Below are 288,358 nucleotides of genomic sequence, written 5' to 3'. Positions count from 1 at the left end.
ATACCCAAAATGTTTCACCCAAGTTAAACAATATAAAGGCAATGCTACCAAATACTAATTGAGGGTATGTAAAGTTCTGACCTACTGGGAATGTGAAATAAATAAAAGCTGAAATAAATCATTCTCTCTAATATTATTAAATATATATATTAAATATTAAAGTGGTGATCCTAACTGACCCATCAATTTTTACTAGGATAAAAAATATTTGTTTAAGGTGTATGTAAACTTCTGACTTCAACTGTACAGTGTGTGCATATGTAGTAAGTTATGGAGGTAAGGCAATAAATAGGCCATAGTGCAAAATAATTACAATTTAGTATTAACACTGGAATGATAGATGTGCAGAAGATGATGTGCAAATAGAGATACTGGGGTGCAAATGAGCAAAATAAAGAACAATATGGGGATGAGGTAGTTGGGTGGGCTAATTACAGTGATCGGTAAGCTGCTCTGACAACTGATGCTTAAAGTTAGTGAGGGAGATAAAAGTCTCCAGCTTCAGAGATTTTTGCAGTTCGTTCCAGTCATTGGCAGCAGAGAACTGGAAGGAATGGCGGCCAAAGGAGGTGTTGGCTTTGGGGATGTCCAGTGAGATATACCTGCTGGAGCGCATACTACGGGTGGGTTTTGCTATGGTGAACAATGAGCTAAGATAAGGCGGGGATTTGCCTAGCAGTGATTTATAGATGACCTGGAGCCAGTGGGTTTGGTGACGAATATGTAGTGAGGGCCAGCCAACGAGAGCGTACAGGTCACAATGGTGGGTAATATATGGGGCTTTGGTGACAAAACGGATGACACTGTGATAGACTACATCCAATTTGCTGAGTAGAGTGTTGGAGGCTATTTTGTAAATGACATCGCCGAAGTCAAGGATCGGTAGGATAGTCAGTTTTACGAGGGCATGTTTGGCAGCATGAGTGAAGGAGGCTTTGTTGAGAAATAGGAAGCCGATTCTAGATTTAACTTTGGATTGGAGATGCTTAATGTGAGTCTGGAAGGAGAGTTTACGGTCTACCCAGACACCTAGGTATTTGTAGTTGTCCACATATTCTAAGTCAGACCCGCCGAGAGTAGGGATTCTAGTCGGGCGGGCAGGTGCAAGCAGCGTTCGATTGAAGAGCATGCATTTAGTTTTTCTAGCGTTTAAGAGCAGTTGGAGGCTACGGAAGGAGTGCTGTATGGCATTGAAGCTCGTTTGGAGGTTTGTTAACAGAGTGTCCAATGAAGGGCCAGATGTATACAAAATGGTGTCGTCTGCGTAGAGGTGGATCTGAGAGTCACCAGCAGCAAGAGCGACATCATTGATATACACAGAGAATAGAGTCGGCCCGAGAATTGAACCCTGTAGCACCCCCATAGAGACTGCCAGAGGTCCAGACAAGAGGCCCTCCGATTTGACACATTGAACTTTATCTGAGAAGTAGTTGGTGAACCAGGTGAGGCAGTCATTTGAGAAACCAAGGCTATTTAGTCTGCCAATAAGAATGTGGTGATTGACGGAGTCGAATGCCTTGGCCAGGTCGATGAAGACGGCTGCACAGTACTGTCTTTTATCGATCGCGGTTATAATATTGTTTAGGACCTTGAGCGAGGCTGAGGTGCATCCATGACCAGCTCAGAAACCAGATTGCATAGCGGAGAAGGTACGGTGGGATTAAAAAATGGTCGGTGATCTATTTGTTAACTTGGCTTTCAAATACTTTCAAAAGGCAGGGCAGGATGGATATAGGTCTGTAACAGTTTGGATCTAGAGTGTCACCCCCTTTGAAGAGGGGGATGACCGTGGCAGCTTTCCAATCTCTGGGGATCTCAGACGTTACGAAAGAGAGGTTGAACAGGCTGGTAATAGGGGTTGCGACAATTTCAGCTGCTAATTTTAGAAAGAAAGGGTCCAGATTGTCTAGCCCAGCTGATTTATAGGGGTCCAGATTTTGCAGCTCTTTCAGAACATCAGCAATTTGAATTTGGGTGAAGGAGAAGCGGGGGGGCATGGGCAAGTTGCAGCGGAGGGTGCAGAGCTGGTGGCCGGGGTAGGGGTAGCCAGGTGGAAAGCATGGCCAGCCATAGCAAAATGCTTGTTGAATTTTTTTATTATCGTAGTGACAGTGTTTCCTAGCCTCATTGCAGTGGGCAGCTGGGAGGAGGTGCTCTTATTCTCCATGGACTTTACAGTGTCCCAAAACGTTTTGGAGTTAGTGTTACAGGATGCACATTTCTGTTTGAAAAAGCTAGCCTTCGCTTTCCTAACTGATTGTGTATATTGGTACCTTACTTCCCTGAAAAGTTGCATATCGCGGGGGCTGTTCGATGCTAATGCAGTACGCCACAGGATGTTTTTGTGCTGGTCAAGGGCAGTCAAATCTGGGGTGAACTAGGGGCTATATCTGTTCTTAGTTCTGAATTTTTTGAATGGGGCATGCTTATTTAAGATGGAGAGGAAAGCACTTTTAAAGAACAACCAGGCATCCTCTACTGACGGAATGACGTCAATGTCCATCCAGGATACCCGGGCCAGGTCAATTAGAAAAGCCTGCTCGCTGAAGTGTTTTAGGGAGCGTTTGACAGTGATGAGGGGTGGTCGTTTGACCGCGGACCCATTACGGACGCAGGCAATGAGGCAGTGATCGCTGAGACCCTGGTTGAAGACAGCAGAGGTGTACTTAGAGGGTAAATTAGTCAGGATGATATCTATGAGGGTGCCCATGTTTACAGATTTAGGATTGTACCTGGTAGGTTCGTTGATCATTTGTGTGAGATTGAGGGCATATAGTTTAGAATGTAGGACGGCCGGGGTGTTAAGCATATCCCAGTTTAGGTCACCAAGCAATACGAACTCTGAGGATAGATGGGTGGCAATCAGTTCACCTATAGTGTCCAGGGCACACCTGGGGGCTGAGGGGGGTCTGTAGCAAGCGGCAACAGTGAGAGACTTATTTCTGGAAAGGTGGATTTTTAGAAGTAGAAGCTCAAACTGTTTGGGCACAGACCTGGATAGTATGATAGAGCTCTGCAGGCTATCTCTACAGTAGATTGCAACCCCACCCCCTTTGGCAGTTCTATCTAGATGGAAAATGTTGTAGCTGGGAATGGACATTTCTGAATCTTTGGTGGCCTTCCTAAGCCAGGATTCAGACACTGCTAGAACATCAGGGTTGGCGGAGTGTGCTAACGCAGTGAATAACTCAAACTTAGGAAGGAGGCTTCTGATGTTAACTTGAAAGAAACCAAGGCTTTTGCGGTTACAGAAGTCAACAAATGATAGCGCCTGGGGAGTAGGAGTGATACTGAGGGCTACAGGGCCTGGGTTAACCTCTACGTCACCAGTGGAACAGAGGAGGAATAGAATAAGGATACGGCTAAAGGCTTTAAGAACTGGTCTTCTAGTGCGTTGGGTACAGAGAATAAAAGGGGCAGATTTCCGGGCGTTGTAGAATAGAGTATGGGCATTATGTACAGACAAGGATATGGAAGGATATGAGTACAGTGGAGGTAAACCTAAGCTTTGGGTAACGATGAAAGAGATAGCATCACTGGAGGCACCGATTGAGCCGGTCTCCGCGTGTGTGACAAAGGAGCTATCTGAGGCAGGTTGAGCGGGACTGGGGGCTCTACAGTGAAAACGTACAGTAAGAACTAACCGAAACAGCAGTAGGCAAGGCATATTGACATGGGAGAGAGGCATAAAGCAATCACAGGTGTTATTCGAGAGAGCTAAGACAATAACTGGTAATGGCAACGAAAGTTTGAGCTGAGGCTAAACAGATAAACAGGATGGGGTACCGTATAAAGGAACAGTCCAGTAGGCATCAGCTGTGTAGCTGAGTGATCATAAGGTCCAGTGAACAGCAATAGGTGAGTCCGGGAGCAGTTCAGTGGCTGCTACAGCACAGGCGAGCAGGAGGCACGGCTGTTGATTGTGTGTGCTTGCGGGCCGGGGATAGCAGATGGATCTTCGTGGTCGTCGCAAGGGGAAGCCTGTTGAAACCACATCAGATGATTACGTCGGCAGACCAGTCCTGATGGATCGGCGGGGCTCCGTGTCAACACTAGGAGGTCCCATCCGGTTGACAGAGAGGTAGATAGCCGGGAGATGGGCCTGGCTCGAGGCTAGCTCAAGGCTAACTGGGGCTTGCTTCTGGACAGCGGTGATTAGCCAACAACAACAACAGCCATTCGGTTGCAGTTAGCTAGTTGCGATGATCCAGTGTTAAGGTCCAGTGATTCAGTGATCCCGGCAGAAAATCCGATATGCTATGGCTCGATAGCGCGATGTGCAGACTGGCCGATAATTGTCCAGGCAAGAGCTGGCTGGTAGGTAGTGCAGGCCACGGACAATGGTGAAGACCGCTAACGGTGGCTAATAGCAAGTAGCTAGTTAGCTGGCTAGCTGGCTAGTTTCAAACGGATTTCTAGATAAGAAGGTATAAAGAAATAATAGAATCTGTTCCACATTGGGTGAGGCGGGTTGCAGGAAAGTATATTTAGTTAAAGGATGGAAAGTGAGATTGAGAAATATATACGAAAATGGCAAAAACAAACAAAAGAACAGGCTATTTACATGAGGACACTACAGAAAACACGACCGCACTGCTACGCCATCTTGGATTATGTGTGATGTCTGTGTGTGTGGTAATGTGTAAGGTTAAGAGGAGGATCCTCCTCTCCATGCTATTGTTCACTCCACACTCCCCACTTGCCTGGCTGATTAAGTCAGTATTTCCCTTCTTTCTGTGCTTTACGGTTAACTACAACAACCTTTCTCTTTCCAGTCAACGTCCTAAAGGACCCCAATTTATATTACACCTCTGCTTATTAGCCATCAATGACCTTTGTGCTTATTCTCCCATTACATGTCTGACATCCAGTCTGAATGTGTTGTTATTACCTGGTGCTGTTTGTTGTTATGTTAAGGTATTGTTGACAGGCTGTTGTGTTTACACAGGCAGCCCCACATAGCCCACAGGCTCAGCCTCACCCATGTCCACCCTGCCGAGAGAGACTGAACTGTCTGCCACGGCATCCGTCAGCCGTGTGCTGAAGGGTTGAGCCACTACAACGCAATTACACATTAATTTCACCCAGCCCAGGCCAGGCAAGGCAGTCTCCCCTCCCCCTCCATCCATCCCTTCCTTCCTTCCTTCCTTCCTTCCTTCCTTCCTTCCTTCTCTGGCTCAGTCTGTCTTCCTCCACTGCACACAAAAATCCTCTCCATATTCTCTCCCTCTCTTTCTGCCCGTTCATGCCATTCCATCTCTCCTTGATCTGGCTCAAATTCCCCCCTTTTCCCCTCTGCTCCCTCCTCTCTCATTTTCCCTCTGTCTTCTTACCCTCTCCCCCGTCAGCTGTAGGTTCAGAGAAATGCAGAACAAAGGCCAAAAGAGGACAGGTAGTGCATGCAGAGAGGAATAGAGGGGATATCATAGGAGAGGGGGAGCAATGAAAAGAAAGGAATCTGAATTAACATGAACTGCGAGGGGATGAGAGGAGAGACTGGAAGAACGAGGAAAGAGGGAGGAAGGGGGTTGGTTATATATTGCTGAGCTAGCTGGGGACCCCTGAATGAGGAATGGAGGGTGAAGTAGAGACTGGCTCTAATGTTATATTGATCTGGCACAGCCTGAGGGCACATAACTCTTACTGTGTGACTGGGACGAGAGAGAGAGAGACTCCAAATGTCTGATCGTGGTTAGATTAAATTTACCAAGATTAAACAAAATGGTACATTGTTTCATTCTGTGTAAGATAGATAGAGGAAATATGAAGATAATATAGAAAAACCTTTTATCTGTTCATACCCTGTCAAACATTAAATCACCCATTGGGTTGTTAACAGCCTACTGTTTGACTGAGAGCTGAATTACACTGGCGTTCTGTTATCACGCTGTGAAGAACTCCAGCAGCTCCTATGTTACACTAGCAATCTGTACTAATATTATAGATCCTCAGTTTGACAGTGAGAGGGTCACAAGATCCATTTGTAGTCTAAACAAGTGCTCCTCAGTCTTCACCCCTATCATGGGTTTGGCTCAAGCTGATAGTAGAGCTTTTAAAATACCAGTGAATTATTACCTGAGGTGTGTGTCTATTGAAAATGACACAATATAGGTGTGTGTGTGTGTGTGTGTGTGTGCACATGTGTGCACACGTGCATGTGTTTGGTATATGTTGCAGTGAATTGAAATGAGTTCAGAGTCCAGGTATCTGTTCAGTATCAGTAATATCAGATCAACTCCCTGCAAGAGCTTGAGATCAGGAGCCACTGGGGAGCACATTATGGTGAGATCACTGAGGAGGGAGGGAGGGATTAATGGTGTCGAGGTGTGTGTACGTGTGTGTGTGTGTGTGTGTGTGTGTGTGTGTGTGTGTGTGTGTGTGTGTGTGTGTGTGTGTGTATGGATGGACGGACGCGTGTGTGTGTGTGTGTGCGTGTGTGTGCGTGCGTGTTTGTGTGTGTGTGAGAGAGAGTGAGATTCAATGTATTCACCAGCAGAGGTGTTGCCATCAGAGTATTGATTCTGCAACACTTTGCTGAAATACAAATGAAACAAACAGATTGGAAAAATACATAAACCTAAACAGGCAATATAGAGAGAGACTCATTAACAGAAAATGTCTAGGGAGTTCCTGGAGTATAAGGCCTGTTCAGGTACAGGATTTCAATATTCCCCCATGGATACATAATGAGGTATTCATTTAAATAGAGGTGTCCTGTGTTTCTGTTGTCAAATGAAGTGGATGTGCCCCCTCCTATGTAATGGCTGTATTTAATTTCATGTAATGATCCCCTCCTATCCTCCCATTGTGTCCAGGCTTCCAGAGCCGGTGTATATACCATGTGGCTGTCTATTGGTCTGGACACTGTGGACAGGGGTCATAGTGGAGGATTAATCCAAGCATAGGAGTTAAAGAAGGTAGGTAGCCTAGTGGTTACAGCGTCACTACTTAAAATCCCAGAGCCAACAAGGTGAATAATCTGTCAATGTGCCCTTGAGCTCCAGGGTCGCTGTTGGGAATGGCTGACCCTGGCTGTGACCCCAACCTCAGGGCGAGTTGGGATATGACAAAAAAAAGTAACTATTTCACACATGCGTATAATATACACATACGCTTGTATATGTGTGAGACAGGACAAATATAAGCACCCACCAAATTATTATTATAAAACTCATCATGTTGTGGTCCCTCTCTTAGCACTTGAATTAATTAGTCAATCCGCTCTAAGCCTTCATGCTCCTGCCTGCTACTAGTAATCTCTATCCCCACTGGAGGGACAACTCTAAAGCTGCCACCCCCTGACTTTCCACTTTCCTCTCTCCTTCTCTTTGTTTCTCATGCAGTTTTTGCCCTCCACATTCTCTCACCCCGCTACTTCAATCTCTCCCAGCTCCCGTTTACCCACCTCTCTTCCCCTCTCGCATTGTATCTCTCTCCACCCTCTCAATTTCCCTCATGTCTTCTCCCACCTCTTCTTCCTCTCTTTCCTTTCCACTCTCGTTCACCCTCAGATGCCACCAGCAGTGTTCGCAGCAGGGTTCTAATTTAAGGAAATGTAGTACAGCGGCATGTCGGATATTAATAATATAAAAACTCTGAAGACCATCTCTCTCTCCCCTCTCTCTCTCTCTCTCTCTCTCTCTCTCTCTCTCTCTCTCTCTCTCTCTCTCTCTCTCTCTCTCTCTCTCTCTCTCTCTCTCTCTCTCAGAATCTTGATAAAATCATAAAAGGTCCTTCCATCCCTCATCACTCATTTCCCCTGTCTCCCCCTCCCCTCCTCTCCCCTCCTCCCCCCTCCTCCCTCCTATCCTGTAAACATGTTACATCAAAATATTAAAATGAGATGGGAATAGGGTAGAGTCGTGATGAATGAGGAATGGAGAATAGTGATGGGTAGGCAGTAGGGAATATACTATTTTGGCTATTAAGTGGTGCAAAAGCAATTGCATGACCCAAACAAATAATCCAATTTCTCTCTGTCTAAAGCCACTCTACTGTGCTTTCTCTCTCACACACAATCTCTACAATATGGTATCATCTGTCCTCTTTACTCCTCTCATCTCTCCCTCTATAACCCCTATGTTACTCTGAAAGAAGATCTCTGTCTCTCTCTGGAGAGGAATCAGGGGAGTAACTGTTCTTAGACCTCTCCTAGGCCCTCTTAGAAATTAATGACATCGTAAAAACTGTAACCATTGAACTGAATCCGATTGAATTACTTAGCATCATACCCAGCCATCACCATGTCTTGAGACATGTCTTGAGACGTCTTAAGACATATAAATGAAGACATCTTGAGACGTGTAGAGACCTTTCTTAAGATTTCTTAGATAATGTAGACGTCTTTAAGTCAGTCTATAGACATGTCTTGGAAATACCAATGTCTTGAGACATCTGTCTCGCAACATTTTATAATTTATTGTTGTTTTCATGTTTTATTACACTCACTCTAGAACTCTCATGCACATTCATATTACAAATTGTAGATGCATACCAAATCCAAGTAATCAAGATTTATTAACCAAAATAACAATTTCAGATGCAATAAAATAACTTTTGGTAAAGGTGGTATTGAGCTCCAAACAATGCCTATCTTCAAGTCTTTACAGCCAGATAGTAATCTCTTGTTTGGGGATCTCAGATCTCAGAGCGGCTCTTCCTTAATCTGCAGGAAAATAAAATGTAATTAGGTATTATATCATAAATACAGCAACAGCAATAACAATACCACCTCTACCATGCTATTTTTTTGTACCGCACCCCTTTCCTGCAGTCAAATGACCTAGTGGCCTCATGGGTGGAATGTTATAAAAAAAATTTTTTTATTTCATAATTAATAAATATGATTTCAACAAAACAAACACAGAAAATCTGGTGTTTCTATGTCAAACAGTTTTGTTGTATTTCAGTCTTCTGTGATGTACAGTACCAGTCAAAAGTTTAGACACACATACTCATTCAAGGGTTTTCTTTACTTTTACTATTTTCTACATTGTAGAATAATAGCGAAGACATCAAAACTATGAAATAACACATATGGAATCATGTAGCAACCAAAAAAGTGTTAAACAAATAAAAATATATTTGTATTTGAGATTCTTCAAATAGCCACCCTTTGCCTTGATGACAGCTTTGCACACTTGGCATTCTCTCAACCAGCTTCACCTGGAATGCTTTTCCAACAGTCTTGAAGGAGTTCCCACATATGCTGAGCACTTGTTGGCTGCTTTTCCTTCACTCTGCCGTCTGACTCATCCCAAACCATCTCAATTATTATTTGAGCTGTTCTTGCCATAATATGGAATTGGTCTTTTACCAAATAGGGCTATCTTCTGTATACCACCCCTACCTTGTCACAACACAACTGATTGGTTCAAACGCATTAAGAAGGAATGAAATTCCACAAATGAACTTTTAAGAAGGCACACCTGTTAATTGAAATGCATTCCAGGTGACTACCTCATGAAGCTGGTTGAGAGAATGCCAAGAGTGTGCAAAGCTGTCATGAAGGTTGGCTATTCGAAGAATCTCAAATATAAAATATATTTTGATTTGTTAAACACTTTTTTGGTTACTACATCATTCCATATGTGTTATTTCATAGTTTTGATTTCATAGTTTTGATGAGTAGGTGTGTCCAGACTTTTGACTGGTAGTGTATATATATATAAAGTGTAATATTGGGATGCAAACTACATTTACTTATACATTTCAACTATATATCTGACATAGTACAGGTGTCTTATTTTTTGTAAACCCATAACCATGTGTGTGAGATGTATACCTTTGTTTCAAAGTAGGGATGAACATTTCAGTCAATTTTGCTGCCGACTATTTGACCCTCACTAACCAGTCAACAAACGGTTAAATTTTTTCCAAACAGTAAAATTATGTGACCAACAGAAATACTATCAGAGATCTGTATATAATGATGATATGCTTATGTTTCTGCCCTAACAATGGGAGTCGTCCCAAGTCGGGAAGGCAGGCGACAAGCTGAGGCCCAAAATAAGCCCATAGAAACACATTGGACTTATTTTGGACAGACTTTGGCGAGGGTGAAACCTCTCGCTTTGCAAATTCCTCTCTGATACTATGCATGCATACAAGGAGCGGACAGTTTTTATTAAGAGCTTAATGGAAAGATGCAACAACAGCAAGCCTATCGTCTTACAGTCAAAAGGCTATAGCCTATTATTGAACATGCAACTCCTATAATGAAGCAGCTAATAAAAAGTCATTTTCAAACATTTGCCTAAATAAAATTTGCGGAAAACACATTTCAAATCAAATAAAAATCAAACCACATTTATTTACAAAGCCCTTTTTATATAAGCAGATGTCACAAAGTGCTTAAGTGCATTCGGAAAGTATTCAGACCCATTCCCTTTTTGCACATTTTGTTATGTTACAGCCTTATTCGAAAATTTATTTAAACAAATATTAATTATCATCAATCTACACACACTAACCCATAATGACAAAGAGAAACAGGTTTTTAGAAATGTAGCAAATGTATTACAAATAAAACAACAGAAATACCTTATTTACATAAGTATTCAGACCCTTTGCTATGAGACTCGAAATTAAGCTCAGGTGCATCCTGTTTCCATTGATCCTCCTTGAGATGTTTCTACAACTTCATTGGAGTCCACCAGTGGTAAATTCAATTGATTGGACATGATTTGGAAAGGCACACACCTGTCTATATAAGGTCCCACAGTTGACACTGCATGTCAGATCAAAAAACAAGCCATGAGGTCGAAGGAATTGTCCATTGAGCTCTGAGACATGATTGTGTCAAGGCACAGATCTGGGGAAGGGTACCAAAAAATTTCTGCAGCATTGATGGTTCCCAAGAACACAGTGGCCTCCATCATTCTTAAATGGAAGAAGTTTGGAACCACCAAAACTCTTCCTAGAGTTGGCCGCCCGGCCAAACTGAGCAATCGGGGGAGAAGGGGCTTGGTCAGGGAGGTGACAAAGTGCCCGATGGTCACACTGACAGAGCTCCAGAGTTCCTCTGTGGAGATGGGAGAACCTTCCAGAAGGACAACCATCTCTGCAGCACTCCACCAATCAGGCCTTTATGGTAGAGTGGCCAGATGGAAGCCACTCCTCAGTAAAAGTCACATGACAGCCTGCTTGGAGTTTGCCAAAACTCACATGTGCCGAATACAACAGGTGTAGACCTTAACGTGAAATGCTTACTTACAAGCCCTTAACCAACAATGCAGTTTTAAGAAAATAGAGTTAAGAAAATATTTACTAAATAAACTAAAGTAAAAAAATTAAAAATAAAAAAGTAACACAATAAAATAACAATAATGAGGCTATATACAGGGGGTACCGGTACAGAGTCAATGTGCGGGGGTACAGGTTAGTCGAAGTAATTTGTACATGTAGGTAGGGTTAAGGTGACTATGCATAGATAATAAACAGCGAGTAGCAGCAGTGTAAAAACAAAATGGGTAGGGGGGGGGTCAATAGAAATAGTCTGGGTGGCCATTTGATTAATTGTTCAGCAGTCTTATGGCTTGGGAGTAGAAGCTGTTAAGGAACCTTTTGGACCTAGATTTGGCCCTCCGGTACCACTTGCCGTGCGGTAGCAGAGAGAACAGTCTATGACTTGGGTGACTGGAGTCTTTGACAATTTTTTGGCCCTTCCTCTGACACTGCCTAGTATATAGGTCCTGGATGGCAGGAAGCTTGGCCCCAGTGATGTACTGGGCCGTACGCATTACCCGCTGTAGCGCCTTACGGTCGGATGCCGAGCAGTTGCCATACCAGGCGGTGATGCAACCGGTCAGGATGCTCTCTATGGTGCAGCTGTAGAACATTTTGAGGATCTGGGGACCCATGCCAAATCTTTTCAGTCTCCTGAGGGGGAAAAGGCGCTGTCGTGCCCTCTTCACGACTTTCTTGGTGTGTTTGGACCATGATAGTTTGTTGGTGATGTGGACACCAAGGAACTTGAAACTCTCTACCCGCTCCACTACAGCCCTGTCAATGTGAATGGGGGCATGTTCGGCCCTCCTTTTCCTGTAGTCCACGATCATCTCCTTTGTCTTGCTCACGTTGAGGGAGAGGTTGTTGTCCTGGTACCACACTTCCAGGTCTCTGACCTCCTCCCTATAGGCTGTCTCGTCGTTGTCGGTGATCAGGCCCACCACTGTTGTGTCGTCAGCGAACTTAATGATGGTGTTGGAGTCGTGCTTGGTCACGCAGTCGTGGGTGAACAGGGAGTACAGGAGGGGACTATGCATGCACCCCTGATGGGCCCCAGTGTTGAGGATCAGCTGATGTGTTGTTGCCTACCCTTACCAACTGGGGGCGGCTCGTCAGGAAGTCCAGGATCCAGTTGCAGAGGGAGATGTTTAGTCCCAGGGTCCTTAGCTTAGTGATGAGCTTTGTGGGCACTATGGTGTTGAACGCTGAGCTGTAGTCAAAGAACAGCATTCTCACATAGGTGTTCCTTTTGTCCAGGTGGGAAAGGGCAGTGTGGAGTACGATTGAGATTGCGTCATCTGTGGATCTGTTGGGGCGGTATATCCTTTGCGTCAGACTCATTAAAGAAAATGATTCGTCCAGTTCGAGGTGAGTAATCGCTGTTCTAATCTCCAGAAGCTCTTTTCGGTCGTAAGAGACAGTAGCATCAACATTATGTACAAAATAAGTTACAAACAATGCAAAGAAACACACAAAATAGCACAATTGCTTAGGAGCCCGTAAAACGGCAGCCATTCCCTCCGGCGCCATTGTTGGCACCTAAAGGACTCTAAAGGACTCTCTAAATGAGCCTCAGACCATGAGAAACAAGATTTTCTGGTCTGATGAAACCAAGATTGAACTCTTTGGCTGGAATATCCAAGATGGCGTAGCAGTGCGGTCGTGTTTTCTGTAGTGTCCTCGTGTAAATAGCCAGTTTTTTTAGTTTTTTGTCTATTTTGTATATATTTCTCAATTTTACTTTTTTACTTTTCATTCTTTAACTAAATACACTTTCCTCCAACCCGCCTCACCCAACGTGGAAAGGATTCTATTATTTCTTTATAACTTTTATCAAGAACCTTAAGCTGAAACTAGTCTAGCTGCAACCGAATGGCTGTGGTAGCCAGCTAGCTAGCTACTTGCTATTAGCCACCGTTAGCGGTCTAAACCATTGTCCGTGGCCTGCACTACCCACCAGCCAGCTCTAGCTCTAGCCTGGCCAATTTGTCGGCCAGTCTGCACAGCGTGCTATTGACCCAGAGCATATCGGATTTTCTGGACCCTAACGCCGGATCATCGCAACTAGCTAGCTGCAACCGAATGGCTGTTGTCGTTGGCTAATTACCATTGCCCCTTCGCAAGCACCAGTTAGCCTTGAGCTAGCCTCGAGCCAGGCCCATCTCCCGGCTATCTACCGCTCTGTCAACCGGACGGGACCTCCTACTGTTGACACGGAGCCCCGCCGATCCAACATGACTGGTCTGCCGACGAAATCGTCTGATGTGGTTTCAACAGGCTTCCCGTTACGACGTCGACCACGAAGATCCATCTGCTAGCCCCGGCCCGCTAGCACACGCAAGCCGTGCCTCTTGCTCGCCAGTGCTGTAGCAGCCCCCAAACTACCTCCGAACTCTCCTATTGCTGTTCACTGGACCTTATGATAACTCAGCTATACAGCTGATGCCTGCTGGACTGTTCCTTTATACGGTACCGCATCCTGTTTATGTTTAGCCTCAGCCCAAACTTTGTCGCCATTACCAGCTGTTGTCTTAGCTCTCTCGAATAACACCTGTGATTACTTGATGCCTCTCTCCCATGTCAATATGCCTTGCTTATTGCTGTTTCGGTTATTTCTTATTGTACTATTTCACTGTAGAGCCCCCAGTCCAGCTCAACCTGCCTTAGATAGCTCCTTTGTCCCACCCCCCATACAAACGGAGACCGAAGTGATGCTATCTCTTTCAACGTTACCCAACGCTTAGGTTTACCTCCACTGTACTCATATCCTTCCATATCCTTGTCTGTACATAATGCCCTGAATCTATTCTATAACGCCCGGAAATCTGCCCCTTTTATTCTCTGTATCCAACGCACTAGAAGACCAGTTCTTAAAGCCTTTAGCCGTATCCTTATTCTACTCCTCCTCTGTTGCTCTGGTGATGTAGAGGTTAACCCAGGCCCTGTAGCCGCCAGTATCACTCCTACTCCCCAGGCGTTATCATTTGTTGACTTCTGTAACCGTAAAAGCCTTGGTTTCTTGTACGTTAACATCAGAAGCCTCCCCCCTAAGTGTGAGTTATTCACTGTGTTAGCACACTACGCCAACCCTGATGTTCTAGCAGTGTCTGAATCCTGGCTTAGGAAGGCCACCAAAAATTCAGAAATGTCCATCCCCAACTACAACATTTTCCGTCTAGATAGAACTGCCAAAGGGGGTGGGGTTGCAATCTACTGTAGAGATAGCCTGCAGAGCTCTATCATACTATCCAGGTCTGTGCCCAAACAGTTTGAGCTTCTACTTCTAAAAATCCACCTTTCCAGAAATAAGTCTCTCACTGTTGCCGCTTGCTACAGCCCCCCCTCAGCCCCGAGCTGTGCCCTGGACACCATATGTGAACTGATTACCCCCCATCTATCCTCAGAGTTCGTACTGCTTGGTGACCTAAACTGGGATATGCTTAACACCCCGGCCAACCTACAATCTAAACTAGATGCCCTCAATCTCACACAAATGATCAACGAACCTACCAGGTACAATCCTAAATCTGTAAACATGGGCACCCTCATAGATATCATCCTGACAAATTGACCCACTAAATACACCTCCGCTGTCTTCAACCAGGATCTCAGCGATCACTGCCTTATTGCCTGCGTCCATAATGGGTCCTTGGTCAAACGACCACCCCTCATCACTGTCAAATGCTCCCTAAAACACTTTAGCGAGCAGGCCTTTCTAATTGACCTGGCCTGGGTATCCTGGATGGATATTGACCTCATTCCGTCAGTAGAGGATGCCTGGTTGTTCTTTAAAAGTGCTTTCCTCTCAATCTTAAATAAGCAAAAATTCAGAACTAAGAACAGATATAGCCCCTGGTTCTCGTCAGACTTGACTGCCCTTGACCAGCACAAAAACATCCTGTGGCGTACTGCATTAGCATCGAACAGCCCCCGCGATATGCAACTTTTCAGGGAAGTCAGGAACCAATATACACAATCAGTTAGGAAAGCGAAGGCTAGCTTTTTCAAACAGAAATATGCATCCTGTAGCACTAACTCCAAAACGTTTTGGGACACTGTAAAGTCCATGGAGAATAAGAGCACCTCCTCCCAACTGCCCACTGCACTGAGGATAGGAAACACTGTCACCACCGATAAATCTATAATAATCGAGAATTTCAACAAGCATTTTGCCACGGCTGGCCATGCTTTCCACCTGGCTACCACTACCCCGGCCACCAGCTCTGCACCCTCTGCTGCAACTTGTCCATGCCCCCCCTGCTTCTCCTTCACACAAATTCAGACAGTTGATGTTCTGAAAGAGCTGAAAAATCTGGACCCCTACAAATCAGCTGGGCTAGACAATCTGGACCCTTTCTTTCTAAAATTAGCCGCCTAAATTGTCGCAACCCCTATTACTAGCCTGTTCAACCTCTCTTTCGTAACGTCTGAGATCCCCAGAGGTTGGAAAGCTGCCACGGGCATCCCCCTCTTCAAAGGGGGTGACACTCTAGATCCAAACTGTTACAAACCTATATCCATCCTGCCCTGCCTTTCGAAAGTATTTGAAAGCCAAGTTAACAAACAGATCACCGACCATTTCGAATCCCACCGTACCTTCTCCACTATGCAATCCGGTTTCCGAGCTGGTCATGGGTGCACCTCAACCACGCTCAAGGTCCTAAACGATATTATAACCGCGGTCGATAAAAGACAGTACTGCGCAGCCGTCTTCATCGACCTGGCCAAGGCTTTCGACTCTGTCAACCACCGCATTCTTATTGGCAGACTAAATAGCCTTGGTTTCTTAAATGACTGCCTCGCCTGGTTCACCAACTACTTCTCAGACAGAGTTCAATGTGTCAAATCGGAGGGCCTGTTGTCTGGACATCTGGCAGTCTCTATGGGGGTGCCACAGGGTTCAATTCTCGGGCCGACTCTATTCTCTTTGTATATCAATGATGTCGCTCTTGCTGCTGGTGACGCTCGGATCCACCTCTATGCGGACGACACCATTTTGTATACATCTGGCCCTTCATTGGACACTGTGTTAACAAACCTCCAAATGAGCTTCAACGCCATACAACACTCCTTCCGTAGCCTCCAACTGCTCTTAAACACTAGTAAAACTAAATGCATGCTCTTCAACCGAACGCTGCTTGCACCCGCCCACCCGACTAGAATCACTACTCTCGGCGGGTCTGACCTAGAGTATGTGGACAACTACAAATACCTAGGTGTCTGGTTAGACTGTAAACTCTCCTTCCAGACTCACATTAAGCATCTCCAATCAAAAGTTAGATCTAGAATCGGCTTCCTATTTCTCAACAAAGCCTCCTTCACTCATGCTGCCAAACATGCCCTCGTAAAACTGACTATCCTACCGATCCTTGACTTCGGCGATGTCATTTACAAAATAGCCTCCAACACTCTACTTAGAAAATTGGATGTAGTCTATCACAGTGCCATCTGTTTTGTCACCAAAGCCCCATATACTACTCACCATTGTGACCTGTACGCTCTTGTTGGCTGGCCCTCACTACATATTCGTCACCAAACCCATCTATAAATCACTGCTAGGCAAATCCCCGCCTTTTCTTAGCTCACTGGTCACCATAGCAACATCTACCCGTAGTCTGCGCTCCAGCATGTATATCTCACTGGTCATCCCTAAAGCCAACACCTCCTTTGGCCGCCATTCCTTCCAGTTCTCTGCTGCCAATGACTGGAACGAACTGTAAAAATCTCTGAAGCTGGAGACTCTTATCTCCCTCACTAACTTTAAGCATCAGTTGTCAGAGCAGCTTACTGATCACTGCACCTGTACACAGCCATTATGAAATTAGCCCACCCAACTACCTCATCACCATATTGTTATTTATTTTGCTAATCTGCACCCCAGTATCTCTATTTGCACATCCTCTTTTGCATATCTATCATTCCAGTGTTAATACGAAATTGTAACTCTTTTGCACTATGGCCTATTTATTGCCTTACCTCCATAATTTACTACATTCGCACACACTGTATATATATATATATTTTTTTAAATTGACTTTATGTTTTGTTTACCCCATATGTAACTCTGTGTTGTTGTTTTTATCGCACTGCTTTGCTTTATCTTGGCCAGGTCGCAGTTGTAAATAAGAACTTGTTCTCAACTGGTTTACCTGGTTAAATAAAGGTTAAATAAATAAATAAATAAAATCACGTCTGGAGGAAACCTGGCGCCATACCAACGGTGAAGCAACATTTAATCCATTTTAGAGTAAGGCTGAAATGTAACAAAATGTGGAAAAAGTCAAGGGGTCTGAATACTTCAGAATGCACTGTATACAGAAACCCAGCCTAAAACCCCAAACAGCAAGCAATGCAGATGTAGAAGTTCCGTGGCTTGGAAAAACTCCCTAGTTCTAAACTGCGCACCTAATACGAGCAGTTCCATATGTCACAGAGATGAACATCTCCAATAGAAACTTAGAAAGAGGGGGAATCTAATAGCAACTACTATGATCGGTTGCTAATATGACTATGATTGCGCCTTTGGCTTCTGGACAACGAAAGAAAGTTGATATAAAAACCAATAGAACAGGAGAGAAATGCTGGTTAATGGCATGAGGAAGTCTTTATAAATGAATCGTCTCCACGTTTCCATGGAAGGATTTTCGCAAGGCTACTTTGAAGCAAGGTAAGACATGTCTCAGTATTTGAAGTAAAATAAAAAGTTCAGGTTTCAAACAATTATACTGCCCCAAGCTCACATAGCAAAGTGGTGGGTGACACACTGATAGTCAACCGTAGGCAGGCTATAGCATCCGAATGGCAAATGGGAGGTACTCTTTTCGCGTTGAGATTGAGAAATAAAAATAGCTCCTTTTTAATCGTGGCCACAAGTTTTTAACACGCGATTGCATTTAGAAATTGTATTTGTTGCGCAATGACTGGGCTAACAAAAGCAGGTTTCACTCCAGTAGCCTACAGGCTGACAGGTGGTAGGCTATTCCGCTCCTCAAACAAGACTGTATGCTGTGCGCGTGTGATAAATAAAATGCAAAACGACTAACGAAAGTAGACACATGCCAATTTAATTCCACAAAATTATGCAAATTACCTATAGACCGATAAGCATGACCGGTCAAATATATTTTCGGCGGCTAACCGATTAAAGTTAACCGTTAACATCCCTATTTCAAAGTAGATTTGTTTAAGAACAAAAGTATCTCAAGATGGCTCAGGACAAAGGTGATGGCTGAGAACAAAGGTGATGGCTGGGCATGATTTATGCACTGCTCTTATACTGAAACGTTTTTGAAAATGTGTACCTTACCTGACATGAATATACACTATATATACAAAAGTATGTGGACACCCCTTCAAATTAGTGGATTCAGCTATTTCAGCCACACCCATTGCTGACAGGTGTATAAAATCGAGCACACAGCCATGCAATCTTCATAGACAAACATTGGCAGTAGAATGGCCTTACTGAAGAGCTCAGTGACATTCAACGTGGCACCGTCATAGGATGCCACCTTTCCAACAAGTCAGTTCGTCAAATTTCTGCACTGCTAGAGCTGCCCCGGTCAACTGTAAGTGCTGTTAATGTGAAGTGGAAAAGTCTAGGAGCAACAATGGCTCAGCCGCGAAGTCTTAGGCCACACAAGCTCACAGAACGGGACCGGCAAGAGCTGAAGCGTGTAGCGAGTAAAAATCGTCTGTCCTCGGTTGCAACACTCACTACGAGTGTTCCAAACTGCCTCTGGAAGCAAGGTCAGCACAATAACTGTTTGTTGGGAGCTTCATGAAATGGGTTTCCATGGCCGAGCAGCCGCACACAAGCCTAAGATCACCATGCACAATGCCAAGCGTCGGCTGGAGTGGTGTAAAGCTTGCCTCTGGACTCTGGAGCAGTGGAAACGCGTTCTCTAGAGTGATGAATCACGCTTCACCATCTGGCAGTCCAACGGATGAATCTGGGTTTGGCAGATGCCAGGAGAACGCTACCTGCCCCAATGCATAGTGCCAACTGTAAAGTTTGGTGGAAGAGGAATAATGGTCTGGGGCTGTTTTTCATCGTTCGGGCTAGGCCCCTTAGTTCCATTGAAGGGAAATCTTACTTTTGGTCATGTAGTGTAACACGTTGTCCTCCTTTTCACCTCTTCCCATATTTACTGACTGACTGGGGCTTTGGCCTAATCTTTCTTTAATGATGAATCAATAATAGATCCTGATTTTTCTAGCCAATTAATTACTGTGAATCCTCCCATCTTCTGAGCAAAGCTTCCTCTATTCAAGGTGGACTAAACCCACCCACTCTGGGCCCCCATCTAACAGGTCATGATTAGCCTAACAGTTAAAGAGAGAAGATGAGGCCAAAGCCCCAGTCAGTCAGTAAATATGGGATGAGGGGAAAAAGAGGTCAACGTGTTATATTCATGCCAGGCAAGGGACACATTTTCCAAAAAGTTTCAGTATGAGAGCAGTGCAAAAAATATTACGATCATTCAATCGGTTTGTTACAGTTTTTACAATGTCATTAATTTCTAAGAGGGCCTAGGAGAGGTCTAAGAACAGTTACTTCCCTGATTCCTCAACAGAGAGAGAGATAGTGATCTTCTTTCAGTCATACTGTGGTTATAGAGGGAGAGATGAGAGGGGGGAAGAGGACAGATTATACCTTATTGTAGAGCTACTAGCGCTGACTTTACTGAAAATGTACATGCTACGATTGTGATGTGTTGTTGTCTCACCTAGCTATCTTAAAATTAATGCCATAATGTAAGTGTCTGCTAAATGAGTAAAATGTAGGTAGCTTTCCTCTCCGTTGTACTTCATCATTCCTCATGAGTCACTCACTTTTCATTCATCTCTCTCTCTCTCTCTCTCTCTCTCTCTCTCTCTCTCTCTCTCTCTCTCTCTCTCTCTCTCTCTCTCTCTCTCTCTCTCTCTCTCTCTCTCTCTCTCTCTCTCTCTCTATCTATCTATCTATCTATCTATCTATCTATCTCTCTCTCTCTCTGCCATGCTGTTTCTGTCCCTGGCTGTCACAGAGCTCTCTGCCCCTCATCTCCTTCTTTCCTCTGTGAAATCTCTCTCTCTTTGTGCGACTCCCTCATAATGGAACTAAGTCAGCTTCAGGGGAACAGAAGCTCCGACACCCCTTGCTACTCTTACGCCCCTCAACCAGGCCCTATGACTGGGTCTCAGATGACAGGTCACTTCACACACACACACACACACACACACACACACTAATTGCGCATAGAGACAATCACATCCTTAGAGACCTAATAACATCTGACCTCTACTTAAAATGTATCTTTTTGTATTCCCTTGAGTCCCTATAATCAGTTTTTATTATTACACACACACACACACACACACACACACACACACACACACACACACACACACACACACACACACACACACACACACACACACACACACACACACACCTCATGGTTCCCAGTAAAGTGTATTATTTACTGGCAGCCCTTCCCTCCAAGCAGTAAATAAGTAATGAGAACATTGTTAAAATTCTGCTGGTATTCCATCGCGCTCTACCTCCCAACCCTCTCTTTCGCTCCTCTTACAAATGCAAAAGGAAGCTTTACTAGAAAGGTAGAAATCTCTCCTTATCATATTCCTCTCTCCTCCCATACTACATCCCTCCAGTCATGCTCCTCAGAGCTTTTATCCCTCACCTACACAACAACACAGAAACTCTCTCTGTTTGAATCTCTGTCAAATACTGTTCTCTCTCAGCTTTTCATTTACCACTCATGCATACATAATGATTTCAATTAGTATTTTCCAAGACAAGTGCTTATGAGTCCTTGCTTCCTCCAATAATGCATTACAGTAATGTGCATGAGAACAATTCTCATTCTGGTTTTCAGTCAGTACACACCTCATATTGTCAGTGTAAATTTGAAAAGCTATTTGCATTTCCCAATATTAGCATGCGTTATATCTTACCTATTCAACATTGAGACTTTTGGTCTATATGTACACACTACATTTGGTCTGTATATGAAGAGTTTAATTGCAAAACACTATAAATCATTTTTCAGAAATGTTGGTAACTAACTAACTTGATGGTTTCATTTTGAGAGACAAATAATCATGTTTTGTTGCAATACGCTATATATTCTCCTCACTCACAGAGAAAAAGTAGCACTGCTAGATTTTACACAGTCAAATGTGACAAATAAGTACATTTGTAATAAAGAACTGTACCAATGATACATTTGTGACATCAATAAAACAAACAAATGAAACTGAATCAATACAGTAATATGACATTTGTATGTAAAATATTTACATTTTACATTTGCCATTTAGCAGATGATCTTATCCAGAGCAACTTACAGTTAGTGCATTCATCTTAAGATAGCTAGGCGAGATAACCACATGTCACAGTCAAACATATACAGCATAAGAACATTCAATTCCAGCTAAAAGATGGACATATAGTGTGTTGCAACAAAACCCATTTTAATACAAATCTGAAAACACATTTCTGATGAATAAACACAGATGTGAAAAATTGGTGGATATGGCATTTTGGAACCAAACTCTTTAATATGTACACCCGTACTGCAAATACATAAATGGTTCCATTGTAGTTGGTTCCATTACAGTGCATATTTTCAGAGTGTATGGCACAATACACAGCAATGTCAATACACCACAGTGGAATAACACTCCACTAGAGACCTATAGAATGCAGATAGACACAGACGGGACTGGTAAAGTGCCCCCATATGGAACAAAACATACTGGTTGACAGAATGCTGACAGACATACAGAACACAGAGGTAATGTTGACAAAATGTGGACGAGGAAACTACACCAATAGAGTGTAGACATACAGACGGAACAGAAATACAGTGTGACCATCGCCAGAGCAGAAGAACAAGAACTGAACTTGTGAATACATACAGTCAGAATAGAGTCAGAGATTTACCACAGACAGAGGTCAAAGCTGCACAACAGATGAGGCCCCCTTTTCTACATCTGCCCCTTGGATAGATGAAGAGGTGAAGGAGGTGGAGGGATGGATGGTGAAATGACATTTAGGCTAGACGAGGGACCATCAAAGTCCAAGGATGCACTATGCTAAAATAGATGCCCTCTGATTTGTTTCTGTCTTGCAGAATAGGCAGTTGATATTTTAGCCAATTTTGACCTTTTCTGTTGAGATAGAGATCTTCAGCAGCCTAACATTTTGGAAAGGGTGAAGCATAAGGATAACCGAGTCTGAGATCTGAGTGTAAGTGTGTGTGCGCATGAGTGGGTTTGTGTGTATGTGTGCGTGTGTGTGCGCGTGCGTGGGTGGGTGTTGAGTAAAATGTAGGGAGCTGAACTGAAGCGTCTGTAAGCCTGTTGGGTCAGTCAGACAGCGTGAAATCCTGTTTCAAACTGGCTCAGACAGACAGAGAGGGCCTATAGCTCCATGTACCAAACACATAGCCAGTCAATGGGTGTATTTACTGTAGATGTGTAGTCTGTATGGGACAATGCTTTTTGGCAGCCTTGCTGTGTTATGGACAAATCTGTGCTTTGATGCATTTTTATAAGAGTAAGAGTACTGAAGTGTGTGCCTGCGTGTGTGTGTGTGACCGTGTGTTTGTAGGCTGTCATTCTCATTTTAATACGTGTTATTTCTTACAATGTACAGTTTGTTGCGATTCACTGCTTTAATCCTCTCTGTCCCCTGGTTAGTCTCATAGCTCTGCTTGGCTCTAAAGTAATTGGCATTGTGACTGTTGCAAATGTGCCAACAGAGCTGTTTTTAAGATTGAAATTAGACAATGAACAGCACTAAAATGTAGCTTGATATTCAGAGAGGGAGAGAGGGTGAAGGGAGGTCAAGGAAGATATACTAATTGAGGGAATACACAAGTATTGTGCAAACCAAACAGGTGCATATCTATATCTGTTGGCAGCATTTTAACCTTTGTGTTATCAACATGATTGCATTTGCAGTTTGTATTGTTAGCATTTTGAAAGCTATACTGCCAAAAGCCCTCTCTCCACCTCCACCCACTCTCTCTCCCACACAGTCATTTACATCACATTCCTAGGCTGTGTTCCATATTTAAATTCATCCCATCACACACCTGTTATCCAATTGCTCTGTCTTCCTCTCTTTTCTGTGTGTCAGGGCATCAACTCATTTAAATTCACAGGTGGTCAGAGGCTTTTTTAATGTAATTTATGCTTGTCTAGTACAGTTTATATCCCATATAATTATTGGTACCTTATCATATACGCAATTGGTACTTGTAATCCTCCCAAGGACCGAAGGAAATGGAAGATACATACAGTATGTCACATATATATGAATATTGACAAATGTGTATTGATAGTGCACCTTGATTGTGCATTATTTCATGTAGATTTTAGTAGCTCTCTCTCTCTCCTTCTGCCCTGTTATATGCTACCTGCATAGTGCAAACAGATCATCAGGCTGTCTGGAACATGCCCTGTGTTTCCCACAGAGAGAGACATAGAAAGAGGAAGAGAGCAAGAGAGAGAGCATGAGGGGGAGGAGGGGTAGAAAATAAGGTGTGGGCAAAATATGGGGGACTAGGGGAGGGGGCCAGAGAGAGAGAGAGAGAGAGAGAGAGAAGGAGGGAGGGAGAACAGTGTTGCATCCAGTAGAATCTTATTCAGCAGTAGCAGCAGCAGCAGGCATGCTTGATGGTGCGGCAGAACCGCCTTTGTGTTCTCCGCTGCAGTGGGGGAGCGCATTTATCGTTGCGCCTGAGGGGAGAAGCCAAGACTATCCTCCAATCAGCCGTCAGTGATTTCTATAATCTTCTAGAGTCTGCTTATGGTGATTTATGTCGAACCTGAGAGAGGCACTTCACACTCTGACTCTACACACCACCTGGATGGAATCCTCTCAACGCTTTTATTCCTAATTGTGGGTTTTTAAAAGAAAGACCAACAGACAAAAGGTGGATTACTACAGAGCTGCTGTCTCACATTCTTGAATGTATGCTCTTTCCTCCCTGCAGTACAAGATGGATGAACTTTCTTTTTCTGGGGCTCTAGTTTGAGCTTTGTTTTGGTCTGTGAGGACACAGAGGGACAGAAGTGCTCTCAAGCTTGATTATTGCAGTAATCTGGAAGAGGGAATACTCTCATATCATTCCTCATCATTACAATTTGCATGTCCTCTCTTTCTTTCCTCCGTGAGTCTGTTGCATCCTGTATGAGTCCATACCTGTTGACTCAGATCATTCACATGGCAGGCTCTGGGTTTCAAACGAGAGGTTTTACAGTACTAGCCAGGTAAGATTAGAATTCACATACATCCTCATGCGATGATAGGCTTTATGTGGAGCTGGAGATGGAGAGAGCGTAGGAACCGTTGGGACATTTGACACGCCTGTTTGGCTTTCAGCACCTGCTGTGACTGTCTGACACAGTTCTACAGCTAGATTGGCTAATGGCAGCTCTCTAGTGCTTACTGCCTAACCTAGCAGACTGGGAGGGGTTTTTCAAGTGTGTGTGCATGTCTCTGTGTGTGTGTGTGTGTGGCCTTTTATATTGGAGTTGGTTATATATTGTGTGTATGTTCCAGTGTTAAGGATTACACTGAGTGTCTGTAGCGATTACAGGTGCAGTCAGGGAGGCTTTGAGGAAGGATTACAGAAGCTAACACCTTGTTGCTGCCAGGAGGGTGGCTGGACAGAGGTTTACATTTCAAAGCGTACAACGTTGAGTGGTGTGCAGACTGCAGGGTCTCCTGGAGGAAGTACTGATAAGACTTAAAGGTTTAACCCAGGTGATGAGACAGACAGAGAGAGGGGAGAGGACGGGAGAGATACACGCTCATGGAGAAATGGTTACAAGGTTACAGTATAATGTAATACCTTTCTACTTGAGCATGCATTATCTTAGAGATTGAGAGAGAAAGGCAGACAGAGGGTAATTAAAGAATGAGTGCAGGATTTAAGTCAATATACTGATTTAGCCCACTTAAACAGTGGAAGCACGGGTTGAATGAGAGATACAAATGAGAGGAGAAGAGACAAAGTGAAAGACTATCAATTAACACATTTCAATGAGGAAAATAAAGATCCTTAACCTCAATCTTTCAAATAAAAAGCACGTTATTTTACACGGCTTATCATTGGTGGTCTTGATGGCAACTAGTCCTGATTCTCCCAATAGTCCTGCAAACACAACATGCAATTGAATCCCTTAGTGCATTTGATATTGATTTTAAAACATGACTGAGTAGGAGGGTTCCTGGTCTCTGCCTAACAGGTCTATAATTGAATTATAATCTTCCATTCAGTGACACCCTGGAGCAATAGCCTCCAGTGTTCCAGTGGGTTGGAAACACTTTGGTTTAGTTAATAAATGAACCATAATGTCAAAAGAGCTGGCTGGAAACCTGACAAAACACCTAGCTGAACTAACCAGTCTGTCTCACACACCCTTCAGCAGACAACAGTAATCTGTTTTCCTCAAACACTCCACATTTAAATGACATACATTTTGTTTGTAGACGTGTTCACTGAAACAGCTTCATCCTGAAAGTGGTCTTTAGCGGTTGTTATTCTGACAGATACAGACCATCAGGCAGAGAGGTGTAGTTGGGACAACAGCGACTTCCTGGTGCGTTGTTGCCTCACTGTGATGCGTGTGCAGGTGTCTGTGTTATTGCGTTTCGTGTACCCAATACACACTGCTTATCTTAGCTCGACAACCAGGGTTTGAGTTTCAAGCAGTAGGCTAGATGGTTCTGTGGGAAGATTCTCTCTCTCTCCTCTTCATCAGTTTCAATGGGGGTAAACCAGGAAATGTCAATGACCATAAGCACCAATGAAAAGGTCCTGAGGAGTCCATTTATCCTGAAGAGGTGAAAGTACCAGAGCAAAAGAGGAGCGAAACCTGGGAAAAGACTCAAGCAATCCTTCTAAACCTGGAAAGCGAAAAAGGTGTGAAACTCGAGGAGGAGTGTTAGGGAAAAAGAGGGTGAGAAGTTATTTGATATCGGTGCCGTTTGCATCTGAAACTTTGAAAGTGTTTCTTGGATAGAGTGCTTGGACCAGGGGAAAAACGTGGGTGAGTTTACTTCGAGTTCCATTGGGAAAAACTCAGCTAGTTCAGAGAGACAGCTCACATAGCGAGACTGTTCCACAGAAATTAGAAGTGGTTATTAGGTTATTGAATCATTATTATATAGTTATGATAGACTGTCTTAGATACATTACAACAAAATAACAGAGATCATCTGTCAGTCTTTCTTTCCAACCCATCCTCAGCTCCCTTGTCACCTTAGTCATCCCTTACTCCCCTTTCTACTCCCAGTCCAAAGAGCACGATGGAGTCACGCAAAACCTAACCTGAACTAACCACTCCAAGCATATGAAGACAAACAAAGATTTTTGTACTCTGTGATGGGGACAGAAACAGATGGGAAGACATACAAAACCCTTTTCTAAATGTATGGATCACTACAGGATGGTAAAACTTGAAATCTGACTAAAAAGAGGAGAGGAACAGGACACAGGGATAGGGACACAGACTGTTTTTGGGGACAGAGAACCTCTGGGATCCATAATCCACAGTGCCCTGACATAAGAGGGGTTGACACTAAGACCCTGTTGGTCGGTGGGGAGCTCTCTCTGATTGCCACACCCAGAGGGAAAGAGGGGTGTTTTTAGGTACTGATCTCCTGGACTGGTTTGGCCCCACCCGGCCTGAGTCCAGGTCACCATGGGGTGCAACATGTGTGTGGTTCAGAAGCCTGAGGAACAGTACAGGGTCATGTTCCAGGTGAGTGATTCTCTCTCTCTCTTTGTCTCTCTCTTTCTCTTGTTCTCTTGTTGTTTCTCTTGTTCTCTTGTTACTTTCTCTCGCCCTCTCTCTCTCTCTCGCCATCTCTCATTCTCGCCATCTCTCTCTCACCTAGCTTACTGTAGTACCAACTCTATTAACACTCCTCTCTCGCTATCTTGATACTGACACAGCCTCTTCATATTGACACCTCTCTGGTACAGTTGCTGTCTGCCTACAGTCTGGTTACAGTTTGTGTTATCAGTCAAAATGTTCTGGGAGCACCACCTGTAGAGACAGAGACAGGCTGACGTCCTATAGGTCTAATGTCAGTCATCCATCACAACCAACTGACAGATTATTTGCACAGCCGATGTCTTTAACATCCCATCCACATGAACAAGCAGTGCAAGCTTTTACAGAGGGGCTCACAGTAAAATGATCATGAACAATGTAATTACAACAGCCATAATGATGACAGATTTTTGGAGGAACAAAACATAATGAGAAAATAACAACATTATCACTCTACAGAATATGATTATTATTGTGACAAAACTCATAAGGCAGGCATATTCATTCTTATGTTATTTGCCAAGGATTCATGATTCATTAAACACAGGCATTTACATTATTAAATATGATAGATAAGTAATATATTTGTAGTTGTACTTGTGCAACCACAACCATTCTCTCTCAGTTGCAGCAATAATGCAAGTTTAATAATCATAACTATATTCATACTCTGTTATAATTATTGTAATTATTATGAAAAGCCCTATAGAGCACAATTACATCTGAGAGGAAGACAATGAGGGGCCAGATTTTCACTGGGATGCTGTAGGGAATACTGTAAGATGCTTTGGTTTTAGCTCAGTGCCAAAATAGTTATTGTCAAGGGGTTGCGCCGAAGGGTTGCCACGGTTACAGCCTCAGCAATAGCAGCATTTAGCAACTGAGAGACGGTATATGTGTAAGCACATCTAGGTGTGCAAGTCTTGTGTAGGTTTTGCCAACCTGGCCTCTTGGGAATTCCAATTTGTAGGATTTGGGATGTAAATTGGTATCCCTCGATTTAGTATGATATGTTACGTTACGTTACAAATGGAATAGCGGTTGTACAATATCATACGAATTGGAGGATGTAAAGTTTCATACATCTTGGAGGATGTATAGTATTATACGTATTGCTCTGAGACCATGCTGCTTGTAGCGTCATAACGACAAAAGCTAGGAGAATTGACATTGCAGGTTAGAACTAACGACAAAGGTTACAAGGGTTATGGGAAGGCTTAGCTAAAATGCTAGCTGTCACCGACTCGAACACGCAACCTTTGGTTGCTAGACTGTCGCGGTATACCCCACCCATCCTCCCCAACCAACCTCCCTACTTTCGTTGTTGTGTTAGGTAACCAGACTATTATTCCATTTTAACTTAACATAATATATCATATTAAATGGAGGTACAGAAATGTACGTTCCAAAGCCTACGTCTGTTTAACCCCGGTAGGTCTAAGCCCTTCGATCGCAATATCTACTAAGCTAACATATTGGATTGTTTTAAGATGGTAATAAAATGTATAGTTTAGCCATTTGATTTGGAATTTTAGGACCCCTGTAGGTATAACATTTTTAATAAAAAATGAATTTGGCCTTTACTGCTATTGCCCATAGAAACGCATTGATTAACACATTTGTACATGGCAAAACAGACAGTCAAAAAATGTATCATAAGGAATAAGGTTTTGAATTGTCTGTCCTATATCTGAGAGATATAAGAAACTCAGGATTGTATTTAGTTTGGTCACTTTATTCATGGCACCCCTATGCTCGTTGTGTTATTTTTACAGCCCAGTACTGGGTTATCATCAGAAGACTCCAATGAAGCTTTTTTATTGCTCAAACGGTTCGGTCTGGACAGTCGGTTTTGTGAGAAACCTTTTCGAAGTCCGCAACAGAGAGTTCAGACGACTGCCGTAAAGTTTGTGGAATCAACAACGGGGATGTCGTAGAGAAAAACAAACGACACTGTTGTGTCAAAGACAGTAGAGTATGAAGATGGGCACAAACTGCTTTTCCAATAGAAATCCCAGATCCCACTTGCAGGCGATGTCATGGTGATGTTGGCTAGATTCAAAACAACTGGGAACTGGGAACTCGGAAATCTCAGACTTCTGACTTCAGTGTTTTCAAGACAATTGAGTCAGGACATGTAAGTCTGTGCCAGTCGTCAGAACTGCATCTGGTGCCCGAGGCAAAGCCAAAGCAGCGAACAATGGGATGACATGGCACTGCCAGTGGTAGTCGCCTTCAGACGACAGGAGTAATTGATTTGAGCGCTTCACAGAGCTGGGATGAATAGGTAGGTTTGTGTGACTTTGCTGATCCCTCGTGTGTGTGTATGTGTGTGTGTGTTCGTACAGTACGTCCGCGTGTGTGTATGTGTAGTCTGGAGCATGTAAGGGAGACTGGCGGTAAATTCAGTGACCCCATTACAGAGGTCAGCCATGATGACAGAGACCACATGCAGAGTCAGTATTTTGATGAAGTGGAAGATTATATCACTTCACTGATCAAGCATTCACACAATTGTGTAATAAGCTGTGCATAAAGGTATGCCCAAGGAAGCGAGCTCAAGTAACACAAAATGTGCTCAGCTTTTACAGACAACAAAATCCACAGACTGGCAGACTGAGTCCCCTGTGTGAGATCCAGACAGGGAGTGGTGGGGACTAAAACAGTGGTGGTTTATCACTGATTCCTCTGCCTGAGCAGAAGAGAGCTGTTCTCTGTCCCATCTGGGTGATGTAGCAAGGAGCATGTCTGTTTGCTCTGTGGTCCGATCAGTCTGTACACTCTTAGAAAAAAGCTGTCCCCATAGCCCTTTTTGGTTCCAGGTAGAACTCATTTGGTTTCCATGTAGAACCCTACCTGGAACCAAAAGGGTTCTACCTGGAACCAAACAGGGTTATCCTATGGGGACAGCCGAAGAACCCTTTTAGGTTCTAGATAGCACCTTTTTTTCTAAGCGTGTACCCAATGCTTACAAAGACCACAGAGGCTGAAGATAGACAGAGGAGACACAGAACTGAGACACCGACACCACTTCTATTGGCAGATATAAAGGGTGATCGGTGTTCCCAACCTGGGAAGGCCAGATGGCAAAGGGAGTGTCAAGAGGAGCAGACAGGCATGTAAATAGACCGTCAGCATTCCAAACAGGATACACTGACGGTTTGATAACAGAAGATGAAGCTCTGCAGTTTCAAAGGCACACCAGGAGTAACATTCAGGCATAATATATGCTTTCCATCCAAAGGCACTTTGTATTTCCATTTAATTAAAAGTATTGAATTAAAATAACTCTAGGCAATATTGTAAATACAGACTTTATAACAGGACAAAGGGTTGATTGGTTTCAAACATTACATTTTTCCACATTTCCCTGCTTTCTAAGACACTGCATGTTTGAGGTTTTGGTGCTTTGTTCTGGGCTGTTCACAAACATGCGTAACTACACATTCAAATTTAGACTCAGTTCAATGAGTAATTCCCTGCTCTTCATATAAAGCAAACATAACGTTCAACTGAAAGGCTAGTTCTGTCTGTCTGAATACATGCTTCTCTTACCGGAGGAACGTATTAATGTGCTGCTGGCGGGTGCACATGTCTTGTGAATGGTACACACCCATATTTTCGATTCTGCCTCCTGTCACTCCCCAGGTGAAAGTGGTAAAGGTCACCTCATTTATCAGTGTCTACAGCCTACATGAGTCTATGTATTTACAATAAGCATTAGTTGAGTTTATGGGTAATGCATAGCAAACTTACCAGAACATTCATGTATCTACACCACACAGTGAGCACAGTATCCATTTTGTGCTGCACCACCCACCCCTCTTCAGTCTCCCCCTCCGTCTCCTCCGGTCTCTCTCTCCCGCTCTGTAGAATGGGTCTCTCCCTCTCTGCAGAATGGGCTTCAATGCGAGGCCGTTGCCACGGCAACTGAAGTCATTAAACAAGCCTAATGTGCTTTTTCACACTGAAAAGTTCTGACATACACATTGTGCACATACACACTGTGCAAACACATGGCTACTCATAGATAGTCTACTGACATATTTATAGAGTACACACACGTACGTACACAGACGACATGCACGCACATACATAAACACACACTCACTCATATCAACGCACATAAAGAACACCAATTGTATTATATTGACATATCCCAACGATGAGTGCCGTGATATGACAACCTGACAATGAGATTGACTTTGCACTCTGACATACTGTTTCTGTATCTAAGCCAATATCTGTCTCTCTCATTGTCTCCATCTCCTGTCTTAGATTGAATCTTATCTGTCCCTCTTCCCCTCTTCCTCTCAGCATCTGTGTATTGATTGACTTCTTCTCTGGCTACAAATATCCAAACGGCTCCCCACGGTCACACCCACTGAGATTCCACTTCCACCTTCTGTCTCCTTCTGTCTTCCATCACTCTCTCGCTCTGAAAAACTAAGCGAAAAGACAGTCATATTCAGAGGGAATTCTCCTCATGCATACAGAACCTCTTTTATAGCTATGATTCTCCCATAGACAAAGATAAACCTGAGCAAACTGATTACTTTTTTTCAGTGAGGGTTCAGGGTCTATGGGCCTTCCATAGAGAATGATCTATAAACGGAAATATCTGTTGACTAACTAATTGGCTTGGGACTCACCTCAAAGCAGACCTTTTATTATTCAACTCATCTGCCTCTTTATCATGGTGCCTGTATCTTTCCCCTTGGGAACACCTCTCTCTGGTAAAGCTTATTTGTATGATTAAGTGTGTGTGTGTGTGTGTGTGTGTGTGTTTGTGTGTGTGTGTGTGTGTGTGTGTGTGTGTGTGTGTGTGTGGAGAGGGGGTTTATGGGTTGTATGTTTGGTCATGTCAGGATGAGAGAGAGAGAGAGAGAGAGAGAGAGTGGGGTGAGGAAGAGGGAGGAGGAAATACATTACAGCTTTCTTCGACAATAACAAATACGTACAGCTCCTAAATAAGCTTAAAGAAACCAAAAAGGGTTCTCCTATGGGGACAGCCAAATACCTCTTTTGGTATTGATAGCTCTGTTGATAATGGTGTTTCTGAGAATCAATCTATTAACCCAAAATACGCTTATTAGATTCCCAATTTCCCTGAATGTTTGAGCAGCTAATATTTGTCTATGTCTGAGCTCAACCACTGCCCACTGGCCTGTATAAATGTCCCTCTGTGATATCAAACAGCTGGGGTTAGAACCAGAGGGCACTGAGCATGTCTCCAGATATAATTGATTTTGTGAAGAGGGGACTTCTACACCCTTCAAAGCATGGGAGATGAGAAAAATCTATTACCCAACAAGTATAATTCAATATGTGAAGGGCAGCAGGGCACGGTCAGCATGCCGCCATTACAAAAAAGGAGGGAAACCATTTGGAGTTTTTGTCATTCATTTTTATGCAAATTGTTTTAGTGATAAGCGAAATTATTCACAGGGAAGAATACGCGTCAGTATAGAGTTTATGAGTCGATACATTTGACAAATCCTGCTTCACTGCTCATATGTTTAGGTGGGTGTAGAGTACACCACCCATTCCCAGCATGTCCCTCTCCCAGAGTCTGGTGTACTGTAGATATTCAATCAATCTGCAGCTAAAAGGTTGGAGATAAAATCTCATTAAGCCTCAACCACTAACACATCTCCCTGGGGGTTCCTCTGTGTGTTTCCACTATTTACTTTACCAACAAGCATGGAGCTATGAGACATTCAAACCCAAAATGACTCAAATTTAATTATTAACTTGCAATCTATGATTCCTCGAAAGCTCTTTCCCTCTTTCTTTGTCCTTGTATTTCACTCCTCCTTCCTCACCACCCTTCATCATTTTACCTCCCCTTCCCCCTGTGCTGCTCTCCATCAGCGTCTCTCCCTTGCTTTTTCACTCATTCCTTTGAACCCCCTGCTTCTCTTTCATCTCCCTCTCTCTTTCACCCCCACCACTCGTTACACAGCTTCTCCCAACCACCCCCCTACTGTGCTAATCCGAATATTGTAGGGAATAACTGGAATATTTAACGGCACGGAACTCAGTCTCAATTCACGCCTGTTATTTAATATAACTTTAGTGAAGGAATGAGCAATACACACCCTGCTCTCTCTCATCGGCAATTCGACTTGACTGTCATTGGATAATATGGGACACTGCAAAGGTCAGAGGTTATAGGTCATGAAATCAGCTGACATAATGGACCACTGGATGTATAATTCATTGCACAACATGTCAAGATGAATTATCCTTCCAATCTAAGTTCTCAGACTGTCAGTTATGGCCAAAGGGCTATTCTTCTATATACCCTATCCCTCATTGGTCCTGGTGATGGTGTTACAGGAGAAAAACAATTCACTGTCTGAAATGCTCCATCTCACCTGGTTCCTATAATGTGTAGACAAACAAAGATAATAGGAACCATACAGAGATAGAGAAGAAGAGAGAGTAAAAAAACACAAGAAAAATGCTTGATTCAGTTGCATGACAAGCTTTTGTAGGGGACAATTTCATTAGACTTGAATGAAAACTACAGTTACGCTTCACACTGTTAACTCTATTTGGCATGGCGTAAGATGCCATTAAAAAATGAGGTTTCTTATTTGTCTTCAAGTGAAAGAACTCATTAAGAGGGTGAGAGAGACAGAGATTTATGGAGGGCCATTAGTATGGGAAGGACAAACAGGCAAGGGAAGGAAATGGCACAGACATAGGAGCATGTTTTGTATCCTCTAGCGAGGGGCTGGAGAAAGAACAGTGCTGAGGCAGCATGAGGAGAGGGAGAGAGAGAGAGTAAATGTAGGCAAGGCAAAGAGCGACAGAAGGGAGAGTGGAAGAGGGAGACACAATGGGAGGGGAGTAGGGTTTGGAAAGAGGTGTGAGCAAAGAAATCTTGTAGAGTGAGAGAGGAGGTACAGAAAGGTATGGAGAGCCAGAACCAAATGGAAAATAATAGAAAGCCAATGTGGCAAGAACGTTTTTGTGGTTGACTGCACAGGGGAACATCGATTTGAATTGCAATTATTTGAAGGGGACAGGAAAAGAGAGGGGAACGATGGAGGCATGGAAGCAGGGTATAAAGATTTGGAAATCCCCAGACAGCCAAGGTCGGTGTGTGACCATGAGTGCACTAACACAATGTCTGTATGCCTGGGTGTCTGTCTTGTCACTCAGAGCACCTCAATACTGTCTACAGGTCTCCATTAAAACATATGGAGGCACACTTGTGACACACACACACGCGCACACTCGCCCAGCTGTGTGCAGTATGCTCATGACTTCAACCAGCAGATTCTATACACGCCAAAAAGCACATTACCATTTGGTCAAAGAGGGGCATATATGGTGATTTGATGTTTCACCTCTTAACATACTTAATATTGGGGGGTCTTGCATCAGTTGACCAGTATCACTGCTTCCCTTATGGAGACAGTTCAGTCGCCCCCAAAGCAACATCCCTGCTATTTCAATCAGATTCCTCCAGCAGATCTGTATCAACTGGCAGGGGGCAAACATCATAGATGTGGAGAGAGAGAGAGAGAGAGAGAGAGAGAGAGAGAGAGAGAGAGAGAGAGAGAGAGAGAGAGAGAGAGAGAGAGAGAGAGAGAGAGAGAGAGAGAGAGAGAGAGAGAGAGAGAGAGAGAGAGAGAGAGAGAGAGAGAGAGAGAGAGAGAGAGAGAGAGAGAGAGAGAGAGAGAGAGAGAGAGAGAGAGAGAGAGAGAGAGAGAGAGAGAGAGACAGAGAGATACAGAGAGAGAGAGGGGGCACTATGAAACTGGCTTCACAGACATGTAGATACAGGAAACTAGAGAGGGTTTATCTATTAGGCTGGGTTGGCACACGTTGATTTACACAGAGATGTATTCTATGTGAGTTGTGTCCTGATCTTGTCCACATTCTGATTGTGCCCACATTTCCAGACAGGTGTAGACGATTAAAAGACACATTGTGGTCTGATTGAGATCAGATCTTCCTGACCACCTTCGGAGGTAGTGAGGCACATGTTAGCAAGTGTAGAGGGATCTGGACAGTGAAACCATTTACATCATCATTATCCCACCTTCTAAAATCATGGACAGGTGCCATCATTGAATTATGACATCGAAATGTGTATTAAAATAAGGAAATAAATATTATGTTGAAAGAATAGCTGTCAAATAATTTGCTTACAGGAAGGGAACAGGAAATCTGGTCACAATGCGGACACAGTGGACGGATATGAGACACATTTTAATACCATGTGTAGACATAGTTCTGAAAATGTGGACACAATCAGAATGTGGACAAGATCAGGACAAAGCATGCATGTTAGCGCCAGGCATAAACGAGGCTAAAGAGAGGATCATGTACAGCATGGTTAGACACATGCAGAGGGATTTAGGACTAATACAGAGACTAGCCTACCAACAGGCAACAATTCTCTCAACCAGTAATAACCCATTTCCTTACAACAAAATAGCACTTTCACCTTTTCCTCAGAACCTACCCTATTAACGTAAATATTCTCTTCTCTAATGATTCCATTGCTCTCCCTCTATCTCTCCACAGAAGGGTCAAATAAGTAACATGCTGTGTCCTTTTGATGGAGAAGGTCGATTTAAGGTCTCAGTATAAAGTCTTTATTCTCCCCCTCTGTGTGATATCAAAACCTTTTTAGTTGAGAGAAATGTACCACGTACTGTGATGTGCCTTTGTAACCCTACATGTGATGTGCCTTTGTAACCCTACATGTGATGTGCCTTTGTAACCCTACATGTGATGTGGGTATTATTAACACTCTCTAAACCTACACATTTCTCTATGTGTTGAGGTGTACTGTGTTATTCTCTGTTATCTTCATTGGCTATCTGTTGGCTGACTAACCCTAGCTCTGTGTTTTAGGCCTGTCTGTATGTGTTGCGTTCATGTATTCTCCTCCTCAGTCTAACACACAGTGAACTAACCTGGTCTGTCTGTATGTCTAGTGAGAGCTCCGCTAATGTGGCTCAAAGTCTGCTATCTATAGTCCTTTTTGGTGCACATGTTTTGTAATCACACACTGTCTCCAATCTCTACCACCCACTCATTGCCCTTACTCTCTCTATAAATTGCTTATTTTCCTTCGTGTTGGTCTATCTCTCCACATCTCCCTCTGTATGTGCCATGTCTTTGTACTCCTTTGTGTTTAATCATTCTTCACCACACTCTTAGAAAAAATGGTTATTTGGTTGTCCCCATAGGAGAACCCTTTTTGGTTTCAGGTAGAACCCTTTTTGGTTCCAGGTATATCTCTTTTGGGTTCCATCTAAAACCCTCTTTGTAAAGGGTTTTACATGGAACCCAAAACGGTTCTTCAAAGGGTTCTCCTATGGGGACATCCGAAGAACCGTTTTGGGTTCTAGATAGCACCTTTTTTTCTGAGTGCACTCCCCTACTCTTTCTTTCTTCTCCTTTTCCACTACATTCTCCTATCTAACCTCTGATCTCGCTCCTCCTCTAGGTGAATGGTAAGGAGCTGTCCTGTCTCTCAGGGGACCCCACCCTGGATGTGCGAGACCCCCTGCTGTCTCACGTGTTGAAGAGGGGGGCCCGGCGACGGGCGGGACTGGCAGGGCGACTAGCGGGGCTAGACGGGACAGTAGCAGTTACAGGGGGGCTGACTGACTGTGTGGACAGTGGCACTCAGACTGACATCAGCTTCCAACACATGTTGACTCTGGGAAGGACCGCCCACCACCCAGGTGGAGCCCCGCCCCCTCACCCGCCCCCCTCCCCTCCGCTGCCACCCATCCTGGAACCCTACCTGCTCAACGAGCTGTGAGTGGAGTGTGTGTGTGAGAGCGAGAGAGAGAATTCAATTTATTTTTCAATTTTCTTAAGATGTTTGAAAGCTCTGCAGTTTGTAGCCCTGCTTAAATGTTGATACACTGACATATTCTCTATGTTTTCTTCTCAGCCTTTTAGAGCCTGAATATTATGAACCCAATGACTACTTTGACATCACTCAGCATGAGGTGGATCTCAGGCAGGATGAGTTGGAGTACGAGGTGAGGCTACATTTTCCTTTCAAATCAAATTGCCTACCGTGTAATTCAACAACAATCCCATTCTTCATGCCCTCTCCATCTCCATTACCAGTGTTCAGGTGTTTACCTTGTCATTCATAATGTATTTTTCTCTGCCACGCATTTCAATAGGAGGTAGAGCTGTATAAGTCTCGTCAGCAGGACAAGCTAGGGTTAACGGTGTGCTACCGGACAGACGATGAGGAGGACCTGGGGATCTATGTGGGCGAGGTGAGGAGGATGGGAGTGAGGATGAGGGTTATCCTTGCTCGACTATTTGCCAGCTAACCTAATCCTCTCTCTCTCATTTACATTTTTACATTTTAGTCAGTTAGCAGACGCTCTTATCCAGAGCGACTTACAGTTAGTGAGTGCATACATTTTTCATACTTCTCTCCAGGTCAACCCCAATAGTATAGCTGCTATGGATGGCCGCATCCGAGAGGGGGATAGAATCTTACAGGTAGGATTGTCGAGAGAACATTTCATATAACGTTCTATTATAACTTATGGCAGAAAGCAGGGTCAGGCAAGTACATTTCTGATGTGAATTTGTCTCAGATAAACGGGGTGGACATCCAGAACAGAGAAGAGGCGGTGGCCATTCTGACCCAGGAGGACAGCACCAACATCTCCCTGCTCCTGGCCCGGCCCGAAATAGAGGTGAGAGACCCTCTGGTATACTATCTGATATACAGTGGGGGAAAAAAGTATTTAGTCAGCCACCAATTGTGCAAGTTCTCCCACTTAAAAAGATGAGAGAGGCCTATAATTTTCATCATAGGTACACGTCAACTATGACAGACAAATTGAGAAAAAAGAAAATCCAGAAAATCACATTGTAGGATTTGTTATGAATTTATTTGCAAATGATGGTGGAAAATAAGTATTTGGTCACCTACAAACAAGCAAGATTTCTGGCTCTCACAGACCTGTAACTTCTTCTTTAAGAGGCTCCTCTGTCCTCCACTCGTTACCTGTATTAATGGCACCTGTTTGAACTTGTTATCAGTATAAAAGACACCTGTCCACAACCTCAAACAGTCACACTCCAAACTCCACTATGGCCAAGACCAAAGAGCTGTCAAAGGACACCAGAAACAAAATTGTAGACCTGCACCAGGCTGGGAAGACTGAATCTGCAATAGGTAAGCAGCTTGGTTTGAAGAAATCAACTGTGGGAGCAATTATTAGGAAATGGAAGACATACAAGACCACTGATAATCTCCCTCGATCTGGGGTTCCACAAAAGATCTCACCCCGTGGGGTCAAAATGATCACAAGAACGGTGAGCAAAAATCCCAGAACCACGCGGGGGGACCTAGTGAATGACCTGCAGAGAGCTGGGACCAAAGTAACAAAGCCTACCATCAGTAACACACTACGCCGCCAGGGACTCAAATCCTGCAGTGCCAGACGTGTCCCCCTGCTTAAGCCAGTACATGTCCAGGCCCGTCTGAAGTTTGCTAGAGTGCATTTGGATGATCCAGAAGAGGATTGGTAGAATGTCATATGGTCATAGTCTCCCGAGTGGCGCAGTGGTCTAAGGCACTGCATCACAGTGCTAACTGTGCCACTAGAGATCCTGGTTCGAATCCAGGCTCTGTCGTAGCCGGCCGCGACTGGGAGACCCATGGGGCGGCGCACAATTGGCCCAGCGTCGTCCAGGGTAGGGGAGGGAATGGCCGGCAGGGGATGTAGCTCAGTTGGTAGAGCATGGCGTTTGCAACGCCAGGGTTGTGGGTTCGTTTCCCACGGGGGACCAGTATGAAAAAAAAAATGAAAAAAAATTTAAAAAAAGAATGTATGCACTCACTAACTGTAAGTCGCTCTGGATAAGAGCGTCTGCTAAATGACTAAAATGTAAATGTCAGATGAAACCAAAATATAACTTTTTGGTAAAAACTCAACTCGTCGTGTTTGGAGGACAAAGAATGCTGAGTTGCATCCAAAGAACACCATACCTACTGTGAAGCATGGGGGTGGAAACATCATGCTTTGGGGCTGTTTTTCTGCAAAGGGACCAGGACGACTGATCCGTGTAAAGGAAAGAATGAATGGGGCCATGTATCGTGAGATTTTGAGTGAAAACTTCCTTCCATCAGCAAGGGCATTGAAGATGAAACGTGGCTGGGTCTACACTAGAGGTACACCATTTGTTTAAAATAAATAAGACTGGAGCTATGAATCTCCCCCTACCCTGTTTACCCATGTAAGGAGACAGGAAAGGTGAGAGGAGTAAAGAGGGAGACAGATGAGAGGACAGATAGGGAGAAATGGAGCTGGGCGGGAGCGATAGCTAGCGAGGAGAAGGAGAGGGAGAGCCTGGTTGTTTTCAGTACATGCCAATGTGGCATTGCTTTGTTTCCCTCAAGGTCACAGCTCAACAGACATGAGGACACAGTCCCAGGACATCCCATAATATATATACACACCCACCTCCAGATGGGATGGCATAGTATACCATTTTTATACTGAGAGTGATGAATTAGGCATAGACACACACCCATACAAAAACAAATGATTGTGCTCTGAGACACTCTAAGAGTGTTGCAATCAGAATGCAGTCCACATTCAGCCCAGAATGAGCTAGAGGGCAGATTTAAGAGAGGGCCATTAAATGTAATGTAGCCTGCTACCCAGACAAAGTCACCACTGCAAGTACCCTCACCTTCCCTTTATTCATCTGGCACCCTCGAATCTGCAGAAAGAAGTGAGATGCAGGGTTGACCAAATCTGCAGCTAGAATAACAATAAATAAGATGAACAACTTCATAGTTAAGAACGCCATAACAATATGGAAGAAAATGAAATGTATTCAACAAGAACCAATATCACTCCCTGAAAACACAACCCCATGGAACAATCTTTGGATAGCTTTTCAGAATTCACAGATAAATTGTTCCACATGGAAAACTAAAGGCATAGAAACCGTAAATGACTTGGTAATAGGAAATAAATGCATTTCCATTAAATAATTAAAAAGCAATTTTGGACTGACAAATTTAGATATTTTCAAATACATGCAATTGAAATATTTCATATCAAATATTTTGGATGTCAGAGCAATCTTGAGGGAACCCTATTTGAGTCAGAAAATGATATTCATATGATAGGCAAGACATACAAAACCTTGCAGAGAGCCTATCCACCCGACAATCTCTTAGAAAACAATATAAACTACTGGAACCAAGAATTAAAAATAACTGATATTGACACAAGATGGAGGGAATGTTGGAACATATTATAACTAACGAAATTACAGTTAATGAAAATGTACGCTTAATCCAGTATAAACTAATGTGTAAAATGCATTACACAAGAGACAAAATTCACAAATTCTACAGCACAATGGCAGTCATGTCTTAAGTGTAAAATAACAATGACTCAATAATCCATGCCTTCTGGGAATGTTATAAAGTCCATGAGTTGTGGGTGGAGTTGGAAAGTTGGCTGTCAGAAGTATTACAATGTAAATGTACTTTTACTCTGTCTGTCTGCATATTTCAAGACATGGCATATGAGGGTTCAGTGAGATACCCGATGGGTTGGAAGATACTTTTCTAGTAAATCATCTTGAAAAACGTATACTTAAAAAATGGAAATCAACCAATCCTCCATCGTTAACACAACGGAAAGGCCAAATTAGTTATCTAAAATGTTGAAACTGTGTGGGAGATGGAGAAACAAAATAGTGCAGTTTGAGGCCATGTGGCAGGGAGTGATGCGGGCGCTGGAGATGGGGGTGTGAGCAGGTGGGTCTGGGCAGGGGTGATGTTGGTGTGCGTCTGTATGTTGTCGATGGTATGTGTATGTTTAGTATTTTTTTTTTTTTTTAAGGATCATAAATAAAATCGTACAAAAAATTAAACTATAATAAGATTCATTGATAAAGTATAGTCTCACATTGAAAACACAGAGGGAAGAGAGGAGAAGAGATGGGGATCATCCAAGGAAAGTATATATGTGCAGATATTAAGGGTTTATTCAACGGTCTGGAAAGAGCAAGAGAGAGCGAGAGAAAATGAAATAAAGGGGTTGTTAGAATAATAATAAGATGAGGATAATCAATGTTTCCATGTCTCAGCCTGAATCTAGTTAAACAATTCAAGTTTAAACCAAATCAATTAACCCTTTAAAGCCCAATGTTACATATATGTAACATTGCCTTTAAACACATGGTAAAGTGTCTGTGCACGATCAATACATAAAAGGAAATTAATATCTTGAAGAGATCGCAATAAACACTTTTGGCACAATCTGGTGGATGATCTTTGTAATGACACTATGACCATTGGCAAAACAAATAAAAAATGTCCAAAGATGCCTGAGTAAATGTTTTGGCAAAGGATAGTCACTTGAAAGTTTGTTACATATATGTAACATAGGGCATTAAGTGATACAAACCACACATTTGCATAGATTTTATGCATACCAACAGTTTTTATATTTATTTTCCAGAAATACGTTATTTGGGGTCTCCTTTCACTTCTGATTTTTTTATGCAAGGAAAACTGGGTCCGGGTTTCTAAGGGTTAAATGTGATCATCTCCACTCTGAGGGGTGAATTGTTTACTGAATTAAAGCAGCGTATTTACATACACATTTGATCAATAACTCAGGGGGATAAAGGGAGTAAATTAAAACAAGGGATTTGGTAGTAAAAACACACTGCGGTGGTGGTGTGTGTGTGTGCGCGCATGTAAGTGCACGTGTGTGCATGCATGCATGCATATAGTTAGGTGGGTGGGTGTGCATGCATGTGCATACATTTACCTTTGGGCCCAATTTTCCTTCTATTCATCCAGACAGCTCAGTGGAAAATACCCCTCAGTAAAAATGCCTTTAAAATGGTAATGAAATCACACATTACTTTGACTCCTACCGCCATCTAGTGACTGAGATAAACACTAACAGACATACCTCTAACACGTTGTAAGGAGGTTCCCAAGAGTACAAGACATTGAACCTGTTTAATCTGATATATCATTTCAAATCTTTCTTTTCCTTTCTCCTTTGACCTTTTCCCGCCTCAATAACACCAACTCAACAACGAAACCATGACGGCAATCAAACAACAAAACAAACACAATCCGTGAAACACATTCTCCAACTTAGAATGACAACCAGCTCGACCCAGATGAACTGGACCTGGAGGTTTTGGATAACGCCGTCCATCTGCCCAGCCCCCATCAGCTGAGGAACAGGGCCTCCGTGCTGGGTGAAGGGCCAGGGGTCGTGGGTGGTGGTGTGGTGGTTGGCCACGGGCGGGGTCACCGTGACTCTCCAAACCTGCTCCACACGTTGCTGAGTAACAGTCAGGAGCTGGACAGCGGGGTAGGCCGTACAGACGAGAGTACCCGCAATGAGGAGTCCTCAGAACACGACCTACTAGGAGACGACCAGACCAGCGCTCCCACCACCAACGCCACCAACACCCCCGGCAGCATGCGCAGGTTCCTCTCTGTCCGGGGGGACAGGGACACTCCACCCCTTCTACATGGCCATTCCACAGAGTTCCACTTCAGCACTGACTCTTTACTGGGTCTGGACTGTCTGGGTGGGGGAGGAGGAGGTGACCTGGCAGGAGAGGGGGTCTACGCAGCTGACCCAGTGATGATGATGATGCCGGGCCTGACAGAAGAAGAGTGTGAGAGGTACAGGGAGCTCCTGGAGATCAAGTGTTACTATGAGAAGAACGGCAATGCTCTTCTGCTGCTGGGGGAGCATGGGGGCGATGGGGGGGTTCCTCTGGATGTGAACAGGAACGAAAGCCTGATGCAGCATGAGATGGCCCTCCTGGAAGAGGAGTTACGCCACCTGGAGTTCAAGTGTCGTAACATCCTGAGGGCCCAGAAGATGCAGCAGCTCCGGGAGCGCTGTCTGAAGGCATGGCCCCTGGAGGAGGAAAGTGGGGCTGGAGGTGGGGCCGGGGCTGGGCGGGTGGCTCCTTTGGTCAGCGAGGAGTCCTGTCACCATGAACTGTCAGACATTAATGAGCTGCCTGAGAGGGAGCGCTCAGACAAGGACAGCACCAGCGCCTACAACACAGGAGGGGAGAGCTGCAGGAGCACCCCTCTGGTCAGCGAACAGTATCCTTCCCCCTCTGCACAGGGCCACAGCAGCTTGGAGGGGGGAGACTCTGCCTCTTTGCAGTCTCGGACCCCCAGCTGGCACAGGGAGAGGGTAGGCAGGAGTGAGAGGGGGCAGGCTAACCTGAACCAACCCTACTCCCCTAACTCACACAGGAGGGGAGCGGAAGCCAAGACCTCCAGCCCGAGAGGGACCAAGTTCAGATCCCTATCCCGCGACGGGGGGGCAAGGAGGGTGTCAGACGGAGGGGTGAGGTGCCCCAAAACCAATGGGACAGTGGAGGGGAGGGAAGGACGTAGCGCTGAGAACAGCCCTTATCTTTCCCGCCGCCACTCTGGCTCCAGAATCCCCCAGCGCTACCAGAGCTGCATGCAGCTGAGGTCCCCCTCCACATCTGAGGGCCTGGAGAGACCCAGGGATGGCAGCGAGAGTCCCATGAGCCTGGGGAGCACATGCAAGGACATCCCCCAGGGCCCTGTATCCATGCCCTCCTTACCCATCTCCCCTCCCCTCCCTCTGCCGGCCTCGCCACGTATGGAGTGGAAGGTCAAAGTACGCAGCGACGGCTCCCGCTATGTTGCCAAGCGGCCTGTTAGGGACCGCCTCCTGAAGGCCCGGGCCATTAAGATCCGGGAGGAGCGCAGTGGCATGACCACGGACGACGATGCCGTCAGCGAGATGAAGATGGGCCGCTATTGGTCCAAGGAGGAAAGGAAGCAGCAGCTTCTGAGGGCCAGGGAACAGCGCAGACGCAGGGAGTTTATGATGCAGAGCAGGCTGGACTGCCTGAGGGAGAGGGATAGGGAGTCGAGTGGCGGTGGACAACAGGGGGCTCCGCACGGACAGGAGCCTACTACCATCCTGGAGCTGAGCCACAGGAGGAGCCAGAAGAAACGGAGCCGTAGGATCCTGGACAACTGGATCACCATCCAGGAACTACTAGCCCACGGAACCAGGTCACCTGACGGCAAGAAGGTCTACAATCCTCTGCTGTCAGTCACCACTGTCTAATGGAGAGGGTGGAAGACAAAGAAAGAGGTAGAAAAGAGAGGAGAGTGACAAACAAAGTGAGGTAGAGAGGAAGTGTAGGAGTGATTTAAATAAATGGTGCAGAGGAAGTGGGTTGCAGAGGAGGGTTGCTTTGGAGAGGGAAAGAAACCAACTATCGACTGTGATCTGTCACTGCAAATTGGAGAAATTGGGTAATAAGAGACTGTACCGCCTTCTCCTTAGTCACCAACACCTGTGAGGAAGGAAAAGAGAGGGAAAGAAGGGAGAGAATGGTACAGTGTAGAAGATAAATTACCGGTAACCCATATTGCAAGCTGTAATTTCTGCCTGAGAGAAAAGGATAAACGTAAGCAGGGAGGCAAGACAACAGAAGTGAAAAGAAAGCGCTGGTAAAATAAACCAACCTGTAGCTATTGACCAGTGTTTCTTTGGTATACCATTCTTATAAGGACAGTGCCTGAAATGCCAACTAACAAGCTTGTGTATGGCATTTACATAGATTATACAAAGCACATTGGCCAACAAGAACACCGTAAAGGACAAAATAGAGCCTGCCCTGACTAACGAATGAAACGTCTACATTGTGGTAAGATCTGATAAGCACATGTTTTAATATGAATAAATTGAGAAGCACAGTGAGAGGAAAAAGGCACACCAAATCCCACAGCACAGGAAACATGACAACTATATATCTGGTGGTTGAGAGTTGAGGAAATCTTCTTGAACGTATCTTCTGATGGCTGGTACGATCGTATTCCACGATGGAGTTACTTATACAGTATGACAGCACAATCTGAGGAGTTGAAAGTGGTTCTTTGACATTTGTTCACTTGCATGTTGACTATAAATAAATAAGGAACATATACTTCAAAAACGTGACAAAATGTCAGTGTGAAATTGTGGATGTGACATGTCCTTAATTTGTTCAATTCTTAGACTAGAAAACAATGTGGCTCTGTTTGTTCAGTATACTGTGATGTCTGGTCCATAAACGTTTTACAATAAAAGCTTTTCTATATAAATTGTTAATCAAAATAGTTGAAGTGATTTTGTGCTTTGAATTGTTTGCTTCTTTTCTGTCATACTCCTCCATGCTCAAAACTGTCCCAAGGGAGTTGCTGAAGCTCAGGAACACCACAACTGCACCTGTGGTTTAGGTTCACAACACGCGGGGTGTACTGATCGATTCAGCACCACAAAAATGGCACTACTCTGTCAAATCATGACGGAAAGAAGGACAGGAGTCTAAAGATTCCTAAAACAATTCTAAACTTTTATTTTCTAACAAGAGTGAAAAGAAACAAAAAGGCAACATTGAAATTAAGTTTATACACAAACGCACGACAACTGCGTCTGCAATATCAATACCAATAATAATAATAATAATTATTATTATTTTAACCAAGAGGAGACAAAGTAAATTTTGATAAAGTGAGTTAAAGTGAAGTGTTACTTCAGTTTGGAAGGGAGAGATAGATAGAGAGGGCGAGAGATAGGGAGAGATAGAAGAAATATGAGGAGACTGAAAAACAGGACAGAATAAAAGGATAAATCTGAGGGGATCATAGGATCAAAATGAATGAAAGAGTAGTTTGAGAAAGAGAAAGTAAAAGAAGTAGTGAGAGAATGAAAGAGGTACAGATACCTATTTTGGGAAAGTAGCACCAAAAAACATTCCCAAAATATCCAAATGAGTTTTATTCAAAATGCAAAATCCCCTCTGACAACCCAGCCTCAACAAATAAGATCAAATACAAAAAAATACAAGTTACCACGGTGACCATCGCCACCTATGATCTGCTGTGATTCACAACTTTCCACTGTACTGAACTTCAGCTGTAAGTAAGCTTCATGTCCAAAACCCCCAGAAAAATAAATCAATATCATTCATTTCTACTTCAGTAAGTGGGTGTGTGGGTCAACTTAACCGGACCCCCCTGTCCATCTGTGAGGCTTGTTCCAAACTAGCATTTAATACAGCTGAAAAAACATAGCATACCGACTGACTGACAGACTGACCTGGATCCCTAATTAAGACCAAGAGACTCTCCTTTGACGAAGCCAGCTCACACACTCCGAACACGTTCACTGGGAGGATGGAGGGAGGTAGATAGAGAGAAAGACAGACAGAGAGGGGGTGTAAAGTACAGAGCAGAAGAGAAAGATCGAAATAGAGTGGGAGGGCTGGAGAATTAGACAGAGGAGTGTAGAATCTAGATGTAGGAGCTCAGAAAGAGAGAGATAATCACTGTGTTAGTGTTTGAGAAGACAGGGGATAGACGGGGGAGCTGTATCCAGGGGGATTGACGGGGGAGCTGTATCCAGGGGGATAGACGGGGGAGCTGTATCCAGGGGGATAGACGGGGGAGCTGTATCCAGGGGGATAGACGGGGAGCTGTATCCAGGGGGTAGACGGGGAGCTGTATCCAGGGGGATAGACAGGGAGCTGTATCCAGGGGGATAGACAGGGGAGCTGTATCCAGGGGGGATAGACGGGGGAGCTGTATCCAGGGGGATTGACGGGGGAGCTGTATCCAGGGGGATAGACGGGGAGCTGTATCCAGGGGGATTGACGGGGGAGCTGTATCCAGGGGGATAGACGGGGGAGCTGTATCCAGGGGGATAGACGGGGGAGCTGTATCCAGGGGGGTAGACGGGGGAGCTGTATCCAGGGGGATAGACAGGGGAGCTGTATCCAGGGGGATAGACAGGGGAGCTGTATCCAGGGGGATAGACAGGGGAGCTGTATACAGTGGATAGACAGGGGAGCTGTATACAGGGGGATGGCCTGCATCTTTCCTTCCACAGTTTGACGCTGTCTTCCAGCCCAGAATGATCTGTCCATTCTATTTATCTCCAAACGTTTGACCATTCCTTTCTCCAGTGTTGCATCCATAACCATCTCACAAGATCTGAGTGAGGGGGAGAGAGACAGAGAGAGGGAGACAAAGACAGTTGGAGAGCGAGAGAGAAGCATGAGTTTAACTAGTTCAACTTCTTTCAAACAAGTCATGTAACTAATTATCTCTTGAACAAAAGTTTTAAAGAAATACACAAGTAGGAACTAAAAATAGAATATAAACCAAAGAGCAAAACAAAAGCGAGGGTGTCTGAGGGTTACCTCAGGGTGCGTCTGGATGGGTATGTGGGAGGGAGTGTGGTTGAGGGGCCGGTTCTTCTTGGACTCTGAAGTGTCCTGGGACCGGGGTACTCCCTCCGCCTCTGTGTCGACCCTCTGGCTCTTCCTCTTCCTCTTGGAGTCTTTGGCCCGCCCCCCACGGCCCGCTCCCTTCTGCTCCTGGAGCTCAATCTGAAGAGAGGGGGGGTCAGGACAAAAACATTATATATTGGACATGTAAAAGGACAACAACACCATAGGAGTTATTACAACATACACAGCTAAAGGTAAAGGTTTCCTGGTCACTCACCAGTATGAGTGTTCGGAGTGTGTGTCTCTGTGGCTCTGAAGCAGCCTGGAGGACCCTGTGGATGGTGCTGGTCTGGTCCAGAGACACCTCCAGCAGGTCTCCCTCCAGCTGTAACTCCTCTAGCTGGGTCCTGGTGGCCGGAGACAGCTCTATCACTGGGCCTTTTAGTGACGGGACCAGCGGCAGCAGAGAGCCCACACCTGGGTGGAGGTGCAGAGGGGTACAGTCAGACACAGGGAAAAAGTCTACTGGGTTACATCAACATCATGGACTGGAGTTGTTACAATATTGGCTACTAACCTGTTACATTGTGGTGAGACATTACTTTCTTGCTTACGCCGTTTTCACATCCAGCCTGCCTGCCGCCGTTCATCTCTTTCTTCAGGGTTTTCTTGGGAGAGTTCTCCTCTGTGAGGTCTATCACTCCCTCTGAATCTGACAGCACTATCACCGACTCAGAGTTCCCTTTCTTCCCATCCTCTTCCTCCTGCTCCTCCTCCTCTCCCTCCCTGTGAGGCTGGCTCTGTTTGAGCTCCTGCAGCCTCTCTAGTGCCCCCTTTATCTCTGGGGTGTCCAGTGCCTCCTTGGCGCGCCCCTGCCAGGTGATGGCCCTCTCTGTGAGACACTGCAGGGCCTCTCCCTCTGGCAGACGGACGGGGAGCCTCTGGAGCGCCACCAGCAAGGCCAGGATGGTCTCCAGACGCGGGCGCCGCGAGCGCTGGCACCGCGGGCACAGGAAAGCGTGAGTCCCAGTCCCACCAGCAGAGGGGGTTGGTAGGGGGCGCTGAGGAGGGGAGCAGGAGGGAGGGGAACGGGACACACCCACCGTGGAACCAGTCTTTACACAGGTGGCAACGCAGCAGAGGGGGGCGAGGCGCCCGGCCACACACACACACTGACTGAGGAGGAGAGGCACCGCCTGTCATCGTGTGGTTACTGTCCCCGTTCTCAGAGTGGAGGGGTGTGCCTAGCTCCATGAGGTCCTCCCCCCACCTCCCACCTCCGTTCTCCTTGTCCTCCTGCTCTGTCTTTACCTCTTTCTCTGCTGTCTTCTCCACACCTGGTTTAGACAGGTTGACCTTCTGGAGCCTCAGCAGAGCCTCTTTCTCCTGGTGCTCTCCCTCTTTAAACGCCGTCACCTAGAGGGGGACAGACGGATTATGCACTGCACTTTTTATGGTCTCTGCATGTTATTTGTATGTGACTGAAGCATCACTGTAGCCCTAATAGAAACTGCCTTAAGGGGACAAATCAAGTTGTTTGGATTTGGATATGAGATTCTGACACTGGTAGGTAACACTAACACACTGAACAGACTAGAACCTGACAGCCATACTGTCTGGCTAGGGCAGACCCCATGCAGACTCACAATGGCTCCAGGGTCTCTCAGGTCCTGCGCAGAGAGGCCCAGAGTGTTTGTATCGGTGTCATCTAAACAATCTGTCTCCTCTCCCCTCTCTTTGCGCATCTCCACACATGGACACAACACCTGCAGCAAGACAAAGTTGTGATGCTGATGGCGTTAGTAAGAGCCACACGTTCACACACACACAAACTACATTACTGGCTAACACACTCACATATAAAGACATCTTAGGGCTGACAATGTTAACATACACCCAAGACTTAGTTCAACAAAGTCTGTAGATAGATATTGAGACTATGTCCCAAGGCTTCCCTCCCTATCCATTAAGCGTAATTGATATGTGCAGCAAATCCTTTTTAATCAGTGCGGGGCAAAACAACTGTAAATAAAGAACTAAAAAGGCCCACACACTCTCCACCCCTGGCCTCTCTGACCTGTAGCAGGCTGTGCTGGCTGCTCTTCTTCAGGAAGGTCTTGGAGGCCTTGTCTCTCCAGGAGTGGGCGCTGGCTACCTGCAGCTCCAGCTGCCTCAGCTCCTCCATCCTGACTGGCAGGTCTCTACCTATCGCCACCAGGCCCTCCAGGTCATCCAGACATGGGTAGTGCTCCCCATTCTATAGTACACACAGAGGAAGAGAAGGGGATGTTAACAGAGGACAAGCCAGGGTTACGTTTAGCAGGGCACAACATTGTGGAACATTGTCATAGACATGTATATTGTAGAACAAGCATTCTTCTCTGACAGAATAAGGAATTAACGTCCGCTCAGCTGTGTCCACGCACTTCCTATTTGCAACATTGCACAACGTTTGCCAATTAAACGTGACCCAGGTTATGATAGACAGTAAGAGTTGGTGCTACTTGCCTGGATCTCCTCCAGGTCAGTGACCCAGGCCCTGGCCCGGCTCAGACAGCCTTGGAGAGACAGGATGTTGGGCAGCTTGACTGGGATGAGCTGGGCCTCGTTCACTATGGCCTCCAGGGTGGACAGAGGGTGCTTCTGCCTACAATCACACCGGGAGAGAGAGAGGACATTAGGAAGAGCAAAACAACCTGAGAAAAGTGAGTCGAGGCTAAAAGAAAAAGAGAGAAAGAGAGATGAATGAGTGGGTGAGACAGTGAGAAGAGAAAGAGTGACGGTGAAAGAGAGAATGAAAGCGTGAGTCAGTATGAGGTGTCCCTCACCGTTGCTCCAAACAGATCTGGGCCTTCTCCTCCCAGCGTTCTGCTATCGTCAGCAACTCCTGCAGCTCTGCCATGGCCGTTTCCACAGAGACGCTCTGGGGCACGATGCAGCCCGCCTCCATCAGGTTCCTGAGGACCACCAGGGTCACCTCACTCCCCTCGGGCCCCAGGGTCCGCCGCACCTCGCCCAGCCAGCGGCCCTGCTCCTGCATCCCCTTGAGGAGCTCACACTCTGGGTGCATCAACAAGTAGGCCAGCCCCCTGCTCCAACAGGGCCTGGAGCTGCTCTGGGGGAGGGGAGTCTCGCCGCCAGTCCCTGTCGCTCACTAGAGCCTGGGCCTGAGTCTGGAACGCCTCTATCGTACGCAGGACCGCCTGAGAGAGGGGGAATTAAAAAGGAATGAGAGGAAGTAGGGAAGGAAGAGAGGGCCGGACAATGTAGCTGGTGGATCCTGACCTGTACGTCCTCCAGCTGGCTTATCACACAGGGCAGGTTCTCCATCTTCTCCACTAGAGCCTTGAGTTCAGCCAGGGTCATCCTCCTGCAACACATACACAGCAATGTTTGTTATCGTGTATGTGTCACTGTGGAGCTAAATGCATTGGGTATGGCAGTGTGTGTTACCTGGTCTGTGTCTTGTTGAGGAGCTCAGTGCTGGTCTGCTGACAGTGCTGCGTGTCAGTGATGACAGTGTTGAGTCTCTGGAGCAGCTCGTTGTCAGGAAACTTCTTCTCTGCTGCCTCTGCCTTCAGCACCTCCAGATCCGTGATGCCTGGAGAACCATGAACTCAATGTCAATATGCATTTTTTATTCACTCTTAAGACATTTCTTTGGGGACATTATTCAGCTACAGAAGAGTATTGAGTGTTATTCTTGTCAAGTTTATGGTTTGGGTCTAAGGGTGTGTAGTTCTTACCTATCTTGTTGCCCTCTTCCTGCTCCAGAGCCTCTTTCACTCTGTTGGCCCAGGAATCAAACGACTCGGCTCGCACTTTGAGCCGGTGTAACATGGCCAGCAGCTCATCCAGAGTGTACCTGTACCTGCAGGGAGAAGAAAACGGAGGAGGAGACAGGTGTAAGGCGCTAGTGGTAAATAAAGGATACATAGAGCGAGAGAGAGTGAGCGAGCGAGACAGACAGACAGACAGTCCGTAGTACCTGAGGTAGAGTTTGTCTGTTGGGCAGTTACAGAGGTCCTGAGTGTGGTAGAGACAGACGAGGCGTTCAGGGCAGTTTGAACAGGCCAGGGCCGACAGGAAGCAGGTGGTCTTGCAATTATCACACTGCCTCTCATCATCAGGTAGCAGCTCAAACGCCTCCCTCTCAGCCTCTGTGATGCCCTGAGAGAACACACACAGGGCTTAAGGAAACCACAACACACAGCCGAGCAACACTGCTTTACATACAGTCAGTATTACACAACAAACACCACCAACATTTCTTACAAACTCACATAAACCAAATAGTCAATATAACGCAAGAAGCCACAACAATCAATCAAATTGCTCACACAAACCACAAAGTAATTTCACTGACTGCTCAAGTCAGTGACCAAACCACAGCCAGTCCTATAGGAAACCCAGACCAAGCATCTATTCCCGTCTCTCACACTCGCTCAACTTCTAGTGTATTAGCCTCACCCTCTCCAGCAGGCTCTTGCGTAGCTCCCTCTCCTCCTGGACGATGCTGAACATCTCTCGGTGTGTGGCGGCGGCCAGGTTGAGGTCCAGCTTCTCTGGGCATGCGGCCATCTTACAGGTCAGCTCTTCGTGGGAGAACACACAGTACCGCCGCAGACGACGGTAGTGCTCGATACAGGAGCGCCCTGCGGGGAGCTGACGGGGTGAAAACAACGTATGAAACTCCCATTGGGGTATAGACATAGTTGGGAAGATCAGAGTCGGTTTAATTCTCAGGACACGGATGATAGCCTTACCCAGTCTGCAGTGCAAAAGTTGACAGCTTCAGCAAAGTTGTATCCCTGATTGAAGCCGCTGTGGTAAGCTCTGGGGAAAGTGATGACAAACTCGCCAGCACACTGGTTGGTGCGCACAACCTGTCAATCAAATGCAACAAGGGAAGGGGGTCATCAGTGTGGTAATTGTTTACAAACATTTCTCGCAGTTATTTGTCATAATCTCAACTCCATAATATGATGAGGTGTAGTATGGATATAAGAGAGGTTATGGTGCTTGCGCATCGCTCCACGTCCTTTCCAACCGCTCCGCTAAAAACGCTCCTCACTCAAACTAAAAAAAAACTGCAGCTCCAAATTAGCTCCATTCATTAAAATCACAATTTAACCAACACCCATCTATTTTTGTCCCTACCTGGACCTACCATTTGGTTTTGAAACCAAACCATATGATTTGAATGAAAAGTATTTTAATAAACAACATGAAAAGGTGACTGTAAGAAGCACTCATGTCGTATTAAATAGCATATAAACACTCTAAATAGGTCAGGAGCCAGACAGGGAGCCTAATTATTTCCTTAGAATTAATTACAAATTACAGCGCCTTTGAATTCATTTTTAGAAACATGAGTTTGGCCAGTCTGTGGCTTCAAGCTCATGCGATGGTGCCTGGAGAGCCGGCTAGCAGCAGAGAATACCCTCTTAGCGCTTGAGGCCACTGGGGATGCTAAACACCCTTCGGGCCACTCTTGCCAGGCTGGGTGTCGTTTTTCTTTCTTTCTCTCTGTATGTAGGCCTAAAGGATTTTAAGTAACATAACCCTATCAAAACAGAAAGCTCCTTGAAAGAGGTAATATGCCAGGCCTACTGGGCCAAAATCAATGATGGCCTATTGTATAGATAACAGAACGAAACTTTTAAGAGATCAGATTTGTTGTTTATAAATACTTTTCTACAATGACACACTTAGCTAGCTACCCACCTCATGCATTTCTGTTAGCATGTGCACGTACCAAGTACACCATCATGCTTTCGGGATACGTGTCTTTTCAGATTCCACAATGATTCTTTAGTTGTGGACACTACATCACCACACTCTCTCTCTCTTGCACTTGGTCCTCTTCATCTTTGTAAGTCACCTTGATTTTGCACCTGTGTGTTTTATCAGTTTCTTTATGACAATATTTAGCGAACTCCATGAGAGTAGCTAAATCAAGGGGCTATAGCAGCACACAAGTAGACTACAAATGCATGCTGGGACGGCATGCCCTGAGCTGGTGAAGTGAGCGCTACTGGAGCTAAACTGGAGCGGGTGAGAAGGCCGACGCTCCAACCTTTGGGAAACTCGCTCCGCTCCAGTCAAATTGGGCACGCTCCACTCCTCGCTCAACTCCACTCACATACTCTGGTGTGTGTGTATGTCTGTACATAATGTACACGTGTGTGTGTGTGTGTGTGTGACGTACCGGGACCCCGTGGGCCATGAGGATGTTGGGGTTCATAATAGTGACCAGCTGGTGGAGGAGGTCAGGCTGGAACTCAAACAGCTCTGGGGTCAGCTTCTTCATTACCTCCTCTAACTGCTCTGCTGCTACAGAGGGAACCCCGTACCACGTCTTAGGCTCACCCCTGGAGGAGGAGGGGTCAGAGGTGGGAGAGGGGGACAGAGGGAGGAGGGAGAGGGAGAGGTAAAGGGAACAGCGAGAGGGGGGAGAGGGGAACAGAGGGAGAGAGGGGAACAGAAAGAGAGGGGGGAGATGAGAACAGCGTTTCTCTCACTAACCACATCTATCAGTCAGTACATCTATAATCCTGTATAAAGCTATTGGCCATAAAAGGACAATCTCAACCATCTACAGATGAACTACCTATTAATACCCCATGTCTACTGTAGGGGTTGTAACGTTTTGTGTACTGTAAAGTTAGTGTCCTATTTACCAGTGCAGGTAGTTGATGGAGTAGCTCCAGTGGTCTTCGATGTGCCAGCAGAAAGCTGAGAAGACCATGCCCACGTAGAGCCAGGGCACCTTCATGCCAGAGATGTCTGCGTTGATGTGGCACAGCAGGGACTGTTCCAGCACTGGCATCACGTTCAGGTTCCAGCCGCTGCGGGCATAGTCCTGCAGACACAGAAGAGGACAGCAAGACGGTCAGGATAAACTGAGCAGGTTTAGCTTTTGGAGGAAATGTATATTGTTTTATATATGTTGTATAAGTATCATATTAATGGCATATCAATGAGAGCAGAATAGACAAGCACTGTATATTTAAAGAACGATATATAAAGGACAAGACAACAGGAGTGAGAGAGAGATATGAAAAGGTTGATAGTTACCGCTTCCTCTTGTGTGAGGTTCTTCGTGCCGTTGTTCATGGGGAACCCACTACCAAAATCTTTAGAGTGGATGTCTGCTCCATACTCCACTGTCACGTCTTCCTCTATACTACTGACCAACCGCCAGAACTCTCTCTCCACCAGCTCTGTAGGAACCATCTACACACACACGGACATTAGTAACACACCAACAATATAATGTATCAATATAATCAACTAGCATTTCTTCATTAGTAAGGATTAGTTTATCTCCACATCAGAGCAAAGTGTTCATTTATAGGTTGTACAGGTGCACTTACATGGACAGGCATGTTGAAGTAGTCTGCTTTGAAGGTGTCGGCCATCTCTCCAAAACTCTGCAGGGTGTACTCTCTAGTAGCCTGCTCAAAACCAAAGGCCTCCGCTGGCCTCTTACACTCCTGAGGGAAAGGGAAGAAAAGGAGAGGCAGACATGAGGCCATCGAAGAAATGGAATGGATGGAGCCAAATCTAATAATTACCATACATACAGACGACTATAATGCAAAGTTTACATCCAGTGTTTTTCTTGACAGGTTTACATGTCAATAGCCTGTGTTCGATAGACATAGTTATAATTCTCCTGACCAGGCCTCCAGCCCGGGTTCCATCCATCACACACTTTTCCCCTACAAGCTACATCTTCCAGAAAACTGCTTCAATGACTCCACAGACTCCTCAGGTTAAAATATGCACAGAGGCTCCAGATGAATTAGACGGTGGATGGCTGCACCCACATAGCAGGATGTTTGTTTGACGCAACAGGATGTTGTGGGTCTCAATAGCTAGTTTTGCATCCAATTGGTGACAGTTTAATGTGAATATTTTAAAAAGTGCATAAAGAAAATATGCTCATTTCCCACTAGTGGTGTTTCCACCAAACAGACTTGTTGCGGATAAAAATCAGTGCATAGTGCACACAAAATTTACTTTTTCGCTTAAGTTTTCAAGTACCGAATACAAATCTAACATTCAATGTGTTTCCATCGCATTTTGAACTCTACCGACAGTTTTGTCACAAAAACTATTGTGTTAAATAGCAAACGTGCCTACTCTGGTCTTGGCACATGTAATCTACCTAACAGCTGGCAGATACTGTGTGGGTAGGCTGTGTGGGTAGGCTGGTCTACATGATGAGATTATTATGGATAAGAGCGAAGAATATTTGTATTTGTCAAACAGCAGTCAAGCATCGATCATCATGTCACCAGAATAAGACCCTCCATATTTATTGGAAAGGAGCATCAAGCTCATCACCGTGCACTTTCACCACCCTGTGAAGTTCATAACTTATTTCATTTGTAGCTTAATAAACTGCATGGTTTCCCAAGTCATAGTGGGAGGACCACACACCATATCATCTCGTGACTCCAAGTGTACTTCGATATGATGGTTATTATATCAATATTTGCGCATAAAAAGGTGTTTCCACCGCCATTTCTCGCATACCGGTAATTACCTTTACAGACACAAAAAGATCCCACCATGTGGAATGAACAAATTATCTGTCGGCATTTATGAAATTGTTCCCGAAACGTCCTGTTTCCATCACAGCTGTCGTGATCATTTCTTTTTAGACGGTTTATGACTCTCTCTCACCTCGGCCACACATTTGGGGCAGCGCCAGTTGCCCTTGGGGGCCTCAGTGAGAGGAGGCAGCAGACAGAAGGTGTGGTAGTTGTCGTCACAACCGTCACACAGCAGGAGCTTCTCATCCTCGTCACCACGGCCACACATCCGACACACAAACGAATCCACCTTCGCAGAACAGATAAGTGAAACAGAATTAAAGTTCTGCATTTAAATTGCCACACTCAAATATGTTGGAAAGGAGCTGACTAACGAAATAGTACATGTAAATTGTTTACCCATTAAATTACTGACAGCATAGATGGTGATCAACTAGCTTAATTTATTTTCCCATTTAAATTGCCACCTTATGATTCGAATATCTATTCCATCTGATTTTGGATCAGACATAACATACAGGGCTGGATTCCCAGACAGAGAATCTTCAGTGATCATGCTTCTTAGTCCAGGATAAGCCTTAATCTGTGCCTGTGTAACTGGCCCATAAGCATGAATGGAGGCTAAGGCCCTTACAAACGGAGGGTTGCCGAGGTTACGTCTCAGCCGCATGGTCATCTTGGTGCAGGGCCCGTCACCCTTTTCACCATTGTCTTGGTCCCCGTTGTCATGAGCTTCTCCACCTTCCTCATTTTTCTCTTCCTCTTTCTTCATCTCACTCTTTATCGTAGCATCAGAGGGAGGAGGAGCCGTGGTGGTTGTGCTGCCATCTCCTCCTTTCTCTTTGACCTCCCCTGGCTGCTCCTTGACCTGGACAGCAGCTGCAGCCCGGACAGTCACAGTCTGAGGCAGCTCTTCTGGAAGGAGGGAAATTGGAGAAGTGGTCAAGATCAGCTGTAACCCAGCATTCAACACACACTGAAATTGCACCGCATTCTATAGAATACTACTTTTTGACCAGATCCCACATTTCAAACACAACCAGGTAGGGGGGTGAGTGATTGTGGCAGAGTTGTGTTACCTTTCTTGGGAATGCTCTTATTCCTGGGCACCAGTCCTAGCCCCATCATCTTAGGCCCCGCACCGTAAATCTGCAGTTTCTTCAGCTCTGGGTTCTTCTCTATGTCCTCCTCCGTGGGATCAGGCTAGGGGACAGATGTCAAAAAGTCAGTATGGAGATGTGGTGGGAGCAACACCAATATACTTTCAGGTATACTGAGAGGGAATGGAGAAGCAGAAGGGTCAGGAGATAGTGTGAGGATGAGGGAGAATAGTATGACTAGAGGAGAGGATCGGCTAGGAGAGTAGAACCTCTCCATACAGTACATCTGTGACTATTGACAGTTACTAAACAAAGGTAACGACCCACCACCGTGTTATAAGAAAAAGCATCCAAACACACGTCTAGACACACGTACCAACAAAGGAAAATAATTTGGGGAACCTACATACAAGTCTCAACTCAGCTGAACTGAAATTAGTGATTCATAAAATAACAAATTCACTCAAGTCGAGGTTGTGAGGTGTCATCTGTCTCAGATCCTAAATCTGTAAAATGGTGTTCCTAACTTCTGAAGGGGCAATGCTTGAGAGCATAAATGTACAAAGCTGCGTTTACATTTTCCAAATATTTTACTTTCTCAAAAGGCCAAGTGGAGTGTCTAACAGGGTTCTTGCCAAACACAACATACTGGTGTTCAGACCGATGCACTCTAACAGAACACATGCAGTCACACAACCGACTGGTATTCAACAGACCGATGCACTCTAACAGAACACATGCAGTCACACAACCGACTGGTATTCAACAGACCGATGCACTCTAACAGAACGCATGCAGTCACACAACCGACTGGTGTTCAACAGACCGATGCACTCTAACAGAACACATGCAGTCACACAACCGACTGGTATTCAACAGACCGATGCACTCTAACAGAACGCATGCAGTCACACAACCGACTGGTATTCAACAGACCGATGCACTCTAACAGAACACATGCAGTCACACAACCGACTGGTATTCAACAGACCGATGCACTCTAACAGAACACATGCAGTCACACAACCGACTGGTATTCAACTGACCGATGCACTCTAACAGAACACATGCAGTCACACAACCGACTGGTGTTCAACTGACCGATGCACTCTAACAGAACACATGCAGTCACATAATAGCGCTGCAGAAGTGAGGGAATGGAAGCGTTAAGCAAGGACACACAGAGACTGACTAGCAGTAAATAGAGAGGGGGAGAGAGAGGGAGATTCACACTGATTTCATAAACAAGTACAGGCGAGACAGGTAATTGCTGATGCATTTACATAAGTTGTTGCCAGGGACAAACAGTGAGTGGGTGGGTGAGTGAGTGGAATAAGGGCTAAAGACAGCTAAAGCTTGATGCTAGGCTGTTGAATGGTGATGTTTGTTAAGAGTTATAAAAGGATGGCAAGGGCCCTGCCGCAAATAAAGAAGGCGAGAGAGAGAGAGAGCGAGGCGTTTGTTCCTAGAGAAATCGAGCCAGATAGAGACGGGCGAGGGTAGAGCCGGGAGAGAGCGAGCACTCGCATTGTGCACAAAAGAGACAGGCAGTACCGATGTAGAGATGTGTTGAGAGCCAGTGGAGAGAGGGTGGGGGGCAGAATCCTCTGGACCCTGCATAGGGAGACAACAGCAACAAAGAACTGAGACAGGAGGAGGAAGAAAAAGAGTGGCTGAGGAGAAAAAACTGCCATTGGAAGAGTGGAGAAAATGTGTATGGAGAGATGGAAATCTGGTGTGATGAAATATAATTACTTGTGTGTGATTGTAATAGGTGTGGGTAGACAATGTGTTTGCCAAATATAGCTGTGCTTGAACTGATCACATCGCAAGCACTTTTTGATCTGTTTAGAACTGAGCCCTCAGAGAACGCATAGCCAAGGTCAGGACTCTCCAACCCTGTTCCCGGAGAGCTCCCGTCCTGAAGGTTCACGCCAACCCTAATCTAGTACACCTGACTCTAATAATTAGCTGGTTGATAAGCTGAACCAGGTTAGTTACAACTGGGGTTAGAGCGAAAATCTACAGGAGGGTAGCTCTCTAGGAACAAGGTTGGAGTCCCCTGGCCTAGGTCATATAAAAACACACAAGGATGCATACTTGGGTTTAAAACAAAACCATATCATCAGATTCTTATGGAGGACTATGATCAATCTGATGACATCTCAGTGTAAAGTTTAAAGGGATAGTGCAAGATTTTAAGCCCTTTCTCTACTTACCCAGAGTCAGATTAACTCATGGATACCATTTGTATGGCTGTGTCCAGTGCTACCTGTCAGCTGTCAACCTTTGTCCTATCATGATTATGTACCCATAAAACATTGTTATATTGGCCAACCCAATTATTCATATTTATTTTAAATAAAACATTTTAAAAAACCTGGCTAAAATGACCGTGTGAAATCAAATGCTACAACTACACAAATCATGATAAGATTTGGATAAGAGCGTCTGCTAAATGACTAAAATGTCAAATGTAATGATGTAAGATAATGTTGTTGAAAGCCTGGGCTGAGGCTAAATGCAGGCAAATATGTTCTAATATTCATTTCTGGTGGAGGAGTCTCCAAATGATGGAGTCTGATCAGGACCAGGCTGTCTTATTGAGTTAGGGTAGCCTATACAAGCCAGGGCAATAGTTGCTTTATTTCCCTCATAAAATAATAGGAAATAAATAATATTGTTTGTTCTCGCTCTCATAAAGCTGATTGAGAATAGCCTAGGCTTAGGCTATCGACTTTCATTCTTGTTATTTTTTAAAGCGGCAACTTTAGGACAATACCTTCTTCGGTTGGAATATTTGGAAAATAAGCTACTGTTCATTACTAACTTGTCTTGAAGCTGTTATGATAGCTCTCTCACACACACAAAACGACCTCAAACTTCCTTCATACTGGACGCAGAGACACAAAAATGGTATCCATGAGTTCATCTAACTCTTGGTAAGTAGATGGCCAAAATCTCACACTATCCCTTTAAGCATTTCTTGCCATTGTTCAAATAAAATCTGGAGTAAGACCTATTGAGAAGCAAATCAAAGATCTCACCACACCACCACTTTAAAAAGCAAAATGGTACAAAACAAAATGTATTCCATGGGTGAAAGACATGGTTACCCTACAGGTAACTACAATGGGTGAGCAATGTTCAATGGCAGGGGTGACAAAATGAACAATTGGTAAGAAAGAAAGAAAGAAAGAAAGAAAGAAAGAAAGAAAGAAAGAAAGAAAGAAAGAAAGAAAGAAAGAAAGAAAGAAAGAAAGAAAGAAAGAAAGAAAGAAAGAAAGAAAGAAAGAAAGAAAGAAAGAAAGAAAGAAAGAAAGAAAGAAAGAAAGAAAGAAAGAAAGAAAGAAAGAAAGAAAGAAAGAAAGAAAGAAAGAAAGAAAGAAAGAAAGAAAGAAAGAAAGAAAGAAAGAAAGAAAGAAAGAAAGAAAGAAAGAAAGAAAGAAAGAAAGAAAGAAAGAAAGAAAGAAAGAAAGAAAGAAAGAAAGAAAGAAAGAAAGAAAGAAAGAAAGAAAGAAAGAAAGAAAGAAAGAAAGAAAGAAAGAAAGAAAGAAAGAAAGAAAGAAAGAAAGAAAGAAAGAAAGAAAGAAAGAAAGAAAGAAAGAAAGAAAGAAAGAAAGAAAGAAAGAAAGAAAGAAAGAAAGAAAGAAAGAAAGAAAGAAAGAAAGAAAGAAAGAAAGAAAGAAAGAAAGAAAGAAAGAAAGAAAGAAAGAAAGAAAGAAAGAAAGAAAGAAAGAAAGAAAGAAAGAAAGAAAGAAAGAAAGAAAGAAAGAAAGAAAGAAAGAAAGAAAGAAAGAAAGAAAGAAAGAAAGAAAGAAAGAAAGAAAGAAAGAAAGAAAGAAAGAAAGAAAGAAAGAAAGAAAGAAAGAAAGAAAGAAAGAAAGAAAGAAAGAAAGAAAGAAAGAAAGAAAGAAAGAAAGAAAGAAAGAAAGAAAGAAAGAAAGAAAGAAAGAAAGAGGGGGATATAGTTTAAGATATAGCGTATAACGGGAGCTAGTGTAACATGGGGCAAAAGGCAGTAGCAGCAGCATAGTGGTACACAGAGCATGCTGGATGTGTTCTGAGTGCATCATCAGCTCTTCATCTAGAAGACCATCTAGATTGTTTTTTCCCAATTTGGATTGAAAGAGCTGGAACTCAGATTAAATTCATTTGGATTAATGACTCATTTGGTGTAATTTAAATCAGATTAAGTTATGAATACATCGATATGAATGAAAAGTAATTCCGTTTTTCATTGCCAAAAGAAGAGATGCATATTATTACATGATTGTATGGGCGTATGTCAACTTTATCTTCTTGCCTAACCCAATGCATCACTGATAGAAGATAAAACTATGTAGACTATCAGTGGGAAAAATCTACGAGTAAGATGTGTTAACGGCAGGTGTTACCCCTAACTGAGATCTGTGATAACCAGTGTAGAGCACTAGTTTCACTACAAATTCTCAGAAGACAGTACATCACCATCCAATGAATAGATTTGGACCCCTTTCCTGAATGAGACTGGTTAAATATGGCTATTTATAGATGATGGTTGTGGAGGGTGAATGCTTACATCCTTGGAACGATCAACATGATCATGGCAATGAGTAAAAATAACCAACTTCTATTAAGATCTGTGAACTATACACAGATTGATACTGTTAAGAGGGAAATTATGTACATCGGTCATTGGAGCTTGTGTGCGGTCACTCACGTCTGGCTGGAGACGATTGGCTCGGCGTCCGTAGCTGCTTGTCTTGGATGGCTGGACAGACTGGCGTAGGGGGATGGAATGGGGCTTGTATTCTCTATGCACCTCCTCTCCATCATATAGCTTTGGCTTAGTCTGCTACACACAGAAATCCTGGGGTTAAACCCTCTTCTACATTCATGACTATGGATGGACACCATTTATAAACAGTGCAACTGGCTAAACAAATAATGAATGTAAGTCAATCCATGTCAAATTCTGTGTGATACATAATAGTTGATAGATCGCTTGTGTAAGCACAAAAGAACAGGAGCAAAGTGGGTGAGTGTAGCATTACCGGCAGGCTGGCCCCAGCTTGGAACACCTCAAAGGGGTAGACAATCCTCTCGTAGTGTGAGCGCAGGAGGGAGCCAATGTTCTTGCCTGGAGGGTAGCCAAGCTTCTGGGCCACGCGAGCCCAGCGCCTCTCCTTACTGACTATATCAAACCCTCCCTCATCTATCACAACCTACAACACAAAATAATACAAGTGCACAGTCAGCTCAGTTTTACTGGCTAAAGTACTGTTGGATAGTGTTAGCAATGGTAAGATCTATCACCATTTTTCAAAGAGTCTCTCAACATGTCTTATTTTTGAGTTATACAGAAATAAGACATGCAAAAGGGGGTTTATTGAGAAATGAAAAACATGGGTCAGTCAGCTCTGGCACCTTGGACAGGCTGAAGAGGTCCAGGATGCGCCTCTCGATGTTTGGGATCTTGAGGGAGGATCCCTGGATCTCCCAGAACTTGGCGATCCGGTCCAAGTAGTTCAGCTTGACTCGTGTCTCCGCCTGAGGAGAGGGGGGTTAGGAGTGAATATGATTAGAATGAAAACTAAAATATAATCTTTGAGTCAACCAAAACACGTGACTTCTAAAACAGTTATTCAATATCAAGACTCAACCCATAGAAATAGAATGAATAGAACGGGCTTGGAAGCTCTAACACTGGCAATTTCACTGGTAAACTCATGGGTACATGAGCAATGGCTGCCTGATGCTGGATTGCCATGGTAACGTAGAATATTTATTCAAATCCTGCTAACGGATGTAGCTCATGCAATGGGATGTATTTTGTGTAATGTCAGTTGAGTTGACTCAAATCATAGCACAAACTGAAGGGTACATTTCCTGCTTTTACTTCCTGGCATGGGTACATTCAAAATGGCTGCCAGTCCACCCATTATGCCATCATTGACTTGAATGGGGATGGCCGTTCTATTCAGTCCATTTCTGTGACTCAACCATACAATGATACAATATAGGAGGGAGAGAGATGAACCTCCAGCTCATTGAGTCTTTGTATACGGGGTGTGAAGTGGAAGCTATCCACCTCCACAGCAAAGGGTGGCTGCCAGTCCTGTGGGCAGAGGAAAGCTTTGATCAATGTCTATGTTTGATGTAAACACTTGTCATCCTGTCATCACTCAATCCTGTACTCAGCTTGTAAGAAAGAGAAAGAGGACATCTACTTGTGTGTGCTAAGGTCAGAGGAAAACAACCGTATTCAACTCCACACAGGTTTCATGGGGTTAAATGATAGATGCTTGTCATCAGTAAACACTTACAGCAGGAGGACGAATCTTGCAGATTCCAGACTTCTCTGCAATTGGACGGATCTTGGCAATGTAGCCCAGGGGATCCTGAAACTCCTCCCATGATGGCTCGAACACTGGGCACTCCGGAGGAGGCACAAAGTCTTCCCCCTCCATCGCCCTGGCAACAGGTAAGGTCAACAATCTGCATGTCAAGTCACCACACAGTGAAGGTACTTACTTAGCTAAGTAGATTGGCAGTCAAAATAAATGTCACTATGAGAAGTCTGGGCACAATGTAAGATTACCTGCTAATCATTTCTATGAATGATACAGGCCCTATATATATACACGCTACCCATTGATTCTTGAAGAATACATTTATGCATGTCTTATAAGGTTGGAACATTAGTCTTTTTAAAATTATTTTAAAATGTAACCTTTATTTAACTAGGCAAGTCAGTTAAGAACAAATTCTTATTTACAATGACGGCCTACCCGGCCAAAACCGGACGATGCTGGGCCAATTGTGCGCTGCCCTATGGGACTCCCAATCACAGCCGGATTGTGATACAGCCTGGAATCGAATCAGGGTCTGTAGTGACGCCTCTAGCACTGAGATGCAGTGCCTTAGACCGCTGCGCCACTCGGGAGTCTTTCCCTATCATAACCCCAAATCTAAGATTGTATTAATCCATTGTTTATGTAGTTATGAGTATTGTTAAACAACGCATCCTACATAAACACATCTATTATAAAAATTATATATTTCAAATGCATTTCTTGAAAATGTCCACTTCCAGTTCAAAGTTAGGCTAAGGGGAAAATAATCACAAGGTATTCTTCCTTATGGGATTACCAGTTCTTCAAAAATTCATAGGTACAGTACCATACATTGAATTGGATACATTAACAATGCTTTAGAGTATGTTTTTCAGATCAAACAAAGGGCCCCTAGGGACACAACCTACAATTTTGAATGGCAATTGTTTCACGAACGTTACATGATTCTTCTACTTTTGAATAATGTTCTTGAATTGAAACCTGTCCTAATATTTGGTATAAGTCATTGGAACATCATATAATCTTAAATCAAGTAAAACACCAAAATCCCAAACCTGTTAACCCAATATGGGGGAGGCGTTCTTTGTAACTGTTCTCCCCTCCCCCTACCTTACAGACACAGCAAATAATGCACTTACTACATGGTGCCATTCTTGTCTCATGAGGTCAAATTGGTGTTTGGTCATCAACAGAAAAGAATACACTGCCTAACTAACAAATTATGTTGATACTTGGTGATATAAAAAGTTAGTCATACTGTCTGGGATATGATTTGTTTCCTACAATTTCACAAGACCTGAGGTCTGCCATCTGAAGGCCTCCTAAATATATTTTCAATAGAAAATAATGATGAAGACATTTGAGGAAGCTTGCTACTCAAATGCTGGACATATTCTCAAAATATAACTAAAGCCCCTAATCGCAACATACAAACGTCACAGGATTTAAAGGCCTGATTGCATCCATCCACGTTCCTATTAGCAAGACCAAATATGGGGTTCCAAGTTAGTCAACAAATGAATATGGCCATTGTCAAACATCACAAAATATGGGTAATTTGGCAAATCGCTAACTACATACCGGGAGGTCCTTGATGACTGACAAGTTAAGAAAATCCCAAGCAGTTTGGTTTACTTTAAGTTTCACTGTAGTTAGTTAGTTCGTTGCTAACTAGGATGTATCTAACTAGCATCTTAGCGAACTTCCCTGATAAGAAATATGGCTAGCTAGAGTATAGCTAACGTGACGTTATTAGACTTACATCATGTTAGATAGCTGGTACTTGGACAGCAACTCTTCCTGACACGTTCAACGTGATCAAAAAGGAAATTATGGACTCAGATGTCACCAATAATATGATGGGCCGTTTAGGTGTCTTGAAAGCTCACAGGGTCTATTGTTCAGCACTGGGTCACGATTGGGGAGGCTGAAGCTAACGTTACGGCCTCCACTTTTCAGCCCATCCCAGGCAGCACCTCCGGTCTCGGGTGGCACTGCGAATTGGCGTGGAAGTTTCACTGGAAATATTGGTTCCTTCTCTGTTTCGTACCTGTCCCAAGACAGATATTAATTGTTTGATTTTTAATCAAAATACTCAGGACAATCATGTAGACAATTATTTATCCTGAGACTACCCTCCTCCCTCTGTTGACAGTGTTGTTGTTTTGCTCAGCTGGCTAACGTTAGCTAGCTAGCTGTCGCTGGTTCGCTAGCTAGCTACTGTAGCTAGTAATGTTACGAGCTAACGTTATTAGCTAGCAAGCAAGGTCCAGTTAGCTCACGTAAAGTTGGCCGTTTTCAGCGTCGCTTCCCCTATAGACCCACTTCTGTTTTATTATAAGAGTAGAGATGATCCAATTTGAAGACTCGTTTGCTTGTAAACGAGTATCTCTGTGAGAATTACGTCCCCATCAAATCAATTTGTGACCAATTTCGCTATCCCCCGTTCATCCTGTCTGGGTTTAAACGCCATCTTAGTTTCATCATTGCCTAAGCGCAACCTCAAGTCTTTCAACCACTAGTACTACGACAGCTGAGTTATTTGAGTGGAAGAGAGGGCAGGAATTAGTCCCTCCACGTTCGCTCGATTTAGAGAAAGTAGTTCGAGACACATTTTCTCTTATCGTCACCTATTTCACGAATTATGATACCCATTCACGGAATTATTTACTAATATACACTTCGCTAAATAAAATGAGTATATCGTTTAAAACGTGTACCATTATTTAAAAAATGCAGATGTGGAGGATGGTAGAAGTGCATGCATGGACGGAGTAATACCTACTGGCATAGTATTAGTCACGTACACAGTTTACAGCATGTATAAAAGGATCACTGACGTCATGATTCAACCTTGTTTTTTTTCAGAGTTCCCAGTTGTCTTGAAATCACCGTGAATCCAAATAATGACAGACTTAAATGACAAAGTTTCATGACAATGCAAATAGTCTGGGTAGTCATTTGATTAGCTGTTCAGGAGTCTTATGGCTTGGGGGTAGAAACTGTTAAGAAGCCTTTTGGACCTCCGGTACCGCTTGCCGTGCAGTAGCAGAATGAACAGTCTATGACTAGGGTGGCTGGAGTCTTTGACAATTTTTAGGGCCTTCCTCTGACACCGCCTGGTATAGAGGTCCTGGATGGCAGGAAGCTTGGCCCCAGTGATGTACTGGGCCTTACGCACTACCCTCTTTAGCACCTTGAGGCCGAGCAGTTGCCGTACCAGGTAATGATGCAACCAGTCAGGATGCTCTCGATGGTGCACCTGTATAACTTTTTGAGGATCTGAGGACCCATGCCAAATCTTTTCAGTCTCCTGAGGGGGAATAGGCTTAGTCGTGCCCTCTTCACGACTGTCTTGGTGTGTTTGACCATGATAGTTTGTTGGTGATGTGGACACCAAGGAACTTGAAGCTCTCAACCTGCTCCACTACAGCCCCATCGATGGGAATGGGGGCGTGCTCGGTCCTCTTTTTCCTGTAGTCCACAATCATCTCCTTTGTCTTGATCACGTTGAGGGAGAGGTTGTTATCCTGGCACCACACAGCCAGGTCTCTGACCTCCTCCCTATAGGCTGTCTCATTGTTGTCGGTGATCAGGCCTACCACTGTTGTGTCGTCGGCAAACTTAATGATGGTGTTGGAGTCGTGCCTGGCCATGCAGGGAGTACAGGAGGGGACTGCGCACGCACCCCTGAGGGGTTCCCGTGTTGAGGATCAGCGTGGCAGATGTGTTGTTACCTACCCTTACCACCTGGGGGCGGCCCGTCAGGAAGTCCAGGATCCAGTTGCAGAGGGAGGTGTTTAGTCCCAGGGTCCTTAGCTTAGTGATGAGCTTTGAGGGCACTATGGTGTTGAAGGTTGAGCTGTAGTCAATGAATAGCATTCTCACGTAGGTGTTCCTTTTGTCCAGGTGGGAAAGGGCAGCGTGGAGTGCAATAGAGATTGCATCATCTGTGGATCTGTTGGGGCGGTATGCAAATTGGAGTGGGTCTAGGGTTTCTGGGATAATGGTGTTGATGTGAGCCATGACCAGCCTTTCAAAGCACTTCATGGCTACAGATGTGAGTGCTATGGGTCGGTAGTCATTTAGGCAGTTTACCTTAGTGTTCTTTGGCACAGGGAATATGGTGGTCTGCTTGAAACATGTTGGTATTACTGACTCAGTCAGGGACAGGTTGAAAATGTCAGTGAAGACACTTGCCAGTTGGTCAGTGCATGTACGTACGGTCACTGTGGGGACGACGTCATCAATGCACTTATTGATGAAGCCAGTGACTGATGTGGTGTACTCCTCAATGCCATCGGACGAATCCCGGAACATATTCCAGTCTGTGCTAGCAAAACAGACCTGTAGCTTAGCATCTGCATCATCTGACCACTTCTTTATTGACCGAGTCACTGGTGCTTCCTGCTTTAGTTTTTGCTCGTACGCAGGAATCAGGAGGATAGAGTTATGGTCAGATTTGCCAAATGGAGGGCGAGGGAGAGCTTTGTATGCATCTATGTGTGTGGAGTAAAGGTGGTCTAGAGTGTTTTTTCCTCTGGTTGCGCATTTAACATGCTGGTAAAAATTAGGTGAAACGGATTTAAGTTTCCCTGCAGTAAAGTCCCCGGCCACTCTGGATGAGCGTTTTCCTGTTTGCTTATGGCCTTATACAGCTCATTGAGTGCGGCCTTTGTGCCAGCATCGGTTTGTGGTGGTAGACAGACAGCTACGAAAAATATAGATGAAAACTCTCTTGGTAAATCATGTGGTCTACAGCTTATCATGATATACTCTACCTTAGGCGAGCAAAACCTCGAGACTTCCTTAATATTAGATTACGTGCACCAGCTGTTGTTTACAAATATACACAGACCGCCACCCCTTGTCTTACCGGAGGTGTCACGATCGTTATAAGAAGCGGCGGACCAAGGCGCAGTGTGATAGGCGTACATACTTTATTTAGTACACTCACGAACAAAAACAACAAACGATACGTGAAGTCCTAGGTTAAATAACAAAACCATACGGAACAAGATCCCACAAACACAAATGCCCAAACGGCTGCCTAAGTATGGTACCCAATCAGAGACAACAAGCAACAGCTGATTCTCGTTGCCTCTGATTGAGAACCACCCCGGCCAACATAGAAACACAATGAACTAGATCCTGAACATAGAAACACAAAACATAGACTCTACACACCCTGGCTCAACATAACAGAGTCCCCAGAGCCAGGGCGTGACAGGAGGCAGCTGTTCTATCTTCCCGATGCAGCGTATATCCCGCCAGCTGTATGTTATCCATGTCGTCGTTCAGCCACGACTCTGTGAAACATAAGATATTACAGTTTTTTATGTCCCGTTGGTAGGATATCCGTGATCATAGTTAGTCTATTTTGTTATCCAATGATTGTACGTTGGCTAATAGGACTGATGGTAGAGGCAGATTACCCACTCGCTGTCGGATCCTTACAAGGCACCCCAACCTATGTCCCCGATACAGTATGTCCGTCTCTTTCTCATGCGAATGACAGGGATTTGGGCCTTGTCGGGTGTCTGAAGAAAATCCTTCGCGTCCGACTCGTTAAAGAAAAAATCTTCGTCCAGTACGAAGTGAGTAATCGCTTCCTGATATCCAGAAGCTCTTTTCGGTCATAAGAGATGGTGGCAGAAACAATATGTACAAAATAAGTTACAAATAGCGCGAAAAAACACACACAATAGCACATTTGGTTAGGAGCCCGTAAAACGGCAGCCATCTCCTCCAGCGACATTCTTACATGCGGGCCGGTGTTTCTTCCGACACATCGACAAAAAAAGATTATTATTTTTTAAAGTAAATGAGGCTGAATGAACTGTTTCGCTGCCAGACAAGGCTCCGCTGATAGCCAGGTGTAGCGGTCGTAAGGATTCACTCCATGGTGCTGAAAAGAAAGCTCTGCTGTTGGGACAGCTTTATGTAGGCCCTAACCGTTTGTGGGCACCGTTTTTCACCGTTATAGTGCAATTAATGTATTGTTTAGTGTTGGGCAGTGGCTTTGTTGGCATGCATAAAACATTTTTTTTGAGTTTGCCCCACCAAGATTTACATTCTAAAATCGCCACTGACCATTTTACATTTCAACTTTAATGGGCCTTATGTAGGGTAGGGAAGTCACAAGGATCCCAGATAGCAGGACCGGTATAAAAAGTGCAGTGAAACGTTTATTGCAAGCACCCTCAAAAGTGCAGTACAAAATCAACATCAAATTGATGGTAATTTTCCATGGAGAAAAATTGTGTGACTTGCTATAGCTATTTAAAATAATTTGTGTGGTAGTTGAAGAAGTTTCAAATATTTTAAAGATGTGTTCCAGAGGTTTTGTATACTTTTTATCCAGTAGTTCTGAAAGTAGAACTCACGAGCCAAAACGGGTCACCACAATTGTGTACAACGTCATACATTTTGTATGAGACGTTACCTCCTGCAATTCATCTTTTTTTTTTTGCAATTCGTATGATATGTTATGAATTCCAATTTGTACCATATGTTACGAATTTGTTAATGAGTGACGGTTTTATAAATGGTTGATAGTAGCCTTCAGTGGAAGACTAGGTAGTAGTAGTAGGCTTATACAGTTGAATTTAACAAGTGAACAGTTTATCTTTTACATTGAAGTAGGCCTTAGTAAGCTACTGTAGCCTGCCTTTTAGACAATGTTTCAGAATTCGCAGCCTGTCCATCATATTTAGGTTGGAGAAAAAGTCAATGCAAAACATTGTTGAATTCAAACGTTCTGCGGACAGGTCCACAACCATTTGCATCTTTTTCTCTTTCAGAAACTTACTGTCCTTTTCCAGATAGAGCATAACTTACTGATAAAGATTAAAACATCCTGCCAACACAGTAACTAGACTGGTAGTATATGTAAAATATTTGACAGTATGGGTAAGCCACAGTATTGCTGTGCGATAGGAGCTTGACATCATTGCCTATTTAATCTCAGAGCCAAGGCAGGACATAGAAGCCCAATAATCTATTGATAAACTAACAATTCGCCTTTTGCATGCCTGGCCTAATTCCAATAGTTCCAAATTATACTGCAAAAAAGGGCGTTATTTTCATCATAAAAGGTGAATGGAGGGAGTTTTCCAGGCGGAGTAGCCTAAGTAGCCCCAGAACTACTAGTAGCAGTACATTACAGTAGTAATAGTTCATGTTTAACCTCTTAAGGATCAGACCCTTTTTTTCCAATTTTCGCCTAAAATGACATACCCAAATCTAACTGCCTGTAGCTCAGGACCTGAAGCAAGGAAATGCATATTCTTGATACCATTTGGAAGGAAACACTTTGAAGTTTGTGGAAATGTGAAATTAAAGTAGGGGAAGATAACACATTATATCTGGTAAAAGATAATACAAACAAAAAAGCATGCGTTATCTATTATTATAATTGTTTCATCATCTTTGAAATGCAAGAGAAAGGCCACAATATAATATTGCAGTTTAGTCACAATGTAGATCTTGTCCACTAGATGGCAGCAGTGTGTGTGGAAAGTTTCAGATTGATCCAATGAATTGGTCAATTGATACATTTTCAAGTAAATAACTATAGAGAACATACAAATATGATATGGTAATACAAAATGTAAGTTTACACACTCCCAGGAATGGCATACATGATGGATCATTAGCTTACACACTAACTTTCACACATCTATATATATATATTTTCTGTTGTATTTTTTGACCAGTTCCTACATTGGAATATAACAATGGATTTTATCAAACAAAACTATGCTACATTTTATCTCTGGGACGCTTAGGATGACAAATCAGAGCAAGATTACTGAATGTAAGTACATTATTTACCTTCAGAGGTGAATGTATCAAACCAGTTGCCGTGATACGTTTTGTTGTTGTTGTGCACTCTCCTCAATCAATAGCATGGTATTTTTTCACTGTAATAGCTACTGTAAATAGGACAGTGCAGTTAGATTAACAAGAATTTAAGCTTTCTGCCCATATAATAATAATGAGTCAACCAACAGACGGCAATGACTGTTTTCTAATAATATGTCTTGAGCTTGGTCTTGACTAAATTAATTAATTAATTAAGTAAATAGTTTCATTAAATGTATGGTTCTTTCAGCCGTCTAACCATCTGGTTTGTTGATTTAAAAAGTACAAATATCACCCACCCCCAATATGCTAACCTCCCATGTTATTGTAATGGTGAGAGGTTAGCATGTCTTGGGGGTATGATATTTGTACATCTGTAACTTTTTCACTCATCATTATTTTTTTTATTTTTTTATAATATGTTTATTATTTTCCAATAAAAATAAAGTAAAAGAGACAGCAATACAAACAATGACATTCATTGTACTGTTGGATGGGATGGCCAGTTTAGAGGACAAAACAAAAGTTAACTCACACATACACAAAATAAAACAAAATCATATTAGGTGGTACGTGTATAAGAAGACAGCATATAGTCATTACAAGCAGTGTAGTTCAGCCAAAAATAAATATTGAGTGGAGTACAGCACAGAGTAGCAGCAGATCGTCAGCCCAGTTATGAAGCGGGACTAGACCATTTATCCAGTATCGGCTGCCATATTTTGTAAAACAATGGACTTCTATTGGAGGTGTTGTATCGAATCTTTTCCATATGGATTACATTCCCTAAATCCCGTAACCACATTTCAAAGGTAGGTACAGTCTCCAATTTCCAAAATTGCAATATGAGCCTTTTGGCTAATAGAGTACAAAGAGAGACAGCTTTCCCCTCCTGGTTATTCCCTTTCACGACATGCCCTAATCCATTACAGTTCCAGCTGACTATCTTTATTCCACCTGGTCTACTCTGTGCTCGGTCACTATGTGGCATTTCTTATTTTAAAGCAAATTGCTGCTGTCATACAAAACCCAGAAGAAAAACGTCCCCGCCGTGCGAAGCTTGTCATGCCACCTGTACTAATAAACGTGAACATAAAACACAGACCCCAACCCCCTCCCGTCCCTTTACTGAGTGACTTCCCCAAACGAAGCACTCCTTGGCTAACACACAAACGTTAGGGTGTCTAGACATAAAGCTTGAACTAACTCGTCGTCTATAGATGCTCCGCATATAAACTAATATTAAATAACACTTAACTTAACTCTCATGTTAGGGGGTGAGTGGCGCTAAAACATGACATGCCAAACAATGCTATATTAGCCACAACATCTCACCTATCCTATAAGTCCCAATTTCTGATCTTCTGATCGAAAAGACATAGGCCGGAAATTCAATTCACACACATTCCTGGCCTGTATTTGGCCATTTAGCCTGCTGGCACAGCCGTTCTGTATCCTCAGCCGGGGAGCTTGCTTGTCAAGAACAGATCTGCCTCTTTTGCGTTGTCAAACGTACGTGTTGATCCCTCGACTGTCACCTTAAACCGGGCTGGGAAGAGGAATCCATATCGGATGTTGGCCGCCCTGCATTTGTTGCGTACCTCATCATACTCTTTCCGTTGGTTCCTCACCTCCAAGGTAAGATCTGGGTAGAAAGACACCCTGGCTCCGTTGTAGTTAAGGGGGAACTTTTGACTAGCCAGCTTGAGGATGAGATCCCTGGTGTGGGGATAGTGCAGCCTTACAATGAATGGCCTTGGTGGCCCGCCCTTGGCCGGCTTCGTTGCCTGTGCTCTGTGTGCGCGGTCGATCAGGATGGCCGTTTTGAAGTGTTCACTCCCCAGCAATGCCGGTATCAGCTCCGAGACAAATTCAGTGGGTTTCCCTTTCTCCGTGTCCTCCTGGATCCCACATATTCGGATGTTCTGGCGTCTTGAATGCGACTCGAGCATTTCCATTCGGGCCTTCAGGGTTTTGTTGTCATTTTTGAACGTTGCGCACTGTTTCTCTATGTCCTGTAGCCTGGCCTCGTGATCGATTGTCGTCTGCTCAACCTCGTGCACCCTTCCCTTAGTTGCCTTCACAGTTTCGGCCAAAGTCCCAATACTCTTTGAGATATCAGCCAACCTTGTGTCCACCTTCTTGCTTAGTGCGTTTATGGCAGCCAGTATGTCACTTTGAGTAGGATCTGTGGGGAACTCTTGGAAGCTAGCCTCTTCAGCTAGCTCCTCGTGGGTCGGCGACGTTGAAATTGGTTCGTTGTCTATCTCATTCCAATTATCTTGTTTAGCGCCCCCTTTTTTGTTGCCTTTTCCCTTTGTCATATTTGTTTGAAGTTATAGGTTGTGAGAGGTTAAGATAAATATTAATTTGTTTCAAAATTGAGCGGAGCTCTAGCAATGCACGTCTACTCCATAGCACGCCCTCTAGCACCCCCCCACTCATCATTATTGACGATACATTCAGGATTACCCGTAATCATGGTAGCATCTACATTAATGTAAAAGTATTTAGAAACATATTCAATTCTTATTTACAATAAAAGGGATTCCAAAATGACAAAATACATTATTTACCATTCATTTCTATTGGCCACAAAATAATCTGAAACACAACCAAAACAAAGAGCAAATGCATCCAACACATTTGTCAAGTTACAAGCTTGATGTAGTCACTGCGTGCTATGAATATGGGACCAAATACTTACGTTTTTACTAATTTAATTCAATACTTTTGGTCCCCCAAAATGGGGGGACTATGTACAAAAAGTGCTGTGATTTCTAAATGGTTCAGCCGATATGGATGAAAATACCCTGACTGTAGTACTCGCGTTGCTAAAACACTCGACCACTGCTACTCCAACTTCCCGGATGCCTACAAGGCCCACCCCTGCCCTCCCTTCGGCAAATCTGATCACGACTCCATTTTGCTCCTCCCTTCCTATAGGCTTCCAGTTGAAGCTCGCATCTACTACAAAACCATGGTGCTTGCCTACGGAGCAGTGAGGGGAACGGCACCTCCTTACCTTCAGGCTCTGATCAGACCCTACACCCAAACGAGGGCACTACGTTCATCCACCTCTGGCCTGCTAGCCCCCCTACCTCTATGGAAGCACAGTTCCCGCTCAGCCCAGTCAAAGCTATTCGCTGCTCTGGCACCCCAATGGTGGAACAAGCTCCCCCACGACACCAGGACAGCGGAATCACTGACCACCTTCCGGAGACACTTGAAACCCTACCTCTTTAAGGAATACCTGGAATAGTATAACAGTAATCCTTCTACACCCCCCTCCCCCAGTGGTGGTTGTCCCACTGGCTATCCTAAGTTGAATACACCAATTTGTAAGTCGCTCTGGATAAGAGCATCTGCTAAATGACTTAAATGTAAATGTGAAATATAAGACATGTCTATATCCTGGAAAGTTTGCTGTTACTTACAACAGTCATGCTAATCACATTAGCGCACATTAGCTCAACCGTCCCGTATACGGGACACCAATCCCGTAGAGGTTAAGATAGGTAGGCCATGGCCGAGTTAGCTATAGTAAGTTGGGTCTCTATCGTAGTTTGATTAGTGAGTGTGGGGGTTGTTATAGTGGGTTCGTTTTATGGGTTGGGGTGAAATGTGCTCCCCCAGTGATATAATTTGATTGGTAGAAGATATTTCTGTTCATATTTCAGATTTAAAAAGCAGAGAAGTAGACCAAGATTTCATACGTTCTTAGTTTGTATGTAAGTTGTTGGGAAAGTGGACAGAATTGTATTAGTTTGTAAAAGTTGAGAGAAAGTAATTGATGCAGTTACCAAAACAGCTGTATCGTTGGATTGGTAGAAGATGTTTACATTCTGAATTCAGATTTAAATAGCAGAGAAGTAGACCCAGATTTCACACGTTCTGTGTTTTTATATGCGGTACCAGTCAAAAGTTTGGACATGCCTACTCACTCAAGGGTTTTTCTTTATTTTTACTATTTTATACATTGTAGAATAATAGTGAAGACATCAAAACTATGAAATAACACATATGGAATCATGTAGTAACCCAAAAATCATGTAGTAACCAAAAAAAAAGTGTTAAACAAAAACTTTCAAAGTTCTTGACATTTTCCGGATTGACTGACCTTCACGTCTTAACGTAATGATGGACTGTCGTTTCTCTTTGCTTATTTGAGCTGTTCTTGCCATAATATGGACTTGGTCTTTTACCAAATAGGGCTATCTTCTGTATACCACCCCTACCTTGTCACAACACAACTGATTGGCTCAAACGCATTAAGAAGGAAATCAATTCCACAAATGAACTTTTAACAAGTTAATTGAAATGCATTCCAGGTGACTACCTCATGAAGCTGGTTGAGAGAATGCCAAGAGTGTACAAAGCTGTCATCAAGGCAAAGGGTGGCTACTTTGAAGAATCTCAAATATAAAATATATTTTGATTTGTTTAACACTTTTTTGGTTACTGCATGATTCCATATGTGTTATTTCATAGTTTAGATGTCTTCACTATTATTCTAAAATGTAGAAAATAGTGGAATTGCCCTTACTCATTGGCTCATGATTAGAATGTACTTCCTAGTGGTGGAGAGTCGACTCAGAAATAATCTATTCCTTGACCACCGAGAGTCGGCGTCGACTATTATTGTAACTGTCATGACTTCCTCCGAAGCTGCCACCTCTCCTTGTTCGGGCAGGGTTCGGCGTTCGTCGTCACCGGCCTTCTAGCCACTGCCGCTCCGCAACTCATCATTCCATTTGTTTTGTCTTGTTTATTACACACACCTGGTTCATATCCCCTCATCAGTACCTGTATAAGTGTTCCCTCTGCCCCCTTGTATTTGTGTGTGATTGTTTATTGTGGAGGATGTTGAAGCTCGGTGGAGCTCCGTGTATTTTGTATCGCTGGGATATTTCCCTGTGTGCCTTGTATTTTCCAGTGCACTGGAGTGTTTTGATGCATTTCTGCATACTCTGTAATTGCGGAATAAAGCCTGTTATTCTGTGATTTAACAGTAACAGAAATTGAAACTAAAATAAAAAGTAACATTGGAAAAACAATTGAGTAAATTCAGTTAATTCAAAAGTGGGAAGTTAGCTTAATGAAAGTAGTTGGTGCGGTACCTAAAACAGCTGTACCTCTTGATTGGTAGAAGATAATTCTGTTCTGATTTCAGGTTTGAATAGTAGGAAATAGACCAAGATGTCATACCCTCTACATTTTGGTCTAAAGTGCTGGGAAAGTGTGACACATTTCAGTTGTTTGTAAAAGCTGACAGAAAATGTAGTTGATGCAGTTAATAAAACAGCTGTATCGTTTGATTGGTTGAAGATAATTATGTTCCGATTTCAGATTTGAATAACAGAGAAGTAGACCGAGATGTCATACCTTCTAAGTGTTTGTCTAAGTTGTTTGGAAAGTGGTCAAAGTAGCTGTTTTGTGTCAAAAGTTATATTGTTTACACTGTTGAATATTGTGAATGTTGGAAGTCACGGGAGTTTTTAACAATGGGAGCTTTAGAATGTTGAATAAATCCCATTAAAGTGGATGAGTTTTTTTTAGAAGGACAAAAAGTTTAATAGTTTACAAAGTATCAATGATTTCAAAAAGTTGTATAATAGCACACTTTTCCAGAATGGTCTGCACGTTTTAAAGTTTGAATGTAGTTTCTAGCTTAAACGGTGTAAGAGGAGTAGCGTTCCAAAGAAAAAGTCAGAAATAATAATAATCTAATAATATGCCATTTAGCAGACGCTTTTATCCAAAGCGACTTAGTCATGCGTTTTTTTTTTTTTTGTGTATGGGTGGTCCCAGGGATCGAACCCACTACCTTGGCGTTACAAGCGCCGTGCTCTACCAGCTGAGCTACAGTTGTACATTATTTAAAGTAGGTATTTTGCTTTCGCAAGTCCCATTAATAATAATCAAAAGTCAAATCAAGAATAACAAGTAGTAATAATATTGTATGCATAGCAATTAAACCGGTACTCTTGTTATTAAAAGTCTGTTGTCAGTGGTGATGATCATGATGATCTATTACTTTTTGATGTCTGAGCGGATTTCTTTCAAATCAGTGGTGATATGCTGGGAATTGTTTGCCTGAGAAAATTCAGTAGGCTATAAATGAAGGAAATAAAGGAAATGAAGGAAAATTGTTGTTGTCCATCACATTTGCAGACATTTATTCTGTCAAGAAGACATCAATAAAAGACAGAAGATTGTTTCACTGCAAGGACACTTTTTAATATATCAGAAGCAATAAATATTCACATCTCAATTCTCTATTCTTCCAGTTTATACTTATTACATACACAAATAAAAATTTTAAGATCATACTTTCTGTATGTTTAAAATAATATCAATTAGTTCTCTGACATACAAACACTTAATTACTGCAATTTATTCTCTCACCTTCAGTCTAAAATAAAAATAATTCAATATTCAAACCAAAGTCCCCTGCTCGTCTTTCTCTCTCACACACACACGCATGCACGCTCACACGCACCCACAAACACACATGCACGCTCACACGCACCCACAAACACACCCACAAACACACATGCACGCACGCACACACACCTCAGTATAATATGTACATTCCGATTTATACAGTACAATCCATTCAATATGTGCAGATATATTCATGCAAGAGGGGTCACAAAGGGACAATACAGAGGGAATTATGCAGGGAAACGCCAACACAAAGCTTCAACATCAACCACCCCTAAAACCTTTTATTTTCCCCTGACTACCCATATTCTTGTTCTGGCTTTTAACGTTAATCTGTCTCTTTCAACATTTCTTTGTCCTCAAGTTTTGTCTAGCATGTCTAACTACAATTCACCATCCTAAAATTAAATGATTCCCTTTATCCTGAAACACTAGTACCTAGTTCAATCTACCATTGTTCAAACACAGTGCAATAGAAGGACAGAGAGAGGAAGTTAGAAAGGGGGTCAACAGAGATGAGAGAGGAGAAGATTCACAAACCTGTTTGATATATTGACAAGCCCATTCAGTAAGGGTGCTGGGGTGTAGGCTATTAAGGTGGTGATGATTTCTCTGAGGATGGGTAAGGGGGTATGGGAGGAGGGTGTTTAAAATAATGCAATTTCTGACTTTAAGACACCACGTGTGCAAAACCACAAAACTATATTACAAAGCGTGCTTGTTCAAAGACATAGACCGTCCAAACACACGCCATGTGAGAAACTCTCTCAACAAGACCAGATGCTTGTGAGTGAGTCCCATGATAACAGGGAGGATAACATGGAGGACATAAACGAGGATCATTGTCCATGAGCAGGTAAAAGGTCAAAGCCCTTAAGGGGATCTTTCAAAGGGGTCTGAGGTGGGAAAGCATATTAATTCATATGCATTTTGACTCCGATGAACCCATTTTCTGACATTGTGCAAGTACTAGTTCACACAATCACCAGTCTCCTAAAAAAAAATAATAATAATAATTTAGGGAGATATAGGGTACACAACTCTATAAGAACAAAAATAGTCCTAAATATGAACTCATATTTTTAACATTCAATAATAATAACTGATAATAGAAGTTATCAATGGCAACCATTATAGAGAACAAAAATAAATCCCACTTTATAACACCCTCATTACATACAAGTATGAGGGAATTAATATGTGTTTGTATCCTCTGTATAATAATTTTTATCAATCAAACATCTGTAATTTATAATTAATCACTGGATCAAAACAGTTATGTTATTAGACAATATTCATCATACTCAGCAATTATATATGTAACATTTATACAACAGCAAAAAAGCTTAAAAACATTCAAAAATATTATTGGTAGCATCATTATTCCACACACCCACACATGTAAGTCCTATGAAACCAGCTGACTTCTCTTTACATGTTAAATACCATAGAGCCTAAGACTGCCATTGAACCGTGAGTCATAAAAGTTGAAGACAAAGCAAATGTCTCTGAGGTCTACTTTAAAAAAGGATACCTTTCAGTGATGAAGACCTGCTATGGAAATTGACAAAGCTATTATGAAGCTGAATAAATTATTGCAACTATCTTCAATGGCTGTTTACAATGCACAACCCTGCTGGAATGTATTTAGTGGTGAAGTCTTTTTTATATCCAGGTGGGTGGAGATGGTCTTTCTGTTGGTCAGCATTGTCCCCAAATATTGCGTGTTTTCATCTGCAGATGTGCCCCATTGATAACATTGCACGATTACATGTTGGTACTTATGTTTAAAACAGTCTCAAGCTCATGTCTTGGCACAGTACAGTTTCCAATAATACTTCTGACAGTGAAACACTGGGTTACAGGCCCTCTACTGTACATTTACTACTAGCATCGGTTCTATGGCTATAAAAATTGTTGATTGTGTGTGTGTGTTTAATGCTTTTCCTGCCTGCTGCCAACTTTAACATCATTGCTCCTACCTGTGACTCTCCCTTATGAGTTTGTGTGCTGAGAGCTGATAGAATACACCTGAGAAACTGCATAGGAACCACCTATAGTCTCTCTACAACTGTTGTATATGTAATAAGCATGATTGTCTAGCCTTTGCCTATACTATATAAAAACATATTTGTGTGCTTACATTTATGTGGGTGTTGCTTTATGTGTGTTGATTCTGCCTGTGTGTGCTTGTGTGTCCTGTATGTGTGAAGGTATATGCATGTAATTCAGCTCCAACTCGCTTTCCTTTGCTCTCTCTGTCTACATGTGTGGGAAGCGAAGGTGAAAGTAGCAGAGTCGAAATAAGTTGCGTTTCTTCTTGTCACTGGCGCTGTTGTTACTGCTGCTGCTGTCCTGCTCACCTCTACCAGCCCTGGCTCTATCCCTGGCCCTAGCCCCGCCCCCTTCCTCCATCCTGCCCTCTGACCTCTGCCCTCTGTGGCCCCACGTTCTGCTGCTCACACCACCGTGCTGATCCGGTTGATAGGTTTGGATTTGGAGCTGCCCCCTGTGCCAGTCGCCCCAGCCCCCGTCACTTGGGGCCCCTGCTGAGGCTGCCCGGGGTGCTGGAGGGGGTGAGGGCAGAGAGGCATAAGGGGGATAAGGGGGGTAGAAGGGGGGGGTAAAGGGGAGTGGGGGGGGGGGGGGGATAGAAGAGAGAGGAGGGTACTGGGGCTGATACTGGGCGGCGGACGCAGCGTGATGGGTGTTGACGGAGGCGGACGGCTGCTGATGCTGATGTTGGTGGGGTAGCGTGCCAAAGATGAAGCGAGACTGATGTGGGTGGGGGGCGGGGTGCGGCGTAGCACTGAGCGGGTGCCCTGGGTGGGTGTGGGAGTGTGCGTGGGGGTGCGGGTGGGAGTGAGACAAAGTCAGAGGAGGTTTGCCTGGCATGGCGCCCGCCCTGATAGAGTGTGTGGGCGGCGTGTGGTACAGGGTGAACTGGGGGTTCTGGGAATGTTGGGAGTGAGGAGAAAGGGGGGGAGGACAGCCCACCGCCATGTTGCCGTAGCGACCCTGCATGCCATGCTGGGAAAGCTGGGAGAGATGGGCCAGCTGCTGGAGCTGGGCGTGAGGGGGGCCAATAGGAGGGCGACAGGGGAACGGCCCTCTCTGAAGAATATGAGGGGGCACGCCCCCGCCTGGCAAGGGAGGAGGGCCAGCTTGGACGTGGTAGCGATGGTGATGGTAGTAGGGGGGAGGGGGCTGCACGGCGGCCGTGTGGCAGTACTGCGCATGCAGGGCCTGGATCTTGGAAGGGCCCCCCTCCGACTGGCACAGAGATGAAGGGGAGTGAGGAGGGGGCCCTCCCGTAGTGGGTGGGGGGACAGGGGCGGGGTAGGGTGGCCCCGGTGGTATAAGGGGACTTGGCGGTTTGGCACGTTTGCTGCCGAATAGAGAGCCTAGGAAGGAGCCCGTATTGCCCCCCCCAGGGCCGCTCCCCACCCCCGCTCTCTCTACACTGCTGGGAATCCCCCCAACTCCCGTCCCAGCAGCGGTGTGTTGTTGCCCCGGCCCACCCCCCACCCCCGTTCCGGGGCTCAGGATGGGGCGATGCGGCCGGTAGTCTTCTGTAGGGTAGCAGCCTGGGACCACGCCCGGAACCGGGTAACGCTGGTGTGGCCGGGGGCTGCTAATGATGGAACCCTGAGGAAGACAAAGAGGAAGAGGAAGGAGAGTTGAGGAGGAGTTCTGGAAAGGAAGTAATTCATGCATGACATCCTATCATTAATCCTTGGACAAATCACTGGAACACTGCAATGAGTGTGTCAGTTTACAAACACCACAACACCTGCAAACCAACAACAAACCAATGAAAAAACAACTTTTGAATATGCAAGAATGGAGAAGAACAAGAGTTGAGAACAAGATCATGCACAGGGTGTTGTGAGAGCACAGAGGCATGCAAAGCTCATTCCACAACACGCGCATGCATGTCAGTCACACACAACAGTCGCACACGACAGTCACCCACGTCAGTCACACAAGTCAAACACACAAACACACAGAGCATGCTGAGTAAGGGGTCAGGGGTCAGGGTCAAGGACGAGGACGAGGGGAAAGACTACACGTTTATGGCTCAATTAAAGGGATATACTGGGATGGCTATGTTTGAGGTATACGTATTAAAGGGGCAGGTACACCATTCAGTTTGTCCATTCAGACTTACTTCCATGGTACTGTCGAGGGAGCCAACACTGTTACTGCGACCACGTTTCCCTGCACCCAGCCAGGAAGAGGCAGGTTATGAAAGAGAGGAAATACAGTAACAGAATGTTGCTGAGTGAGCTTGCAGAGAGGTGAGAGATATGGCTTGCAGAAGCTAGTGTTCTTTCATGTGCCAGAGATAATAGAACAAGATGAGACCAGAAGAAGCAAAGGAAGAATCTCAAGCAGTCCCATGGGCAGGGTACACTCTACTCTCAGTGTCTAGACATTAGTGTCTGAAGAATTTCTGTGAATCCTTATAAAGAACACAGTCAATCAGTAAAAAGAGCAATAAGCATATCTCTATTAATCGGCAGGATTAGAGTATTTGATTAGCATAATACACAATTTCCAAGAGGAAGTGGTTTGTATGTACTGTATATATATGTGTGTGTGTGTGTGTGTGTGTGTGTGTGTGTGAGTGTGTGTGAGTGTGTGTGTGCATGTTTTACCTCCATCTGATAGGTCTCGGAGAGATGAGCTGAGCGCGGAGCGTTTGAGTCCCTCTCCTGCAGAGTAGTTGTCATCTAGACTGGGCCTTCCCAGGGTGCCGTTCGCCACCTCACCCTTCACACCCACTCCACCTCCGACCAAGCCGGTTAGCAGGCCAGTCCGCATCACGCCTTTCTGCTTCTCCAACTCAGCTACGGAGAGAAGGAGAGATCGAGAGAAAGACAGAGAGAAGAAGATTGACAATAGAAATAGTTAATATCAATATTCCCACATCCCTGTCTTTCTTCCTGTTTTTCACTTACAGGTGGACAGGGTAAGATACAGGAAAGCAATAGCCACTCTGTTACACCATGGAGCCACCCACCAATACACCCACACACAGCCGTAATCCCCATAGTGACCAACAGGGGGAGGTGTACTCACACTCCACTCTGTACTTCTCCATCTCCTGCACCTCAGCGATACTCTCTCTAAGGTCACTGACAAAGCGGGTGCGGTCCTGCTGACTGGGTGCCATGAACACGATAAGGACCTTCCTCTCTCCACCCAACACTGCCGAGGTCAGACGAATACCGTGGGGGTAGTCTGGGTGACAGAGAGGGACAGAGGAAGAAAGGAATATAAAAACATAACATTTATCATATGGCTGTTAACTTTATGATCTATGTTGACAGACATAGACACATAGAGACACACACATAGTGTTGAATATGAGGAAGAGGCAGAGGAGGAAACAGGCTCTCACAGGAGTTCTGGAACATGTGGACTTGCATCTCCACCAGAGGGAAGGACTGTCTGAAACTGTACGTCACAGAAGTCTTCTTCTTCTGGAAAATCTTAGTCACCTGAGAATGCACATGGAGAATATGTGGTTGTAAAGGTAGGGGAAAATAGGAAAATATATATATATTTCTACATTGTTTAGGATAGCCTGATGGTCTCCAACTCTCCATATGCATTAGTAGGAGACTCTCATAGGAGTTCCCATTGTTATGAGGATGTGTTAGGAAGCCTTACCACCAGCAGGTCGTTGAACAGGAAGACCTCCCGTTGGTGAACTCCTGTTCTCTGAGGTCGGTTGGGGTCAGGCACCTCATAGAGCTGACAGCAGCATACCAGCCTACGGTGTGGCAGAGACATCACCTACACAAAACACAAATAAAAAAATAGTTTAGTATTACATCTCCCTAAGACTGAGCAGAAACACAAAGAACAAACTAGTATTATAGCTTGTCAATGCAGTAACACATAGCAACAACATATAGTACTACAGATGTTCACAGGCTAAACAGGTACATGACACGGGGCTACAGTTACATTTCAAGCCCAGACAACTCACAGGCTTTTTGCCTACTATGACTCTCTCCACTGCCTGCACTTGGGACACGTGGTCATCGTTGGTCCTTAGCTCCCACTTCTGGATCCGCTGGTAGATCCCAACCAACAGGTCCCTGGGAATGTCTTGGCCATTGTCCACTCCTGGGAGACACACAGGGAAAGAGAGATTCTGTTATGTGTTAAATTAGCCTACATCAGTCTATTTCCTGGTGTATTTAAATATTCTGCTCATTTGATTGAAAGAACTATTTGATTGAAAGACTCAAGCCTTGCATTATGAGTGTCTGGGATGTAGCAGGCTCACTTTTAACTTCAAAGGGCATGCCCCTGAACTCATACAACCCAAAAGGATGAGACAAGCGCAGTGGCAATAGTCAACACTGATCACAGTACACTGCTATGTTATAGAATGGGGGCCAGCCTGAGAATCTTATTTCTCCCATGAGGACCCTAAGTTCAATGTTACGGGAGTATTTTTTGTGCACATGTGTATGGATCTGTTTGTTCCAACGGCACCTCTGAGGTTCTTGATGAAGTCCTCTATCTTCATCTTCCTCTCCGCCTTGACGTTGGGGCTGTACATATCCGTGTTGAGGAGGATGATGGCGAAAGCCAGGATGAAAATGGTGTCTGGGTTCTGGAACTGGCGGATCAGCGTCGGGTTACACACACAGTACCGCTGACTGGGGGAGAAAGGAGAATATGTTTAAAGTACTTTAAAGAGAGAGTAGGTTCAAAATCAAATCAAAATCAAATTTATTGGTCACATACAGTACACATGGTTAGCAGATGTTATTGCGAGTGTAGCGAAATGCTAGTAGAGTAGATTTCAGAGGGATTTCCAAAAACAACACATTCTCACTCTACATTCAATCTATTTCCACAGCCACTGAGTCTAACAGAATAGACATATGAGTTTGGCAAAGCGAGACTATTGAACACATACAGTATACACACACCTGAAAGCCTCTATGAGCCTCTCTACTTTCTGGGCTTCTCCTTGAACTCTAATCTGAGCCTGGAACTTCCTCAGAGCATCGTCCAGGTCCATCCCTGAGAAGTCCATCTCGTCCACCACACAGCTACAACACACACAGGAGACACAGTCATTACTGTAACAGTAGCCTCTCCAATTACTTTTAGTAATCCTCTGTTTACTGTATATTCCCATTCGGAATCCTCCCCCTCTCCCCATCTCCCTCCCTCATTCCCTTACTCCAGTACGTCCTTGTTGAACTGTTTCTGCCGGTTGCCGAGGAATTCTCCGATCATCTGTCTGCTCAGGCCCTTCCTCTCCAGGATGAAGCGAGCAATCCCGACCGGAGTGTCGGACACAAAGCCTCTCTCGATCAGGTACTGGATCCCTTTTTCTGGCTTCCTGAGAATCACAGAGACCAATCAGACAATGAAAAATTACAAGAGAACAACTCCCACTTCCTTCCCGGTGACACTATATCCTGACTTACTACTTTTCCTATTTTGAAGGTTTTACATTCAATGATTGTGATATGTGGTTGATTGTGTTATGTGGAGTGTTTTACGTAGTTTAAATGTAAAATATAAATGGATTGCAAAAGTTTTACTTGTTGAATAGGTTGAGTCCGATGCGGTACTGGCGTCTTTGCACCACGTCGTTGTTGAATGGCGGTGAGTCCCAGCTGTGTCTACTCTCTCTCTGGTAGGTCTGCTTGCCCAGAGGGGGTAGGGGCTCCCTCAGGCTGTCCTGAGACGAGGAGCCAGAGCTGCAGTTGACTGTTTCGTTGGAGTTGGTGGTGGAGTTGAGAGAGTCGTTGTCCCCGTCAGACAGACAGGGCTGCTCTAGGCCACCAGGAGGCAGCGCAGCAGAGGAGGAGGAGGACAGGGGGGTGGTGGGGGGCTGTTGGGGGGAGGAGGAGGACGAGGGGGTGTCTGGGTACTGGTGGTGGTGATGGTGGTGTGCCACGTGGTGGGGGATTTGAGTGGGCAGGGGGGGGCCCCGGCCGGGGGCGCGGGTCTGGCCCTGCGCTGCGGCTGTGGAGACAGGGCAGGGAGTGTTAGGTGAGTGTTTGAGTGTTCCCTGAGGAGAGCCTGCTCCTCCCGCTGGCTCCTGCTCATAGATCTGTCTGCTGAGGGAGCCACGCTCCGAGCGGTCGCTCATGTCCACAGAGCTGTCGCTGGGGGGCTCGATGGTGAGCAGGGGCAGGTGGGCGCCCCTCAGACGATAGTCTCGACACTCAGTGCAGGGAGTGCTGCGACGGCTATTACTACTACCCCCTCCCTCAGTGTCCCTGCTGTCCTCACGGCCCCCCACGCCTCCCCCAGGGCCCCAGTACTCGGTGTCTGTGCTGCTGGGGGCCCGGTCCAGGGAGAGGGGTGAGGAGGGCATGCAGTCGTCCATGTATAGAGTGACATCGCTGTAGGAGGTGGCTGTGCTGTCTCCATGCATGCTGAGGCCCCCTCCCCCTCCTCTGGCTCTCTCACACAGGCCTCTCTGAGAGGAGGGGTTACTGCTGCTGCTCCACACACACTCCCCAAAGTCCTCCCTGCTGCCCTCCTGGGAGTCATCCCGCCCGCCACGGCAGGTCAGGGCAGTGTCCATGGAGTCAGCCAGGGACTTCACCTGAATGGCACATGGAGGGAGAGGATAGAAAAGCTTGGTACAGTAAGGGACAGATATTCAACCTGCAGTATGACAAAACAAAGACTCAAACAGGAATAGAATCTCTAACTGAGAATTAATTTAACTAGTCACTTGATTCAACATATCACTGCTGTAGTGAATGCACCAGATGTCTGACCAACCTGTTTGGTGAAGGAGTCCTCCAGGTGTGTGTAGTCTCCTGTCCTTTCTGTGTCAGGTGAATGAGGAGGGCCGATGCCCACGCTGTGTGTGAAGTTCGTCTGTGTTCCGGCCCCCTGCTGCTGCGGCTGGCGGTCGTCAAACGAGTACTGCAGCCGCATGTTGGACAGGATGATGCGTCGCGTCATGCGGCTCTCGGACGCCGAACTGCGGAGGCGCTCAAAGTTCTTGTTCATGCGGTACTGGCGGAAGGCTGTCTGGATGGTCCGGGCTGCTCTGCGGCTCACGAAGGAGCCACCATACTTCCTCTCCAACATCTCCACCTGGCAGAGGAGACAGGACAGGGGACAGAAGAGTTATAGACAGGGCTACCACAACACTCACTGCCAGTAAAGTAATGCATGTTATCACGTTGTTGTCTCTCTCTCTCTCTCTCTCAACACAACACAAACAAACTAGAGTTCAAACCATACTGTACAGACACATTCTGTATACACACCAGCTCTGCACCCTCCGCTGCAACTTGCCCATGCCTGCCCCCCGCTTCTCCTTCACACAAATTCAGACAGCTGATGTTCTGAAAGAGCTGAAAAATCTGGACCCCTACAAATCAGCTGGGCTAGACAATCTGGACCCTTTCTTTCTAACATTAGCAGCCGAAATTGTCGCAACCCCTATTACTAGCCTGTTCAACCTCTCTTTCGTAACGTCTGAGATCCCCAGAGATTGGAAAGCTGCCGCGGTCATCCCCCTCTTCAAAGGGGGTGACACTCTAGATCCAAACTGTTACAGACCTATATCCATCCTGCCCTGCCTTTCGAAAGTATTTGAAAGCCAAGTTAACAAACAGATCACCGACCATTTCGAATCCCACCATACCTTCTCCGCTATGCAATCCGGTTTCCGAGCTGGTCATGGGTGCACCTCAGCCACGCTCAAGGTCCTAAACGATATTATAACCGGGATCGATAAAAGACAGTGCTGCGCAGCCGTCTTCATCGACCTGGCCAAGGCTTTCGACTCTGTCAACCACTGCATTCTTATTGGCAGACTAAATAGCCTTGCTTTCTCAAATGACTGCCTCGCCTGGTTCACCAACTACTTCTCAGATAAAGTTCAATGTGTCAAATCGGAGGGCCTGTTGTCTGGACCTCTGGCAGTCTCTATGGGGGTGCCACAGGGTTCAATTCTCGGGCCGACTCTATTCTCTGTGTATATCAATGATGTCGCTCCACCTCTATACGGACGACACCATTTTGTATACATCTGGCCCTTCATTTGACACTGTTAACAAACCTCCAAATGAGCTTCAACGCCACACAACGCTCCTTCCGTAGCCTCCAACTGCTCTTAAACACTAGTAAAACTAAATGCATGCTCTTCAACCGAACGCTGCTTGCACCCGCCCACCCGACTAGAATCACTACTCTCGGCGGGTCTGACCTAGAGTATGTGGACAACTACAAATACCGAGGTGTCTGGTGAGACTGTAAACTCTCCTTCCAGACTCACATTAAGCATCTCCAATCAAAAGTTAGATCTAGAATCTGCTTCCTATTTCGCAACAAAGCCTCCTTCACTCATGCTGCCAAACACGCCCTCGTAAAACTGACTATCCTACCGATCCTTGACTTCGGCGATGTCATTTACAAAATAGCCTCCAACACTCTACTCAGAAAATTGGATGTAGTCTATCACAGTGCCATCCGTTTTGTCACCAAAGCCCCATATACTACTCACCATTGTGACCTGTACGCTTTTGTTGGCTGGCCCTCACTACATATTTGTCGCCAAACCCACTGGTTTAAATCACTGCTAGGCAAATCCCCGCCTTATTTTAGCTCACTGGTCACCATAGCAACACCCACCCGTAGTCTGCGCTCCAGCAGGTATATCTCACTGGTCATCCCCAAAGCCAACACCTCCTTTGGCCGCCATTCCTTTGGCCGCCATTCCAGTTCTCTGTTGCCAATGACTGGAACGAACTGCAAAAATCTCTGAAGCTGGAGACTCTTATCTCCCTCACTAACTTTAAGCATCCGTTGTCAGATGTTAAATAAAGGTGAACAAAATAAAACACCCCCACACCCCAGGGTACCTTCTTGTCCTGTAGGTCTGTGGAGAGCTCATAGCTGTCAGAGAGACTGGCCTTGCACCTCTTGTTCTCCTCTTCCTCCTGCTTGCGGAGGGCCAGGCTGGCAGGCTGATTGCGTGTTCGCAGTGCCCAGGCAAGGCTAGCCGAGCTGGGAGGGGCCACACACGGAGGCCCCCGAGGGCCTGGAGGACCAGGACCACGGCTGCTGTCACTGTAGCGCTCTGTGCCACGCAGGTACGCTGTGGTCTGGCTGTAGGGGCCGTCTGAGTGGGCCCTGGGAGGCGCCGCACACTGGGTCTCTGTTTCCACACTGTCGGGAGAGAAGGATGAATGAGAGGGGAAAGGGCTTGATGAAAAGGGGACATACTTAACCTTAGTCATCTCCAGCCCCAAACGATCTCCAGCTCCAAACACAGATGTATTGTCACTAATAGATAAGTCACTTACATGTAGACATTAGACCGGCGTAGCAGGAAACTTCTCCTGCTGGATCTCATGATGGAAGAGGACCAGACTTACACAAACACATTCACACTGGCACTTCGTACTTAGCTTCTCACCACAACAAATATAATAATTGATTTTTTTCATATGTGCAGCAACCCTTTCAGTCACACCAATGGTAATAGAACAACGTGATCGGAGCAACAGGCTGGATCAGAATTTCCCATTCCTCCAAAATAATGTTCCTTCCACTGGAGCTGACAGAATCGTGTGTTGTTTCCTGCCTTGTGAACCGAAGTTCTGCAGGTGACGGGGTCTCTGCCCTCTCGCTCCCTCTCTGACCCTTCTCTCTCTTTCTGTACCCTCTCTATCCCTCTTTGTTTGTCCAGGCCGGAAAACTCCCTGTGCAGTTAATGTACTACTGAGTTTAGTACCCTTGTTCAGACTTCTCTCTCTCTCTCTCTCTCTCTGTCTCACATTCTCTCTCTGTCATACAGTAAAATAACAGTCTTTTTCATATTAGGGCATTCATTAGCCATAAACATGTTCCACTACCAGTGCCACATACCACTCATTCCACACCTGTCTGGAAAGATCATGTGTTTACAATAACAGCCAATCGCATGCACGCACAGGACTGCACTTTTGAGAAATAGATTATGAAACAAACACATACACATTAACGCTAACTTTGTCCACTAGGCCTGTACAGTACTACAACACACACTTGTCTGACCTATGTAGCCTACATAATGAACTACTGCATAAGATCAACAGAGCTGGGTAACTCCACACAGACATGTAGAGACAGCCTAAGCAGGCAGCTTCCTATCCAGCCCAACAGTCCCCTCAGGCCCTGATCTTCCAGGTAATCCAACAGCTACTCCACTGTCCTGCTCTCTATCCCATGTAGCAACAGTCACACAGAGAGCCAGTCAGCCAGTCCGTCAGTGAATAACCACCTCACCACAGTCACAAGTCACATGCCCCTGCCTTGACTTCCTCCCTTCCCTTGCCACACCCCCTCTGTCCAGGCTCTGCCCTCTGGTTCTTTCTCACTTCCTGAAGAAAACGTAATGACAGAGCAGAGGCCCAAGGAAACTGAAACTGGGGCAGCATGCACATTTATGTGACTATATTCAGACTATGAAGCAGGCAAATGTCTTTGTAAAATGCCTAAGTGTTTACAACATGTTCTGTAGGAATAGGGTACAACAATTTGTAAAGTTATGTTCTTTCTCTCTCTTTTTGGTCCTCCCTTTTTCCTGTTTCTCTCCTTCTCTTCCGCTGAGAAGAAGTGGTTTCCTGTGGTTGGTGTGGAGCTGACAGAAAATATATGACGGGGAGGAAGGAACACTGGAGGACTATAGAAACAGAACAGGCAAACAACACCAATGATCCTAGACACATTAGTTAAGGTTGAGAATACTATGTTATTTGTGTAATAGAGTGTTGATGTTACAACCATTAATCATCATGTACACACACGTCATAGTGGTTTTCAACAGCATTTCCTGTACCGAGAAATGCACTGTTTTCTCTGGTAAAGAAGGTGAAACAAGGCCACAGTACTGTGAAAGGCTGAACAAAGGAAACCATAGCATGTTATGTAATAACAACAGTAATCACAATGACTGGAGCCAGCTGTACAGCGACACAACTCTGACCACTACTGGAAAGTTCACCTGACTGCAGATCAGTTCAGATAAAGACTTCAGTTGGAATATGGATTTTGTTCATTGAGAAATGTTAGTGGCCAATACATCTGTTTTATTTGTATCAGTGGAGGCTGCTGAGGGGAGGACGGCTCATAATAATGTCTGGAATGGAGTAGATGGAATGGCATCAAACACGTATTTGATACCATTCCACTAAATCCGCTCCAGCCATTACCACGAGCCCCTCCTTCCCAATTAAGGTGCCATGAACCTTCTGTGATTTGTACTATACTTCATGTTGCATATGGCCAAGCAATATAAAGATAACTTTCTCCTACTCTATTTATGTTTAATCAGACTTCTCAAAAAATATCCTCTTGATAAGCTCTGTAGATCTCTAGCTTCAGTGAAAACCAGTCAATATTTCCACTCTTTTTAGTCACATTTAATCATATTTTTGGTCATATCATATATAATATATATATATTTTAAAATCATATATAATATATTTTTTTGGGTCATATCATATATAATATCATATTTTTGGTCATATCATATATAATATCATATTTTTGGTCATATCATATATAATATCATATTTTCTTGACGTATCATCATCTCTTACTCCATTTCTTTCTCTGCCCCCGCAGCCTCACAAATGGAGAAACTGAGAAGGAAGAGGAGGTTGCTAAGTGACGGTTGCTGTGAGACCTATGTGGGCGGAGAGGCAGTTGAGGAATGAGGAGCATTGTTGCCATGACGATGGATTGACTATTAACACCGTTTAGGTCGGTGTAGATGCATTGTGGGCCGTGAGTGATGGACAGTCATCATGAGCATAATGCTACAAGTGTGTGTTACAGCGAATCTACTCAGTGTGTATACACACAGCACATAAATATATAGCACTGAGCAGGCTACTGTATTTAGTCACACAACTGCAAACAGATACTAAACTCACACACCCAGTCTATACTGCATGTCTGTCTTCCATTTGACGTATAAATAGTATACGACTTACCACAGAGCACCATCAAAGTGCTCCTTTTATGGAGTGGAAAACATGGACAGTTTGGACACAGAAGTTGGTGACATAGCCACACAGTTAAACACCAAAAGATAGGGACACCACGCTGGCTGCCACATCACACAGGAGGACTCAGATAGCCTTTTTATGTCTGGCTCCTAGCCATATCCAAACCGAGGTCGCATCATATCACACATGAAAACACAATATACTTAACTAGGAACATCCTTGCTCTCATTTAACTCCTCTCCTCCCAAAGGCCTTCTCTGCTCTCCTCATCTCAATTTGATACCCCTGCTGTTGCCACCCCTCCTATGAGTGTTAGAGTGTTAGGACGGCAGGTAGCCTTGCGGTTAGAGCGTTGGGCCAATAACTGAAAGGTCGCTGATTCGAAAACCTGAGCCGACAAGGTGAAAAATCTGTTGATGTGCCCTTGACCAAGGCACATCACCAACCCTAATTTGCTCCAGGGGTGCCGTACTACTATGGCTGACCCTGTAAAACAACACATTTCACTGCACCTATCCGGTGTATGTGACAATAAAACATATCTATTTTTTGTGAAAGGCCCCAAATATGCTCCCCCTTCCATTGCGCCAACAACTTGGTGCTGTAATATTTTGACTCTTTAGACTGAATTAAACATATGAATGTTTTGCCTGTGTTTGTGACTGTGTTCATGTGTTTACATAATACACTTAGACGACGTTGATATATGAGTAAAACGTTTGTTGTATAAATCATGAGGGTGGCCATATCACAGATGACATCAGAGCCTCATGTTTTATGGATGAGCCTCCTGTAGTCCTGTCACAGTGCTGCTACTGACTGAGGCCCTCTGTGGTGCTACAGGTACACTCAGAAGGCCCCAACATAACTCTCTTCACCTCGGATGAAATTCGGATTAGAAACCGATGGGGAACCTTTGAGCGGAAAAGAAACATGACACTGTGGGAACTTCTGACAATATGTGATGAGAAGCAGAGAGGAGAGAAGTGAGTGGGGAAGAGATGTATTGTGTCACCTCCTCGCTAGCTGCCCTCTGCTTCCTGTTCCTCCTGTTCCTCCTTATTCATTATTGATGGACTGCCTGTCAGCATGTGTTAAAGAGGCAGGGCAGCAGCATGTCTCCATTGGTCCACAACAGGTCAGAGTGGCTGGGACTTTAAAACCACATGTGCTCCCTGCCATTGATGAGAAGTCATGATACTCTATTGATCTGCACTGTGACTGACCACAGACTTACTTTAATAGCGTCCTCTCACACACTTCTCCTTGTCCTGTCCTCTTGATCTCCTCTGTCTCTCTGTCCTTCACCCCTCACTTATCCCTCACCTCTCTGTACTTACTCTCTCTTGTTCTGTCTCCACAATAGAGCTTACAGACAGACACCGGGGGTGAGAGTAACCCAATTTTTATGCTTAGTGATTGACTAATCCAATCCTTTTCAAGACATTTACATTTACATTTTTGTCATTTAGCAGACGCTCTTATCCAGAGCGACTTACAGTTAGTGAGTGCATATATTATTTCATTTTTCATACTGGCCCCCCGTGGGAATCGAACCCACAACCCTGGCGATGCAAACGCCATGCTCTACCAACTGAGCTACATCCCTGCCGGCCATTCCCTCCCCTACCCTGGACGACGCTGGGCCAATTGTGCGCCGCCCCATGGGTCTCCCGGTCGCGGCCGGCTACGACAGAGCCTGGATTCGAACCAGGATCTCTAGTGGCACAGCTAGCTCTGCGATGCAGTGCCTTAGACCACTGCGCTACCCATCAAAGGGAAAAAACACTGACCATCCATCCAGAGAGAACAACAACAGACTTTAGTTCATCTAAGCTTTGAACCCTCACTGCTATTTGACGACGTTACATCTTCAAACCGCTCTAGTCTTGTAACAATGGAGATTGAGATAATGGCTCTCACATCATGTGTGAAACAGGAAAAACACATTTACCCACGAGTTGAAGAACTTCCATTGTAGAACTCAGATGAAGTGAATACTGTGAAAGAACAATCTTAATCATTCATCTGTCAGATCCAAGCATTCTTCCGCCTCCTACACTCCATCCACTGATTTCACTTCTCCATCTGACTGACTCTCTTATTATCTCCAACATAAACGTTGTTTTTACTCTCTCTCTCCTCACAGACATTACACACATACTGACACTGTACTTACTATATACGCACACTACTGTAACGTTCACTGAGTGAGTGAGTGAGTGTGTTTGTGATGGCGACAGGGAGCGACAGACTCTGACATAACCCATCTGCTCTGTTCTCTTTTAATTTAATGACATACACTCTGTCACAGGTAACACCCATTCATTATCACACTCACACGACTTCTCATGAATTTCACTCAATCTACTTCCACCCTCGGTTCTAGTAGACATGGCATGTCTGCTTTTGATACTGAATGTAACCTTTCACTGTCACAAACATGAACTTACTGTAATGAACTGTAATGAACACTACCAAAAACCCTGATGTATCCTCACTAGACACTTTCAACACCATTGTCTACTATAAACTGCACATACACATCGATAGTATCTATATAAGCTGTTTAAATATAAATAAATACATAAAGCTGAATTCAACAGCCTTCGTAACACTCGTGTCTGCTGCACAGTAGGTCCACCATACTGAGACACTGACTCAGTCAGTTCTATAATAAGCACAAACAGTGCATACACACGTATTACATACATTCCAACTGACAATTACTCAAGACTTACCACTAGTTACAGCATGTCATCTCTGTTGCTCTGTACAGAAAGTTTGGGAGTGAATTCAAGAGTCCTTACCGTGCTCCTACGGTTAAAGAGAGGTCCCACACAGACTGGTGGAGCGTGATAACAAACACACCCTAACAAACACACACTTCACGAACACACACACACACACACACACACATTCTCTCGCTCACCCTGCAGAGCTGCAAGGTTACATTCTTCACAGTCTTTTGCCACCTCTGAACTTACTCACCCCGCCTAAACTCTCTCAACCTCCCTCCTCCTGCACCTTGCTATCTCACTTTACCCAGTTGACTGACAGGCAGGCACACTCTATTACATAGTGACAAATAGAACAAACACACACACCAGTCACAACAGAAAAGCTGAGAGAGGAAATGGACAGAGGAGGTAGAAAGAGGGGGTGGTAATGTACTTCTCATTCAAATAACAACAAGGGGATGGAGTCAGGTCTATATCCAGCTCTATATATCTCCATAGCTGGTGTATTATGATGTCATCCCGCATTTCTGCTATACTGTGTAGTTTACCTTGATGAGTGTGTGTGTGTTAATGTGTACTGTACACTCTTAGGAAAAAGGGTTCCAAAGGGGTTATTTGGCTGTTCCCTTAGGATAACCCTTTCTGGGTTAAGGTAAAACCCTTTTTGGTTCCAGGTAGAACCATTTTGGGTTCCATGTAGAACCCTCTGTAGAAAGGGTTCTACATGCAACCCAAAACAGTTCTAATTGGAACCAAAAGGGTTCTACCTGGAACCAACAAGGGTTCTTTAAAAGGTTATCCTATGTGGACAGCTGAAGAACCCTTTTAGGTTCTAGATAGCACCTGTTTTTTCTAAGAGTGTATGATTAGAGTAAAGAAAACACACATAGATCATAAATACACACAGATATAATTTTCTATTGGCCACCAACATTTATTGAAGATGCCTGTGCCCACAGTTACCAGTAAATTACTGTATGTATCTCAGAGACAAAATTGAGAAGTAGGACTACTCTACCATTGAGATTATAATAACTATGCCCCCTGCTGTCCAGAGGTCTATGGTACATCAGGAAAAAAATATATTCTTCTCTGCACCAAACATGATATGTTTATTTCAGATATGGAGCAATATCATCTAACATTTCTAAACAAACACAAACAAATACCAGGACATGAGATTGAAATAGCTTTTTTTCTTAGATTTCATTGAGTTATGATAAGCCTAGCTTCTCCCAGACTTGGGTGGCAGTGTAGTAGCTACTGAACACAAAGAAAGACTACTTAAAACAGAGGTGACAGGTGTGACAGACGAGCAGAGAAAAGCTAATAATGTTAGACAGTAAGACAGAGATGATAGATATACAAAGTGAGGATATCATCAAGGTTCATGAGTCTACTGTGGAGTCATAATATCTGGTAAATCACTATCACTAACTATCATAATACTAGAATTTGCATGCAACTCTGAAAATGATCAGATTAAATCCAGTCAGATGAGGCTCCCTCCAGAGTCATTCATATGTTAATCTGTATTGAGGAGGCTTCCAGTTTTTTCTGAGAAAATAACAAGAGTCCCCCAGAGGGTCTGACTCAGGTGGATTGGGTGAGCTGTCCAGTTTGGCGCAAAGAGACCCATCAGTTGTCCAGACTGATGCCAAGAGACCAATCAAAGCGCAGGGTTACAGAGAGGAGGGGCTACTGCACCCTGAGGAGGGACAACAGAACTGATGGGAGGGCACATCCTCGCACTCCTCGCTGAGGAACCAACGGGAATGGGTAAAGAGACAGACAGAGAGGAAGAGAGACAGGTTGATAGACAAACAGATAGGAAGGGAAGGAGACAGACAGACAGACAGACAGACAGACAGACAGACAGACAGACAGACAGACAGACAGACAGACAGACAGACAGACAGACAGACAGACAGACAGACAAGTAGGTAGGGAGACAAGTAGGTAGGGAGACAGACAGACAGACAAGTAGGTAGGGAGACAAGTAGGTAGGGAGACAAGTAGGTAGGGAGACAGGCAGACAGACAGACAGAAAGACAGACATACAGGGAGACAGACAGGGAGACAGGGAAGTAGGCAGGAGACAGGCACAGAGGCAGACAGACAGACAGATACACAGAAAAACACAGAAAAACAGCAAGAAAAAGAGAAAAGGCATGAGACATAAATACGTGAGAAAAAAGCTGATCAAAGCAGACAGTAGTGGAATGATACTGAGAGAAGAGAGGAGCAGGATGCTGTCTTAAATGTTCCTGTGATATCCTGTGTAAAAAAAAAAATCCTGTGTCTATGAGTCAGCTGAAGCCAGAGGCCAAGATCATCATAGTGAAGCTAAGGATTGTTGGATAACATTTAAAATATTTAATAGACATACTAGGCAAATGAGCCACCCTAACATGTTACTATGACTACATTATCAATTGTGTTTCTTAGCTATCAGCTGCTGTATTCTAGGCCATACTTCCATAGTACTGTGTCCAGGCAACAATGCAAACTAGCACTCACTGACTGCACACTAGGCCTGTATATCCTCTCCCACTAGATGGCAGTCCTGGAGCATGATGCACTGAAGCTGACGTCTGCTCCAGTACATCACAGGGTCATGTTGAGAGAGAGAGAGAGAGAGAGAGAGAGAGAGAGAGAGAGAGAGAGAGAGAGAGAGAGAGAGAGAGAGAGAGAGAGAGAGAGAGAGAGAGAGAGAGAGAGAGAGAGAGAGAGAGAGAGAGAGAGAGAGAGAGAGAGAGACAGAGACAGATAGAGAGAGACAGATAGATAGAGAGAGAGAGACAGAGAGAGAGAGAGAGAGAGAGAGAGAGAGAGAGAGAGAGAGAGAGAGAGAGAGAGATAGGTGAAGATTCAGTGGGTTTAGTGGTGACTCAGACTGCTCTTTCTCTTCTCTAAGTGAGGGCATCTCTCTCTCTCTCTCTCTCTCTCTCTCTCTCTCTCTCTCTCTCTCTCTCTCTCCACACACACTTTCACTCTCTTTGTAAAAAGGCCCTTTTAAGTGAGTTCTCTGTCTCTCTGTGTTAAGCTGTTAAAGCAGCAATCAGCAGTAGAAACAATAACAAAGCGCCCTCCCCACTCCTGGTTCCGTAAAAAGCTGAGGGATGGGGCTGGAGAAATGTAACTCTCAAATTCATAGACAGAGCTATGGACTGACCATCCATGATATCAAAATTATAGTTTTAACCATGTTTTGAGGCTATATAGTGTTTGTTTACATTTACTTTTGTTTACAAATATTGGAGTAAAATAAGCTTATATTATTGGTTCTGTTGGGGTCCGACAGTGAACTAAGCTCATGAGGCATTAAGTTATATTCTTCAAGAATCAATGGGTACATATCATACATTTCTAAGTCCAAAAATGGATGTAGCAAATGCTGAATGCCCCTTTAAAGACGGCCCTCCCCTCTCAGACACAGCGGTTAAGATGGCGGCAACAACAGTGAGGACTCTCTGATAGGAAGAAAGATGAGGAGGCAGCATGGCAGTATGGCCCAGGCTAGGGTCAGGGGTGAACTGGTGACACATTCCCACAGGTGTATGGGAGACCAGGTGATGAAAGGCAAAGCAGGTGGTGAGTGAAAGATGGTGAAACAAGGTTGAGGTGACATAGCAATGGAGGGTTCTTGCACAGGTCAGGGGCTGGGTAAAGGGTAAGGGTCTTAGGGTGTTATGGTAACCAGGGGGTTAACCAGGGGAGTGAAGGGGTTTTGTAGGAAGGGGAAAGGGAGGGCAAGCTTTGAAGTTAGGGTTGGTGACCAGGGCAGGGGAGGGGTAGACTGAAGATATGTTTATGGTTCTAAGGGTCTTGCATGAGGTAAGGATTGTTGTGCGGTATTGAAGGGTTGTTGGGGTTCTTTTGAAGGCCCTTAGGTGGCCCTTACCTTGCCTGCTGCGAGTGTTTGGCAGACGAGGGGCAGCAGTACTGATGGAGCCTGAAGAAGCTGTTAACAGTCAGACTGGTGGGGAGGAGGGTGGCATAGGGGCTGGCTGCAGTAGGGGTTGTGGGAGCAGAGATTGGATAACTTGAGTAAGATGGTGACTGCCTGACACTTAAGAAAGACAGAGATGCACAGAGAGAGAGGAAAAGAGAAGGAGACAGAGAGATGGAGCAAAAATGAAGAAAGAGAGAGAAAATTGAATTGAAGCAAGACACAAGAACATTGTCATTGAGTGAAGCAGCAATGGTAGTAAACAGTAGAAAGACATATACAGTGAGGGAAAAAAGTATTTGATCCTCTGCTGATTTTGTACGTTTGCCCACTGACAAAGACATGAACAGTCTATAATTTTAATGGTAGGTTTATTTGAACAGTGAGAGACAGAATAACAACAAAAACATCCAGAAAAACACATGTCAAAAATGTTATAAATTGATTTGCATTTTAATGAGGGAAACAAGTATTTGACCCCTCTGCAAAACATGACTTAATACTTGGTGGCAAAACCCTTGTTGGCAATCACAGAGGTCAGACGTTTCTTGTAGTTGGCCACCAGGTTTGCACACATCACAGGAGGGATTTTGTCCCACTCCTCTTTGCAGATCTTCTCCAAGTCATTAAGGTTCGAGGCTGACGTTTGGCAACTCAAACCTTCAGCTCCCTCCACAGATTTTCTATGGGATTAAGGTCTGGAGACTGGCTAGGCCACTCCAGGACCTTAATGTGCTTCTTCTTGAGCCACTCCTTTGTTGCCTTGGCCGTGTGTTTTGGGTCATTGTCATGCTGGAATACCCATCCACGACCCATTTTCAATGCACTGGCTGAGGGAAGGAGGTTCTCACCCAAGATTTGACAGTACATGGCCCCGTCCATCATCCCTTTGATGCGGTGAAGTTGTCCTGTCCCCTTAGCAGAAAAACACCCCCAAAGCGTAATGTTTCCACCTCCATGTTTGACGGTGGGGATGGTGTTCTTGGGGTCATAGGCAGCATTCCTCCTCCTCCAAACACAGCGAGTTGAGTTGATGCCAAAGAGCTCGATTTTGGTCTCATCTGACCACAACACTTTCACCCAGTTGTCCTCTGAATCATTCAGATGTTTGGCAAACTTCAGACGGGCCTGTATATGTGCTTTCTTGAGCAGGTGGACCTTGCGGGCGCTGCAGGATTTCAGTCCTTCACGGCGTAGTGTGTTACCAATTGTTTTCTTGGTGACTATGGTCCCAGCTGCCTTGAGATCATTGACGAGATCCTCCTGTGTAGTTCTGGGCTGATTCCTCACTGTTCTCATGATCATTGCAACTCCACAAGGTGAGATCTTGCATGGAGCCCCAGGCCGAGGGAGATTGACAGTTATTTTGTGTTTCTTCCATTTGCGAATAATCGCACCAACTGTTGTCACCTTCTCACCAAGCTGCTTGGCGATGGTCTTGTAGCCCATTCCAGCCTTGTGTAGGTCTACAATCTTGTCCCTGACATCCTTGGAGAGCTCTTTGGTCTTGGCCATGGTGGAGAGTTTGGAATCTGATTGATTGATTGCTTCTGTGGACAGGTGCCTGGGAGCCTGAAATCTTTCTGATTGAGAGGGGGTCAAATACTTATTTCCCTCATTAAAATGCAAATCAATTTATAACATTTCTGACATGCGTTTTTCTGGATTTTTTGTTGTTATTCTGCCTCTCACTGTTTAAATAAACCTACCATTAAAATTATAGACTGATCATTTCTTTGTCAGTGGGCAAATGTACAAAATCTGCAGGGGATCAAATACTTTTTTCCCTCACTGTAAGAGAGATTAAAAGAAACAGATGTATCGTGAATTGCAATGTACATGACTGTCCTACTGAAGTGACTAACAACCGCGGGAGTGAGGGACAACAAAGGTGCAGAGCTGCTGCAAACAATGGCATTCCTCAGTCAGCCAGTCAGCGAACCACCCTGACCTCTCATCATCATCATCTATTGACTGTCTGGAAAAAAGTCAGGGGTGGCATCCAACTCCACAAAAGAAGACCCTGGACAGAGGACATGAGTTAGAGAAGAGAAATACAGGCATGTACAGTAAATAGGCCTGATAATAGACAGACAGGGTGTGTGTGAGAGAGAGAGGAGACGGAGAGAGAGAGAGAGGGTTGATGGATGGAGAGAAAAGGAGAGAGAGATAGAAAGAATGAAGGATATATCAATAGAGAGAGAGTGAGAGAGAAAAAGAAAAAGAAAAAGAAAGAGAGAGAGAGAGAGAGGGAGGATTATATTCGAAAACTCCAACACTCTAACGGTATTATATAACCAAACACTGCACGGTACCACACTGTACCGCTCTTCTGCAGTCTTCTATAAAAAAATTGTAATACAGTAAAAGTGCACATAAAATCCTTAAGCTTTTTGAAGTCAGTATAGAATCTAAATTCTCCTCTACCAAAAAATCTGTGTAATTCCATCTGCAGAATCTAAATGCCTGAACGAAGAGGATAGAGGAGAGAGATGACAGAGATGAGAGAGAGCAGAGAGAGGAAAGCTCTTGGTTGAGTTAGATTAGCAGGTTAATAGCAGGCCTCTCACTCAGACACACAGTGACTGTCCCGGTCATTTATAATTGGGGCCCCGCTGTGTGTGGTGGAGAGGCCAGGGAGAGAGACCACACTCACTGAATGCTCAGGGAGAGGAAGCTTCTGCTGCCCAAACACTTCAGCAGGTCACCTGGAGTAAACCTGACCAGGAAAATAGTTTTAAAGTGGTCCCTCATACAGAAGTATCTAAATGGGTAAGAGGGAGTGGAGTTTGAATTATTTGGGGGAAAGAAATTGCATTTAACTATGAAATTGTGGATAACTACGAGGTATTTATGGAAGAGAGTTAGCCAAGCGACTAGAGACACGTTGTAGGTCTGAGAGAGTTCAGGTAACAGTAAGCTGGAAGAGTGACAAGAAGGTTGCGCTCTATTTGAACTATGTTATGCATACTCAAATATTGATACGTTTTATTTTCATGACTTGAATTTCAATTCAGCTGACTTCAACTGGAATTGACCAAAACTTTGGGTGTGACAGGGTCCCAAAGAAATCAGTGTATCAGCATAAGCAGTTACAGATAGATAGTGGCTTAGAGAGAGAATGAAAGAGGTTAAAAATGACTAACGATTATAATTATGCAGACATTGCAGAGGCAGCGCTGGTTTGTGTAGTGTGGATGATAAGAGTTCCAATTAAAGCAGAAGAACCTGTCAGCAGTGGCTTTGATAATGCTGAATGTGGTAGCTGAGATCAGAGCACATCCCTATTTATACTGATTAAATAGAGGTAACAGTACTTACAGTTATTTCTGTACTGATGAAAAAGCTTTCCGCCTAAATATTAAGGCATTTCATTCAAATGTTATAGGATTCATGCAGAGCAGAACACTAGGGAGAGGATTCAGCCCAAATCTGAGTGTGAACACTTTTTTACTCTGTCATGACATATTAGTCCCGCTGCACCAAATATTCTACCATTATAAAGTATAATTCTAGAATAGTCCTGATTATTCAGCTTGGGGTCTAACTCTAAGGGAAGAAGTGAAATCTCTGTGCGGATGTTGTTATGCAAGAGCTATCTAGCTAGCAGCATCATTCTAACTAACATGAACAGTAACATGAACAATAACATGAACAATAACATGAACAGTAACATGAACAGTAAATGACAGGCTCATCTGGGCTCTGACTTCTGCACAATGAACACAGCTATTATGTTTAAGTCTTCTGACAATGCACACCTCTATCGGCCCACTCAGCCCTTCCCCCCCACACACACTAACCACACACATACTGCTGGTTTATGATTTCTGGAAGATTTATTTTCTTTCTCCCAGAGCATTTCTTCTCCCCGGGAAAGGAGAGCGAGTGGCTCGCTCCACACAGCTGCAGGCCCCAGTGAAACAGTTACAGGGGCAGGCAGGCAGACACTTTCATTACAGGAATCATGAGGATAATGAGGACTGCACCGATGCAACCAGTACATTGTATGTATGTTATAATGTTACATGCACTCACGCACACACACATATGTGCGCACACTCACACACACATGTACCTACAGTAGAATCATTTTGATGGAGGGAGGGCAGAGAGAGTGAAGAAAGGCAAAGATAGCAGCCAGACCCAAGAGCCAGGATAAAGTGACTGAGGGGGCAGTTGAAATCGGCGAGGGTGCACCATTTATTTTGGGTTCTTGCATTGGAATTATCCTGAACAAAAATATAAATGCAACAAGTATTGGTCCCATGTTTCAGAGCTGAAATAAAAGATCCCAGAAATGTTCCATATGCACAAAAAGCTTATTTGTCTCAAATGTTGTGCACAAATGTACTTACATCCTTGTTAGTGAGCATTTCTCCTTTGCCAAGATAATCCATCCACCTGACAGGTGTGGCATATCAAGAAGCTGATTAAACAGCATGATCATTACACAGGTGCACCTTGTGGTGGGGACAATAAACGGCAACCCTAAAATGTGCAGTTTAGACACACAACACAGTGCCACAGATGTCTCAAGTTTTGAGGGAGCGTGCAATTGGCATGCTGACTGCAGGAATGTCCACCAGAGCTGTTGCCAGATAATTTAATGTTAATTTCTCTACCATAAGCCGCCTCCAACATCGTTTTAGAGAATTTGGCAGTACGTCCAACCGGCCTCACAACCGCAGACCACGTGTATGGCGCTGTGTGGGCGAGCGGTTGTCTGATGTCAACGTTGTGAACAGAGTGCCCCATGGTGGAAGTGGGGTTATGGTATGGGCAGGCATAAGCCATGGGCAATGAACACAATTGCATTTTATCGATGGTAATTTGAATGCACAGAGATACTGTGACGAGATCCTGAGGCCCATTTTCGTGCCATTCATCCGCCGCCATCACCCCATGATAATGCATGGCCCCATGTCGCAAGGATCTGTACACAATTCCTGGAAGCTGAAAATGTCCCAGTTCTTCCATGGCCTGCATACTCACCGAGCATGTTTGTGATGCTCTGGATCGACGTGTACGACAGCGTGTTCCAGTTCCCACCAATATCCAGCAACTTCGCACTGCCATTGAAGAGGAGTGGGACAACATTCCACAGGCCACAGTAAACAGTCTGATCAACTCTATGCTAAGGAGATGTGTCGAACTGCATGAGGCAAATGGTGGTCACACCAGATACTGACTGGTTTTCTGATTCACACCCTTATCTTTTTATTTCTAAGGTATCTGTAGCCAACAGCATATCTGTATTCCCAGTCATGTGAAATCCATAGATTAGGGCCGAATGAATTTATTTCAATTGCTGATTTCCTATATGAACTGTAACTCAGTAAAATCTTTTAAATTGTTGCATGTTGCATTTATATTTTTGTTCAGTATATATTGAATTCTGCTTATATCACGCTATCCCACAATAAACATACAGTTCAAATGTCGAGACTCCAAGATCATTGAGTGCTTTTGAAGTGACGGGAAGGCTACAGATTTCGCGCCAATCTCCGCTGCACTGTATCAGCACAATAGACAGCGCCCTACACACTAAAGCAAGGCCGTTTTGGTAATGAATATAGGCTACAAGATAGATAGGGTAATTCACCTATTACAAACAGCCTATGTGAATGCAGCCGTACACACAGCTGTCTTACCAAAATAATGGAAACTAAATGCTGAAAGTAGTAGCCTAGTTATTCATGCAGAATACCGACACAACTGTGAATGAATGAATGCGAACAGAACAAAACAGCAGTACCAAGTGGTAGGCCCAGTAAACAAAATATCGGATCGATAAAAGCATGACACAATCCATATTTAGGCTGGTTACATTAACAGTAAACAAACGCAGTAAACTAAAGGTGAATGGAAATCCAAATAAAAACATAGCCTACAGCCTACTACAGTGAGATGCAGCCATGCACAGCTGTCTTGACAAATGAATGTTACTGTTAAAACATGGCTCCAGAATATTTTTGTATAGAGATGAATATGCCTGTATCTTTATGTGGTCTAATATCATAGGCTAATTTATTTAGGGCTAATTCACCACTTGAGTAATTGGAAACTCAAAACACATTAACTATATCACTAACTTAAAGATAATACCCACTCATAGTAGCCATGTATTAATCGAACAGTACATTTAATGTCCAAAAAAACATTGCAGTTGTAGCCTACTGTCCAATAAGGCCTATGCACTCGCAATGGCCAATGCACATTTCGCACGGTGCATATCTCTAAGCCAAATCAAATATCTTTGTAAAATAGTTGCCATTGAGCTCATAATTGAGAGTTGAGAAATAAAAAGTATACCTACAGAAAGCTGAGAACATCCTCTCTTCATCTGTAACAACAGGATAGCTTTGTTTTCCCAGCAATTAGATTTTATGTTATACAATCAGACTCCCGGAAAAAAAGAGTGGCTCGCTCCACACAGCTGCAGGCCCCATTAAAACAGTTACAGGGGCAGGCAGACAGACACTTTCATTACAGGAATCATGAGGATAATGAGGACTGCACCGATGCAACCAGTATTTTTTTTTACTCCCACAACCAGGTGTCAAAGGGTCGCAAAATGCAACTAAATTATTGCAGTTGGAGCCCTGCCTTGTAGGCTTTTCACTATAGGCATACTCTCTAACTTTCGTTTGACTTCAGTGAAAAAGGCCTCCATCTTCGCAATCAACGGTAGCCTAGACCAAGGCTCCCCTCTCGCTTTCTCTCTCTCCTCAGCAGCAGGGCATCCCTGAACAATTTGACAGGCTATATTTTTATTTATTGGCTTTTCATTTATTTTATTGGCCAAAAGCCGGCAATTACCGGCTAACGGAAACCCTGCGCCTCGGTGGCTTTCCATAGGCCCCCTACACACACCATGGTGCGCTCTGTCCATTGTGCTTACAGATTTTGCGACAACCTGTCACTCAATCATTTGAACTTTTTTCTATAGGGACATAAAACTAAAACTGAGGGGGCACAAATTTCAACTGAGGGAGCCGAGTACGATAGCAGCACTCAGGGAGTGAATAAGGAGAGTGACACTAACCATCCAACCTTTTTATGCAAGTAAAGTAGTACATGTCGGGTAAAAAATGTCATGACAGTGCTGATGGAAACAGCTAATTTGTCGGTTAACTTTCCAAATTTTGACAAAACAAAATACACTAGACAAAGTGGGATATTTTTGTGTCTGTAAAATTAATTATGCGAGAAATGGCGGTGGAAACACTTTTATGTGCAAATATTGATATATACAAAATAACCACACGATGACATGTTGTGTGATCCTTCCACTACGACTCAGGAAAGCATGCAGTGTATTAGGCTACAGATGAAATAAGTTATGATGAACTTCATAGGGTGGTGAAAGTGCAAGGTGATGAGATTGATGCTCCTTTCCAATAAATAGCGAGGGTCTTATTCTGGTGACATGATGATCGATGCTTGGCTGCCATTTGACAAATACAAATGATCTAGTTATTTTGTCCATAGTAATCTCATCATGTAGGCTATACCAGCACTGTATCTGCGAGCTGTTGGCTAGAAGGAAACACATCTCTGGTGGGAAAATGCTTTTTGATTTTTTTATATTTGTATGAAAATCTGTTGCCAATTGGAAGGAAACTTAGCTACTGAGGTGATGATTATTTACGGAAGCAGGGATGGAGGATGGAGAGAGAAAGTGAAGAGTGGGAGGAGAGAGAGAAGTACAGGAGAGGCACAGAGGTTGCATACGGAGGAGGCCAAGGGGTGAAAATATTCAAGTGAAGAGGAGCGGAGGAGAGGAGAGGTAAAAGTGGAAGAGGGAACGGAAATAAGGTGTGTGGAGGGGTGTTCACAGTACAAATAAAGGACTTCCTCCAACACACAGCAGGGTAAATAGCGTGTCAGGACATGTCAGTGTGTAGGTGAGTCTATCTATCTATAAAGGAAGAGGAAGAGACACTCATAACAACATACAGTATAAATGTATTCAGTTTATCCATGACATACAGTGCATTCGGAAAGTATTCAGACCCCTTGAATTTTTCCACATATTGTTACGTTACAGCCTTATTTTAAAATGGATTAAAATCCTCTCATCAATCTACACACAATACCCCATAATGACAAAACAAAAACAGGTTTTTAGACATTTTTGGCAAATGTATAAAAATAAATAAATGAAATATCACATTAACATAATTATTCAGCCCCTTTACTCAGTACATTGTTGAAGCACCTTTGGCAGCGATTACAGCCTCGAGTCTTCTTGGGTATGACGCTACAAGCCTGGCACACCTGTATTTGGGGAGTTTCTCCCACTCTTCTCTGCAGATCCTCTCAAGCTCTGGCAGGTTGGATGGGGAGCGTCGCTGCACAGCTATTTTTAGGTCTCTCCAGAGATGTTCGATCGGGTTCAAGTCCGGGCTCTGGCTGGGCCACTCAAGGACATTCAGAGACTTGTCCCGAAGCCACTCCTGCATTGTCATGGCTGTGTGCTTAGGGTCGTTGTCCTGTTGGAAGGTGAACCTTCGCCCCAGTCTGAGGTCCTGAGCGCTCTGCAGCAGGTTTTCATCAAGGATCTCTCTGTCCTTTGCTCCGTTCATCTTTCCCTCGATCCTGACTAGTCTCCCAGTCCCTGCTGCTGAAAAACATCCCCACAGCATAATGCTGCCACCACCATGCTTCACAGTAGGGATGGTGCCAGGTTTCCTCCAGACGTGACGCTTGGCATTCAGGCCAAAGACTTCAATCTTGGTTTCATCAGACCAGAGAATCTTGTTTCTCATGGCCTGAGAGTCCTTTAGGTGCCTTTTGGCAAACTCCAAGTGGGCTGTCATGTGCCTTTTACTGAGGAGTGGCTTCCGTCAGGCCACTCTACCATAAAGGCCCACATAGTGGAACTCTGGAGCTCTGTCAGAGTGACCATCTCCCCCGATTGCTCAGTTTGGCCGGGCGGCCAGCTCTAGGAAGAGTTTTGGTGGTTCCAAACTTCTTCCATTTAAGAATGATGGAGGCCACTATGTTCTTGGGGACCTTCAATGCTGCAGAAATTTTTTGATACCCTTCCCTAGATCTGTGCCCCGACACAATTCCTTCGACCTCATGGCTTGTTTTGCTCTGACATGCACTGTCAACCATGGGACCTTACATAGACAGGTGTGTGCCTTTTCAAATCATGTCCAATCAATAGAATTTACAGGTGGACTCCAATCAAGTTGTAGAAACATCTCAAGGATGATCAATGGAAACAGGATGCACCTGAGCTCAATTTCGAGTCTCATAGCAAAGGGTCTGAATACTTATGTAAATAAGGTATTTATTTCTCATTATCGGGTATTGTGTGTAGATTGATGAGGATTTTTTTTTATATAATCAATTTTAGAATAAGGCTGTAACGTAACAAAATGTGGAAAAAGGGAAGGGGTCTGAATACTTTCCGAATGCACTGTACAGTCATCTCTGCCATTGGGTCAGTATCTTTACCTGTTTCACATCGTATATCTTGAACATTTCAACTCTGATACACATTACAGTTCATGGCCAGTAAGGAATCACATTCACTAGCCTGAGCAAGTAACCAGGCCCACATCTACTTTACCCAACAAAAGCACAAGCCTCTTGAAAAACCTTTTATTTCAACATTTACATTTTTCTATTCACTATCTACAGATGGGAGTGTGTGTGTGTGTGGGAGCCTACTGCGTCATACCCCCCCGTCTACAGACGAGAGTGTGTGTGGGTGGGTGGGTGGGGGGGGCCCCCCCTTCTTCTCCGAGTCTCCCGCTGCTTGGCAACAGCGCGGACTGCCTGTGTGGGCGTTTGGTGCTGAGTGCCAGGCGATAGCAACGCTCACTCATTTGCCGGAGAAGAAGAGGGGTTACAATGACCTCCATCTATGTAGCAGCAGCACCTGCTATCTATTGGAGCTCTCTAGCAGAGTAAACAATACCACTGTGTGTACCCTAAGATGAGGGTTTTAATACTATGCTGGGTGGGTGGGTTTACCCATCAGATGTGTTTTCTGGTGGTTGTATGGAGAGAAAAAATTAGGTTTCATTAAGAGGAGAAGAGGTGGGATGCCAGTGACAGATTTACTCAAGAGACTGACATTATGTTTGGCTGTCACAGGATCAATTAGTCAGTGTGAAAACTATAATGATCCCTTATATCATTTGACCAAAGAAACAGTGGCCCAACTTTACCAATTGAGGGGACCTCTCTCTCTCTCTCTCTCTCTCTCTCTTTCTCTCTCTCTTTTCTCTCCATACTATCGCCTGTCTTTCACTCCTCTCTTGGTCTCACTCCTACCCTCTCTTCGCTTCTCTCCCTCTCTCTATTCTCTCTCTCGCCCACAGAGTTCTTTACAGAGGAGCTCACAGCGTTCCCACGGTAACCAGTCTTCTGCTCCACAGCGCTCTGTGCACATGTGTGTTTCACCGCGTCCAGTCGTCAAACTACCACTTATCTACATCTGAATACCAAAAACACTGAATCAAGTAATAGTTCAGCAATCCACAACGGCCAGTGGCCAAAGGACAGCTGATTAAGCAAGGACCAAGACATGTCAACTACAGCCAACTGGCTCAGTCCAATCACAGCCATAGATAGATATACTGTATGAACAGATCAGTATAGTAATAATGCAGATATAAGGTCCTCAGTCAGTCAATGCTAAACCTTCCTACAGCACTCAGAATAACATTTCCAAATGAGAATTCCTATAGTTTCTCTACTGTACTGTACCATGCCCCTAAATGTTAACCCCTACATTTCGGATGCAAGGAATGCCCTCCATATAATCAAATCAAATCAAATCAAATTTGATTGGCCACATGCGCCGAATACAACAGGTGCAGACATTACAGTGAAATGCTTACTTACAGCCCTTAACCAACAGTGCATTTATTTTTAATAAAAAAGTAAAACAAAACAACAACAAAAAAGTGTTGAGAAAAAAAGAGCAGAAGTAAAATAAAATAACAGTAGGGAGGCTATATATACAGGGGGGTACCGGTGCAGAGTCAATGTGCGGGGGCACAGGCTAGTTGAGGTAGTTGAAGTAATATGTACATGTGGGTAGAGTTAAAGTGACTATGCATAAAAAATTAACAGAGTAGCAGCAGCGTAAAAAGATGGGGTGGGGGGGCAGTGCAAATAGTCCGGGTAGCCATGATTAGCTGTTCATGAGTCTTATGGCTTGGGGGTAGAAGCTGTTGAGAAGTCTTTTGGACCTAGACTTGGCACTCCGGTACCGCTTGCCGTGTGGTAGCAGAGAGAACAGTCTATGACTAGGATGGCTGGAGTCTTTTTTTTGAGTCAATTTTGAGGGCCTTCCTCTGACACCGCCTGGTATAGAGGTCCTGGATGGCAGGAAGCTTGGCCCCAATGATGTACTGGGCCGTACGCACTACCCTCTGTAGTGCCTTGCGGTCGGAGGCCAAGCAGTTGCCATACCAGGCGGTGATGCAACCAGTCAGGATGCTCTCGATGGTGCAGCTGTATAATTTTTTGAGGATCTGAGGACCCATGCCAAATCTTTTCCGTCTCCTGAGGGGGAATAGGCTTTGTTGTGCCCTCTTCACGACTGTCTTGGTGTGTTTGGACCATGATAGTTCGTTGGTGATGTGGACACCAAGGAACTTGAAGCTCTCAACCTGTTCCACTACAGCCCCGTCGATGAGAATGGGGGCGTGCTCAGTCCTCTTTTTTTTCCTGTAGTCCACAATCATCTCCTTTGTCTTGGTCATGTTGAGGGACACGGCCAGGTCTCTGACCTCCTCCCTATAGGCTGTCTCATCGTTGTCGGTGATCAGGCCTACCACTGTTGTGTCGTCGGCAAACTTAATGATGGTGTTGGAGTCGTGTCTGGCCATGAAGTCATGGGTGAACAGGGAGTACAGGAGGGGACTGAGCACGCACCCCTGAGGGGCCCCCGTGTTGAGGATCAGTGTGGCAGATGTGTTGTTACCTACCCTTACCACCTGGGGGCAGCCTGTCAGGAAGTCCAGGATCCAGTTGCAGAGAGAGGTGTTTAGTCCCAGGATCCCTAGCTTAGTGATGAGCTTTGAGGGCACTATGGTGTTGAATGCTGAGCTGTAGTCAATGAATAGCATTCTCACGTAGGTGTTCCTCTTGTCCAGGTGGGAAAGGGCAGTGTGGAGTTGAGGCGGTATGCAAATTGGGGTGGGTCTAGGGTTTCTGGGATAATGGTGTTGATGTGAGCCATAACCAGCTTTTCAAAGCACTTCATGGCTACAGACGTCAGTGCTACGGGTCGGTAGTCATTTAGGCAGGTTATCTTAGTGTCCTTGGGCACGGGGACTATGGTGGTCTGCTTGAAACATGTTGGTATTACAGACTCAGTCAGGGACATGTTGAAAATGTCAGTGAAGACACTTGCCAGTTGGTCAGCACATGCGCGGAGTACACGTCCTGGTAATCCATCTGGCCCTGCGGCCTTGTGAATGTTGACCTGCTTAAAAGTCTTACTCACATCGGCTACGGAGAGTGTGTTCACATAGTAATCCGGAACAGCTGGTGCTCTCATGCATGCTTCAGTGTTGCTTGTCTTGAAGCGAGCATAGAAGTGGTTTAGCTCGTCTGAAAGTCTTGTGTCACTGGGCAGCTCGCGGCTGTGCTTCCCTTTGTAGTCTGTAATAGTTTTCAAGCCCTGCCACATCCGACGAGCGTCAGAGCCGGTGTAGTACGATTAAATCTTAGTCCTGTATTGACTCTTTGCCTGTTTGATGGTTCGTCAGAGGGCACAGCGGGATTTCTTATAAGCGTCCGGGTTAGAGTCCCGCTCCTTGAAAGTGGCAGCTCTACCCTTTAGCTCAGTGCGGATGTTTCCTGTAATCCATGGCTTCTGGTTGCCCAGATGTAGTTATTGGAGGAGATTGTGTAGAGGGCTGCTCTGTGTGTGTGTGTGTGTGTGTGTGTGTATGTGTGTGGTGTATGTATTTTGAATTTTCCTCTTTACAGTTGACCCACTACTGGAGCTTAAATGATAAAGCAGTCTACTGTGCAACACTGAAAACAAACTCCTAGCTTACACTGAAATAAAATAGAAGCTAAACTGAATCCACATTCTAGGGGTCAAGAGGGTGTCTTTTATAATAGTTAACCTACTCATGTGTCATAAGTCATCATTTTTAATTTCCTGCCTCTGTGCTGATTACCACATCTCTAAATGACTATGTCACCACTCCGAACTGTTATTCTGTACACAACCACTAATTTACAGGAGCAAATGACTAATCGTGATCGTTCTAGCTCCAAGCTGCTGTGACATTAGCGGAGGAGGTGGGGGTGTTTAGACCCAGCGTCAACCCACCCACCCCTGTGTGAATATGGGGGGTGAGGGGGTCTGGGAGAGGCAGGGTAGAGGATGGAAGCACAACATCGTAACTGCCTTAGGGAACGCTTTACAGTTTCCACAGCAACCATGTTTTCCACAACATTTTATAAACCTAAGACAAGGACAGTGTACTCCAACTTTAACATAAATCAATATCAATATCCAACAATCTGTCTTCACACTTCACAAGGTCACATTAAGGTTTGTGAAGCATTGCAGCACAACTTTATGTCCAAGCCTACTAGAGCTACAACAGAATAACAAACAGAGTGGACCGACAAAACCACTAAATGTTTCTATAGAATTTAATATAAAGAAACAACCTAAAGAAACACACTGTCTGTCTCTTTCCAGGGAGTAGAGGTGTGTAGGGTTGAGACTCTGGCTTCGGTTGCTGTGCAGTGACATGAAATTCCTGAGAGTTCCACTGAGTGGTGAATACAGTATGAGCATGTGCAGAGAGACCCAAGGTCATTGGTCGGGCCACTCAGGAGACAGGGACTGGGGCTCAGGTCCAATTGGACACGGTCATCATGGCCATGACACTACCTGACCTCATGAACACTGACACATCACAGGAGACTACACTCCCATGGTAGAGGAATAGGCTACAGTCTCAGAATACAGTCCCCTCCATGTGGATAAATGCACAATATGATATATTGCTTTCATCATCACAATTCTTAGATAGAATATGCCTTTTCTCTCCAAAAAATATAAAAGGAAAGTGTTTTTGTGACTGTATGGTAAAATGTACAGTAGATTACGCTACCAGTAAAAGCTTCCATGTAGGGGATGTAGTGAGAGGAGCTTCACTACTTGTTGAAGAAGATGCTGTTGCCTTCAGTGCATCTTTACTAGAGAGGGTCCAGAGAGATCTTATTATCTTATACAGCATGCTGCTCTTTATTGGTACTGGTCAAGCAGGTTGAGCTAAATCATATTCACAGATCTGCCTGAGGCAGATGTCTCTGTATAAGAGTCCCTACTTGAAGACACAAATGTCCGAATGCACTGCAACAGTGGGAATGGAGAACAGCATGTGCATGTACTTCAATGTTATAGAGGCTTGAGTGGCTTCTGTCAGATAATCAAATGAATTATGTAATCATTGACGATTATCATCAACATCTATCATTCCTTCAGTCAAAAAAGGAGAAAGGGTAAACCAGATGGTGATGGAGGAGAAAAGAGGGAGTGAGTGATGGGAGGGAGGGAGGGTGAGAGGCTTCAAAAGTAATTTCTGCAGCTCCTCTGAGTCATATCTGCAGCAGAGGGAAACAGAAACAGTGATGGGGAGAGAGAGAGAGAGAGAGAGAGAGAGAGAGAGAGAGAGAGAGAGAGAGAGAGAGAGAGAGAGAGAGAGAGAGAGAGAGAGAGAGAGAGAGAGAGAGAGAGAGAGAGAGAGAGAGAGAGAGTGAGAGAGAGTGAGAGTGAGAGTGAGAGTGAGAGTGAGAGTGAGAGAGAGAGTGAGAGAGAGAGAGAGAGATAGAGAGAGAGTGAGAGTGAGAGAGAGAGGGGGGGGGGAAGTGGAGAGAAAGAGAAAGAGAGAGTGAGTGTGTGAGAGATTCAACAGAATTAGCTTCCTCTGCAACAAAAGCCCATACCATCCCCTGCATTTCAAAACAGAATTAATGTCAGCCTACAAAGCAGAGGAAATATCCACATGTAGTACCCTGAAGAGAGGCAGAGAGGGGAGGGGAGAGAGGAAGAGAGGGAGGGAGGGAGAGAGAGAGAGACCTGGGCCCTAACAGTAAATCTCAGTAAGACAAAAATAATGGTGTTCCAAAAAAGGGCCAGTTGCCAGGACCACAAATACAAATTCCATCTAGACACCATTGCCCTAGAGCACACAAAAAACTATACACACCTCGGCCTAAACATCAGCGCCACAGGTAACTTCCACAAAGCTGTGAACGATCTGAGAGACAAGGCAAGAAGGGCCTTCTATGCCATCAAAAGGAACATAAAATTCGACATACCAATTAGGATCTGGCTAAAAATACTTGAATCAGTTATAGAACCCATTGCCCTTTATGGTTGTGAGGTCTGGGGTCCGCTCACCAACCAAGAATTCACAAAATGGGACAAACACCAAGTTGAGACTCTGAATGCAGAATTCTGCAAAAATATCCTCTGTGTACAACGAAAAAACACAAAATAATGCATGCAGAGCAGAATGGGTCTGCATGCAATGGGTACTCCCGAGTGGCGCAGTGGTCTAAGGCGCTGCATCGCAGTGCTAGCTGTGCCACTAGAGATCCTGGTTCGAATCCAGGCTCTGTTGTAGCCGGCCGTGACCGGGAGTCCCATGGGGTGGCGCAAAATTGGCCCGGCGTCGTCCAGGGTAGGGGAGGGAATGGCCGGCAGGGATGTAGCTCAGTTGGTAGAGCATGGCGTTTGCAACGCCAGGGTTGTGGGTTTGATTCCCAGTATGAAAAATTTAAAAATAATGTATGCACTCACTAACTGTAAGTCGCTCTGGATAAGAGCATCTGCTAAATGACTAAAATGTAAATGTAATTAAGCCGATACCCGCTAATTATCAAAATCCAGAAAAGAGCCGTTAAATTATATAACCACTTAAAAGGAAGCGATTCCCAAACCTTCCATAACAAAGCCATCACCTACAGAGAGATGAACTTGGAGATGAGTCCCCTAAGCAAGCTGGTCCTGGGGCTCTGTTCACAAACACAAACAGACCCCACAGAGCCCCAGGACAACAACACAATTAGACCCAACCAAATCATGAGAAAACAAAAAGAGAATTACTTTACACATTGGAAAGAATTAACAAAAAAACAGAGCAAACTAGAATGCTATTTGGCCTTAAACAGAGAGTACACAGTGGCAGAATACCTGACCACTGTGACTGACCCCAACTTAAGGAAAGCTTTGACTATGTACAGACTCAGTGAGCATAGCCTTGCTATTGAGAAAGGCCGCCGTAGGCAGACCTGGCTCTCAAGAGAATACAGGCTATGTGCACACTGCCCACAAAATGAGGTGGAAACTGAGCTGCACTTCCTAATCTCCTGCCAAATGTATGACCATATTAGAGACACATATTTCCCTCAGATTACACAGATCCACAAAGAATTCGAAAACAAACCCAATTTTGATAAACTCCCTTATCGACTGGGTGAAATACCACAGTGTGCCACCACAGCAGCAATATTTGTGACCTGTTGCCACAAGAAAAGGGCAACCAGTGAAGATCAAACACCATTGTAAATACAACCCATATTTATGTTTATTTATTTTCCCATTTGTACTTTAACTATTTGCACATTGTTACAACACTGTATATATACATAATATGACATTTGAAATGTCTTTATTCTTTTGGAACTTCTGAGTGTAATGTTTACTGTTAATTTTGATTGTTTATTGCTTTGGCAATGTCCCATGCCAATAAAGCCCTTAAATTGAATTGAACTGAACTGAACTGAATTGAATTGAATTGAAAGAGAGAGAGAGAGAGAGAGAGAGAGAGAGAGAGAGAGAGAGAGAGAGAGAGAGAGAGAGAGAGAGAGAGAGAGAGAGAGAGAGAGAGAGAGAAAGCGCTGCAAGGAGAGTAAAAAACAGCCACCACCTGCACAATGCTGATTTGGGGTTCTAAACCTTCCCATCATGAGAAAATGAGGAGGAGGGGAAGCTCCAATTATTTATTTTCTTCTGTATTATATAACACAGAAGCAATACTCAGCAACTCAAGTTTCCTATGTTTCTCCTCTATAGGGAAATGTTATGAGCAAGCAATTTTGACCTAGATCCAAGTCACTGTAGTTACGTGCTACAGGGTGGAGGGGTGCGGTCTTTCACCATGGGGAGAACTGTCATATCCTCCCATTAAAAGATGCCATGATGCCCATAAGATGCCAGGGGTGTTTACTGTCTAATAATGGACATCCCAGGAGATCATGCACACAGACAGACACACACACATACACACACACACACACAAACACACACACACACACACACACACAGCAATAAACATCACCCCTGGGCCAGGAGTAATTATACTAAGGTCACACTAATTAATCTTTCACACTCCCTCTGTGTGCGTCTCCCTCTCTATTTCACACATAGTCAGACACTCCCAAACATTTGCACAAGCATGCAGAAATGCACACACACTTACATAACAGAATACAACCAAACTCTCTTACATCCCAAATTATACTCTATTCCCTCGTGCACTAATTTAGACCACAGACCATAGGACTCTAGTCGAATTCAAATTCAAATTTTATTTGTCACATACACTTGTTTAGCAGATGTTATAGCGGGTGTAGCGAAATGCTTGTGCTTCTAGATCCGACAGTGCAGTAATATCTAACAAGTAATATCTAACAATTTCACAACATATACCCAATACACACAAATCAAAGTAAGGATTGGGATTTAAGAATATATACATATATGGACAAGCAATGACAGAGCGGCATGGACTAAGATACAGAAGAATATTATAGAATAGAATGCAGTATATACATATGAGATGAGTAGTGCAAGATATGTAAACATTATTAAAGTGACTAGTGTTCCATTTATTAAAGTGGCCAGTGATTTCAATAGGCAGCAGCAGCCTCTAATGTGCTAGTGATGGCTATTTAACAGTCTGATGGCCTTGAGATATAGGCTGTTTTTCATTCTCTCGGTCCCAGCTTTGATGCACCTGTACTGACCTCGCCTTCTGGATGATAGCGGGGTGAACAGGCAGTGGCTCGGGTGGTTGATGTCCTTGATGATCTTTTTGGCCTTCCTGTGACATCGGGTGCTGTATGTGTCTTGGAGGGCGGGTAGTTTGCCCCCGGTAATGCGTTCGGCAGACCGCACAACCCTCTGGAGAGCCCTGCGGGTGTGGGCGGTGCAGTTGCCGTACTAGGCGGTGATACAGCCTGACAGGATGCTCTCAATTGTGCATCTGTAAAAGTTTGTGAGGGTTTTAGGTGATAAGCCAAATTTCTTCAGCCTCATGAGGTTGAAGAGGCTCTGTTGCGCCTTCTTCACCACACTGTCTGCGTGGGTGGACCATTTCAGTTTGTCGGTGATGTGTACGCCAAGGAATTTGAAGCTTTCCACCTTCTCCACTGCGGTCCCGTCAATGTGTATAGGGGGATGCACCCTCTGCTGTTTCCTGAAGTCCACGATCATCTCCTTTGTTTTGTTGATGTTGAGTGAGTGGTTATTTTCCTGGCACCACACTCCCAGAGCCCTCACCTCCTCCCTGTAGGCGGTCTCGTCATTGTTGGTAATCAAGCCTACTACTGTTGTGTCGTCTGCAAACTTGATGATTGAGTTGGAGGCGTGCTTGGCCACGCAGTCATGGGTGAACAGGGAGTACAGGAGGGGGCTGAGCACGCACCCTTGTGGGGCCCCAGTGTTGAGGATCAGCGAAGTGGAGATGTTGTTTCCTACCTTCACCACCTGGGGGCGACCCGTCAGGAAGTCCAGGACCCAGTTGCACAGGGCGGGGTTCAGACCCAGGGCCTCAAGCTTAATGATGAGCTTGGAGGGTACTATGGTGTTGAATGCTGAGCTATAGTCAATGAACAGCATTCTTACATAGGTATTCCTCTTGTCCAGATGGGATAGGGCAGTGTGCAGTGTGATGGCAATTGCATCGTCTGTAGATCTATTGGGGCGGTAAGCAAATTGAAGTGGGTCTAGGGTGACAGGTAAGGTAGAGGTGATATGATCCTTGACTAGTCTTTCAAAGCACTTCATGATGACAGAGGTGAGTGCTACAGGGCGATAGTCATTTAGTTCAGTTACCTTTGCTTTCTAGGGTACAGGAACAACGGTGGCCCTCTTGAAGCATGTGGGAACAGCAGACTGGGAAAGGGAGAGATTGAATATGTCCATGAACACACCAGCCAGCTGGTCTGCGCATGCTCTGAGGACGCGGCTAGGGATGCCGTCTGGGCCGGCAGCCTTGCGGGGGTTAACATGCTTATATGTCTTAATCACGTCGGCCACGAAGAAGGAGAGGCCACAGTCCTTGGTAGTGGGCCTCGTCAGTGGCACTGTGTTATCCTCAAAGCGGGCGAAGAAGGTGTTTAGCTTGTCTGGAAGCGAGACGTCAGTGTCGGTGACGTGGCTGGTTTTCTTTTTGTAGTCTGTGATTGTCTGTATTCCCTGCCACATACAGTGCTATGAAAAAGTATTTGCCCCCTTTCTAATTTTCTCTACTTTTGCATATTTGTGATACTGTGTCAGAGGCTGATGTGGATGCGGTGTTGGAGTCAGTCGCAGGACACAGAAGCTTAGTCGATCCGACTTTAATAGTCACAGAGGCAAAGTACAAAAAACAACGGGCCTCAACACACAGGAGGCGAGCGATTACGCAAACAGTGCGTAAAGTGCGTAAAGCACGAACAACAAGGAAACAATAAACCTACACCAACGGACAGGCGTACAACAACACACAACTACAAACAAAACCAAAGGAAACTTATAGGTGACATAATCAATACATGATATGAAACAGGTGCACCAACCAGACAAAACCAAACAAACATAGAGAACATCAAACGGTAGCAGCTAGTACTCCGGGGACGACGAACGCCGAAGCCTGCCCGAACAAGGAGGAGGAGCAGTCTCGGCGGAATTCGTGACAGTACCCCCCCCCCCCTTGACGCGCGGCTCCAGCCGTGCACCGACCCCGGCCTCGGTCACGGCCAGGAGGACGTGGAGCAGGGCGCATAGGATGACTACGGTGGAACTTAGTCAGGAGGGATGGATCTAAAATGTCCCTCCTAGGCACCCAGCACCGTTCCTCTGGACCGTACCCCTCCCACTCCACGAGATATTGTAGACCCCCCATCCGACGTCTCGAATCCACAATGGACCGGACTGAGTACGCCGGAGCCCCCTCTATGTCCAGTGGGGGCGGTGGGGTCTCTCTTATCTCACTCTCCTGGAGTGGACCAGCTACCACCGGCCTGAGGAGAGACACATGGAATGAGGGGTTAATGTGATAGTCATTAGGCAGTTGCAACTTGTAACACACCTCATTCAATCTCCTCAGGACCTTAAATGGCCCCACAAACCGCCGGCAAAGCTTCCGGCAGGGCAGGCGAAGGGGCAGGTTTCGAGTCGAGAGCCAGACTCGATCTCCAGGGGCGTAGACTGGACCCTCACTGCGGTGGAGATCGGTGCTCGCCTTCTGCCTGCGGATGGCCCGCTGCAGATGTACGTGTGCAGCGTTCCACGTCTCCTCCGAGCGCCGAAACCACTCATCCACCGCAGTAGCCTCGATCTGGCTCTGATGCCATGGTGCCAGAACCGGCTGATAACCTAACACGCACTGAAAAGGGGTCAGGTTAGTAGAGGAGTGGCAGAGAGAGTTCTGAGCCATCTCTGCCCAGGGGATATACCCCGATCACTCCTCCGGCCGGCCCTGGCAATAGGATCTTAGAAACCTACCCACATCCTGGTTCACTCTCTCCACCTGCCCATTACTCTCAGAGTGGTAACCCGAGGTAAGGCTAACCGAGACCACCAAGCGTTCCATGAACGCCCTCCAGACTCTAGAGGTGAATTGGGGACCCCGATCAGACACTATATCCTCGGGAACCCCGTAGTGCCGGAAGACGTGGGTGAACAAAGCCTCAACGGTCTGTAGGGCAGTAGGGAGACCCGGCATTGGAATGAGACGACAGGCCTTAGAGAACCGATCCACAACGACCAGAATAATGGTATTCCCCTGAGAGGGGGGAAGGTCCGTGACAAAGTCCACCGAGAGGTGAGACCACGGCCGTTGTGGAACGGGCAGGGGTTGTAACTTCCCCCTGGGCAGGTGTATAGGCGCCTTACACTGAGCGCACACCGAGCAGGAGGAGACATAAACCCTCATGTCCCTAGCCAATGTTGGCCACCAGTACTTAACACTAAGGCAGTGCACTGTCCGGCCAATACCTGGATGTCCAGAGGAGGGTGACGTATGAGCCCAATAAATGAGACGATCACGGACCTCGAGCGGCACGTACGTCCGACCCACTGGACACTCTGGGGGAGTAGGGTCGGTGCGTAACGCCCGCGTAATTTCCGCATCGACCTCCCATACCACCGGTGCCACCAGACAAGACTCCGGCAGTATGGGAGTGGGCTCAATGGACCTCTCCTCTGTGTCATACCGCCGGGACAGGGCGTCTGCCTTACCGTTCTGGGACCCGGGGATGTAAGTGATCTTAAAAACGAACCGGGTCAGGAACATGTTCCACCTAGCCTGACGAGGGTTCAATCTCCTAGCTGCCCGAATGTACTCCAGGTTACGATGGTCAGTCAGAATGAGAAAAGGGTGTTGAGCCCCCTCAAGCCAATGCCTCCACACCTTTAGGGCTTGAACCACGGCTAACAGCTCCCTGTCCCCTACGTCATAATTACGCTCCGCCGGGCTGAGCTTTTTAGAATAAAAAGCGCAGGGACGGAGCTTAGGAGGCGTGCCGGAGTGTTGCGACAGTACTGCCCCAATACCGGCCTCTGACGCGTCCACCTCTACCTGGAACGCTAAAGCGGGGTCCGGGTGCGCCAGCACCGGAACCGAAGTGAACAGGTCCTTCAGTTTACAAAACGCCCTGTCCGCTTCAGCCTACCACTGCAAACGCTCCGGGCCCCCCTTCAGCAGGGAAGTAATGGGAGCTGCTACCTGTCCAAAACCCCGGATAAACCTCCGGTAGTAATTGGCAAACCCCAAAAACTGCTGCACCTCTTTAACAGTGGTTGGGGTTTGCCAGTTACGCACGGCTGACACCCGGTCAATCTCCATCTTCACCCCTGACGCGGACAACCGATGACCCAAGAAGGAGATGCACTCCTGGAAAAACAGACATTTCTCTGCCTTGACATACAAGTCATGCTCCAACAGCCTACCCAACACTCGGCGCACCAGGGCTACATGCTCGGCTCGTGTAGCAGAGTACACTAGGATGTCGTCTATGTACACTACCACTCCCTGCCCATGCAGGTCCCGGAAGATCTCGTCCACAAATGATTGGAGGACTGAAGGAGCATTCATTAACCCATATGGCATGACAAGATACTCATAATGACCTGAGGTGGTACTAAATGCCGTCTTCCATTCATCTCCCTCCCTAATGCGCACCAAGTTATAAGCGCTCCTGAGATCCAGTTTTGTGAAGAACCGCGCTCCGCGTAATGATTCAGTCATACTCGCAATCAGAGGAAGAGGGTAACTGTATTTCACAGTGATCTGATTGAGACTACGATAATCAATACACGGGCGCAAACCTCCATCCTTCTTCTTCACAAAAAAGAAACTCGAGGACGCAGGGGAAGTGGAGGACCGTATGTATCCCTGTCTCAGGGACTCAGCTATGTATGTCTCCATAGCCGCCGTCTCCTCGAGACAGAGGATACACATGGCTCCGCGGAAGTGCCGCACCTGTCTGGAGGTTTATCGCACAATCTCCCTGCCTATGAGGTGGCAATCGCGTCGCCCTCGTCTTGCTGAACACGAGTGCCAAATCCTCATACTCAGGGGGAATGTGCATTGCGGGCACTTGGTTCGGACTCTCCACTGTGGTCGCCCCAACGGAAACACCTAAACATCGCCCAACACACTGGCCAGACCATTCCTTGAGAGCCCTCTGTTGCCACGAAATGGTGGGGTCATGGGTGATTAACCAAGGAAGCCCCAGCACCACGGGATACGCAGGAGAGTCAGTTAGGTATAACTGAATAATCTCCTCATGACCCCCCTGCGTCTTCATCTTTAGTGGCGCTGTGACCTCCCTAATCAACCCAGATCCCAACGGGCGGCTATCTAGGGCATGGACAAGAAAGGGTGCATCAATGGGCAGGAGGGGAATCCCTAACTTAGAACAAAACTTCCGATCAATAAAATTCCCAGCTGCGCCTGAATCGACTAGCGCCTTATGCTGGGAATGAGATGCAACCTGAGGAAATACCACAGGTATACACAAGTGAACAACAGAGAGCTCTGGGTGAGTGGGGCGCCTACTCACCTGAAATTACTCCCCAGTGCGCGACCTGTTGCCCCGATTCCCTGGAGACCCTCCCCAGCACCTAGCCGCAGTGTGTCCTCCACGGCCACAGCTGGTGCAGGGACGGCCCCCCCTCGGGTTCTCTCTCCCTTCTCTCTCTAGCGCCAGCACCCCGAGCTCCATTGGGCTCGGCTCGGAGGTGCTGGGGGATGGAATGGACGGCCCCATCTCGGGACGTCCGCGGGTGGCCAGCAGGGTATCCAGACGGATGGACATGTCCACTAGCTGGTCGAAGGACAGATTGGTGTCCCTGCAGGCCAGCTCTCGACGAACGTCCTCACGCAGGCTACACCGATAGTGGTCGATGAGGGCCCTCTCATTCCACCCCGCATCCGCCGCTAGAGTCCGGAAATCCAGAGCGAACTCCTGTGCGCTCCTCTTCCCCTGCCGGAGGTGGAACAGACGCTCCCCCGCCGCTTTACCCTCAGGAGGGTGATCGAAAACAGCCCTGAAGCGGCGGGAGAACTCCGTGTAGCTGATGGTGGCGGCGTCTATTCCCCTCCATTCGGCGTTGGCCCACTCCAATGCCTTGCCGGAGAGACAGGAGATGAGGGCGGAAACGCTCTCGTATCCCGAGGGCGCCGGGTGTATGGTGGCCAGGTAGAGTTCCACCTGAAGGAGGAACCCCTGACACCCGGCTGCTGTGCCATCATACGCCCTCGGGAGCGAGAGCCGAATATCACTGGATTCCGGAGCTGGTCTGGGTGGACTGGCCGATGGTGGTGGTAATGTAGGAGGAGGTGTGGGCACGCCTCCCCTTTCCCATCGGCGCAGGGTGTTCATCACCTCCTGCATGGCGGAGCCGAGTTGCTGGATCCTGGCGTCCTGGCAGCTGACCCGATCCTCCAGCGACTCGGTCGCCGCTGCTGCTCCTGCTGACTCCATTGAGTGCTGTTTTGTTCTGTCAGAGGCTGATGTGGATGCGGTGTTGGACACAGAAGCTTAGTCGATCCGACTTTAATAGTCACAGAGGCAAAGTACAAAAAACAACGGGCCTCAACACACAGGAGGCGAGCGATTACGCAAACAGTGCGTAAAGTGTGTAAAGCACGAACAACAAGGAAACAATAAACCTACACCAACGGACAGGCGTACAACAACACACAACTACAAACAAAACCAAAGGAAACTTATAGGTGACATAATCAATACATGATATGAAACAGGTGCACCAACCAGACAAAACCAAACAAACATAGAGAACATCAAACGGAAGCAGCTAGTACTCCGGGGACGACGAACGCCGAAGCCTGCCCGAACAAGGAGGAGGAGCAGTCTCGGCGGAATTCGTGACATACTGAATGTTATCAGATCTTCAACCAAAACCTAATATTAGATACAGGGAACATAAGTGAACAAATAACGCAACAATTACATATTTATTTCATAAACAAAGTTATGCAACACCTAATTCCCCTGTGTGAAAAAGTAATTGCCCCCTTACACTCAATAACTGGTTGTGCCACCTTTAGCTGCAATGACTCCAACCAAATGCTTCCTGTAGTTGTTGATCAGTCTCTCACGTCGCTGTGGAGGAATTTTGGCCCACTCTTCCATGCAGAACTGCTTTAACTCAGTGACGTGTGGGTTTTCAAGCATGAACTGCTCGTTTCAAGTCCTGCCACAACATCTCAATTGGGATTAGGTCTGGACTTTGATTAGGCCATTCCAAAACTTCCAATTTGTTGCTTTTTTAGCAATTTTCATGTAGACTTGATTGTGTGTTTTGGATCATTGTCTTGCTGCATGACCCAGCTGTGCTTCAGCTTCAGCTCACAGACAGATGGTCTGACATTCTCCTGTAGAATTCTCTGATACAGAGCAGAATTCATGTTACCTTCTATTAAGGCAACTCATCCAGGTCCTGAGGCAGCAAAGCATCCCCAAACCATCACACCACCACCACCATGCTTGACCTTTGGTATGATGTTCTTACTGTGGAATGCAGAGTTTGGTTTTCGCCAGGCATTACTGGAACCATGTTGTCCAAAAAGTTATACTTTTGAATCATCTGTCCATAGAACGTTCTTCCAAGAGTCTTGATAATCATCCAGGTGCTTTTTGACAAACTTGAGTCAACTTTTTGGACAGATGGTTCCCATTATGCCTGGCGAAAGCCAAACACTGCATTCCACAGTAAGAACATCATACCAAAGGTCAAGCATGGTGGTGGTGGTGTGATGGTTTGGGGATGCTTTGCTGCCTCAGGACCTGGACGGCTTGCCTTAATAGAAGGAACCGTGGCAGCCTAGTGGTTAGAGTGTAGGAACAGTTATTGAAAGGTCGCTGGTTCGATGACCAAGGCACTTAACCCCAATTTGCTCCAGGGGTGCCCTGTAAAACAACACATTTCACTGCACCTATCCGGTGTATGTGACAATAAAACATTATTTTATTTTATTGGGGGGGGTACTGTAGGCACTAGCCTTTCTTGGTAATTGCTATTATATAGCCTGTTAAAAACTTTTGTGAAGGTTTAAACCAGTTCGCAAGTGTTTTGTTTCATTCTGTTGAGCCATTTTCTATGGCCAAATTAAGTTCCAACTATAATGTTATGTTTGCCGCAATATAATATCCTGCTCGTATTTTCCCTATAAACAATGTCTTGACTTACTTTTGGTATTCCCTTAATAAAGTTTAAAACCCTTGGTGAAGGTTTGGTATGGTGTGGCTATTGGGCTATTATACTGTAGGCCTATGATATGAAGGCAGTGCGCACCGGCGCTCCACCTGACTCCAGACAGTTGAACTTGAGGTGAGGAAGAATGTTTTAGGCCTACCAGAGTTACTCCTATAATCTAACAATATAATGCTTATCTTTATAAAACATATTCTGATCAAAAAATTACAAATTAGTCTTCTTCTGTACGCCTATATCCGTATAGCAGACGCAGTAGCCTATCTGACAAGGATAAAGAAAGCCACAGGCATTTCTCTGTCTCGCTCTCTGGGGCTAGGCATAAGCTTCTCTTCCTTTATATTTATTTTGTAAATATTAATATCATACAGTGGACACCTAAGCCTATAGGCCTATGCATGCAATACCCTGATGCATTTAGTGCTCAAATCTCTGACAGCTGAACCGTGAGGTGGCCAATTATTGTTTTAGGAAAGTAAAAACCAATTACAAAATAGGCTATAAAGTTTTGCATATGCTACACATCGAAACACAACGAATAGTGTTTTTGTAATTTGTTATAGTCTGTTTTTAAGGACATGTAAATGTGGCTCATTTAGCTAATATCCCTTGTTTATTGATGACACTGGCTGCATGGGTGGAAGCTCTAATGGGTTATGCACCCAATGCATATGGATGGACAGTAGATTTCTCAAATGTCCGATAAACTAAAATCTTCCCAGTCACTTGTCAGGCGCCAAATTTTCAGTCAAAGTTTAACAATCAAAGTGCCAGGGTTAGAGGTTCAAAATCCTTGTATGGATTATATCTATGGCCACACTATTTTGAAGTGCGTGTTGCCCAAATTGCTGCCTTCCCGACTGTAAGTGCTTCTCATAAAACTTACTCCACAGCTATTATTTTTTGTAACAGTCAGCCTGTGGCTAAATTATGCTCTCTGGTGTAGTATCTTTAATGATTTTATTTATGTCTCTTCAGACAGGAGTAATATAATTTTTGGGGAAATGATCTTGAATAGCCTAATTTTTGCGAATGTAACGATCCCGGCAGTCTGAGTCGGGTCCTGTCTGTGGACTAGTTTTTCTGCTCGTGATCTCCAGTTTCCCGAGGGTTCTGGAACGCTCCGGGGAGCTCTCTTGATTTCCGCACCTGCATCCCATCAGCAATCTGCACACCTGGTCCTGATCATCACCCTTCTTAGGCTCTGGCCTAACATCCATTCCCTGCCGGATCGTTAGCCATGAACAGTAGGTTTACCAGAGTATCAGTCTTAGAGCTTCTAGCGTTAGTTTTGTTGTTTTGGCACCTTGTTGGTTTGTTGTTTACTTACCTCCGTTTTGTTCCATCTGCAGTCACTCGTCCGGAACCTTCATCCAACCTCTGCCTGGTGGTCGGCGGCTGCCGAGCCATGATGGGATCAACCACTGCACCCCCAACAACTAATCAACGCCGCCCGCTCTGTTCCCTGGATTATTCAGCATCACTCTTGAATTTGTAAATAAACACTCACCTTCGTTTCAACTTACCTTGTCCTGGTCTGCTTCTGGGTTCTGGCTTTGTAACTCGTGACAGAACGATCCGGCCAGTAATGAACCCAGCGGACCTGGACTCTGTTCGCCATGCCATTACCCATCAGGAGAAGATGTTGGGCCATCATAGCACGGTACTACAGGAGATCGCGTTGTCAGTTCGGAACCTCTCTACCGGTCTGACGGAGGTCCAGAACCAACGCAAGTTTCGGTGGAGGATCCACTACCGGTTTCACCCATCTCGCCTGCCGCTTCTGGAGCTGTGTCCTTCCGTGAGCCCAAGGTTCCGACGCCGGATAAATATGAGGGGGAGCTGGGAAGATGCCGTTCCTTCCTTATGCAGTGTGGATTAGTGTTCGATCTACAGCCCTACTCTTATGCCACAGACAAGGCTAGGATAGCCTTTGTGATTGAGTTGCTGCGTGGTCGAGCGCTGGAGTGGGCTTCAGCCGTTTGGGAACGACAGGATCCCTGCATGGCTTCATACCAGGGGTTCACGGCCGAGATGAGGAAGCTCTTCGACCATTCCGTCCGAGGGAGGGACGCAGCTAGGCGCCTGTTTTCGCTTCGCCAAGGAACTCGCACCGTGGCCGACTTCGTGATCGAGTTCAAGACGTTGGCTGTGGAGAGTGGGTGGAATGAGGAGTCTCTGCAAGCGGCCTTTTACCAGGGTCTGTCGGAGCAGCTCAAGGATGAGTTGATCTCCTATCCGGAGCCTAGTGACCTGGACAGCTTGGTAGCCTTGTCTATTCGGGTGGATAATCGAGTCCGAGAGCGAAGGAGGGAGAAGCAATGGGTTCCGTCCAACCGATCAGCTTCTCAGGTTCCAGTCGGGTCGGGGATTGGATCAGAATACGTCGATCATCGGCCACCACACAGGATTAGTGGAGAGGTTCTGTCTCCCGATTCTGAACCCATGCAAGTGGGGCGGCACGGGTTAACCAAGGAGGAGCGCCAACACAGACGTAGGACTAACTGTTGCCTCTACTGTGGTGGTTCGGGACATTACCTCGCCACTGGTTCCCGGCGGTCGTCAAACTGCGCGGCTCGCTAAAGTTGGGAGGACTTTTAGCGAGCCAGTTTCGACCTCTCAATACCTCTGTCAGACCCCGTTTCCCGGCTACCCTTATGAACAGGAATCAGAGCTTAGCGATTAACGCTTTTATCGATTCAGGTGCCGATGGAAGCTTTCTAGATGCCGAGTTGGTGGAACAGCTGGGGCTTTCCAAGGAGCAATTGCCGGAAGCCATTGAAGCTACCACTCTGGACGGCAGTAGTCTGGCACGTATCACGATGAGGACTGAACCGGTTAAGATGCTGTTGTCGGGGAATCATTCTGAGATGATTTCATTCTTCATTCTGCCGTCTTCCCATGTTCCTCTGGTCCTTGGATACCCCTGGCTGAAGGAACACAATCCCACGTTCGATTGGGTGACGGGCAAGGTAACGAGTTGGAGCCTTGATTGTCATGCTAACTGTCTCAAGACTGCCTGTCCCCATTCGGTTCCCAGTCAGGTGATTGAGGCTAAACCCCCAGATTTGTCCCTGGTTCCCGAGACATATCACGATTTGGGGAAGTTTTCAGTAAGCAGAAGGCTCTGTCACTCCCTCCCCACCGACCATATGATTGTGCCATCAACCTGTTCCCTGGAGCTGTCTACCCCAAGGGAAGGTTATACAGTATCTCCCGACCTGAACGTGAGGCTTTGGAGACCTACATCAAGGAGTCCCTAGCTGCTGGTCTCGTTCGTCCCCTCGTCATCACCCCTGGGGGCAGGATTCTTCTTTGTGGGTAAGAAGGATGGCTCTCTTCGACCGTGTATTGATTATCGGGGGTTGAATGACATCACGGTCAAGAACAAGTATCCCCTGCCCTTGATGAGTTCTGCCTTCGACTCCTTACAGGGTGCTACGGTGTTCACCAAGCTAGACCTACGCAATGCGTATCACATGGTCCGGATCAGAGAGGGGACGAGTGGTTGACGGGTTTCAATACACCGATGGGTCACTTCGAGTATCAGGTGATGCCGTTTGGACTGACCAATGCTCCAGCGGTATTCCAGAGTATGGTGAACGACGTCCTGAGAGATATGATCGGTCTCTTTGTGTTTGTTTACCTGGATGACATTCTGATCTTCTCGAAGGAACCTTCCGACCACGTCCAGCATGTCCGGCAGGTTCTGCAGCGATTGTTGGAGAATCGCCTGTTCGTGAAGGCCGAGAAGTGCGAGTTTCACGCCCACACGACATCCTTTCTCGGGTACATCATCTCCAGGGGAGAGATTAGGATGGACCAGGAGAAGGTTAGAGCGGTTCTGGAATGGGCCCAGCCCGGTACGAGATTGCAGCTCCAGAGATTTTTGGGGGTTTGCGAATTTCTACCGCAGATTCATCCGGGATTACAGCCGTGTGGCCGCTCCGTTAACTGCCTTGACTTCCAGTATCAGGACCTTCAAGTGGAATCCGGAGGCGGATCGAGCGTTTCTGGATTTGAAGAGGCGATTCACCAACGCACCGATTCTCTCTCAACCGGACACGGCCCGTCAGTTCGTCGTTGAAGTGGACGCGTCTGATGTGGGAGTTGGCGCCATCCTGTCGCAGCGATGCTCCACGGACAGTAAACTCCATCCCTGCGCCTACTACTCTCGTCGCCTTTCGCCTGCGGAGAGGAATTACGATGTGGGTAACCGGGAGCTTCTCGCGGTGAAACTTGCCTTGGAGGAGTGGCGCCACTGGTTGGAGGGGGCGGAGCAACCGTTTATTGTCTGGACTGACCACAAGAATCTGGCTTACGTGCAATCGGCTAGACGTCTCAACTCCCGTCAGGCCAGGTGGGCGTTGTTTTTCGGACGATTCAAGTTTTCCCTGACGTTCCGACCTGGATCTAAGAACGGCAAGGCGGACGCCTTGTCCCGGATGTTCTCCAAGACAGAGGAGAGTGGGTCCAAGACCGAGACAATTCTCCCCCGGAACTGCGTCGTGGGAGCAGTTATGTGGAAGATTGAGGAGGAGGTGATGGCGGCCCTTCGGACTCAGCCCGGTCCCGGTAACGGTCCACCCGGTCGGTTGTTTGTGCCTGAGTCGGTTCGTCCTGCTGTCCTCAAATGGTCCCACGCCAGCAAGATGGCTTGTCACCCTGGCGTGGCTCGGACGATGGCGTTTCTTCGCAGACGTTTTTGGTGGCCTGCCATGGCCGAGGATACTCGGGGGTTTTGTTGCTGCCTGTCCAGTGTGTGCGCAGAATAAGAGTACCAATCGGCCCAGCTCTGGACTACTTCACCCCCTTCCTATTCCCCGCGACCATGGTCGCATCTGGCCCTGGACTTCGTCACTGGGTTGCCCGCTTCTGAGGGGAACACGGTCGTTCTGACTATCGTGGACAGATTCAGCAAGTTCGCCCACTTTGTGCCAATTGCCAAGCTTCCCTCTGCCTCGGAGACGTCCGAGATCCTGGTTAGGGAGGTTTTCAGGGTCCACGGTTTGCCCAGTGATATCGTTTCCGACCGTGGCCCTCAGTTTACCTCTGCTGTCTGGAAGTCCTTCTGTTTGGCCATTGGAGCTACAGTCAGTCTCACATCTGGTTTTCACCCCCAATCCAATGGTCAGGCGGAGAGAGCCAACCAGAAGATGGAATCCACGCTACGCTGCCTGGTCTCTTCCAACCCCACCTCCTGGGTCTCTCAGTTGCCTTGGGTTGAGTATGCCCACAATACTCTCCCTACATCTGCCACTGGGATGTCTCCCTTCCAGTGCCTGTATGGCTACCAACCTCCCTTGTTCCCTTCTCAGGAGAAGGAGCTCTCAGTGCCCTCTGTTCAGGCCCATATTCGTCGTTGCCACCGGACCTGGCATCGGGCCAGAAAGGCACTCCTTAGAGTTTCGGACCGGTATCAGCTCCAGGCGAATCGTCGCCGGATCCCCGCTCCCACCTATACCATCGGAGATAGGGTCTGGTTGGCCACACGGGATCTTCCGTTACGGACTGAGTCTAGGAAGTTGTTACCAAGTTCATTGGTCCGTTTGTGGTGGAGAAGGTGATCAATCCAGTGGCAGTTCGACTCAAACTACCGAGGACGCTCAGAGTCCATCCCACCTTTCATGTCTCCTGCCTCAAGCCTGTTTTCCTCAGTCCTCTGTTGCCTCCTCCGCCTCCTCCTCCTCCTCCTCGGATGATCGGAGGTGGTCCTGCCTACACGGTGCGACGCATCATGGATTCCAGACGGCGGGGCCGGGGTTTCCAGTATCTCGTGGACTGGGAGGGGTATGGTCCTGAAGAGAGGAGTTGGATTCCGCGGCGACAGATCCTAGATGCTGACCTCATCCGTGACTTCTACCGCCTCCATCCTGGCGCTCCGGGAGTCCGCCCGGTGGCGTCGTCGGAGGGGGGTACTGTAACGATCCCGGCAGTCTGAGTCGGGTCCTGTCTGTGGACTAGTTTTTCTGCTCGTGATCTCCAGTTTCCCGAGGGTTCGGGAACGCTCCGGGGAGCTCTCTTGTTTTCCGCACCTGCATCCCGTCAGCAATCTGCACACCTGGTCCTGATCATCACCCTTCTTAGGCTCTGGCCTAACATCCATTCCCTGCCGGATCGTTAGCCATGAACAGTAGGTTTACCAGAGTATCAGTCTTAGAGCTTCTAGCGTTAGTTTTGTTGTTTTGGCACCTTGTTGGTTTGTTGTTTACTTACCTCCGTTTTGTTCCATCTGCAGTCACTCGTCCGGAACCTTCATCCAACCTCTGCCTGGTGGTCGGCGGCTGCCGAGCCATGATGGGATCAACCACTGCACCCCCAACAACTAATCAACGCCGCCCGCTCTGTTCCCTGGATTATTCAGCATCACTCTTGAATTTGTAAATAAACACTCACCTTCGTTTCAACTTACCTTGTCCTGGTCTGCTTCTGGGTTCTGGCTTTGTAACTCGTGACAGCGAAATTATTTCAATTTATCCCCCCAGCACCCCTTCTTCCCGTGGCTATGCCCGAAGGCCTGCGACTCACATTGTTCATCTTCCCATTAGTGGATGCAGAGGGAGGGGAATATGGGATAGCTGTTTGGGCTACACCGCTGCACTGCTGGAAGAGGAGATGGGCTAGTTTGTGCTGTTGTTACTGTGGTTCAGAAGCAGAAGTGACATAGTTTATCATCCTTTAAGTCAGGCCATTCTACTGAACATTACAGCCCTAGAAATCAGAACACGAGGACAGGACAGTCACAGGGGCAACGTTGAGATAGTTTGTCTGTTGGAAGAAAATGTGGTGGCCACAAATACCTAGTCTCTAAACCTAGCCCCTCTGTCCTGCCCTCCCTCCTCCTCCATCTCTCTAGCTCGCTACCTCTCTCTTCCTCCATCTCTCTTTACCTCCCTGATAACAGATGGTGAACCAGTGTGTGTGTTCCACTGTTTCTCTTTTAGAGCGAAGCATGCTGAGTCGGGGTCGCTCTCTCTCTTTCCCGCCCTCTCTTCTCTATCTCCCTCCCTTCATCTCTATCTCCCTCCTCCCCCTGTCTCTCTCTCTCTCTCTCTTTGATCTGAACCATATTTAGATGGCTGAGGGTGACCTAAACATGGATGATGTAAATATTGTGTATATTAGCGGGTTGTTGTTGACAGATGATTGGCCTCACCAATGGCCTGAGAATGAGCTGACAGATGAGAGTTGGGTAAGGGTTTGAGGACAAGGTCAAGGCAGAGAAGAAACCAACACAGGCAAACCTAAAATAAATCACAACTCCATATTACTGCAAATGTGGTACTTCAATTGAAGAACAGTAGCTATTAGTTTAACAACCAAGCTAAATATACTACATGTATTGAATGTGGTACTTAACTTGAAGAACAATAGCTATTAGCTTAACACCTAAACTAGGGAGCTAATGTGTCACAAGCACTACCATTAACAGGGGAGAATCTGCAAACTGTCCTACATTTGTAATTCATCAGAGTGTTTAACACCCACATAAATAACTCATATGTGTTTCTATCAATAGGGGATTTTGTTAAGTCAAGAGTCTGAATCAATCTGATGAGGGACTGAGAACAAATTAATGAGAACAAATTCATGAAGATGAAGTCACAAGGAGGGAATTAAGTCGTAGTCCACCAAAATGAGAAATAATATGATGTGATTAATATGATTTGGTGATGTTATTATAGCTTAATAACACATACCGTAAAATAAAACTAGCTACAAATGGTAATATGTTAGTATACAATAGTATTTTAACAGGGATCTGCCTCCACCCAAACAGCTTATGTAACCGGTGTGAAATGGCTAGCTAGTTAGCGGTGCGCACTAGTAGCGTTTCAATCGGTGACGTCACTCGCTCTGAGACCTTGAAGTAGTTGTTTCCCTTGCTCTGCAAGGGCCGCGGCTTTTGTGGAACGACGGGTAACGGTGCTTCGAGGGTGACTGTCGTCGATGTGTGCAGAGGGTCCCTGGTTCAAGCCCAGGTAGGGGCGAGGAGAGGGATGGAAGCAACACTGTTACACTTAGATAATAGGCCTAGTACCAGAACATATTAGACCAAATATTATTATCTGTGTGTGGAAGTAAAACTGAAAAGAGGCTTTTATTGTTTGCCACAGCAGTGTGTTCCAGACTTTTACTTTAGCGTGACCTCTAGCTAGAGATTCATGGCCAATAAGGCCTGACCTCTCACTCAGACACTAACCTAATGGAAAGTACATTTCTGAGCAGACATGGGCAACAAGCTATATTTTTCTGATTTGAAGGACAAAGGCACAGAGCAGAACATAATCATTTCATATGGTTTCTCCACATACACACACATGCGAGCACACATGTGAACACACATACACACACCGACACCGCACACTGTCGTCCTCTACACACCACACATCCCACTCCTACACATAAAGCATAAAAATCACTCCTTCACACAGATCTCACGACCCCACTAACAAAATCAGCACACTCATATAATGGAACTCTCACAGAAAGAGGAATACACACACATGCAAGTCACTGCATTGAACAGAACACACAATGCAGTGATTGCACTCGCTGAACTAAAACTCAGATAGACTGTATTACAGTAAATGAAACCCTACCCCCTAAGTACACACAGGATCCATAAAGCAAAGCTCCAAGCAGCTTCACCAATATCTAATAATCCTCTAGTACTCAGTATGTCTCATACTCACCCCTTGAATACAGCTACACCTATTTGAGACAGTGGGGTTACAGTGAGCACATCACCTCCCTTCAAACTAGTGTGATCTGTATGAAAATATCTCTTCACTTTTACTCAATGGTGATGTCACTCACTGAGGAGTTATATAAGTGTAGCAGAGCTGTTTGTTTGTCTGATCACAATTAAATGAACAGTATGCCAACTCCTTGAATTTAAACCAGATTAAGTAAGATCCGCCACAGGGGACATATTGGGCATAAATCATTTGGGCATATTGGTAACATCCAGCTGATGCTGAGAGACTACTATCAAGGAACAGTGACAACTAGTGACAATGTTTTACTTCAGTCAGGGAATAAGATCATAACACCATAGCCATCAAGCAACCCATGCTTCAGTGGGTTGTGGAAAGAATGCGCTGGGGGGGGAAACATGGGAATTATACAAAAGAGAACCAGAAACATAACTCACTTTCTGCGGATGGTGGAGCTGTTGGTGTCAGAGCTGTCTGTGTGGTCCAATCTCTCCCGCTGCTCCCTCTCAGCTGGGTTCGAGCCACAGGACATGCCCCGGGTCAGCCTGGTGTGGGCACGTCTCTCTCGGCTCAGCCCTGCAGGGGGTACCACCACTGCAGGGGGTGGGGCGGTGATGGGGCTGGGGGTGCTGCCACTACCTCCACTACTGCTGCCAGGGTGGATGGGCAAGGAGAGTGGCTGCTCTGCTCTGTGGTTGGTGTTGCTATGGTTCTGTTCGGGGAGCTCCGGGGCTCGTGGAGGAGTGGGTTTCTCCAGCCTCAGGTTCTGATTCTCCTGGCTGACTCGGTCCAGCTGACCCTCCAGCTCCTCGATGCGCCGCCGCTGGGTCTCCATGAGCTTGGCCTGGCTCTCGATGATGTTGTTGAGCTCCAGGAGGTACTCCACGGCCCGGTTGGGGCTCTCCGGACTGGTCTCCATGGTGGGAGGCCTTGCTCCAGGGAGGCTCCAGGGTACCACCACCTCCGCCGTTACGACCCTGGAGGTCCAGATCCCACCCCCCCACCAGCCCTGATGAGTGGGGGGGAGAGGGGAGGACGGACAGGGGGGCTGGAGGAAAATTAACTTGGGGATTGTTTTTGTCCCTTTCTACTTTACGCAAAAAGCCTTTCAGAGATTCAGAGACGGCAAGGGACACAACAGAGTGTGTCGACAGTTTCTCAAATTATTACATATCACAGTATCTCAAAGCAAGATGGGGTTGGTTGCAATTGTTCTACGTCCACAAAAGATGGCTTCACCAAGAAAACAGTGCAAAGTTGAAAAACAAGTAAGGGGTACAACTGTGTGGGGTTAGCTGACTATTTAGTGTCTTTAAATTTAGCATCTTGAAGGATGGTAGAGGCTTGAAATCCAGGTGTCATTCCAAATTATCAACCAAAATCAAACAATAAAAAAGAGAGATGGATCAAGGCAGAGAAAAAAGAGACAGAGAGGTATAGTTGAAATCTGAAACAACAAATGCACATTAGCCATCTTGGCAATTCAATATTCCTCTCTCTTCTGGAGAGGCAGACAGAAGGGTTACTGTGTAATAAAATATCAGTGAAATAAAGAGAATACACACTAGTGACTCTTGTCATAGACCCCAGTGTTCTCCTTGTCAACTTCAATCAAGATGTGTTATCATCTCAACAGCCAATTTGTCTGAAAGCAGTTCGATTATTTCCTAAATTATTAATGAAGACAAAAAGTGTTCTGTCTCCCGTGATAAAAGGGGAAGGGGGAAAGGGGTCAGGGAAAATGGCTTGTTATGGTCTCCCACTAATAAGCAGTTTTGTCAAAGATTATATAATAGAAAACATTCCATGTTCCCTCCCACATAGACTATCCCTCCAGTCTCTACCTCATCCTCCTCACCCCATAACTAGATGTGTCTTTGGAAAATACAAAATGAAGACGTTGGAAGACTGATTCATTTCATAGTTAGAGGTCCAAGTCTTCACCCCTGCCCTACTCAGACCACATCCAAGAGCCCGAGGATCGTTTAGGCTATAGCTTTTGCCCGAGTGTCCCTCGTAGATCACTGCACCGAGTCTTCTAAATATCTTTCGACAGTCCAATTTATTTCCGAAAATTGTTAGCTGAAAAATGATATAAATCTAAGATACTCCACACGTCTCTAATACACATACTTGATCAGTATAAGGAGTTTACACTTGCCTGTGTCCTGTTCCCGACGTTTCAGGGAAAACCAATAAAACAGTCCGCTGCACACTTTCTAAAATCCCATATGATAAAAATAAATAAAGTGCATTTATCAAACGATTTTCAATGTTTTACCCATCTGTAATCCACTATTGAAACAGTCGCGGTAACTTCACACCATTGGTGGCACAGATATACGAAGAGATGGACTCCTGGCAAATCTGTGAACTGTAGGCTATGAGCGCGCGTGGTGCTCAGGAGCGCTCTTGTGCGGACGCGCAAGGTATGATGCACATTATAGACGATTGACAAATGTAGGTTAGAGCATCGGCCACTTAAAATGTATATTTTTAAACGTTTTGATTGAAATATGGTCTGCAATGATCAATTTAACGAAATCGTTATGTTCATATGATATGCATTTATCAATGGATTTAATTCCAATTGTTGAACTGTTTTCTTATTGGTTTTGAGGCATTATGGCTATACAGATTACTGGTTTGCTGTAAATCCTCTTCTTTGAAAACATTCCCCAAAATCTCCACCGTGAAGGGAAGTTAAAGTAATTTCCTGAAGCCGATTCATTTCGCACTTGACTCAGCTGGAGAAAATCCAGAGGGCGCTGCGCGTTCTGCGCTATCAACAACTTTAATTGCAGACCGCTATGCTGAGGAGGATCTAGTCATTACCAGCATAGGCCTACAGTAATATGTCAGTACTGGTAATAGGCTATTGCCTCCTCTCATTGCTCCCTATGTGCAATTTCTTCAGAGTAAGCCTAATGATACTTCACTACTTCAATGAAGCGTCAGACTATGGCCGAAAATAGCCCACTAAAGGGCCTCTGTGCCACGATATTTTTAGTAATACAGGATTAACTAACTGTCATTTTCCTGGTGCCAAGTTTGTAAAGGTCTTTGTGTAATTGTGCATGTCACAATAACTGTGTGTGTGTTTGTGTGTGTGTGTGTGAGAGAGAGACAGATGGAGAGAGAGAGAGTGTGTGTGCATGCATGCGGGCGTGAATGTGTTAAAGGTGAGGCAATTTTGTTGTACACTAACAGTAAAAAGCCTGATATTAGATAAGAGAGTACATGGAGAAAAGTGAAATCCCTGCTCTGCCACAGCCCTCTCCTGATACTCATACCTGATACTCATACATCTGCCACACGCACACACACACACACACCCTGTGTGCCCTGTTCCTCCTCTCCCTCTCATACATTCTCTATCCAGGCACATCTAAACATTTCCATACATACTCCATCTGCCATGCTAACACTGAAGCTATTCACCATCTCTCTCCCCCTTTCACTCCCGCTATACATATCTCATTCCAATTTCTCTCCTTTTTCACTCCCATATACTTTATCTCTCTATGCCATCTTCATTTCCAGCTCTCTTCTGCTACTTGTTTTTATCTCTCGTTTGTTTGTAAGCATCTATGAGTCCTGGCTCTCACCCAACTCTGACTCAGTGGTGATTTTGGAAATGTTGATTTGATGGCTGTCAACATCAGTACAGGGTAGAGGAGAAGTGTCCGTATGTGCTCTGAAGCACTGCCCTCCAGTTATACTAAAGATAAGATGGGTGAAAACACACACACACGTACACACACACACACATATTCTTTTGAAATGTATTTCCACCCTCATCCTCTGTACTGTACAACATTTTGCTGCCATCTACTGCTTTAAGTAGAAAACATCTTCTCAATTAACATTGTTCTCTCATACTCCCACAAGTATTGTCAAAATAGACTAGATAATTATGTAAATTAATATACATATTTTATTAGCAGTTTATTTTAAGTTTGTTAACAATTTATTGGCTATTATCTTCTTTAGGAAAATGAAAAAATTAAGCATTCAAAAACATACCTTACAACAGTAACAACAACAGTCTCAATAATAAATGGAGCTTAACTGGACTGGACTGGTTTGGTGGTCATATGCTGATGTGTAATCATTTAGTCATATGCTGGTTAACACTGGAGACGTGCTGTGCCAGTTGTGATGTGACACCGCTGCTTTTTTTCCATTGGCATGAGAATAAGAATGTAAAAACTGTATATAAAATTAGACAACATCTTAATTTATACATACTCAGTTGCTTCCCTCACAACACTGTTTCTGTGGGTCGGATAATTCAACACATACAGCACCATCTCCAAATGTCTTGAATAGGATGTCAATTGAAAGCAATATGTGTCTTCCTGTATTTAGTTTTCAGTCCTTTAACTTAATATATATTCGTTTATCGATTATATATCTCAATACCTGGGGATTTAAAAAATACATCTGTACAAAAATATCATATTTGGGCCCTAACTCCCATAACTGGCTTACAACTGTCTGCCAATTGTTTGATTTCATATCTTGTCCTTTATTTATTCAGATAACTCAATGTCAGGAGTCGTTGGCTGTTTTTACTGAAGCTCAATAGACAGGAAAAATATGTAGATATTTGATCATTTTAGTCATGACAGGGGGACTATAATGACACACCCACTACTCATTCATTATCCAAATGCCACATACACAGTATGAGCCAACTTAATGGTTCAGTATGGGTTTGGTTACCAAGGCAACTGCAAGTGGCACTTAAGAGTAGTGGTGAACGACTCCAGGATTTTGGGAGTTGAATCCGCCTCCGACTCCTGCTATCAGAGCGGTTGGAGTCGACTCTTTCTCGACTCCGACTCCAATTTGACAAAACATTCCAAAATTAGCTAAAATTAGCTACAGCTGCAATGTCAGAGTGTGTGCACTGAACTGGGTGATTGATTAGCAATGCATATGGAGCCGTTAGACACTTTCTAATAACCAACATATTTTAGGCTAACCAGTAGCCGACATCAGCCTAGTTCCCTTGGCACATTTCCAGGATTTATTTGAAGCATCCAGCTGCAGATTATGTGTGCTGACACCATGTGGTCTGCGACCCAGAAAGCGCATGCGAGTGTGTCTCAGATGGTATTTTTGTGTCTCAAATGGTATGTGCGTGCACAACCTGTAGACGTTTGTTGGTATCGTGTATGGCGTGAGTCAGTAGCTATGTTCCAGGGCGTCAGTGTGCTACGCACATACCAGTCGGCGCACTAGCTCTGGTCCAGGGCGTTGTGTTAACCACGGTTGCTTGTGCAGCTAGCTAGTACACAATGTTGGTGTGCACCCGTGCTGTCGGTGGTGGTAACGCACCATCCTATCTGGCACCCTTCGACCTCCTGTCTCATCTCGTATGTCTCACAGCGTCAGTGGCGTGAGAAGGTATCTGCTGGAGCCAGACCCTATTGGGATTTTTAGAGTCGACTCCGACTCTCTGTGATCAAGGAATCGACTCTGATTCTCCACCACTACTTAAGAGGGCACAGCACTAGAAGAGATAGTGGCTCTGTTCTTACTTCCAGGAAATAACATTTTGACTATTGGTAGAGCACGGCGCTTGCAACGCCAGGGTTGTGGGTTCGATTCCCACAGGGGGCCAGTATGAAAAATTTATGCACTCACTAACTGTAAGTCACTCTGGATAAGAGCGTCTGCTAAATGACTAAAATGCAACAAAAAAAATATATGCATGCTGTATTACTTTGGTAAGATTTTGTTTGATAGAAGGGTTTGCCCTGATACTTAACCAATATCACAACATTAATTTCAATAACATGAAATCACAAGTCTATAATATTGATTAAAATGTTTTCAGTAGCCTATATCTTTTATATGTATTATGATATTTCACAGTACCAACAATACTAATCAGGGCTCCATTAAATATTGTATTTACAATAGCATTTAGATATGTATTTAATACAAATATTTATACAGTATATAGATTTCACACACAGCACAAACTGACTGTCAAAGTCACGGTCCTCTGAAAGTCATCACAATCAAATGAATATATACAGTGCATTCGGAAAGTATACAATTTAATCAATTTTAGAATAAGGCTGTAACGTAACAAAATGTGGAAAAAGGGAAGGGGTGTGAATACTTTCCGAATGCACTGTAGAACAACATCTATGTTAGAACACTTGGATGGACAGTAAAAGGAGTTGCAGGTACTATACAATACCACCCCTTCCCTTCACATTCCCTGGACAAAATATAGCCATGGTTTGTTGCATATTATTGCTCAGTATCATGAGGTATTATGCTGTCTCTCTATCTACAGTGGAAGGGAACTGAAACTCCAATACATACAGTGACATGTATCACTACAGAGAAAAATACCATGCTAGTTCCTAAAAACTGCATGAGGACAATCCTATTGCAACTCCTGAAGGAGAGCAGAGAAAGGTGATGTATGAAGAAAGAGGACTAGGGGTTCTGACAGAGGAGAAGAGAGAAACTGATTTCTGTTCCACTGGAACATCTTAAAATATTTACAAATGAACATTGTCAACAGTAACATCAGTCAGAAACCAGCTGTCAAAAGGCACAAAGAATATTACTAAATAATATGACATATCAAAAGTGTCACAATAAAACAAACTTGAGTGTTGAGTGTAGTTTTAAAAAGCAAGCATATACCAGTATGTGAGAGGGGATACAGTTTGGTACTGTTCTTGATCATGGACCCTTGATATGATAATGGTTTCCTTAAACAGCGTGTATACTTTTGCTTTGCCATCTATATTCCAGATTCTTCCATGACTCCTCTTCCCCTTCCTCTCCCTCTTTTTCTCTGTTCTCCTGCAAGCCTGTTCTCCTGTATGACCTCAGTGATCCTCTGTTGGCTGGGTGTGAGCCAGGGGCCTGGGAGCAGCAGGGCCGGGGCCCCTAGAACGGACCCCTCTGTGAGGGCCATCGAGAGGCCAGAGACACTGGCAGCATGCACACTGCTGTCTGAGTGACTGGTTCCTGACTCTGCATACTCCAGCTCAGAGGAGGGAGTTAGGAAGGAGAAGGGATCTCTCTGTAGTGGAGAGGCCACGCGAGACTCCAAGGAGAGCAGGTTGTTCAGGGACTGAGACCTTTCTCTCTCCTCCCATTCAGTCTGTTCATGATCTTTACCATTATCCTCATCATTTATCCTCTTCCTCTCCCACTTTATCTCCCTCAACCGCCCATCCTCCCTCTCCCGCTCTCTGTCCCTCAATCTCTCGCTCTCCAATTCCCATTCTCTCCTGTTCCTCTCCCTCTCTTCCACATCCTCTTCCTCCCAGTCTTGCTTGGGCCTGGGCAGCCTTTTGTTATTAATGGGGAGATAAGCATCTTCCTCCTCTTCATCTTCCTCCTCTTCATCTGCTTCCTCCACTTCCTCTGTTTTCTGGTTGTTCTCCCTCTTCCTGACCCTCTCCTCACTCCTGTTTTTCCTTTTTCTCTCTCCCTCCCTCCCTCCCTCCCTCCCTCTCTCCCTCCCTCTCTCCTTCCCCCTCTCTGCCTCTATGTGTATGTTATTGTTGTTATGTTTCCTCATGGCATCTCTGGGTAAACTGTGAGAGCCTCCCTTGTTCCTGTTCTTCCTCCTCCTATCCCTCCCTCTCAGCTGAGTCCTCTCTCTCAGTCCGCGGCCTCCTGTCTCACTGCCCTCCTCCTGTCTCTCTGGACCAGGGTCTGAATCAGGGCTGTGTCTCACTGTCTCTGCTCCTTCCTCTCCCTCTGAGCTGCTGCTTCTCCCTCTCCCTGACCTACTTCCTTCCTTCTTCTTTTCCCTCCCTTTCGAAGACCTCCCCCGCTTCTTCACCTTGGACCTGTAGCTGCGGCTCGCCCGGCGGGCCAGGTCTACTGCAGCCACACTCTGCTCCTCGGGGTGCTGCTGTGCGAGGAAGGGGGAGGTGACTCTGCGCTCACGGCCTGATGAACACACAGGGAGGTACACAGGAAGTAGGGAACAGAGAGAACACATTGAATAGGTGGAGAGAATGAAGAGAGTTAGAGAAGCAGGTGATGTTACATAACCACTGAAGAGGAACTCCAGAGTTCACAGGGTATCCCTAAAAAGAAACTGTAGCTGTATGTGTGTAGGTTGTGTTGTGTATCAACAGCTGCTACTTCCCTGACCTCCAGGTAACCCTTCATTATAACCATTACAGTACTTATCAACATTGTGTGCTCTCATGCAAATGTCTACTGCATTGTTGAAGCATAGAGATCACTAGCTCTCTTTTGCATTGAGCAACACTTAAAAGATTCTAGTGGCAAGGTTGCACACAAATCAATTCAACCAAGGGATATTGTTCTCATTGACTTAACTGGCATTTCTTTTAGTTAAAACTGAGGTTTGAGTCATTAGTTATACCCCTGTCTCAAGACAATACAACCTATATTTCAGCATGTGGATGATCATGGTCTCACGATGAGGGTTTCAACACACAGTGACACAAAAGGTATTTACAACAACGAGAACAGTAAAGACAACAGTAGAGACAACAGTAAAGACAACAGTAGAGACAAGATAGGGATTGAGGAGGAGAGGAATGAAAGGAGACAAATAAATGGAGGACTAACAGGAACGATTACCAACCGCGTATTCTCTGTCCGGCCGATGACATAGAAGCAAGGCTCGCCTAGCTTGGAGTTGGTCATACATAGAGACAGACTGGACAGCTCCACTGAGAGGGAGAGAAGAGAAACGGAGGAAGGGCAAAGAAGACGAGAAAGATGTGGAGTAAAATGAAAAAGGGAAAGAAGAGCAGAAATAAAGAGAGAGCAAAGGAAAACGTGGTAGTGAAGGTAAGATAGAAGTTGAGAGATGGAGAGTTCAAAGAATGAATCCCAAGAAAACAAGAGAAAGATTAAAAGGAAGGAAAGCCCCAAAAAGATAAAAAATAAGTGTTGTTAGTCATTTAGTAGAAGAGAGATATACACCCAAGAGAGATACACACCCAAGAGAGATACACACCCAAGAGAGATATACACCCAAGACACCCAAGAGAGATATACACCCAAGAGAGATATACACCCAAGAGAGATATACACCCAAGAGAGATACACACCCAAGAGAGATATACACCCAAGACACCCAAGAGAGATATACACCCAAGAGAGATATACACCCAAGAGAGATACACACCCAAGACACCCAAGAGAGATATACACCCAAGACACCCAAGAGAGATATACACCCAAGAGAGATATACACCCAAGACACCCAAGAGAGATATACACCCAAGAGAGATATACACCCAAGAGAGATATACACCCAAGAGAGATACACACCCAAGAGAGATACACACCCAAGACACCCAAGAGAGATATACACCCAAGAGAGATATAATACGGCCAAGAGAGATAACAACAGAAGTTTGACAGTTTGAGGAGGATTCTCTAGTGGTTATGCTCAGTTGAATGTCCTGATTCTCTCTAGTCTACCGCCACCTTATCCTCAGTCCTCATCCCACCTAGTCTGTTAAACTCAAGTAAACTGAGTGACAGTTTGTCATGTGGGAGGAGTGTCTCTGGGGTTTTACAGTGGTTCGAACTTCTACCCCCCCAGTCCTTTTCTGTGTCTTACCGTAGTCTGGTACGTATCCGTTGCCTTTCTTCAGCACCAGGTGTATGCGTTGTCCTCCCCTGCGTATCTGCTCTACAGCCTGGCTGTGGCTCATTCCTGCTGTGCTGTCCCCGTTGATCTCCACCAACTGGTCACTCACCTACAGCACACAGTTACAGCACAGTCCTCAAGTTAAGGTAACTTACAGTTTTACAGGGAAATATTAAGACACCCCATTCTTTAAAGAGGTGCCCTTGGTTGGTCCAACACTCTAAAACAATACTCTCACCTGTATTTTGTGGCTGCGTGAGGCAGGTCCTCCCTCCATCAGCCCCAGTACGTACAGACCCATATTGTACTCATTGCCCCCTCGCAGACTGAACCCAAAACCTGTTGGGCCGCGGTCGAGCTCTACACTGTAATACCTAGAGTCATGCTAAAGAAGAAACAGAGAGGGAGAGAGATGTATATCAGTCTCTGGAGAAGAGAAAGATACAGAGACAGAGAAAGCCAGTGAGAGTGACTCTCTGGAAAGGGACCACTGACCGAGGACATTTTACACTCAGTCAGACACACATAATGGATGGATGGCCTCTGCCCTCACCTTGGGTCGTGACCTGTGCCCTTTTCTGCTTCTGTAATTGGGGTCATAGTCTGTGGTCTCTGATAGGCTGGATGAGTCTGAGAGAGAGGGGTGAGGTTAATATGTAAATGAAGACAGACAGGAAACAGGTACTGTATGCATGTACACACAGAGAACATTGACAGTGTCTTAGTGATCCTGTGAGCTAGAATGGGGAGGAGATAAGGAGGTTTTTGTGTGTTTTTTATTCTTAAATGTGAGTGTATAGGCTGTGTGTGTAAATATGTGTGTGTATATTTCTTTGCACTCACATGTGCTAGGACGGGGGATGATGGTGAGGCGTAGGGTGTTTCCCGCTCGGCGCAGGATATGGGCGAGCTCCCGGTGGGGTAGGGTCACCACAGAACGCCCCTCGACTGCCTCCAACCGGTCACCGGGTCGGATCTGACCGCTCCTCGCCGAAGGACTGCCCCGACGCACCGTCACGAACCGGTGAGGGAGGAGGGAGGCGGCTGGAGAGAGAGAGAGAGAGATAGTGAAGTTCCACAGTAACACCATCTCATAAACTCCTAATTATTCCTGTATCATACAGTCATACAAGAGCAAATGTTTCTCAAACCTCAGACACCAAAACATTGGTTGAAGTACAGTGCTGCAGCAGATACTTTTTTCAAGGTTTAACACTTGAAGAGAGAGATTGACACTAACCTGTTTCTCCCCAATACTTTAATTTTTGTTTCAGTTGGTTGCTAATTAGAGTGAAGAGCTAATGAGTGAGGTCATCTAAAAAGGGACATGTGGGAACAGAGAGAGGAGATCTAAATCCTCCTGGTTTGGGCCAGAATCCCTCAAAACAAGCTGTAATTAAGCCTATGCTGTTTTTGGCAGGGTTATATAATAAACGACTGCATTTAGTCTGTACCCTCTCTTCCCATCTCCAAAGCTTTCTCCTCCTCCTTCATTTCCCCATCAATCAGCCCATCCCTCCATCTCCCTGACACACCAAGGACAAGTTTTTGTCCTTCTTGATTTGACTTCATTTTCAAGTACGACATGTCTTCGAACTGTGTGTGTTTCAACCTTTTTTAGTACCAGAGACAAGCAAAGAATGGTTGACTCTGATATTTATAAACTCTATACATAATGTAATAATTCCCTCTGTCCATTTCACTATCCCAATACTGCAGTCCTTTTCTAAACTGTAGGCAAAAAATGTGTTGCATAATTAGCCTACTATTAGCAAAGGACAGTAACCTGGTCTATACTGACCTATTTAAACACACTTTCTCTTTCATACACGCACACACCAAACCACACACTTTATTCAGTCTTTGATATTTTGCTTGCTTGACATTTTCCCTGACTGTGAGAAGAACACTGTCCAAAATTTCCCAGCCCCACCTCCCTCAACTCAGCTTACAAAACATCACTCACACTGCATTGACTCACCCTCACTGTCATGCACAACATCAGAGACACAGACTGCAGCTAAGGTGGCCCAAGGTGTGTGTGTGTGTGTGTGTGTGCGCAAGTGTGTTTTTGTGTTTGTGCTTCTCTGACAAAATGTTAGATCATAAGTGAGGATTGACATGGGAAACGGATAATCCGTTATACAATGTCATGTCGGTTTCCATTAAAAATGCAATCTCAACCCTAAAAAGTGTGACGCAATAATTCACTGAAATTAATCTCATTCAATAATCTCCTAAACTAACTCAACTAAAAGCTTCTTACAGGACCATCTGTCAACCTCCTTCCCTCCTCTCTCCCCCTCCTTCCCTCCTTCCTTTCTCTCTCTCCCTGCCATACAGTAACACCCTTGTGCCTGCCTCCCCCGTCTCTCAAAGCCCCCCTCTCTCTCCTAGGTGTACTGGGCTGTGTGTGGTGACAGCTGGCTGTCCTGTGTTGTCATCGTCATTATATAACCAATCAGACAACATCAACACCCAGAGACAGATACTCATGCATCAGAGATGCCACACTCTCTCCCCTTCCCTCCTCCTAGTCTTAGTATGAAAACCATAGAGTACTGTAAGTACTTCCTGATCTGTCCCACTGTTACTCAATAAGAGTGTAATCCCAGACTATGATTGTCTGGCAGATGTGGTGTGCTGAGGATGACATCCGGATAATAATTGTAAAAAACGAGTCAAAGGACTAAGTTCTCTCTCCAGATCTGAGTACAATCTGGGTGACCCAGGCATGAAACTGCAATCAGGTCAAATCAGAGCAGAGTTTTTTCAGATAGTGTTATCATACATAATACATCAGCAATACGCGCGCACGCACACACCCACCCACCCTCCCACACACGTATTTCCTCTGGCTCTCCTTGTTCTCCTGTCTGTCAGTAGTAATCCCACTGCAGTAAAGTATGCCCAGTAGCAGAGCAGGCTGACCGTGACTGTGACGCGCTGCATTGATCACCGCTCAGTACTGATAACAGTACCTCTACAGCTCCCATGCATCAGGTAATCAGGCAGTGCAGAGATCCCTCCAGCACCGCAGGCTGCAGATACAGTAAATGAAATGTGTTAAAGCCAAGACAGGCAATGGGCACGTTACATGCTTGCTAATGCAATTAGCACAACTGATAACTAGCATGATTACTACGCAGCTACGTCAACAGATGTCACTATTAAACCTGCTACTGCCATTACTACAGTACTACTATCATACCTGCTGGCTGCTACCTAAGCTGCCACTGTTAAACTGCTAACACTACCACTACTGTTGCAATTACTAATGCTATTACTACTGGTACTTTTACCACTACTATAACCACTTGTAGGATTACATCCTAAATTACAGTACAACAACTGTTTAAGCTACTGCTTACAGTATACCTCAGGCCATGAATGACTCAAAGTCCAATGGTGCTCGAGGAAACAAAGGACGAGAAACATATTGCAGCTGTTGAACTCATTGACAGCATCTGGTGCAAATCTGGAATGTTAATTTAAATTAAACAAAATTCTCACACACACACACACACACACACACACACACACAAACTTTGACAGACAGCATTTAACCCGAAACCAGAAAGCCAAAATACGTACATATAAATACCACCACTATCCAAAGCTAAGTGCATTAAATGTAAACTACGCAACATAATTACGTTTTGAGTCCTTGACTGTTTTCAAAGCAGACTGTAGTCTTTCCAGCATGACTCTTTGAATAACATACGTAGCGCAAAAAATCCTGAATTCCAACAAAACAGCCTGGAGATGCTTAGATCCAAATGCATGGGAGTCAGATCAATAGGAAAACAATTAACTAAAACATATCCCTGGTGTTGCTCTGCTGAGGAAAGGTTCAGTGTAGTGTCTCACTAAAGTAATTCAGAGAGAGGGAGGGAGAGTGAGAGAGAGAGAGGAGAGTTTTAATCTTTAGAGAAACCAGACTGAACCCTTTTACTGCAGAGCGAAGGGGTGTGGAGAGCGATAGAGGGGGCGGGTGCTCACGAGAGGGAGAGTGAGGTGAGGTATATAGAAAAGGATAGATTATGGGAGGAGCGAGAGACAGAAAGAGAGAGGGAGGGATGGAGAGGGAGAGTATAGTTATTGAGATAAGACAGGGGTGAAATGTGGGTGAGAGAGAAGATAATGGAGCGAGAGACAGCCTTTGTCCTGTCGAGACGAGAAAACGAGGACCTACAACCTTAATCCTGCTACGATAACATTGAACTGCATTAGAGTTGAATGGTCAGAGGGGCAAATAGTAAGAGAGGAGAGAGCAGTGAGATAATGAATCACATGGAATGGATGGTATACTGTGTTATGGCATATTATTATTATATTATTATCATTTACACCAGGGCTCACCAACCCTGTTCCTGGAGATCTACCGTCCTGTAGGTTTTCACTCCAACCCTCATCTAGTGCACCTGATTCTAATAATTAGCTGGTTGATAAACTGAATCAGGTTAGTTACAACTGGGGTTGGAGTGAAAACCTACAGGTGGGTAGCTCTCCAGGAACAGGGTTGGAAAGCCCTAACTTACACACTGTGTCACGTTTATTTTGTCTTAGTATTAAAAAATAAATACAAAAAATCCCTTGATAGAATAATTATTATCCCCTTTGACAGTGCATTTCCAGCAGTTCTTACTTACGCCACTAGAGGGCGATCTGTTCATTTCTGGGGGTCTCTACTCCCAAAATTGTTGATTTTTTTTGTGCTTGCAAGTTAGCTAGCAGCAGTTCTCAGCTGTTAGCAGTTACTGGCGATAAAAAGATGATTGGCATAATTTTTATGAGTCATTACTGAATTATTTTATGGAACAAATTGAACATTAAGCCTTGTAAACAATTCATGGTAATTCATGGTAACCTCGTAAACAATTAATTTAGACCTGGTGTTTATTTGAAACAGGCGTTTATTTGCTGAAATGTGTGCTGTTGCCCGGCTATTAAAAAGGGACAGGTGGCTATTTGAGACTCACCATTTAATTGAAGTTTTACAATATTTAATTAATGCCCTCTAGCTAATAGCTAATAGCTGATGTTTTCCCCTTCACCACCATAATGAGAACACAAACTAGCTTAATTGTGCTCAGAGATTCTTGAAAGATGAGACAATCTCTACTTTTTTTCACAAATATCTTTCTTAATATTAACAACATTTGAAATCTATATTTTGATAGACCAAAGTATCAGCTATCACACCATGTAAAGGAACAACCTAATAATTATTTAATCTTTTCATAAAATGCAACTAACTGGATTTATGTAAACTCCGTCAGACAACATAAAAGGCATTGCATTTTTATATTTATTGCCCAACAAGTGTTTAACCTTTTCAAGCTTGAGTTCCAAATATCTCTCTGTGTGTGTGTGAAGTTTTTTTATGCACGTGATGTCAGAATGCCCTCATCATTCCAAAACGCAACAGGAAAGTTAACCCGTGCGGCCCTCAAATTATGCTGTTGCTACTTCTGTGAATGTCTGAACATTGCATCCAAAAACAAACTGCTCACATTGAGGACATAACATTGTAAAGACTGTGTTTGTGCAAAATATGTGAAAAAACAGTGTGGCCAGCTCAAACGCTGACTGTTGCGTCAATCGTAACTAGACATTCTAATGAAGTGTTCTAATCACATCGGTTTGAGCGTACGCTGCAGGGACCACTGTAGAATATTTTTTTGGGGGGGGCTTGCCTGTTTTGTATGTTATTTTGGCATTAATACATGTCACTTATCAGTTTGCAAACAATGTAAAATAAATAAAAAATCATTGGCTCAGTGTTCTGTCACTCATGGGGACACTACTTCACCGCCAAGTCTAAGGGTAGAGCAAAAAAAATTCAAGCCCCTTGGGTGCTGCCATAGAGTTACATTAGAAGTGCCCATCCAAGAAGGCTCAAGGTCATTGGCCACATGTACAATGACGTCAAATCACATTATATCTACAGTAGCTTTGATTGGACTGATCATGTCAACGTCATACTTTAAAAAATCTTAGCTAGCAGTCATCATCATGAATCAAGTCGACAATATACTGGCAAATCCTTTTTAATCCTTGTCATATGAAGAGAAATAATGAAGAGAAATTATAAATAAAACTTATCGGTGTTCATCGGCCATTGGACATAAACATTACACAACAAGTTGGAAATCGCAAATTCAACAATGAGTGGTTTGGAAGGAATCAGTGGCTAACTGCAAGCATTGCAATGCAATCACTAGCCTGCTATTCAGTGGAGTGGCTGTGTGGTCCCAAATCTGAGATTAAGGGGTTATTTTCCAAGTTTAAATGATAAACATTCAACATTGGCCATGCTGTCAATGAAGCATGATTTGTGCCGCACTCAAAACAACTGTTAACTTGGAACTGCGAAAACTTGACTTCAGTGAGTTTAAGACAACTGGGATCTCGGGGAAAAAACGAGCTCCAACTGGGAAAATACATTTTAAACGGTCATCCAACTCGTAATTGTAAATCCGGAACTCGGGCCTCTTTCTAGATCACTGACGTCATCATGATTTGACCTTGTTTTTTTTCAGAGTTCCCAGTTGTCTTGAAAGCACCATAAATCCAGAGAATGCCGCGCCACCTTCCTGTTCAAGTGAGCACAGCACAACAAGGTGAGTCCAAAAATGTATTGTATGCTGCTGCATAAATGATGCAATATGCTAGGAAGATATGTATACTGTAGCTAAGAAAGTAATACTCAGTGTATGTTGTGTAGTAAGCTGTTTGTAGCCCATGTGCCTCACCCTAATAATTTGGTCTATTTTCCCCTCTTAATTTCGCCTACTGTTCTGACTTGGTGGTGCACATGTAGCCTATAACTTGTTTCATAGAGATGTAATCATCTAATATTGTAAGAGCTTTCATTGTCTGATTACAGTGGCTTGCGAAAGTATTCACCCCCCTTGGCATTTTTCCTATTTTGTTGCCTTACGACCTGGAATTAAAATTGATTTTTGGGGGGTTTGTATCATTTGATTTACACCACATGCCTACCACCTTGAAGACGCAAAATATTTTTTCTTGTGAAAACAAGAAATATGACAAAAAATTTGAAAACTTGAGCGTGCATAACTATTCACCCCCCCAAAGTCAATACTTTGTAGAGCCACCTTTTGCAGCAATTACAGCTGCAAGTCTCTTGGGGTGTCTCTCCATAAGCTTGGCACATCTAGCCACTGGTATTTTTGTCCATTCTTCAAGGCAAAACTGCTCCAGCTCCTTCAAGTTGGATGGGTTCCGCTAGTGTACAGCAATGTTTAAGTCATACCACAGATTCTCAATTGGATTGAGGTCTGGGCTTTGACTCGGCCATTCCAAGACATTTAAATGTTTCCCCTTAAACAACTCAAGTGTTGCTTTAGCAGTATGCTTAGCGTCCCCTGTAGCTCAGTTGGTAGAGCATGGCGCTTGCAACGCCAGGGTTGTGGGTTTGTTTCCCACGGGGGGCCAGTATGAAAATGTATGCACTCACTAACTGTAAGTCGCTCTGGATAAGAGCGTCTGCTAAATGACTAACATTTAAATGTAAATGTCATTGTCCTGCTGGAAGGTGAACCTCCGTCCCAGTCTCAAATCTCTGGAAGACTGAAACAGGTTTCCCTCAAGAATTTCCCTGTATTTAGCGCCATCCATCATTCCTTCAATTCTGACCAGTTTCCCAGTCCCTGCCAATGAAAAACATCCCCACAGCATGATGCTGCCACCACCATGCTTCACTGTGGGGATGGTGTTCTCGGGGTGATGAGAGGTGTTGGGTTTGCGCCAGACATAGCGTTTTCCTTGATGGCCAAAAAGCTCAGTTTTAGTCTCATCTGACCAGAGTACCCTCTTCCATATGTTTGGGGAGTCTCCCACATGCCTTTTGGCGAAGACCAAACGTGTTTACTTATTTTTTTCTTTAAGCAATGGCTTTTTTCTGGCCACTCTTCCGTAAAGCCCAGCTCTGTGGAGTGTATGGCTTAAAGTGGTCCTATGGACAGATACTCCAATCTCCGCTGTGGAGCTTTGCAGCTCCTTCAGGGTTATCTTTGGTGTCTTTGTTGCCTCTCTGATTAATGCCCTCCTTGCCTGGTCAATGAGTTTTGGTGGGTGGCCCTCTCTTGGCAGGTTTGTTGTGGTGCCATATTCTTTCCATTTTTTAAATATTGGATTTAAAATGGTGCTCCGTGGGATGTTCAAAGTTTCAGTAATTTTTTTATAACCCAACCCTGATCTGTACTTCTCCACAACTTTGTCCCTGACCTGTTTGGAGAGCTGCTTGGTCTTCACGGTGCCACTTGCTTGGTGGTGCCCCTTGCTTAGTGGTGTTGCAGACTCTGGGGCCTTTCAGAACAGGTGTATATATACTGAGATCATGTGACAGATCATGTGACACTTAGATTGCACACAGGTGGACTTTAACTAATTTAACTAATTATGTGACTTCTGAAGTTAATTGGTTGCACCAGATCTTATTTAGGGGCTTCATAGCAACACATATGCATGCACCACATTTCCGTTATTTATTTTGTAGAATTTTTTGAAACAAGTTATTTTTTAATTTCACTTCACCAATTTGGACTATTTTGTGTATGTCCATTACATGAAATCCAAATAAAAACCATTTAAATTACAGGTTGTAATGCAACAAAATAGGAAAAACGCCAAGGGGGATGAATACTTTTGCAAGGCACTGTATATGCCCCCTTTATTTATCCTACGGTTCTGACTTGGTGTACAGGGAGAACACTTTAAGACCGGCCCATGTTCTGAATTCTGTCACTGTACATTTCAAAAGTGCTAAACAAATAGTTATATTGACTACGTCCGTCCTAGCTCGCTCATTAATGTCTTAATCGAAATTACGGATTGCCTCTTATCCGCTTGTCGTCCCTTTATGCCATAGTTTGTACATTTCAATTGTCAGTTGAAACCACATTTGTTTAAGCAAGTCAGCCATATCAGCTATGTTTTTTTTAAAGGCAGTAAATGAGGCTGAATGAACTGTTGCCAGACAAGGCTCCACTGATAGCCAAGTGTAGCAGTGGTAAGATGTTGGGACTGCTGTTTGGACTCTGCTGTTGGGACAGCTTTATGTAGGCCCTAACAGTTTGTGTGCACCGTTTGTCACCGTTATAGTGCAAATAATGTATTGTTTAGTGTTGTGTTGTGTAGTGGCTTTGCTGGCATGCATCCCACAATTATACATTTTCTGCCCCACCAAGACTTACATTCTAAAATCTCCATTGGTACGTGTCAAAGGGTTAAAGGCCTTGATTGTTTAATTCTCACATTAGATTATTCAAATTTGCAATACAAATCTTCAAACTTCTTTTTGTTTTATTTTATAGTGCTATATAATGCTCTAGGGCTAATTTCATTAACATTTTGGCATGTTTTTCTAGATTCAGAACATAGAACAACATTTATAAAGCAAACATCCCTTAGATCTAGCTCATCAAATACGTCAATAGTTGAAGCATATGTTGCAGAACAGTGCTTAAAATATTTTTTCTGAATAGTGACCAACATTTATTTTATCTTAAGGGAGTTAGCCATCAGTGACTGACCACTGACGGAGTTGACAACAAATACTCAAAACATACATATTTTTGCCTCTAAAAATCAAAGTTCAACACAAACATTTGTAAAATATAGGAAATTATTCATTTGAAAATCCCCAATTAAAACATCACCATTCTATCAGAGCTTTCAGCAATCTGACGTTAGGCAAAAACATGACGGAGTTTATGTTTTACGGAGTTGAAAAAAATGGAATTTTTCTTCTTCATTCAAGTGGTATACAAAGTAACAATTGTAAAACCTTTTTAAAATAAACATATTTGAACCAAAATTAATATCCTATCTTAATCTATCAGGGAGATGGAGTTGACAGTTTATGTTTGTGACCATGGTGATTTCAATATTGTTTGTTTAAATCTATCAAAAGTATAAAACTTTACAGACCATGAGTGGTCTTGTTGCACTACATAGAGCCGACATGGAAATGAATAATATTGAAAATATTTAGAAAATTCCAAAAGCAAATTCCCCTAAATGTAATTTGTAAGCTTAAATAATGCAACAAAATGAAAAATGGTTAACTATAAGAATAAAGTTTCCCTGCCGGACAAGGATTGTCCCGACTTTCAAGAATCCCTGTGCTGGTCCTCTGTAGCTCAGCTGGTAGAGCACGGCGCTTGTAACGCCAGGGTAGTGGGTTCAATCCCCGGGACCACCCATACGCAAAAAATGTATGCACGCATGACTTGTAAGTCGCTTTGGATAAAAGCGTCTGCTAAATGGCATATTATTATTATTATTACTGTTAACTAGACATGATAGAGGTGAACTATACTGTGTCCTGCTATAGCAGGATTAGGACTATGAGTGTAAAGCAGCGTGTTATCATCAGAAGGTTATTCTGTGGGAGGCAAATGGAGCTGACAGGCTGATTTAGATAAGAGCACTGACACATATAAAACCTTTGTGGCTTAGTCCCTAATAGCCCTGTGGCATGGGGCTTCACGTTGGATAATCTCACTATTGATTCCATTGATTTTCATGAGGTGCAGCGAGTACCCACACACTAACAAATATTCATCAAATGCACTTACACACTTGGGCACCACCCCACAAAATATTACACCCTATAACAACAATATAACACCTTAATACACACAAGGATGCACACACACAAACACACACGCACGCACACAAGGAAGGAAGCAGCACAACAACATCCCAGTTTTAGCATAATGATGATACACGCAGTGCAATAAATGCTGTCATTGGACTGTTACTGTGTTTTATGACTCCATAGTACCTGGAGTGCTGTCTGAAACACTAAATACATAACGAGCAGTGCGCAGGATGATGTCATCATGGGACTACTGGGGGTGGGGAGTTCTGTCTTTACGTGACAGAGATCTTTGACTCATCATCATGTCTTAGTGACTGTCATGCAGCCATCATAATATATTAATCATCCCACAGAACACTATGTCCAATTGGGAAGCTTTACTCTTCAAGCTGAAGGCCATCTTTTCACTGGGTGATGACATTTGTTAAGGGACACGATAAGGGATTTGGTCTTAAAAGGTATGCTTCCTATATTCTGCAGTAACTCCAATTCAATACTTATCCAACTTTCAAGAAGAGAGGGGAAATTGGGAAAAGTGAAAGTCATCAATCCAATCAATTAGAAGATGTAACATGGCAATGTAAAATGACATGTGCTCTGCTACAAATCAATCAGTTCTCACCTTTCCTGTTCTCTACATCCTCTGAAGCGATGACAAATCCGAACCCCTCTCCCGGCTTCCTCCTCAGCTCCACATCAAACCCCCGGGGCACACGGTTCTGTCCCCCTACCTCCTGTCCTGGTCCTGGGATCACCACCTCCCTTTCCCGCTCATCCTCCATGCCCTCGTTCAGCCAGTCTTTGGGCTCCATGGTGAGGGTGACTGGGACTGACTCCAGGAAACTGGTGCTCTGGACCAGAGAGGAGCGCACCATGGCTGGGGGAGGAGGAGGAGGGGTGGAGGAGGGACGGGGTAGGATCAGGACGTCCGCAGGGGGCGAAGGATTGTTGTCTGACGCCACGTCTGGAGGAGGGGGGCGGAGGAGTGGTGAGGGGACTCTCCGCATAGAGTTGGGGGAGATGGAAGAACAGTGGGAACCTGAAGAAGATAAATAACATCACTAAAGACAAAGAAATTCTTGAGAAATGTTTTGAGTCTCTATTCATCACTTGGGCTGAGAATAGATATTATAAATAAATAAAAACTCTTGAGGACAAGTTTGCAGGAAACTAGCTCATGTTCTTACCTCTTCTGTGAACCAATAAAATCACTTGTCCTTGTTTGGTGTGTTCCAGGAGAACCCGTTGTACCTGGATGGAAAAGTATCACTTTATTATCTCTGATCTAAATTTCCCTATACTTATTCTCCATCTCTTTCCTTATCTTCTTTCTCTGCTCTTTTCCCTCCTCAGTACCTGTGCAAAGCTGAGACTCTGGACGTCTGCTCCGTTGATTTTCATGATGGCGTCCCCTGGCTGTAGGGAGGAGCACTGCCTCCTGTCCCAGACCCTCTTGACAAGAGCCAGTCTGCCCCCCTGTCCCCCGGCCGTCACACTGAAACCCATCCCCCCTCCACCCTCACACTGGGCCAGGGCCACTGGCACAAGCTCCCCTCCACCTCCAACCCCACCTCCCACCCCAAACCCACTGCCCAGGCTCATCGCCCCGGGAGACGAGATGCTGTTGGGGCTGCCGCTGCCGCTGGTATTGCCATGGAAGCCATTGAAGCTGAGGTGGGGGCTGTCAGGGGTGGGAGGGGGTCTCAGCAGGGAGGCCTGGGGCCTGATGAGGCGGGAGTACGCCCCTCCGCCAGGGGAGGACGAGAGAGGGTGTGTCTCTGACTGGGGCATGGGCAGTCTGGACACAGGGAGGGTGGAGGAGGTGGACAGGTTGCTCTCAGACAGGTCACTCTTAGAGGTTCTGTAGTGCAAGGGCTGAGGGGGGGTAGAGAGGGAGTTATTGTTGTGGTTACGAATCATGAGTGCCCTGCAGAGAATGAAAAGAGAAAGATAGATAGTCAGGGTTCTCCATGAGAGTAAATTACCTCTAAATTACATTGTTTGTGTGTGTGTGTCTGGGTGTTCCACCCTACCTGTGTGAGCCGATGGCTGAGACCACCTCGCTGTCACTCTGGCAGTTGTCAGAGGCCTGCAGGCGGGCGAGGCCCCTCAGTGAGCGGGGGGTGGTGGGAGTGATGCTACCACTGGATTGTCTGTATGAGGGTGGCGTAGGGGAGGTGGAGTCAGATAGGTAGCGACTGGATCGTCTGTATGAGGGTGGGTCAGCGGAGTGAGCAAGGTGCCCACTAGACAGTCTGTACGATGGTGGAGTAGAGGCCGTGGAGTGAGCAAGATGACCGCTGGAGTGTCTATAAGAGGTTGGTGATCGGGTAGCTGTGGAGGTGGCATTCCCATTGGCATCTAGTCTTGGCCCCACTCCTGGACCCATATAACCCACGTCATAGTGGTGAGAAAGGACCCCATTGAGATTATGATACTGGGTCTGGGTTGGGGCTGTGGATGGGCGGAGGAGGGGGAGGCACTGGTGTGAGGGCTGGGGCTGGGTGGTGGTGGGTGGGAGGAGGGGGTCACAGACGTTGGTGAACCCAGGATGGGGCTGCTTGGGGCAGCCGTCGGGGTTGTAGAGCATGGGGTATCCCCTCCGGAGGACCATGTCCACACTGTGGCCCACAGGCACTGCCTTCAGCATCTCTACCACTTCTTTGTGGGACGTTCCCAGGACACAGACGCCGTTGATGTAAACCAGGATATCTGCTGTATGGACAGAGAGGAGAGGTTGAGAGGGAGGTCTGGTGAAGTTATCCCATTGCATTAGTATACATTTCAAACCTACACTCTTTACTGTACTTTGCAAATAATTTGAAGGGACACAACGATGTACTGTAGGTCATAAATGGTATACTATCTTTGTATACATGTGTGTTTGGGTGTGTGTAGTAGTATTTAGTATTTTATTGGGATCCCCGATTAGCCACTGCCTTGCTCTTGGGGTCCAAACAGGACACAAAAAGAAAAAGAAAATACATAATATACATAATATAATATACATAATAAACATAACACTACATAATACTACTTAACACTACATAATCTCCTGCCTCTGCCTCACGCTTCAGAAAAAGGAGATGGTTCCTGCCCTATGAGCCAAGGCTCGTGCAAGGCCACTTACCTACATAATACAGTGCAAATTACAATACAAAATATATAAAAATGGCTGTGTCTCTTCACAGTCCCCGTTGTGCCGTAAGGTGTTCTTTTATCTGTTTTTTTTATCTGGTTTTATTGATAGCTTGAGTTACCTGGGGTGGCAGAGAGTTCCTTGTCTCTATTTAATACTGTGCGTTTCCCAGCCTGTGTTCTGGACCTGGGGACTGTGAAGAGACCTCTGATTGCATGTCTTGTGTTGTACCGATGAGTGTCTGAACTCTGTGCCAACTGCTTGAACAGACAGATCGGCACCTTCAACACATCAACACCTTGCACAAAGACCAATAGTGATACAGTCAAATCTCTCCTCAACTTTGAGTCAGGAAAGATTGACATGCATGTTACTGACATTCACCCTCTGTGTACATCTAAGTACAATACGTGCTGCTTTGTTCTGGACCAACTGTAATTTACCTCTGTCCCTCTTTGCCACACATGACCACACAACTGGGCAGTAGTCCAGGCGCTACAAAACTAGGGCCTGTAGAACCTGTCTGGTCGACTGAGATGTCAAGAAGGCAGAGCAACGCCTTATCATGGACAGATCTCTTCCCATTATAGCAACCATTGAGTCTATATGTTTTGACCATGATAGCATGCTATCTCGGGTTATACCCAGCAGTTTAGTCTCCTCAACCTTCTCAATCGGCACATTATTCAATAATAGATCTAAATGAGGTTTAGCTTGAGCGAGTGATTTGTCCCAAAAACGATGCTTTTAGTTCTTGAGATATTTAGCACCAGCCTATTGCTAGTTACCCATTCTAAAACTGACTGGAGCTCTAAGTTAAGGGTGTCGGTTATTTCTTTTACTGTCGTAGTTGACGTGTATACTGTTGAGTCGTCAGCGTACATAGACACACAGGCTTTAATCAAGGTCAGTGGAAGGTCATTAGTAAAAACACGTACATACAGTACCAGTCAAAAGTTTGGACACACCTACAGTTGAAGTCGGAAGTTTACATACACCTTAGCCAAATACATTTAAACTCATTCACAATTCCTGACATTTAATCCTAGTAAAAATTCCCTGTCTTAGGTCAGTTAGGATCACCACTTTATTTTAAGAATGTGAAATGTCAGAATAATAGTAGAGAGAATGATTTATTTAAGCTTTTATTTCTTTCATCATATTCTCAGTGGGTCAGAAGTTTACATACACTCAATTAGTATTTGGTAGCATTGCCTTTAAATTGTTTAACTTGGGTCAAACGTTTTGGGTAGCCTTCCACAAGCTTCACACAATAAGTCGGGTGAATTTTCGCCCATTCCTCCTGACAGAGCTGGTGTAACTGAGTCAGGTTTGTAGGCCTCCTTGCTCGCACACACTTTTTCAGTTCTGCCCACACATTTTCTATAGGATTGAGGTCAGGGCTTTGTGATGGCCACTCCAATACCTTGACTTGGTTGTCCTTAAGCCATTTTGCCACAACTTTGGAAGTATGCTTGGGGTCATTGTCCATTTGGAAGACCCATTTCCGACCAAGCTTTAACTTCCTGACTGATGTCTTGAGATGTTGCTTCAATATATCCACATACAGTGGGGGAAAAAAGTATTTAGTCAGCCACCAATTGTGCAAGTTCTCCCACTTAAAAAGATGAGAAAAGCCTGTAATTTTCATCATAGGTACACGTCAACTATAACAGACAAAATGAGAAAAGAAATTCCAGAAAATCACATTGTAGGATTTTTAAATGAATTTATTTGCAAATTATGGTGGAAAATAAGTATTTGGTCAATAACAAAAGTTTCTCAATACTTTGTTATATACCCTTTGTTGGCAATGACACAGGTCAAACGTTTTCTGTAAGTCTTCACAAGGTTTTCACACACTGTAGCTGGTATTTTGGCCCATTCCTCCATGCAGATCTCCTCTAGAGCAATGATGTTTTGGGGCTGTCGCTGGGGAACACAGACTTTCAACTCCCTCCAAAGATTTTCTATGGGGTTGAGATCTGGAGACTGGCTAGGCCACTCCAGGACCTTGAAATGCTTCTTACGAAGCCACTCCTTCGTTGCCCGGGCGGTGTGTTTGGGATCATTGTCATGCTGAAAGACCCAGCCACGTTTCATCTTCAATGCCCTTGCTGATGGAAGGAGGTTTTCACTCAAAATCTCACGATACATGGCCCCATTCATTCTTTCCTTTACACGGATCAGTCGTCCTGGTCCCTTTGCAGAAAAACAGCCCCAAAGCATGATGTTTCCACCCCCATGCTTCACAGTAGGTATGGTGTTCTTTGGATGCAACTCAGCATTCTTTGTCCTCCAAACACGACGAGCTGAGTTTTTACCAAAAAGTTCTATTTTGGTTTCATCTGACCATATGACATTCTCCCAATCCTCTTCTGGATCATCCAAATGCACTCTAGCAAACTTCAGACGGGCCTGGACATGTACTGGCTTAAGCAGGGGGACACGTCTGCACTGCAGGATTTGAGTCCCTGGCGGCGTAGTGTGTTACTGATGGTAGGCTTTGTTACTTTGGTCCCAGCTCTCTGCAGGTCATTCACTAGGTCCCCCCGTGTGGTTCTGGGAGTTTTGCTCACCGTTGTTGTGATCATTTTGACCCCACGGGGTGAGATCTTGCGTGGAGCCCCAGATCGATGGAGATTATCAGTGGTCTTGTATGTCTTCCATTTCCTAATAATTGCTCCCACAGTTGATTTCTTCAAACCAAGCTGCTTACCTATTGCAGATTCAGTCTTCCCAGCCTGGTGCAGGTCTACAATTTTGTTTCTGCTGTCCTTTGACAGCTCTTTGGTCTTGGCCATAGTGGAGTTTGGAGTGTGACTGTTTGAGGTTGTGGACAGGTGTCTTTTATACTGATAACAAGTTCAAACAGGTGCCATTAATACAGGTAACGAGTGGAGGACAGAGGAGCCTCTTAAAGAAGAAGTTACAGGTCTGTGAGAGCCAGAAATCTTGCTTGTTTGTAGGTGACCAAATACTTATTTTCCACCATAATTTGCAAATAAATTCATTAAAAATCCTATAATGTGATTTTCTGGAGAAAAAAAATCTCAATTTGTCGGTCATAGTTGACGTGTACCTATGATGAAAATTACAGGCCTCTCTCGTCTTTTTAAGTGGGAGAACTTGCACAATTGGTGGCTGACTAAATACTTTTTTTCCCCACTGTAATTTTCCTTCCTCATGATGCAATCTATTTTGTGAAGTGCACCAGACCCTCCTGCAGCAAAGCACCCCCACAGCATGATGCTGCCACCCCCGTGCTTCAGGGTTGGGTTGGTGTTCTTCAGCTTGCAAGCTACCCCCTTTTTCCTCCAAACATAACAATGGTCATTATGGCCAAACAGTTCAATTTTTGTTTCATCAGACCAGAGGACATTTCTCCAAAAGGTACGATCTTTGTCCCCATGTGCAGTTGAAAACCGTAGTCTGGCTTTTTTATGGCGGTTTTGGAGCAGTGGCTACTTCCTTGCTGAGCGGCCTTTCAGGTTATGTCGATATAGGACTCGTTTTACTGTGGATATAGATACTTTTGTACCTGTTTCCTCCAGCATCTTCACAAGGTCCGACAGTGTCACCAGCAAAGCATCCCCACACCATCACACCTCCTCCTCCATGCTTCACAGTGGGAACAACACATGCAGAGATCATCCGGTCACCTACTCTGCGTCTCACAAAGACATGGCAGTTGGAACCAAACATTTCTAATTTGGACACATCAGACCAAAGGACAGATTTCCACCGGTCTAATGTCCATTGCTCGTGTTTTTTGGCACAAGCAAGTCTCTTCTTTTTATTGGTGTCCTTTAGTAGTGGTTTCTTTGCAGCAATTCGACCATGAAGGCCTAATTCACGCAGTCTACTCTGAACAGTAACCTCCCGAGTGGCGCAGTGGTCTAAGGCGCTGCATCGCAGTGCTAGCTGTGCCACTAGAGATCCTGGTTCGAAACCGGCCGTGACCGGGAGTCCCATGGGGCGGCGCACAATTGGCCCGGTGTCGTCCAGGGTAGGGGAGGGAATGGCCGGCAGGGATGTAGCTCAGTTGGTAGAACATGGCGTTTGCAACGCCAGGGTTGTGGGTTCGATTCCCAGTATGAAAAATTAAAAAATAATGTATGCACTCACTAACTGTAAGTCGCTCTGGATAAGAGCGTCTGCTAAAATGTAAATGTTGAGATGTCTGTTACTTGAACTTTGCGAAGCATTTATTTGGGCTGCAATTTCTGAGGCTGGTAACTCTAATGAATGTATCCTCTGCAGGTAACTCTGGGTCTTCCTTTCCTGTGGTGGTTCTCATGAGATCCAGTTTCATCACGCTTGATGGTTTTTGAAACTGTTCTTGAAGAAACTTTCAAAGTTCTTGAAATGTTCCGGATTTACTGACCCTCATGTCTTAAAGTAATGATGGACTGTCGTTTCTCTTTGCTTATTTGAGCTGTTCTTGCCATAATATGGACTTGGTCTTTTACCAAATAGGGCTATCTTCTGTATACCACCCCTACCTTGTCACAACACAACTGATTGGCTCAAACGCATTAAGAAGGAAAGAAATTCCACAAATTAACTTTTAACAAGGCACACCTGTTAATTGAAATGCATTCCAGGTGACTACCTCATGAAGCTGGTTGAGAGAATGCCAAGAGTGTGCAATGCTGTCAAGGCAAAGGGTGGCTACTTTGAAGAATCTAAAATCTAAAATATATTTTGATTTGTTTAACACTTTTTTGGTTACTACATGATTCCATAGGTGTTATTTCATAGTTTTGATGCCTTCACTATTATTTTACAATGTAGAAAATAGTAAAAATAAAGAAAAACCGTGGAATGAGTAGGTGTGTCCATACTTTGGACTGGTACTGTATGTACATTTGTTGCTGCATGTGATGATAGAGCTAGATTATGGCATGCACGCCATTAGGATTAGGGATCGATTAAGATATACTCTCTGTGAGAGATCACAGATAAATCCCACTACTATAATCCATCTCCAATGAGGAGAGAGAGAATGAGAGAAAGAGATTGAGGGAGAGAGGGAGGGAGAGAGAAATGTATATATACAGTATACTGGTCAAAACAATTTATAAGATTTTACTGAGTCACAGTTCATATAAGGAAATCTGTCAATTGAAATAAATGTATTAGGCCCTAATCTATGGATTTCACATGACTGGGCAAGGGTGCAGTCTTGAGTGGGCCTGGGAGGGCATTTACGAGGAACATGATATCAACATAGGGAAGCCGAATCTAACATATCCCTAGAAAGGTATTTTAATGCATTTTTGCTGTTTCAAATCACATTCTCAATACATTCAGAACTCTACAGCTTTGCATAAATGACATTCATCTCTGTATATTGTCCTGTCCCTCGCCTCCCTTCTGCCTCCTCTCCTACCTGTGTTGAGAGCTCCAGGTCCCCCTGGCGTGACGCTGTAGACCTGGAGGAACTCCCTGGCTCTGCTGCCCCCCACAATGTTGAAACCAAACCCCCTGGGACCTTTAGAGAAGCGTGTGTGGATAGAGAAACCCCTCAGCTCCCCTGGCTGGTCTGTGAACCCTGGTACTGAGAAAGAGCAATGGAGGGATGGAAAGAGAGGGGGAAACGATAGAGAAAAGAGTGAGAAGGGCAAAGAAACACAGAGAGAGAGGCTTACAACAGAGAGGGAGAAAGACAGAGAGGTTTTGTGCAATTGGAAGGTAAAGAGGAAATAAAGGACACTATGAAGTGGTTTAGAGAACAACAGAGAGAGAGACAGAGAGCGGTTGCACCCTGTGTGTGTGAATGTGTGAACTGCTTAGAATGTGCCCTTTAGAGCTGAGTTGAGAGATGCACAACACTGAAAACTCATGGCCAGATGGCACTTAGTGCAAAACGTTTAGAAATAAATAGACATGCAGGGAAAGTGTTTTTTCCGCCCTATCATAATGTCCCACAGAGAAGATTCAAGCACCTTGAAAGGATACAAACTCTCTGGCTGATCTGTTTCGCCTCCTGCTGGTTAAAACACTAAACTGCAACTCACTCAATAGATTCAGACCAGTTTAACCCATGGTATTATGGCAGATTGGATCTCTCACTGCTATAATCAGCTATAATAGTTTATGCATTATTGTGTTATCTGTGAATAACATAATATAATTATGATAGTAGGTTGTCAGTGTCATGCCCAACACATGGCCTCTGTCAGACATAGCAGCTAGCAAAATGGCTCCCTGCCATTGGTTCCAGGTTCTGGCTTGCTGTGGGGTTAGGGCTTAAATCACTACACACTATCTAAATTCTACTAAAAGCTCATTTCATTTAATTAGACTCTATTAACAGCCTCACTGTGCCTATGGTCCTAGTCTAATTAATGTACAGACAGCATCATAAGGCAGTGCAACGGTTAAACCAGCGTTTCTCAAACTCAGTCCTCGGGACCCCAAGAGGTGCACGTATTGGTTTTTGCCCTAACACTACACAGCTGATTCAAATGATCAGCGCTTGATGATTAGTTGATTATTTGAATCAGTTGTGTAGTGCTAGTGCAAAAAACAAAAACATGCACACCTTGGGGTCCCGAGGACCGAGTTTGGGAAACCCTGGGTTAAACGCTCCAGCAATGTTTCCATGGGAGAGAGCTCACATGTATTCTTGTCAAGCGTTGTCTCTCTGCTGCTCTGTGCACAAGGATCCTGCCAGCTGGTCATCTTGGAGTTATGGCTGAAAGAGAGTGACAGACAGGCCACCTCAAAGTCACCAATCAATCACCATGGTAATGCTATATAACAGTATTTCCAAGTCAACACATTCAAGATATAGAGGAAACTGATCCTGGACCAGTCAAACAAAACAAAAAAACATACAAAAGAGTGGTCTATCCATTTGGAATAGAATAGTCACTCACTCTATGTAGAAAGGCTCTCCTGAGTCGCTGTAGGCCACCTCCCAGTTTTTAGGCATCACTGCTTGCACACTGGCACTGCCATCCCCCCCACTGGACCCTCTGGACAAGGCGACGGGATGGGCATTGCTGATACCCGCTAATCCACCTGGAGCGTCAATAAAGAGGACAGGCAAAATTACTCGAGAAGTTCTCAGATAGCCTACACTCAGTGAAAATAGAACCGTTGAATAACTTACTCTCTGAAATCATGGAAATTGGCTACACTGAATTTAGTTTTAAATCCACATTTACAAATCCAGACCCAGTGTTTTTCGCAAAAATCGCAAAAAAGCAAGGCATGCATTCCATTCATTACAGTACAACGCATGGTATATGTGAGAATGCTGTTCATTGATTACAGTTCAGCATTCAACACTATTGTTCCCTCCATGCTCAAAACCAAGCTCAGAGCCCTGGGTCTGGTCACCACCCTCTGCAACTGGATCCTGGACTTCCTGACGGGCAGACCACAGAGTGTGAGGTTTGGCAACAACACCTCCTCCAGACTGGTTCTTAACACAGGGGCCCCACAGGGGTGTGTCCTCAGTCCTCTGCTGTACTCCCTGTTCACCCATGACTGCGTGGCTTTGCACGACACCAACTCCATCATCAACTTTGCTGATGACACCACGGTTGTAGGCCTGATAACCAACAATGACGAGTCAGCCTATAGTGAGGAGGTAAGTGAACTGGCATTGTGGTGTCATGACAACAACCTCTCCCTCAACGTCAGCAAAACAAAGGAGTTGACTGTTGACTTCAGGAAGCATAGGAGGGAACATGCCCCAATCCACATCAATGGGACTGTAGTAGAGAGAGTCACGAGTTCTAAGTTCCTCGGTATACACATCACTGAAGAAATTCGGCATGCCGCCCCGGGTCCTCTCCAAATACTACTGCTGCACCATCGAGAGCGTTCTGACCGGTTGCATCACGGCCTGATACGGGAATTGCTCCGTCCACAACCGCAAGGCCCTCCACCGGGTGGTGAAGACGGTCAAGTACATCACTGGGACCGTGCTCCCACCCATCCAGGACATCTACTCAAAACGGTGCCTGAGGAAGGCACACAGCATCATCAAGGACCCGACACGAGCAGTTCTCTTCCCTACCGTCGGGCAGACGATATTGGAGCATGAGGTCTGATACCAACTGGCTCAGAGACAGTTTCTATCTACAAGCCATCACATTGCTGAACACTTGAACTGGACTGACCACCTGCTCTGATTCTCTGCACCTTACAACACATGCACTCACTCATACACACATCCACATATACATTCATGCTACACACACATCACAACTGCTGCTACCAAAATCATGTTATACTGCTCGATTTATACACTTTCCCCCCATCCCACCCTTCCCCAATACACGTGTAAATATTGTACTATAAATTGTGCCTTCCAGTATTATTATTATGCTAAAATGTTTATTCTATTCTGCTGCCATTTACTTGATGTTAGTATTCTTATTTTTTACTATTTCTTATTGTTGTTGCATTGCATAGAAGGAAACTGCATGTAAGCATTTAGTTGGAAGATGTATACCATGCGTATCCCGTACATACGACTAATACAACTTTAAACTATATGTAAACAGCTTTTGCCCGACCCTCCTGTCCTTTAGAATGTACTAGGCGTGGGAGGATGTGGCCTGCTGCACACCCAGAGCTGCAGTCAGAGCCAGCCCAGCAAGCGCTCTGTTTAGCACCACCCAACCAGGCGACAGATGACTCAGCAGCACAGGTCAGGATCATGGACAGCTTCCTGCTCTCTGCCTGCTCCCTGCCTGCCACACAGCCTAGCCTGCCCGTGGTCAGCTAGACCCTCCTCTGGAGCAGGTCCAGCGATCGATGCGGCCACAGCCCCACAAAGAGCTAGGAGCATACTAATCATGCTAATCATTAATTTGGCCATCAAAAACTCTGAGGTACAGAGGGACAAGGCAGTCTTTACAGTTTAAAGTAGCTGTTGGCCACCATACTTAGCTAAACAAAATGGCGGAAAACAAATCACACATTTTGTCAACTTAAAATCACAAAAAGGTTTTGAATTACACATTATTTACTACCACTACTGTTATTACTACTACTTACTATACTTTTAGTATAACTACTACTACTACTACTACTATTAATACTACTACTACTACTACTACTACTAATACTACTATTTACTACCACTATATGACTGTGGTAGATTGGTCACCCATATAGTCTAACGGGGCAGTCTGTCTTTGGTAAACCTGCCTGACAGGCCAGAGTCTTCCTCGCTGTTCTCCCCCTCCTCGGCTGCTTTCTCCAGGTTACTAAGTGACTTGCTGCGTGTTCGGAAGTTCCGGAGCAGGTTGCGGTGTTCCTGGTAGGTGATGGGAGGGCTCTCTGGACCGATGTGTACTGGCCGGGGGGTGCCGTAGTAGTTCCCTGAGAGAGAACAGAGGGAGTGACGTAGAAAGTGAGGGAATAAGATATATTTTTATTGTTAGAAGCATATTGGTACTTTTGGCTTTCGGTGACAAGAATAAAAATACATAAATAAATAAAACAAATATGATTGTGAAAAGGATAAAAAAGATAAGAGGTAAAGACACACAGCTGTAATGGCTATCATTATACGAAATATAGAAAATACAGTAAATCCTAAATATTATGATGGAAGTGTTCCAGTGCAATGCATTCATCACATAGATTACCATCCAACCTTGGGATCAGTAAAATATACTATATTTTCTCCTTCTTTAATTCTATCCTTCTGTTGTGGCAGCTAGAGTACAAATCACATTTCTTAAATCTATTCCTACTGCTCATACAGTCAGATCAGGGTAAGGAGAAACGTTAGGGTACTGTTGTACTCGTCAAGGTTATCCCACCATAGTGTAACTGTACTGCAGACTCGCTGATTCTCCTGATTGCTTTGCAGGAGCCGTACAGTCGTCAATGTTACATGTGAAGCAAAGTGAAGATGGCATTTATTGTGCCCTTTAAACTCATATGAATTATGTATGCTAATGCGGAGTTGCCTTTTTAATCAGAGGAAGCGGTCCAACTTTAACCCTCCCCTGACTGGGGTGGGTTGTGCAGGGTGGAGAGACTGAGACCTGTTCAATACTTGGTGTCATTAACTGCATGGAAATAATTAGGGTTCCTCTGAGTAAATGTTCATAGATCCCATTATATGAATAATATTCACCAGCCATGTGCCTGCCTGGTAAGAGACTGTGTGGATTGGTTTGTGGGTTTGCTCTCTACCTCTATAGGTAGACTAGCATCCTCTATCTGCAATATACAGTATACTACCTACAGTGCATTAATAATGAAAGAATGTCTATGAATTGAAATGCAGTTGAGGTCAGAGAGAGATGACTTAGTGAATAAATGCCTCTCCTCTCCTCACCTTTGAACTTGCCGCTCTCCAGAAGAGCCCCTGACTCCTCCAAAGAGAAGAACTCTTCTATGGAGACAAAGTTGTAGTCCACCCCCAAGATCTCCCCATCACGGGGCAGTCTGGTCGTGCCTGGAGAGGAGAGTGAGTCGAGAGAAAATTACACATCCCAATCTGTCTTCACAGTTCACTGTTACAACTTAATGCATTAGCATTCTCCTCATGAAATGAAAAAAAAAAGTATTGAAACTGATACTGTATATAGCATGTGCAACTAGGATATGTACAGCGCCTTCAGAAAGTATTCATACCCCTTGACTTTTTCCACATTTTGATGTGTTATAGCCTGAATTTAAAATGGATTAAACTGACATTTTATTTCACTGGCCTACACATAGTACCCCATAATGTCAAAGTGGAATTTGTTTAATTTTTTATCTTTACAAATTAACGGAAATGTCTTGAGTCAATAAGAATTCAACCCCTTTGTTATGGCAAGCCTAAATCCAGGCTCTGTCGTAGCCGGCCGCGACCGGGAGACCCATGGGGCGGCGCACAATTGGCCCAGCGTCGTCTAGGGTAGGGTAGGGGAGGGAATGGCCGGCAGGGATGTAGCTCAGTTGATAGAGCATGGCGTTTGCAACGCCAGGGTTGTGGGTTCGATTCCCACGGGGGGTATGAAAAATTAAATAATGTATGCACTCACTAACTGTAAGTCGCTCTGGATAAGAGCGTCTGCTAAATGACTAAAATGTAAAATGTAAATGTAAATAAGTTCAGGAGTGAAAATGTGCTTAACAAGTCATATAATAAGTTGCAAGGACTCATTCTGTGTGCAATAATAGTGTTTAAAATGAATGACTACCTATTTTGAATGACTACCTCGTCTCTGTACCCAACACATACAATTATCTGTAAGGTCCCTCAGTCGACATTGAATATCCCTTTGAGCATGTTGAAGTTATTAATTACACTTTGGATGGTGTATCAATACACCCAGTCACTACAAAGATACAGGGGTCCTTCCTAACTCTGTTGCCGGAGAGGAAGAGAACCGCTCAGGGATTTCACCATGAGGCCAATGGTGCCTTTAAAACAGTTACAGAGTTGAATGGCTGTGATAGGAGAAAACTGAGGATGGATCAACAACATTGTAGTTACTCCACAATACTAACCTAATTGACAGAGTGAAAAGAAGGAAGCATGCACAGAATACAAATATTCCAAAACCTGTTTGCAAATAAGGCACTAAAGTAAAACTGCAAAGAAATGTGGCTAAGAAATTAACTTTATGTCCTGAATACAAAGCGTTATGTCTGGGGCAAATCCAACACAACACATCACTGAGTACCACTCTTCATATTTTCAAGCATGGTGGTGGCTGTATCATGTTATGGGTATATTTGTCATCGGCAAGGGAGTTTTTTTTATATAAAATAAATGTAATAGAGCTAAGCACAGGCAGAATCCTCTAGGAAAACCTGCTTCAGTCTACTTTACACCAGACACTGGGAGACAAATTCACCTTTCAGCAGGACAATAACCTAAAAAACATGGCCAAATATACATTGGAGTTGTTACCAAAACAACATTGAATGTTCCTGAGTGACCTAGTTACAGTTTTGACTTAAAACAGCTTGAAAATCTATGGAAAGACTTGAAAATGGCTGTCTAGCAATGATCAACAACGAACTTGACAGACCTTGAAGAATTTTTAAAAGAATAACGTGCAAATATTGTACAATCCAGGTGTGCAAAGCTATTAGAGACTTACCCACAAAGACTCACAGCTGTAATCGCTGACGAAGGTGATTCTAACATGTATTGACTCAGGTGTGTGAATACTTATGTAAATGAGATATATGTATTTCATTTTCAATAAATTTGCAAACATTTCTAAAATCATGTTTTCACTTTGTCATTATGGAGTATTGCGTGTAGATGGGTGAGATAAACATTTGTATTCATCAATTTTGAATTCAGGCTGTAACACAAAATCTGGAATAAGTCAAGCGGTATGAATACTTTCTGAAGGCACTGTAGTCTACAGCATTTCATATTCTTTCTTAGAGATGAAAGGAAGGTACAGATGTCAGATCTTAATTTGATCACTCTGTTGTTGCTGAGAATTTTCCTGCGCCACATGATTAACAGAAATTCAGTGAAAACCCGCACTTACACACAGCTATATTAACAGTACTGCACTTCATGTAGCCTAATTTTGGCCAGCTAATAGCCTAACCACCGATGAAGTGACATTACATCAGCAGAAAAGTGTGAATGGACTAAACTTGTTGCAGCAAAAAATTATATTGCTGCAACAATACTGGTGAAATTAAGATCCAAGATCTGTAGGTTGATTAGTAAGTAGCCTTTTACACTCATACCCGTACACTGGTTGAAATGGCAGATTTGGACACTGATAAGCGCCTAAATTGGAACACAGTGGCTATACAGGAACATGCTATACATGATGTCAGAACTCAGGTTCTCCACTTCACAGCTCTGTATGGGTTTTGACTGACAGCCGTTCTGAACTTGAGCACAGCACGCGACAAGAAGTTGCCCCCATCCCTCCCGTTAATTGGGCTAGTTTTGCACATTTTTGGTTGTCTGAGTGAGGGAAATGCTGCACATTACGTAAAATGAGACGTTGAGGATTATAATAAATACTGCTTTGATGTCATACAAGCAAGCCAAACACCTGTGAGTCCAAATGTGCACTTCACATTTCCATATCATAAAACTCATGTCATATACAGTGCCAATGTTTATGATCACTATGTTTGATGTACAGTTACAAGATGACATGGCGTTATACCCTGGGTTGTCCTGAACAGAATAAGCTTATATTTGTTGTAATGTGAAGAAAATGTGCCGCGGACAACACATCTGAATGCACTCATGACGCCATTCTATGCACACCAAAATTACGATCTGCTTCTCTGAATTGCCTTGTGAAAGCCTAAAAATGTAAGATCCTATTTAAAAATTTAGCTAGTCACATTAGCAATAGGACAAGCTTTCAAATTATGCCCACCTGACCCAGATGGTCTTGTACGATTTGCCGGGAATATGTGGCATGCGTGCTCTCACATAAGAGCCATGGCCACTCTGCTTCTCGCAGGACCTCAGACCCAGAAAGTCACGGCCACAACAATCATGGACGACATTAGCTACGGAGCGGACGAAAAAACTTTTCACCAAGGATTATGCTGTCAACAGCAGACAGACAGCAATTATCTGCTAAAAAATATGTTTGGTCATCCAAAAGGGAGTTGGATGAAGGTTGTGGAAAGACCATAGTGATCGGATGGAGTGGATAGCTACTTCGGTGAGGAACTGATTGACTGTAACGTTAGTGCACTCAAACCTGGTAAGCCAAACTTCAAAACTAATGTTAGCTTAGCAACATTTATAGCTATTCCTCTATAAATCATACCTTTTTTTATTTTTTTATTTTTTTACCTTTATTTAACTAGGCAAGTCAGTTAAGAACAAATTGTTATTTACAAATAAGGCCTACACCGGCCAAACCCGGACGACGCTGGGCCAATTGTGCGCCGCCCTATGGAACTCCCAATCACGGCCGGTTGTGATACAGCCTGGAATTGAACCAGGGGGTTTGTAGTGACGCCTCAAGCACTGAGATGCAGAGATGCTCGGGAGCCTGAGTGGCGCAGCGGACCTTATAGCTATCTAGCTAGTCATCTAACGTTAATCGTTCCAGCAAAGTTTTAGGCTACATATTTTTGACACGTTGTAGAAAGTCAGCCGAGCTAGCTAGCTAACCAACCTAGCTAGCCTACTTTACTAAGTGAATTCCCTATGCAGAGTCTGTGGTGTAATTATGTTTACAAATCATATCTTCATAAGTCAATTTCGGCACATGCAATCTATTTAGCTAGCTAGCTTCAGCATTATATTTAGCCTAAGCCATAGTGGTGCCTGAAAGTCGAGTGGGGCTAATGACTGTTTAATCTAAATTACACTAGCTAGCTATAATGGCCTGGAAATACGATGACAAGTAGGCAAATAGTCTTCAAAATAACATCTATTGTGACGAAACGTGCAACCCGTGAATAGCAAGTGTTGATGTCTGAAGAGGTAATCTCTGTAGTAATGTAGAGGGGATTCAATTTTGAATACGTTTTTCATTTATTCCAGAATGGAAACAAGATGCACCTGAGCTCGAACCAGATGCGATGGCGTATCACTGCAGAATGCTGTGGTAGCCATGCTGGTTAAGTGTGCCTTGAATTGTAAATAAATCACAGACAGTGTCACCAGCAAAGCATCCCCACACCATCACACCTCCTCCTCCATGCTTCACAGTGGGAACAACACATGCAGAGATCATCCATTCACCTACTCTGCGTCTCACAAAGACATGGAACCAAAAATGTCTAATTTGGACACATCAGACCAAAGGACAGATGAAGGCCTGATTCACACAGTCTCCTCTGAACAGTTGATGTTGAGATGTGTTACTTGAACTCTGTGAAGCATTTATTTGGGCTGCAATTTCTGAGGCTGGTAACTCTAATGAACTTATCCTCTGCAGCAGAGGTAACTCTGGGTCTTCCATTCCTGTGGCGGTCCTTATGAGAGCCAGTTTCTTCATAGCGCTTGATGGTTTTTGCGACTGCACTTGAAGAAACGTTCAAAGTTCTTGAAATGTTCCATATTGACTGACCTTCATGTCTTAAAGTAATGATGGACTGTCATTTCTCTTTGCTTATTTGAACTGTTCTTGCCATAATATGGACTTGGTCTTTTACCAAATAGGGCTATCTTCTGTATACTTGTCAAAACACAACTGATTGGTTCAAACGCATTAAGAAGGAAATAAATTCCACAAATTAACTTTTAAGAATTGAAATGCATTCCAGGTGACTACCTCATGAAGCTGGTTGAGAGAATGCCAAGAGCGTGCAAACTTTTGACTGGTAGTGTATATATATTTTTTTATTACATTTGCAAAACTTTCTAAAAACCTTTTTTAGCTTTGTCATTATGGGGTACTGTGTGTAGATTGATGAGGAAAAACATTTATTTAATCAATTTTAGAATAAGGCTGTAACATAACAACATTTGGAAAAAGTTAAGGGGTCTGATTACTTTCCGAATGAACTGTAAATCCAGTCAGAAATGTCGAATTTAGACTAACTGTAAAGAAAATAAAACATTGTGTAAAAATGGACTCTTCAACTTTAATAAAACGCACCCAATATAATTCCTACTTTGAGACACCTGATACGGTCCCCCGTCTTATTTTACATTATCTGAAAAGTGAAATTGATCTTAGATCAGCACTCATAGTCTTGGATACCTTGTAAATATTGGCCTAGAAGTACGCCGCAGGTAAAGAGGATGGGTGAAGTGATGGTCAATAACCCATTTAGAGGTATTTCCCTCCATTAGTTATGTCTAAGAAGACTAAAAAGGAAGCATGGGATTCCTGATTGACCATCCTGCCATGGCTATACTGAAAAAATAAGATGTAAAAGAGCTTCCCTGGTGGCGCAGAGGATAAAAGACCTGGTTTGGGAACCAAATATTGCGGATTCAAACCCCACATGTGCAAATTGTCAACATATGAAGTGTTAAAAAAATATACGGTGTTTATATGCTTAAATATCCTATGTATGAAATTAAAATGCTATGTGTCTCTATATCACCTTTGAATTGCCAATAAAATCTGGAGAGAAACATAATGGGGATTTAAACCAATCTGCTTTAAGGAGTTACAAATGTGCATGCTGAGAATGTCGTGGTAAAACTTAAATATATAATTTTTCTAAATGTTCTGAGGACCTCCAAGACAAGGTCAAATTTATTTTGCGTGAACATCAATGGAATATTATGTTAAATCTAAAACAAATGCTATGAACATCAAAATATTTAGAAATTGTGGAACATTGTGCAACATTATAGAAATGTCCTGTCCTATGCAACCTAACTTAAACATTGTATGAATGTCATCACAACTGAGCATATTTTATGTTTTGGGAACCTATCTCTTGTAATATACCCACACTGTTCCCACAAATTAATGAAATGTTCTGGGAACCTTTAAAGAACTTAGAAAGGCTGTTCTGTCAACATTCTTGCAACATCAAAGGAATGTGTTGTGCACCCAGATACAAACATTATCTGAATGTCAGCACAACTGAACAGTTGTGTGGCCACTTGGAAACACCAGTTAGATCTCTCATTCAAACCCTTGTCATTTTCTTTGTCTTATGTTTCACCTACCACACATTTTCCCAAAATATTATTTTAATGTTACTGAATGTATCCCGAGTATTTTCAGATTCCGTTATCAACAAATGCGGCGAAAAGTACAGTATATGTAAAATGCACATAAAATAAACTGTGTAATGTTTGGATTCAGTCTTGTGTCAGGTGAATGGTTGCGTCCTCACCTTTAGTCTAATAATTTTCCCATAATCGCCAAACTCTTCCCTATTAATTGCTACCACCGTTATGCATTTCCATATTTATTCTGTAAGAAACATTTCAATTTAACCCTATACATATATAGGCCAATTCCTTCCACGATTGTAAGGGGTTAAATCAATGCTTTTCTGAGTTACTTGTTACATGTCAGCATGGGTGCAACTTGCTTGAAAACCTTCCAAAAAAATATAATCCGACTTTAGTCTGAAATGAATCCCTTCCAAACACCAAGCTAAGGTCAAATTCCCGTCCTTCTCCTCCTGGAGGAACACATATTGTATCATGGCAGAGCGGGGCCAGCAGGAGTCAAACCCAGTTACTCCATAAAACATATGATTAATGCACTGCTGTCTCACCATCAGGGAGGGCACAGCACTCCACACTACAATGGCAATGACACACACACAACACTGCCTGCCTATCCTCTTTATACCCTGTTAGAGCCTGTTAATATGTCCCAATCAGCAACAGAAGATGAGGCTCTATCTCAAATAAAAAAATCTGATCGCAAATCTCCTGATGCCCTCTGACGTGTGTAATTCTTCTCCTCCCCTCAGGACAGAGTAGACTCACTAATGCTAATACTGAGGAAGTAGGAAGTGTGTGTGTGCGTGTGTGTGTGTGTGGTGTGCGTGCATGCGCGTGTGTGTGTGAGGGATGGGGCTAGGACTCATTACCAATGCCCTCCTCTGAGATATATATGACATGTCAGCAGCAGATAGCTGGAATTATTGACATATTCCTCCATGCGTCTCCCCTCAGGCCCCCCACTGATCCCATGGGCCAGGGGAGAGAGCGAGAGCGAGAGAGATAGGAGTAGAGGGGTAATTAAGCAGAGCTTCTTATCAACACCAAGACCCAGCTGTCAGTCAAAGACAGGACAGGAGTCAGGACTTGTCATGATCATAGTGGGCATAACTGACTGGCCAACATCACTACAGGCCAACATCACTACAGGCCAACATCACTACAGGCCAACATCACTACTGGCCAACATCACTACTGGCCAACATCACTACTGGCCAACATCACTACAGGCCAACATCACTACAGGTCAACATATGGAAAATAATGTAAATTATACAACAGTTTTTATATGTGAGTAATTTAGAATTCATGGAGTCTTTCCTGAAATTGAGTCATCCTATGCAAAGTAAAGGGCAGATAGGAGAGACACATACAGTGATGACACAACTAGGCATACAGTGGGGGGGGAAAGTATTTAGTCAGCCACCAATTGTGCAAGTTCTCCCACTTAAAAAGATGAGAGAGGCCTGTAATTTTCATCATAGGTACACGTCAACTATGACAGACAAATTGAGATTTTTTTTCTCCAGAAAATCACATTGAAGGAAGAATTTATCAGTATAAAAGACACCTGTCCACAACCTCAAACAGTCACACTCCAAACTCCACTATGGCCAAGACCAAAGAGCTGTCAAAGGACACCAGAAACAAAATTGTAGACCTGCACCAGGCTGGGAAGACTGAATCTGCAATAGGTAAGCAGCTTGGTTTGAAGAAATCAACTGTGGGAGCAATTATTAGGAAATGGAAGACATACAAGACCACTGATAATCTCCCTCGATCTGGGGCTCCACGCAAGATCTCACCCGTGGGGTCAAAATGATCACAAGAACGGTGAGCAAAAATCCCAGAACCACACGGGGGGGACCTAGTGAATGACCTGCAGAGAGCTGGGACCAAAGTAACAAAGCCTACCATCAGTAACACACTACGCCGCCAGGGACTCAAATCCTGCAGTGCCAGACGTGTCCCCCTGCTTAAGCCAGTACATGTCCAGGCCCGTCTGAAGTTTGCTAGAGTGCATTTGGATGATCCAGAAGAGGATTGGGAGAATGTCATATGGTCAGATGAAACCAAAATAGAACTTTTTGGTAAAAACTCAACTCGTCGTGTTTGGAGGACAAAGAATGCTGAGTTGCATCCAAAGAACACCATACCTACTGTGAAGCATGGGGGTGGAAACATCATGCTTTGGGGCTGTTTTTCTGCAAAGGGACCAGGACGACTGATCCGTGTAAAGGAAAGAATGAATGGGGCCATGTATCGTGAGATTTTGAGTGAAAACCTCCTTCCATCAGCAAGGGCATTGAAGATGAAACGTGGCTGGGTCTTTCAGCATGACAATGATCTCAAACACACCGCCCGGGCAACGAAGGAGTGGCTTCGTAAGAAGCATTTCAAGGTTCTGGAGTGGCCTAGCCAGTCTCCAGATCTCAACCCCATAGAAAATCTTTGGAGGGAGTTGAAAGTCCGTGTTGCCCAGCGACAGCCCCAAAACATCACTGCTCTAGAGGAGATCTGCATGGAGGAATGGGCCAAAATACCAGAAACAGTGTGTGAAAACCTTGTGAAGACTTACAGAAAACATTTGACCTGTGTCATTGCCAACAAAGGGTATATAACAAAGTATTGAGAAACTTTTGTTATTGACCAAATACTTATTTTCCACCATAATTTGCAAATAAATTCATTAAAAATCCTACAATGTGATTTTCTGGATTTTTTTCCCTCATTTTGTCTGTCATAGTTGACGTGTACCTATGATGAAAATTACAGGCCTCTCTTATCTTTTTAAGTGGGAGAACTTGCACAATTGGTGGCTGACTAAATACTTTTTTCCCCCACTGTATGTACAAATAGTTCCTAGAAGAGAGTATGTGGTATGTAGTTCCCAAATGAATTATGATAATGTTGTGTCTCTGTCTAACGACTGGATGCACCACAACAACCCATAGAGACATTAGGTAGCCGTCTACTGCCCGCCCTCCCCCGAGGCACGAACGCACGTCTACTTTTCATTTCATTCTGCCTCTAAATTATTGTTAAATTACTTACATTTACTTAATTCTGTTTAGCGTTTTAATTTTTCATATCCTGCTCTAATGACAGTCACTGTGTGTAAACATATTTCTTACCAGTGGCAACATAATGCAGAGTAGAGTACACAGTATGTTTTAAATGGTGAGGGGATTGAGATACATCCATTATTTCTCAGGTCCATAAGAACAAAATACAAATACAGTGAGGATATCCACACAGTCACTTTGTTCAAATAGCAATTCACATTTTCTTTTGCATATATAAAAAAAAAAAAAAGTGAGGATATCCACACAGTCACTTTGTTCAAATAGCAATTCCCATTTTTCTTTTGCATATATTTAAAAAAAAAAATATTATAAACATGAACCACTTAAAAAAAAAAAGGCAATACATTCAATAAGTTTGAACATAATAGGATGCGACTTTATCCTATAAGCCCACTGTTGTAGATAACTGTCAGCTAAGCCATGATTTGCCACCTCATCTTAAAAACATATTGATCCGAGACAGTAAAGCAGGCCTAATAGAGTACATCAGATGCTTTCAGGGTTGACTACATTTACACACCATTCACTCCCGTCTGTGATCTACAGTTGGTAATTAGCTTCATTTAACTCAATGCTTTTAAATTTGTATAAATAACACATTTCATAGCCCAAATACATTGTTTGTGTCCTGGAATATTAGAAGGAGCATACAGTGGGGAGAACAAGATCATACGTTTCCTGTAGGTCTTGACCAGGTTTGCACACACTGCAGCAGGGATTTTGGCCCACTCCTCCATACAGACCTTCTCCAGATCCTTCAGGTTTCGGGGCTGTCGCTGGGAAATACGGACTTTCAGCTCCCTCCAAAGATTTTCTATTGGGTTCAGGTCTGGAGACTGGCTAGGCCACTCCAGGACCTTTAGATGCTTCTTACGGAGCCACTCCTTAGTTACCCTGGTTGTGTGTTTCAGGTCGTTGTCATGCTGGAAGACCCAGCCACGACCCATCCTTCCCTCAGCAAGAGCACTCAAATGACACTCTTGTATTGCACCTTATACAGTGCCTTGCAAAAGTATTCATCCCCCTTGGCGTTTTTCCTATTTTGTTGCATTGCAACCTGTAATTTAAATGGATTTTTATTTGGATTTAATGTAATGGACATACACAAAATAGTCCAAACTGGTGAAGTGAAATAACTAATTTAAATTTAAATAACGGAAAAGTGGTGCGTGCATATGTATTCACCCCCTTTGCTATGAAGCCCCTAAATAAGATCTGGTGCAACCAATTACCTTCAGAAGTCACATAATTAGTTAAATAAAGTCCACCTGTGTGCAATCTAAGTGTCACATAATGTCAGTATATATACACACCTTTTCTGAAAGGCCCCAGAGTCTGCAACACCCCTAAGCAAGGGGCACCACCAAGCAAGCGGCACCACGAAGACCAAGGAGCTCTCCAAACAGGTCAAGGACAAAGTTGTGGAGAAGTACAGATCAGGGGTGGGTTATAAAAAAATATCAAACTTTGAACATCCCACGGAGCACCATTAAATCCATTATTAAAAAATGGAAAGAATATGGCACCACAACAAACCTGCCAAGAGAGGGCCGCCCACCAAAACTCACGGACCAGGCAAGGAAGGCATTAATCAGAGAGGCAACAAAGAGACCAAAGATAACCCTGAAGGAGCTGAAAAGCTCCACAATGGAGATTGGAGTATCTGTCCATAGGACCACTTTAAGCCGTACACTCCACAGAGCTGGGCTTTACGGAAGAGTGGCCAGAAAAAAGCCATTGCTTAAAGAAAAAAATAAGCAAACACATTTGGTGTTCGCCAAAAGGCATGTGGGAGACTCCCCAAACATATGGAAGAAGCTACTTCAATGCTCTTGCTGAGGGAAGGAGGTTGTTGGCCAAGATCTCGCGATACATGGCCCCATCCATCCTCTCATCAATACGGTGCAGTCGTCCTGTCCCCTTTGCAGAAAAGCATCCCCAAAGAATGATGTTTCCACCTCCATACTTCATGGTTGGGATGGTGTTCTTGAATGTACTCATCCTTCTTCTTCCTCCAAACACGGCAAGTGGAGTTTAGACCAAAAAGCTCTATTTTTGTCTCATCAGACCACATGACCTTCTCCCATTCCTCCTCTGGATCATCCAGATGGTCATTGGCAAACTTCAGACGGGCCTGGACATGCGCTGGCTTGAGCAGGGGGACCTTGCGTGCGCTGCAGGATTTTAATCCATGACGGCGTAGTGTGTTACTAATGGTTTTCTTTGAGACTGTGGTCCCAGCTCTCTTCAGGTCATTGACCAGGTCCTGCCGTGTAGTTCTGGGCTGATCCCTCAACTTCATCATGATCATTGATGCCCCATGAGGTGAGATCTTGCATGGAGCCCCAGACCGAGGGTGATTGACCATCATCTTGAACTTCTTCCATTTTCTAATAATTGCGCCAACAGTTGTTGCCTTCTCACCAAGCTGCTTGCCTATTGTCCTGTAGCCCATCCCAGCCTTGTGCAGGTCTACAATTTTATCCCTGATGTCCTTACACGGCTCTCTGGTCTTGGCCATTGTGGAGAGGTTGGAGTCTGTTTGATTGAGTGTGTGGACAGGTGTCTTTTATACAGGTAACGAGTTCAAAAAGGTGCAGTTAATACAGGTAATAAGTGGAGAACAGGAGGGCTTCTTAAAGAAAAACTAACAGGTCTGTGAGAGCTGGAATTCTTACTGGTTGGTAGGTGATCAAATACTTATGTCATGCAATAAAATGCAAATTAAATACTTAAAAATCATACAATGTGATTTTCTGGATTTTTGTTTTAGATTCCGTCTCACAGTTGAAGTGTACCTATGATAAAAATTACAGACCTCTACATGCTTTGTAAGTAGGAAAACCTGCAAAATCGGCAGTGTATAAAATACTTGTTCTCCCCACTGTACATGTATATCATGAAGTGGGCCACACTGAGCCACTGTTGCACTCAACTCTTTAAGCTGAAGTTTAAGCCATATCCACTACGTCTTCTTCCACCATGAAAAACAAAACAACCATGTTTCAAACCAAGCATGAGAGGTACAGTGGCTTGCGAAAGTATTCACCCCCCTTGGCATTTTTTCTATTTTGTTGCCTTACAACCTGGAATTAAAAATGGATTTTTTGGGGGGGTTGTATCATTTGATTTACACAACATGCCTACCACTTTGAAGATGCAAAATATGTTTTATTGTGAAACAAACAAGAAATAAGACACAAAAAAACAGAAAACTTGTGTGCATAACTATTCACCTCTCCAAAGTCAATACTTTGTAGAGCCACCTTTTGCAGCAATTACAACTGCAAGTCTCTTGGGGTATGTCTCTATAAGCTTGGCACATCTAGCCACTGGGATTCTTGCCCATTGTTCAAGGCAAAAATGCTCCAGCTCCTTCAAGTTGGATGGGTTCCGCTGGTGTAAAACAATCTTTAATTCATACCACAGATTCTCAATTGGATTGAGGTCTGGGCTTTGACTAGGCCATTCCAAGACATTTAAATGTTTCCCCTTAAACCACTCGTGTTGCTTTAGCAGTATGCTTAGGGTCATTGTCCTGCTTGAAGGTGAACCTCCGTCCCAGTCTCAAATCTTTGGAAGACTGAAACAGGTTTCCCTCAAGAATTTCCCTGTATTTAGCGCCATCCATCATTCCTTCAATTCTGACCAGTTTCCCAGTCTCTGATGAAAAACATCCCCTCAGCATGATGCTGCCACCGCCATGCTTCACTGTGGGGATGGTGTTCTCGGGGTGATGAGAGGTGTTGGGTTTGCGCCAGACATAGCGTTTTCCTTGATGGCCAAAAAGCTCAGTTTTAGTCTCATCTGACCAGAGTAGCTTCTTCCATATGTTTGGGGAGTCTCCCACATGCCTTTTGGCGAACACCAAATGTGTTTGCTTATTTTTTTCTTTAAGCAATGGCTTTTTTCTGGCCACTCTTCCGTAAAGCCCAGCTCTGTGGAGTGTACGGCTTAAAGTGGTCCTATGGACAGATACTCCAATCTCCGTTGTGGAGCTTTTCAGCTCCTTCAGGGTTATCTTTGGTCTCTTTGTTGCCTCTCTGATTAATGCCTTCCTTGCCTGGTCCGTGAGTTTTGGTGGGCGGCCCTCTCTTGGCAGGTTTGTTGTGGTGCCATATTCTTTCCATTTTTTAATAATGGATTTAATGGTGCTCCGTGGGATGTTCAAAGTTTGATATTTTTTTATAACCCACCCCTGATCTGTACTTCTCCATAACTTTGTCCTTGACCTGTTTGGAGAGCTCCTTGGTCTTCGTGGTGCCGCTTGCTTGGTGGTGCCCCTTGCTTAGGGGTGTTGCAGACTCTGGGGCCTTTCAGAAAAGGTGTGTATATATACTGACATCATGTGACACTTAGATTGCACACAGGTGGACTTTATTTAACTAATTATGTGACTTCTGAAGGTAATTGGTTGCACCAGATCTTATTTAGGGGCTTCATAGCACGCACCACTTTTCCGTTATTTTATTTTTTTATTTTTTTGAAACAAGTTATTTCACTTCACCAGTTCGGACTATTTTGTGTATGTCCATTACATTAAATCCAAATAAAAATCCATTTAAATTACAGGTTGCAATGCAACAAAATAGGAAAAACACCAAGGGGGATGAATACTTTTGCAAGGCACTGTATAAGGTGCAATACAAGAGTGTCATTTGAGTTGACTTGCTTGTGTTTTTGCAAGTGGGCTAAACTTGGATTTCAACGTTGTTACAGTGTTTGTCTGTGTTGGTATAGGAGGGAGTGGGAGAGCAGCAGCATCTTACTGTGTCATCCATCTCCTGCAGATCAGAGGATTACACAGCCAGGGGATGAGCGTGCTGTCTCGCTGTCACTCCAACTTAGAGAGCCAGGCAGGAAGTTGTGTCACAAGTCTATCTCCACCCGGGTCTAGCAGCACCAGGGCGGCTGTACGCAAGGCTCTCTAATCCATAATCCATAAATGCTGAGCATATTTATAGTACAGATGCTACAGACTAAAGATCAGACTGATCCATCACCTTTACCCCCATCTAATTACAAACTGGATAAATGGAATTGTTATGTAAAAGGACTTGGCTTGGAGAATGTGTTTGCCTCTTTTATGTGAATGTACTGTATGTCTCAATGTTCAAAGCTCAAAGACACAGAATATCTTGTTGTTTTCTTGCATATTCTTGGGAGTTTTAACATGCGCCTTGCTCTTTCAACAAATCAGAGAGACATGTGGTGGAGAGGCTGACTGGTCTGGCAGACTGTTCCACATGACCTACTTCCTGGCTAAACAAGAGATTAGCGCCAAACTCCCCATCGCCGTGGGCTGGCCAGGCTATGGCCGGCCAGGGTGGTCTGTGGCCAGCCCACCAGGCAGACTAATGGCTGTTTAAGAGAGACAACATGACACGAGCCAAACCTATCAGACAGATATTACACCAGTCAGTGATAAGACACCAAAATAAGAGCTTCACAGAAATCCACACCATAGCCCTCTCCAGTCCACTCTCACTGTGACATCACTCTGGCCCTTAGAGAGAGGATTAAGATAGCAACCGATGCTCTATATACCCAAGAGTCTTTGCTTCAAATGTTTTAGACAACTTTAAATCATTATCATTGAACAAAGTAATTGAATAGATGAAAACACATCCAAAATAAAGAGAAAAAGGAATATGTAACCAAACAAGAAAGAGATACCAGACATGAACCAGTGAAATAGCATAAAATGAAGACAGAAAATGCTACCGATACAGGCCGGAGAATATTCTAAGTGAAGGGGAGTCACTGCCACTCCGGATAAAGTTAACAGTGTAACAATACAGACAGTTGCCATGGAAATGTCCTAGGGAATATTCCTCTAGGCGCTTTCTCTCACCTAAACTTGACTTGTAAATGTTTGACTGATGAAGCCAGGGTTGAAAAATCACTTATTGAATCCACTCGACACATCTTCTATTTGCATATATTGGCACACGGAGGTGGCATAAACAGCTTACCCGGGCTCTGATTGTGATTGCACACCAATTAACACGGTTTGCATGGAGCCAGCCATGTAGGTCTACTCTAAATCTAAATGTGTTTAAATGTTGAGATGTGATGTCCAGATACGTAATTAGCAGAGAGATACTAATTCCTATTTATATTATTAAAAAGTACATACTAACCTATAATGGACTCACATGTTACAGCCTCTGGAACAGATAGAGGTGCAGCTAATGGGAACTCACATGTTACAGCCTCTGGAACAGATAGAGGTGCAGCTAATGGGAACTCACATGTTACAGCCTCTGGAACAGATAGAGGTGCAGCTAATGGGGACTCACATGTTACAGCCTCTGGAACAGATAGAGGTGCAGCTAAGGGAGACTCACATGTTACAGCCTCTGGAACAGATAGAGGTGCAGCTAATGGGAACTCACATGTTACAGCCTCTGGAACAGATAGAGGTGCAGCTAAGGGGAACTCACATGTTACAGCCTCTGGAACAGATAGAGGTGCAGCTAACGGGAACTCACATGTTACAGCCTCTGGAACAGATAGAGGTGCAGCTAATGGGGACTCACATGTTACAGCCCCTGGAACAGATAGAGGTGCAGCTAAGGGGAACTCACATGTTACAGCCCCTGGAACAGATAGAGGTGCAGCTAAGGGGGACTCACATGTTACAGCCCCTGGAACAGATAGAGGTGCAGCTAAAGGTGGACACACAACTATAGTGTCCCAACAGATTTAGAGGGCATAGCTGCAAAGGACTTAAAGGGGACTTACAGGTTACAGCAGCAGGGGACAGTAACGGGCACAGTTAAAGGTAGAGGTAGAGGGCACAGCTTCATGGGACTCACATGGCACGGCTCGGAGGTAGAGGTTCTCCCGGATGACCTGCTGAAGCTGGCTGTCCATGGAGCCTGGAGTGAAGCACTTACTCAGATACAGCCTGAGGTCCTTACACAAGGCAGAGCCTGAGAGGCAGAGAGAGGGAGAGAGAGCAGAGAGAAACAGAAAGAGGGGGGGAAAGAGAGCGAGGGAGACGGAGACAGACAGAGAAATTGCAATATCAGCTCAACAGTCAAAAACGGACGAATTGTCTAAATATTTGTATACCCTGTCAAAACGAGTGACAGCCCAAGCCAACATTCCCCAGACTGTATCGCTCCAGTAGCTTTGATTTACCTCTATATCATTCCCACACCCTCCTTCCCAATCCATCCCTCTCTAATACATACTACATCTCCTTCTTAACACTTTATCAGTCATCCAGAGTACATGATATAGCATTTCTCAGCCTCTCATGCATAGCCTAATAACACAGAGGCAGTGGTATAAAACGCTGCAGGGTGGTGCTGTCACACAGCAGGCTGGGCTGATGGCTCAGGCATTTATTCCACTCTCTGATCTATTCGTTTAATCTCAAGTGCTTTATGGCCTCTGATGACAAATCACTTGGTGTTATGGATGGCCTGAGTGCATCTCCCTGCTTGTCACACTGACAGACGACCACCACATCCACTCCTCCCCTGCCCCTGCTGCTACTGCTTCCCAACCCTCTATCTCTGGTAAAGTGGCCTGTACTCTAGGCTGGCCCAGATATGAGTGCAGATTGAATCTTCTGTGCTGCTATTAAAACGTCACTGTAATAAAACTTTATTAGCATAGGCAGTCTCCTACACACAAGCATGACGCGCAGATCAAGACCTGGGCCTGCAGCTTTCTGAGAGAAATAATGAGAGGCTTTTGTTGGCATTGTGAAACAGATGTCCAGCATTGTGCTTTATGAATATACAAAAATACATCAGACTAATGTTGTCATGTATACTGTAAGTAAAATGAACTAGAGCGCTTGCTTTCACAGAGCTATGTTGTTTTCACAGAAACAACAGAATGCACTAGACAAAAACACATATGATAAACACCCATAAATACTGCTTCACCACAACACAATATGGCACATCATGATTAAGTAAAGTGTTGTCCTTTACATCAGCTTTCAAGGTTATCATAGACAGTAATGATAGTGTCTGTCTGTCAAAACATGAACAGGGTTGGTACAAGCCCTTTAATCCTCTTCTGTCACAGATATAATGAAGGGATCATTTACCACACTTACTTAAGTCTCATATCATAGCATTAGTGGTATAAAGACTGACAGCACAATGGTTTCCCTGATGGCCTGGATTGTGGAGGAGGAGAAGGTGGAGGAGGAGGCGGAGATGGAGGAGGAGGCGGAGGTGGAGGAGGATGCGGAGGTGGATGAGGGGGAAGGAAGAGGAGGAGCATGAGGGGGAGGAGAAATTAGGAGGAGTAGGCCTACAGTACAGGCAATACAGCAGCACATTACAGCTCAGCCCATCATCTCTGTTCACAGTACATGCATTCAGAATACCCAGGGAGGGAGGTTCGCCTGTCCGCCTGGCTCACAGAATGATACCAGCGGCAGAGGGACCAGGATTAAAGGGCCCCATTTACAGTCCTGCTGGCGATTTAGCCATCAATCTACCCCAGCAAGGCCATGGGGAGCCACAGTCAGGTGACATAGCAGTGACATATTGCTCCGTTCAGACCTAACAAAGACATCCGTCACCCCACCCCCCTCTATAAATACCAAGGCCCCTCCAGGGTGATAGACAACTGTATCGTCACGTCGACACAGCCCTCTCAGGACTCCTTGTCACATGTGCCATCAGGAATTTGAACACTTCCCACCCTCTGCACACTGTGTTTTAGGGACCGCCCGCAGTAGACGTCTGACATTTTTCACGCGATTCTACGAGTAAAATCGGTGCGCACTCAGTTCACAAATTACGTTCAGAGGTGCTAAGTATTCTGGGCCAGCAAACTCCTTACAGTTGTGTCAAGTTTGTTTTTTCCAGTATCAGTGATTATTCAGCAATGTTTGGATAACCACTTGGGAAGCGTGTTATTCTATGAGTAGCCTAAGGGAGGCAGTGTGACCATTCACATAGTGTTAGCATGTGAAGAAGAAGTTGGGGTTGACAACGATTTAAGAGATTGACAGATGAAGTAGCAGCATTCACAATGTGTCCCCAGACCAAGGAGTAAGTTACCACACTGAGCCATACAGTACCTGGTGAGACCGTCTTGATGCGGATGGGATGGGGGCAGGAGTTAAGGACCCCCCGGACATCTCCTAGTGTCATCCCTAACACAGGGGTACCCCCAATCTCTAGGATGATGTCGCCCACTGTGAACCCGCCCCCGGGGGCTGTGGTGACGAATGGGAACTCTCCATAGTCAGCTCCACCGCCCACGGCCACCCCCAGTTCCCCAGAGGAACCAACCAGGGGGATGAATCTCTCCTGGACCTTGGAGCACCAGTGCAGCTTCCTCACGGCTGCCTTAGACATAGCAAAAGAGCTGAGGAGGGGAGAGAGAGGGAGAGAGAGAGAGGGAGAGAGAGAGAGAGCGCGAGAGAGAGAGAGAGGGTGTGAGACAGAAACAGAGGGAAGACAGTGTCACTGACACAATCGTGTTATTAAGGTGTGATTTCATGTTTCAGGATTTCATTGCCCCGAAATAGTGTTTAACTCAGACGTTTCCCAAGGTACTGTTGAGAAAATGTGAAGAACATAGCATGTCTTTAATACAAAATAATTGCAGTAAAAGGACTGCACTGAGTTCAAGCACTCCCTCCTTTAGCACAGAGGACCTGCATGTGAAGTAGAACGACACGGAAACTTTGTGTGTGTTATACAAACACTGTGTACTTGACTGTGGGTCGAACCGAAATACAGTAAACAAACTGTCAAACGCTCAAATGTCACACTCAATACTGATGCTGCTTTACCTCAATGGAACACTTTTTCTATTGTATATACACAATATGCAACATAAACACACAAAACATACGGGTAGGTATATTCCCATCATGGCAGTCTGATGGAAAGATCTAGACTGTTGCCAGTGAGACCTCATAGGGTACTGTACATTAATGCCTGTTATTGATATGGGTAATTCAATACAAACGGAAATATCTCAAATAAATTGACAGTAAAATGTTGTTGTTTTGACAATTCCAGTGGAGAATTGTTATCATGCCTCAATTATATCTACTAAGAATTGCATTTACTGTAATATACTGTAAATCCTCTTTCCAGACATGAATAATAATGATTATTCCATGTTCACTGAAACTCCTGCTGAGGTAATGTCTGCTTTAGAGTCAGACATTGCAGCCTATGGAAATAATAAGTATGCAGTCAACAGTGCTGTTCATAGGACATGTTGTACTGTAGGCTATGTGAATTGCATGATTCATCACTATGTCTAGAATTCCAAAAGAACAGCATTGTAAGTTAAGTGTGATGCCTCTTCCAACAGTTGACTTTTAAAGGTCTTTGTTGAGAGCCAGTGACGTGACAGGTTGGAGAGGGCAGGTGCTCCTACACCGTGACAGAGAGAGAGTGCCTTGGTCTGACAGGATGGGAGCAGTACTGTCACACAGCTACACAGGACACACACTGATCTTAGAGAGAGAGAGGGTTACACTTACACAACACAGGGGCGGATGGGGTAGGTGTATGGATGAGAGACTGAGACAGTCAAAAATAAAGATAGATTTTAATCGAGACACATGGTACTGACATATAAGCACTGTGTAATCCTTTTTGTCCTAATAATGAGTTCTCTCTGTTATCACAGAAGGCTCCCTGTGTTGATACCTTAACATGCAGTGACTTAGTGACCCAGGGATAGAGGGGATGGAGGGACAGGAAGGCTGGCTTTTAGCAGAAGAAGTGAGGACACCAGGGTCTCCCCCCAGGCCCACCTGCCCAGGGCCAGCACACCTAATGACGCTCATTTATATAGTGTGAGGAAGGGACACGCCTAATCACTTCCTCTTGACTGAATGACTGGCTGGCTGATCAGCCATGTATCCTCCTCCATCTTCCATCTCATCTCTTCCCTCCCCTGGCTGGTGGCACCACAGCTGATAGGACGAGGGAGGGGTAGTGAAGGGGGAGGAGAGAGGGTGGAGGGAGAGGTGGGAGAGAGAGAGGAGGATAGCGAGGGGAGAGAGGGAGAGCGAGGGTGTGGGGGAGAGGGAGAGAGAGAGGCACCACACAGCCTGGGGTTGGCAGTGGAGTCGCCGGTTTGACCTTGCAGGGCGACAGGAGCCAGAGCTTGGTTACAGTCTGGTCTGCTCTATGGGGGACAATGAGTTCTGTTTTATTTTAAACATCTCATCACTATGCTTCTGTTCGTCCAGAGCCAAGTGAGTCTGTGAATTTAATTGAGAAAAGAGCAAAGTCATGAGTAGGTGCTGTTTCTGGAGAGAAAAAAAACTGTAAAAAATTATGCTTATTTCTTAATGTATCCCTAATTGTCCTCTCTGCATACTCCCTCTCTTTCTATCCTGCTGTGAGACCTTCTGCAGCTGAAATTGAACCTCCCAACCATCCATCCTTCCACCCACACACAGAGTACACACAAACACAGAGTCCCCCAATCAATAAAACACATGCACCAAATACAGAATGAGCATGAAACAAGACATACTCAATCTAATATGTATGTAAGGCTGCAGTAGCGGAGTGGAACTGACCTTCCACGGAGTTGCATTATTTTCCAGAGAACGCATAGAGCCCCGAGTTGATTTTCCCTTTTATACCATGGCTATAATTTAACACATTTGCCACTAGAAATGTGTTCATTTGACGGTAGAAATGTGTTCAAGTAGCTAGCAAGTTTACTAGATAGACTAAATATACAAAAGTATGTGGACACCCTTTCAAATGACAGGATTCGGCTATTTCAGCCACACCCGTTGCTGACAGGTGTATAAATTCGAGCACACAGCCATGCAATCTCCATAGACAAACATTGGCAGTAGAATGGCCTTACTGAAGAGCTCAGTGACTTTCAACGTGGCACCGTCATAGGATGCCACCTTTCCAACAAGTCAGTTCGTCAAATTTCTTCCCTGCTAGAGCTGCCCCGGTCAACTGTAAGTGCTGTTATTATGAGGTGTGAACATCTAGGAGCAAAACGGCTCAGCCACGAAATGGTAGGCCACACAAGCTCACAGAACGGGACCAGCGAGTGCTGAAGGGAATTGCGCGTAACAATTGTCTGGCCTCGGTTGCAACACTCACTACCACGTTCCAAACTGCCTCTGGAAGCAACGTCAGCACAATAACTGTTTGTCGGGAGCTTCATGAAATGGGTTTCCATGGCCGAGCAGCCGCACACAAGCCTAAGATCACCATGCCCTTCACCATCTGGCAGTTCGACGGACGAATCTGGGTTTGGCGGATGCCAGGAGAACGCTACCTGGCCCAATGCATAGTGCCAACTGTAAAGTTTGGTGGAGGAGGAATAATGGTCTGGGGTTGTTTGTCATGGTTTGGGCTAGGCCCCTAGTTCCAGTGAATGGAAATCTTAACGCTACAGCATACAATGACATTCTAGACAATTCTGTGCTTCCAACTTTGTGGCAACAGTTTGGGGAAGGCCCTTTCCTGTTTCAGCAAACAATGTCCCTGTGCACAAAGCTAGCTCCATACAGAAATGGTTTGTCAAGATCGGTGTGGAAGAACTTGACTGGCCTGCACAAAGCCCTGACCTTAACCCCATCGAACACCTTTGGGATGAATTGGAACGCCGACTGCAAGCCAGGCCTAATCGCCCAACATCAGTGCCCGGCCTCAATAATGCTCTTGTGGCTGAATTGAAGCAAGTCCCCGCAGCCATGTTCCAACATCTAGTGGAAAGCCTTCCCAGTAGAGTGGAGGCTGTTATAGCAGCAAAGAGGCGACCAACTCCATATTAATGCCCATGATTTTTGAATGAGACGTTCGACGAGCAGTAGTGTAGCTACAGTAGTTGCTGTGATAACCAAACACACAGACTTGCTAGTTTAGCTAAGCAAACCATTGGTCCTAGCTTGCCATTATGAAAATCAAATTCAACAATGCCAATAATGTTTTCAATTCAACTTTCGCTTTCAAAAGCAGCTCAAACATAGAACATGTAAGAATTTACTATAGCCATTGAATTCTACTGTGCAAATATACTGTGCGTTATAGGGAAATAATGCACTCTAGAATGCACTTCAAGCCAATCAGAAACAAGTATTCAACAATGCCATGGTATAAGAAAACAATAACGCATGACAAAAGTATATTAGCATCGACATATGTGATATTTTCATCTTGCCGAGAGCATTACCCTGACTCCATCTCCATCATGTTTGAATAAAATGTAAGTACGTTTTGAGATCCCAAGTGCTCTATCTAAAGATGTTCATCTTCTGAGCTATAAATGCTAAAAATACCAACTATTTCTAGATGTAATATTCCCATCCTATCTGGTTCCCCAATGTTTGGGTTTTGTATGGCTCTGCCTCTGGCTGTGGTCTAGATTTACAAGAGATGCCCGCTGTGGTGTGGTGTTCATAGCTGCTGTCTTGATCTCTGTAGCTTCAGGGACAACAGTGTCAGCTCTGGTGAGGCTGAGTCCTCTGAGTCCTGTTCTCTCACACACGGAGACAGCCAGTCAACACAGCATAGTTCCCTAGACTCTGTCTCTAGTGCTGTGTATTTGTACTGAAATCTCCTTCTTTCAACTGGTTGTATTCCTAACAAAGTTGCCCTAAGAAAGATGCAATATATTCAACATTTGAAAATTTAAATATTTGTAAAAAGAAACATGCAATAACTATGACTGGGTTCAGACAAATGTGTGCTTGTACCGGTTCTGAATTAAATATAACATACTGTACAAACCTGACCATTAAAAGATGGTTCAACAACACATTGATAAAGTTGCAAGACACAAGAGCTGTCATAAACAATCACACTTCAACTTCCGGAGAGAATCCTTTGGTAAGTCGATAACTCTCTGAAAGACTCGTATTACAAATAAAAACAGCAATACTTCAGACTGCAATTGAACGGCTTGACAGAGGAGAACACAATATACCGATTCAAGGATATCTAGCACTATAAAAAGCACCCAGTATTGAAAATGCTGACCTTTAGGAGGGGAAAGAGCTGACCAATAAATATCCTATTTCAGACTTCCTCCTCCCAGTGATCTGTTTTGCCATCTTGTCTTTGAGGTAATTTCATACCAGTCCGACCTGACAGAGACCTTAACGTATTCATCTCCCTGAGGAAGCTATTCCTCGAGGTCAATCTTCATTCCTATCTGATCGTTATTCTTTAATTGATAAACTATGAATAGCTACTGCTTCAGGCTACATATAGAGGGAAAACATGAAAAGCATAAACAGCAAAGGCATTTTTTTTCTCGATTTGAAGTATGTGCTTTTTGCCCAGAGGGACATACAACATGCTTGTTTTCTTGCATTGATTACTAAACAATCAATTTACTATACTGGATTGTAAATAGTTCATTTATCTTCCTCCTGTGAAAATAGGTTGTACTTAAAGCAGTACTAGGATTGCATACTAATATGAAACCAAAACCAAACAGTCACATACTGTATGACACACTCACATATCACCCACCTGACCCTCTCGTTGTAATATAAATGCCACCAAACAGTGAGAAACTGCACAATGGGAAGACCCTAGAACCAAGCAATATCTTTAATTTTCATAGTAAATTATCCTGGCGCTTCTTTCAATTCAGGTTATACCTCAAGGGTGATCATTTATTCACAACATAAGTTCCCCACTAAAGAGAACTAATGAGGCCTTGAGTTTAGTTCAATAATTCAATGTCAAGTAAAAAATGCAATAACAAAAAAGGCAAGAGACACTATGTTTGACATTGGAAGGAGTGCAATCTTCAAAGACCTTCAAGAAAATGGTGTAAGCAAAACGCCTCAATTAAGAAAGTGGGTAATTGAATTCCACAGCTAAGCAGCTCCTGCAGTGTGTTGGAAAATTTAGAAATGGTGGCGCTCTGTAGAATTATCAGGACAGGACTGGAGAAAACGAGGGGGAGAGAGAATTTAGACATGCATCATTTGGAGCAGCACATGCTATACTTTAAAAGGCCATTGGTCCGGACACAACACAGGCAATAGGCTAATCTCAATTGCCTGTCCTGATAACCAATCTCAGTCCTGCTACAGTAGCCCCATGCTTCTTGCTATCTCACCCAGTATCTCACCTGGTATCGCCTCTGTAGCGATATTACACAATGTCTTCATGGTGAAGAGACTGTCAGGTCTGTTGAGTATCTCAGCGCTTCTACTGTCAATCTATCTCCCATCCTTCATCGATGTCAATGTGTTTTTATATAGCTGTAGCTTCATCTCTCCCGACAAGATCTACTCTGACCACAGTAAACTTTGTTCTGACATTATAAAGAGGAGAAACCAAGACAAAACACTTTTTTTTTCAAGTGCTGGTGGAATGAGGTCCATTTTGAACTATTTATACACATTTACAAGCATGAATGCTATTTAAGTACCTCTAGTATAAGCATTTAAAAAGCATTTGTAAAGATAGAACACACTGAAAAGATTGAACAAAATTATTTATGTTGTCAATCTGGTATTGTATAATTGAATCAACATTATTGGAAGCCTAACCTGTTGGATAAATCAACCTCCGGCTTATTCCTTACATCTATGCAAAGGGAAATTACATTGGGGAGGGAAACAAAAACCTGTAGATGAACCCAACCCAGTGTCACAACATCTTACCCTTATACTGCACTAAGCTCTTTCCTTCCATCATTCTAACCTGTATTTATCTGAGTTCTCTGCTCCTAATCTCAAATCAAATCAAATCAACATTTATTGGTCCCATACACACAGTGGTGTAAGGTACTTAAGTAAAAAATGATTTATAGTACTACTTAAGTCGTTTTTCGGGGTTTCTATTTTTGACTACTTTTACTTCACTACATTCCTAAAGAAAATAATGTACATTTTACTCCATACATTTTCCCCGACACCCAAAAGTACTAATTACATTTTGAATGCTTAGCAGGACAGAAAATGGTCCAATGCACACAATTATCAAGAGAACATTCCTGGTCATCCCTACTGCCTCTGATTTGGCAGACTCACTAAACACAAATGCTCTGTTTGTAAATGATGTCTGAGTGTTGGAGTGTGCCACTGGCTATGTGTACATTAAAATAACAAGAAAATGGTACCGTCTGGTTTGCTTAATATAAGGAATTTGAAATGATTTATACTTTTACTTTGACTTTTGATACTTAAGTATATTTTAGCAATTACATTTACTTTTGATACTTAAGTATATTTAAAAGCAAATACTTTAAGACTTTTACTCAAGTAGTATTTTACTGGGTGACTTTCACTTTTACTTGAGTCATTTTCTATTAAGGTGTCTTTACTTTTACTCAAGTATGACAATTGGGTACTTTTACCACCACTGCGTACACAGATTTACAGTACATAGGGCAGCAGTCTCCAAGGTGCAGGGTAGAGTACTGGGTGGTAGCCGGCTAGTGACAATGTCTGAGGTTCAGGGCAGGGTACCGGGCAGAGGCCGGCTAGTGATGACTGTTTAACAGTCTGATGGCCTGCAGATAGAAGCTGTTTTTCAGTCTCTCGGTCCAAGCTTTGATGCACCTTTACTGTCTCCGCCTTCTAGATGTTAGCAGTGAGAACAGGCCGTGGCTCGGGTGGCTGAGGTCCTTGATGATCTTCTTGGCCTTCCTGTGACACTGGGTGCTGTAGCTGTCTTGGAGGGCAGGCAGTGTGCCCCTGGTGATGCGTTGGGCTGAGTCGGCTGACCGCACCGCCCTATGGAGAGCCCTGCGGTTGCGGGCAGTGTAGTTGCCAACCAGGCGGTGATACAGCCAGACAGAATGCTCTCGATGGTGCATGATCTTACGCCATCATACAGTGGCTTGTCTGTGTTGTAGGTCAGCCAAACAAAGCATCTTAAATAGCCAGTGACCTTAAATTTCATTGTAACTAATAGAATGGATATAGCCAGGCCACTCTCTTTAACAGACAGGAAATGCAAATTAGGGTTTCTTCTAGCGTTCAATTTTAATCTTGATCAGCATATTTTTTTTTACCTCCCCTGCAGAATATTTACGCAAACTAGCTGTGCAACAACGTGTGTTAAAACGCTCTGATGCTCACTCACTATTAAATCTAGGGCACGGGATTGCTCAACACAAAACAGACAGCAGTGGCAGATTTAAAAATAAAAGATTAAATGCTTGTGGGATGAAAAACAAAAAATCAAACATGCTAGCGTGGACACACACACAAAACCTGTGGTATACATTAACCCCAATGTAAGATGCATTTGTTTGTAAACCCGTCTATCCGATAGATATTCCATTCAATATTCTCAATCAAAGATGTTCTCTTCCCCTCCATGAATTTAGCGTGTGCCTCTGGTCTATTAATCCCATCCTTTTGTACGCCTCTCACAATGGTGCCCATGGACTAACACACAGTACAGAATGGGAGTGATCTGAGGATAGACGTAAAATGAAACATGTTGACATAAACACAACCCCTGTCTTTAGATGGCAGTCTAAGTAAAGGTGACTCCCTAAGGAGTGAAGTACGGAAACATTCAGTTGAACCTCAAATGAACACAATATGGCATGGGGCAAGTAAGCAGTGTTATTTAGCCGTCCAGTAGTACTCTACTCCTATAAAGAAAAATGCAACAACAGGTTCCTTATAAGTCTGCCAGGGAGCATATCACTCCTCAGTGAGGTCAGCGATGAGCTCTCATCACCAGGCCTGGAGCTCACTTTAATTAAAAGGGTCAGTGAGGCATCGTAGCTCCTTTGACTCAGATGATGGATAAGTACTCTCTCAAAAACATGAGACGAAGCGGAGAATGAAAAGCACAAAGGAACGAAGGAAGAAATAATTAAATAGAATGGGATAACAAGAGAAAGAAAGGAGAGAGAAAGTAAGAAAAAAAAGGAAAGCACAAGAAAGAGAGAGGACCAGGAAATAAAGGAAACATGAAACCATTATGACTGGCTGTTTTTCTGGAGAAGCAATGAACTGATAAAAGGGAGGAGGAGAGGTGTGGTTTTGTGTTTTGCGAGGTCACAGTCCGGTAACCTGAGGCAAAACCGAGCGGGAGTTGGAGAGCGTGTTTGTGTGTGCATGTGTTTTAGAGTGTGTGTGTGTGTGTGTGCATGAGTCTATTGTGTGTGTGAGATTGTGCTGATTCAGTACGGATGGGTGAAGGTGACCCTCCCGCCTCCTACAGCTCCCTGCCACCTGACATTGATCCTAGTTTTCACACTGACTCAAGCATACCACCACCAGGCTTTTCAGGGCAGTCTTGACATTTCCAAAATATTGCAGTGCAATTGTTATTTCACACGCTGTTATTGATTTGTCATTAAATTGATTTGCACGCCCGATTGGAAGGTTATTTACATCTGCACACTTAGAAAACACGTATCTAGTCAAAGTATTGCTGTATGTCTATCAAATTATATGGATAGATGAGCAACACACATTAAATAGGGAAGAAACAATCTAGGAAATGGGTGACAGTTCTGTTCAGTACTAATAATAGAATGGCCCACCCAAACATTAGGTGTTACACTTGAGACAAGATCTTAGAATAGACAGTGAATGCTACAACTACAGAATTCCAATGCAGTAACAGAGAGCAAAGACTCGGTCCACAGATGGGGGAGTGTCTGTGTAGCCCTGCCCTGTCAAGGGTAAACTGCCGCACATCCTCCCCCTGCCACCTCCTCCTCCCCTAACCACACCTTAAAACAATGAATATGCATGAGTGTGAAGGGAAGAACAAGCACATCATTAGAGAATCAACAACTCCCAGGCGACATACACCAATACTACACAAGAGCATGTCAATTCCCACCTAATCTGCTATTCTCTCATTAGCTGGTTAGTGGACATTTTTTTGAAGACTGCTGGCAAACGGCCAAACATATTTCAGGTTAATTACAGCTGCTTAAGACTATGTGAAAGAATGGATAGAAAAAAGGGGAATGAAGTGAAGGAGATATTAAGAGATAAAGCACATGCCAAAAACAAGACCCTGAAAAGTCAAGGATATGCTATCGGCAACTGAGACCTAAAATGGGTAAACCTGGTGGTGTCAATAGGTGAGGAGATGAGAGAGAAAGATCAGTTCTCTCTGGGATACAGTGTGTGCCAAGCTGTGGAGGGACAGTCGTCTCCAAGTACAAGTGGCTGGGATAGCGCCACATGTTTCTGGTTCTCTTGGAATTAATTCATTATTCATAATACCACTATAACCTTGACTGGTCCCAGAGTCCAGAGCAATGCTATGTGTGAAGTCAGGGTCACACATCCATTACTTCAAAACAAGCAGGGACACACCCTGCACACCAACTGCTAGTGAAACACACACAGAGACACACAAACAAACATGCACAAGCACACACACACAATAATACAAATGCTTACTTACACAGATATTCAAGGATATGTGTGCATTTCATTTGATTAACAACATACAATCCATTTGTCACACACACACACACTGCACAGTAGTTTCTGCAGGCATGAAATATAAAAGCTGTATCTATGTAAAAACTAATTGCAAAACTGGTCCACTGAACATGTGCAGTACTACTATTACAGTAGGACAACTACTGATATTATTTCTGTCATTATTAACTTTTTACATTTTTGTTTGGGTATCACACAGAATCATGGGCAAAAACTAAATTATATGTCTTACAATGTTGAGACTGTCTTGATTATATAAACACAAATAACATAAAAAAAATGTTTTACTTCTTTGCCAATACTAACTATTTTATGGCGAACAATCACATTCTGACAATACTGTACAAAGAAAACATTCAAGAAGCTAAAAAAACTGAAAGCTAACCTACAGGTAAACGTTGACCAGTCAACTGTCACCTTTATCAGTAAGATCTCCCTCCCTCATCCTCTGTATAAGGAGCCCACACACTCACAACAAATGGTCACATTGGTAGCCTAATATTTAGGGGGAAAATACTGACCTGCCTTGGCGCTGACATACACACATTCTTTTCAAGCAATTTAGCCGTTCAAAGAGGAGCCGTTTAAACGCGTCTATATACATTGACCCGACTGAAACTACACTTGACCCCAACGGTCACTGAATTGAATATGACCAAATAAATGCAAAATACGTTTCTATTCTAAATGTATTCAATTCAATTTGAAATCGGACTACGCGAGTTTATTGACAGCTGTTGTCGATAGTTTCTGTAGAGAGACACTCAGACGCGATGTGCACGCTAGACGGAGTATTTGTACACTGTAGTGCATGATGCTCTACGGCTGAGCACGAGACCCGTGATCTGACAGAGGGAAAAAACTGTCTGGCAAAAAAAACTGCAAATCTGACAGCGTTTGCTCTATAAACTAAGAGCCTGGTAGGCTATTCAATTAAACGGACAGCCAGGGGTTAGTTGTGAAAATGGATGCATGGCATGGGTGTTTAACTTATCAAGGGCTATGGCTATGCTTAACTCTCACTTATTGGTTGGTAGCAGAAACGATAGACTAACACCCGAACCCCGTCAAGACACCGATGCTCACCTTCATAATTCCTGCTTTCTTCTCGGCATATCCCCTTGCTTTTTATCTTCTTTTGATAAATCAGTTTGGTTATAGACGTTCAACCGATTTTTTACAATGTAGTTGAGGCCATTAATGTAAAGAAAAGACACCGCGACGACATGGATTTTAACTGGACAGAGGTGTTACGGAACTGGAGATGCGATGCTGTCAGAGCGCGATAGCGATGCCTTGAGGCAGTTGAACAGGTCAAAATTGCGTGGGACTTTAGCATAATGTTCTCGGTCACAAAAAGCAGAGAAACAGTGATAAGGCAAATGAGCACCAAGGGAGGTGGGGGCATGGGGGCTGGATGAAAATGTGGAAAAAGAACCGCCCCTAGAGAAAGTCGTGTAGGCCTACAGTATTATCCTTCAATTTAATTAGTTCGTCCGATCCGTCGTCTTTCAGCATTAGTCTAGTCTGATGAGAGGTTGACATGATAATCATCAAACACAGTACACTGAAGTTTAAGTAATGGACCAAACTTAATTAACACATTGGACTAACTCAGGTTGGGCATAAAATCTGCAATGCTCTTTCTAATATAAAATACAACATATATTAAAGGAAAAATAGACAACTTTTCAGCCTAAAACAATTAAAAGTGGTTGCCTGTACAATAAAACTCCATATATAGACATAAAATAATTTATCAATCGTCTCTCTGTGTTTCATAATTTTACTTGGTCCTCTGTAGCTCAGCTGGTAGAGCACGGCACTTGTAACGCCAAGGTAGTGGGTTCGATCCCCGGGACCACCCATACACAAAAATTTATGCACGCATGACTGTAAGTCGCTTTGGATAAAAGCGTCTGCTAAATGGCATATTATTTATTTACTTCAATTCACAAGAGGCTGAATGAATCTCACAGGAGAAAGCATCCGAGTGAGCGAAACAGCGCCCCTCTGTCTCTCTACGTGTAGGCCATCTATCTGATGCTGTCTGGTCCAAACAAGTATGACATTGTTGCCGACCGTAGCATTGAAGGCAAGAGAAGCCAGCGAGTATCTGGCCTACCTTGACAAAAAAAGTATTACAAAATTGTCAATCAGCGTTGAGCTAAACTGAGCGAGCTCAACTGTGAATGGTCCTGGCGCACCCCCAAAAAAAGTGTCATGGGAAGCCAGTTTGGATTTTGGCGTCACTCCTATCAAATCCCATTGAGAGCATAAGTCATTGACAGAAAAACTTCAATTGTTGCATCTTGTTGTGTTGTTGTCCTCCAGTGACTAGCTAGCCAGTTAGCTAAAATTGGCCCTTTCCTAAATTAGCCATGGATGGAGATAGGGATTTGGACTTGTGGTTTTACTTAATTTGCCATACTGGCCAATGATTATAACGGCGATTCTGATCCGACCATTCATTCATACATTGTTGTGCCCCTGGCCTGAGAGGATGGAAGTTCAATATGTAGCTAGATGTAGAAGGCTAATGTTAACTAGCTAACGTTGCCCATGAATGTAGTTAGGCTAGCGAGCAAGCATTTTAGCCAGGTAGCCTAGGACAACAAAAAATCAAAGCGTGTACTGTATGACAGAGTGAAAGAGAGGAGGATGGCATTGCCGTTTCTCTGTAAGTAGGGTGAGTCAACATCTTTTTCTACTTGCACAAACACGCACGCACACATACACAGAAATCAGAACCATGGACAGCCACATCATATTTAGCTTACGTTGATAGGACTAAATTGTTTTTAGTATCTTTTAGTTGTGACTGTATTAGACTAAGCAGAGGTGATTTGATGATGTTAAAATGTTGAACTTGAAATGGTGCTGGAATAGTGGTGGCAGCTCCTGTTTTCTTTGCGACTTGCGGTAACTCTGTGGTTCTAAATCAATTGTTGTTTAGTGGTCCAAAAATTTTAGAAACATTTGCTTGACCATGCTGTAGGTCATTTAACTGTCTGTTACTGTACATGCAATGTGCTTTGTGGACTTCATTGGACGGATGTTGCTATCTGGTTTTCTGATAAAACAAAGGTGTGGTTGAATGTATTCTGCCACAGTGTCTTCTTATTGTCTCGGCTGCAAGGCATATGAATTAACAGGTTATAGAGCAAACAACGCAATTATCAAAACACATAGGTTGTAATCTGGCTTTTGGGGGGTTACACACGCAACCCTACTGGTGTCTAAACTGATCCATCAAATCGCGCTGTCGGTCCACAAAACTACATTACCCAAAACTCTATTGCATTGCAAAAATCATGGTCTGTGCAATTCGGAATCCTTGGGACGTCCATATCCGGGTTATGTTTAGTGTATGGACGTCCAAAGGATTCTGAATTGCATTGCCCTTGCAAACATGGCGGCCTCTCAACAGGAGGAAAACAGCAGTAACGTTAATGTTGATACATCAACATCTAGTGTACACCAACAGCAAGGAGAGAGGAAAGCAGGGGCTATATCATTTGGTTTTAGCAAAACTGTAAATAAATTAAAATCTAGTCGGGATGAAGCTATCAACGCAGATGAGCGAGATTATTTAACCGGAGTCGATGGGAAAGAATTGCTAAGGTAAGTTAACGTTAGCTAGCTAGCTAGCTTTCTTCTAATGTTGGTGTTTAAATACAGTTGCATTAGGTAATTATTGTTGCCTAGTAGTTAGCTAATAACGTTACTAGCCTGTATGTTGAATAAACCTGTTGCTGCCCCTTCATGTATTAGCTAGATAGCTATGTATTTAGCTACCACAGCAAAGACATTACGGTTTAGAAACTCTTTGCAGGTAGCTGCCTACATTTCTTCTTCTTTGGTATTATGGCGGTCCGCAAACAAATATTATAGGTGCATGTTACTATTCTCTAGTATGAATTCATTACACTTTGAAAAAATGGCCCTACCAACTAACCCTGGCTGCACCCATTAAACCTCACCACAATTTCACTACTTTGGCCCTATCTGATCCTGGATTCGGGACAAAAGCTCTCACTGGATAATTGACACATCCTAATTTGACTTTATGTGGTAAAGACTGCATAAAAACTCAGAAGTACAGACCGTGTCTTGTGTGTTTCACCACGCACCAAACGGCGGGGGCGTCACAGACACCGGGAAGCTTCAACTTCAGTTGATCCTCCTCAACACTTAACGCCACTCCAGTTATCACTCCTTTCAACGGCGCCATGCTCCGCACGCTCCCTGTGGACGGCAGAAATGCAAAAAATCAACACGATTCCACTTCGAGTCACTTTCACCAACCCAACATTCCCCAACCTGTTCTCCACCCAACCTAACACCACATATGGATCTGCCAGAAGGCAAGGATCCATTCTCTCCAAAAATCTCACTCCCACTGGGCCAGAATCAACTTTGTCATCAGGACAAGGCTCAAACTCGGTGGTCTTCACCGCACCTGCAACCGCAGTTAATTCATCCTCACTCTCGTCATGTTCAATTTCCTTCTGTAGCTCTTCCAAAAGTTGTGTGATCCACCACTCCATATTCACTCAAAACATCTTCCACTTTTCTATTTTTTTCCCCTGTCTGCCATCTTACCCCCACCTCATGGCCACGATGTCCCTCCATAGATAGCTACATTTCTTCTTCTTTGGGTTTTGTAGCGACCTACATGCAAAAAGGTGTATTGTCGCCACCAACTGTGTGGGATGAAAATAAAAGATCCCAAAAGACAAATTATGTGGATAAAAATACTCATACTGACCACCCGAAAATCTATCATCAACATGCTCTTTGCCTCATCTGTTAAAATCAATCATCCATGTCTGATAATGGCGTTGGAGGGGATGGCTGCCGTTTTACGGGCTCTTAACCAACTGTGCTATTTATTTATATATTTTTTTGCATTGTTTGTAAATTATTTTGTACATAATGTTGCTGCTGCCGTCTCTTATGACCGAAAAGAGCTTCTGGACATCAGAACAGTGATTACTCACAACGAAGGATATACTGCTTTCCAGGGACCAGGCCTAAATCCCCGTCATTCGCGTGAAGAAAAGACGGAGATGCAGAGGTCGGCTGACTTGTAAGAATTTGTCGGCGAGTGGGTAAACCGCCACTACCATCCATCCTATTGGGCAACGTGCAATCATTGGAAAATAAACTGGACGACACTGATAATATAGAGCTGACTGGGTTTTCCGTGCATCGGCAGGACAGAGCAGCTACGTCTGGTAAGTCGGGAGGGGGGGTCTGTGTCTATTTGTCAATAACAGGTGGTGCACAATGTCTAATATTAAAGAAATTCTCGAGGTATTGCTCGCCTGAGGTAGAATACCTCATGATAAGCTGTAGACCACACTATCTACCAAGAGAGTTCTCATTTATATTATTCATAGCCATCTATTTACCACCACAAACCGATGCTGGCACTAAGACCACACTCAACGAGCTGTATAAGGCCATAAGCAAACAAGAAAATGCATATCCGGAAGCGGCGCTCCAATGGCCGGGGACTTTAATGCAGGCAAACTTACATCCGTTTTACCTCATTTCTACCAGCATGTCACATGTGCAACCAGTGGGAAAAAAAACTCTAGACCACCTTTTCTCCACACACAGACGCATACAAAGCTCTCCCTCGCCCTCCATTTGGCAAATATGACCATAATTATATCCTCCTGATTCCTGCTTACAAGCAAAAACTAAAGCAGGAAGTACCAGTGACTCGCTCAATACGGAAATGGTCAGATGATGCAGATGCTAAGCTACAGGACTGTTTTGCTAGCACAGACTGGAATATGTTCCAGGATTCATCCAATGGCATTGAGGAGTGTACCACCTCAGTCACAGGCTTCATCAGTAAGTGCATCGACGACATCGTCCCCACAGTGACCGTACGTACATATCCCAACCAGAAGCCATGGATAACAGGCAACATCCGCACTGAACTAAAGGCTAGAGCTGCCGCTTTCAAGGAGCGGGACACTAATCTGGACGCTTATAAGAAATCCCGCTGTGCCCTCAGACCAACCATCAAACAGGCAAAGCTTCAATACAAGACTAAGATCAAATCCTACTACACCGGCTCTGACGCTTGTCGGATGTGGCAGGGCTTGCAAACTATTACGGACTACAAAGGGAAACCCAGCCGCGAGCTGCCCAGTGACACGAGCCAACCAGACGAGCTAAATGCCTTTTATGCTCGCTTCGATGCAAGCAACACTGAAGAATGCATGAGAGCACCAGCTGTTCCGGACGACTGTGTGATCACGCTCTCCGTAGCCGATGTGAGCAAGACCTTTAAACAGGTCAACATTCACAAGGTCGCGAGGCAAGACGGATTAACAGGACATGTACTCAGAGCATACACGGACCAACTGGCAAGTGTCTTCACTGACATTTTCAACCTCTCCCTGACCGAGTCTGTAATACCTACATGTTTCAAGCAGGCCACCATAGTCACTGTGCCCAAGAAAGCGAAAGTAACCTGCCTAAATGACTACCGCCCCGTAGCACTCACGTCGGTAGCCATGAAGTGCTTTGAAAGGCTGGTCAAGGCTCACATCAACACCATCATCCCGGAAACCCTAGACCCACTCCAATTCGCATACCGCCCCAACACATCCACAGATGACACGATCTCAATCACACTCCACACTGCCCTTTCCCACCTGGACAAAAGGAACACCTATGTGAGAATGCTGTTCATTGACTACAGCTCAGCGTTCAACACCATATTACCCACAAAGCTCATCACTAAGCTAGGGACCCTGGGACTAAACACCTCCCTCTGCAACTGGACCCTGGACTTCCTGACGGGCCGCCCCCAGGTGGTAAGGGTAGGCAATAACACATCTGCCATGCTGATCCTCAACACTGGGGCCCCTCAGGGGTGCGTGTTTAGTCCCCTCCTGTACTCCCTGTTTACGTACGACTGCGTGGCCAAGCACTACTCCAACGCCATCATTAAGTTTGCTGACGACACAACAGTGTTAGTAGTAGGCCTGATCACCGACAACGATGAGACAGCCTATAGGGTGGAGGTCAGAGACCTGGCAGTGTGGTGCCAGCACAACAACCTCTCCCTCAATGTGAGCAAGACAAAGGAGCTGATCGTGGACTACAGGAAAAGGAGTGCCGAACAGGCCCCCATTAACATCGATGGGGCTGTAGTGGAGCGGACCGAGAGTTTTAAGTTCCTTGGTGTCCACATCACCAACAAACTATCATGGTCCAAACACACCAAACAGTCGTGAAGAGGGCACGACAACACCTTTTCCCCCTCAGGAGACTGAAAATATTTGGCATGGGTCCCCAGATCCTCAAAGTTCTACAGCTGCACCATCGAGAGCATCCTGACCAGTTGCATCACCGCCTGGTATGGCAACTGCTCGGCATCTGACCGTAAGGCGCTACAGAAGGTAGTGCATACGGCCCAGGACATCACTGGGGCCAAGCTTCCTGCCATTCAGGACCTAGGCGGTGTCAGAGGAAGGCCCAGAAAATTGTCAAAGACTCCAGACACCCAAGTCATAGACTGTTCTCTCTGCTACCGAACGGCAAGTGGTACCGGAGCGCCAAATCAAGGTCCAAAAGGTTCCTTAACAGCTTCTACCCCCAAGCCATAAGACTGCTGAACAATTAATAAAATGTCCACCCAACTGTTTACATTGACACCCCCCCCCCCGCACCCCTTTGTTTTTACACTGCTACTACTCGCTGTTTATTATCTATGCATAGTCACTTTACCCCTACCTACATGTACAAATTACCTCGACTAAACTGTACCCCCACATACTGACTCGGTACCGGTTCCCCCTATATATAACCTCGTTATTGTTATTGTATTGTTACTTTTTTATTTATTTTTTATTTAGTAAATATTTTCTTAACTCTATTTCTTGAACTGCATTGTTGGTTTAAGGGCTTGTAAGTAAGCATTTCACGGTAAGGGCTACACCTGTTGTATTCGGCACACGTGACAAATAATATTTGATTTGATCCCTGCTCAGGAGCCAGGAGGACAGCACATTTTCCATCGCCAATAACCTTTGTAAATCTTCCACTGTGAATTCCTGAAGGCCCAGATATTTTCCTGCCACCCCAGATACCTTCCTGCCGCAGCCACAATGATGTCCAATTTCTTTGAATTCCTTTCTACTTGAGCCGTGCAGTTTATCACAGTTGCAATGAACGCCAATACATCAACTTTCATTACATACAGCATGCCCGGTTCACTTGGTTGACAAATAGTCCTATTCACTATGGGCATTGGTGCATCCACTACCATTTCTTCAACTTCACTTGCTCTTTCAATTATTTTGATTGCCTCCGCCCTAACTTTTGCCACTTCAACCTCCTTCACCCTTACAGGGCACTCCATGAACTCAGGGTCATTATCCCCACCACAATTGCAGCACGGCCGTTTTTCACTCCGATCTTCTGTATACTCCACCTGTCTGCACACACTTGAAACATGGTCAAATCTTTTACAATTTTTGCACTGTAATGGTTTTGGGACAAAAGCTCTTACTGCATACCTCATACCCCAGCTTTACATGCGTAGGGAGGTGCTTGTCAAAAAACTATAGAACCGACAAACTTTCTTCCGTCCACCATGCGGGTCAAGCTACAGGCACTAAACACACCTGGGATTCCCGTCACAAGGTTTGTCTCCTTAACTTCCATCGACACCCCAGAAATGAATCCCTTAACAGGTGCCCTACTCCGGAGTTCAAAGCACGATACTTTGGGTGACTCGATTCTTGTGTCCTATTCCTCTGTTCCTCAGACACACAATTAATCAGGACAAGCTTACTCCTGGTCACTGATTGATTTAACTTTTCCCAACATACGATATACCCTCTTCGAGACCCTTGTCAAAAAATCGCATCCCAACAAGTAACGAATCCCTGTCCGATATATATCATCATCCCCTTCAACTATTCGACACTACTGTTGTCCATTCCTATTCTCCAACTCAACTCGCTTCTCATTTTAAACTCGGAATTCACTTCCACTGTGATTCCTCCGCCTAGGTCAGTTTGCGTTCTACAGGTACATTTGTTTGAACCCATGATTTATACACTGAGTATACCAAACATTAGGAAAACCTTCCTAATATTGAGTTGCACACCCCCTTTTACCCTCAGAACAGCCTCAATTCGTCGGGGCATGGACTTTATAAGGTGTCGAAAGCGTTCCACAGGGATGTTGGCCCATGTTGACTCCAATGCTTCCCACAGCTGTGTCAAGTTGGCTGGATGTCCTTTGGGTGGTGGACCATTCTTGATACACACGGGAAACTGTTGAGCGTGGAAACACCCAGCAGCGTTGCAGTTCTTGACACAAACCGTTACGCCTGGCACCTACTACCATACCCTGTTCAAAGGCACTTACATTTTTCACCCGGAATTTCCTGCCAAAACCGGAAGTGTCATTCAAAAGCATTATAAAGCATATAAATATGTCTGGATTTGATTAGAGCTTTGATCAGCATGAAAATTCAAATCTGATGCTACCTGAGCCTGATGAGCCATATATGAAATACATTTTTATGAGCCCTACATTAACAACATTTAATGAGCCCAAGCCCAAAAAAGGCCAAATGATTGTGCAATTATCCAGTATATAGCCTATACAGTGGGGGGGGAAAGTATTTAGTCAGCCACCAATTGTGCAAGTTCTCCCACTTAAAAAGATGAGAGGCCTGTAATTTTCATCATAGGTACACGTCAACTATGACAGACAAAATGAGATATTTTTTCTCCAGAAAATCACATTGTAGGATTTTTAATGAATTTATTTGCAAATGATGGTGGAAAATAAGTATTTGGTCACCTACAAACAAGCAAGATTTCTGGCTCTCACAGACCTGTAACTTCTTCTTTAAGAGGCTCCTCTGTCCTCCACTCGTTACCTGTATTAATGGCACCTGTTTGAACTTGTTATCAGTATAAAAGACACCTGTCCACAACCTCAAACAGTCACACTCCAAACTCCACTATGGCCAAGACCAAAGAGCTGTCAAAGGACACCAGAAACAAAATTGTAGACCTGCACCAGGCTGGGAAGACTGAATCTGCAATAGGTAAGCAGCTTGGTTTGAAGAAATAAACTGTGGGAGCAATTATTAGGAAATGGAAGACATACAAGACCACTGATAATCTCCCTCGATCTGGGGCTCCACGCAAGATCTCACCCCATGGGGTCAAAATGATCACAAGAACGGTGAGCAAAAATCCCAGAACCACACGGGGGGACCTAGTGAATGACCTGCAGAGAGCTGGGACCAAAGTAACAAAGCCTACCATCAGTAACACACTACGCCGCCAGGGACTCAAATCCTGCAGTGCCAGACGTGTCCCCCTGCTTAAGCCAGTACATGTCCAGGCCCGTCTGAAGTTTGCTAGATTGCATTTGGATGACCCAGAAGAGGATTGGGAGAATGTCATATGGTCAGATGAAACCAAAATAGAACTTTTTGGTAAAAACTCAACTCGTCGTGTTTGGAGGACAAAGAATGCTGAGTTGCATCCAAAGAACACCATACCTACTGTGAAGCATGGGGGTGGAAACATCATGCTTTGGGGCTGTTTTTCTGCAAAGGGACCAGGACGACTGATCCGTGTAAAGGAAAGAATGAATCGTGAGATTTTGAGTGAAAACCTCCTTCCATCAGCAAGGGCATTGAAGATTAAATGTGGCTGGGTCTTTCAGCATGACAATGATCCCAAACACACCGCCCGGGTAACAAAGGAGTGGCTTCGTAAGAAGCATTTCAAGGTCCTGGAGTGGCCTAGCCAGTCTCCAGATCTCAACCCCATAGAAAATCTTTGGAGGAAGTTGAAAGTCCGTGTTGCCCAGCGACAGCCCCAAAACATCACTGCTCTAGAGGAGATCTGCATGGAGGAATGGGCCAAAATACCAGCAACAGTGTGTGAAAACCTTGTGAAGACTTACAGAAAACGTTTGACCTGTGTCATTGCCAACAAAGGGTATATAACAAAGTATTGAGAAACTTTTGTTATTGACCAAATACTTATTTTCCACCATAATTTGCAAATAAATTCATTAGAAATCCTATAATGTGATTTTCTGGATTTTTTCTCCTCATTTTGTCTGTCATAGTTGACGTGTACCTATGATGAAAGTTACAGGCCTCGCTCATCTTTTTAAGTGGGAGAACTTGCACAATTGGTGGCTGACTAAATACTTTTTTCCCCCACTGTATGATATAGGCTACTGCACATAACGCATGACAGAAAAACACAAAAACCCATAGATGTAGCTAGCTATATGCTCTGTTTGGTAAATAAATGAAACTAGCTCCATTAGGCTAATCTTTCTGAGTGTGAACAGTAATAATGTACTGTATTATACTGTATTATATGGACTGGAATTACACACATCGTTCAACCAACATCGTTCAAAAGTAGAAGAGAACATGCGGCCTACAAAGTTACTAGTATAGGCTTGCGATTTTAATTTTGAAATATAATAGGGCCTATTTGTATAATTAGTAGGCTGACGCATATACAGTGCATTCGGAAAGTATTTAGAACCCTTGACTTTTTCCACATTTTGTTACATTACAGCCTTATTATAAAATGGATTCAATTGTTTTTTTCCCTCATCAATCTACACACAATACCCCATAATGACAAAGCAAAAACAGTTTAAAAAAAATACATTGTTTGCACATTTCTTACAAATAAAAAAACGGAAATATTACATTTACATAAGTAATCAGACCCTTTACTCAGTAATTTGTTGAAGCACCTTTGTCAGTGATTACAGCCTTGAGCCTTCTTGGGTATGACTCTACAAGCTTGGCACACCTGTATTTGGGGAGTTTCTCCCATTCTTCTCTGCAGATCCTCTCAAGCTCTGTCAGCTTGGATGGGGAGCGTCGCTGCACAGCTATTTTCAGGTCTCTCCAGAAATGTTTGATCGGGTTCAAGTCCGGGCTCTGGCTGGGCCACTCAAGGACATTCAGAGACTTGTCCCGAAGCCACTCCTGCGTTGTCTTGGCTGTGTGCTTAGGGTCGTTGTCCTGTTGGAAGGTGAACCTTCACCCCAGTCTGAGGTCCTGTGCACTCTGGAGCAGGTTTTCATCAAGGATCTCTATGTACTTTGCTCCGTTCATCTTTCCCTCGATCCTGACAAGTCTCCCAGTCCCTGCCGCTGAAAAACATCCCCACAGCATGATGCTGCCACCACAATGCTTCACCGTAGGGATGGTGCCAGGTTTCCTCCAGACGTGACACTTGGCATTCAGGCCAAAGAGTTGAATCTTGGTTTCATCAGACCAGAATCTTGTTTCTCATGGTCCTTTAGGTGCCTTTTGGCAAATTCCATGTGGGCTGTCATGTGCCTTTTACTGAGGAGTGGCTTACGTCTGGCCAATCTACCATAAAGTCTTGATTGGTGGAGTGCTGCAGAGATGGTTGTCCTTCTGGAAGGTTCTCCCATCTCCACAGAGGAACTCCGGAGCTCTGTCAGAGTGACCATTGGGTTCTTGGTCACCTTCCTGACGAAGGCCCTTCTCCCCCGATTGCTCAGTTTGGCCGGGCGGCCAGCTCTAAGAAGAGTCTTGGTGGTTCCAAACTTTTTCCATTTAGGAATTATGGAGGCCACTGTGTTCTTGGGGACCATCAATGCTGCAGAAATCTTTTGGTACCCTTCCCCAAATCTGTGCCTCAACAAAATCCTGTCTCGGAGCTCTACAGATAATTCCTTCGACCTCATGGCTTGTTTTTTGCTCTGACATGCGCTGTCAACCGTGGGACCTTAGACAGGTGTGTGCCTTTCCAAATCATGTCCAATCAATTGAATTTACCACAGGTGGACTCCAATCAAATTGTAGAAACATCTCAAGGATGATCAATGGAAACAGGATACACCTGAGCTCAATTTCGAGTCTCATAGCAAAGGGTCTGAATACTTATGCGAATACGTAACAAAATAAAATTTGAGAGAGAGAGAGACCTTGAAGAGAACGAAGGATTATTTCAAAACATTTCCCATTTTCATTGCAAATCGGACAGGTTGGTTGTCTCCTTCACATTTAGATATCCTAACTTTGGGTTTTAGCCATTGTCAGAGAACCGTTTCCACCCAGATACCGTTTGATACTACAGCATTTAACACTAGCACCTTCTCTGAATAAACAGGTTGTAGAACTATTGTTTGTCTGGTTTCTCTCCTACAGTGTCAAAACAAACCATCCACTGACTCTGTCGTAATTGTTACCTAAACCAGGCAAGCTACACACACAAACACTTTTCTTTGCACCGACAGACTACAAAAAGAAGCATCTTGCAAATACATTACTTACAGTATACTATATGTATTTTCAGATTCAGGTATTCCAATCTTTTCCTGTGATTGTTTTTCTTTGCTTTCCAGAGGATGTTTCAAACAAATAAACAGACGAAAACAAAAACTGAAATAAAAATAAAGACAAACTGGAGAATCTTTTTTTTTACACAAAGAACAAGTTGAAAGGGGGATCAGGGATTGGATAAGGGTGATGAATCCCACCCCAGAGGATAACTGATAAACCAGAGGTGCACAGCTCTGGTCCTCCAGAGGAGAACTGATAAACCAGAGGTGCATAACTCCGGTCCTCCAGGGCTATGTTCAGTTCTCCCCAGAGGGGTATACTACAAAGCAGGTTCAATGAGTTAGCCAGCTAACTTTGATAACCAGAAATAACTGTTGATTTCCTGGTTCATTAAGAAAGCTAAACGTCTATGTTTCTTGTAGTTGGCCACCAGGTTTGCACACATCTCAGGAGGGATTTTGTCCCACTCCTCTTTGCAGATCTTATCCAAGTCATTAAGGTTTCGAGGCTGACGTTTGGCAACTCGAACCTTCAGCTCCCTCCACAGACTTTCTATGGGACTTTCTGGCTAGGCCACTCCAGGACCTTAATGTGCTTCTTCTTGAGCCACTCCTTTGTTGCCTTGGCCGTGTGTTTTGGGTCATTGTCATGCTGGAATACCCATCCATGACCCATTTTCAATGCACTGGCTGAGGGAAGGAGGTTCTCACCCAAGATTTGATGGTACATTGCGCCGTCCATCGTCCCTTTGATGCGGTGAAGTTGTCCTGTCCCCTTAGCAGAAAAACACCCCCAAAGCATAATGTTTCCACCTCCATGTTTGACGGTGGGGATGATATTCTTGGGGTCATAGGCAGCATTCCTCCTCCTCCAAACACAGCGAGTTGAGTTGATGCCAATGAGCTCGATTTTGGTCTCATCTGACCACAACACTTTCACCCAGTTCTCCTCTGAATCATTCAGATGTTCATTGGCAAACTTCAGACGGGCCTGTATATGTGCTTTCTTGAGCAGGGGGACCTTGCGGGCGCTGCAGGATTTCAGTCCTTCACGGCGTAGTATGTTACCAATTGTTTTCTTGGTGACTATGGTCCCAGCTGCCTTGAGATCATTGACAAGATCCTCCCATGTAGTTCTGGGCTGATTCCTCACCGTTCTCATGATCATTGCAACTCCACAAGGTGAGATCTTGCATGGAGCCCCAGGCCGAGGGAGATTGACAGTTATTTTGTGTTTCTTCCATTTGCGAATAATCGCACCAACTGTTGTCACCTTCTCACCAAGCTGCTTGGCGATGGTCTTGTAGCCCATTCCAGCCTTGTGTAGTCTACAATCTTGTCCCTGACATCCTTGGAGAGCTCGTTGGTCTTGGCCATGGTGGAGAGTTTGGAATCTGATTGATTGATTGCTTCTGTGGACAGGTGTCTTTTATACAGGTAACAAGCTGAGATTAGGAGCACTCCCTTTAAGAGTGTGCTCCTAATCTCAGCTCGTTACCTGTATAAAAGACACCTGTGAGCCAGAAATCTTTCTGATTGAGACGGGGTCAAATACTTATTTCCCTCATTAAAATGCAAATCAATTTATAACATTTTTGACGTGCAGCTTTCTGGATTTTTGTTGTTGTTATTCTGTCTCTCACTGTTCAAATAAACCTACCATTAAAATTATAGACTGATCATTTCTTTGTCAGTGGGCAAACGTACAAAATCAGCAGGGGATCAAATACTTTTTTCCCTCACTATATACAGTGGGGAGAACAAGTATTTGATACACTGCCGATTTGCAGGTTTTCCTACTTACAAAGCATGTAGAGGTCTGTAATTTTTAAAACAAAAATCCAGAAAATCACATTGTATGATTTTTAAGTAATTAATTTGCATTTTATTGCATGACATACAGTGAGGGAAAAAAGTATTTGATCCCCTGCTGATTTTGTATGTTTGCCCACTGACAAAGAAATGATCAGTCCATAATTTTAATGGTAGGTGTATTTGAACAGTGAGAGACAGAATAACAACAAAATAAATCCAGAAAAACGCATTTAAAAAATGTTATAAATTGATTTTACATTTTAATGAGGGAAATAAGTATTTGACCCCCTCTCAATTTTACTCAGGAGCACTTAAACGTCTTTTATCTGATGATGTGCGAATGGAGGAGAGTCTCATTTTATACAAGCCATTTTTGTCCACGTTCACCAGAACGACTGCCCCCTCTTATTGAACCCACAAAGTTCAAGGTCGACCTCGGTATTGCAGGCATTGTTTGCAGAGAACAGAATCCCCCATTTATAGTGAAGGGGAAAATGTCAATCTTCGTGGTCAATCTTCATGTAAATAAATACATTTCTTGAAGACAATTATGGTACCAATAATTGCTTCTATTACACCAGATGTATGTCCTTAAACCAATTATTTTAAAATCGCACACAGAAGTTATAAGGATAATTTACTTTGTAGCTAATGGCAGCCTGCAGTAACTTGGTCGGACTTCAACTTGAGATACTCAATGAGAGGGGGCAGCACTGAGTTAGCCTGCAACATTACTTCTTGGAGTAGCTCAAACTCAAATGTATGTTGACATAAATGTCCCACATGAGACACCATCTTAACCGACTCCCTTGGCTTCAAATGTACCATTGAGTCTACACATAGGAATGAATGGTGTCACGTGATCGATGGCTTTGTCCATTCATATATAACTCCCGGGTGGCGCAGTGGTCTAAGGCACTGCATCGCAGTGCTAGCTGTGCCACTAGAGATCCTGGTTCGAATCCAGGCTCTGTCGTAGCCGGCCGCGACCGGGAGACCCATGGGGCGTTCCCTCTCCTAGCGGCCTCTCCTCGATTACCTTTGACCCTTTTCAAAAGGAGAGAGGATGCAGGAGTTGAGCAAATCCAATTTAGAAAAGGCCTGGGGGTGTGTCCCAATATCTACTTTCTCCTGATTGTGTGTACAATCATTCACTACTTCCCAAAGATCTGGATTAGTGGAGCCATGGGCTAGTGGGAATTTCCACGGTATCTCTTATACCAGTCATTTCCTTTCAAGTCAGTGAAGGAAAGTGAACAAGTGCACACTTTGGGAGGAAGGAGAGATAATTGGGACATAGCCTTTGCATACCTAATTGTTGTCTAGTTAGTAAATGCTTTCTACCTCCTTTGTCTGTTTTCTTAGTACCAAGCCTGTGGAGAAGCCGAAGGAGCTGATCATTCCACTCATCCAAAGGAATCGCTGGTGCAGCAGGCAGGAAAACAGAGCTGGCCAGGTCCAGGGGCACGGTGATGGAGGGGGGGATAAGGCCAAAACACAACCCCCCTCTCAGGAGCACGACTCAGTGGAATCACAGGCTGTCAAAGAAATTATTGAAGGTGTATGTCTGTCTGTGTATGTTTGTGTCAGCTTCAGTTACTACTTCAATGAAAATAGCCTCTCAGAAATGAACACCTTATCCTAATGTTGTGAATCCACAGTGAATACTTTATTAGTACTCTTTCAACATCTTATCTCTCTTTCAGAATCCCAGAGGCAGCTTGATCAGTGGAAAAATGGCGACCAGGCAGACCCCAACCTCACCATCCCCCTGCTAATGCAGAACCAGGCTCCACAGGGGTTTGAAGATGGAGACCACATCAAAGTGGACCTGCGACCAGAGACTGTAAGTATGGGGCAAGCGTCAGAGGAACCTTGTCTGTGACCATCTGGGTCTTGTGTCATTGGGCTGTGAAGGAAATTCAATGCATTTTCACAGCAAATGTTATGTGTGAAATCAAATTAGGACAGGCAACTTTTACAGAGGGGGATTGAACGTTGGTTCAGGTTACGTGAGAGAAGTTGATACATAAACAGAGATGGAAAGTTATTATAAGCATGAGTGAATGAGAGAGAGCGATGGATGAACAAGAGTGTGTGAAAGTCAGATCAACAGAGTGTGTGCGATGACAGATGGAGGTGGACTGACCAGTTTAACTGGGACTGAAAGCAGAGACCGTGTGAAAGTGCTGACCGCAGGATATTTCCACCAACCAAACAGAACAGTGCCAACAGAGGAGTGTGTGTGTGCACGACACGTACTCACTTCAGATCTGACAGCATCTTACGAACGAGATGACACTCGCTTGCCCTCCCTCTCCCTAGAGACCAACAGTCATCTTCCTTTCTGCATCTCTTCCTCATCACCCCTCCCCCCACCCACTCATCACTGTCATCTCACATCTGCCTTGACTGTAGATACAGTGCCTTCAGAAAGTATTCATACCCCTTGACTTTTTCCACATTTTGTTTTGTTACAGCCTGAATTTAAAATGAATTAAATTGAGATTGTTTTTGTCACTGGCCTACAGACAATACCCCATAATGTGGAATTATGTTTTTCACTTTTTTTTAAACAAATTAATAAAAAATGAAAAGCTTGAATGTCTTGAGTCAATAAGTATTCAACACCTTTGTTATGGCAAGCCTAAAAAAGTTCAAGAGTAAAAATGTGCATAACAAGTCACATAATGAGTTGCATGGACTCTCTCTGTGTGCAATAATAGTGTTTAACATGATTTTTGAATGACAACCTCATCTCTGTACCCGACACATACAATTATCTGTAAGGTCCCTCAGTCGAGCAGTGAATTCCAAACACAGATTCAACCACAAAGACCAGGAAGGAAGCAGACATTGAATAACCCTTTGAACATGTTGAAGTTATTAATTACATTTTGGATGGTGTATCAATACACCCAGTCACTACAAAGATACAGGCGTCTTTCCTAACTACGTTGCCGGAGAGGAAGGAAACCGCTCAGAGATTTCACCATGAGGCCAATGGTGACTTTAAAACAGTTACAGAGTTTAATGGCAGTGATAGGAGAAAACTGAGGATGGATTAACAACATTGTAGTTACTCCACAATACTAACCTAATTGACAGAGTGAAAAGAAGGAAGCCTGTACAGAATAAAACTATTCCAAAACATGCATCCTGTTTGCAACAAGGCACTAAAGTAATACTACAAAAAATGTGGCCTGAATACAAAGTGTTATGTTTGGGGCAAATTCAATATAACACATTACTGACTGAGTACACCTCCCCATATTTTCAAACATAGTGGTGGCTGCATCATGTTATGGGTATGCTTGTAATCGTTAAGGACTGGGGAGTTTTTCAGGACAAAAAATTAACAGAATGGAACTAAGCACAGGAAAAATCCTAGAGGAAAACCTGGTTCAGTCTGCTTTCCACCAGACTCTGGGAAATGAATTATATTTTCAGCAGGATAGTAACCTAAAACACAAGGCCAAATTTACACTGGAGTTGCTTACCAAGAAGACAGTGAGTGTTCCTGAGTGGGCGAGTTACAGTTTTGACTTAAATGTACTTGAAAATCTATGGCAAGACCTGAAAATGGTTGTCTAGCAATGATCGGCAACCAATACGGCAGAGCATGAAGAAATAGGAAAAGAATAATAGGCAAATGTTGCACAATCCAGGTGTGGAAAGCTCTTAGAGACTTACCCACGAAGACTCACAGCTGTAATTGCTGCCAAAGGTTATTCTACAAAGTATTGACTCAGGGGTGTGAATACTTATGTAAATTACCTATTTCAATATATACTTTTCAAAAAGTTTCCAAAAAATACTTTCTGAAGGCACTGTATAAGGGAGGGGCTGAGGAGCTGGCTCATTCCACCTTTTTACTTCTTCCACCATTATGATGATCCCAGCTTCCCCTAGGGCAGACAGAGCCCATAAGGGAGCTAGTGACAAGCATGGCACTAGGACAGACAGCACCCACATTAATGACAGCAGCATCTCTCTACACTGCTGTGATGTGGTTGGTGACCTCAGTCAACTTGGTCTGACTGAGTCTGTCAGCCCAGAGCCAAAGGATTGTATAACAACAACATTGGAATCAGCTATTTCTGTCTGTGTATGGTGTCCGGACGTACACAAGCATCTGTCAGTCTATAGAAACACTATCTGGCAGGCTGACACAAATGACAATCAGATGTACAGAGCATTAGACTGTACCAGTGGTTGTGTAAAGAGTGATGTCTGTTTTTCTCAGTATCTGAGACTGCATACAGAATGTGATGTGTGTCTGATCAGTTGCTGTGTGTTCAGTCCACAGAGGCAGACTATGACAGTGTTCCTGTGGAGGTGTACGGGTTAGCCATGCTGAAGGGGATGGGCTGGAAGGCCGGAGAGGGCATTGGGCGGACCTTCAAACAGTGAGTATTCTCTCTCATGGTCAGTCTTCATCCCCAATCCCTGTTTAGTTTTTAATGCCTTTAAAATATCTGGGTTGCTATGTCTGCTTTATTTATATCAATATTATCCACTCTTGTTGCATCAGGTTTTTGGCATTGGACTTACATTGAGGGAAAAAAGTATTTGATCCCCTGCTGATTTTGTACGTTTGCCCACTGACAAAGACATGATCAGTCTATCATTTTAATGGTAGGTTTATTTGAACAGTGAGAGACAGAATAACAAACAAAAAATCTAGAAAAACGCATGTAAAAAATGTTATAAATTGATTTGCATTTTAATGAGGGAAATACGTTTTTGACCCCTCTGCAAAACATAACTTAGTACTTGGTGGCAAAACCCTTGTTGGCAGTCACAGAGGTCAGATGTTTCTTGTAGTTGGCCACCAGGTTTGCACACATCTCAGGAGTGATTTTTTCCCACTCCTCTTTGCAGATCTTCTCCAAGTCATTAAGATTTCGAGGCTGACGTTTGGCAACTCGAACCTTCAGCTCCCTCCACAGATTTTCTATGGGATTAGTGGCTAGGCCACTCCAGGACCTTAATGTGCTTCTTCTTGAGCCACTCCTGTCATGCTGGAATACCCATCCACGACCCATTTTCAATGCCCTGGCTGAGGGAAGGAGGTTCTCACCCAAGATTTGACTGTACATGGCCCCGTCCATCGTCCCTTTGATGCGGTGAAGTTGTCCTGTCCCCTTAGCAGAAAAACACCCCCAAAGCATAATGTTTCCACCTCCATGTTTGACGGTGGGGATGGTGTTCTTGGGGTCATAGGCAGCATTCCTCCTCCTCCAAACATGGCGAGTTGAGTTGATGCCAAAGAGCTCAATTTTGGTCTCATCTGACCACAACACTTTCACCCAGTTCTCCTCTGAATCATTCAGATGTTCATTGGCAAACTTCAGACGGGCCTGTATATGTGCTTTCTTGATCAGGGGGACCTTGCGTTCGCTGCAGGATTTCAGTCCTTCACGGTGTAGTGTGTTACCAATTGTTTTCTTGGTGACTATGGTCCCAGCTATCTTGAGATCATTGACAAGATCCTCCCATGTAGTTCTGGGCTGATTCCTCACCATTCTCATGATCATTGCAACTCCACGAGGTGAGATCTTGCATGGAGCCCCAGGCCGAGGGAGACTGACAGTTATTTTGTGTTTCTTCCATTTGCGAAGCACCAACTGTTATCACCTTCTCACCAAGCTGCTTGGCGATGGTCTTGTAGCCCATTCCAGCCTTGTCTAGGTCTACAATCTTGTCCCTGACATCCTTGGAGAGCTCTTTGGTCTTGGCCATGGTGGAGAGTTTGGAATCTGATTGATTGATTGCTTCTGTGGACAGGTGTCTTTTATACAGGTAACAATCAGATTCCAAACTCTCCACCATGGCCAAGACCAAAGAGCTCTCCAAGGATGTCAGAGACAAGATTGTAGACATACACAAGGCTGGAATGGGCTACAAGACCATCGCCAAGCAGCTTGGTGAGAAGGTAACAACAGTTGGTGCGATTATTCGCAAATGGAAGAAACTCAAAAGAACTGTCAATCTCCCTCTGCCTGGGGCTCCATGCAAGATCTCACCTCGTGGAGTTGCAATGATCATGAGAACGGTGAGGAATCAGCCCAGAACTACACGGGAGGATCTTGTCAATGATCTCAAGGCAGCTGGGACCATAGTCACCAAGAAAACAATTGGTAACACACTACGCAGTGAAGGACTGAAATCCTGCAGCGCCCGCAAGGTCCACCCTGCTCAAGAAAGCACATATACAGGCCCGTCTGAAGTTTGCCAATGAACATCTGAATGATTCAGAGGAGAACTTGGTGAAAGTGTTGTGATCAGATGAGACCAAAATCGAGCTCTTTGGCATCAACTCAACTCGCCGTGTTTGGAGGAGGAGGAATGCTCCCTATGACCCCAAGAACACCATCCCCACCGTCAAACATGGATGTGGAAACATTATGCTTTGGGGGTGTTTTTCTGCTAAGGGGACAGGACCCCTTCACCACATCAAAGGGACGATGGAAGGGGCCATGTACCGTCAAATCTTGGGTGAGAACCTCCTTCCCTCAGCCAGGGCGTTGAAAATGGGTTGTATATGGGTATTCTAGCATGACAATGACCCCAAAACACACGGCCAAGGCAACAAAGTTGTGGCTCAAGAAGAAGCACATTAAGGTCCTGGAGTGGCCTAGCCAGTCTCAAGACCTTAATCCCATAGAACATCTGTGGAGGGAGCTGAAGGTTCGAGTTGCCAAACGTCAGCCTCGAAACCTTAATTACTTGGAGACGATCTGCAAAGAGGAGTGGAACAAAATCCCTCCTGAGATGTGTGCAAACCTGGTGGCCAACTACAAGAAACGTCTTACCTCTGTGATTGCCAACAAGGGTTTTGCCACCAAGTACTAAGTCATGTTTTGCAGAGGGGTCAAATACTTATTTCCCTCATTAAAATGCAAATCAATGTATAACATTTTTCATATGCGTTTTTCTGGATATTTTTGTTGTTATTCTGTCTCTCACTGTTCAAATAAACCTACCATTAAAATTATAGACTGGTCATGTCTTTGTCAGTGGGCAAACGTACAAAATCAGCAGGGGATCAAATACTTTTTTCCCTCACTGTACATGTTGGATCATTTTCATAGCTTTTGATTTCCTTAAAACCGGTCAAACTGTCGTCATTTGGAAATCTCCCTGGTCCCTAAAGAAATTAAAGAGAACTTTACCGGTGCCAACAAGATTGTTGATGATGCATTGATCATTCTATCGATTTATTACATTATTCTGGTGAGCAAGGCTTTATTTAGAATTCTAGACAAGCATCAAATAACAGAAGAGAAGCTGCATATAGGCTATCTAATTATAGACAAGTTGACTAACAAATAGCCTACCAAATGTTGGAAATTATAAGCAGAAAAATATCTAAATGAGGCTTAGAAAACGCTGTCCTTGAGTAACATACGCAGGTAGCCTACATGTGCCTTTTGAAGTAATTGTTTGACAATCAGATAAAAACATGACTGGTTGTGTTTATGCCACATTATAAGGTAGGCTAATACATTTTAAAAGTTAAATGACATATATTTTATATTAGGCTCACAGAGATCCTATTAAATTAATAGGGATTCTATATGTAATTCTATAATTAGGGCCATAATTCTATATATATATTTTAAAAAATTACGTGTGCACACATAGGAGGTCCCACCTAATCCCCCCCTCCCTTGCTCTCTCCAGGGACGTGAAGCCCATAGAGCACCAGCTAAGGCCGAAGGGTCTGGGTCTGGGAGCTGACCGCTCTGCTATAAGGGACCTGGAGCCCAGTGGGCCCCGGAGGCCCCCCAAGCCAGGCGATGAGCGGAAGGAGGAGAGCCTGGTCTTGGGCCCTGGAGGCCATGTGCTGGTGGAGTCTGGAGCACACAAGGACCTGTACGGGAAGGTGAGATATCTGGCTTTTTGTGTCTGGACTCTCTGGAACTACAGAAAGCAACAGAAATCTCCTGAGAACATGACACTGTGGCATATCACTATCTCGTAGGCTATCTTAGCTGTCATAGTTGTTGTTTTAGTTTGATTACGTATTTAAAAAGAGCAAGACAATTAGTTTCACGTTGCTCAAATGTAACTGTCTCTCTACTTGTGCCTTTAATTGGCTGTTTTGTCTCCCCCTCCTCCTCGCTACATCCCTCCTATTGCCCCAACATTCCTATGTTACAGATTGAAGGAGTTGATCCAGACAATGCACGAGTAGTGGTCAAGCTTGCGATTGGTAGCAAGACTGTGACAATCAGTCAATATGCACTGAAACTGGTTGACCGCACAGAATATGACAGAAACTGCAAAGACCTCAGTAAGTCTCTCTCCTTCCAGTGATTTCTGTCTGAAATGACATTGAACCTGTTTACCATAAAATATTGGAATACTTTAGTTGAGCAAACAGACATGTCATGGAAATGTTCTTTCCATTATTATTTCCAATATTGTCTTCTTGGCAATATTGTGAGACACCCACTCCCTACATAGATGGAAAGTTCTAGACCAGAACAAGGATAACAGCCCTAAAGGGCAGACTGGTCTGTTGTTGAGTGATGAGCTGGGCTGATTCTAGAGGCTCTCTCTCTCCTTTAGCTAAGTGACATTTGATCCTCTGTGTGAAAAGGAGCCATCTGGCCTTGCCCATTCCAACCCAAAACAGCCATGCTGTCACTACTCTTATTGTCAGTAATCAGAAGGACCTGTTCCTGGAGTGGAGGGAGGTTCACACATAAGCAATGCCAGTCAGATATATACTGGAACTGTTTGTGAACAGGCTAATTGTACTGCTCTCATGTGGCTTATTTGTTATTGCTGAATAGGTAAATATGTATCAGCACTACTATAGCGATAATGCAGATGAGACTACTTGATATTTCTGATGAAACTGTTTAATGGAGTCCCCTTGGACTGTTTGTGACATTGCAATTGTAACACTATCTTTCTACCAAACAGGTCGCCTCAGCAGGGCCCACAAGGAGAAGGAGAAGGAACGGCAGAGACGGGAGGAGAAAGAGAGGAGTAATAAAAAGAGGAGAGGAAGAAAAGTAGATCTTCTGAGAGGGACAGAGATGGAGGGAAGGACCAGAGAAAAAGGAAACACCGGGATTCAAGTCAGGACAGGTAGAGTATCCTGAAAATATTGGATGAGGTTGGAAGTGTAGGATTTATAAGAAATACAAGAGGATAACTAATGACTTGGATTAGTTGGTGTTTATGTTGGATTATAGTACTCCTTCATAGAATTACAAATCTAAAGCTATTATTTACTCACACCATTTCATTTGATAACACATAAAGTAAATAATTGCTTCAAATTTGTAATGTTTTTTTTTTCTTGATCTCTCCCATCTTGCACTATCACTTTTTCCCTTTTCTCCTTAGAGAGAAGCCCCAGGGAAAGCTACCTCCTGCTGCCCCCTCCTGGCTCCAGAGAGACCTGAAAGTTCGCTTTGTAGATAAAGCCTTCAAAGGGGGAAGGTACTACAATTCAAAGGTATTAACACTAGGGGGCGATGATACACAATTCATTGCCTGTTGACACTTTATGACCCACTACAGTTCTGTGTTGATGATCTTTAGAATCAGTTTAATTAATGTCCTATGCTGGTTTCTTGAAGATGCGAATAGAGGATGTCTTGACGCCAAACATCTGTGTGTGTCGTACTGAGGAGGGCAGATTCTTAGATGGTGAGTTCTCAATGTTTACTGCTGAATTACATTCTACTCACTCCAACCCATATTATTTTAATTGGTGTTCCCTCTACTCATCTATTTTTCCATCAATAATGTCTTCATGATAACATAGATGTGAAACAGACGATGCTGGAGACCATTGTGCCAAAGAGTGACTCGGAGGACATCATGGTTGTACTCGGTGAACATAGGGGGCAGGTGAGTGGATGGGTTGGTTGGCACATCGTAATCACTTTGCCTGTAAAATATCCATGCGGAATTGTGTATCATAGCGTTCATTACTGATTGGATTGAAGGACTACAAAATGTTGAATATTCTCACAAGTGTCCGTTCTTAATGACACGGTGTGTGTTTCAGGTGGGCCGTATCCTCCAGAGGGACAGAGACCGGAGCAGAGCCATGGTACAGCTGGACAGATATGAGGAGAAAGTCTTCACCCTGGACTATGACTCCATCTGCCATTACGTAGGAGGGGGAGATCACTGACACTCTCCGGTCTTACCATATAACCAGTGATGTAGTGGTAAAATATTGGTGGGGGAATAAAGTAACGCTCCCTATACTTTCAATGCATTTTTACACGTTAGGTGGGTAAACGATCGCACAAAATAAAAAGGTGCATAAAGTGTTTAAGTGCTTTTACCCTCCACTACACCACTGATCTCAACGTGCCCCAAACATCCTCTTACAGTGGATATGTCGTTTTCATTTTACAAAGTTTGGTCATAAAATGCAAGTGTGTATGTACAGTGAGTAACTTTTGTCAGTGTGTCTTTGTAATAAAATCATGTCAACAGCAAAGCCATTTTATTGTGCTTTGTCCTGACTTGAGATGTGGCAATATTGTAACAGTAATGGCATAATCATGTTATTGGCAATACTACAATATTCAGAATGATACTCTTTATTTGCCATGTTTACTGTAATAGCATTGCACATATACCTCTCTTCTAATACAAATAAAAACAGTTCAAGTCTTTATTTACTTTGCAAATGCCACTCATTTGATGATCATTGAAAGTATAAAAAGGTGGCCTACAGGTAACATTGAGTCATACAAAAAGAATACCAAGTAATATTTACAAATGTACTAAAGCACAACTTGTTTCCGCCTCACCAGATAAGCTTTGTCAGCAGGAGTCTCACATTCCATGTAGTGTATGGATTGAGAATAGAAAGGTAACATCCAAATGCAGCAGGCAAGAAGCCCACAGTTCTGTTTCCCGAGTGTGAACCCCTGTGGTCAGTCGTCGTCGTCATCACTGGGGGGCTTTTTATTGGCTGCATTGGCCCTGAGTACAGCTCCAGGGCTGGGGTACGGCCGCTGTTGGAACAGAGGCCCTGCTGCCGTGGTGTCTGCCCCCGTCTTCGCCTCATTACGCTTGGGCAAGCCAGTGGACCAATTGCCCCTGTGTGGAGAAAAATACATTTTAGATACATGCAGAAGGGCTGTTACCGTGACCGTGTTACTGACAGTCACAAGTCGTGACCGTTGACACGGTAACTAGGCTTCTTCAACACTGCACTCTGAATGCCACTGATGGTCATTAGTAGCCTACCAAACTTGCTAATGGCCTGGTACTCAGCGCTCTATTGTCCCTCTAATCACTAACGTCACTGAAAATACAAGTTAATATCAAATCAAACACTTCATGAGCGCCATGGCATTCAGGGTGAGCGGAATAGCATCGCCTGTTCTGCAGCGAGAGCTGGTTGATGCATGGAATTAAATGCATTTTCTATAGCCCGTTGCGCAATTTTTCTATATGGTATGCAATTGCGTGAGAAAACAGAGTTGATGGCCTCTTAAAAAGAGGATCCCATCAGCGTTCTATAGGCTAGGCCTACTATATTTATTTCTCAACTTTCCTAATATTAAGCACATTGCTTCGCGTTACAACCGGAGTATAGCCTCCCTGGCTGGCATGAAAATGAACCACAGGAGAAGCGTCCTCCATTCGCTATTCAAGTGCATACAGATGATGTCTCAAGTACAGGCTATGGAAAATACGTTTTTTTTTGTAGGCCATTCTAAATAAATTATTCCACACATACAGTGCATTCGGAAAGTATTCAGACCCCTTTACTTTTTCCACATTTTGTTATGTTACCGCTTTATTCTCAACTGGATGAAATTGTTTTTTTTCCTCCCTCATCAATCTACATACACACAAAAGGTTTTGAAATTTTTGCAAATGTATTCAAAATAAAAAACGGAAATATCACATTTACATAAGTATTTAGACCCGTTACTCAGTACATTGTTGAAGCACCTTTGGCAGCGATTACAGCCTTGAGTCTTCTTGAGTATGACTCTACAAGCTTGGCATACCTGTATTTGGGGAGTTTCTCCCATTCTTCTCTGCAGATCCTCTCAAGCCCTGTCAGGTTGGATGGGGGGCGTCACTGCACAGCTATTTTCAGGTCTCTCCAGAGATGTTTGATAGGATTCAAGTCCAGGCTCTGGCTGGGCCACTCAAGGACATTCAGAGACTTGTCCCGAAGCCACTCCTAAGTTGTCTTGGCTGTGTGCTTATGGTCGTTGTCCTGTTGGAAGCTAAACCTTCACCCCAGTCTGAGGTCCTGAGTGCTCTGGAGCAGGTTTTCATCAAGGATCTCTCTCTGTACTTTGCTCTGTTAATCTTTCCCTTGATCCTGACTAGTCTCCCAGTCCCTGCTGCTGAAAAACATCCCCACAGCATGATGCTGCCACCACCATGCTTCATTGTAGGGATGGTGCCAGGTTTCCTCCAGACGTGACAATTGGCATTCAGACAAAAGAGTTTAATCTTGGTTTCATCAGACCAGAGAATCTTGTTTCTCATGGTCTAAGAGTCTTTAGGTGCCTTTTGGCACTCCAAGCAGGCTGTCCTGTGCCTTTTACTGAGGAGTAGCTTCCGTCTGGCCACTATACCATAAAGGCCTGATGGGTGGAGTGCTGAAGAGATGGTTGTCCTTCTGGAAGGTTCTCCCATCTCCACAGAGGAACTCTAGAGCTGTGTTAGAGTGATCATCAGGTTCTTGGTCACCTCCCTGACCAAGGCCCATTTCCCCCTATTGCTCAGTTTGGCCAGGCAGCCAGCTCTAGGAAGAGTCTTGGTGGTTCCAAACTTCTTCCATTTAAGAATGATGGAGGCCACTGTGTTCTTGGCGACCTTCAATGGTACCTTTCCTCAAATCTGTGCCTCGACACAATCCTGTCTCGGGGGTCTACGGACAATTCCGTCGACCTCATGGCTTGGTTTTTGCTCTGACATGAACTGTCAAACCTTATGGGACCTTATATAGACAGGTGTGTGCTTTTCCAATCAACTGAATTTACCACAGGTGGACTCCAATCAAATTGTAGAAACATCTCAAGGATGATCAATGGAAACAGGATGCACCCGAGGTCAATTTCAAGTCTCATAGCAAAGGGTCTGAATACTTATGTAAATAAGGTATTTCTGTTTTCGCTTTGTCATTATGGAGAATTGTATATAGATTAAAAATGTAATCAATTTTAGAATAAGGCTGTAACGTAACAAAATGTGGAAAAAGTCAAAGGGTCTGAATACTTTCTGAATGCACTGTATATTTGCGCCCATCTCAGTGAATGAATCCACTGGAGGCCTAGACTTGAAGCCAATTTATGCTTGATTCTAAAATGTGGTCGGAGGCTCCATATGGAGGTTGTGACGCAATTGCGGAGCCTACAGAGGCATGAGGAGGCCAAATCGAGCTCTGTACCGCATCGCCATGCGCCTCCCAAATGTAGTAACAATGCGGAGGGCTCTGTATAGCTCCCCATTGACATGATTGGTTGACGGTAGGTGAGGGCGGTACATCCTGTATAAACACAAACTCACTTCCTTGACAACAGCTCTGCACTGCTCCACGAAGCGCAAGAAGTATGAATGCCCTGACTTCTGCTGAGGCCATATCACCATAAATGCTGCATGGCCGATGCAGACGTCGGATTGACCGTGCGCCCAGACGCACAATGCACTTCTCTCTCCAGAATGCGCTCTCTCCCACCAATTTGTGCACACTCATTGTTTCATAACTTCATTCTGTGAATAGTTTTTTTGTTTGATTGTCAGTGTATATCAATTCCCCATTACATATATCACCAGTAGTACATTTACCGTTACTTCCTATAAAATAAAGCAATAAGGCACGGGGGTGTAGTATATGGCCAATATACCACGGCTAAGGCCTGGTCTTACGCACGACGCAATGCGGAGTCCCTGGACACAGCCCTTAGCTGTGGTATATTGGCCATATACCACAAACCCCTGAGGTGCCTTATTGCTATTATAAACTGGTTACAAACGTATTTAGAACAGTCAAAATAAATGTTTTGTCATACCCGTGGTATAACATTAAGCATATAAGAGGACTTGTTTCAAATTATCACTTTATTAACCACTCAACACAATAATAAAGTAATAATTTGAAACAGGTCCTCCTATATGCTTAATTTTAGGTCTGTCTAAAAAAAATCTTGGTCAACCGAAAGTAGTCTGTTCTTTCGACCAATCGATTGGGCTAAAAAAATGGTGTATTTTCCCATATATAGACACACCCTATGTGTTTTAATAAAACCAACTAATTGCATTGAGCTTGTCTGATGCGTTAAGCTTACGGTTTGATGCCTCAAGAGAGCGCCAGAGATCTAGATAACCAGAAGAAAAAAACCTGGCCCAACTATTCTCCTCCCGCAGATTCTGCCATTACTCTCCTGAAGTTGCCGGTAATACGTTACACAAGGAGTCGGCAACCTTTCTCATGTGGAATGCCAATATGTGCGCACTCCCTCGGAAATCGTTTGGGAAAAATATTATTTATATTTTATTCAGCTATGTTTAATTGTATTGTTCTTACTATAAAATAATGCCACGGGAATTACAAGCAAATCTTGCCTGCTAAATGAACTAGTGTAGCCCACAGCCATATGGCATAGCCAGATCAGGGCCTAACATTAGGATGACTCAGAATATGCTATTCTATTCTTCTGAAATAAGCTACATTTTCTTCATATCATAATATGTATTTAGAACTGCCTAAAATAAATAATGGATTTATTGTGGTGTGTAGGCTATATTAAATGGATTCATTACACTTTTTTAAATGTAGATGTTCCAACGGTCCACATCAGTGGCTTGTAGGCTATGCGTTGAAGCCTGGAGATGCTAAACGTGTTTATGTTAATTAATGCTCAATTATAGTGAGACTGGCAGTTATTTGCATGACAGTTACCGGCTGACAAAATGTGATGATCTCCACAGCCCTACATACAGGGCAGGAGAAAAAGAGTGCCAGGGATTTCTGACATTGGACATAAGCGTATGGTGCAAGGAAAGGTAGCGATGAATGATTGGGTCAGTGGCCTTACTTGGGAGCATCAGAATAAGCACTGGGATCCATTGGGTCCATCTCCTCATCCTTCCTCCCTGAAAAATACAGTTTACAGAAACCTGTTAGCAAGTGTACATAATTCATTCGATTTGGGTATGGTTGCAATATTTGTTTTGAGCAAGAGATGCAATGTCCCTCCTGAAGAATGTTATTAATGTTTACCTCGTTTGTTCTTGCTGTAGGGGGCAAAGTCTTCTCTCCTCTGCATCCGCCTGTCTCTTTCCCTCCCATCATTCCTCCCTCTTTCTCTCTCCATTTCTGGTTCACGATCCTTGTCCCTCTCTCGCTCCCTCTCTCTGTCTGGCTTCTCAATTTGTCGCTCTCCTCTGTCCTCCCCAACCTCTGCTGTAAGATAGAAACACAGAGAATATTGGAGTTAGTAAGATTGTCAGAATCAAATCCATCCTAAATATTGAGTCGGAATACATGAAACAGTCTCTGCTCTACTGGTTGGTCAGGCTAGGACTCTTCTTACCCCTTAACTTCTTGGCAGCTTTGGTTATCACAGATGTGGGGTCGGTTGGGGACAGCCAGGCAACCAGGTCAGATTCCACATTCCAGTAGTATGGCAGACCACTAAGGATACAAAATACATGGAATCTTAAAGTCAGTCCACAACCAAAAACAATCACTCCATCATAGCTGCTGTCCACTAGCCATACCCAATTGGTGTTGTACAATCTACATGTTTAGTGGAGAATCTGAAAGTGAGTTCTTACCAAATAGGGTCAAATACTTTGTACCAGTTGGGAGGTAAATTCTCACGGGCAGTGGCCTCATAATCTACATTGTTGTCATCATAGTCCTCAGCAATGATCTCCTCATCCGCATCTAGAGACAGGAAGTTCCAAGATTTTAGCTACTAGCTAGCATTTTTGTAGTGAGTAAAAATTATTGTTGTTGTTGTTGTCGCCATACCTTGCTCGGAGTGCTTAAGAATCCCTCTTTTGGCTAAGCGAGCCAGTAACGCCGGGGGCAGAGGCATCCTACAGGAGAAAAGTATTAACGTTATAGCCTCATACAGTCGATTGCCTCAAACTAGCTAAATAGCCATATTTACTCTTTGCTAACGCGTAGCTAGCTACCTCACTCGCGTCAGTGGCTAGCTAACTAACGTTTGCAGCTAATCAAAAATAGCCGTATAGGGAACACGTTAATGCAATCAAATGTGAATACCGTTTATAATTACCTGTATCCAAATGTGTCCTTACTTTAGTTCAGACGTGGAGCGAAATCCAGCTAGCAGCCAGTCACACAGCCCAAGCGCACTATGATAGCGACATTAGTTCGGGGGAGGGAGTCGGTTGCCGCGTTCAAAACAACTGGGAACTCGGAAAAATACGAGGTCAAATTATGACGTCAGTGATCTTCAGGTCGGAAAGTCGGAGATCTAGAAAGAGGCCCGAGTTCCTGAGTTAGAATTCCGATTGGATGACCTTTCAAATCGATTTTTCCCACTCGGAGCTCGTTTTTTCCCCGAGTTCCCAGATGTTTTGAGCGGCTGAAGTCTGAAGTCAGAGATTTCCGAGTTCCCAGTTGGTTCGAACGTGGCATTAGTCTCAGAGATGTGTCGTCACAGCCCGGACAGCAACAACAAACATGGAGGAATATGCCCGTGAGCCTTGGTGAAGTACATTTCAGACAGACAATTAAGTAGACGGTTGTCAATGTTGGTGCTATCTCTCTTTAGCCAACATACTTTTCTGCTTCCCCATAATGGTTATTATGCCTTTTATGCCCGAGTCATTACGCAAATGATGGTTGAATTAGCTAACTAGCAGACTAAACTCCACTCCATGGTGAAGTTTCTGATGAAGTTCCTTCACCATGGAGTGGAGTTTAGTCCGCTAGCAGTAACTTAACGTTAGCTAGCTTGCAAAACAAGTTGAGTAACATAGCTACTACTAGCTAGGCATAGCTAGCTCGCTAGACATTGTCTGAGGATGTGGAAGATTTAGCTAGCTATGCTGGTTAGGGATGTGACAAATCAGGTGCTTACACTGGTTCTTGCTTTAAACTCGCCATTATAAATTATCTTTATAAAAGGTTTGTTAATGGTTTATTATTCGTATCCTAGTTAATATTACTATTAACTAGTATTAGGTAGTATATTTGGTAGGTAGTTATAGTATTGTAATGACCTCGATATATCATACATGAAAGAATGTCCAAAACAGGATCGAGTTTTCAAATTGAACGGTTTATTAACCAGAACTCACACAGGCTACTGTTTGCCCTCTCGCTGTTCCACCAACCACAAGGATGCCTGGCACTGAAACATTTCCAGGCATTCCTTTGATTGGCAGACAGCAAAGGGGACTGGCATGCTGGATCCCGCCAAACACAGAGCAAACTGATACACGTGGCCTGATAACCACACAACAACAGAACACATGCACATAACTGTCCAAGCAGGTCGCTACAGTATATTAGGTAAATTGTTTATATACCAGTAATAGGCCCACATATTTATGCATAGATAGGCAAGTGGTTTATCTTTAATATGTCTGTATTGTGGTTTATTTACCCATGGCCTTTACACACACTTCTCAGTCCCTGGAGAATAGTAGATGACTGTGGTGGTGCGTTCACCATGGGGGCCATCGGCGGAGGGGTGTTCCAGTCAATCAAGAGCTTTCGGAATGCTCCTGTGGTGAGTTTGAAAGACTCTCTCTTAGCTTATGAAAGATATTTTAAGATCAATATAAGAACAGTGATCTGAAAAAAAAATTCTCCATCTCTGCACAGGGCTTTCGGCACAGACTAAAAGGTAGCGCCAATGCTGTGAGATTAAGAGCTCTACAGATCGGCGGTAAGAGTCACTGTCTTTACAGTAGTTCTTTCTTGTACAGCACAAAGTACAAACACCATCCATCATCACGAATGCCGGCCGTCCCGTCGTCAGTCAGCTGGTTATGACGGTTATTTTATTTTCATTATGGTCTTTATCCATAACCGTCGGTTACACATTATACGGTAATTGTGCCAGCCCTATTTATCACTAACCGTTTGTGTGATGTTCCTGCAGGTAGCTTTGCTGTGTGGGGTGGACTCTTCTCTACAATCGACTGTGGTCTGGTCCCTATTCGAGGGAAAGAGGACCCCTGGAACTCTTTAACTAGTGGGGCAATGACTGGGGCAGTCCTAGCTGCACGCAGTTAGTGTTGGGGGCAAACATTAATTCTAGATGTAACAGATTTAGTATATTTCATCTTTTTTTCAAGACCCTCTGATCTGAGGCCATCCCCACCCCCTGCCTGACCATCTTGCCCCACCCACCCAACAAAGTCAGATTAGCTCAAGGGCTTGACTGTTGGCTTTGTGCTCTCCTCAGGTGGGCCCTTGGCTATGGTGGGGTCAGCCATGATGGGGGGCATCCTGCTGGCCTTGATCGAGGGCTTTGGGATCCTTCTCACCAGATACACCGCACAGCAGTTTCAGAACCGTAAGTAATGTTTAGAGACGGCCCTGGAACCGTTGTAGAAGCCTGATTTGACTGAACTCTGTATGCAGTCAAATCAAGCAGTGCAGTCAGGTCAGGCTTATACACTGTGACATTAGGTGAAGGGGTACACATCATTTTCCTGTTACTGATAACTGGACCTTATCTCTAAATGTACATTTTGATGGGAATTGAATGAATGTCACAACCCTAGTTGTATTAATCTGAAAACCACCACACAGCAGTAACTACCACAGTAGAAATGACAGATCTGTTTTTTATGCTTCTTTCTCCTATCCAGCGAGTCCCTTTGTGGATGACCCCAGCCAGCTTCCTCCTATGGATGCCAGCCAATAGCAGACTGGGTTCCAGTAGGTTCCATGGAGCTACTGGGCCTAGCTACAGCCATGCATACTGTGACAATCTCAGACTAGAGAGGAGAGGGGTGCTCTGAAACCTGACCCCACAGGTGTAAGCAACCTCACCCTAAACCAGCCCCCATCCTCTCAATGGTCATAAGAACGTAGATGCACTTTATTATTATTCCTCAGGGGTAGATTACAGGTTAATTTAGTTATTTATTTATGAATATGTTTGTGTATACCGGTACACCAGTGTTCCTTCTGACTGGTCCTGAATGATACCCACATTTATCAGATAAATTTATGCACAAACCCATAATTTTGTGGTGACGAAGACTTTTGGTGCTGTATAACCGCATTTACAGAAATAGAATGGGTAGCTAAACATGAATAGGCATTAATACAGGTATGTGTGAGTATGTAATGACAGTATTTATGATTAGAAGGTCTATCAATCTTACCAGAAGTTAGTGTCAGGTGTGACAAAATCAATGCTGTTCAAAACTGATGTAATTGATTTTGCTTGTAAAATGTAATGCACTGAGGAAGGAGAACTGCACTATCATTCAATTTCCTCTCCTCATGGCAGCTTTCATAATCGTGAGTTTTTTTTTTTTTTTAACTAGGCAAGTCAGTTAAGAATTCTTATTTACAATGATGCCGGCCAAACCCGGACGACGCTGGGCCAATTGTGCGCCGCCCTATGGGACTCCCAATCACGGCCGGTTGTGATACAGCCTGGAATCGAACCAGGGGGTCTGTAGTGACGGCTCAAGCACTGAGATGCAGTGCCTTTGCAGTGCCTTAGACCGCTGCGCCACTCGGTAGGGATTCAATGCCACATCACAAACACACCAATCTTTTGATTCCATTTACAAACTCAGAAGGCTGGAATGGAAAGCCATTTCCAAATACATTCAGAGCTCATGTGTTCTGCTTCCACTGTTTTTTGTTCTGCTGTTTGTTCCGCTCCTTTATTGCTACTATGCCGTGCATTCCCATCACCTGAGCACTATAAGGTCTATCCACTTCGATGAACCAGAGCACTTTCGTACTCCATCTCTTTATTTGGTATTATGTTAACAAAAAGATGAGGTGGAGATGGTTTTGTGACACAATTTGATATTTTTTGTCATTCAAAACATGTGACATGTAATGTATAGAATGCTGTACCATAGTTGTTGGTTTTAATTTTTAAAAAAGTGTTAACAGTGTAATTGACTGGAAAAATTATTAAATTGTTGAGTCTGTATGGCTTGCTGAAATTATTAATCCCCTCTGATGCAATCAAGTACGCACCACATGCGGGCAGTTGATTATTTTAAACAAGTCCGTAACCGAACACGCCCCCTACCCCGCTTGGAATTATGGGAGATGTGGTCTGTTATTAGATTGAACATGGAAAAAATGGACGTGCAGCCGCCACCTATCCGAACCTTGGATGATTTTGTTTTGGGCTCGGCTCGGTTCGCTGTGCCAGATATTCGTAATCTGGAGAGATGGAACAATCGGATCATAAACAACTTGCTGTATTACCAGTCCAACTATTTCGTTTCGTTTTTGACAATCCTGGGAATAGTAGGGTACGTTTCTGACGTGGTCGTTTTCTGCATGCAAGCACAGCTGCTTTTGTTAGCTGATTTTGTATTGTATTGTAGTGCGAGTCATCACAAATTCTGTGGATATGGGTCCATGGTCCATAATAATATATTAGCTAGCGAGCCATTGGCTATGATAATCGACTGATTAATCATTTTATTGGATTCATGGCCCAATGGGACACAATGAGTTATAAGCTGTAGAGAAAAGTCAACTAACATCAGCCATTTCTCTATCCCTCCTGGTCTGACAGGTATTTCAAGCCCTTCAACCTCTTCCTGGGAGCCACAGTTGTGACATTGATATTCATGGGGTTTGTGTGGGCAGCAGAGAACCAGGCCCCCATCAGACGGTTCCGCCGGAACCACCCATCCCTGGCCCTGGGTGCCATCCTGGGGGCCAGCTACCTCTTCCTCACAGTGCTTGGGGGAGTGGCCGTCTTCCTGTTCGGCATAGCCTTCCCCATCTTATGTTAGTATCTATTCTCTCTTTCACCTCTCCCCATTCTTGTTGCCTCAATGTAAACATATCAATCTTCTGTTTATAACTTATAACAACACTCTCTCTCCCTCTCCCTTTGTTATGCCCCTGACCTCTATTTTCTCTTTCCCTCTATTGCTATTACAGTGGTATTGATCCACGCCTCTGTTAGACTGCGGAGCCTCAAGAACAAGTTGGAGAACAAGCTGGAGAGCATTGGTCTGAAGAGAACACCTATGGGGCTCCTACTGGAGTCACTAGGACAGGAACAGGAAGCTGGATCTTAGAGGGGGAGGAGAGGAGGAAAAAAGGAGACATGTGCCCTGTTCTATTTCAGTTTCTTGCCTCTTGCTCCTTTGGTATGCCCAGATCTGAAAGGAATGGATAAATGTTAGCAATATGGTGATGACGATAAGTTAAGCTAAGTTCCTTCACATATCCTGTCCTGCCCAGATATGTAATCACAGGGGTAGGGGCTAGAGACCTAAATGGAATAAGGCCTCTCAGACTGAGAGTGCAAGAAAAGTAGAGGAAGAGAGGAGGGAAGTAAAGCAATGGTGATTGTTATGATATCGCAGTGTCACGAAAATGGTGTAACAGATTGCAAATCCTGTGGAATCAATTAGGCCTATGTAATGCACACACTAACAAATGACCCTAAAGTCATTTTGCACACCATGACAAGCTCCTAATATAGAGTTTACATTGTATCCTCAGAAATTAAAAAATACATTATGTTAGCTGAAAAACTGCACTGAGAAGTAAATGTGGCCTCCTAACAGACATTGGATGTGGTGAGTGCTACCATAAGATTGTTTTTTAAATGTAATTTAACGGCAGTGTTATGGTTACAACATTTATTTTACATACATTTTTACATTTGACATTTTAGTCATTTAGCAGACGCTCTTATCCAGAGCGACTTACAGTTAGTGAGTGCATACATAGAAACCTAAATGTGTTTGATGAGCCACTACTCTGTAACTCCTGACCACACTGCTTTTTGTGTTATTGTCCATCCTCTATTGTTGTTGGGTTTGGCAATTTAATGCAGTTGAAAGTTTAAATGTGTTTTTGGGATAGAAGGGCAACTGTGGAACAACTGTACACTTTGCATAGAAATATAATGAAATTTATTCCAATGATGCCATTATTCCAATAATGTTTACCAGGATTATTTATGCCTCTCTGTCCAAGAATTATTTGGTGCCAATAACATTAATGTCAGTCTGCCTTCATTGTGTAAAATTGTATTCAATTGAGAATATTGTGTATTTCTTTGATCATCGCCTTCTATGGATTTTTTTTCTCCAATGCTGTCAAAATATATTTACACTTCATTTACTAAATAATATGCCTTACATCTGCAATATCTTGTCATTATGTTATTCTGCAATCAGCCTATTATAAATGATTAGATTTGATGATCAAAGTCGAAGAATAGATGCATCCTGCCTGGTCGAACAATAACAACTGAAAACATGCACCAGCAGAGGTCAGCACGGGGGTGGGGGGACGACACAAATATTCTGTGCAGCATGCTAATGTTAATAATGATTAATTATATACAAATGAATGTAAAGAAAATGCTTCTGCATTAAACTTGGACATAAGATACTGTACATTGTATACCAGACCCCACCCAGTAATCAAAATGACATTGAAAAGTTGTTTTTAGACGTATTTTCCCAGACGTTGACTTCAGGTGCATTTTAGGTGCTGAATTAATGGTGAAAATATGCATTTTACGGAAGTAAAAAATACGAATTTTCCGAACGTTGAAAAGACGTCATTTATAGACGTTGAAAATACATATTTTTTTAATAATAATAATATGCCATTTAGCAGACGCTTTTATCCAAAGCGACTTACAGTCATGCGTGCATACATTTTTGTGTATGGGGTGGTCCCGGGGATTGAACCCACTACCTTTGCGTTACAAGCGCCGTGCTCTATCAGCTGAGCTAGAGAGGACCACAGCCCTTATCATTGCTTCTATGGTCAAATTTAATCTGCACTTACATTCTCAATGAAGTAAGCATTATATCACAATAATAATGCACCCATCTGTCACATGCACAATGTTAGCTTTTGTCAAATGCTTTAGAACCGGCAGCGATGATGTTCAAAGTAGTAAACCTACAGAATAGTAGACCGGTGACGTCGAGCGCCAGTGGGAGGGAGCAGGAGTAGGCGTGACACTAGCCACTAGCCACCAGCTCGCGATACATGCTGGTATAGCCTACATGATGACATTATTATGGACAAAAGAGCGAGATTATTTTGATTTGTCAAATGGCAGCCAAGCATGGATCATCATGTCACCAGAATAAGACCCTCGATTTTTATTGGAAAGGAGCATCAAACTCATCACCTTGCACTTTCAAAACCCTGTGAAGTTCATCATAATGTATTTAATCTGTAGCCTAATAAACTGCATGCTTTCCCAAGTCATAGTGGGAGGATCACACAACATGTCATCGCGTGAGTCCCAGTTTACTTCGATATGATGGTTATTATATCAATATTTGCGCATAAAAGTGTTTTTTATTTCTCGCATAATTAATTTTACCAACACAAAAAGATCCCATCTTTTCTAATGTATTTAGTTTTGTTGATATTTGGAAAGTTTACCGACAAATTAGCTGCTTCCATCAGGCCTGTCTTGACATTTTTTATCCTAAATGTACTTTACTTGCATAAATAAGTTGGATGGAAACCTGGTTTATGACTGATACTGTATTCTGTTGTTTATCTACCTTAGTTGAATGCACTGACTGTAAGTCGCACTGGATAAGAGTGTCTGCTGAATGACCAAAATGTAAAAAATAAATAAATAATAAACACTTGCAAAGCATGCTGGGTATTATTCTAATGAACTCTGCCCACCTAAACAAGTACAGATCCAAATCTGAACAATCATAGACTTCTAGGCTATGTTTCACACATTTGAAGTACACATTTGGTCGGAATGGACCAGATCCAAATCTGAACAATCATAGACTTCTAGGCTATGTTTCACACATTTGAACATCACACAATTTTTTGTTTGTTTGTTTGTTTTTGTCATTTAGCAGAAGCTCTTATCCAGAGCGACTTACAGGAGCAATTAGGGTTAAGTGCCTTGCTCAAGGGCACATCGACAGATTTTTGGCCGGCAGGGATGTGGGTTCGTTTCCCACGGGGGGCCAGTATAAAAATAAAAATAAATAAAAATAAAAATAAAATATGTATGCATTCACTAACTGTAAGTCGCTCTGGATAAGAGCGTCTGCTAAATTACTAAAATGTAAATGTATGGTACATTACATTACAGTAGAGTAGCGTTGAATTCAGTAGAGTGCAGTATAGTTTAATTCAGTAGAGTACAGTACAGTACAATAGTGTTTAATTCAGTAGAGTAGAGTACAGTACAATTTAGTTCAGTAGAATAGAGTACATTAGATTAAAGTAGGGTACAATACAGTACACTATAGTTTTCTTTACTTTACTGTGCTCTACTGTGCTCTACTGTACTGTACTGTACAGTACTGTACTATACTCTTCTTTTCTTTACTGTACTGTGTGTGTACTTTACTGTAATGTACTGTCCTCTGCTGTGCTCTACTGGACTAAATTGTGCCGTACTGTACTGTGATGTTCAAACGTGTGAAACATAGCCTAAAAGTCTATGTTTGTTCAGATTTGGATCTGGTCCATTCCGACCAAATGTGTACTTGTTTAGGTGTGCGGAGCTCATTAGAATAATACCCAGCATGCTTGGCAAGTGTAAAAAAAAAAGCATTTACATTTTGGTAATTCAGCAGACAATCTTATTGTGCTGTACTGTGCCATTCAAACTTGTGAAACATATATGTCTATGATTGGTTCAGATTTAGTCCAGTCCGGCCCAGACCAAATCTGAGCCAATTATAGACATCTATGTTTGGGCCAAATCAAGGCCAGACCGGACCAAATCTGAACCAATTATAGGCATCTATAATTGGGCCAAATATAGGCCGGACATTGAAATCAAGTCCAGACCAGGACAAAATCGGAACCAAACATAGACGTCTTTGATTGGTTCAGATTTGGTCCAGACCGGACCAAAAATCTAGATCCTTGGATATTGAAATCAAGGCCGGTCCAGACTGCAGCAAAAAATAAATAATAAATAATATGGCTGGTCCGGACAGGACCTAAAAAATACGTCCAATAGACGTCACCGTCGGTAAATGCTTAGTGGGCATTTACGAGAAAAGTAAACCCCACAAGGTGTGCACTGCAGGGATGTAGCTCAGTTGGTAGAGCACGGTGTTTGCAACGCCAGGGTTGTGGGTTCGATTCCCACGGGGGGACAGTATGAAAAAATAAAATTATGTATGCACTCACTAACTGTAAGTCGCTCTGTATAAGAGCGTCTGCTAAATGACTAAAATGTAATGTAAAATGCAGCAACTCTCCCTGCACAACTTGTTCGTCTGTCCTTGACTGATCGATTGCTGTCCATGGTGCTGAAAATGCGTCCAAAAGGACTTGGCGCAAGCTGGTCTAGTAGTAGAATTTTATTAATCATATCCATGGACCACACTGACCAGAAGTTTCTCTACGTTCCCTCTGCCCTCCCTTTAAAAGATTTCACGGTCATCCCTTTAAACGGCTCAATTACTCTAATCCTGAATTCAAGACTGACCACAGCCGATCGTTAGCAACCTGCGGAGTGTGTTGGGACGAGTTTATTATGATTATTTTCCATTTTTATCTGGGCTTACATGGTAAAGAAAAAGCTGCTGCATTGGACCAATAAATAAGAATATCAGATTTAATGAGTAATTTGCTGTAGAAATAGTACGACAAGGATGGACCAATTACCGGTGTGGAGCACTGACACGGATTATGAAATGACTTGCTCTCTATAACATTTTATTTTTTTATTTTTTTAACAAGTGTCAATACGCGATGCACAGCCAATTTTAACATTGGTTGTCAGTCAAACTCTGCAACTTACAAAACTATTTGATGGTGGCTCTTTCCCTGAAGCTGAAGGCATATCGTGGTTTTGAGCTGCGACATGGCAGGAAAAGGTAAAATATAGGCCATGCAAAACGTCGTTTTGGTTGCTCCCAATCTGTAATTGTAAAAGGCTGACCCTGTGACTTTGTTTTGTAAATGGAGTAAGGGGCAGCTGAGAAAGTATAAATTCATTGCTGCGCATGCAATGACTGAAAGTCCATGAGATTGTCATGATACTGTAATTCTAAACGTATCTTGAACCTTTACTTTGTTTGTTTACAAATGACAATGCAAAAACAACATAAACAATGATGTAATACAACCTCAGCTTTTGGGTTATAATAGGGTATGACTCATAAGGCTTTTAATATCCTTCAGGAATCAATGGGCATAATGTATGTAATATAATTTATTAAAATAATATTGAACAGCAGCTGTAACTCAAGGATCTCCTACAATATAAACTGTTAGTCCTAGTCACTTTCAAAAACAACTCTTGTCAGATTTGTGTCATTATCCAATTTAAAACCATTAGGCCTATATACAGTACCATTATCACGAAACACAATAAGGAATAATAGCCAACACTTATGGCTGGGGGCAGTGGGTGGGCATATTGTCAAACGGCCCTTTTATCAACAGGTGTCCAACTAAAGAACTGGGTCACAGCTGTTCTACTCAATATGGTACCTTACTGTACCATGTAGGCCTATCATACCTTACTGTACCATGTAGGTCTATCACACCTTAATGTACCCTATAGGCCTATCACACCTTAATGTACCCTATAGGCCTATCACACCTTAATGTACCCTATAGGCCTATCACACCTTAATGTACCCTATAGGCCTATCACACCTTAATGTACCCTGTAGGCCTATCACACCTTAATGTTCCCTGTAGGCCTATCATACCTTAATGTACCCTGTAGGCCTATCACACCTTAATGTTCCCTGTAGGCCTATCATACCTTAATGTACCCTGTAGGCCTATCACACCTTAATGTACCCTATAGGCCTATCACACCTTAATGTACCCTATAGGCCTATCATACCTTAATGTACCCTGTAGGCCTATCACACCTTAATGTACCCTATAGGCCTATCACACCTTAATGTACCCTGTAGGCCTATCATACCGTTAATATACTCTGTAGGCCTATCATACATTACTGTATCTTGTAGGTAGTCCAATCAAATCCAGGCTGAAACCAATACCTGTCTAACCCCTGGCCACATGTCAATAATATTATCCAATATGATCATAATACTGTTGTTTCATTAGCCATCTCAGTAGCCTTGTGGTTAGAGTGTCCGCTCTCAGATTGGAAGATTTGGAATTCGATCCTCGGCTGGGTCATACCAAAGACTGTAAAAATGGGACCCAATGCGTCTCTGCTTGGCACTCAGCATTAAGGAGATAGATTGGGGGTAAGTCCCTGCGATAGACTAGCGTCCTGTCCAGGAGGTGTACTTGTACATGAAGCTGCCTCACGCTACAGAAACAGGAAATAGGCTCCTGCTCCTATGAGCCGTTCCGGCTTGTGCAAGGCTACTTACTTACTCTTGTGTCATTACTGTAGATGAATATTGGCCAGTTTTTGAGTAATTTACACAATATTGAAGTGTAGGTCACTTGATAGATATTAAAGACTGAAAAACAAAGTGAAAAGAAATTGTACACAACATTGTATACACACAGTAGTGCATAGTAACTACATAGAAATAACCTAGATAATGAAATTGGTAAATGAATGGTGACAATCTTCTCTCTGTCTCCTGCAGAGGATGGCGTCTCCTTGGCCGGCTCGGTTGCCGGAGACAAGTCCGACACCCTCGGCTCTGCTGCCTCTGGCAAGAAGAGGGGTGGAGGACAGAAGAAGCAGATACAAGCCAACAAATCTGCTCTCCGAGCTCCCCGAGCCCTCTGCTGCCTCACCCTCAGTAACCCCATCCGCATGGCTGCCTTAGCCCTTGTTGAATGGAAATATCCTTCAATGATGATGTACCTCTGTGTGTGTGTGTGTGTGTGTGTGTGCATGTGTGTGTGAGAGAGCATTTAAACCCCCTACAGTGTTGAGAGACCCTATTAAAGTTCTCAATCACATACAAGCATTTTTTTTTACAAAATTGTGTAGATTTTCAAAACAGAGTCCACGAGACACAGACCTCTGTGGCCTTTCGCAAAACAGTAAATGCATTTTCAAAATGCAGTGGTCTTCTCAAAACATAAATACATTCATCATAACTATATTATACCACCAAAATTATTCCAAATATATTTATCAAAAGAGCACAACTGCCTGTAAAAAGAATAACGCAACCATAACAGAAAGTTAGTCTGTCTTTAAAAAATTCCAGTTGATCAATACATTTTCTTTGCAGTCAGTAAATCAAGATGATCAACATTGGAAGTACAACTATCCAATGGTGCAGTATTATGGGCAATTACTCTCCTTTTATGCATATTTTATAAAACAATTTCATACACATCAAATCAAATATTATTCCTTCTAAAAAATTAAAATTAAAATAAGCACATTGTTTTCAGGATTCATTCATTGGTATCATCAAAATCCAATTCCGTGTATTCAATTCATAGGCTGGTTTACTCATAGTTTTGTAGACTTTACATTGGCGCACAGAAAAACAAAATAGAAATAAGGAAAGGTGATTACAATAGAGGAACACAACTGATATGAATGTATAGGCCTCAATCATCACCAAAACAAAGCTCTATAATGTAGGCCTGGGATGATACCAGTATCGCGATACTCATTAGTGTCGTGGCAAGGAAACAAAACACGAAGTGGATTTATCTTCTTTAGGAAAACAGCCCTAATGTTGGAAACAAATATCATTATGTTGTCATTCAGAATCACATTTATTTATTTTAAAGCTATAGTACACACTATTTTACATACAGCAGGTTTGTAAAGGACCAAAGAGTGAGAGCTGCTTTGTGGTTTCATTTTTGCCACGGAAAAAATATTGCGATACTGATATCGTCCCGGCCCTACTATAATGGAAGGTCAAAATGTTGGAAATGAGGACTTAGGAGTAACCCAAAGTTACTTAGAAGTAACCCAACTTCATTTGCTGCATCTCTGCATGTCCACACTGCCAATGTGTTATAGTCTGTGAACAAAACACTTAACACTGAATGTTGTATTCACTGATGACATTTGTATTTAAAGTTTGGCAAAAAGTGGGCTAAGATATGCATGTCAGGTACTAAGGCAAGAAAATGATCAGAAGTTCTGTAAATGTATTTGAACATTTGATCATTGCTGTTCTGCTGTAGATACGTTTCAACACAGATCCAAAAATTGCTTGTACGCGATTGAGAAAAACTGTAAATCAATGATGCGTTCAATGTGATGTTTAGTGTTTACCCTTAACTGTGGTCCTGCAGACCTTTTGATATTTTCATTCTACTTGCTATCTTTGCCAACTGTGTGGCCCTGGGTGTATCTAAACCCTTCCCAGAGGAGGACTCCAATTCCACCAACCACAACTTGGTGAGTTGGTGCAAGGCGGCTGATACAGAGGCTGAGGTGTCAGTCAGGGAGATCATAGAGGCTGAAGAGAGGGTTATTTTGGGAGTGCTATATAAGGACCAAACCTGGGTTAAAATAGAGATATTTGAAATCTGCTTAATTTAGCTTGCTTGGCGCAATTGAATCAGTGGAATGCTCCTTAAAGTGCAAAACCCACCTGGGACTCAAGCAAATGCTCAAAGTATTTGAACAATTTCAAATATATTTGAACCCATGTCAATTGAATCAATTGACGAAAGGCGATCAGAAAAGCCTGGAAGCCTCGTCGTGAGATGTAGCATATCAAAGGATGTATCAAAATACTATGGAAAACAGGTAGATTACAACAGTTTCAGAGAAGTTAGGGGTGTAATCCTAAACCATAATAGTGTTAAAGAGGAAAAGTTGGGGGTCTGACTCCATCACCACGTCAAGCCCCTCGAACCTGATCTGTGATCTGTTATAGATTACAATTCCAAATAGTCTATATATGTCTCTGCTCTCATAGGCACTGGTTATCCAGTTGAAGTCGGAAGTTTACATATACTTAGGTTGGAGTCATTAAAACTCGTTTTTCAACCACTTCACAAATGTCTTGTTAACCAACTATAGTTTTGGCAAGTCGGTTAGGACATCTACTTTGTGCATGACACAAGTAATTTTTTCAACAATTGTTTACAGACAGATTATTTCACTTATAATTCACTGTACCACAATTCCAGTGGGTCAGAAGTTTACATACACTAAGTTGACTGTGCCTTTAAACAGCTTGAAAAATTCCAGAAAATGATGTCATGGCTTTAGAAGCTTCTGATAGGCTAATTGACATCATTTGAGTCCATTGGAGGTGTACCTGTGGATGTATTTCAAGGCCTACCTTCAAACTCAGTGCCTCTTTGCTTGACATCATGGGAAAATCAAAAGAAATCAGTCAAGACCTCAGAAAAAAATGGTAGACCTCCACAAGTCTGGTTCATCCTTGGGAGCAATTTCCAAATGCCTGAAGGTACCACGTTCATCTGTACAAACAATAGTACGCAAGTATAAACACCATGGGACCACGCAGCCGTCATACCGCTCAGGAAGGAGACGCGTTCTGTCTCCTAGAGATGAACGTACTTTGGTGCGAAAAGTGCAAATCAATCCCAGAACAACAACAAGGGACCTTGTGAAGATGCTGGAGGAAACAGGTACAAAAGTATCTATATCCACAGTAAAACAAGTCCTATATCGACATAACCTGAAAGGCCGCTCAGCAAGGAAGAAGCCACTGCTCCAAAACTGCCATAATAAAGCCAGACTACGGTTTGCAACTGCACATGGGGACAAAGATCGTACTTTTTGGAGAAATGTCCTCTGGTCTGATGAAACAAAAATAGAACTGTTTGGCCATAATTACCATCGTTATGTTTGGAGGAAAAAGGGGGTTGCTTGCAAGCCGAAGAACACCATCCCAACCATGAAGCATGGGGGTGGCAGCATCATGCTGTGGGGGTGCTTTTCTGCAGGAGGGACTGGTGCACTTCACAAAATAGATGACATCATGAGGAAGGAAAATTATGTGGGTATATTGAAGCAACATCTCAAGACATCAGTCAGGAAGTTAAAGCTTGGTCGCAAATGGGTCTTCCAAATGGACAATGACCCCAAGCATACTTCCAAAGTTGTGGCAAAATGGCTTAAGGACAACAAAGTCAAGGTATTGGAGTGGCCATCACAAAGCCCTGACCTCAATCCTATAGAAATGTTGTGGGCAGAACTGAAAAAGCGTGTGCGAGCAAGGAGGCCTACAAACCTGACTCAGTTACACCAGCTCTGTCAGGAGGAATGGGCAAAAATTCACCCAACTTATTGTGGGAAGCTTGTGGAAGGCTACCCAAAACGTTTGACCCAAGTTAAACAATTTAAAGGCAATGCTACCAAATACTAGTTGAGTGTATGTAAACTTCTGACCCACTGGGAATGTGATGAAGGAAATAAAAGCTGAAATAAATAATTCTCTCTACTATTATTCTGACATTTCACATTCTTAAAATAAAGTGGTGATCCTAACTGACCTAAGACAGGGAATTGTTACTAGGATTAAATGTCAGGAATTGTGAAAAATTGAGTTTAAATGTATTTGGCTAAGGTGTACGTAAACTTCCGACTTCAACTATAGCTCACTCATAATAAACAAAAAGGCCTACATGAGCAGAATAAAGCAAGGAATTTAGAGGTAGAGATATGGGGGTGGACAATGTAAATCTTTTAGACAATGTAATCTTTTAGTAGAGTGATATTTTATTAGAATACCCTTGAGGGAATTCCTCGAATGGGAGTGGAGTGTGGGGATGGGGGGTAGTACACTACCTCATCATGCTGAGTCTGTCTAGTCCATCTGCTTGGCTGTGGGGCAGGAGAGTGGTTGGTAAGTACTGTAATTATGTCCCTCCGCCGTGGATCCCTTTATTGGATTAGACTTGTGGAGGGGAACTCAGGCTGAAGTCTGAGGCTTCACTGTAATACCCCCCTCTCTACTATAGTGATTCCAGTATGAAAACTTTACAGTGATTTACAGCACATTAACACTCAAACATAACATACACTATATATACAAAAGTATGTGGACACCCCGTCAAATTAGTGGATTTAGCTGTTTCAGCCACATCCATTGCTGACGTGTATAAAATCGAGCACACAGCCATGCAATCTCCATAGACAAACATTGGCAGTAGAATGGCCTCACTGAAGAGCTCAGTGTCTTTCAACGTGGCACCGTCATAGGATGCCACCTTTCCAACAAGTCAGTTAGTCAAATTTCTGCCCTGCTAGAGCTGCCCCGGTCAACTGTAAGTGGTGTTATTGTGAAGTGGAAACGTCTAGAAGCAACAACGACTCAGCAGCAAAGTGGTAGGCCACACAAGCTCACAGAACGGGACCGCCGAGTGCTGAAGCGCGTAGCACATAAAAATCATCTGTCCTCGTTGCAACTCTCACTACCGAGTTCCAAACTGCCTCTAGAAAGCAACGGCAGCACAATACAGTGAAGGAAAAAAGTATTTGATCCCCTGCTGATTTTGTACGTTTGCCCACTGACAAAGACATTATCAGTCTATAATTTTAATGGTAGGTTTATTTGAACAGTGAGAGACAGAATAACAACAACAAAATCTAGAAAAACGCATGTCAAAAATGTTATAAATTGATTTGCATTTTAATGAGGGAAATAAGTATTTGACCCCTCTGCAAAACATACTTGGTGGCAAAACCCTTGTTGGCAATCACAGAGGTCAGACGTTTCTTGTAGTTGGCCACCAGGTTTGCACACATCTCAGGAGGGATTTTGTCCCACTCCTCGTTGCAGATCTTCTCCAAGTCATTAAGGTTTCGAGGCTGACGTTTGGCAATTCGAACCTTCAGCTCCCTCCACAGATTGTCTATGGGATTAAGGTCTGGAGACTGGCTAGGCCACTCCAGGACCTTAATGTGCTTCTTCTTGAGCCACTCCTTTGTTGCCTTGGCCGTGTGTTTTGGGTCATTGTCATGCTGGAATACCCATCCACGACCCATTTTCAATACCCTGGCTGAGGGAAGGAGGTTCTCACCCAAGATTTGACGGTACATGGCCCCGTCCATCGTCCCTTTGATGCGGTGAAGTTGTCCTGTCCCCTTAGCAGAAAAACACCCCCCAAAGCATAATGTTTCCACCTCCATGTTTGACGGTGGGGATGGTGTTCTTGGGGTCATAGGCAGCATTCCTCCTCCTCCAAACACGGCGAGTTGAGTTGATGCCAAAGAGCTCGATTTTGGTCTCATCTGACCACAACACTTTCACCCAGTTCTCCTCTGAATCATTCAGATGTTCATTGGCAAACTTCAGACGGGCCTGTATATGTGCTTTCTTGAGCAGGGGGACCTTGCGGGCGCTGCAGGATTTCAGTCCTTCACGGCGTAGTGTGTTACCAATTGTTTTCTTGGTGACTATGGTCCCAGCTGCCTTGAGATCATTGACAAGATCCTCCCGTGTAGTTCTGGGCTGATTCCTCACCGTTCTCATGATCATTGCAAATCCACGAGGTGAGATCTTGCATGGAGCCCCAGGCCGAGGGAGATTGACAGTTCTTTTGTGTTTCTTCCATTTGCGATTAATCACACCAACTGTTGTCACCTTCTCACCAAGCTGCTTGGCGATGGTCTTGTAGCCCATTCCAGCCTTGTGTAGGTCTACAATCTTGTCCCTGACATCCTTGGAGAGCTCTTTGGTCTTGGCCATGGTGGAGAGTTTGGAATCTGATTGATTGCTTCTGTGGACAGGTGTCTTTTATACAGGTAACAAGCTGAGATTAGGAGCACTCCCTTTAAGAGTGTGCTCCTAATCTCAGCTCGTTACCTGTATAAAAGACACCTGGGAGCCAGAAATCTTTCTGATTGAGAGGGGGTCAAATACTTATTTCCCTCATTAAAATGCAATTCAATTTATAACATTTTTGACATGCGTTTTTCTGGATTTTTGTTGTTGTTATTCTGTCTCTCACTGTTCAAATAAACCTACCATTACAATTATAGATTGATCATTTCTTTGTCAGTGGGCAAACGTACAAAATCAGCAGGGGATCAAATACTTTTTTCCCTCACTGTAACTGTTTGTCGGGAGCTTCATAAAATGGGTTTCCATGGCAGAGCAGCTGCACACAAGCCTAAGATCACCATGCAGAATGCCAAGCATCGGCTGGAGTGGTGTAAAGCTCGCCGCCATTGGAATCTGGAGCAGTGGAAACGTGTTCTCTGGAGTGATGAATCATGCTTCACCATCTGGCAGTCCGACTGACAAATCTGGGTTTGGCGGATGCCAGGCGAACGCTACCTGCCCGAATGCATAGTGCCAACTGTGAAGTTTGGTGGTGGAGGAATAATGGTTTGGGGCTGTTTTTCATGTTTCGGGCTAGGTACCTTAGTTCCAGTGAAGGGAAATCTTAACACTACAGTATACAATGACATTCTAGACAATTCTGTGCTTCCAACTTTGTGGCAACAGTTTGGGGAAGGCCCTTTCCTATTTCAGCATGACAATGCCGCCGTACACAAAGCGAGGCCCATACAGAAGTGGTTTGTCGAGATCGGTGTGGAACAACTTGACTGGCCTGCACAGAGCCCTGACCTCAACCTCATCGAACACATTGGGATGAATTGGAATGCCTCATCAAAAGAGAACCATCACGCTCTCCCAGAAGCTTGGCTGGTGCGTAAAACCCGCAAATTCAGACAAACAAAAATATTTTTTGGAGTGCAAACCCATTATACCTTTTTTGGGGGATTAATTGGAACGCCGACTGTGAGCCAGGCCTAATCGCCCAACATCAGTGCCCGACCTCAGTAATGGCTGAATGGAAGCAAGTCCCCGCAGAAATGTTCCAACATCTAGTGGAAAGCCTTTCTGGAAGAGTGAAGGCTGTTATAGCAGCAAAGGGGAGACCAACTCCATATTAATGCCCATGATTTTGGAGAGAGATGTTCAACGAGCAGGTGTCCACATTCTTTTGGTTATGTAGTGTATGTACATGGACACATACAATGCCTCTTAGAATTGTGTTAATAAATACTTATATGGTAATGGTCCTCACTTCAGGGACTTCAGCTGTCCTGAGTTGAATAGAATGAAGCAATCGCTGTCTTCATTCATTCATTATACTACAGTTTATCGTTCCATAGTTAAGGTACTGTATATTGACCTTCTAATCTGTCACATCACCTTGTTTGACCACGATGCTATAGCCAGGTTTTGGCTGCATTCCTATTCCAGCCTGATGCCTAGCGACTGTGGTGCCAGAGATTAGCAGCATTAAGAAGCATTAGTCCAAGGGTTACTGACTAGCGCTCTAGTGACTGGCTTATTAAACCTGTTTTAGGCAGTAAGTTAACAGGGCTGAAGCTACTGTAATCACTACCTATAGGACAGACTATGGCTACTTCCAAAATGGCTCCCTATTCCTGTGCACTAATTTAGACCTACAGTATACATGTACCGTATAAACCGTCAACGTGACAGTGCCTGCCTTCCTTGCCACCCCACATGCAGTAGATATATCAACATGAAACATTACATCCCTAAATATAATATATGAATTTGGATATTAGTCGGATATTAACCCTGCATTATGAACATCCACAGACATCTTGTAAAATGTCTTTACCTCATTTTCCCAACAGTTGTCTTTGCTCTTGACTGATTACAGTAACAGACAAATTAGGAAGTATGTATATTTGACCATGCTGTCTTCTCCCTCTCTGTGAGTGCAGGAACAAGTAGAGTACGTCTTCCTGGTCATCTTCACCATTGAAACCTTCACTAAGATCCTGGCTTATGGCTTGGTCATGCACCCTAGCGCCTACATCCGCAGTGGCTGGAATTTGCTTGATTTTGTCATCGTTGTCGTCGGGTACGCTAGCTCATGTCTCCATTCCTCTTCTGTTGCCCCCTCCTTTCTGTTTATGGTGTTTTAGCTGTATTGTTGTTGTGCGGCTGTTGTTGCAGGTTGTTCAGTGTGGTTGCTGAGGGCACAGCCGACCACAAGCCTGGAGAGGCCCACCACGCAGCAGGCAAACCAGGAGGACTAGATGTCAAAGCTCTCAGAGCCTTCAGGGTGCTGCGACCCCTTAGGCTGGTGTCTGGTGTGCCCAGTAAGTTTGCGTGTGTGTGTTTGTGTGTGTGTGTGTGTTTCAGTAAAACTCATCTCTCTGCTGTGTGTATGTGTGTGTGCGTGTGTGTTTGTCCAGGTCTCCAGATTGTCTTGAACTCCATCATGAAAGCCATGGTTCCCCTGCTCCACATTGGTCTGCTGGTCATGTTTGTCATCATCATCTATGCCATTATCGGTCTGGAGCTCTTCCTCGGCAGGATGCACAAGACCTGTTTCTACATGGGCACAGGTACAAACTTCACTTACAACACAAACAAGTATACTGTACTGTACTGTACATACACTGCTCCATACTGTACATACACACCCTAACACTATATTAAAGAGTTACATTTGAGTCATTGTACGCAGACAGGGGTAAACAAGTTATTTACATAAAAGTTTGTTATCACCTAATGCTTTGGAAGATTTCCATCTTTTTACTAAGAGGACTAAGACATTTGTCACGTTGAGTGACCTCCTCATGTTGTCCTCTCTCCCAGAACTGAACGTGGATGATGACCCCACACCGTGTGCGTTTGCTGGAAATGGGCGCGATTGTGTGGGCAATGGGACAGAGTGCAGAGGACCGTGGGAGGGGCCTAATGGCGGGATCACTAATTTTGACAACATATTTTTTGCCATGCTGACTGTGTTCCAGTGTATCACCATGGAGGGCTGGACCGATGTGCTATACTGGGTAACATCAGCCTCTCTTTTCTTTGTTGGCTGCATCATAAATGGTACCCTATTCCCTATAGTGCGTTACTTTTGACCGGAGACCTGTGGACCTGGTCAAAGTAGTGCACTACATAGGGAAAAGGATGCCATTTTGGATGCAGCCCTAGGACTTTTCTTTCTTCCTATTCTTAACTACTCCTCTGATTTAATTTTACTTAAATGATCTATCTTAATATAAATATAAAACAGTGTCTGATAATCTATCAATCAATCAATCAAATGTATTTATAAAGCCCTTTTTACATCAGCAGTTGTCACAAAGTGCTTCTACAGAAACCCAGCCTAAAACCCCAAAGAGCAAGCAATGCAGATGTAGAAGCACGATTAACCATGCTTAATCTCCCTCTGTCTCTTTCTGTATTCCTGCAGATGAACGATGCAATAGGCTTTGAGATGCCCTGGGTGTACTTTGTCTCTCTGGTCATATTTGGCTCGTTTTTCGTACTCAACCTTGTATTGGGAGTGTTGAGCGGGTGAGTGAGTGGAAGTTTGTGTGTATGTTTGTCTTGTTTTACATTTGTGTGTGAAGGCCTTAACCGAGTATAGATTGTGTGCTGACCCTCTACATGTGCATCTGTACGTGTGTCTCTGTGTGTAGCGAGTTCTCCAAGGAAAGAGAGAAGGCTGTGGCTCGTGGAGAGCTGCAGGACGCCCAGAATAAGAAGCAGATGGAGGAGGACATGTGTGGCTACATGGACTGGCTCATCGAGGCCGAGGATGTGGATGAGGAAGGAAATAAACGTATGGTTAACTGACTGACTGAGACACACATATATATATATATATACACACACACACACACACACACACACACACACACATACATACAAATATAAACACACACACAAACAAATAAATGCACACGCAGACAAACACAGCCTTGCACCCATATAGTCAACCTTTCCTTTGTCTCCTAACAAGGTGCTGCTGTTGCCAAGAAGAAAATGATGAAGAAGTTTGGCTGGTATAAACACAGCGAGGACGGAGGTATGATGATTTGTCACTCTTCTCACTGTTACTGTCTGTGTAGTAACGCAGGAAAACTGAAATCAGTTTTACCTCATTTCTACCAGCATGTCACATGTGCATCCAGAGGAAAAAAAAACTCTAGACCACCTTCACTCCACACACAGAGACGCGTACAACACTCTCCCTCGCCCTCCATTTGGCAAATCTGACCATAGTTATATCCTCCTGATTCCTGCTTAGACGCAAAAACTAAAGCAGGAAGTACCAGTGACTCACTCAATACGGAAGTGGTCAGATGATGCAGATGCTAAGCTACAGGAATGTTTTGCTAGCACAGACTGGAATATGTTCTGGGATTCATCCGATGGCATTGAGGAGTATACCACATCAGTCACCGGCTTCATCAATAAGTGCATCGATGACGTCGTCCCCACAGTGTACATATCCCAACCAGAAGTCATGGATTACAGGCAACAGCTAAAGGAGCGGGACACTAATCCGGACGCTTATAAGAAATCCCGCTATGCCCTCAGACCAACCATCAAACAGGCAAAGCGTCAATACAGGACTAAGATTGAATCCTACTACACCGGCACTGACGATTATCGGATGTGGCAGGGCTTGCAAACTATTACAGATTACAAAGGGAAGCCCAGCCACAAGCTGCCCAGTGACACGAGCCTACCAGACGAGCTAAATGCCACTAATGCTCGCTTCGATGCAAGCAACATTGAAGCATACATGAGAGCACCAGCTGTTCTGTGTGATCACTCTCTCTGTAGCCGATGTGAGTAAGACCTTTAAACAGGTCAACATTCACAAGGCCGCAGAGCCAGACGGATTACCAGGACGTGTACTCAGAGCATGCGCTGACCAACTGGCAAGTTTCTTCACTGACATTTTCAACATGTCCCTGACCGAGTCTGTAATACCTACATGTTTCAAGAAGCCAACATAGTCCCTGTGCCCAAGAACGCCAAGGTAACCTACCTAAATGACTACTGCCCCATAGCACTCACATCTGTAGCTATGAAGTGCTTTGAAAGGCTGGTCATGGCTGACATCAACACCATCATCCCAGAAACCCTAGAACCACTCCAATTCGCATACTGCCCCAACAGATCCACAGATGACGCAATCTCTATAGCACTCCACACTGCCCTCTCCCACCTGGACAAAAGGAATACCTACGTGAGAATGCTGTTCATTAACTACAGCTCAGCATTCAACACCATAGTGCCCTAAAAGCTCATCACTAAGCTAAGAACCCTGTGACTAAACACCTCCCTCTGCAACTGGATCCTGGACTTCCTGACGGGTCGCCCCCAGGTGGTAAGGGTAGGCAACAACACATTTGCCACGCTGACGACACAACATTGGTAGGCCTGATCACTGACAACGATAAGACAGTCTATAGGGAGGAGGTCAGAGACCTTGCAGTGTGGTGCCAGGATAACAACCTCTCCCTCAACGTGATCAAGACAAAGGAGCTGATCATGGACTACAGGAAAAGGAGGGCCGAGCACGCCCCCATTCACATCGACGGGGCTGTAGTGGAGCGGGTCAAGAGCTTCAAGTTCCTTGGTGTCCACATCACCAACAAACTATCATGGTCCAAACACACCAGGACAGTCGTGAAGGGGGCACGACAACGCATATTCCCCCTCAGGAGACTGATTTGGCATGGGTCCTCAGATCCTCAAAAAGTTATACAGTTGCACCATCGAGAGCATCCTGACTGGTTGCATCACCGCCTGGTATGGCAACTGCTCGGCATCTGACCGTAAGGCGCTACAGAGTGTAGTGCGTATGGCCCAGTACATCACTGGGGCCAAGCTTCCTGCCATCCAGGATCTCTATACCAGGCGGTGTCAGAGGAAGGCCCTAAAATATGTCAAAGACTCCAGCAACCCTAGTTATAGACTGTTCTCTCTGCTACCGCACGGCAAGCGGTACTGGAGCACCATGTCTAGGTCCAAAAGTACCCCCACACATTGACTTGGAACCGGTACCCCCTGTATATAGCCTCGTTATTGTTATTTTATTGTGTAACTTTTTTATTTTACTTTATTTTATTTAGCAAATATTTTCTCACTCTGCACTGTTCGTTAAGGGCTTGTAAGTAAGCATTTCACGGTAAGGTCTACACCTGTTGTATTCGGCGCATGTGACAAATACAATTTGATTTGATTTGATTTGTACTACTTGGCTCTCTGTAATCTAATCTATGGCTTTGCTTTGTGTTCAACAGAATCGGATTCAGACTCTGAATTTGAAGCATATCTCGATGACGACAATGGCTGCTGCGCATCTCTTATGTAAGGAAATAAACAAATGTATTTGAAATTCATTATTTGTTAATTAGATGTCATTGTTATCAATGTTGTCATGTAATGGTTCTTTATCCTTTTTTTGCAGGGCTAAAATGATGGCCAACAGTTTCTGGTAAATTGAGCAGGATAGCTCTAAGAATATATACAATAATGTTTTATTTTCAGTTTTTTAATGAGAAAGTACTCTACACTACAGACGTTTGACAAAGCCGGTTTCTGACCCTTCCGCTCCTACTATAACGTGTCTCCTGTTTCTCTCTTCACTCAGTGAACAGCTATGCCAACTGAACCATGCCTTTCGGAAGAACTGTCGTGTAGCAGTCAAATCCCAGAACTTCTACTGGCTGGTGCTTGTTCTGGTGTTTCTCAACACTGCAGCCAGTGCCTCTGAACACTACGGCCAGCCCAAGTGGCTCACTGAGATGCAGGGTTAGGATACACTTTCCTCTCTACTTCTCTTCCTGTTATTCTTTCTCTCTCCACCTACCTGTATCTGTTCTTTTCTATTTGTTTCCGCATGTCCTCCTCCCCTCTCTCATTTTCTCTATGTAATTTCTCCCTAATTCAGCATGGTGACATAGACATCAGGAAAAAATACAAATAAAAAATATATAAATAAATAACCTTTATTTTCTCTGTCTTTTCTTCAGAGCGGGCCAATAAGATCCTGTTGATGTTGTTCACGCTGGAGATGCTGTTAAAGATGTACAGTTTCGGTTTCCAAATTCACTTCATGGCTCTGTTTAACCGCTTCGACTGCTTCGTGGTGTGTGGTGGCATCCTGGAGACGGTCTTGGTTGAGTTGGAGATCATCCCTCCCATCGGCATCTCTGTGCTGCGCTGCGTCCGCCTGCTCAGGGTGTTCAAAGTCACACGGTCAGTAACTGCTAGCCTGGGCCCAGATCTGTTTGGTCTGTCTTGCTAGCTTGGTCCCAGATCTTTCCGGAATACGCTGCTATGCAAATTAAAATGCACTTCTGAAAGAACTATCTGGAATGTCACTCTGCAATTGATACATTTCATGCATGCATTCAGTATGGAAGGCTACTGCATACCTTGATTCTTTACCCTCAAACACTGAAACCGTCTGTCTCCTGTTTAGGCACTGGGCAGCCCTGTCAGGCCTGGTCAATTCACTGCTCAACTCCATGAAGGCTATCTGCTCCCTGCTGCTCCTGCTCTTCCTCTTCCTCATCATCTTCTCCCTGCTGGGGATGCAGCTGTTTGGGGGCAAATTCAACTTTGATGAGACTCAGATGAAGAGAAGCACGTTCGACACTTTCCCCCAGGCCCTGCTCACCTGCTTCCAGGTGAAATAATTCTAACACTCCTCACACTACTATCGAATTCTACATGCTTGCACTTTTCATTACAGCCTCTCTCTCTCTCTCTCTCTCTCTCTCTCTCTCTCTCTCTCTCTCTCTCTCTCTCTCTCTCTCTCTCTCTCTCTCTCTCTCTCTCTCTCTCTCTCTCTCTCTCTCTCTCTCTCTCTCTCTCTCTCTCTCTCTCTCTCTCTCTCTCTCTCTCTCTCTCTCTCTCTCTCTCTCTCTCTCTCTCTCTCTCTCTCTCTCTCTCTCTCTCTCTCTCTCTCTCTCCCTCTCTCTCCCTCCCTCCCTCCCTCCCTCCCTCCCTCCCTCCCTCCCTCTCATTTTCTCCTCTGTAGATCCTTACAGGAGAGGACTGGAATGCTGTAATGTATGATGGGATCATGGCTTATGGCGGGCCAGTCTTCCCACAGATGATTGTGTGTATCTATTTCGTCTCCCTCTTTGTTGTCGGCAACTGTATCCTTTCTGTTAACCAAGAAAGAGAGAGTTATTATATAACTTGCATTTCTACAATGCCATTCAATGTACACAAACCTCTATCAATACAGACTGTACTCTATAAGATCTGTATTCACTGATGTTCTCAAGCTCTTGGTCAATTCCTTAATATCTCTTGATCAGATATCCTGCTCAATGTCTTCTTGGCTATCGCTGTGGACAACTTGGCAGGTGGAGATGGTGGAAAAAAGCAAGTAGAGTAAGTATCACAAAATCCAAACGAATAAAATGGATAATTTGATGGTCTGGGTATATTACTAGACATACAGTGCATTCGGAAAGTATTCACACCCTTTGACTTTTCCCACATTTTGTTACATTACAGCCTTATTCTAAAATGGATTAAATTGTTTATTCCCCCTCATCAATCTACACACAATACCCCATAATGACAAAGCAAAAATTGGTTTTTAGACTTTTTTGAAAATGTATTAGAAATAAAATAAAATAAAATCACATTTACATAAGTATTTAGACCCTTTACTCAGTACTTTGTTGAAGAACCTTTGGCAGCAATTACAGCCTTGCGTCTTCTTGGGTATGACGCTACAAGCCTGGCACACCTGTATTTGGGGAGTTTCTTCCATTCTTCTCTGCAGATCCTCTCAAGCTCTGTTAGGTTGGATGGGTAGCGTCACTGCACAGCTATTTTCAGTTCTCTCCAGAGATGTTTGATCGGGTTCAAGTCCGGACTCTGGCTGGGCCACTCAAGGACATTCAGAGACTTGTCCCGAAGCCACTCCTGCGTTGTCTTGGCTGTGTGCTTAGGGTCGTTGTCCTGTTGGAAGGTGAACCTTAGGCCCAGTCTGAGGTCCTGAGCGCTCTGGAGCATGTTTTCATCAAGGATTTCTCTGTCCTTTGCTCCGTTCATCTTTCCCTCGATCCTGACTAGTCTTCCAGTCCCTGCCGCTGAAAAACATCCCCACAGCATGATGCTGACACCATCCTGCTTCACCGTAGGGATGGTGCCAGGTTTCCTCCAGACGTGACGCTTAGCATTCAGGCCAAAGAGTTCAATCTTGGTTTCATCAGACCAGAGAATCTTGTTTCTTATGGACTGAGAGTCCTTTACATGCCTATTGGCAAACTCCAAGCGGGCTGTCATGTTCCTTTGACTGAGGAGAGGCTTCCGTCTGGTCACTCTACCATAAAGGCCTGATTGGTGGAGTGCTGCAGAAATTGTTGTCCTTCTGGAAGATTCTCCCATCTCCACAGAGGAACTCTGAAGCTCTGTCAGAGTGACCATTGGGTTCTTGGTCACCTCCCTGACCAAGGCCTTTCTCGCCCGATTTCTCAGTTGGCCGGGCGGCCAGCTCTCGGAAGAGTCTTAGTGGTTCCAAACTTCTTCCATTTAAGAATGATGGAGGCCACTGTGTTCTTGGGGACCTTCAATGCTGCAGAAATGTTTTGGTACCTTCACCAGATCTGTGCCTCGACATAATCCTGTCTCGGAGCTCTACGGACAAATCCTTCAACCTCATGGCTTGGTTTTTGCTCTCACATGCACTGTCATCTGTGGGACCTATATATCCAAATCATGTCCAATCAATTGAATTTACCACAGGTGGACTCAAATCAAATTGTAGAAACATCTCAAGGATGATCAATGGAAACAAGATGCACCTGAGGTCAGTTTCGAGTCTCATAGCAAAGGGTCTGAATACTTATGTAAATAAGGTATTTTCCGTTTGTATTTGTAATACATTTGCAAAAATGTCTAAAAACCTGTTTTGACTTTGTCATTATGGGGTATTGTGTGTAGATTGATGAGGGGAAAAAACTATTTAATCCATTGGAAAAAGTAAAGGGGTCTGAATACTTTCAGAATGCACTGTAGCTAAATAGAATCAGTAATAAGGACAATAAGTAGATGGTGAAGAAAAACAAAGTGGTGAATGAATGGTTTTGCAGAGAGAAAAAGGATGATGAAGAGGACTGGGACGAAGATGAAGACAAAGAGGAAGATGCGGCGGTATGTACCTAGATGTTGTTTCAGGGGACAAATACACTACAATATTTTCTACTGCAGCTACTCTTATGGGCTGCAACTTTCTCCAGCTGATAATGGTTCAGAAGGAGTGTCTGTGCTCCTCAGTGTTTTCAAGATAAAAAATAATCTAATGTTTGCATTTATTTTTTCCTTGTGCAGAATGAGATGGATGACTGGGAGGAGAATGAGGAGTTGAGAGCCATCGAGGGTCTGGAGGGTAAGTGTCGTTCCATACACCTCAGAAGGATTCTTATCAGACTGTGTGATACATGGATTGTTCTCTAAATCTGCTGATCTGATCAACTCCCCTCTCTAGGAATCATGCCTGTGAAGCCTGAATCCGCTCCAAAAGAGAAGATTGAACCCATTCCAGATGGGAGCTCCTTCTTCATTCTTGGAAAGAGAAATTGGTAAGTCACAGCCACAGAGCCCTATGGGCCCTGGTCAAAAGTAGTGCACTATATAGGGAATTGTGTGCCATTTCAGAGCACCCATATCACTTGCATGGTCTCTCCTCTCCCCTCAGCCTTCGAGTGGCCTGTCACAATCTCATCCACCACTCCTACTTCACCAACCTCATCCTCGTCTTCATCATCGCCAGTAGTATTTCTCTGGCCGCTGAGGATCCAATCAGAGCTCACTCCTTTAGGAACAACGTAAGGCAACAAAAAAAAAACAGCCTCTAGATATCTACTCTGCCAACAGTCAGTCCCGCCCTCACAACCAAGCACTACCTAGCGCCCAATCAATATCTATAGTCTATAACTGGCATTCAAAACTACCGTTCACACTCTCACTCAACTACCATACATCTACCCTCACTGCTCAATGGTTTCAACCAAAACTGCTGTTCTCATACTCACCTTACACCGCCCACCACCAAATAGTGTTTCTGTATTGTTGTCATAATGCTGACATAGGATATCTTCTCTATCCTCAGATGCTTGGCTACGCTGATTATGCATTCACTTCCATATTCACTGTGGAAATCATACTGAAGGTAAAATGTGACCAGATATGCAGATTAAATGGACAAAGCACTTTTGGGATTATACGAAATTTTGGAATATTACTTCATTGTGAATTGACAATGATCTGCATAGGCTATCTTTCCTTCAGGCAGTAGATATACAGTACCAGTCAAAAGGTTGGACACACCTACAGTGAGGGAAAAAAGTATGTGATCCCCTGCTGATTTTGTACGTTTGCCCACTGACAAAGAAATGATCAGTCTATAATTTTAATGGTAGGTTTATTTGAACAGTGAGAGACAGAACAAGAACAAAAAAATCCAGAAAAACGCATGTCAAAAATTTTATAAATTGATTTGCATTTTAATGGAGGGAAATAAGTATTTGACCCCCTCTCAATCAGAAAGATTTCTGGCTCCCAGGTGTCTTTTATACAGGTAACGAGCTGAGATTAGGAGCACACTCTTAAAGGGAGTGCTACTAATCTCAGCTTGTTACCTGTATAAAAGACACCTGTCCACAGAAGCAATCAATCAATCAGATTCCAAACTCTCCACCATGGCCAAGACCAAAGAGCTCTCCAAGGATGTCAGGGACAAGATTGTAGACCTACACAAGGCTGGAATGGGCTACAAGACCATCGCCAAGCAGCTTGGTGAAAAGGTGACAACAGTTGGTGCGATTATTCGCAAATGGAAGAAACACAAAATAACTGTCAATCTCCCTCGGCCTGGGGCTCCATGCAAGATCTCACCTCATGGAGTTGCAATGATCAGCCCAGGAATCAGCCCAGAACTACACGGGAGGATCTTGTCAATGGCCTCAAGGCAGCTGGGACCATAGTCACCAAGAAAACAATTGGTAACACACTACGCCGTGAAGGACTGAAATCCTGCAGCGCCCGCAAGGTCCCCCTGCTCAAGAAAACACATATACAGGCCCGTCTGAAGTTTGCCAATGAACATCTGAATGATTCAGAGGAGAACTTGGTGAAAGTGTTGTGATCAGATGAGACCAAAATCAAGCTCTTTGGCATCAACTCAACTCGCCGTGTTTGGAGGAGGAGGAATGCTCCCAATGACCCCAAGAACACCATCCCCACCGTCAAACATGGAGGTGGAAACATTATGCTTTGGGGGTGTTTTTCTGCTAAGGGGACAGGACAACTTCACCGCATCAAAGGGACGATGGACGGGGCCATGTACCGTCAAATCTTGGGTGAGAACCTCCTTCCCTCAGCCAGGGCGTTGAAAATGGGTCGTGGATGGGTGTTCCAGCATGACAATGACCCAAAACACATGGCCAAGACAACAAAGGAGTGGCTCAAGAAGAAGCACATTAAGGTCCTGGAGTGGCCTAGCCAGTCTCCAGACCTTAATCCCATAGAAAATTTGTGGAGGGAGCTGAAGGTTCGAGTTGCCAAAGGTCAGGCTCGAAACCTTAATGACTTGGAGAAGATCTGCAAAGAGGAGTGGGACAAAATCCCTCCTGAGATGTGTGCAAACCAGGTGGCCAACTACAAGAAACGTCTGACCTCTGTGATTGCCAACAAGGGTTTTGCCACCAAGTACTAAGTCATGTTTTGCAGAGGGGTCAAATACTTATTTCCCTCATTAAAATGCAAATCAATTGATAAAATTTTTGACATGCGTTTTTCTGGATTTATTTTGTTGTTATTCTGTCTCTCACTGTTCAAATAAACCTTCCATTAAAACTATAGACTGATCATTTCCTTGTCAGGGTGCAAACGTACAAAATCAGCAGGGGATCAAATATTTTTTCCCCTCACTGTATGTATGTATGTATGTATGTATGTATGTATGTATGTATATATATATATAGATATAGATATATACACTGCTCAAAAAAATTAAGGGAACACTTAAACAACACAATGTAATTCCAAGTCAATCACACTTCTGTGAAATCAAACTGTCCACTTAGGAAGCAACACTGATTGACAATCAATTTCACATGCTGTTGTGCAAATGGAATAGACAACAGGTGGAAATTATAGGCAATTAGCAAGACACCCCCAATAAAGGACTGGTTTTGCAGGTGGTGACCACAGACCACTTCTCAGTTCCTATGCTTCCTGGCTGATGTTTTGGTCACTTTTGAATGCTGGCGGTGCTTTCACTCTAGTGGTAGCATGAGACGGAGTCTACAACCCACACAAGTGGCTCAGGTAGTGCAGCTCATCCAGGATGGAACATCAATGCGAGCTGTGGCAAGAAGGTTTGCTGTGTCTGTCAGCGTAGTGTCCAGAGCAAGGAGGCGCTACCAGGAGACAGGCCAGTACATCAGGAGACGTGGAGGAGGCCGTAGGAGGGCAACAACCCAGCAGCAGGACTGCTACCTCCGCCTTTGTGCAAGGAGGAGCAGGAGGAGCACTGCCAGAGCCCTGCAAAATGACCTCCAGCAGGCCACAAATGTGCATGTGTCTGCTCAAACGGTCAGAAACAGACTCCATGAGGGTGGTATGAGGGCTAGACGTCCACAGGTGGGGGTTGTGCTTACAGCCCAACACCGTGCAGGACGTTTGGCATTTGCCAGAGAACACCAAGATTGGCAAATTCGACACTGGCGCCCTGTGCTCTTCACAGATGAAAGCAGGTTCACACTGAGCACATGTGACAGACGTGACAGAGTCTGGAGAGGCCGTGGAGAACGTTCTGCTGCCTGCAACATCCTCCAGCATGACCGGTTTGGCGGTGGGTCAGTCATGGTGTGGGGTGGCATTTCTTTGGGGGGCCGCACAGCCCCCCATGTGCTCGCCAGAGGTAGCCTGACTGCCATTAGGTACCGAGATGAGATCCTCAGACCCCTTGTGAGACCATATGCTGGTGCGGTTGGCCCTGGGTTCCTCCTAATGCAAGACAATGCTAGACCTCATGTGGCTGGAGTGTGTCAGCAGTTCCTGCAAGAGGAAGGCATTGATGCTATGGACTGGCCCGCCCGTTCCCCAGACCTGAATCCAATTGAGCACATCTGGGACATCATGTCTCGCTCCATCCACCAACGCCACGTTGCACCACAGACTGTCCAGGAGTTGGCGGATGCTTTAGTCCAGGTCTGGGAGGAGATCCCTCAGGAGACCATCCTCCACCTCATCAGGAGCATGCCCAGGCGTTGTAGGGAGGTCATACAGGCACGTGGAGGCCACACACACTACTGAGCCTCATTTTGACTTGTTTTAAGGACATTACATCAAAGTTGGATCAGCCTGTAGTGTGGTTTTCCACTTTAATTTTGAGGGTGACTCCAAATCCAGACCTCCATGGGTTGATAAATTTGATTTCCATTGATCATTTTTGTGTGATTTTGTTGTCAGCACATTCAGCTATGTAAAGAAAAAAGTATTTAATAAGATTATTTCATTCATTCAGATCTAGGATGTGTTATTTTAGTGTTCCCTTTATTTTTTTGAGCAGTGTATATACATACATACATACATACATACATACATACATACATACATACATACATACATACATACATACATACATACATACATACATACATACATACATACATACATACATACATACATACATACATACATACATACATACATGCATACACTACCAGTCAAAAGTTTGGACACACCTACACATTCAAGTTTATTTTATTTATTTTCTAGTTTTTTACATTGTAGAATAATAGTGAAGACGTCAAAACAGCAGCCAACAAGTGCTCAGCATATGTGGGAACTCCTTCAAGACGGTTGGAAAACCATTCCAGGTGAAGCTGGTTGAGAGAATGCCAAGAGTGTGCAAAGCTGTCATCAAGGCAAAGGGTGGCTCTTTGAAGAATCTCAAATATAAAATATATTGTAATTTGTTTAACACTTTTTTGGTTGCTACATGATTCCATATGTGTTATTTCATAGTTTTGATGTCTTCACTAATATTCTACAATGTAGAAAATAGTAAAAATTAAGAAAAACCGTTGAATGAGTAGGTGTGTCCAAACTTTTGAATTGTACTCTATGTCTATCTATAAACGTATATTGGAGTGCACATGGCAGTGTAAGTGCCATTTAGAATGAATCACCCTTAACTGTTGTGATTTTTCTCCCGCTCTAGGTGACGGTTTTTGGTGCATTCCTTCATCCTGGCTCCTTCTGTAGGAATGCCTTCAACCTCCTGGACCTGCTGGTTGTCAGTGTGTCTCTCGCGTCCTTCTTCCTCCAGTGAGTATCTGTCGGAATGTTAGCCAAGCGGGCTCAAACCTCCGGCGTATAGCTTAAAAGATTGTGCCTGATGTCGAGCAGGGGGTCCATTGACAATATGGTACAACAACTTTCAACTAACCTTTACTTGGCGATAATGTCTTCGTTATTCGGATGGCTCCGGAGTCTCATTAACTTCTGTTTCCACTTGCAGTTGGATCTCCAAAAACCAGAGAATAGATATTCATTCACTTTTTGTAGTGAGTGAGAAATGGCCTCTCACATGTGTGAAAATCTTTGTTTGTGTTGTTTGGATCTCGCTGTGTGATGCCTTCTTCTACATGTGGATGCGGCTGCTTCACTTACAAATTATTAGTTCCTTTAAAGATATTTTTAAACGCTAGATGTCCGGCAGATAAAATGGTGAGGAAACTCATCACGCAGTGCAAACATTTGAGTTAATATTTTTCTGAATATTCTCTGGTTTTTGGATTTTGTAAGACGCTAGTGTCTTCTGAATAAAGAACAAAGAAAGTATTGCGAAGTAAATGTTGGTTGAAAATAACTGTACCACGATTTTAATGGACCATCGAATCAACGGCCATCACAAGCTAGTTAGCTAGCTATACATATGAATGTAAGATTTGATCAGCTATCGGTGTGTATGTATGTGTGTGTGTGTGTATTGTTATGTATACTGTATTTATTGTGTCTTACGAAATACATACTCTGGCTACACAATACATTTCCCATTTGCAAGGACAATAAAGTTGGAATTGAATTGATTCTGTCCTAAAAGGGACATTGGAAGGATGATGAACTGCTGTTCCTTTACAGCTCCATGGACAGCATTGGCCCTGATAATATTGACATTATACTGTAACAGTACTCTCTGCAAGTCAGACAAGAAAAGTGCTGTGTGGTCCATTCTCACACTCTTATGTGCTTCTCTTATACTCTCAGTTCCAGCGCTATCTCTGTGGTCAAGATTTTCAGGGTACTCAAAGTGCTCAGGCCTCTCCGAGCCATCAACAGAGCCAAGGGACTCAAGGTAATCATTTGACCACTTTAACCACCTCTCTCTCTCTCTCTCTCTCTCTGTCTCTGTCTCTGTCTCTGTCTCTGTCTCGGTCTGTGTGTGTGTCTGTGTGTGTCTGTGTCTGTCTCTGTCTGTCTTTCTCTCTCTCTCTCTCTCTGTCTCTCTGTCTCTGTCTCTCTATGGCTGTCTCTGTATGTCTGTCTGTGTGTCTGTCTCTGTCTCAGTCTGTCTGTCTCTATCTCTCTCTCTCTCTGTCTGTCTGTCTCTCTCTCTCTCTCTCTCTCTCTCTCTGTCTGTCTCTGTTTGTCCTGTCTGTATGTATGTCTCTCTCTCTCTGTCTCTGTCTCTGTCTCTGTCTCTGTCTGTCTCTGTCTCTGTCTGTCTCTCTCTGTCTCTCTCTCTCTTCCTCTTCCCCTCTCTCTCTTTCTCTCTCTCTCTCTCTCTCTTTCTCTCTCTTCCTCTCTCTCTCTCTTTCTCTCTCTCTCTGTCTCTCTCTTTCTCTCTCTCTCTCTCTCTGTCTCTCAAATAACTGTACAAACGTGCTCTTGTGTCTCTGCTTTTGTTGACAGAATGTAGTGCAGTGCGTGTTTGTGGCAATCAAAACCATCGGAAACATCTTGATCGTCACGACGCTCCTCCAGTTCATGTTTGCTTGTATTGGAGTGCAGCTCTTCAAGGTACTTGGTCATTGCTTTTTTGAAAACACTCTGTGTGGTGTCTTCTCGTTATAAAGAAATGTGTTTGTCTGCTCTGTGTGTTACAGGGCAGATTCTACAGTTGCACCGATGAAGCTAAACACACTCCATATGAGTGCATGTAAGACTTTATTTTCTGTCATTTATTTTCTCTTTCTCTTAGCCAATGCCTCACTTAAATTCCTGTCATTACATACTATATGTGATTACTAATAAGCATAGCTTTATGTGTGTGTGTGTTTTGTGTTTTAGGGGGACGTTTGTGGTGTATAAGGACGGTGATATGAATCACCCTATGGTGAGAGAGAGGATATGGCAAAACAGTGAATTCAACTTTGACAATGTGCTGCAGGGCATGCTGGCCCTGTTCACTGTGTCTACATTTGAAGGCTGGCCACAGTGAGTACCAAGACCACGCATTAGTATATATGCTGACCATCTGTTTATTCAGTAAAGCTGTTGTTCTTGTTTAAATCTCTCTTATTATAAACTCTTAGGCTGCTGTACAAGGCCATTGACGCCAATGCTGCGAACCACGGCCCTATCTACAACTACCGTGTGGAAATCTCCATATTCTTCATCATCTACATCATCATCATCGCCTTCTTCATGATGAACATCTTCGTGGGTTTCGTCATCATCACTTTCCGTGAACAGGGAGAATCCGAGTTCAAAAACTGCGAACTGAACAAAAATCAAGTTAGTTATTTTCCTTGAATAACTTATTATGACGTTCGTCATAATCACAAAGCTACTGTTCCTTATTATCATGTGAAAGCCATTCAGTGTACTGAGAATGCGAGCTTTCCCTTCACTTCCCATGTTCCCTGTGTCTCCTGTCCTGCCCTCCACAGAGACAGTGTGTACAGTATGCTCTGAAAGCCAAGCCCATCAAGATCTACATTCCCAGAAACCCGTCCCAGCTAAAGTTCTGGAAGATCATCGCCTCCAGCCAGTTTGAGTACATCATGTTTGTCTTAATTCTTCTCAACACCCTCACCTTGGCTGTACAGGTACAATACTGCAGTTCCTACTATGCCCAGTCATAATTTACACATCATATATATTACAACAGGAATAAGATTGTAAAGCGTTTTTTAGAAAGTGATTGGAAATACTTTACATAGTTTATCATGAGAAAGATAAATTCTGATTTTTTAAAAATTAATGCAGGCTCTGTCGTAGCCGGCCGCGACCGGGAGACACATGGGGCGGCGCACAATTGGCCCAGGGTAGGGGAGGGAATGGCCGGCAGGGATGTAGCTCAGTTGGTAGAGCATGGCGTTTGCAACGCCAGGGTTGTGGGTTCGATTCCCACGGGGGGTCAGTATGAAAAAAAAAAAATATATGTATGCACTCACTAACTGTAAGTCGCTCTGGATAAGAGCGTCTGCTAAATGACTAAAATGTAAAAATGTAATGAAAGGTAATGTATTGCTATGTGTCTCTGTCCTCCCCCTGCAGCATTATGAGCAGTCTAAAACATTCAATGCTGTGATGGACATCCTCAACTTGATCTTCACTGCCCTATTTACCATAGAGATGATCATCAAGCTACTGGCGCTCAGAACACATGTGAGTTCAACAGGCTTTCAGTGGACACATTTTGATATCAATACTGTGTTCTAATGTTCCATGTTGTAATGTTCCGATGACATGCTCTAATGTTCCATACTATTGACTGTGTCTGTGTATCCAGCAATATTTCATTGATGCTTGGAACTCCTTTGACGCTCTGATCGTTGTGGGCAGTGTGCTAGACATCATGGTCTCAGAGCTTAGTGTGAGTACTCTCTCTGTCTCTCCTTTAGCTGCTTCATGTTTCCTTATCTCTTCCATCTTCAACTCTTTTCTTTACTTCAGGGAAACGTGATACATAGAAAATGCTTGCAATATAGGCCTACAAAACTATTTGTGTACAGTTATTCATTGTAACATCTCTAACAAACAAATAGCTTTATAATGCTCTTGTGTATGTTCTGTCATATACTAAATGATATCCTATGTATATTTTCTGTTTTCTTCTTGTCTCTGGTATCTCTGAAACCTCTCATCAATCTAGGGAGGAGACGAGGATATTGAAGTAAGACCACGACAGGGACACAATTCTCTCTCTCTTTCTCTCTTTTTCTCTCTTTCTCCCTCTCTATTTCTTTCTTTCTTTCTCTCTGTCTCTCTCTTTCTTTCTTTCTCTCTCGCTCTCTTTCTTTATCTCTGTCACTATCTGTCCCTCTCTCTCGCATTAGACATTTTTTTACATATTTCCTTTGTCTCTCAATGAATTGTGTGAAAACAAGCAACTGTTCCCTAAACCTCAGTATTTCTCTCCAGGCAATCGAGGCTGCAGCCAAAGCCGCAGCTGTAGCCGTACCCGGAGCTCCACCCGTGGCCAAGAAGGAAAGCGGAAAAGTGTCCATCACATTCTTTCGTTTGTTCCGAGTCTTGCGATTGGTCAAGCTGCTCAGCAAAGGGGAGGGCATTCGAACCCTCCTCTGGACTTTTGTCAAGTCCCTCCAGGTCAGTGCTATGTTCAAACAGATGCCAAGACAGACAGACATACATACACACTGGTGTATGATTTAGATTTTGTAAATAAAATGTATGTTTATACCTCCCCCTCTTTCACAGGCCTTACCATATGTCGGTCTACTTATTGCGATGATCTTCTTCATCTATGCTGTGATTGGCATGCAGGTGGGTCTCCTCCCATTCATTGTATCCCCTTCAAAAGTCTTTAAAATGCAGCTGGTGACAATATGCCCTATTCTCTAACCTTTTGCAGACGTTTGGAAAGATTGCTATAGATGACAACTCGCATATCAACAGGAACAACAACTTCCAGACCTTCTTCATGTCTGTCCTGCTGCTCTTCAGGTGATTTTTGAAGGAAATAGAGAGAAATAGTAGATAGGTAGAAGCTTCCATTTCTTCTCTTATTTTTCCTCTCTTCTCTTCAACCTTTCATCCCCCATTCTTTCCTCTCCTCTCCTCTTCCTCCTGTGTCTTCTTTCCTTTCCTCAGTCCTAACGTGTGTGCTCTTCCTGTAGGTGTGCCACCGGAGAGCAGTGGCAGGAGATCATGTTGGCAGCGTTGCCAGGGAGACCCTGTGACCCCGAGTCAGACTTTGAGCCCGGGGATGACAACATGTGCGGCAGCAACCTGGCCTACATCTACTTCATCAGTTTCTTCATGCTCTGCGCTTTCCTGGTGAGACAACTGTCTGTGAGAGGTGTCTTTTGCAAAAGAGAAATTCATCTCAATGAGACCAACTTGTATACATAAAGGTTCAATCAAAATATGTTGACTGCAGCCAATCTGAAGTAGACCAGCTGTGATTGATACACTCTGTGTTACTCTTCTCAGATCATTAACTTGTTCATTGCTGTCATCATGGACAACTTTGAGTACCTGACCAGAGATTGGACTGTACTGGGTACTCATCACCTGGACGAGTTCAAACGAGTCTGGTCGGATTATGACCCAGAGGCCACGTAAGAGACCACTCTCTCTATCTCTTTTAGCTTTTTCTTTTAACATTGAAAAAGGATAAAAGGGATATGGTCTTTATTCAGGAAACCCCTTCTGTATGTCTGTCCTCTATCTTTCTTTTTCTCATTTCTCTCTTCTCGTCCCTTTCCGCCATTTGGTCCTTTAATTGGGCTGTTTTTGTCTGTGTTGCAGGGGTCGAATCAAACATATCGATGTGGTCACTATGCTGCGCAGGATCCAGCCACCCCTTGGTTTTGGCAAACTGTGCCCCCATCGTGTGGCCTGCAAGGTAGGGCAGATCACATTTTAATGTTAAAGGTTGAATAAATGAAATTATAATAAACGTATTAGGTTCTAATATTTATATAATTGAATGTTTGATATATGTCACATATTGTGCAGTGAGAATTATATCCTTTACATACATTTTTTATCAATCAAGGTCAGACTCCCACTTAAGATATGAAGACAGGCTACATCTCCTACAGTCCCTCTGTAACCAGACATACAAGCATGTCTAATCTAGTGAGACTATGATGAACTCACTCTGTCAGTGGAATTTACTCCCTCAGTCTTGGCTGGCTTCTCTTCCCCCTGCCAATCCAATTAAGACCCCCACCTCAATGCTCCACCTCCACTCCCCTCCTCCCTCCCTTCCTCTCTGACTATATTCCATCTGCTTGCTCGTCCTGTCAGAGGCTGGTTGCTATGAACGTGCCGCTGCTCAGTGACGGGACAGTCACCTTCAATGCCACCCTGTTTGCGCTAGTCAGAACCTCACTCAAGATCAAGACCGAGGGTCAGTTAGGTCACATACAGACACAGAGTGTATCATTCACACATAATTATTTAGTGCAGTGGTGCTTGCGGCCTTTACTCCTGTGTTTTTAAAGGTCTTGTGTCTCGTCACTAGGGCCTGTTGACCAGGACAATGAGGAGCTCAGGGCCATCATTAAGAAGATATGGAAGCGCACTAAGCCCAAGCTCCTTGAAGAGGTAATTCCACCCCCTAGAGGTAAGCCACAGGAGGTGCCATTTCAGCCAACTAGACAGAGACTTATTAGCGTATAACCATGCAGACCACTCTAATGGTAGTTTATGCAGTTTCATGTTACAGAAATACAGGTTTCTTTCTGTATCTCCCTATTTTCTGTGTTTTTTCTCTTAGTTTGTCTCTATCACTTTCCCATTTGCCTCCTCCCTTTGTTTAAAATGTATTTTCTCCCTGTTCTCCTCTGTTACAATTCTTCCTGACTCAGGGGAAGAGGTGACTTGTGGGAAGTTCTATGCCAGCTTCCTGATCCAGGACTACTTTAAGAAGTTCCGCAAGAGGAAGGAGAGGGAGAGGAAGAAGAAGGGAAAGGACAAGAAAGACTCTCTCCAGGTATCCCAGTTACCTGGCAACACTTGTTGTTACTGTTTGGTGTCTTTGTGTGTGTGTTTGTGTATCACACTTTGTGTGTTTGTGTGTGTCAGGCAGGGCTCAGGTCACTGCAGGCACTGGCCCCAGAGTTGCATCTGGCCTTGGCAATGGAGGGAGAGGATGAGGAGGGTGTAGAGGGAGAGTTGGATGAAGAGTTCTTCAAGGTAAGTGATTGACTGTCGTTAGTGTATCAAAACAGTATCTACTGAAGTGATTTGTCTGTTCTCTGTATTTGACATCGCTCAAATAAGCAAATATCACATACAATAGGTAAGCATAATAAATGTTTATAATATTTACAACAAAAAACAGTTGACTGTATATTAAAGCAAATCTCTCTGTTTCCCCATCCCTCCAGAATGACAACGTTTTCGAAGATCCTGGCACCTCTGCCACAAATACTCCATCCACCACTCACATGCCAGCTGACATGGAGGAGGGCACCACCACTGTCTTCATGGAGCCCTTCGTCGAGCCCACAATATCCAGCGACGTGGTCACAGAACAGCCATTGACAGTCAGCGAGAAACCAGAATCAGCTCTCTCATCCTTTGATGTAGTGATGGAACAGCCCACAAGATCTGAGGCCCTCCCTCCACTAGAAGAAGCACCAGCCCCACCCCCGCCCCAACCAGCCCCAGCCGCATCACCACCAAAAGATCCATCCCCTCCCCAACCAGCACCAGCCGCAAACCCACCAAATGCCCCATCCCAACCTCAACCAGCCCCAGTTGCTTCTCCGCCACAGGTGGTTGCTCAATCCCCACCTCAAATAGTGTTAGCCCCACCAGAACCAGAGGCACCTCAAATAGTGTTAGAGGCAGCCCCTGCCCCACCTCAACCAGAGCCAGTGATGGAGGGAAGAGGAGGTGAAACTTCCACTAAACAGCAGGTGTACTACCCACAGTACCCAGTGGGCATGCCAACAAACAACGGGTGAGTGGAAAGGGGAGAGAAGAGGATCTGGGTTGAAGAGTCAGAGAGTGTGTGTGTATTCATAAGTGTTCCCTTTCCCTCAACTTCACAGGCATGTGTATCAAGAGCAACCTGCAGCATCCCTTATCCCGTCAGAGTACATGCAGAGTCCTACTCCTAACTTCACCAATGGGAGAGCTGCAGGAGTGCCCTACGCCAATGGAAACGGCATGAATGGGAACGTCTACAATGGCAGTATGAATGGAGGTAGCATGAATGGAGGTAGCGCCATCGGAAGTAGTATGAGTGGCTACACTGGCAATGGTTACAACGGAAATGGCTACAATGGAAACGGCTACAATGGCAATGGCAACGGTAATGGATTGGAGCAATATGTCCGGAGACGTGTTCTTCCTCCTACTCCTGCAGGTAATCATCACATCGTCACAGTCTTTCTCCTCAACACCAGTGGAATCAGTAGAAGTAGAAACACCCAGTGACAGTCTTAATACATTTCCATGTATTTTCCCTTCCAGGTCGTAAGCCGCCCTCCTTTAACATCCAGTGTCTGAGGGCACAGCATAGCGTGGATGACATCCCCATCCCTGGCACGTACGAGAGTAACTCACCCCCATGCAGATCCAGACTGGTAAGACACAGACACATGCAAAAGAATAGTAATCCAATGCTCACATGAATCAGAGAGACATTTTGATTTGGTACCAAATTTGGAATGTGGAATTGAAAGCTGTTGAATGTAATAATAGAAATCAAGATTTTACTCATTGTCCTTTTGGTGTTGTCCTCCATCCTCCTCCAGACCCTTGACTCCCGCCGCAGCAGTGTCTCCTCCATGTCCTCGGCCTCCTGGGCCAACAATGGAGGAGGACCTGCAGGGTCGACACCAGGAGCAGGGGTGTCAGCAGCATCATCAGCAGCAGCAAAGAGAGGGCGTCTGCTCTACGCCCCTCTGATGCTGGTGGATGAGGCCAGGGGCACCCAGCAGGTGTGGGGAGACAGGACCCAGGCCACCTCCAGTCTCCCTGCTATTGCAACCAGGCCCAGTGGCTGGTACCCTGGAGCCCCGACACTCCCTGTGCCCACGCCCCAGAACAGGAGCTACACCAATGGCAGGGTGCCCTCCCAGATCAGCCAGAGCCTCATAGAGAAGGGCAGTGCAGACAGCCTGGTGGAATCGGTAAGTGATGGATGAAATACGATGTCCTGATGAGAGTAAGATAAAAGTCCCAAGGCTACATACTGCTTAGGATATACGGTACTTCATCAGGGTAATAGTGAGTGGAGAAGTCAAGTGCACTACAAGCCTCAGTAATTCACCTCAAAAATAGCTTTCCTGCGGAATTTCTATGAATTTCAATTTCCCGAAGTTAGTCAGTGATTTACACCCCATGAAAGTTCCTCTATTAGAGTGTTTATGAATATTCAATAAACACTTGTATGCTGTAGGTGGTTGAGAGAGAGATTTGTGTTCACTGTTTCACAACACTCCTTACTCTCCCACAGATCCTGATATCGGAAGGCTTGGGCCTCTATGCAAGAGACCCAAAGTTTGTGAACTTCGCCAAGCGAGAGATCGCGGACGCATGTAACATGACCATTGATGAGATGGAGAACGCAGCTACAGACCTGCTGACCCGTTCGGCGGGCCAGCCAATAGGACGCTTCGAGGAGGAGCTGGCTGACGAGATGAACTGTGTGATTTCCTACTGAGAATAGAGAGAGGAAACAGAGAGGAAGGGAGGGGAGAGGAAGGGAGGGGAGAGGGAGGGAGGGCAACGAGATAGAGCTTTGTCTCCATCAAAATGGGGGTAAGAATGATGCAGCAAGCTATTGATCTTAGAAAACTGTCAATGTCTCTTTGATCAGGGTATTTTTCTTTTCCAGATCTTCTCAGGTAATTTTTCTTTGTTGAAAGCATCAGTGTGTCTTGAACAAGAGTCTGAAATAACCAGACTAAATTTAACAGCATATACATAGAGCAACTATTGAGGTTTGGCCACAATACACTTTAAAAGTTATTCCAATGTAAGAGTGCACTGTACTATAGCCTTCCGAACGTGATTACAATTCTTATTCTGCTATGAAGTATTTATCGCTATTTCAAAAGCGGCATTTTTGCCTTGTATTTCTATTTTGTACTGAACTTGATTTGCTGTCACTTTATGTACCCCCAAATCATACAATCACCCTGCTAAGACCGTAGAAAAATATTAAAAGCAGGCATAAATCCAACAAATGAATAAACACCTTGTCTATTGTGCAAGTCAGCTCCAGTTGTAACCATAGATCATGAAACAGGGTTTGTGTGTGTCATGTCAGTTGCCCAATGAAGCATTAGCCTAGCATTAGCATTAGACATTTGAACCATGTCATTAATAATTATATAAACAGAAATGCCACAGAAGATTCTCATGACAGTCATCTTAATCTTCCTCAGTGATAATTAGTATTTATGTACATATATGGTCAAGAGGAAAGCAACTTGTAAACGTAATAATAACAATTGTTAGTTTTGTTTTATTGTGACTGCTAATACTTTGAAATGTCAGGTATTTCTGTGTGTACATTAATAAAGTGTCATGTGTTTTTCTCAAAGTTGTAATGCAGTTCATTTAGTGAGTCTGGAATTCAGTCATTGCAGATAGTGGAGACGACTTTTATTAAATAACTGGTAAGAATGTAGTTATTTATAAACTGGTAAGCACTGTATATATCTAGATAATTATAGAGATTGTACAATTTCATGATTTTAAGGAACAAAAGAAACATGAATTACATAATGACTCATTAGTGCATTGGCAGATGGAGAACATCTGTGTTTCCTTGGACCACTCCATTCTACATTTAGAAACTCCTCTTTAATTACCATGGCAACACTTGGCTTAGTGGCTGATTTTCAGGTGTTATTGTTTTTCAGCAAGGAAGATAAATAAAGACTTACAAGGCTGGCCATGGTCAGCGCCCACTTAAACTAGGCTACTGGAGTTCTTGTTTGATTTCTCACATCATGAGCAGCCTGAAAGCTGATACAAAAATACTGTATTATAAGCACATAGAATATAATTCAATAGGTGTATTAGGCTATTTTAGATCCGTTGTCTGGGATGTTGGTGTACGTGACAATAAAACAAAATGTTAGTAGGCTTAATAGTATCAAACAGTGTGAAATGGTTTATAGATGTATGAGCGTCAAACTGAAGCCCTGAAGCTTAGACTTGTTGGCAGTGCAGCTCGATTGTTTCTACAATATAATGAAATGTAAAACCTGCCCAGTGCCCACCTAACCAACGTAGTAAAAGACGTATGCATGCACACATTGGTGTAGTCTCTCTGTTATCCCTGTGGCAATCTCTGTAGTCCCCTAGAATAATGCAGCCATATGATTGGCCAAGCTGTCGAGCTCGTCATCACTCTATGTCCAATGACTTCTCTGACGTCTTTACGCTCCAGATGTCCTCGACGAGTTTGTGACGTAATACAGCTATTCCCATCTCTTTACCCTTGTCCCCCCGTGGGCTGTTTAGGATGTAACGCCTCCCTCCCTCCACCCCTCTGATCCTCTTATCTACAAGCAGGCGGCCAAGATGGATGTTGTGAACCAGGTAGGGCTCTGGGATGAAAATCAGCACTATCAAACATTGTTTTCATTTCATTTAAATATCTGATAAGCCATCATTTGGCATTCCTGCAGAATGCGCACTTTGACACAAGCGTTTTGGGGGGAAACAATATACCATCATTATAACAGGGGAGAGGGAACGCTGTAATTGTAAAGCGGCGGACGGTTAGTCTGAAATGCAGTGCTTTCAGTGGTCGTCTCATGTGAACGAATTGCCGAGCACTGAGCGCAAAACACCGCAATACAGGCGTGATAGATTGCATGTGGTTTAGCCAATTTTGCACCAGCAGTGGACTGGTGCAGTGGAGCGGTTGGCTCATAAATAGACCATGGTCCAACAGTCCAAAGAATTGAACAAGATACTATGCGCAATTTGTCTTTAACAGCATTTCAAAACACGCAGACAAATAGGCTCAACACATCCTGGCTATTAGTTGAGGTGACAGCTATTGGTTGTAGGATAGCAGAGATAATTGCTCTGCACTGCATACAGTCACTGCTATTTAACTAATAGAATCGTTGACTGAATGTATTTTGAGGGGGTTATTTGTCTCTTAGTCTATCTATGAAGCCTATGTGGTCTGTGCAGAGTAGCCTATGTCAGAGGGTGGAAAGGAGAGTGTAAATCAAGAGGAATAGCGACTGACCCTATTTAATCAATACCGCAACATAGCGAGGATTATTATAGGCCTATCAATTTATGAGGGGCGGCAGACCGACCGGGGGTTAAAAGTAAAATATTCCGAGGTGAATCGATAGGCTATGGCTTCAGTGCGGCGCTCACAGACCGACACACCGCCTTCATTTGCGACTGATGTGTCGCATTCACCCGCACATGGCAAGGCTTTACAAATTATAGCAAAAACTAAGGGCCCACCCGGGTGACTCGAGATTTTCGTTCTGTCTTAATTCCTAGTAGAGTGCTTGTTTGTCAAGCGTTGGCGAACAGAGAAACATGTGGGATAAGCAGCTTTGTCTAATTTTAATACTGTCTGTCTCTCTCTCTCGCTCCCGCTCTCGCTCTCGCTCTGTCTCTCTTCCGCTCTCTCTCGTCTCCCCTAAACGATGTGTGCTTTGTCACCCGGCCTGTCGCCCCCAAGTCAAATAATAAAATTACTGTCGCCTACTAGCCTTTTGTGATGACCATGCGAACAAATGACAGCATGAGAAAGATTATTGTATCACCGCTTCAGCTGCAAACTGTAGGGTAAAAACAGATATGCTGACAATTCATGTAGGCGACAGTAGGCATACACACTACAAACATTCAAAAGATCATTCGAGTCTGTCAGATAACCTGTGTGTCCTATTGATTGATTGTGCGCACGGCTTATGATTGTGATTTAATATGTTTAGAATCTAAGCTGTTCGACAAATTCTGAAGACAATGTTGATTGTTGATTTCTGTGTTGACAGTTGGTGGCCACCGGGCAGTTCACCATAATCAAACAGCCTTTAGGATTTATGAAAATCCTACAATGGGTAAGTTACCGTTTTCATACAATGTTTCATTATTTGGTTTATGATGGGAGTGAGCGTGTGAGATGTCATGGTAAGTGCGCGCACGTATCCTTTCTGCGCGCATGCGTGGGTGTGGAAGTCTACGGAGAGTATTACGTAGGACTATTGCACGCATACAATCTGACTGTGATGGTTTCAACCAATACACTTAAAAGCTATAAATGATAGGCCTATATATTATGCTATAGGTAGGCCCTGTTATAGTGATGTTGTGTCCCTGTACCGTGTCAGAACGTGTCCTTCTGTCACGCAGAGGTCAGAAAAAGCTACGTGAATCTTTGTGTTCGTGACGACAGACAAGCAGCGCGAGGGGAATGGAACTGCCCATCCTCCCACTCGCTGCTGCTACTCGGTCACCACCGGCAAGCAGGTCTCTTGAAAGTTCGACGTCGTTTCAGTGATACCGTGTTACTGTAATTCGATCATGGTCTGGTAACTGTAACAAATCTATGTTCAAACCATCCAGCCCACTATTTCTGTCTCCTCTCCTGTGGAGTTTGTTGTGTAGGCCTATCTGATTCACCAGATGGTTAACTCACAACACCTTAGCCTTTTGACCTGTAATCTATTTTGTGACCACCTCTCATGCATTTGGATGTAGTTACTATTGTTGCTTTTTTAGGAGTTGTGTAGTTGCTCCCTCTAAGGGCTAATCACAGTGTTGCCTTTTATTTTTCACTACAGTTTCATGTTTTGGAAGTGGCACATAACGATTAAGTATAGGCCTACACCTAACTTTAACCTGGGGAGTAGTGGCCATTGGCGTTGCTGCAGCATTGCCTGAAACAGGTGCTGTCCATGGTCAGGGGTTCTGAAATGTCAAATTGTTGGGTTTCAATTGAGTGCTATCCATGGTGCTGAATCTGAATCGCTGCTATAACCGCTATTTGCTTGTCTGTTTACCTTTACAATTCTTCATGTTACAAAGTCACCACAATGCTCTATATTATACATCTGGACTATTTGTTGTATTGTGCTGCAACATGACAATCTTTGATGGGCAATTCATGATGAATCTGTGATAAAGCGTTCCACACGCCAATGTCACAAAATGTACTTCAGATCCACATCAAGTTTCTTCATTCTTGATGTTCTCTTTTTTCTCTTTATTCAGTAACACAGTGTGACCCCTCTGCCAAAGTGTTTTGTGCCAAGGGCTAGATGTATTCCTCTATGTAGATTTCTACAAAGAGGAGTCTCATTGAATCTCACTGTCTCCCTCTCAGAATAATGATGTAAAGCAGAAATTACTGTAATAATTTGGACAAAATATGAATGTACTGTGTACTATGTACATAATTTGTAATTAGGAACACCTCTCCAGTACATCTTTGCCACTTCTTTCTCAACTATTTGACATTACAGCATCAGAACTAGGACATGCTCTCTCTCACACACACACACACACACACACACACACACACACACACACACACACGCTGACAATACACAGTTATTAGTCACCACTGACTCACACACATTGTCGCTAAACAGATCAGATCAATGTATGCCCTCATTGAGGAAGGTAAAATAAATGACATCGCTTCCTTCCATGTTCCATTTTGACTCACTTTGGTAGAATGCCATGACGATTGGTTGATTGAAAGAATAGGATTAATTTATGAGAAGACACATACACCGACAAACAAAAAGCAACATCAGGATATTAACAGAAGATACCCAAACAATGTTCTACTCTAATTCACAGCAGGGCAGAATAACACAGGGCAGCAGAGACTGAGAGGACAGATCTGACAGCATGACTTTGTCTATAGTCCTTCCCCGGGGGACTGCTAGTGCTTGAACATCACATCACTGCTTCTCTGGGTCACATGGTTAACAAACCTCCATGGCTGCAGCAGCACACAGGCAGAAGACCAGAGCATTCTACCCATTTACAAGTCACATGTAGCTCCTAGGTTGCATTACATTCATTTACGATAGCCCTACCTAAAATCTCGGAAACCCGGAACAAAAATCTTGCGTAATTACATCAGATGCTCGATTATGTTCTGGGGGTAGATGTATAAGAAAATATACTAATGAGACTAGCGAAGTCTCCACCCCCCTAAACGGAAATTCTCAGCCAAACAACCCGCCCCACTTCCCAAAAACATTCAGCTTGAAATCATTGCTTGAAATCATTGCTTGAAATCCCCGCCCCCACTTTAAGCACCACCGTCACCCAATCCTGACACGTCCAACTAACCAGTGACGGAAAACCAAAGCACCGGAACTACTGTGGCTCATTAGTCGCCTCATCCAAGTCTTTTGACAGACCTTACCATACTATTTATGTTACGTAGTCTGTCCACGACAGATTAGCCTACCTATAATCATACGTCATGTCAGTTCATTCATATGGCAATACAGTACCTGTACAGTACACACACACCTTGCTGTTCCTGATTTTCAGTGTGTGTGTCTGATGGATTTGAAGGTCACATGGGTGTTTTTGGTTTGAATTATTAATCTTCTGAAAGCAGAAGTCCTAGGGTGTTGCCCTCTGTAGTAAAGCGAGATAAATGGCCTGTCATTAAACCCTAGATGCTTCTTATTTGTAGTATGTACGGAAAAATATATGTTTGTGATTTAGGATGCTCAACCCTGTTTTGTGTTTCTTTGAGCATGAATCGATGATGATACATGCCTGTGCTTGTAATCAGCTATGTATGTATGTATGTGTGTGTGTGTGTGTGGGTGTGTGTGTGAGAGAGAGAGAGAGAGAGAGAGAGAGAGAGAGAGAGAGAGAGGGAGAGAGAGAGAGAAAAAAAAAAAAAAAAAGAGAGAGAGAGAGAGAGAGAGAGAGAGAGAGAGAGAGAGAGAGAGAGAGAGAGAGAGAGAGAGAGAGAGAGAGAGAGAGAGAGAGAGAGAGAGAGAGAGAGAGAGAGAGAGAGAGAGAGAGAGAGAGAGAGAGAGAGAGAGAGAGAGAGAGAGAGAGAGAGAGAGAGAGAGAGAGAGAGAGAGAGTGTGCGTGTGTATGACTCATTGCTGTTGTACTCTCTCTTGGGAGCTGTGTGCTGACAAAGCCTAGTTTTGATTGATGATGGGAGACACATCGAAATCTCCCCAAACGAACCTAAAGCTGTAGAGAGAGTGGTTAACCACTGTGTCTACCATAACAACATCCTGCCCCAGGTTATGCTTGTGAAAGAGGGTTATTGTGTCTTACCCTGGGATTTACAGTTAACTGCTCAGTTTACATATTTGCTTTACTGATTCACTCAGTACATTGTTGTACTGTAAGACCAGTTTTCATACTGTGTGGTCAATACATTAACAGAGCTGGACTTCAATTGAACTATCTATTGAATTGATAATAATGTATCCCTCATCTGTAACAGTCTGGCCAGTACAGATGAACAGTTAATCAAATGGCTACCTGGACTATTTACATTGACCCCCTTTTTTTTATGCTGCTGCTACTCGCTGTTTATTATCTATGCAAAGTCACTTTACCCCTACCTATATGTACGTATGACCTCAATTACCTGAAATAACTCGTAACCCTGCACATTAACTCGGTACCAGTACCCACTCCTTATTGTTATTTTATTGTGTTATTTTTTAATACTTTAGTTTATTTAGCAAATATTTTCTCACTCTGCACCGTTCATTAAGGACTTGTAAGTAAGCATTTCACGGTAAGGTCTGCACCTGTTGTATTCGGCACATGTGAGAAATTAAATTTGATTTGATTTGAGTTTTCTATAAGTGGTTACAGGTGTTGCTCATCAAAGCTGCTGATTGTAGGAGTGTATATGGTAAGGAGTTTATATGTTAAACCTTTTCAGACTTATTGCCAGGGCTCCCTGCCCACTCCCCTGCCCCTAGCTTAGAGGAGATGTGATTGGTTGAAGCTGTTAGTTCCATCACACTTTGGGTTATTGCCAAACTCTGCGGCAGAAAGAAGCTTGAGAGCATACATAGAGTACTTACATGTTGATGGCTAGACTTGTGGTCCTACAACGTCCATTTATGCTCATGTATCAATCAATGTCTTAACTTCAGTTATCCATTTACCCAAGTTTATTTAGGAATACCTGTGGTTTCAGTCTTGTCTGAATCAGCTATCAAATCTGATAAGCAGGTATTTATAAACAACGCTGATTCTAACTCAGAGAGTGTGTGTACTCATGTTTTTTTTGTTGGGGGGGAGATCAGCTTTAATATTGCAGATAGATTGTGGCTTCCATCAATGTAATTGTCTGCATCATTTCCGATCCCCCATATATATATATTTTTAATATACAGTACCAGTCAAAAGTTTGGACACACCTACTCATTCAAGGGTTTTTCTTTATTTTGACTATTTTCTACATTGTAGAATAGTGAAGACATCAAAACTATGAAATAATACATATGGAATCATGTAGTAACCAAAAAAGTGTTAAACAGATCTAAATATATTTTATATTTGAGATTCTTCAAATAGCCACCCTTTGCCTTGATGACAGCTTTGCACGCTCTTGGCATTCTCTCAACCAGCTTCACATGGAATGCTTTTCCAATGGTCTTGAACGAGTTCCCACATATGCTGAACACTTGTTGGCTGCTTTTCCTTCACTCTATCACGTTTCAGGAGAAGACCCAGATGCAGACAGTGTCGAAGTAACAAACGTTTATTACAAAAACAGGGGGAAGGCAAACGACAGGTCAAGGGCAGGCAGAGGTCAATAATCCAGGGTGGTGTGACAAGGTACAGAACGTCAGGCAGGCTCAGGGTCAGGGCAGGCAGAATGGTCAAAACAGAGAAAACTAGAAAACAGGAACTTGAAAAAGACAGGAGCAAGGGGAAAAACGCTGGAAGGCTTGACAAAACAAAACGAACTGGCAACAGACAAACAGAGAACACAGGTATAAATACACTGGGGAATATGGGCGACACCTGGAGGGGGGTGGAGACGATCACAAAGACAGGTGAAACAGATAGGGTTGTGACACACTCTGCCGTCCGACTCATCCCAAACCATCTCAATTGGGTTGAGGTCGGGGGATTGTGGAGGCCAGGTCATCTGATGCAGCACTCATCACTCTCCTTCTTGGTAAACTAGCCCTTACAAAGCCTGGAGGTGTGTTGGGTCATTGTCCTGTTGAAAAACAAATCATAGTCCCACTAAGCCCACACCAGATGGGATGGTGTATCGCTGCAGAATGCTGTGGTAGCCATGCTGGTTAAGTGTGCCTTGAATTCTAAATAAATCACAGACAGTGTCACCAGCAAAGCACCCCCACACCATAACACCTCCTCCTCCATGCTTTACGGTGGGAACTACACATGCGGAGATCATCCGTTCACCCACACCACATCTCACAAAGACACTGTGGTTGGAACCAAAAATCTCAAATTTGGACCAGACCAAAGGACAGATTTCCACCGGTCTAATGTCCATTGCTCTAGTTTCTTGGCCCAAGCAGGTCTCTTCTTCTTCTTGGTGTCCTTTAGTAGTGGTTTCTTTACAGCAATTCGACCATGAAGGTCTGATTCACACAGTCCCCTCTGAACAGTTGATGTTGAGATGTGTCTGTGACTTGAACTCTGTGAAGCATTTATTTGGGCTGCAACTTATCCTCTGCAGCAGAGGTAAATCTGGGTCTTCCATTCTGTGGCGGTCCTCATGAGGGCCAGTTTCTTCATAGTGCTTGATGGTTTTTGCGACTGCACTTGAAGAAACGTTCAAAGTTCTTAAATGTTCCGTATTGACTGACCTTCATGTCTTAAAGTAATGATGGAGTCTCGTTTCTCTTTGCTTATTTGAGCTGTTCTTGCCATAATATGGACTTGGTCTTTTACCAAATAGGGCTATCTTCTGTATACCTCCCCTACCTTGTCACAACACAACTGATTGGCTCAAACGCATTAAGAAGGAAAGAAATTACACAAATTAACTTTTAAGAAGGCACACCTGTTAATTGAAATGCATTCCAGGTGACTACCTCATGAAGCTGGTTGAGAGAATGCCAAGAGTGTGCAAAGCTGTCATCAAGGCAAAGGGTGGCTATTTGTCATGACTTCCTCCAAGGCTGCCTCCTCTCCTTGTTCGGGCAGGCTTCGGCGTTCGTCGTCACCGGCCTTCTAGCCACTGCCGCTCCTCATCTCATCATTCCATTTGTTTTGTCTTGTTTATTACACACACCTGGTTCATATCCCCTCATCAGTACATATATATATACAGTGGCTTGCGAAAGTATTCACCCCCCTTGGCATTTTTCCTCTTTTGTTGCCTTACAACCTGGAATTAAAATGGATTTTTGGGGGGTTTGTATCATTTGATTTACACAACATGCCTACCATTTTGAGGATGCAAAATATTTTTTCTTGTGAAACAAACAAGAAATAAGACAAAAAAACAGAACTTGAGCGTACATAACTATTCACCCCCCCAAAGTCAATACTTTGTAGAGCCACCTTTTGCAGCAATTACTGCTGCAAGTTTCTTTGGGTATGTCTCTATTAGCTTGGCACATCTAACCACTGGGATTTTTGCCCATTCTTCAAGGCAAAACTGCTCCAGCTCCTTCAAGTTGGATGGGTTCTGCTGGTGTACAGCAATCTTTAAGTCATACCACAGATTCTCAATTGGATTGAGGTCTGGGCTTTGACTAGGCCATTCCAATACATTTAAATGTTTCCCTTAAACCACTTGAGTGTTGCTTTAGCAGTATGCTTAGCAGTATGCGTCCCAGTCTGAAATCTCTGGAAGACTGAAACAGGTTTCCCTGTATTTAGCGCCATCCATTATTCCTTCAATTCTGACCAGTTTCCCAGTTCCTGCTGATGGAAAACATCCCCACAGCATGACGCTGCCACCACCATGCTTCACTGTGGGGATGGTGTCCTCGGGGTGATGAGAGCCAAACATAGTGTTTTCCTTGATGGACAAAAGTATCAATTTTAGTCTCATCTGACCAGAGTACCTTCTTCCATATGTTTGGGGAGTCTCCCACATGCCTTTTGGCGAACACCAAACGTGTTTGCTTATTTCTTTCTTTTAGCAATTGCTTTTTCTGGCCACTCTTCCGTAAAGCCCAGCTCTGTGGAGTGTATGGCTTAAAGTGGTCCTATGGACAGATACTTCAATCTCCGCTGTGGAGCTTTGCAGCTCCTTCAGGGTTATCTTTGGTCTCTTTGTTGCCTCTCTGATTAATGCCCTCCTTGCCTGGTCCGTGAGTTTTGGTTGGCGGCCCTCTCTTGGCAGGTTTGTTGTGGTGCCATATTCTTTCAATTTTTTTATAATGGATTTAATGTTGCTCCGTGGGATGTTCAAAGTTTCGGATACATTATTTATTTTTTAGAATTTTTTGAAAAAAGTTATTTTTTTTATTTCACTTCACCAATTTGGACTATTTTGTGTATGTCCATTACATGAAATCCATATAAAAATCAATTTAAATTACAGGTTGTAATGCAACAAAATGGGAAAAATGCCATGGGGGATGAATACTTTGGCAAGGCACTGTAAGTGTTCCCTCTGCCCCCTTGTCTTTGTGTGTGATTGTTTATTGTCGAGGAGAGAGAAGCTCGGTGGAGCTCCGTGTATTTTGTATCGCCGGGAATATTCCCTGTGTGCTTTGTATTTTCTAGTGCGCCTGTTTTGCGCACTGAGGTGTTTTTACGCATTACTGCGTAATTCTGTGGTTCAGAATAAATCCTGTTATTCTGTGATGTACCCTCCTGCGCCTGACTCCTTCAAAATTACCTCATCACACTATTTGAAGAATCTCAAATATAAAATATATTTTCATTTGTTTAACACTTTTTTGGTTACTACATGATTCCATATGTGTTATTACATTTTTCCCCCAATTTTTTAAAAGCAATTTTGGTCTTTAATGCAGGGCCGACAGACAAGTTCCTTTGCTTTTATGCATGTGTGCTTGTGTTTGTGCATGTTTGAATAGTGGTAGTGAATTTATGTGAGAGCACTGCAACATTTACCATGTCAGTGGGAACCTCCCTGTGCCCCCTCCCCCCTCTATGCTCAATGTTGCCAATAGCGTTACCATAGTATCTGACACTGTGTGCAGCCTGCCTCTGTCTCTCTTTCTTCAACATCTTTCCATCATTCCTTTGCCCTTTTTTTTTACCTCAACCTCTTGTTAGTGAAACCGTAGTCAAATTGGTAACACTTAACATTAAGGTATATGTTATGAAGGATTTATAAAGGGTTTACAAGTAGTTAGATTAAACACATAACATATTGGTTGAAATGTTGTGCTGCACCAGCAATAATAACAGCAATAATGGTGCAGTAATGCTTGTTGCAACCAGCAAATCAGTGTAAACAGACAATGCATCTTAATAAACCAGGCCTTGAAGTTCTTGTTTGTTGCAGATCAAGGAAAAGGATGATCATCTATGTTACTGTGTATGTGAGACTAGCTAAAATCTTACAAGAGGATCATTTGGCATATGTTGTGAACTTAGAGTAACTATGTTGAAAGATGTGGGAGAGCTAACTAGCCTGGTGCTAGATCTGCATGTTCTTCATACAAAAAGTCCTCCTTCCATCTTTCATGCATGCCTATATCCAATCTGTTTTGTTTTTCATGATCATCCCCTCCCCTCACACTCCTCTCCAATCATTATTAAAACCTGTTAATAAGGAGAGGAAGTGGAGGAGGTGTGACTGTGTTAGTGCTGTAGATATAAATGAGACAAGAGAATAATTTCTGTGTACCATGTGTACAGTTTTTCATCAATAGAGGAGTGTGGATGAATCTGTGTATATTTGAAGGCTTGGTGAAGCCATGTTGAAATATATTATGACTATTTAGAGCAATGTATTCCAGAGTATGAGAGCAGATTGGTATACGATAGGTGTGCGTGTATTTGCGCAGCTGCGCACACATGCGTCCATGCCTTTGTGTGTGTGTGTGTGTGTGTGTGTGTGTGTGTGTGTGTGTGTGTGTGTGTGTGTACAGTAGCCCTGTGCAGCGTCCTTTAGTGACAGATGGAGGTGGACCTCCGTCAGATTAATAGCCAGATTTTCCATCCAATCGGATCTGGCCTGCAGGGAAGGGAGGGTGTGGTAAAAATAGCTGGCTGTCTATTCTCCGATGTGTGAGAGTGTGTCTATGTGCACGCTCGTGTGTGTGTAAGAGAGTAGATAAGCGTTCACGTGCACAAGCGCTGGGTTACAGTACTGTAGTACTGTAGGACTTTAGCCTGGTACATAGAGTAGATCATCACTTATTTGGTCCAACCGGTAGTACATCCATATCAACCAAACATGTTGTTTTACATTTATTGTATTTTCTTTATACAAAAGTGCACAACTTTAGGTGTCAGAGTAACCATGGCAACAGGTGTAGCTCTGTAACGTGGCGATATAACCGCATTGATTTGCACTCTGGGTGCCTTTGTCAACAGCCTGCTGTGATTGGTGGAACATTGGAGTGCAGAAGACACAGCAGGTGGTGAAATTGTTCCGCCCCTTCTCTTTCACTTCCCTTTTACTTCGACGTGCTGTTTCTAACTCTTCTCATCTTCTCTTCCTCTCTCTGTATCTTTCAGATCTTTGCTATCTTTGCTTTCTCGACATGCGGCAGCTACTCTGGCATGTTCAAGATGAGTGTGGAGTGTAAAAACCGGTCAGAGAGTGACCTGAGCATTGAGGTGAAGTTTGAGTATCCATTCAGGTCAGTATGCCTAATCAGTCACACATAACCCCCTGAACCCGCACAAATATGGTTTGTCTGTCATTTTTACAGTACCACTGGGCTGCAAACGTCAGGGGTGGAACATTAATCTATATTAAACTATGTTAACCCAATTTGATGTCTCTCTTCCTCTCTCTCTCTCTCTGTCTACCATCTTCCCTTGTCCTTGCCAGGCTACATCAGGTGTACTTCGATGCCCCAACCTGTAAGGGGGAAAGCCCTGAGCGTCTGTTCCTGATCGGAGACTACTCCTCCTCAGCTGAGTTCTTTGTCACCGTCGGTGTCTTCTCCTTCCTCTACTCCATGGCAGCCCTTTCTGTGTACGTTTTCATTCTGGAGAAATACCGTGAAGGCTGCAAGGGAGCCCAGATTGTGAGTTTGTCTTTCGCTCTTCTTGTATCTAGTAGGCATATTCCATACCATATTCCACTACCTCTGCTACTATTACTAATATCCTAGTAATGATAATGATGATAATGATAATGATAATGATGATGATGATGATGATGAGATTGATTACGTTTCTGATGAGGACTTTCAGATTGATGATGATGAATATGTATGTTGCTAATGCTTTATAACTTGATGCTCCTCAGGACTTCGTCGTGACGTCTGTGTTCACCTTCTTCTGGCTGGTGGCTTCTTCTGCCTGGGCTAAAGGTCTGTCGGATGTGAAGGCAGCCACTGACCCAGACAAGGTCGTCTTACTGATCGAGGCCTGCGACGAACCGGAGAACCGCTGCCGTGAAGTCCACGACCCCGTGGTCTCTGGTCTCAACACATCTGTGGTACGTTTTTCAGGAATTCATTTCTAATGGTGTGTTTAGTAAAAGGATATGACAGAAAAACCCTGTACTACAACATATTGACTTCTTCTTCTTCTTTTTCCAATTCACCCCCCAGGCTTTTGGCTTCCTGAACCTGATCCTGTGGGGAGGAAACCTGTGGTTTGTGTTCAAGGAGACCGGCTGGATGGCAGCCTTCGGAGGCACATATGCACCTTCCCAGGAGAAGGCGCCTGCTCCAGAGTCCTTTGGCCAGGAAGGCTATGGGCAAGAGGGCTACGCACAGCAGGGGGACGCCTATGCCGGCACCCAGGGAGGCTACCAGCCCGACTATGGCCAGGGCGGCTACACCGAGGGAGGCGGAGACTATCAGCAGGGGGGATACGAACAACAGCCCACCTCCTTCGCCAATCAAATGTGAGCTGGTCCACCCTACAGCAGCTGGAAGATGGTGAGTGTCAATGCATATGATGGAGCAATACTGAGAATACAGAGTTAAACGACTGTGAGAAATACTGTAATAATGTTACTCTTCCAAAGGGAATGCAGACTGTGGCTTTATGACATCTTCATAAGCTTTATGTATACATTAGTTGTAATTTCTCTCTCTCTCTCCCTTTGTCTTTCTCTCTCTCTCTCTCTTTCTCTCTCTCTCTCTCTCTCTCTCTCTCTCTCTCTCTCTCTCTCTCTCTCTCTCTCTGTCTCTCTCTCTCTCTCTCTCTCTCTCTCTCTCTCCAGGGCCACCATGTGATTTGGGTGTGTGGTGCCTGACCACCATCCACAATTCCACACTCCTCTGTTTGTCTGTTTGTGCATCTGTGAGTTGACAAGAGGAGGGAGGGAGGGATGGAAGAAGGTGGGGTCTTGGGAGGGGAATTTAGCAACACCGTGTCCATTTGGGTTATTTTGGTGAGGGGGAAATGGGTCCTTACTGTAACATGCTGTTTCTTCTGTTGATGTGTTTAACTCTAGAAGACAACAGGGGATTGTCCGTTTGATCATATGAGGAAAAACTTGAATACAATATTTTAGAAAACTACAAAGATCTATCTTATATGGGAATAACACTTAAATGAAGGACAATAATGGTAGTAATATTTAACTTGGGAGAATGTATTTGTCTGTGCTGTGTAAATATCAACATATTAATATATAAATATATGTACACAGTTGAATAATTGTGTGCTCCATATTAGTTGTTATACAACAGATGTAGAGCACAGAGTTATTCAATTGTATTTACTTCAGTTCTGTTTAGGTCACAGTTCAACCCTCGTCGTTCTCTAATATTTATGTTGTGTGTTTATTTTATTTATATCCTTTATTATATCCTTTTTTCCCCTCAATTTTTATGTTTTTGTTTCTTCGTTTTCAGAATAGAGTTCCATCTTTTCTATTTTCTCACTGTGCTTTTTTATTTGTTCAACATTACTGAGTGAGTTTGAAGGGATAGAGCGGAATAGACGTGATGGCAAAGGATGAAGCCAAAAAAGAAAGCAAAAAGAACGATGAATTCAGAGAGCGAGTAGAGAAGAATGAGAGATGTGTTAGCAGTGATTTATGTGTTTAACATAGGTTACATTCATTACAACTTGTGTTCATTGTCTTTTATATTTTTCATCGAAATATTACTCAAGCAATGACTTACAGTCGTATGAAAAAGTTTGGGCACCCCTGACAATTTCCATGATTTCCATTTATAAATAATTGGGTGTTTGGATCAGCAATTTCATTTTGATCTCTCAAATAACTGATGGACACAGTAATATTTCAGTAGTGAAATTAGGTTCATTGGATTAACAGAACATGTTCAATATGCATCAAAATGGTGCATAGATTTGGGCACCCCAACAGAAAAATCACATCAATATATAGTAGAGCCTCCTTTTGCTAAAATAACAGCCTCTAGACGCTTCCTATAGCCTCTAATGAGTGTCTGGATTCTGGATGAAGGTATTTTGGAACATTCCTCCTTACAAAACATCTCCACTTCAGTTAGGTTTGATGGTTGCCGAGCATGGACAGCCCGCTTCAAATCATCCCACAGATTCTCAATGATATTCAGGTCTGGGGACTGGGATGGCCATTCCAGAACATTGTACTTGTTCCTCTGCATAAATGCCCGGGTAGATTTTGAGCAGTGTTTTGGGTCGTTGTCTTGTTGAAATATCCAGCCCCGGCGTAACTTCAACTTTGTGACTGATTCTTCAACATTATTCCCAAGAATCTGCTGATATTGAGTGGAATCCATGCGACCCTCAACTTTAACAAGATTCCCAGTACCGGCACTGGCCACACAGCCCCACAGCATGATGGAACCCCCACCACATTTTACTGTGGGTAGCAAGTGTTTTTCTTGGAACGCAGTGTTCTTTTGCCGCCATGCATAACGCCCCTCGTTATGACCAAATAACTCAAGCTTTGTTTCATCAGTCCACAGCACCTTATTTTAAAATGAAGCTGGCTTGTCCAAATGTGCGTTTGCATACCTCAAGCGACTCTGTTTGTGGCGTGTGTGCAGAAAAGGCATCTTCCGCATCACTCTCCGTACAGCTTCTCCTTGTGCAAAGTGCACTGAATTGTTGAACGATGCACAGTGACACCATCTGCAGCAAGATGATGTTGTAGGTCTTTGGAGGTGGTCTGTGGGCTGTTTTTGACCGTTCTCACCATCCTTCGCCTTTGCCTCTCCGATATTTTACTTGGCCTGCCACTTCTGGCCTTAACAAGAACTGTGCCTGTGGTCTTCCATTTCCTCACTATGTTCCTCACAGTGGACACTGACAGCTTACATCTCTGCGATAGCTTTTTGTAGCCTTCCCCTAAACCATAATGTTGAACAATCTTTGTTTTCAGGTCATTTGAGAGTTGCTTTGAGGCCCCCATGTTGCCACTCTTCAGAGGAGAGTCAAAGAGAACGACAACTTGCAATTGGCCACCTTAAATACCTTTTCTCATGATTGGATGCACTTGTCTATGAAGTTCAAGGCTTAATGAGCTCACCAAACCAATTGTGTGTTCCAATTAATCAGTGCTAAGTAGTTACAGGTATTCAAATCAACAGAATGCAGACATTTTTGCATAGCCTATTTTTCACATCTGATTTAATTTCATACAACTTAATATTGCTACACTAAAAATCTTTGTCTGGACAATATCCCAGTACTCAGCTTTTATTAGAAAATGAATGGCATGCCACTGTGATCATTTTCTGTGACGACAGAGTAAATTATTATGCAGCCTCAGAGGGGTGCCCAAACTTTTTCATATGACTGTAGCTATGTTTGTTCCAGAGAATCTCTTAAAAGCTGAAATGTAAAAAAGTCCTAAATGCATCTAGGATAATGAAAATGTAGTTAGCATGGTAGCAATTGGTATTTTGCTAATATTATGCTGTTCCTAAAAACTGCTGTACGTAGTGTGCTATCAACGCTCTTATTTAGAGATGATTTGAGGTTGTGAATCAGGGAAGCCAATTGATGTTAAGGGGCATCGTGTTTTTATTTATTTGGATTGTAATGTAGTTTAGAAATCAGCATCCGACAAATTTGGTCCAGAACCCATTCCTGTTTTTATATAGTCTAGGGATGAGTCATCAGACAGAGTTAGTCATCATGTTTAATCACCATTTCTAATGCTCATCTGATCAAAAAGCATGCAAATATTTACACAGAACTAAATCAGTATGGCACAATTTGCGCCGTTTTCAAGACCATACACAAGCCATAGGAAATACTTACAGTACTTTTAACATATTAATTTAGCCAACTGAAGTGTTCTGAACAGTATCTTATTTCCAATATAAAAAAATTAATCCTGCATCCCCTTTACTCTCAAAACAAAGGTTTTGCATGTCTGACTCCTGGACTTAAAGCAGCCTGGAACAAAATTGAAGGGGGAAAAGCAAGTGGCAAATAAGTGTTACAGCATATTAACTAATATGATGTATGTTTGGCTCATCATAAGGTGACAGCACAGAGCAGCTCCGCTATATTTCACACAAAGCACAGAGACACACGTGCTACAACAATCAGGTTGGCCTACCTGCTGTACTGCCAATCCTCTGTTTGGATAGAAGAAAAACTGGATTGCCAAATGGTAAGAGGACAGGCGTGTGTCTGGAGCGATAGATTTTGCTTCCACAGTTATCATCACAACGGAAACTGATATTGTTTTTCATTCATATTATTCCATTATGCAGTTTTGGATTCTTTCATTTTTTGAATCCGTTTTTTTTTTATCAGGCGGTGTAGAGGCACCTGACTTTCTCTCTCTTCCTCTGTGTTCTCTCTCTCTTTCTAGCTCTCTTTACCTCACTCTCTCTTTTCCTCTCTCTCTGTAGTTCTTATAAATATGCTCAATGAAAACCATATACTCTGTTGTTAGTGGTGAATGATGTCTTGTGATACTCTTTATGCCTTTGGATAGTGCTGTGTTTATTGTGTATGATGTATTCTTATTAGTATTTATGATAATGACTATGACAATTCAGAAGAAAAATAAATATCTATTGTATTCTTATTCTATGGAATCCATGTGAAACAAAATCAAATAAACTTGAAATTATTCTGTTGAAGGTTAAATGTCTTGTCTATGTCTCTAATCTTGTAGATCATATGTATTGTTTATGCTGTACTATGTGCTGATGTTCAGTAGTGCCCGGAGCTCGCTATGAGGTTCATTGAGGGTATAAGGTAGGCAGGCCTACTTCTAGGCTAGTCTACATCGCATGGCACACCTCACCAACGTCTATACACATGCAGTTCTGCTGATTCTATTCCACATGCAGTCCTGCTGCTTTGCCACATGATGGCATGATATCTCTGTTTTCCAGAATTCTACAGTTGAAAAGCAATTAATTTTTTTCATAATCAGGGTTGGTAAAATATTCAAAGCATTTTAATATGGTTTAAAAAATCTAAAATGTTTGAATAAATACAGGAATAATTGTAAATAGTCCAATACTTGGGTTTAATGAACAATCAATAAAAAAACACAGTTCTATTCTATTCCTATTCCAATTCTATGCTATTCTATTCTGCATAGAGCAAAGTAGGCCTAAGTGAAATAACACATTTTATAAAATATAATGTGTCATACATACCTAAGCATAGCGGCAGCTGTTCCCAGTCTTGTTTGCTGTAAAAACAAGTGCTCACACCCCCTGAGTAAGAAAGGTGCGCGCTATAAAGTGGCTTCCCGTATGGGCCGGACATGTACCGGAAGTCATTTTATAACGCGTAACTT

The 288,358-nt window shown here is 44.1% G+C and overlaps 10 protein-coding genes and 1 long non-coding RNA gene across 17 annotated transcripts; 7 read left to right on the top strand and 4 right to left on the bottom strand.

The window, feature by feature from the left end:
* Window positions 1-23,881: 23,881 nt before the first annotated feature.
* LOC121545665 (PDZ domain-containing protein 4-like) lies at window positions 23,882-46,360 on the top strand. 2 transcript variants are annotated; one of them, XM_045209479.1, is made up of 8 exons: window positions 23,882-27,015; window positions 35,638-35,691; window positions 36,569-36,885; window positions 37,025-37,115; window positions 37,266-37,364; window positions 37,534-37,596; window positions 37,695-37,796; window positions 42,252-46,360. In XM_045209479.1, exons 1-8 carry the CDS (start codon window positions 26,956-26,958, stop codon window positions 44,235-44,237), a joined length of 2,772 nt encoding a protein of 923 aa, XP_045065414.1. In that variant the 5' UTR covers window positions 23,882-26,955; the 3' UTR covers window positions 44,238-46,360. The 2 variants fall into 2 exon arrangements, with proteins under 2 accessions (XP_045065414.1, XP_045065415.1); XM_045209480.1 differs by lacking the exon at window positions 35,638-35,691.
* Window positions 46,361-46,785: 425 nt separating this feature from the next.
* Window positions 46,786-65,929, bottom strand: LOC121545666 (lysine-specific demethylase 5C). The gene is given in 29 exon segments (XM_041856414.2): window positions 46,786-47,149; window positions 47,359-47,547; window positions 47,666-47,865; window positions 47,966-48,404; window positions 48,406-48,804; window positions 49,035-49,154; window positions 49,466-49,645; window positions 49,897-50,035; window positions 50,217-50,452; window positions 50,454-50,591; window positions 50,674-50,758; window positions 50,842-50,989; window positions 51,135-51,259; window positions 51,377-51,558; window positions 51,859-52,053; window positions 52,155-52,274; window positions 53,600-53,762; window positions 54,072-54,253; window positions 54,469-54,627; window positions 54,768-54,887; window positions 56,086-56,244; window positions 56,590-56,870; window positions 57,035-57,158; window positions 61,758-61,892; window positions 62,092-62,262; window positions 62,465-62,587; window positions 63,078-63,155; window positions 63,364-63,511; window positions 65,156-65,929. Coding segments are annotated over 29 exon segments (4,752 nt in total). The 5' UTR covers window positions 65,161-65,929; the 3' UTR covers window positions 46,786-47,140.
* Window positions 65,930-77,483: 11,554 nt separating this feature from the next.
* Window positions 77,484-135,530, bottom strand: LOC121545667 (IQ motif and SEC7 domain-containing protein 1). Its single transcript, XM_041856416.2, has 15 exons — window positions 133,589-135,530; window positions 88,584-88,890; window positions 86,488-86,808; window positions 85,718-86,305; window positions 85,290-85,621; window positions 84,923-85,084; window positions 84,666-84,788; window positions 84,223-84,389; window positions 83,708-83,847; window positions 83,386-83,511; window positions 83,114-83,213; window positions 82,792-82,953; window positions 82,368-82,559; window positions 81,878-81,927; window positions 77,484-81,354 (listed from the first exon to the last, which is right to left on the bottom strand). Exons 1-15 carry the CDS (start codon window positions 134,068-134,070, stop codon window positions 79,969-79,971), a joined length of 4,638 nt encoding a protein of 1,545 aa, XP_041712350.2. The 5' UTR covers window positions 134,071-135,530; the 3' UTR covers window positions 77,484-79,968.
* Window positions 83,172-92,103, top strand: LOC123482294. The gene is made up of 3 exons (XR_006657658.1): window positions 83,172-83,248; window positions 90,320-90,442; window positions 91,333-92,103. It is a non-coding gene; the product is annotated as an uncharacterized LOC123482294 (long non-coding RNA).
* A 4,033-nt stretch (window positions 135,531-139,563) lies between the features above and the next one.
* LOC121546474 (membrane-associated guanylate kinase, WW and PDZ domain-containing protein 1) lies at window positions 139,564-196,971 on the bottom strand. Its single transcript, XM_045209385.1, has 19 exons — window positions 196,699-196,971; window positions 185,287-185,576; window positions 183,047-183,163; window positions 166,882-167,001; window positions 165,738-165,911; window positions 163,448-163,592; window positions 163,187-163,263; window positions 161,956-162,123; window positions 155,455-156,136; window positions 154,778-155,348; window positions 154,609-154,672; window positions 154,044-154,460; window positions 143,629-143,829; window positions 143,339-143,415; window positions 143,024-143,170; window positions 142,756-142,894; window positions 140,986-141,095; window positions 140,017-140,214; window positions 139,564-139,575 (listed from the first exon to the last, which is right to left on the bottom strand). The coding sequence occupies exons 2-19, from the start codon at window positions 185,564-185,566 to the stop codon at window positions 139,564-139,566; spliced, it is 3,699 nt and encodes a 1,232-aa protein (XP_045065320.1). The 5' UTR covers window positions 185,567-185,576; window positions 196,699-196,971.
* Window positions 196,972-198,998: 2,027 nt separating this feature from the next.
* LOC121545668 (G-patch domain and KOW motifs-containing protein) lies at window positions 198,999-221,266 on the top strand. The gene is given in 12 exon segments (XM_041856417.2): window positions 198,999-199,236; window positions 212,149-212,342; window positions 212,490-212,629; window positions 215,086-215,192; window positions 218,473-218,674; window positions 218,953-219,085; window positions 219,724-219,792; window positions 219,795-219,891; window positions 220,153-220,264; window positions 220,389-220,458; window positions 220,577-220,662; window positions 220,823-221,266. Coding segments are annotated over 12 exon segments (1,551 nt in total). The 5' UTR covers window positions 198,999-199,024; the 3' UTR covers window positions 220,952-221,266.
* An 87-nt stretch (window positions 221,267-221,353) lies between these two features.
* LOC121545670 (polyglutamine-binding protein 1-like) lies at window positions 221,354-227,177 on the bottom strand. Of its 2 annotated transcripts, none has more exons than XM_041856420.2 (7): window positions 227,077-227,177; window positions 226,784-226,851; window positions 226,585-226,696; window positions 226,341-226,441; window positions 226,028-226,210; window positions 225,843-225,900; window positions 221,354-221,874 (listed from the first exon to the last, which is right to left on the bottom strand). In XM_041856420.2, exons 2-7 carry the CDS (start codon window positions 226,848-226,850, stop codon window positions 221,709-221,711), a joined length of 687 nt encoding a protein of 228 aa, XP_041712354.1. In that variant the 5' UTR covers window position 226,851; window positions 227,077-227,177; the 3' UTR covers window positions 221,354-221,708. The 2 variants fall into 2 exon arrangements, with proteins under 2 accessions (XP_041712354.1, XP_041712353.1); XM_041856419.2 differs by having other exon boundaries at window positions 227,055-227,168.
* Window positions 227,178-227,232: 55 nt separating this feature from the next.
* LOC121545672 (mitochondrial import inner membrane translocase subunit Tim17-B) lies at window positions 227,233-230,345 on the top strand. 5 transcript variants are annotated; one of them, XR_005996283.2, is made up of 5 exons: window positions 227,233-227,490; window positions 228,419-228,518; window positions 228,614-228,677; window positions 228,894-229,310; window positions 229,609-230,345. XR_005996283.2 is itself a non-coding variant. In XM_041856423.2 (5 exons), exons 1-5 carry the CDS (start codon window positions 227,431-227,433, stop codon window positions 229,662-229,664), a joined length of 381 nt encoding a protein of 126 aa, XP_041712357.1. In that variant the 5' UTR covers window positions 227,238-227,430; the 3' UTR covers window positions 229,665-230,345. The 5 variants fall into 5 exon arrangements, 3 of the variants coding, with proteins under 3 accessions (XP_041712357.1, XP_041712358.1, XP_041712359.1); XM_041856423.2 differs by having other exon boundaries at window positions 227,238-227,480; window positions 229,200-229,310; XM_041856424.2 differs by having other exon boundaries at window positions 227,239-227,490; window positions 229,200-229,310.
* Window positions 230,346-230,985: 640 nt separating this feature from the next.
* Window positions 230,986-233,118, top strand: LOC121545671 (PRA1 family protein 2). Its single transcript, XM_041856421.2, has 3 exons — window positions 230,986-231,252; window positions 231,522-231,739; window positions 231,896-233,118. Exons 1-3 carry the CDS (start codon window positions 231,044-231,046, stop codon window positions 232,033-232,035), a joined length of 567 nt encoding a protein of 188 aa, XP_041712355.1. The 5' UTR covers window positions 230,986-231,043; the 3' UTR covers window positions 232,036-233,118.
* A 6,841-nt stretch (window positions 233,119-239,959) lies between these two features.
* LOC121546475 (voltage-dependent L-type calcium channel subunit alpha-1D-like) lies at window positions 239,960-270,354 on the top strand. The gene is made up of 46 exons (XM_041857746.2): window positions 239,960-239,970; window positions 240,155-240,260; window positions 246,558-246,697; window positions 246,793-246,938; window positions 247,035-247,187; window positions 247,441-247,637; window positions 248,048-248,151; window positions 248,277-248,419; window positions 248,600-248,665; window positions 250,899-250,965; window positions 251,066-251,092; window positions 251,249-251,409; window positions 251,631-251,856; window positions 252,083-252,290; window positions 252,644-252,764; window positions 252,930-253,005; window positions 254,718-254,778; window positions 254,956-255,013; window positions 255,113-255,206; window positions 255,323-255,452; window positions 255,737-255,796; window positions 259,856-259,962; window positions 260,905-260,992; window positions 261,550-261,657; window positions 261,744-261,796; window positions 261,928-262,074; window positions 262,173-262,374; window positions 262,530-262,688; window positions 263,140-263,250; window positions 263,375-263,458; window positions 263,738-263,758; window positions 264,007-264,192; window positions 264,304-264,369; window positions 264,458-264,549; window positions 264,723-264,882; window positions 265,039-265,166; window positions 265,357-265,453; window positions 265,861-265,963; window positions 266,078-266,179; window positions 266,424-266,548; window positions 266,641-266,751; window positions 266,946-267,523; window positions 267,615-267,931; window positions 268,039-268,151; window positions 268,323-268,700; window positions 269,027-270,354. Exons 1-46 carry the CDS (start codon window positions 239,960-239,962, stop codon window positions 269,231-269,233), a joined length of 6,198 nt encoding a protein of 2,065 aa, XP_041713680.1. The 3' UTR covers window positions 269,234-270,354.
* Window positions 270,355-271,037: 683 nt separating this feature from the next.
* Window positions 271,038-285,165, top strand: LOC121546696 (synaptophysin-like). The gene is made up of 7 exons (XM_041857926.2): window positions 271,038-271,125; window positions 272,559-272,624; window positions 282,181-282,305; window positions 282,500-282,698; window positions 282,923-283,114; window positions 283,230-283,562; window positions 283,850-285,165. The coding sequence occupies exons 1-6, from the start codon at window positions 271,108-271,110 to the stop codon at window positions 283,530-283,532; spliced, it is 903 nt and encodes a 300-aa protein (XP_041713860.1). The 5' UTR covers window positions 271,038-271,107; the 3' UTR covers window positions 283,533-283,562; window positions 283,850-285,165.
* The last annotated feature ends 3,193 nt before the right edge of the window (window positions 285,166-288,358 follow it).

This window comes from Coregonus clupeaformis, chromosome 30 (assembly GCF_020615455.1).
Source record: "Coregonus clupeaformis isolate EN_2021a chromosome 30, ASM2061545v1, whole genome shotgun sequence".
Classification (NCBI taxonomy): domain Eukaryota; kingdom Metazoa; phylum Chordata; class Actinopteri; order Salmoniformes; family Salmonidae; genus Coregonus; species Coregonus clupeaformis.
Note: the sequence above shows the minus strand (reverse complement) of the source record. Positions and strands in the feature narration are given on the sequence as shown.

Bases quoted from the DNA above. Each gene is read 5' to 3' on its own strand.
- LOC121545665 (XM_045209479.1), top strand. From the start codon at position 26,956: ATGGGGTGCAACATGTGTGTGGTTCAGAAGCCTGAGGAACAGTACAGG. The intron at 35,692-36,568 runs GTCTCAGTATAA...CTCCTCCTCTAG, and splicing joins ATGGAGAAGGTCGATTTAAG to GTGAATGGTAAGGAGCTGTC. The intron at 36,886-37,024 runs GTGAGTGGAGTG...TTTTCTTCTCAG, and splicing joins CCCTACCTGCTCAACGAGCT to CCTTTTAGAGCCTGAATATT.
- LOC121545671 (XM_041856421.2), top strand. From the start codon at position 231,044: ATGTGGTCTGTTATTAGATTGAACATGGAAAAAATGGACGTGCAGCCG. The intron at 231,253-231,521 runs GTACGTTTCTGA...CTGGTCTGACAG, and splicing joins ACAATCCTGGGAATAGTAGG to GTATTTCAAGCCCTTCAACC. The intron at 231,740-231,895 runs GTTAGTATCTAT...TTGCTATTACAG, and splicing joins CATAGCCTTCCCCATCTTAT to TGGTATTGATCCACGCCTCT.
- LOC121546475 (XM_041857746.2), top strand. The intron at 250,966-251,065 runs GTAAGGAAATAA...CTTTTTTTGCAG, and splicing joins GGCTGCTGCGCATCTCTTAT to GGCTAAAATGATGGCCAACA. The intron at 251,093-251,248 runs GTAAATTGAGCA...CTCTTCACTCAG, and splicing joins ATGATGGCCAACAGTTTCTG to TGAACAGCTATGCCAACTGA.
- LOC121546696 (XM_041857926.2), top strand. The intron at 282,306-282,499 runs GTCAGTATGCCT...TGTCCTTGCCAG, and splicing joins AAGTTTGAGTATCCATTCAG to GCTACATCAGGTGTACTTCG. The intron at 282,699-282,922 runs GTGAGTTTGTCT...GATGCTCCTCAG, and splicing joins GCTGCAAGGGAGCCCAGATT to GACTTCGTCGTGACGTCTGT.
- LOC121545670 (XM_041856420.2), bottom strand. From the start codon at position 226,850: ATGCCTCTGCCCCCGGCGTTACTGGCTCGCTTAGCCAAAAGAGGGATT. The intron at 225,901-226,027 runs GTAAACATTAAT...TGTATTTTTCAG, and splicing joins CTACAGCAAGAACAAACGAG to GGAGGAAGGATGAGGAGATG. The intron at 221,875-225,842 runs GTAAGGCCACTG...TTCTCCACACAG, and splicing joins GCTTATTCTGATGCTCCCAA to GGGCAATTGGTCCACTGGCT.
- LOC121545672 (XM_041856423.2), top strand. From the start codon at position 227,431: ATGTGTCGTCACAGCCCGGACAGCAACAACAAACATGGAGGAATATGC. The intron at 227,481-228,418 runs GTGAGCCTTGGT...CACACTTCTCAG, and splicing joins AAACATGGAGGAATATGCCC to TCCCTGGAGAATAGTAGATG. The intron at 229,311-229,608 runs GTAAGTAATGTT...TCTCCTATCCAG, and splicing joins CGCACAGCAGTTTCAGAACC to CGAGTCCCTTTGTGGATGAC.
- LOC121546474 (XM_045209385.1), bottom strand. From the start codon at position 185,566: ATGTCTAAGGCAGCCGTGAGGAAGCTGCACTGGTGCTCCAAGGTCCAG. The intron at 156,137-161,955 runs GTAGGAGAGGAG...CTGTCCATACAG, and splicing joins ACCTGGAGCTCTCAACACAG to CAGATATCCTGGTTTACATC. The intron at 143,171-143,338 runs GTGAGGGCAGAG...TTTCTTCTTTAG, and splicing joins GGCACAGGTCACGACCCAAG to CATGACTCTAGGTATTACAG.
- LOC121545667 (XM_041856416.2), bottom strand. From the start codon at position 134,070: ATGGAGACCAGTCCGGAGAGCCCCAACCGGGCCGTGGAGTACCTCCTG. The intron at 83,512-83,707 runs GTGAGTTGTCTG...TGTTTTGTGTAG, and splicing joins TCATAGTAGGCAAAAAGCCT to GTGATGTCTCTGCCACACCG. The intron at 81,355-81,877 runs GTAAGTCTGAAT...TGTCTTCCTCAG, and splicing joins CCCTCGACAGTACCATGGAA to GGTTCCATCATTAGCAGCCC.